At 42.8% G+C, this 288,358-nt stretch overlaps 14 protein-coding genes, 5 long non-coding RNA genes and 1 pseudogene across 31 annotated transcripts; 12 read left to right on the top strand and 8 right to left on the bottom strand.

Annotated features, from left to right (window-relative positions):
• Nucleotides 1-6,352: 6,352 nt before the first annotated feature.
• On the top strand, nt 6,353-29,843 carry LOC115174828 (protein unc-93 homolog A-like). The gene is made up of 9 exons (XM_029733748.1): nt 6,353-6,602; nt 6,726-6,907; nt 7,286-7,515; nt 7,757-7,879; nt 19,749-19,960; nt 20,082-20,217; nt 20,314-20,445; nt 20,543-20,890; nt 29,724-29,843. The coding sequence occupies exons 1-8, from the start codon at nt 6,513-6,515 to the stop codon at nt 20,851-20,853; spliced, it is 1,416 nt and encodes a 471-aa protein (XP_029589608.1). The 5' UTR covers nt 6,353-6,512; the 3' UTR covers nt 20,854-20,890; nt 29,724-29,843.
• Nucleotides 29,844-53,271: 23,428 nt separating this feature from the next.
• Nucleotides 53,272-59,952, bottom strand: LOC115174825 (uncharacterized). Its single transcript, XR_003871846.1, has 3 exons — nt 58,834-59,952; nt 56,145-56,282; nt 53,272-53,591 (listed from the first exon to the last, which is right to left on the bottom strand). It is a non-coding gene; the product is annotated as an uncharacterized LOC115174825 (long non-coding RNA).
• Nucleotides 59,953-66,364: 6,412 nt separating this feature from the next.
• LOC115174824 (12-(S)-hydroxy-5,8,10,14-eicosatetraenoic acid receptor) lies at nt 66,365-67,805 on the top strand. Its single transcript, XM_029733746.1, has one exon. The coding sequence runs from the start codon at nt 66,589-66,591 to the stop codon at nt 67,597-67,599; it is 1,011 nt and encodes a 336-aa protein (XP_029589606.1). The 5' UTR covers nt 66,365-66,588; the 3' UTR covers nt 67,600-67,805.
• Nucleotides 67,806-78,861: 11,056 nt separating this feature from the next.
• Nucleotides 78,862-80,388, top strand: LOC115174823 (12-(S)-hydroxy-5,8,10,14-eicosatetraenoic acid receptor-like). The gene has a single exon (XM_029733745.1). It carries the CDS (start codon nt 79,236-79,238, stop codon nt 80,256-80,258), a length of 1,023 nt encoding a protein of 340 aa, XP_029589605.1. The 5' UTR covers nt 78,862-79,235; the 3' UTR covers nt 80,259-80,388.
• A 5,608-nt stretch (nt 80,389-85,996) lies between these two features.
• On the top strand, nt 85,997-112,707 carry LOC115174819 (plasminogen). Of its 2 annotated transcripts, XM_029733741.1 has the most exons (19): nt 85,997-86,104; nt 86,796-86,931; nt 87,026-87,132; nt 87,604-87,718; nt 96,162-96,301; nt 96,430-96,550; nt 96,801-96,919; nt 97,160-97,322; nt 97,477-97,601; nt 97,819-97,978; nt 98,324-98,517; nt 100,691-100,839; nt 100,967-101,060; nt 102,973-103,087; nt 103,214-103,288; nt 105,258-105,398; nt 105,509-105,615; nt 105,777-105,922; nt 112,391-112,707. In XM_029733741.1, the coding sequence occupies exons 1-19, from the start codon at nt 86,056-86,058 to the stop codon at nt 112,553-112,555; spliced, it is 2,421 nt and encodes an 806-aa protein (XP_029589601.1). In that variant the 5' UTR covers nt 85,997-86,055; the 3' UTR covers nt 112,556-112,707. The 2 variants fall into 2 exon arrangements, with proteins under 2 accessions (XP_029589601.1, XP_029589603.1); XM_029733743.1 differs by lacking the exons at nt 85,997-86,104; nt 86,796-86,931; nt 87,026-87,132; nt 87,604-87,718 and adding an exon at nt 90,179-90,343.
• Nucleotides 112,708-112,797: 90 nt separating this feature from the next.
• Nucleotides 112,798-121,033, bottom strand: LOC115174820 (solute carrier family 22 member 2-like). Its single transcript, XM_029733744.1, has 11 exons — nt 120,563-121,033; nt 119,979-120,082; nt 119,736-119,890; nt 118,863-119,031; nt 118,620-118,734; nt 118,431-118,531; nt 114,109-114,323; nt 113,895-114,003; nt 113,686-113,798; nt 113,460-113,559; nt 112,798-113,365 (listed from the first exon to the last, which is right to left on the bottom strand). Exons 1-11 carry the CDS (start codon nt 120,977-120,979, stop codon nt 113,278-113,280), a joined length of 1,686 nt encoding a protein of 561 aa, XP_029589604.1. The 5' UTR covers nt 120,980-121,033; the 3' UTR covers nt 112,798-113,277.
• On the top strand, nt 115,389-117,836 carry LOC115174822 (uncharacterized). Its single transcript, XR_003871845.1, has 2 exons — nt 115,389-115,435; nt 117,765-117,836. It is a non-coding gene; the product is annotated as an uncharacterized LOC115174822 (long non-coding RNA).
• A 5,026-nt stretch (nt 121,034-126,059) lies between the features above and the next one.
• Nucleotides 126,060-129,176, bottom strand: LOC115174821 (solute carrier family 22 member 2-like; annotated as a pseudogene).
• A 719-nt stretch (nt 129,177-129,895) lies between these two features.
• On the bottom strand, nt 129,896-164,552 carry LOC115174818 (cation-independent mannose-6-phosphate receptor-like). Of its 2 annotated transcripts, none has more exons than XM_029733739.1 (48): nt 164,319-164,552; nt 163,537-163,676; nt 160,960-161,084; nt 160,381-160,479; nt 159,194-159,326; nt 155,340-155,451; nt 155,055-155,160; nt 154,674-154,833; nt 154,270-154,462; nt 154,045-154,148; nt 153,723-153,899; nt 152,311-152,457; nt 151,905-152,051; nt 150,857-150,994; nt 150,535-150,685; nt 150,115-150,292; nt 149,701-149,816; nt 149,347-149,506; nt 148,833-149,009; nt 148,625-148,726; nt 148,395-148,496; nt 144,408-144,582; nt 142,774-142,947; nt 142,473-142,622; nt 142,151-142,326; nt 141,881-141,968; nt 141,551-141,760; nt 141,311-141,441; nt 141,094-141,197; nt 140,855-140,985; nt 140,482-140,678; nt 140,050-140,176; nt 139,668-139,799; nt 138,502-138,770; nt 137,739-137,954; nt 137,450-137,599; nt 137,138-137,296; nt 136,747-136,951; nt 136,386-136,538; nt 136,043-136,277; nt 135,732-135,868; nt 135,433-135,550; nt 134,842-134,988; nt 133,431-133,615; nt 132,990-133,176; nt 132,560-132,721; nt 132,354-132,423; nt 129,896-132,188 (listed from the first exon to the last, which is right to left on the bottom strand). In XM_029733739.1, the coding sequence occupies exons 1-48, from the start codon at nt 164,456-164,458 to the stop codon at nt 131,754-131,756; spliced, it is 7,530 nt and encodes a 2,509-aa protein (XP_029589599.1). In that variant the 5' UTR covers nt 164,459-164,552; the 3' UTR covers nt 129,896-131,753. The 2 variants fall into 2 exon arrangements, with proteins under 2 accessions (XP_029589599.1, XP_029589600.1); XM_029733740.1 differs by having other exon boundaries at nt 138,502-138,764.
• Nucleotides 164,553-166,610: 2,058 nt separating this feature from the next.
• On the top strand, nt 166,611-168,921 carry LOC115174817 (uncharacterized protein C1orf198 homolog). Its single transcript, XM_029733738.1, has 4 exons — nt 166,611-166,974; nt 167,406-167,456; nt 167,572-168,240; nt 168,397-168,921. The coding sequence occupies exons 1-4, from the start codon at nt 166,669-166,671 to the stop codon at nt 168,451-168,453; spliced, it is 1,083 nt and encodes a 360-aa protein (XP_029589598.1). The 5' UTR covers nt 166,611-166,668; the 3' UTR covers nt 168,454-168,921.
• Nucleotides 168,922-169,534: 613 nt separating this feature from the next.
• LOC115174361 (C-type lectin domain family 11 member A-like) lies at nt 169,535-171,663 on the top strand. Its single transcript, XM_029732889.1, has 4 exons — nt 169,535-169,830; nt 170,139-170,235; nt 170,332-170,523; nt 170,655-171,663. The coding sequence occupies exons 1-4, from the start codon at nt 169,720-169,722 to the stop codon at nt 171,053-171,055; spliced, it is 801 nt and encodes a 266-aa protein (XP_029588749.1). The 5' UTR covers nt 169,535-169,719; the 3' UTR covers nt 171,056-171,663.
• An 11,160-nt stretch (nt 171,664-182,823) lies between these two features.
• LOC115174814 (tetratricopeptide repeat protein 13-like) lies at nt 182,824-208,340 on the bottom strand. Of its 4 annotated transcripts, none has more exons than XM_029733732.1 (23): nt 208,166-208,340; nt 207,384-207,478; nt 207,163-207,238; nt 206,994-207,064; nt 206,678-206,743; nt 206,315-206,407; nt 205,847-205,963; nt 205,642-205,752; nt 205,447-205,529; nt 205,157-205,298; nt 197,976-198,150; nt 197,698-197,854; nt 197,380-197,510; nt 196,993-197,125; nt 196,729-196,821; nt 196,507-196,590; nt 196,348-196,432; nt 195,985-196,094; nt 188,994-189,129; nt 184,381-184,460; nt 184,121-184,199; nt 183,921-184,000; nt 182,824-183,822 (listed from the first exon to the last, which is right to left on the bottom strand). In XM_029733732.1, exons 1-23 carry the CDS (start codon nt 208,332-208,334, stop codon nt 183,708-183,710), a joined length of 2,481 nt encoding a protein of 826 aa, XP_029589592.1. In that variant the 5' UTR covers nt 208,335-208,340; the 3' UTR covers nt 182,824-183,707. The 4 variants fall into 4 exon arrangements, with proteins under 4 accessions (XP_029589592.1, XP_029589593.1, XP_029589595.1 ...); XM_029733733.1 differs by having other exon boundaries at nt 195,985-196,091; XM_029733735.1 differs by having other exon boundaries at nt 196,348-196,417.
• Nucleotides 208,329-212,718, top strand: LOC115174815 (uncharacterized). 2 transcript variants are annotated; one of them, XR_003871843.1, is made up of 3 exons: nt 208,329-208,624; nt 211,505-211,623; nt 211,779-212,718. It is a non-coding gene; the product is annotated as an uncharacterized LOC115174815 (long non-coding RNA). The 2 variants fall into 2 exon arrangements; XR_003871842.1 differs by having other exon boundaries at nt 211,731-212,718.
• Nucleotides 212,719-213,207: 489 nt separating this feature from the next.
• On the top strand, nt 213,208-214,149 carry LOC115174816 (uncharacterized). The gene is made up of 2 exons (XR_003871844.1): nt 213,208-213,245; nt 213,535-214,149. It is a non-coding gene; the product is annotated as an uncharacterized LOC115174816 (long non-coding RNA).
• Nucleotides 214,150-220,122: 5,973 nt separating this feature from the next.
• Nucleotides 220,123-223,420, bottom strand: LOC115174813 (protein FAM89A). The gene is made up of 2 exons (XM_029733731.1): nt 222,960-223,420; nt 220,123-222,331 (listed from the first exon to the last, which is right to left on the bottom strand). Exons 1-2 carry the CDS (start codon nt 223,209-223,211, stop codon nt 222,071-222,073), a joined length of 513 nt encoding a protein of 170 aa, XP_029589591.1. The 5' UTR covers nt 223,212-223,420; the 3' UTR covers nt 220,123-222,070.
• Nucleotides 223,421-225,022: 1,602 nt separating this feature from the next.
• LOC115174811 (uncharacterized) lies at nt 225,023-233,130 on the bottom strand. Of its 3 annotated transcripts, none has more exons than XR_003871841.1 (6): nt 232,979-233,130; nt 231,624-231,744; nt 229,312-229,431; nt 228,844-228,935; nt 226,623-226,731; nt 225,023-226,428 (listed from the first exon to the last, which is right to left on the bottom strand). It is a non-coding gene; the product is annotated as an uncharacterized LOC115174811 (long non-coding RNA). The 3 variants fall into 3 exon arrangements; XR_003871839.1 differs by having other exon boundaries at nt 229,312-229,434; nt 232,979-233,128; XR_003871840.1 differs by lacking the exon at nt 231,624-231,744 and having other exon boundaries at nt 229,312-229,434; nt 232,979-233,123.
• A 714-nt stretch (nt 233,131-233,844) lies between these two features.
• LOC115174810 (exocyst complex component 8-like) lies at nt 233,845-236,463 on the top strand. Its single transcript, XM_029733730.1, has one exon. It carries the CDS (start codon nt 234,009-234,011, stop codon nt 236,076-236,078), a length of 2,070 nt encoding a protein of 689 aa, XP_029589590.1. The 5' UTR covers nt 233,845-234,008; the 3' UTR covers nt 236,079-236,463.
• A 1,376-nt stretch (nt 236,464-237,839) lies between these two features.
• On the top strand, nt 237,840-263,635 carry LOC115174807 (E3 ubiquitin-protein ligase TRIM9). 5 transcript variants are annotated; one of them, XM_029733727.1, is made up of 11 exons: nt 237,840-238,698; nt 248,980-249,075; nt 250,176-250,298; nt 252,306-252,416; nt 253,453-253,606; nt 255,976-256,044; nt 256,308-256,468; nt 256,846-256,984; nt 258,767-259,070; nt 259,509-259,568; nt 260,255-260,340. In XM_029733727.1, exons 1-10 carry the CDS (start codon nt 237,943-237,945, stop codon nt 259,537-259,539), a joined length of 1,944 nt encoding a protein of 647 aa, XP_029589587.1. In that variant the 5' UTR covers nt 237,840-237,942; the 3' UTR covers nt 259,540-259,568; nt 260,255-260,340. The 5 variants fall into 5 exon arrangements, with proteins under 5 accessions (XP_029589587.1, XP_029589586.1, XP_029589585.1 ...); XM_029733726.1 differs by having other exon boundaries at nt 259,509-259,585; XM_029733723.1 differs by lacking the exon at nt 259,509-259,568 and adding an exon at nt 260,722-263,635 and having other exon boundaries at nt 237,841-238,698; nt 260,255-260,417.
• Nucleotides 263,472-265,976, bottom strand: fsaf1 (40S small subunit processome assembly factor 1). The gene is made up of 7 exons (XM_029733729.1): nt 265,719-265,976; nt 264,937-265,223; nt 264,777-264,833; nt 264,566-264,661; nt 264,268-264,354; nt 264,151-264,182; nt 263,472-263,931 (listed from the first exon to the last, which is right to left on the bottom strand). Exons 1-7 carry the CDS (start codon nt 265,798-265,800, stop codon nt 263,802-263,804), a joined length of 771 nt encoding a protein of 256 aa, XP_029589589.1. The 5' UTR covers nt 265,801-265,976; the 3' UTR covers nt 263,472-263,801.
• gnpat (glyceronephosphate O-acyltransferase) lies at nt 265,973-276,199 on the top strand. The gene is made up of 16 exons (XM_029733728.1): nt 265,973-266,124; nt 266,240-266,428; nt 266,799-266,975; nt 267,159-267,288; nt 267,434-267,561; nt 267,677-267,752; nt 268,124-268,275; nt 268,530-268,660; nt 269,286-269,509; nt 272,473-272,721; nt 272,985-273,064; nt 273,162-273,302; nt 273,735-273,834; nt 274,283-274,376; nt 274,476-274,537; nt 274,890-276,199. The coding sequence occupies exons 1-16, from the start codon at nt 266,101-266,103 to the stop codon at nt 274,931-274,933; spliced, it is 2,001 nt and encodes a 666-aa protein (XP_029589588.1). The 5' UTR covers nt 265,973-266,100; the 3' UTR covers nt 274,934-276,199.
• The last annotated feature ends 12,159 nt before the right edge of the window (nt 276,200-288,358 follow it).

Below are 288,358 nucleotides of genomic sequence, written 5' to 3'. Positions count from 1 at the left end.
GTGTAAACGAGTCAAGACAATACTAGAATGACTCATAAGTAACCATGTCATAACCATGACAAGGACAGTGATGAGAAGGAATTTAAAAAAATTGAAATTGTAACTCATATGACACTACAAAACCTCTATAAGTGAAGTCAAATTCAGAGAGAAAACCCAATAGGCAACATTTCTATTTTAGCCAAAGCCTTTGTAACACTCAAAAAGAGAGTCAAAAAGTAGTGAGGGCATTGATAGACTGACTCATACCAGGTCTGAAGTGTTTGACTGAAAATATAAATCCCTCAGACATGAGGTCACTGTTAAAGCGGGGGTGTTCAGTTCAGTCATAGATTAATAAATACTCAAATTGTATAACAATGGGCCAACACTTAGACGTGTACTAGTGTACTCTTTTAGAGTACACTAGTCACTAAGTTTGTTGAGTTCGGCGAAAGTGTTTCAGCTTCCCAAGGGAGATTAGACCTCCAGTTCAGTGCATGCATGTCTGAGATTCCACAGGAGATTTGGGGAGAGTGCAGGAGGTAGGAGAGAGGGGAATGAAAGGGGAAAACAGGGTTTGTTTCCCATGAAAGGTCAGCCTGACTGACTCTGCTGGTGAGAATAACACACAGACAGGTAGGTGGCTGAAGATAAGCTAGCTTCACTGAAACACCGTTCCTTTCCTATGTGTGTGTAAATCAGTAAATCAATACCCCGAGGAGTATCTTATATACATAAGGCCTGGACTGATTTAAAGCCATAGGTAATCACACATAACATAGATAGAGATTTCTGTACGGATACTGGCTGTGGGTTCCTGTTGGGAACAGGTGTCTGTCTTTAAGCAACACATACTGTACAGTACAGAACCGTTGGCTCAAGTTTTAACGTCCAACAGAGTCCCCTGATGGCGGTCATGAGTAGCACACGTCCTGCCAATGAGATGATGCATTAACATTGCAGAAAGTTATGTGTCTGGTCTGGAGTTCCACTGGAATGAGCTAGAAGCTCTTTAGCAGGTCCGGTTTAGGCTACTTTAATGAAGCACCCAGTGGGGAGACAGACAGGCCCCAGGGTCCTCTCAGCCAGCCGATAAACACGCGGCGGACCGAATAAACACAGCCTGCCAGACCGCCTGTCTCTCTGAGGGGGCCGAAACAACAGGAAGTGCAGGGAAAGGCTAGGATGCTATGACCTCTGAGTGACTCTATGTTAGGAGGCCATTTGCTTGGGCTGTGTTGAGGCTTTGCGAGGGCTGTTTGGGCTGGAAGGCCAGGCTGTACTGGGAGAGCCTTGGTCCCCTGGCGTGTGCCACAGAAAACATTTTCCTCTGTCATACTGAGGACAGAGAAGAAAAAGAGAGGAGAGGAAGAGGCCGGCTGCACTGCACAGAAGAGCACATCTGGCCAGAGAGCAACAGAGCAGACCCACAGGGCAGACACTGGTTGAATCAACGTTGTTTCCACATAATTTCAATGAAATGACATGGAACCAACATGGAATAGACGTTGAATCAACGTCTGTGCCCAGTGACGAGTGAGTCAGAGTCTAAGCTGAGCTCTATGATCCATACTGCTGCCTCCTGGGAGAGATCAGGGCCAGGGTAAGACACACCTCTACAGCAGATCTGGCACCTCTCTTCTCTACTGTCAAGTCCAATCAGCTAGGCTCAAACAGGTCAGACTAGTTAATGACAGGAATCTGTGGTAAATATATAGTTAAAGTTTAGCTTGTAGCTGTAGACTAAGTTCTAGGTCTGAATATACTTTTATATTAATGTGATTTCAGACCTGTAGGGGAGAGTGGGGTAAGTTGAGCCAAAGGGGTAGGTTGAGACACCCTTGTGTCTAGGAAACCATACACAAAATAAATGATTTGACCAAATATTTAGGAAGAGGTCATCTTTTCTTGGAGCCCATAAAGGAAGAAACCACATGGAAAATGTTTGGACAAGCTATGTTTTCAAAACTGTAATGCTTACATTAATTATTATTAGTTCCAGGGATGTACAACATCCTGAAATATACAGTGCCTTCGGAAAATAGTCAGACCCCTAGACTTTTTCCACATTTTGTTACGTTACAGCCTTATTCTAAACTTGATTAAATAGTTTTTCCCCTCATCAATCTACACCCAATACCACATTTTTGCTAATTTACTACAAATAAAAAACAGAAATATCACATTTACATAAGTATTCAGACCTTTTACTCAGTGATTTGTTGAAGCACCTTTGGCAGCAATTACAGCATCGAGTCTTCTTGGGTATGACGCTACAAGCTTGGCACACCTGTATTTTAGGAGTTTCCCCCTTTCTGCTCTGAGGATCCTCTCAAACTCTGTCAGGTTGGATGGGGAGCATTGCTGCACAGCTATTTTCAGGTCTCTCCAGAGATGTTCGATCAGGTTCACGTCCGGACTCTGGCTGGGCCACTTAAGGACATTCAGAGACTTGTCCTGAAGCCACTCCTGCATTGTCTTGGCTGTGTGCTTAGGGTCATTGTCCTGTTGGAAGGTGAACCTTCGCCCCAGTCTGAGGTCCTGAGCGCTTGGAGCAGGATCTCGCTGTACTTTGCTCCGTTCATCTTTCCCTCGATCCTGACTAGTCTCCCAGTCCCTGTCGCTGAAAAACAGACACACGCATGAAGAAGAGAAGAGTACTCCTCCCATAACACAGACATAGTAAAATAACAAGTCACTGTAAAGTCCTGTAAAATTACTCTGAGAGTTTGTTTTAGCCCAGTCCCACCCAGGTTGGGGAAAAGTGGGGAAAAACCTAGAGGTTATTTAAAAGTAAATTATTAAACAGTCCTCTCCGTACACTATAACAGGCTGAGTTGAATCTGTGCTTTTTGAAATGTAAAATCCACTACTATAATAACAGTACCATTACTGTATACAACCTGGTAAAGAGGACCAACAGAGGGAGCTATACATCAGGCATCTCTTAAAGTCAGTTAGCATTATACACTGAGTATACCTAACATTAGGAACACCTTCCTAATATTGAGACCTTCCCTCCTTTGCCCTCAGAACAGCCTCAATTCGTTGGGGCATGGACTCTACAAGGTGTCGAAAGCGTTCCACAGGGCAGCTGGCCCATGTTGACCCCAATGCTTCCCACAGTTGTGTCTTGTTGGCGAGATGTCCTATGGGTGGTGGACCGTTCTTGATACACACGGGAAACTGTTGAGCATGAAAAGCCCAGCAGCGTTGCAATTCTTGACACAAACCGGTGCGCTTGGTCCAGCCACCTACATACCCCGTTCAAAGGCACTTACATCTTTTGTCTTGCCCATTTACCCTCTGAATGACACACATACAATCCATGTCTCAATTGTCTCAAGGCTTAAAAATCTATCTAAGTTGATTTAAGTGGATTTAACAAGTGACATCAATAAGGGATCATAGCTTTCACCTGGTCAATCTGTCATGAAAAAGCAGGTGTTCTTAATGTTTTGTATACTCAGTGTATAACCAACAGCATTGGCCTTCACCTACTGTGAGTAGTAGTCTTAGTAGTAGTAGTAGTAGTCGATGTACCTGGTCCTATAAAATTGTCCACGTTTACAAGTTAATTTATCGTGAAACATATCAATACTCCTGATAAAGGTTGGCACGCACACACCACATAGGTTGATGAACTTGATGAACTATCAATCAAGCATTACATATCTTGTTGACCTTAAGTGGGACACAGTCAGTTGTACTGTATTGGGCAATATGTGACATTTAGTAGGATAAACAATTAATTGAATTATCTACCTAATGCCACAGTTCTTTTTGAGCACTGAAAAGTTAGTTTTACAAAAACAATACGGAAGAAAACAAATTATGTTTTATGTTTTCGGCTTTTCTATATCTATCAGTAACCTTTGCACCCTGGTATCTCGTTTGAGTGAAATGCATTTCTCATGCACAGCTGAACTAAACTGTGTTTACTATGTGCCTGAAAGGGAAACAGAGCAAAGTAAATCTAAAAATACTGACAACTTCACAATTCACATTTAATGGCTTAAATCTTGGGGTTGGGGTCAAACCCAAAAATGTGCACTCAAGTAGAATGTTCAATTCAACTGACCCCAACCCTGTTACCAGTAACACTAGTAACAGTGGGGTGGCAGGTAGCCTAGTGGTTAGAGCGTTGGGCCAGTAACCGTAGATTGAACACCCCTGAGCTGACAAGGTAAAAATCTGTCCTTCTGCCCTTGAACAAGGCAGTTAACCCACTGTTCCCCGGTAGGCCATCACTGTAAATAAGAATTTGTTCTTAACTGACTTGCCTAGTTAAATAAAGGTTAAATAAAAAAACACACAGTAGCTAAAGTCACTAAGCCACTACAATGACTCTGTTGTGTTAGCTTGACTGTGAGAGTATCTGATCCGACTACTGATAGGGTGGTCCAGGAAATTGTAGGAGTTAAGCAAACAGCCCAGGGATGCTTTCCCTATAATATTGATAACAATGTTTATTTATACGACAGGGTTAATACACATTTTGACAGATGGAATTTCATGACTTCTCCATGGGTTTTAACCAAATTTTCATGACCAACAATTGGCAGCATCTCTATTTACATATCAAAAAGTAAGCGAATGTGGTATCGACACTGGGAGGCTGCTCTGTGATCCCAAGTACTATCTCCTGTCGTTATGCAAGGCACTCAACCCCCCACAAAGTAGAATAACTGTTAGGCAACTGGAGAGCTACTGGGTGTTCAGGCTCTTGATAAAGCCCTGCTCAAACACATCAGAGCCAGTTTATCAAGGTCCAGTTGAGCAGCTCATTTCTACAATGTGGTTTGTTAGAGGGGAATAAAAGTCTGCACACCCATTAGCTTTCCTGGAGGATGGGTGACCACCCTTGATGTAGAACATTGCAACATTACCATCAAATACTTTTAATGCCTTTTGAAATAATTTGCCCATTCAATATATTAAAGCTCTATTGGCTATGGTAGGCTGCAAATCTTTCTATTGAGCAGAAACAAGAACACACATTTTCTTCGGGAACAGTACCTTTTCTAGTTTAGTCATATTTATATTAGCTACCTTAGAAGTGTTTACTTTTCATCCCGACTAGCAGCAATTGAGTTGCATTGTCCCATACATTGGATGAACCAAATCAACTGGAAGTATCTACAAAACAAGTTTTCAAGCCACATAATCCAAAAGAAAGGCTACATCTAATATTTTTTTCGTAAAATTACTTTTCACAATTCAGAAATTATTATTTTGATTCACATAACTCTATTCACCGCGATTGGACCGAATCCCAACTAATACAATGGCCGAGTGAATTGTTAATTTCGTTTAAAAAAAAGTGTTTAAATGAATAATCGGAATCGTTCAAAAAATGTAATCAACTTTGAATGTCCTTATTCTTGAGTGTCGGTGGAAGTTTTTTGGGGACATGACGAAAACATGAATCATGGTAATAATACTTAAACAGTTAACTACAGGGTACACTATATGTTTTGAATTGGCTACCTAGATATAAGTCTGTTCTGTATTAAATGTTATAGACTAGGCCTACCTGCCTGCCACTGCAATGTCCGACTTTCTCTCTCTCTTTGAGCAACGGCCCACTCCTCTTGCACTGATGCAAGTGATGCGCGCAAACACAACAGACGCACTAAAGAGCATTCAGAGCCTGGTTTATATGTTGATTTTGATTTGATTGATCAAATATTTAAACACGGTGCCTAAATAATTTCAATTATCAGAAATGATTCATTTCCATGACCTTTCCAAAAAATGTCGGATTGGATCATTTCCCAAAACTTTTCCACAGTGGTGGTAAGTAGGCTAGTTAAGTAAACATACTTTAAAGTACTACATAAGTAGTTTTTTGGGGTGTCTGTATATTTGGAATATTTAGCAGGTCATGAAAATTGTCCAATTCACGCACTTATCAAGAGAAAATCTCTGGTCATTCCTACTGCATCTAATCTGGTGGACTCACTAAACACAAATGCTTTGCTTGTAAATTATGTCTGAGTGTTGGAGTGTGCCCCTGGCTATCTGTAAATGAGAAAAACGAGAAAATCGTGCCTTCTGGTTTTATTTATATAAGGAATTTGACATGATTTATAGGTCTACTTTTGATACTTAAATATAATTAAAGCCAAGTATTTTTAGACTTTTATTCAAGTAGTATTTTACTGGGTGACTTTCACTTTTACCTGAGTTAATTTCTATTAAGGTATCTTTACTTTTACTCAACTATGACAATTGGGTACCTTTTCCACCACTGCTTTTCCATGCCTGGAAAACATCATTTTAAAATGAAATGTATTTTCCAGGATTTTTATGACAGTATGAACCCTGTAAGAGCTCTTCAGCAGAGGACACACATATCTAACAGTTTATAGAACGAGATGAACTTTGTCCCCAATTTAAACAGCTTCACTATATAAAGGCTCAGTTGTTTTACCTACGACTTTGCTTTGACAACCGTCCAGTGGAGTTGTAATCTGGAATATACTTTTCTCATAGAGCCAAACCTTTAAGGTATTCACGTTGCAGACATGATAGACCGAAATATGAAAAATGTTCTGGTGGTATCCATTGGATTTTTATCTCTGTTCACAGCGTATGGAGGACTTCAGAGTTTACAGGTAACTCAAGATACTGTCGTGTCGATCATTAAATAGATGATTGCTTGAATATTAAGGTATAATTCAACACTGCAATTTCTGGTTCTTGATAATTGATGGCACCACCCCTCTCCTGTGTTACAGAGCAGTCTGAATGCCGAGGATGGGATGGGGGTGACATCTCTCAGTGTTATCTATGCCTCCATCATCCTGTCATCCATGTTCCTAACACCCATTCTCATCAAAAACCTGGGCTGCAAATGGACTATTGTTGTCGGCATGGGCTGCTATGTGACCTATTCAATTGGGAACCTCTATCCAGGATGGTAAAGCAAACTGTCCAAAACCTGTTCAGACCTTCATTGTTTACAGCTTTCAACAAGCTGTGTTTCTTCTTCATGATTTAAGAGCAAAATTACAATACAACTAATCATGTACCTCCCTACCTCAATGAGTAAAACATTTGGCATAGTACACATATATTAACTTGTTGTTACCAAGTAGAGTTGGGATTATTTCAGTACTCTGTGAGTAAATTAAACTAATTATGTGAAAGTAGTGTCCATCGACAAAGTTGTTTACACACATGGTATGAATCCTATCCCTCTCTGCTATGCTTCCTGGACTGGCCTGTCAGTAGCTGTGTTAGTTTACAAACTGTAGGCAGTGTCTGATGCTAACCATATTAATCTGTCCTCTTCTAGGTACACTCTGATCCCCACCTCGGTAATCCTGGGTATGGGAGGTTCTCCACTATGGTCAGCCAAGTGTACCCTTCTCACCATCTGCGGCAACCTGCAGGCCCCTAAAGAAAACAAGGCAGCAGCGGATATTATCAATAAGTACTTTGGCATATTTTTCTTGATATTCCAGTCTTCGGCTGTATGGGGAAACCTCATGTCGTCGTTGATATTTGGTTCAGATACAGATATACGTAAGTAGCAAGTGCACACATACACACACAAACAAACATACACACACAAGTATGCACACAATAACACACAGAACAAATGCAACTTGTTTGTGAAAGTAGTAACATTTGTAAGTTAATAAAGGGTGACTGTAGGATAAAGTGAATGAGATGCATCATGTGCAGTGTACATTATGAGAGGTGTTCTTGCCCAACCATCCTCTATGGTACCATCTGTCATAATGACATCTTTATGTTCTCCTAGCTGACATCTCTGAGGAAGATCTACAATATTGTGGTGCAGGTTTGTGCGTTGATATCCATGTAAACTCTACGACCACAAGACCAGCACAAGAATTGGTCTGGACACTAGTCGGCTGCTATATTGGTAAGAACCTACTATTGTTTGTCAGTGCTACAGGTTGACACGGCCATAATACTGCATTTACCCCCCCTCCCCTCCCCAGCTCATCTCATGATTTTGTTCACATTTTGCCATGAGGCTGAGACAAATTTCTGCAGTTTTTAAGCACATTTCCTGATATTTAACAGTTTTATAATGCTATTCTACACATTTTGTCATGAGGCTGTTAGGTTCTGAACAAACAGAGTAAAAACTCAAACGGACAACTAGGAAAAGCTCAAACCAAGTTTATCCACCCACTGGGTCATACAGCTGCAAAGACAAGGTATGATTACACAAGCACACATATTTATAACCTCCTACTAGGTGGGGTTAACTCCTTACACATCTAGACAGCCGATACATCTCTGTTGCTAGGCAGGAACTTAATTGATTCCTCTCACTGGTGTAGTCATGGCCCTGCCTGATGCTAGAACCTTCAAGGGTGTGGAAATGTATGTGTTTGAGATAGAACTGTAGTAGGAGGGTCGTTGTGATGGGCTTCTCTGGCCCCCCTCCCAGAGGTTTCTTTTCACTTCATCTGTTGACTTGACCTGGAGTCAAATTCCTCTCTCCTCCCTAGTTCCGCAGCTGACCTGCCTCATCAGAGACTAACTGTTTCCTTTCGCCTCTCTCCTTAGTAATGTTGATATTCAACAATAACGTTTGAACAGAATATGAACGTTCTGCTCTTCCCCTTGTCTCACTCAGTAACTTTCCATACACCACCTTCCTATTCACCCTTCATTTACCCCAACATATACATTCCTTATACATGTAAAGTAATCAATAAGTTCTAGTATGGTAACATTAATAAGTATATTTCAAGCTAGAATCCAACAAGGCTAAGAGGATATGTTGCAGTTTAAAGCTAATTCCCTGCAATTCTACACATTTTGCCATGGGGCAGAAAATAAAATGTGCTGTTTTAAAGCACATTTCCTGAAATTCTACACATTTTGCTATCATATACCCACCGATCTCCATGCCCAGGCGTTGTAGGGAGGTCATACAGGCACGTGGAGGCCACACACACTACTGAGCCTCATTTTGACTTGTTTTAAGGACATTACATCAAAGTTGGATCAGCCTGTAGTGTGGTTTTCCACTTTAATTTTGAGTGTGACTCCAAATCCAGACCTCCATGGGTTGATAAATTGGATTTCCATTGATTATTTTTGTGTGATTTTGTTGTCAGCACATTCAACTATGTAAAGAAAAAAGTATTTAATAAGATTATTTCTTTCATTCAGATCTAGGATGTGTTGTTTAAGTGTTCCCTTTATTTTTTTTAGCAGTATATATATATATATATATATATACATATATATATATATATATATATATATATATATATATATATATATATATATACAGTACCAGTCAAAAGTTTGGACACACCTACTCATTCAAGGGTTTCTCTTTATTTTTACTATTTTCTACATTGTAGAATAATAGTGAAGACATCAAAACTATGAAATAACACATATGGAATCATGTAGTAAGCAAAAAAGTGTTAAACAATATATTTTAGATTCTTCAAAGTAGCCACCCTTTGCCTTAATGACAGCTTTGCACACGCTTGGCATTCTTTCAACCAACTTCACCTGGAATGCTTTTCCAACAGTCTTAAAGGAGTTCCCACATATGCTGAGCACTTGTTGGCTGCTTTTCCTTCACCCTGCGGTCCAACTCATCCCAAACCATCTCAATTGGGTTGAGGTCGGGTGATTGTGGAGGCCAGGTCATCTGATGCAGCACTCCTTCTTGGTCAAATAGCTCTTACACAGCCTAGAGGTGTGTTGGGTCATTGTCCTGTTGAAAAACAAATGATAGTCCCTCTAAGTGCAAAACAGATGGGATGGCGAATCGCTGCAGATTTCTGTGGTAGCCATACTGGTTAAGTGTGCCTTGAATTCGAAAATAAATCGCTGACAGTGTCACCAGCAAAGTCCCCCCATCACCTCCTCCATGCTTCACGGTGGGAACCACACATGTGGAGTTCATCCGTTCACCTACTCCGCATCTCACAAAGACACGGTGGTTGGAACCAAAAATCTCACATTTGGACTCATCAGACCAAAGGACTGATTTCCACTGGTCTAATGTCCATTGCTCATAGCAAGTCTCTTCTTCTTATTGGTGTGCTTTAGTAGTGGTTTCTTTGCAGAAATTCATCCATGAAGGCCTGACTCATGCAGTCTCCTCTGAACAGTTGCTTTTGAAATGTGTCTGTTGTGTAAACTCTGTGAGGCATTTATTTGGGCGGCAATTTCTGAGGCTGGTAACTCCAATGAATGTATCCTCTGCAGCAGAGGTAACTCTGGGTCTTCCTTTCCTTTGGCAGTGTCACGTGTGCTCCCTCTTCGGTCTCTAGGTCACCAGGCTGCTCGTTATGGCGCACACCTGTCACCATCGTTACGCGCTTCAGCGCATTATGATGCTCACCTGGACTCCATCACCTCCTTGATTACCTGCCCTGTATATTTCACTCCCTTTGGTTCCTTCCTCAGGCGTCATTGTTTCTGTTTCCTGTCTGTGTGTTGTTCGTGTTACTTGTTTTGTATTATGTTTCATTTATTTATTAAAACACTCACTCCCTGAACTTGCTTCCCGACTCTCAGCGCACCTCGTTACAGGCGGTCCTCATGAGAGCCAGTTTCATCATAGCGCTTGATGGTTTTTGCGACTCCACTTGAAGAAATGTTCAAAGTTCTTGAAATGTTCCGCATTGACTGACCTTCATGTCTTAAAGTAATGATGGACTGTGGTTTCTCTTTGCTTATTTGAGCTGTCCTTGCCATAATATAGACTTGGTCTTTTACTAAATAGGGCTATCTTCTGTTAATTGAAATGCATTCCAGGTGACTACCCCATGAAGCTGTTTGAGATAATGCCAAGAGGGTGGCTACATCAAGGCAAAGGGTAGCTACATTGAAGAATCTCAAATATAAAATATATTTTGATTTGTTTAACACTTGTATCATTTGATTTACACAACATGCCTACCACTTTGAAGATGCAAAATATTTTTTATTGTGAAACAAACTACAAATAAGACCAAAAAACTGAAAACTTAAGCGTACTTAACTATTCACCCCCCCACACTCAATACTTTGTAGAGCCACCTTTTGCAGCAATTACAGTTGAAAGTCTCTTGGGGTATGTCTCTATAAGCTTGGCACATCTAGCCACTGGGATTTATTCCCATTCTTCAAGGCAAAACTGCTGCAGCTCCTTCAAGTTGGATGGGTTCCGCTGGTGCACAGCAATCTTTAAGTCATACCACAGATTCTCAATTGGATTGAGGTCTGGGCTTTGACTAGGCCATTCCAAGACATTTAAATGTTTCCCCTTAAACCACTCAAGCGTTCTTTAGCAGTATGCTTAGGATCATTGTCCTGCTGGAAGGTGAACCTCCATCCCAGTCTCAAATCTCTGGAAGACAAACAGGTTTCCCTCAAGAATTTCCCTTTAGCGCCATCCATCATTCCTTCAATTCTGACCAGTTTCCCAGTCCCTACCGATGAAAAACATCCCCACAGCATGATGCTGCCACCACTATGCTTCACTGTGGGGATGATGTTCTCAGGGTGATGAGAGGTGTTGGGTTTGCGCCAGACATAGCGTTTTCCTTGATGGCCAAAAAGCTCAATTTTAGTCTCATCTGACCAGAGTACCTTCTTCCATATTTTTGGGGAGTCTCCCACATGCCTTTTGGTGAACACCAAACGTTTTTTCTTATTTTATTTCTTAAAGCAATGGCTTTTTTTCTAGACATTCTTCCGTAAAGCCCAGCTCTGTGGAGTGTATGGCTTAAAGTGGTCCTATGGACAGATACTCCAATCTCCACTGTGGAGCTTTGCAGCTCCTTCAGGGTCAGCTCCTTCAGGGTCTCTGTTGCCACTCCGATTAATGCCCTCCTTGCCTGGTCCGTGAGTTTTGGTGGGCGGCCCTCTCTTGGCAGGATTGTTGTGGTGCCATATTCTTTAAAAAATGTAATAATGGATTTAATGGTGCTCTGTGGGATGTTTAGAGTTTCGGATATTTTTTTTTAACCCAACCCTGATCTGTACTTCTCCATAACTTTGTCCCTGACCTGTTTGGAGCGCTCCTTGGTCTTCATAGTGCCGCTTGCTTGGTGGTGCCCCTTGCTTAGTGCTTGTGCAGACTCTGGGGCCTTTCAGAACAGGTGTATATATACTCAGATCATGTGACAGATCATGTGACACTTAGATTGCACAATTATGTGACTTCCGAAGGTAATTGGTTGCATAATATCTTATTTATGAGCTTCATAGCAAAAGAGGTGAATACATATGCACGCACCACTTTTCCGTTTTTTTTAAAGAATTTTTTGAAACAAGTTATTTTTTTCATTTCACTTCATCAATTTGGAGTATTTTGTGTATGTCCATTACATGAAATCCAAATAAAAATCTAGTTAAATTACAGGTTGTAATGCAACAAAATAGGAAAAACACCAAGGGGGATGAATACTTTTGCAAGGCACTGTATATACAGTGGCAAGAAATGTATCTGAACCCTTTGGAATTACCTGGATTTCTGCATAAATTGGTCATCAAATTTGATCTGACCTTCATCTAAGTCACAACAATAGACAAATATAGTGGGCTTAAACTAATAACACACAAATTATTGTATGTTTCTTGTCTATATTGAATACATAATTTAAACATTCTGTGTAGGATGGAAAAAGTATGTGAATCCCTAGGCTAATGACTTTTCCAAAAGCTAATTGGAGTCAGGAGTCAGCTAACATGGAGTCCAATCAATGAGACGAGATTGGAGATGTTGGTTAGAGCTGCCTTGCTCTATAAAAAACACTCACAAAATTTGAGTTTGCTATTCACAAGAAGCATTGCCTGATGTGAACCATGCCTCGAACAAAAGAGATCTCAGAAGACTTAAGATTAAGAATTGTTTACTTGCATAAAGCTGGAAAGGGTTACAAAAGTATCTCTAAAAGCCTTGATGTTCATCAGTTCACGGTAAGACAAATTGTCTATAAATGGAGAAAGTTCAGCACTGTTGCTACTCTCCCTAGGAGTGGCCGCCTGGCAAAGATGACTGCAAGAGCACAGTGCAGAATGCTCAATGAGGTTTAGAAGAATCCTAGAGTGTCAGCTAAAGACATACAGAAATCTCTGGAACATGCTAACATCTCAGTTGACGAGTCTACGATACATAAAATGCTAAACAAGAATGGTGTTCATGGAAGGACACCACGGAAGAAGCCACTGCTGTCCAAAAGAAACATTGCTGCAAGTCTGAAGTTCACCAAAAGAGCACCTGGATGATCGACAGCGCTCCTGGACAAATATTCTGTGGAGAGATTAAACTAAAGTTGAGATGTTTGGAAGGAACACACAACACTATGTGGAGAAAAAAAAGGCACACCACACTAACATCAAAACCTCATCCCAAGTGTAAAGTATGGTGGAGGGAGCATCATGGTTTGGGGCTGCTGTCACAACTGTCTTCAAGAATGGACCAAGGCGCAGTGGGAATATGGATACTCATAGTTTAATTCAAAAAGAGTAAAGCATCCACGGGGAAAAAACAATAAACAAGACAGCAACAGTTTTGCAGGCTAACTAAACGCAGTGCAAAAACAACTACCCACAACCCCAAAGAAAAACACACACTCCTATATAGGACTCCCAATCGAAGGCAACTCAACACACCTGCCTTCAATTGGGAGTCCAATCACCCACACAACATTTAACAAACACAAACCCCCTGCCACATCCTGACCAAGACTAACATAATTATGCCCTCTGCTGGTCAGGACGTGACAGCTGCTTTGCTGCCTCAGGGCCTGGACATTTACATTACATTTAAGTCATTTAGCAGACGCTCTTATCCAGAGCGACTTACAAATTGGTGCATTCACCTTATGATATCCAGTGGAACAACCACTTTACAATAGTGCATCTAAATCCTTTAAGGGGGGGGGGCAGAAGGATTACTTTATGCTATCCTAGGTATTCCTTGAAGAGGTGGGGTTTCAGGTGTCTCTGGAAGGTGGTGATTGACTCCGCTGTCCTGGCATCGTGAGGGAGCTTGTTCCACCATTGGGGTGCCAGAGCAGCGAACAGTTTTGACTGGGCTGAGCGGGAACTGTGCTTCCTCAGAGGTAGGGAGGCGAGCAGGCCAGAGGTGGATGAACGCAGTGCCCTTGTTTGGGTGTAGGGCCTGATCAGAGCCTGAAGGTACGGAGGTGCCGTTCCCCTCACAGCTCCGTAGGCAAGCACCATGGTCTTGTAACGGATGCGAGCTTCAACTGGAAGCCAGTGGAGAGAGCGGAGGAGCGGGGTGACGTGAGAGAACTTGGGAAGGTTGAACACCAGACGGGCTGCGGCGTTCTGGATGAGTTGTAGGGGTTTAATGGCACAGGCTGGGAGCCCAGCCAACAGCGAGTTGCAGTAATCCAGACGGGAGATGACAAGTGCCTGGATTAGGACCTGCGCCGCTTCCTGTGTGAGGCAGGGTCGTACTCTGTGAATGTTGTAGAGCATGAACCTACAGGATCGGGTCACCGCCTTGATGTTAGTGGAGAACGACAGGGTGTTGTCCAGGGTCACGCCAAGGTTCTTAGCACTCTGGGAGGAGGACACAATGGAGTTGTCAACCGTGATGGCGAAATCATGGAACGGGCAGTCCTTCCCCGGGAGGAAGAGCAGCTCCGTCTTGCTGAGGTTCAGCTTGAGGTGGTGATCCGTCATCCACACTGATATGTCTGCCAGACATGCAGAGATGCGATTCGCCACCTGGTTATCAGAAGGGGGAAAGGAGAAGATTAATTGTGTGTCTTCTGCATAGCAATGATAGGAGAGACCGTGTGAGGATATGACAGAGCCAAGTGACTTGGTGTATAGCGAGAATAGGAGAGGGCCTAGAACAGAGCCCTGGGGGACACCAGTGGTGAGAGCATGTGGTGCGGAGACAGATTCTCGCCACGCCACCTGGTAGGAGCGACCTGTCAGGTAGGACGCAATCCAAGCGTGGGCCGCGCCGGAGATGCCCAACTCGGAGAGGGTGGAGAGGAGGATCTGATGGTTCACAGTATCAAAGGCAGCAGATAGGTCTAGAAGGATGAGAGCAGAGGAGAGTTAGCTTTAGCAGTGCGGAGAGCCTCCGTGACACAGAGAAAAGCAGTCTCAGTTGAATGACCAGTCTTGAAGCCTGACTGATTTGGATCAAGAAGGTCATTCTGAGAGAGATAGCAGGAGAGCTGGCCAAGGACGGCGCGTTCAAGAGTTTTGGAGAGAAAAGAAAGAAGGGATACTGGTCTGTAGTTGTTGACATCGGAGGGATCGAGTGTAGGTTTTTTCAGAAGGGGTGCAACTCTCGCTCTCTTGAAGACGGAAGGGACGTAGCCAGCGGTCAAGGATGAGTTGATGAGCGAGGTGAGGTAAGGGAGAAGGTCTCCGGAAATGGTCTGGAGAAGAGAGGAGGGGATAGGGTCAAGCGGGCAGGTTGTTGGGCGGCCGGCCTTCACAAGACACGAGATTTCATCTGGAGAGAGAGGGGAGAAAGAGGTCAAAGCACAGGGTAGGGCAGTGTGAGCAGGACCAGCGGTGTCGTTTGACTTAGCAAACTAGGATCGGATGTCGTCGACCTTCTTTTCAAAATGGTTGACGAAGTCATCCGCAGAGAGGGAGGAGGGGGGGGGGGGGGGGGGGGGGGGGGGGGGGGGGGGGGGGGGGGGGGGAGGGGGAGGAGGATTCAGGAGGGAGGAGAAGGTGGCAAAGAGCTTCCTAGGGTTAGAGGCAGATGCTTGGAATTTAGAGTGGTAGAAAGTGGCTTTAGCAGCAGAGACAGAAGAGGTAAATGTAGAGAGGAGGGAGTGAAAGGATGCCAGGTCCGCAGGGAGGCAAGTTTTCCTCCATTTCCGCTCGGCTGCCCGGAGCCCTGTTCTGTGAGCTCGCAATGAGTCGTCGAGCCACGGAGCAGGAGGGGAGGAGGATAGGGGACATAGAGAGTCAAAGGATGCAGAAAGGGAGGAGAGGAGGTTTGAGGAGGCAGAATCAGGAGATAGGTTGGAGAAGGTTTGAGCAGAGGGAAGAGATGATAGGATGGAAGAGGAGAGAGTAGCGGGAGAGAGAGAGCGAAGATTGGGACGGCGCAATACCATCCGAGTAGGGGCAGAGTGAGAAGTGTTGGATGAGAGCGAGAGGGAAAAGGATACAAGGTAGTGGTCGGAGACTTGGAGGGGAGTTGCAATGAGATTAGTGGAAGAACAGCATCTAGTAAAGATGAGGTCAAGCGTATTGCCTGCCTTGTGAGTAGGGGGGAAGGTGAGAGGGTGAGGTCAAAAGAGGAGAGGAGTGGGAAGAAGGAGGCAGAGAGGAATGAGTCAAAGGTAGGCGTGGGGAGGTTAAAGTCACCCAGAACTGTGAGAGGTGAGCCATCCTCAGGAAAGGAACTTATCAAGGCGTCAAGCTCATTGATGAACTCTCCAAGGGAACCTGGAGGGCGATAAATGATAAGGATGTTAAGCTTGAAAGGGCTGGTAACTGTGACAGCATGGAATTCAAAGGAGGCGATTGACAGATGGGTCAGGGGAGAAAGAGAGAATGTCCACTTGGGAGAGATGAGGATCCCAGTGCCACCACCCCGCTGACCAGAAGCTCTCGGGGTGTGCGAGAACACGTGGGCAGACGAGGAGAGAGCAGTAGGAGTAGCAGTGTTATCTGTGGTAATCCATGTTTCCGTCAGCGCCAAGAAGTCGAGGGACTGGAGGGTAGCATAGGCTGAGATGAACTCTGCCTTGTTGGTCGCAGACCGGCAGTTCCAGAGGCTGCCGGAGACCTGGAACTCCACGTGGGTCGTGCACGCTGGGACCACCAGGTTAGAGTGGCAGCGGCCACGCAGTGTGAAGCATTTGTATAGCCTGTGCAGAGGGGAGAGAACAGGGATAGACAGACACATAGTTGACAGGCTACAGAAGAGGCTACGCTAATGCAAAGGAGATTGGAATGACAAGTGGACTACATGTCTCGAATGTTCAGAAAGTTAGCTTACGTTGCAAAAATCTTTTGACTAAAATGATCAAAATGATACAGTACTGCTGGCTGGTGAAGTAGGCTAGCTAGCAGTGGCTGCGTTGCTGACTTTGTTTGAAAGTGTAGCTGGCTAGGTAACCTCGATAGTTTCAGTGCTACACCTTATCATGATACAAAGGCAGCTATGTAGCTAGCTAACATAACACTAATCAAGACGTTCCTTTGTAATGTATTTAGTTTCACCAATGCTGCTCGTCGGTAATAGTTGAATAGGTTTGGAAATGGCGTCGCGGGGGACGAAAATAGCTGGCCAGCTAACCTCAATAATTACTCTAAACTACACAATTATCAAACTATGACAAACTATGACAAAGACAACTTATTGACTAAAATGACTAAAGTGATACAGTACTGCTGGCTGGTAAGGTAGGCTAGCTAGCAGTGGCCGCGTTGTTGACTTTGTTTGAAAGTGTAGCTGGCCAGGTAACCTCGATACCTTACAAGGCAACTATGTAGCTAGCTAACACAAGCTAACCTGGCTAGCTAACCTCGATGATTACTCTAAACTACACAATTATCTTAGATACAAAGACAGCAAAGACAACTATGTAGCTAGCTAACACTACACTAATCAGATCGTTCCGTTGTAATGTATTAGTTTCTACAGTGCTGCTAGTCGGTAGAAGTTGACTAGCTCGCTAGCAGTTGTTGACTAAGTAGGAGAACGGTGGCGCGGCGGACGAAGATAGCTGGCTAGCTAACCTCGATAATTACTCTAAACTACACAATTATCTTTGATACAAAGACAGCTAAGTAGCTAGCTAAAAAATTGCTCAGATCAAACAAATCAACCGTTGTAATGTAGTGAGATGTAATATTACCTGCGGAGCGGAATGCAGCACGACCACTCGCACCAAATGACAGCTTGCTATCATTGACTGAAATTAATTCTCACGTTTATCAAGACTGCTTTGCTGCCTCAGGGCCTGGACAGCTTGCTATCATTGACTGAAATTAATTCTCAAGTTTATCAAGACATTTTGCAGGAGAATGTTAGGCTATCAGTCCGTACATTGAAGCTCAACAGAAGTTGGGTGATTTAACAGGACAACGACCCAAAACACAGAAGTAAATCAACAACAGAATGGCTTCAACAGAAGAAAAATGCCTTCTGGAGTGGCCCAGTCAGAGTCTTGACCGCAACCCGACTGAGATGCTGTGGCATGACCTCAAGAGAGCGGTTCAGACCAGACATCCCAAGAATATTGCTGAACTGAAACAGTTTTGTAAAGAGGAATGGTCCAAAATTCTTCCTTACCATTGTGCAGGTCTGATCAGCAACTGCAGAAAATGTTTGGTTGAGGTTATTGCTGCCAAAGGAGGGTCAAACAGTTACTAAATTCAATTGTTCACATACTTTTCCCACCCTGCACTGTGAATGTTTACACGGTGTGTTCAATAAAGACATGAAAACATATAACTGTTTGTGTTATTAGTTTAAACAGACTGTGTTTGTCACATTCATGACCAATATATGCAGAAATCCAAGTATTTCCAAAGGGTTCACATACTTTTTCTTGCCACTGTATACACTATATATGCACAAAAGTATGTGACCACCCTTCAAATTTGTGGATTGGGCTAGTTCAGCCAAACCCGTTGCTGACATGTGTATAAAATCGAGCACACAGCCATGCAATCTCCATAGCCAAACATTGGAAGTAGAATGGCCTTCCCGAAGAGCTCAGTGACTTTCAATATGGCACCATGATAGGATGCCACCTTTCCAACAAATTTCTGCCCTGCCAACTGTAAGTGCTGTTATTGTGAAGTGGAAAAATCTAAGAGCAACAACAGGACCGCCAAGTGCTGAAGCACGTAGCACGTAAAAATTGTCTGTCCTCGGTTGCAACACTCACTACCAAGTTCCAAACTTCCTCTGAAAGGAACATCAGCACAATAACTGTTCGTTGGGAGCATCATGAAATGGGTTTCCATGGCCGAGCAGCCGCACACAAGCCTAAGATCACCATGCGCAATGTCAAGCGTCGGGTGGAGTGGTGTAAGGCTTGCCGCCATTGGACTCTGGAGCAGTGGAGACGCTTTCTCTGGAGAGATGAATCACGCTTTGCTATCTGGCAGTCCGATGGACGAATCTGGGTTTGGCGGATGCCAGGAGAATGTTACCTGCCCAAATGCATAGAGCCAACTTGAAAATTTGGTGGAGAAGGAATAATGGTCTAGGGCTGTTTTTCATGGTTCGGGCTAGGCTCCTTAGTTACTTTGAAGGGAAATCTTAACGCTACAGCATAAAATGACGTTCTACATGATTCTGTGCTTCCAACTTTGTGGCAACAGTTTGGGGAAGGCCCCTTCCTGTTTCAGTATGACAATGCCCCCGTGCACAAAGCGAGGTCCATACAGAAAGAACATGACTGGCCTGCACAGAGCCCTGACCTCAACCCCATCGAACCGCTTTGGGATGGATTGAAATGCTGACTGCGAGACAGGCATAATCGCTCAACATCAGTGCCCAAATTCACTAATGCTCTTGTGGCTGAACAGAAGCAAGTTCACGCAGTAATGTTCCAACATCTAATGGAAAGCCTTCCCAGAAGAGTGGAGGCTGTTATAGCAGCAAAGGGGGGGGACCAACTACATATTAATGCCCATGATTTTGGAATGACATGCTCGAAGAGCATACACACACATGTACATACATCGGTGGCCCGGGGCATGTGCCCTGCATGCCCGCATGCCCGTAATCCAGCCCTGCAGGTTGATGCTATTGAAATGTTCTGTTTGTTTCTGTTGTGTACTAGGGGTGGGTGTGCTGGCCATGATCATAGTGGCAGTATTTTTGGATAACATAGACAGAGATCAGGCTCAGGAGTTCCGAGGCAACAGGGAACCATTCTGGAGCACCTTCCTGGCCACGTTTACACTCCTGAAAGACAAGAGACTCATCATTCTCATCCCTTTGTCCATGTACAGTGGCTTTGAGCAGAGTTTCCTCTCCGGTGAATACACAAAGGTGAGGAGACGATACATGGTTCTTACCCTGCCTCGAGGATTCCAACGTTCAAGAATTCTTAACCAACGGAAGAGTGGTTAAAAGTTATGTTTGTGACCTTCTTTTGTTGTTTCTTTTGCAGAACTATGTGACCTGTTCATTAGGAATCCATTATGTTGGATATGCGATGATATGTTTTGGAGCCACAAATTCGTTATGTTCCTTTATGTTTGGGAGGTTGGCAGAATACACTGGAAGAGCCCCACTGTTTTGCTTGGGTAAGAAGAGCTTTCCAATAAAGACATTAACATTTTCATTGGTATCCTATACGACACATTTAAAATCAAATCACTTACTACTCACCGCTCTTACAGCTGCGGCGATCAACTTTGCCTGTATCATGGCCCTGTTGTTCTGGAGGCCTCACCCAGACCAGCTGCCTGTGTTCTTTGTGTTTCCTGCTCTATGGGGCATGGCAGATGCGGTATGGCAGGCACAAACCAACTGTGAGTGGAGTTATTGAAATGTATTACCGTGACATGCTAGGTACATCAAACATTTTGTACAGAACAGAGGTAACGGTGGTTTTGTTCTTATTTGCAGCACTGTATGGGGTTCTCTTCCCCAGACAAAAAGAGGCAGCGTTTGCTAACTGCTGTATGTGGGAGTCCCTGGGGTTCGTGATAGCCTTTGCCTACAGTACCTTCATCTGTCTGGACACCAAGATCTACATCCTCCTTGGAGTTCTGATCCTCTCCATAGTTACCTGTTTGTGGGCAGAGTACCAAGAACACAAGAATCCTACACTTCCGGTGGAGGAGGGAGTATATGACAAAGACTATAAAAAAGACACAGACCAATACACAGACTACTCAAAAAACATACATCACATCATTGCTCAGACCAGCTTGTAGACAATACGTGGATTTGATATGTAGACTTATACAACAGGTGAGTCTAATCCTGAATGCTGATTGGTTAAAACTGCATTCCAGCTGGTGTCTATTCCACAAGTTACCACCAACTAAATCTATGACGTTAAAATACCTGTTTACTCTGTTCCATCTGACTGCGCAATCCACTGTCTCATCAGCCCGGCAATTTAGAAACTTGATCTCCACTATAAAAAGCATCTAGACATTATCTAACATTTATTTTAGACTAACATTTAGTTTTTGAACAGCAGAGATTTGTATAAACCTTGCTGACTGTATCTCTGACATTTGCAACATTGTTCCAATATCCAAATTCAATCTCCAGTTGTCCCATAGTAATGAACACAGCTTCTGTTGTTATTCTGCCTGCACTGTTGACATGACTGTAAGTTAGCTAGCAAGCTTGGGATAAGAACGTTGCCAGTCAGTATGGCAATGGAACATTTAGAACGAATGCTTGCGTTGCGTCCATAGATACAGAACAAAAAGACTGAATGACTGGGTCACGTCTCTGGCTACCAAACTGATAGAATGAACAACCAGCCGGCTTAGGTAGCAGCCCTAGACTTGTGTCGGGACTATATCTTGTGGAAGGATGAAATACTATGAATTAATCAAAATAACATTTAATGAAAATACAGTACCAGCCGAAAGTTTGAACACACCTACTCATTCAAGGGCTTCTCTTTATTTTTACTATTTTCTACATTGTAGAATAATAGTGAAGACATCAAAACTATGAAATAACACATATGGAATCATGTTGTAACCAAAAAAGTGTTAACAAATCAAAATATATTTTAGATTGTTCAAAGTTGCCACCCTTTGCCTTGATGACAGCTTTGCACACTCTTGGCATTCTTTTAACCAGCTTTTCCAACAGTCTTGAAGGAGTTCCCACATATGCTGAGCACTTGCTGGCTGCTTTTCCTTCACTCTGCGGTCCAACTCATCCCAAACCATCTCAATCGGGTTGAGATTAAGTGATTGTGGAGGCCAGGTCATCTGATGCAGCACTCCATCACTCTCCTTCTTGGTCAAATAGCCCTTACACAGCCTAGAGGTGTGTTGGGTCATTGTCCTGTTGAAAAACAAATGATTGTCCCACTAAACGCAAACCAGATGGGATGGCGTATTGCTGCAGAACGCTGTGGCAGACATGCTGGTTAAGTGTGCCTTGAATACTAAATAAATCACAGACAGTGTCACCAGCAAAGCACCCCCACACCATCACACCTCCTCCTCCATGCTTCACGGTGGGAACCACACATGCAGAGATCATCCGTTCACCTACTCTGCGTCTCACAAAGACACGGCGGTTACAACCAAAAATCTCAAATTTGGACTCATCAGACCAAAGGACAGATTTCCATCAGTCTAATGTCCCTTGCTTGTGTTTCTTGGCCCAAGCAAGTCTCTTCTTCTTATTGATATCCTTTAGTAATGGTTTCTTTGCAGCAATTCGACCATGAAGGCCTGATTCACACAGTCTCCTCTGAACAGTTGTTGAGATGTGTCTGTTACTTGAACTCTGAAGCATTTATTTGGCTGCAATTTCTGAGGCTGGTAACTTATCCTCTGCAGCAGAGGTAACTCTGGGTCTTCAATTCCTGTGGCGGTCCTCATGAGAGCCAGTTTCATCATAGCGCTTGATGGTTTTTGCGACTACACTTGAAAAAAAACATTAAAAGTTCTTTACATTTTCCGCATTGACTGACCTTCATGTCTTAAAGTAATGATGGTCTGTTGTTTCTCTTTGCTTATTTGAGCTGTTCTTGCCATAGTATGGACGTGGTCTTTTACCAAATAGGGCTATCTTCTGTATACCACCCCTACCTTGTCACAACACAACTGATTGGCTCAAACGCATTAAGAAGGAAAGAAATTCCACAAATCAACTTTTAACTAGACACCTGTTAATTAAAATACATTCTAGGTGACAACTTCATGAAGCTGGTTGAGAGAATGCCAAGAGTGTGCAAAGATGTCATCAAGGCAAAGTGTGGCTATTTGATTACTACATGATTCCTATGTGTAGTAAGTTTCGTCATCTTCACTATTATTCTACAATGTAGAAAATAGTAAAAAAAAAAAAAAAAGACCTTCAATTAGTAGGCGTGTCCAAACTTTGGACTGGTACTGTATGTCAATCATTATATGAATATGTTGGCAACCCGTTGTATAAAAGTGGGTGACACCTGGTTGTCCAGTGGCGAGGGATGTATGTGGCCAGGTCAACAGCCGATCTCGTACCAACGTGGTCACGTAGATTCGTTCTGGAGGGCAGGTATCAGGAACGAGTTCCCTCTCCAGAACCGGGTGGAGGTCCACATCTAAGTCCCATAACATGGGACCTACGATACGGGAGGACCGATTGATTGTCTGGAGGGCACTTACAGGACTCTCAATTGGCGTGGAACCACAGGGTACGGGAAAGCAGGTCCCCCGGTATCCTGGTCCCCAGGCGGTGATTTTCCTCCTCGACCAGGAGATGGTGGGGTTGTGATGTTGGAGCCACGGGAGGCCGACGATTACTTTGTGTACGGGTGCGGTGGTGATGAGGAAGGGAAGGCTTTGCTGGTGCATGGGTCCCACGATGAGGTTGAGGGTGCTGTGATGTGTGTGATTGTGTCGGATCCCAATGGTCATTTATCCAGGGCTTGGACTGGAAAAGGAGAGGAGAGCAGGTATGGGAGGAGGCGAGGGCCTTGTCCAATAGAGCTGTAGATACAACACAAGGGACGGACAGCCAGTGAAATTTAAACCAGAAAGTGTTTGGCGGAAAGAGATGATGGAATACTCACCCAACCCCGGGAGACAAATGATCACGGGGCTATCCCTCTGCCCTCGTGGAGCCCTGGTTATGACGCATTGGACACCGCTGAAGCTGGGGCCCCTTCTGACCACAATAGGGACAGAGCCCCAACTGTTTCTGACGGCGTCGCTCTGCCGCGAGTAGGTGTGGACCCTACCTCCATCGGTTCAGGCTCTGTCTCAGAATGGCCATAGGAGGAGGGCGAGAGGCACTAACGCTCCCGAAGAAGGTTATCCAAATGGATGGTCAGCGCTATGAGTGCGTCCAAGGAGGGGTTGTTATCGCGACACGCCAGCTCCGTCTGGAGGCTGCTCAATCCATCCGCTGGAGGCTGCTCAATCCATCCGCTGGAGGCTGCTCAATCCATCCACTGGAGGCTGCCATGGTCCGGAAAGTGTGGTCTGGGCAACCTGCCGGAGTTGGAGTAGGCGCTCACCTACCTCTCTGCCCTCTGGTGGATGATAGAGGACCGACCCTGAACCTCTCATTGGAACCCAGCTCCTCCTCTCCTCTCTCCTATATGGCTGTGGCCCACTCCAACGGAAATGACCGTTGGCCTCTCAGTGGTAAGGATCCCGTCATATTTGTCTGAGAGGGACAATCGGGCATCGCTGACCTGGGCGGACTGCTGGATGGGCTGGGGGACTGGCTCGCTGAGACGATTCGTGGTAGAGGGTCCTCCGCGTTGGAGAACGTGGAAGACCTCATCCATAGCTGTACCTAGTTGCACCAGTTGGTCGTGGTGTTGGCGGATTAGGTGTCCCTGTTCGCCAACCCTCTGGGTGATGTCTGGATTTTCTGCTGCTTCCATTTGTTGAGGTAATATTCTGTAATGTATACACCAAGAGTCAGGAAGCAGGTGCAGAAGATGAGTTTAATAATGAAACAATACAAATGAACAAACGAGTTGCGTACTGAACGTGAAAGGAAATAATACTACCTAATACTACTTAGTGGCTAAATAAAGGGAGAGTAATCAGGGTGATGATGAAGTCCCAGGTGTGCGTAACGATGGGGAGCAGGTGTGCACAATTATGGTTGTCAGGTGTGCGTAATGTGGTTTGCCAGGAGGGAGCAGGAGTAGGCGTGACACTATAAATGTATGGATAACTATCTTGACCATAAATTATGTATAATAATTTTCTATGGTTGAACTTTTAATGCAGAATTTCTATGCAATTCTGATTTAAGTGTGATAAATGTATTTTTATGCCATGGCTGCGATGTTGAATTCACATTACATTATGCTGAACTGTAACAGAGTGAAATACAGCACTGAATGTCACTAATTAAGTAGATGAAACTTTAATCTACCATAGTTAAAACTATTTATTGACCAGTTATTCTGCAGTCCCAAGTCTTTGTGCCAACAACAGGAGTGGTAGGGCACAGCAGGGTCATCACACATCATGAAACTGCTCCTCAAGCCTCCATCACACCACATCTGGATATGTGTGCAACAAAAGTTCAACATTCACCTTCTGCTACTATTTCTGTCAAGCTGTCTACTCATACAATTTGATGCATACGTTTGATAAATCCAACGTATGCACCACACAGAACGCAATGCAACTACAACGCAATGCTGCAGGGCAAACGCAGCGTTCCAATGGAAATGAATGTACTTCTGGTGTAACAAAACACAAACGCTGTTGGCATCACATAATTGCTTTGGGCTTATCATGAGTTTACTCAGGGTGGCACTGTGTTTCTTCAACCACTAATGTTCAATAAAAACAAATGATTTACCTTTCAGTGAAAGACTTCTGGGGTCCTATCTTCAGCGGCCCTAGTGTCAAATGCACTTCAGTTAACAATTTCATCATGTGAAATTGACATTTTCCAGCCCTAACGCTTCGAACACACCGACAGAGGTTTTGCGCAAAATAGTACGCAGCATCATCTGGATATGTACGCAACAAAAGTTTCTGTCAAGTCGTCTACGCATACTGTTTGACGCATACCAATGCACCACACCAAACGGGCTGCAACTGCCTCTGCAACGCAATGCTGCAAGACAAATGCACAGTTTCCTTGAAAATGAATGTATGCTTCGAACACACTGACAGCATCATAGTATTTTGGTAAGCCAGAATTACATTAATTTCTAATTGAAACGCTGCATTTCAATTGCAACATTGTGCATACCTTGGATTTATCGATGTATGCGTAGACGGCTTGACAGAAATGGTAGCAGAAGGTGAATGTTGAACTTTTGTTGCATATGTAGCCAGAAGATGCTGCGTCCTATTTTGCGCAAAAACACTGTCGGTGTGTTCGAAGCTTAACGTTTGAATCAGCTCGCTTGCGCTCAGGTGGGCTGGGTGTAAACATTTGAGGTGTGTCCTTAAAAGGTCGATGTCTGTACCCCCGTATTCATCTAATACTTGATACTTCAAGAGGTCTTTAGATTCAAAATCCAATAGCAAACGGATCCTTGGTATGACCTTCTTAAAAGCAATTCCATAAAGCTTAGTAGAACCTCTTATGGGTTAAAAACATGATTAAAAGTGCTAATTTCAAGCAGCGCTGTTAGGGATATTTAAGATCAACCAAAACCTGGTTTTAGCAGTAACGCAGTTGGTCATGGCATGAATTTCGCAGCCTACCCAGCCGCGACGCACACTGCCCATATGCACATGGAACAAGAGGAGCCCAACGTGCTTTTGGTGCCTGTATACTTTGCATTTAGAAACATAATAAAACACATTTTTTTCCCACATTATATTTTATTTTATTAAATACCAAGCATAGTCTTCCCTCCTCTCAATTAAGTATACTTTTTGTCTGCCCAATGCAATTGCGAAGTAGTTAAGACCGTCAATAAAGGGTTTGGCTCCTGAGACCGCTTGGAAAAAAATCTTAAGCTTTATGAAAATGTCAAGTTTGAGAGGAGTAAAACAGTGAGCTGACATTCCTTTTTTATCTATGCGTTGTAGGCAGGCCCATATTATTTTTGCCGTTTTGGACGTGCGTAAAACCCCCTCCGTGATGTAATCTAGGTGTCCATGCCCATCATGAAACGAGAGATGAGTACCTCAGTGAATTCCGGTGAAACTCTTATTTAGAAGTTATCTGTAACATGTAAAAAGTGCTTATTTTACGTTTCATATGTTCAAAACCCAAGCTTTCGCTTAGGCCTACTATAACGAAGGCTGGTTCAACAGTAATGCATGTGTTTTTTTATCCTGGCGATTTTATTATATCATTACATTTTACATTTATTTATTGTAGTTTTAAAAACCAACTGATTGCTTGTTTTTCGTAAAATTTTCTTTTAACCAAACATAAGAATTATTCATATTCCTGCTATTATGGTGACAACATCCGTGGCGCGCTTGCAATGCAACTTCTGGAGATGTGTGAATGCGATCTGATCTGTAATAATCTCCGATTATGTTAATAAAATATAGGCCTATTTGGGAGCAGTATAGCTGTGAGTGGACATCCTCCCTTTCTATTTATATTGGATCTTTGTCCAGCTACTGTAAAAAGTTTGGATGTGCGTAAAATCCTTCATAGTCTGCGTTGTTTTAATATTGTATGCCCACAGGGAGAAATGATGGTGCCCATAAGTGTGACATAGCCTATTTAAAACAAGTTGTTGTTTTGTTTTCATTCGAATTATTCGTTTTCTTTTAAGGCCTTATCAATAATTCATAATATTGCTTATTGACAACGTTTGGCATGTCCATGCTCAGCCATTATGCAATTTACAGTAGGCCTAACCCCTATATCAGTGTGAATGCTACTGAAACAATGCAATTACTTAGAACAATGTGGATTGCAAATGGGTTCAAGTTAACGTATTTGGCAAAGATAGGTCTACATTTTGTACTAATTAACTATTGTTGCTGCTATGGGATGCAATGTGGTGTACACAGTTGGAAACGTATATCCAGGATGGTCAAGCTATTACTGAAATATATGTTATAATATGTTATGTGTGATGTGGCTTTGCTTTGTGAAAAAAGGTCCATACTGCACCTACTGTATACACTCCTAGCTTGTTCAAACATAGGCTCTTGGTTTATGATAAAACCTGATAACAAGATTTATGGCAACACAACTAAGCTCAGCAGTAATTTAGACAGAGAGTGCTTAGATATTTTGATAAGAGGAGAAATGCTATGGTAATAAATGGTTATTGCCGAACATTAATAGATATCACTAATGTCCACATAGTAATGGAAATGTTCATGGTGCATATGTTAAGGTTAATCTGAAATGCCTCAGTGTCCATTGCATAGCCACAATATCCTTTCATCTTAAATGTACCCCAAAAGGACACACAACCTCTCTATTAGGTCCATTGATTCCTCACTGTACTATACTTTAGTGATAATGCCCGGTTAGCTGGTGTCGAGGGCAGGAAAACCGTGCCAATATCTCCTCCAAACACCGGCTTCGAGGGCATTATCACTTTTATATAATGGGTTACCAACATATTCAAATAATGATTGACCTATTTTCATTAAAAACTTCATTTTGATTAATTTATTCATACTATTTCATCCTTCAACAAGCCGGCTGGTCGTTCGTTCTATTGTTTCGGTTGCCAAAGGAGCAACCCAGTCGTTCAGACTTTTTGTTCTGTATCTATGGACGCGACCCAGTCGTTCAGACTTTTTGTTCTGTATCTATGGACGCGACCCAGTCGTTCAGACTTTTTGTTCTGTATCTATGGACGCGACCCAGTCGTTCAGACTTTTTGTTCTGTATCTATGGACGCGACCCAGTCGTTCAGACTTTTTGTTCTGTATCTATGGACGCGACCCAGTCGTTCAGACTTTTTGTTCTGTATCTATTGACGCGACCCAGTCGTTCAGACTTTTTGTTCTGTATCTATGGACGCGACCCAGTCGTTCAGACTTTTTGTTCTGTATCTATGGACGCGACCCAGTCGTTCAGACTTTTTGTTCTGTATCTATGGACGCGACCCAGTCGTTCAGACTTTTTGTTCTGTATCTATGGACGCGACCCAGTCGTTCAGACTTTTTGTTCTGTATCTATGGACGCGACCCAGTCGTTCAGACTTTTTGTTCTGTATCTATGGACGCGACCCAGTCGTTCGGTGTAAATGTTCCATTGCCATACTGGCAACGTTCTTATCCCTTGCTTGCTAGCTAGCCAACTAGGGCTAATTTACAGTCACGTCAAACGTCAAAAAATAATAATAACAGTAGCTGCATTTGTATTTGTTTAAGCTATTTTCTAGTGACATTTATTTGGATACATCCATAACAATGAGCTAATGAGGCGCGATTTCACCTGGCATAGAAAATGTACTCTCTCGTCTGGGCACTGTTGAGGAACTAGACAACAACAACACAGCTATCACAATCACTTCAAACACTGAAGCTGGAAAGAGTGCAAACTAGCTGCACTTCGTTTCATTTTACCTTTTTCCAATTTACATTTCTTTGTATCAATACAAATGATGCCAGCTGATTTATGATTGTAGACTGACTGGGAAACGCTGCATGTCTGTCTCGTCCCGACTCCCTACCCATACACATGTATTACTATGGGATAGCTGGAGATCGAGTTTGACTATTGAAACAATGTTCCAAATGTCGGAGCGACAGACAGCAAGGTTTATACAAATCTCTGCTGTTGAAAACTAAATGTTAGTCTAAAATAAATGTGAACTAATGTCTAGATGCTTATTATAGTGGAGATCATGTTTATACCTGTCCTGGTTGGGCTGATGAGACAGTGGATTGCCCAGTCAGATGGAACAGAGTTGTTATAGTGTGGACACTATATAAATAATTACATTGAATATGTTATTGTACTTACCTGCAGTATAGTTTGATTACTATTCATGTGTTCATGGTTATTATTGGCATTGGCCTTGACTTTTCCCCTTTGATGACGTCATCACCCAGAGTTGTACCTGTTCAATGCGACTCTACCAGAGGGCTTTGTGTTTGAACGTACGTCCCGATAAACCAGGCAGATTATGATCAATACTCGAGGATTTCATATTTTGGGGGGGAGTAAACTGACCCTTGCCTATGTGAATTAACAGAAGGCGATTGGAAAACACGGTGATCACACGACTACATGGGCAGAAGCAACCGAAAAGGGCAAGGCATTGCTGAACAGATGCTAGCAGCGAGATAGAATCACGCAGACCACGTGAAGACTTTCCAGAACACGAGGCAAGACTCCTTATTCTCACCACTGCCACCTACGCCGAGTAAGAACCCTCCTACCAAATACAGAGCAGTCCAAAAGTGTTCTACCAACCCTGACATTCTCAAAGCCATCTTTGAGAAACTGGCCATCATTGAAAAAACAACAGAGACTTCCAAATCATTAGTCTGTCTCAGCCACTGTGCAGCAACTTCTCAACCAGGTGTCAACCCACAGCGAACATTTTTGTTTTACCATGGAAGCTGAAATACAGAAACTGCAACAGGTGAATCGCCATATGCGACAGAATATAATCGAAGTCCAGCGCCCCAGCCGGAGATGGAACCTGAAACTGCATGGGGTGCGAGAAGAGGACGGGGTTAACTAAATGACTGAGTTAATAAGTCGATTGACATTTTTACATTCACCCCGTTTTATATCACCAGGTTCGTAAATGTGAATACTGGTTCATCATATTGATCATAACTAAGCTCAGGATTCCTTATTAGATACCTAGGTTACTAGTTCAACATATCACTACACTGTATTTGTCTTATTTTAATTTTATTTTTGTCAAGTTATGCAACGTTTTGAATTCAATGCACTAAACATTGTATCTCTAAATGCCAGTGGTTTACCCCCCCTTTGTTCAGGGACACATTATTCCATTTATGTTAGTCACATGTCTGTGGAACTTGTTCAGTTTATGTTTCAGTTGTTGAATCTTGCTATGTTCATATAAATATTTACACCTGTTAAGTTTGCTGAAAATAAAAGCAGTTGAAGAAGTAAATCATGAACATGCTCCTTTGACTGATCATAAAATGATATTATTGAAGTCAGAATGTTCTGAAAAATCCAATGGCATTCAAGGATACTGGAAACTTAAGAATTCACTCCTAAATTATCCAGTCTTTAACAAGAGCATAAAGAACTTGATCATAGACTCATTTAACTCAAATGATTTAGAACCAAAGCATGGAAGTAACTGGAAAATATTTAAATTCAAGGTAAGATCTATCACCATTACACGCAGTAAGGAACTAAAGAAGCAAAAATGTTTCAAAGAAGATGAGCCTATGAATAAATTGAATGTTCTCTTATAAAATGATACCCTTTCAGCAGAGGAAGAAGCAGATTTGAATACATCTGGAATAGAACTAGATCAAATGTTCATTGATTTAGCTAAAGAGGCCTTTATTCGATCTAGACCAAAATGGGTTGAGAAGGGTGAGAAAAACAGAAACCATTTTTTTTGCTCTTGAAAAAAGGAACTATAAGAGAAAATTTCGTTCTGCCTTAAATATCGACAATACCTTGTGTAAAGACCCTCTAACTTTGTGTATTCTTTCTATGAAAATCTGTATAAATCTAATTTTAATGGGATTGAATGTGAAAGTTTTATAAAACATGTCCCATGGTCATGTTCCAATGATTTCTGATGAGTTCAAGTCCATATGTGAAAAGGAGTTTTCTATAGTAGAGATTAGAGATGCTCTTATATCTATGAAGAAGGGCAAAGCACCTGGAACAGATGGTCTTTCTGTGGAGTTTTATTTACACGTTTGGGAACATTTAGAGGGACCAATATTCAACATGTTCCAAGAATGCCTAGCTAAGGGTGAGATGATTGCTACCATGAAACAAGGGGTTATTTCCTTAATACCAAAACCTGATAAAGAACTCCTTTGCATTGATCATTGGAGACCTATTACATTATTAAATATAGATTATAAATTGAGAACTTTAGCATATGCTAATTGACTTAAACTAACTTTGTCTCTGTTATCAAGATGTTTTATAAAGATATTAATAGTTCTATTATGATTAATTGTAACACATCTAAAATATTTAATATTCACCGTGGTGTACGCCAGGGTTGCCCTATTTCAGCTTTCTTTTCCTTTTAGTTGTAGAATTACTATCTATTAACATTTTAAACAACCCTGGGTTAAAATGTATTTTAATATTTGGAAAATAAACATATCTCAATTAGCAGACGATACAGCTCTGTTTCTAAAAGACAAGGATCAAGTTATTGCACTTATATTATCAAATCATTCTCTTCTGCTTCTGGTCTGGAACTTAATTAAATAAATGTGAAATATTGTCCCTGCATTACTCAAATTACCAATCTGTTGAGAATATCCCAGTGAAAGATAATGTGAAATATTTAAGGGTGTACATGGTGAAAAACCATGTTGTCTGTCAACATCTCAATTTCTCTCAGAGATGAAAGAAAACAAAATCCATCTTTAATAACTGGCTCCTACGTGACCTCTCCATTATTGGAAGGGTTCTATTGTCCAAAGCAGAGGGTCTGTCACGTTTTGTCTACCCTGCTCTATCACTATTTTTAGCTGATCAAAACAGCAAGGATATCAACAAAACGTTCCTAGACTTTATATGGAAAAATAAACAATACAAACTTAAGAAGTCTGTAATATCAAACCAAAGAGCTGATGGTGGGCTTGAAGTACTAGATTTCATTGATATCAACAATACCTTTAAAGTAAACTGGATATAAATATGTATGCTTAGCTTGGAATCTATATGGTACTTCCCTGTCATATTTTTATGACATTTTTGTGGAAGTGCAATTATTCTCCAGCAAAATTACCCATCAAACTGTCCAAATTTCATGAACAAGCCCTTTTAGCTTGGAAACTATGTTATGTCCACAACTTCTCCCCACACAAGGCACTTCTGTGGAACAACAAATATATTGTTAAAAACAAGTCTTTGTTCTTTCCTAAGTGGTTTGAAATAAATATTATATTTGTGCTTAATTTATTTGATAAAGAAGGAAATATACTCTCTTATAGAACTTCCCAATACATTATAAAGAATGTAATTCTATATGCAAAGCAATACCTTCAGGATTTACTTAATTCATTAAATCTCATTTGTGTTTTGGCAAACATTTCATGATAGATGCACAATTTATGTTAGAAGGTTTCCCCCTGCTGGATAAGAAATGTAATAATACATTCATAAGATAATAATAATAATATGCACCGTTTAAATAGCTAACAAAATGGCTACATGGACGGTCTACATTGACCCTCTATACACACTCACTCTATGCACATTCTACACACTCACACTCTCACTTAATTCGCTCACACACACAACGTGCACACATATTGATACTGTACACCAGTGGAGGCTGCTGAGGGAAGGACGCCTCATAATAATGGCTGGAATGGAGCGAATGGCATCAAACACATGGAAACCATGTATTTGATACCATTCTGCTCCAGCCATTGCCACGTGCCTGTCCTCCCCAATTGGGGTGCCGCCGGCCTCCTGTGCTGTGCACACACTCTCAATCATCATGTATGCTGCTGCTAGTCTATCGTATATCCTAGTCACCTTACCCCTATACATGTCTACCTCTATCAATCCAGTACCTTAGGGGTAAGGTGACTAGGATATATGATAAACAGACTGGAGGCAGTATGTGTGGTGGTTGGGAGTGTGTGTGCAGCGCAGGAGGTTGGTGGCACCTTAGTTGGGGAGGAAGGGCTCATGGTAATGAGCGGAATAGGTGGAATTGTATCAAACACATGGTTTCCACTTGTATGTGACTGAGAGTGTGTGTGTGTGTGTGAACACTAGTGTAAGAAACCGCTAACCTCTCGCTGTTAAACAAAAGCAAAATAACACAGTGCCAATTAGGGCCTGCCCCAGACAGGGCCCCAGTACCGAGCAGTCCGATGCCACATTAATAAAACATGGGCCCCAGCTCTGGGCTCCGCTCGCTGGCTAATTGGCAAATAAGAAAGTGAGATGCGTTAAATGAGAGAACACTGCATTCGCCAGAGACGATGCCCCCCCCCCCTTGCCTCACACCAAGGCCCTAGTATGTATCCTATCTTTTGAGGAATATTGGTCTTAATGTATTCAATTAATTTTTTGGTGTCATGAATCATTTGTGTTTTTGCTATCATCAAGTTTCAACATGCCAAAATGATTTTACTTGAAAAGACATTTCAAGTGGATGATGCAACAAGTGATCATACTGCAGACATTGAGGGATCATTAGCTTTAAGGAAAGCCTTGAATGACTCATATCGCTATTATCAAGTCTCTTGCACTATAGGGTTGTGGGTTCGATTCCCACGGGGGACCAGTACGGAAAAAGTATGGGGGGAAAACATTTATGAAATCTATGCATTCACTACTGTAAGTCGCTCTGGATAAGAGCGTCTGCTAAATGACTAAAAATGTAAAAAATGTAAATAACTTTTTCACTCCAAGAAGATCTCTCTGAGGGAAATTCTTCTGGAATGCACATATTACTGAAATTGAATGGAAGAATGCTTGGTTGCTCCCTCACAAATTTTGTATATCAAATAAAGTAAAAGAAATTCACTTGCAATAACTTGTTGTCTAAATTCATGGATTTAGAGGACATGCCTTTTCTGTGATAAAGAAGGAGAAACTATTACACAATTTTTTTATGAGTTTGACTCTGTGAAGTTATTTTGGAGTGAGTTAAGTATTTACATTTTTAATTTCATCAATAAGACCCATGTATTTACAATGCAAGATGTAATATGATATTATTCAAATGAAAACAAAACCACTGAATTAGTCATTAATTTCTTAATTCTCTCAGGTAAATTTCATATACACAAAAACAAATATTTGAAATCTGTCCCTAAATGCAATATATTTTTACTTGAAATCCAATATCTAATAAAATCTCTAGAATTAGTCAATAACAAAAAAACACTGTATTCTTATAACTCTATCATAAGTTTATGCAACTGTAACCCCTGGTTTTTAATCTTTTTTTCTTTTTCTTTTTTTTCTTTTAGGAACTTTAACTTTTGAAAGTCAATCCTTGTGATTTTAATTTGTTTTTACTTTTAATGCTATTTTATGTTTATTCAGAAAATATATGCATGTAATGATGTCTTATGTTTGTATTGTATTGTAATTTGGCATGTTATATTAAAAAGCTAGAGTAAAACATTAAAATAAATTTGACTCTACCACAGGTTGAGTAGGCTGTATCGCTTTGCTGTTTTTGTACTGTTTGTACATGTCTGTACAACTTTTATTTATTAGGTTGCAAGTAAAGGAAAGTAATATTGGATTGCATGTGGACATTCCTTGTCAAGTTACTACATCTTTTGGCGACGAGGACAAAACTTGGGCTGCGGTCCAAACACTTAAAAGACACACCTTATCCCCTCAGCCCTCAAATTAAGTGGACGTATCTGATGACGTATCATGACGTCTGACGAGTATACACTTGCAGGGCAAGGGGCGAGGGAGGAGGGAATGATTTTTAAATGGACCACCCTTGGCCGGAAATTCGTCACTCGTTCATCCCGTGATGATTATGTTTTCAGCCACTGGTAGCTTGTGGTTGCTTTATATGCGCTACAGTCAATTATGAGTGTATGTCTACTTACATTAAATATATTGTTATTAATATACGCCTACTGCATGATAGCTAATTAATTAATTAGCTAACTAACGTTAGCCTGCCTCGCTGGAACTTCTAAAGAAGGAAAATGTTTTATTTCTACAATTTCCAAAAGATAACCAAACAAAAACATTTACTTTTTACAAGACGTGTCTGTGCCGTCATGTGCACAATTTCTAACTTATTTGCATTCGTTTTTACTTACACTTGCATGTTGACTTATCCATTGATGTATTTTATATATGTTTTCGCTGACTTTTCTTAGAGGATGTACAATCGTCGCGAATTGAATTATGGGGAGTTTCAGGCCCCGGAGTGAACATAATTGTACACTCGCAAAGCAGACTAAAAATGAGGGCTGAGGGGCTTACGTTGCAAACTTCCCTTGCATGGCTAATCATTTGGATCACCCTCCAAGATGGCGACGGCGATTCCCCCAAGGACATAAGGCGAGGGTAAGTGGACAAGGGTGTGTCTTTTAAGTGTTTGGACTGCAGCCTTGATCAGCAGGTACAGGGCGATGTGCTAGCTAGCTAAGAAACAGTTGAGGTAGTCAGTTAGCTAGCTAGCTTAGTGAGCGACAGAGAGCAGCCGACACTGGAGGGCAATGCCAACGGTGACAATCAGCAGCAAGTGGAAATTGCTAACGAGGATCAAGGGCAAGTTGGCGTTATAATGGCAATGTTTGGGACTATCACTGAGTTTGTGGAAGAAAACGAGGACTGGACTGAATATGTGAAAAGGTTGGGACACTTTTTCTTGAAAGTAGAATCACAGATTAGGCTGAACAGCGCTCTATTCTCTTGAGTGTGTGTGAGGCTAAAACCTGCAAGCTAATGAGGAATTTGGATATACCATGGAGACCGGGAGAAATTCATTTTGTGGATCTAGTTGCTCTCTTTCAGACTCACCACAATCCAAAGCCTTCAGTGATTGTCCAGAGGTTTAACTGCCATGTTCGGAAACCAGGTCAGTCTGTTGCTAACTTTGTTGCTGAGTTACGTGAACTCTCTGAACATTGTGAGTTTGGGGCTATGTTAGAGGACATGCTCCGTGACAGATTAGTCTGTGGCATTAATGAGGACAGCATACAGCGCCGGTTGCTGGGGGAAGCCACACTGACTTTCAAGAGATTATTGGATCTATCTCAAGGGATGGAGATGGCCGCTAGTAATGTGAAAGATAATCAAAAGGTCAACAGTGTAAGTTGTACAGTACATCAGGTGACAAAAGAGGCAGCAGAAAAAAGGGGAAAAGCAGTGGAACGTTTCAGATGTGGGGGAACACATTATGCAAACAACTTTAAGGTCAAGGTTACTGTCTGTCACAAATGCAACAAAAAGGGACATTTAGCTAAACAATGCAGGGGTCCTAGGAGCAAGCCAGAGGGTGGGCAGACTGGGCAGGGCAAGTTCACAGCAACGATGCCAAAGTCAGCAGCGCATCACCTAGAGAGCACAGAGGAGGAGGAGGAAGAGCATTGTTCCTACAACATGTTTAAAGTGAGTGAGCTGCGTGCAGAGCCTATCTATGCAACAGTGGAGGTAGATGGAAAGTAGATGAGGATGAAGGTTGACACGGGGCCTCTGCCTCTGTTATCAGTGAGGAGACCTACAAAACAAATGTGGGGCTCAAAACAGGCTCCACCCTCACACCGGCAGGAATCAGACTGCGTACGTACACCAGGGAGACCATACCATTGCTGGGGGCTCTGGAGGTGGTAAGTGAGAGCACGGCTCCTGGTGGTTAAAGGGAATGGGCCTAGTTTACTAGGGCATGACTGGCTCAACAAAATACAACTGAACTAGGGTGAGATAAAACACACACGAGTGACTGAGGATGTATTCAAAAGTACCCTGAGATTTTGAAAGATGAACTGGGCACACTGCAGGGCACTGCAGTTAAGCTGTTTGTGGATCATCAGGCCGAGCCTTGCTTTTTCAAGAACAGGACAGTGCCTTACTCCATGAAAAATAAAGTTGAGGATGAGTTTGAGCGGCTGCTGGAAACAAACATCATTACTCCCATTCAGTTCTCCCACTGGGCAGCTCCAATCTGCTGCAGGGGATCCCTCATGTAGCAGTGTACCTGGACGACATCCTGGTTACAGGGGAGATGGAGGAGGAGCACCTCCACCATCTGGACCAGGTGTTAGAGAGATTCTCCAAGGTAGGGCTGCTCCTGAAGCGTAGCAAGTGAACATTCCAAGCACAGAGTGTGACATACCTAGGTCACAAGATCACAGTGCAGGGTCTGTGTGCTGTGGAGGACAAAGTCAGGGCAATCAAGGATGCTCCAAATCCCAAGAACGTGTCTGAGCTCAGGTCATTCCTGGGCATGGTCAACTACTATGGTAAGTTCCTCCATGAGCTGTCAACAGTGTTGGCTCCACTTTATCAGCTGCTCCACAAAGACTGTGCATGGAAGTGGGGGCCAGCTCAAGAGAAAGCATCCAAGGAAGTGAAAGCACTACTACAATCAGCACAACGACTAGTTCATTTTGACCAAGACAAAGAGATCATTCTGTCATGTGACGCCTCGCCCTATGGCGTCGGGGCAGCACTCTCTCATCAGATGGAGGACGGGTCAGAGAAACCCATTGGATTGGCATCATGCACACTGACGAGTGCTGAGAAGGGTTATTCACAGTTAGACAAGGAAGGTCTGGCCATAGTTTTTTCTGCGAAACGCTTCCATCAGTACCTCTACGGTCGTCATTTCACCATATGCACTGACCACAAACCACTGATGAGCCTTTTCAGTGAATCAAGATGCATTCCCCCCATGGCTTCAGCAAGGATACAGCGGTGGGCTCTCACACTGTCAGCTTACCAGTACACTATAGTGTACAGAGCGGGGAAGGACAATGCAAACGCAGACGCGCTCAGCCGTCTCCCGCTACCAGAGATGCCCGACACAACTGTGCCTCCCGAGACAATTTTCCTAATGGAGAGATTGTCAAACTCACCTATCAATGCCAAACAGATCAAACAGTGGACAGACCGGGATCCTATCCTGGCCCAAGTGAAAAGATTCCTTATGCAGGGCTGGCCTCCCGTCATAGAGGATGAGGGACTGAGACCTTATACAAAGCGCAAAACTGAGCTGAGTGTGCAGGATGGCTGCATACTCTGGGGGTCCAGAGTGGTTGTTCCGCCTCCTGCCTGTGCACAAGTCATGGATGAGGTCCATGAGGCTCACCTGGGTGCCTCCCGGATGAAAAGTTTAGCCAGATCTTACTTCTGGTTGTCTAACATGGATCAGGTCGTAGAAAACAAAGTGAAATTATGTTCTGAGTGCCAGATCAACCAGAAGATGGCAGCAGGTTCACATTGACTACTACGTTAAATCTACTGACATGGAACTGCCATGGTCATGCAATAAAACGAAAAAAGATACTATGTGCTCTTAAGGAAAAAGCAGACATTGCGCTATAACAAGAGACACACCTCTGTGATGCCGAACATGCTAAACTCTGCAGAGCTTGGGTGGGACAGGTGTATTTCTCATCTTTCAAATCAAACAGTAGAGGTACAGCCATACTTATCCATAAGAATGTTCCATTCATAATTGACAAAAACATATCTGATCCGGAGGGGAGATTTTTTCTGATAATTGGGTCACTGTATGGGCAACCAATTACTATCTTAAACATATATGCCCCTAACACAGATACTCCTGCTTTCATGTCAAAAATGATAACCCTGTTCAATGAGCATTGTGTTTCCTTTGGGGTGGTGGCTGGATATTTTAATTGTACCCTCAACCCAACCCTGGACAAATCATCTCAAGTCCCCACCACAAACCCTAGATCTGCAAAGATGTTGAACTCTCTTACTAAAGAGATGGGACTGATAGATATCTGGAGAGAGACTAATAGCTCATCTATGGACTATACATACTACTCTAATGTCCATAACACCTACTCTAGTATAGATTACATTTTTATCCCAAAGATTTTCATCAATTCTGCCACATGTACAATCGGACCCATAGCACTTTCAGATCATGCATTTGTCTACCTCCGCTTTGACCTCTGCAAAAACATCCCGAGGTCAAAGTGCTGGAAATTCAACACCTCCATGTTATCAAACAAAATATTTGCATAACATTTTACTTTTCCTGGTTTTTACTGTAAACTACATACTTCTGAGAGAACATACGGATGCAGAACTCCATTCCTTCCTAGAGGGAATCTCAATACCAAAACTATCAGAGACCGACCAAGAAGATCTCAACTCTCCCTTCACTCCCGAGGAGGTCCTGGAGGCAATTATCTCCATGCCACCTAACAAGTCCGCAGGCCAAGACGGATTTCCCAGAGAGTTCCACAAAGCTTTTTGGCCCCAGCTTAGCCCTATTTTCATGCCAATGCTGGATGATTTTTGCAAAAACTGAGCTCTCCCAGACTATATGTACACAGCCCGCATTACAGTGCTGCTCAAAAAAGACAAGGACCCTCTATCCTGCTTGTCCTTCTGGCCCATAAGCTTGTTGGATTTCGACTTCAAAATAATCAGCAAATTGCTTGCCAAAAGACTAATACTCTTCTTCCCAAAATAATAAAAGTGGACCAAACTGGATTTATTAGACACAGGTACTCTTCTGATAACATTTGCCGTCTTTTTGATATTATTGATCAATTAAACGCACCGAAGACCCCTGTCTTGCTGGCTTCACTGGATGCTGAGAAGGTGTTCCACACCCCTGTCCTGCTGGCTTCACTGGGTTCTGAGAAGGTGTTCCACACCCCTGTCCTGCTGGCTTCACTGGGTTCTGAGAAGGTGTTCCACACCCCTGTCCTGTTGGCTTCACTGGGTTCTGAGAAGGTGTTCCACACCCCTGTCCTGCTGGCTTCACTGGGTTCTGAGAAGGTGTTCCACACCCCTGTCCTGCTGGCTTCACTGGGTTCTGAGAAGGTGTTCCACACCCCTGTCCTGTTGGCTTCACTGGGTTCTGAGAAGGTGTTCCACACCCCTGTCCTGCTGGCTTCACTGGGTTCTGAGAAGGTGTTCCACACCCCTGTCCTGCTGGCTTCACTGGATGCTGAGAAGGTGTTCCACACCCCTGTCCTGCTGGCTTCACTGGGTTCTGAGAAGGTGTTCCACACCCCTGTTCTGTTGGCTTCACTGGATGCTGAGAATGTGTTCGACAGGAAGGAGTGGAGCTTTCTGTTCTGTCTTAGAAAAGTTCAATATGGGCCCAAACTTCATTAAATGGATGAAGTCCCTATACTGTCATCCAAATGCTACTAATGGTCAGAATTCTGACAGATTCCCTTTGGGACGTGGCACAAGACAAGGATGCTCGCTGTCCCCCCTGCTCTACTTGTTGGGGGTGGAGCCTTTGGCAGAGTTGATAAGGAGCAATCCAAGTATTATGGGTGTTTCTGCAGGCGGCCTTCAGCACAAGATTTCGCTCTATGCAGATGATGTCTTGCTCTACATATCCAACCCTGAGAAACCCCCCCCCATTTTAGACACAATTGCTCAGTATGGCAAGTTTTCAGGATATAAGATACATTTGAACAAATCCACTGTTTGCCCTCTCAATCTTACGCTCAACATCAGTGACATGTCTGGCCATGGAAGAACTGGGACATTTTCAGTTTCCAGGAACAGAACCTTGCCACGTGGGGCCGTGCATTTTCATGCTAAAACATGAGGTGACGGTGGTGGCGGAATGGCACGACAATGGGCCTCAGGATCTCGTCACGGTATCTCTGTGCATTCAAAGTAACACAATTCTATTGTGTTCATTGTCCGTAGCTTATGCCTGCCGGTAACATAACCCCACGGCCACCATGGGGCACTCTATTCACAATGTTGACATCGGAAAACTGCTCGCCCACTTGGAGCCATGCACTCGGTCTGCAGTTGTGAGACCGGTTGGACATACTGAGATTGTCAGTTGGATATGCTCTCTGCAAGGTTTTGTATGTCTTCTCTATCATATGAACATCCTTTTCTAACTTAAATAAGATTCCCTCAGGTTTGGTCTGATATCCAAAACACTTCAAATCGAAATGTCATGATATGTTATTTTTTAATGTATTTGAAACTATAGACGTACATTGGTCAGTCCAAAATTACTTTTTAATTCTGTCATGGAAATAAATGTATTTCCTGATACCAAGTAATTTACGGTTTCTATGCCTTTAGTTTTCCATGTGGACCAATTTATCTGTGAATTCTGAAAAGCTATCTAAGGATTGTTCCATAAGGTTGTGCTTTTAGGGAGTGATATTGGTTCTTGTAGAATACGTTTAATTTAATTCCATGTTGTTATAGTGTTCTTAACTATGAAGTTCTTAATGTTCTTAGCTTCATCCTTTGAAAATTGACACGTAAAAAGATTCTGGGGATGAGCAAGTGCATCTTCAATATGTACCCATTGTTCCTCTTTAGTGCATTTAACTATATGTCTGGAAGGTTAAAACCACCCTCAAACTTAGGAAGATGTAAAACTTTCCTTTTTATTCTATTGTCACGGTAGTCGTAGGATTGAGACCAAAACGCAGCGGGTATATGTACACTCATCTTCTTTTATTAGAATAAAGAAGGGAAACCAAAAACGTATACAAAAACACAATGACGATAGACAGTCCTGTAAGGCATAACACTAAACACGGAAATAACCTCCCACAAAGTGACAGGTGAAAACAGGCTCCCTAAGTATGACTCTCAATCAGCAACAACGATGTACAGCTGTTCCTGATTGAGAGTCATACCAGGCTAACACAGAAATACAAAACTAGAACAGCCCCTTAGAAATACAAACACAAGAACATACCCAACACCCCGGAACACATAAATCAAATACCCCTCTACAATACACACACACCCCGAACCACCTAAATCAACTACCCCCTCTACATCGACACTTACACCAGTAAAACCCAGAAACACTCTACACAAAATATCCCTCTATCTAAACACATACACAAAACCATGAAAACAAATACCCTCTGCCATGTCCTGACCAAACTACAATAACAAATAGACCCCTTTACTGGTCAGGACGTGACATCTATCCATTTCATTTGCCCACATTAAGTCTGTTATGACCGAGTATACTTTTTAAAAGAATGTCTTTGGTATTATCGAAAATAAATACAAAAACTTGCCATTCTGAAGATGAGAGAACATTCTACCTTTAAGATTTATGGGAATATTACTTAATTTAAATCTGCTTTCATATTGTTGAATGTCCATCCATTATTGAACATTGGTTCAAAAGTTTTCATACATTATGAAGTAATTATTGAAAAGTAAAATCAGGGTTGTAACACTTAAGTTTCTAAGAATTGGCAATGACTATATTCATTACACGTATAAATATTTAATAATGGGCAGAGTCACTAATCTGACACAGCCCATTGTGCTTAAAGACCACTTCAGAACACATTTATTTACTTGAAAAACTTGATACTAATTACATTTAGCCTAACAAGTTGACTGCATGCAGACAAATGGCTATCTCAGACAAAACTTGAGATAAAATACAACATAGACCTCTAAAATGGCGGAGGGTGCAGTGAGCTGACAATACAATGTCAGGTTGATCTGAATCACATGGAATATACAGTACTGTACACAAATGAATGGTCTTCAGGTGTCTATGGGTGTTTTAAACAGAATGTATTACTTGATTGTTTACTAGACTGATATAAGATGCATACTGACTGTGTCCACCTTACTGGACAGACAGGTGGTTTGTTGAATGTAGGATTGGCACTTCTGTTGGGGACAACTGAAAGAGCTGGGTCAGAAACCATTTGTGACTATTTCCTTTGTTCAGGAATCTGAGGAACAAATATCCATATTGTAGACATGTTATAACATCCACTATTCTGGTTGATGCCCTTCTACCTACTGTATAAGTGTTGTTACTTCAGGGTACGTTGTGTACTGTTGTTCATAATGGCAAAGGTTAGGACTTAGGTAGAAAAGGCTGACGTAAGTAGAGTTGAGAAGGAAGTAAACCAGCTGAAAATGATCAATGGCCACAGATGGAAGCTTTTGTTTGGTCCCTGTAAATAAAAAATACAAAAATAAAAGTTAAATCTCTTAGAAATACAGCCAAAAAGCTATTTCCTGTTAGGACAAAACTGTGAGCCTCAAGGCTTTCATATGGTCTGTAGCTATATTATTACAGTTCCTGGCCCCTCTGACTTTGCAACTGGAAAACTGTCAACTGTTGACCTCCTTCTGGCTGGATTTCCACTGATACTGGAACAACTTAAAGATATCCTCTCCCTCATCCTCTGACTTGCAGCCCTATGAATTTTCTCAGACACCTGGGCATATGGATTATATGCTGATAAAGAGCGCTACTGACACCTTGATACAACTGATGATTGATACAATCATTGACACTAATACTTTCAAGTTTCTATGTCACATGCACAAGTACAGTGAAATTCCTTTCTTGCAATCTCAAAACCCAACAATGCAATAATCAATAACGATATAAAACAACACACGAGAAAGAAGAATGAATATGAAAAACACCATAAGTAAGTAAGCAAACTATATACAGGGTTAATTCCAATACAATATTTACAATGTACAGAGATACTGGAGTGATGGAGGTAGATACTGTATGTATAGGAGTAAGGTGACTAGGCAACAGGATATAAGACAAGTTGCTGCTACTCTGTTTATATATCAGTGGTTGTGCATGTGTGTTGAGTCAGTATAAATGTATGCAGTGGCGATTTTAGCATGTAAATCTTTGTGGGGCAAATTCCCCAATTTTATTTAGATGCATGCCAGCAAAGCCACAACACAACATTAAACAATACATTAATTGCACTATAACTGTGACAAACGGTGCCCACAAACTACATAAAGCCCTCCCAACAGCAGAGTCCCAACAGCAGTCCCAACACATTTAACACCTTACCACTGTTACACCTGGCTATCAGCGGAGCCTTGTCTGGCAGCCAAACAGTTCATTCAGCCTCATTTACTGCATTTAAAAAAAAAACATACACTACCGTTCAAAAGTTTGGGGTCACTTAGAAATGTCATTGTCTTTGAAAGAAAAGCACATTTGTTGTCCATTAAAATAACATCAAATTGATCAGAAATACAGTGTAGACATTGTTAATGTTGTAAATGACTATTGTAGCTGGAAACGGCAGATTTTTTATAGAATATCTACATAGGCATAGAGGCCCATTATCAGCAACCATCACTTCTGTGTTCCAATGGCACGTTGTGTTAGCTAATCCAAGTTTATCATTTTAAAAGGCTAATTGATCATTAGGAAACCCTTTTGCAATTATGTTAGCACAGCTGAAAACTGTTGTCCTGATTAAAGAAGCAACAAAGCTGGCCTTCTTTAGACTAGTTGAGTATCTGGAGCATCAGTATTTGTGGGTTCAATTACAGGCTCAAAATAGCCAGAAACAAATAAGTTTCTTCTGAAACTCGTCAATCTATTTTTGTTCTGCCAAAGGAAGGCTATTCCATGCAAGAAATTGCCAAGAAACTGAAGATCTGGTACAACACTGTGTACTATTCCCTTCACAGAACAGCACAAACTGGCGCTAACCAGAATAGAAAGAGGAGTGGGAGGCCCCTGTGCACAACTGAGCAAGAGGACAAGTACATTAGAGTGTCTAGTTTGAGAAACAGATGCCTCACAAGTCCTCAACTGGCAGCTTCATTAAATAGTACCTGCAAAACACCAGTCTCAACATCAACAGTGAAGATGTCACCCCCTGACCATAGAGAGCCCTTGGTTCTCTATGGTGTTGAGGTCAGCGCGTGACTAGGGGGGTGTTCTAGTCATTCTATTTCTATGTTGGTGAGTTGTATGGTTCCCAATTAGAGGCAGCTGGTAATTGTTGCCTCTAATTGGGGATCATATATATATTTTGTTTTATTTCACCTTTCTTTAACCAGGTTGGCAAGTTGACAACGTTCTCATTTACAATTGCGACCTGGCCAAGATAAAGCAAAGCAGTTCGACACATACAACAACACAGAGTTACACATGGAGTAAAACAAACACACAGTCAATAATACAGTCTATATACAATGTGAGCAAATGAAGTGAGATAAGGGAGGTAAAGGCAAAAAAGGCCATGGTGGCAAAGTAAATGCAATATAGCAAGTAAAACACTGGAATGGTAGATTTGTAGTGGAAGAAAGTGCAAAGTAGAAATATAAATAATGGGGTGCAAAGGAGCAAAATAAATAAATAAATAAATAAATAAATACAGTAGGGGAAGAGGTAGTTGTTTGGGCTAAATTATAGATGGGCTATGTACAGGTGCAGTGATCTGTGAGCTGCTCTGACAGCTGGTGCTTAAAGCTAGTGAGGGAGATAAGTGTTTCCAGTTTCAGAGATTTTTGTAGTTCGTTCCAGTCATGGGCATCAGAGAACTGGAAGGAGAGACGGTCAATGGAGGAATTGGCTTTGGGGGTGACCAGAGAGATATACTTGCTGGAGCGTGTGCTACAAGAGGGTGCTGCTATGGTGACCAGTGAGCTGAGATAAGGGGGGACTTTACCTAGCAGGGTCTTGTAGATGACCTGGAGCCAGTGGGTTTGGCGACGAGTATGAAGCGAGGGACAGCCAATGAGAGCGTACAGGTCGCAGTGGTGGGTAGTATATGGGGCTTTGGTGACAAAACGGATGGCACTGTGATAGACTGCATCCAGTTTATTGAGTAGGGTATTGGAGGCTATTTTGTAAATGACATTGCCGAAGTTCGGTAGGATGGTCAGTTTTACGAGGGTATGTTTGGCAGCATGAGTGAAGGATGCTTTGTTGTGAAATAGGAAGCCAATTCTAGATTTAACTTTGGATTGGAGATGTTTGATGTGAGTCTGGAAGGAGAGTTTACAGTCTAACCAGACACCTAGGTATTTGTAGTTGTCCACATATTCTAAGTCAGAACCATCCAGAGTAGTGATGCTGGACGGGCGGGCAGGTGCAGGCAGCGATCGGTTGAAGAGCATGCATTTAGTTTTACTTGTATTTAAGAGCAGTTGGAGGCCACGGAAGGAGAGTTGTATGGCATTGAAGCTCGTCTAGAGGGTTGTTAACACAGTGTCCAAAGAAGGGCCAGAAGTATACAGAATGGTGTCGTCTGCGTAGAGGTGGATCAGAGACTCACCAGCAGCAAGAGCGACATCATTGATGTATACAGAGAAAAGAGCTGGCCCAAGAATTGAACCCTGTGGCACCCGCATAGAGACTGCCAGAGGCCCGGACAACAGGCCATCCGATTTGACACATTGAACTCTATCATAGAAGTAGTTGGTGAACCAGGCGAGGCACTCATTTGAGAAACCAAGGCTATTGAGTCTGCCGATGAGGATGTGGTGATTGACAGAGTCGAAAGCCTTGGCCAGGTCAATGAATACGGCAGTACAGTATTGTTTCTTATCGATGACAGTTACGATATCGTGTAGGACCTTGAGCGTGACTGAGGTGCACCCATGACCAGCTCTAAAACCAGATTGCATAGCGGAGAAGGTGCGGTGGGATTCGAAATGGTCGGTAATCTGTTTGTTGACTTGGCTTTCGAAGACCTTAGAAAGGCAGGGTAGGATAGATATAGGTCGGTAGCAGTTTGGGTCATCCCCCTTTGAAGAGGGGGATGACCGCAGCTGCTTTCCAATCTTTGGGAATCTCAAACGACACGAAAGAGAGGTTGAACAGGCTAGTAATAGGGGTTGCAACAATTTCGGCAGATAATTTTAGAAAGAAAGGGTCCAGATTGTCTAGCCCGGCTGATTTGTAGGGGTCTAGATTTTGCTGCTCTTTCAGAACATCAGCTGACTGGATTTGGGAGAAGGAGAATTGGGGAAGGCTTGGGCGAGTAGCTGTGGGGGGTGCAGTGCTGTTGACTGTGGTAGGGTTAGCCAGGTGGGAAGCAAGGCCAGCCGTAGAAAAATGCTTATTGAAATTCTCAATTATAGTGGATTTATCGGTGGTGACAGAGTTTCCTATTCTCAGTGCAGTGGGCAGCTGGGAGGAGGTGTTCTTATTCTCCATGGACTTTACAGTGTCCCAGAACCTTTTTGAGTTTGTGTTGCAGGAAGCAAATTTCTGCTTGAAAAAGCTAGCCTTGGCTTTCCTAACTGCCTGTGTATATTGGTTTCTAACTTCCCTGAAAAGTTGCATATCACGGGGGCTGTTCGATGCTAATGCAGAAAACCACAGGATGTTTTTGTGTTGGTTAAGGGCAGTCAGGTCTGGAGAGAACCAAGGGCTGTATCTGTTCCTGGTTCTAAATTTCTTGAATGGGGCATGCTTATTTAAGATGGTGAGGAAGGCATTTAAAAAAAATTACCAGGCATCCTCTACTGACGGGATGAGGTCAATATCCTTCCAGGATACCCGGGCCAGGTCGATTAGAAAGGCTTGCTCGCTGAAGTGTTTCAGGGAGCATTTGACAGTGATGAGTGGAGGTCGTTTGACCGCTGACCCATTACGGATGCAGGCAATGAGGCAGTGATCGCTGAGATTTTGGTTGAAAACAGCAGAGGTGTATTTAGAGGGCAAGTTGGTTAGGATGATATCTATGAGGGTGCCCGTGTTTACGGCTTTGGGGTGGTACCTGGTAGGTTCATTGATCATTTGTGTGAGATTGAGGGCATCAAGCTTAGATTGTAGGATGGCTGGGGTGAGCATGTCCCAGTTTAGGTCACCTAGCAGCACGAGCTCTGAAGATAGATGGGGGGCAATCAGTTCACATATGGTGTCCAGAGCACAGCTGGGGGCAGAGGGTGGTCTATAGCAGGCGGCAACGGTGAGAGACTTGTTTTTAGAGAGGTGGATTTTTAAAAGTAGAAGTTCAAATTGTTTGGGTACAGACCTGGATAGTAGGACAGAACTCTGCAGGCTATCTCTACAGTAGATTGCAACACCGCTCCCTTTGGCCGTTCTATCTTGTCTGAAAATGTTGTAGTTAGGGATGAAGATTTCAGAATTTTTGGTGGTCTTCCTAAGCTAGGATTCAGACACGGATAGGACATCCGGGTTAGTAGTTTGTGCTAAAGCAGTGAATAAAACAAACTTAGGGAGGAGGCTTCTAATGTTAACATGCATGAAACCAAGGCTATTACAGTTACAGAAGTCGTCAAAAGAGAGCGCCTGGGGAATATGAGTGGAGCTAGGTATTGCAGGGCCTGGATTCACCTCTACATCACCAGAGGAACAGTGGAGGAGTAGGATAAGGGTACGGCTAAAAGCTATGAGAATTGGTCGTCTATGACGTCCGGAATAGAGAGTAAAAGGAGCAGGTTTCTGGGGGCAATAAAATAGCTTCAAGGTATAAAGTACAGACAAAGGTATGGTAGGATGTGAATACAGTGGAGGTAAACCTAGGCATTGAGTGATGATGAGAGAAATATTGTCTCCAGAAACATCATTGAAACCAGGTGATCTCATAGCATGTGTGGGTGGTGGAACTGAAAGGTTGGATAAGGTAGGGTGACCATATTTTAGTTTTCAAAAAATATGTCCGTGAAAAAGAGGACGTATGGTCACCCTATCCATGGATGCCATCCATTTCTCCAGATACTCCAGGCATGAACTGTACAGACCCTGTACTTGAGCACTGAAATGGTCACAATTCTTACCAAGTCCATCCTTGTGCTTTTGTGCCAATAGTCCCTTAACTTTAAGGGACATGAAGTTATTGGTCTTGCGTTCAAGAAGCATGGTGTGGACTTTGTTCAAAAGGTTCTTCACTTCCACAATTGAATTACTCTCCCTTTCCATCTCCTGAATGTGTGAATGAAACACACACATGAGTGAGTGCATGTGCCAGAGGTAAATTTCACTGAACTCATCTTCAAAAAACTTCTTGATCAAGGAGGGTGTTTTTTCCTGTGACAAAAAGAATGCTTTCAAGGCTGGAAACATCTGTAGCAGCCTCTCAATACCTGGGAATAATGACAGCCATCGCGTCTTGCTGTGAGAAAGGAGACTTATGTATTCAACATCAAGAAATTCACAGTACTCCTTCAGATTCTCTGTGCGCACAGTGTAGATGTGAAAGTATTGACATATTTTGAAGATGTTCTCAATATCGACATCTAGTGTGTCTGCCCCGTAATGAACACAATTGTTCAAGGCGTGTGCTTGGCAGCCCACACTGATTAAAGACTTGTTCTGCAATGACTTCTTTAAGTTTGCGGAAACATTCTTTCCTTCTTCATCACGCCGGGTTCCCCCGAACATTGTATTGCAGTTGTCACCTGTAAATGCAATACATTTGGAAAAAATCCCATTATTTTCCGGTGTTTCTTTGATGTATTGCGCGATCGTATCAGCTGTCTCATTTGGAGTGTTTTTAACTTCGACTAATTTACTTTGCACGCCACAATTCTTCCAATCAAAATACTGAATAAGCAGAGGGAATATTTTCACAGCACCGTGATTGCTCCCATCAGTGGAAACACCACAGTAAGGTATGTCTTCTAGTGCTTTCTGAGCTATGTCGACAGAATGTGGTGCTATCACAGCGTTAACAATTGCTTCGGTCTTAGTACGAGCGCTTGAAAATGTTTGCGCAGTCTCGGAATCAGGGAAAGCCTTTTTTAACAAGGCAGACGCCCAGCGGGACACTGGACGGGAGCGGGCTCTGCACGTAACGTGGACCTGGATGGACAGGTCCACCAGCTGGTCGAACATGAGGGTGGTGTCTCTGCAGGCCAACTCCCGACAGACGTCCTCGCGCAGACTGCAGCGGTAATGGTCGATCAGGGCCCTGTCGTTCCATCCCGCGCCGGCAGCTAGGGTCCTAAACTCCAGGGCAAACTCCTGGGCGCTCCTCGTCTCCTGCCTCAGATGGAAGAGGCGCTCACCCGCCGCTCTGCCCTCGGGCGGGTGGTCGAAGACTGCCTGGAAACGGCGGGTGAACTCCTCAAACTGGTCCAACGCTGCATCTCCCTCTCTCCACACAGCGTTGGCACACTCCAGGGCTTTCCCGGTGAGGCACGAGACGAGGGCGGACACCCTCTCACAGCTTGACGGAGCCGGGTGGACGGTGGCCAGGTCCAGTTGTAAAAGGAACCCCTGGCAGTTCGCAGCCTTCCCATCGTATTCCTGGGGCAGGGAGAGACAAATCCCACTGGGACCAGGAGGAAGAGGGGCGCTCAGGTTGTGCTGGTGGAGGCGCTAGAAGAACTCCCTGTCTCTCCCAGCGGTCCATTGTCTGGACAACGGGGTCCATGGCGGTGCCAAGATGTTGGAGCATTGCTCCCGGACGCGCTCCTCCACCCCTATACGCGGGGTATCTGCTCCTGCTGACTCCATAGTTTTGGTCCGTAATTCTGTAATGCGATGCGTACTGGCGGCAGAGAAGTCAGGCGCAGGAGAGCGAAAACTGATTTACAACGGTTGTGTTTAATAAACATAATCCACCGTCAACAGAACAATACAATAAATGGGTCAAACAAAACCCGGTAAATACCAGCATAACGTGCACAAGCACTACAACAAACAATTACGGACAAGGACATGGGGGGGAACAGAGGGTTAAATACACAACATGTAATTGATGGAATTGGAACCAGGTGTGATGGAAGACAAGACAAAACCAATGGAAAATGAAAAGTGGATTGGCGATGGCTAGAAGGTCGGTGACGTCGACCGCCGAACACCGCCCTAACAAGGAGAGGGACCAACTTCGGCGGAAGTCGTGATATGCTGTCGTGTCTTTAGTATCATTAAAGGTGAAGACTGTTATTTTATCAAATCAATTCTCTGTAATTATCATTACTTGATTAAACTAATCATGTAAATTTAATTAACTAGGAAGTCAGGGCACCACGGAAAATGTTCAGAGTACAAAGTTATAATTTTCCGAATATAACTCTTCAGATATTTTAATATCTGATCAATTAGTCTTCTATTAATGAATTATTATTACCTTCGTCAGTCTCAACTGAACGTCATAAATTGTTGGTTATCTGTACGAACCCAGCCTCTAATATAAATCATCCATACACCAATTGGCTCAATTATTTACTTACTAACTAATTGAACAATTACAGAATATACAATACATAATAACATTATACCATCCCTAGTGGACTAAACAGAAACAGTTTGGTTATAACATGATAGATTCAGAGAGAAGAGAAGAGGTTTTGGAAGGAAGACTAAGTAACATTGGTTTTTATCGAACCTGGGAAGCTATTCTCACATAAATACAAATGCCACTAATGATCGCTCATTCTGAAAAGCAATGCATTATATTTACGTGAAGCTGGTGATGTGAGGCTCTGGTTTGCCCAGTCGATGTCGCCCTGTCCTTTGTGGAATCTTCTGGATCGTCGTGTGAGAAATTCATGTGGTCTGAGAGGTTCATCTCACTTTGGAGATTTGTCCACGTCGGTCAGTGTTCTCATACTAGATTTGCTACCTTTCCAGCTGCAGTATGTTAGGACTCACTTCTTCTTGGGTGATCAATAGTTCAGAGTTCAGACCATTTCACGTGTAGAGCAAGCTCCCAGGTTTCCTGGCCTGTATGGTTGACATTAGAATCAGCCCTTTTAAACGTGAGGACAAATCATAATATCACATTACATGATTTCACAAATACTCATTAATTTTATACAAGAATTAGATGCCAGCCTCATAACTGAGGGACATGTATGAACAGAGTTAGGGTAATGTGGCTGTATTGTCTTTCATGAGGTCACAAACATGAAACAAAACGGACCGGGTCGTAGCTGGCTTCTCCACCGACCGTTTGCACATTCTCCCTTTGTGGAGAATCCCTTTGTCTTACTGTGAAACTCTCTCTCTCTATACCGCATGGTTATGGAGAGAGGAGTCGCTGTGGTATTTACGACGTGGTTGTAAGGTTGTAAAATTGTTCACATCTCTGCTAGCCAATTCACTGAACGGGCTAGCGTCATGACAGTGCCCTAGCCTACCACTCAAAGGCACTATGGATTGATAACCCCTGGTTAACACAGACATGCTCAGGAAAATGATATCACAACTTAAGCCTTCTATCTGCCTTCTCGATCCTATCCCTACCACCTTCTTCAAAACAGTTTTTAATTGCATATCTGAAGAAGTGCAAGCTATTGTTTATAACTCCCTGTTCACAGGCACTTTCCCCACTGCACTAAAAACTCCTGTGGTGAAACCCCTTCTGAAGAAAAGTTTTCTAGATTTTTCAGCTCTTAGCAATTATTGGCAAATTATCTCCAACCTTCCATTCTTAAGCAAATTTCTTGAGAAATTGTTTTTCAAACAGCTTTTTTTTTTAAAGTGCCAACTCTATTCTCTCTAGAGATAGATTTTAGCCGCACATTTGAATCCACAGGCAATACAGATTAAACACCAGGTAAAAAACCTAGGTGTTAATTTAGATTCCGAACAAAATTTTGAATCACAAATTAGGAATACGACCAAAATAGCTTTTTACCACCTGAGAAACATTGCCAAGGTGCGGCCATTTCTCTCTCAGGCTGATACAGAGAAACTCATCCATGCCTTTATTACAAGCAGGCTTGACTACTGTAATGCTCTCCTGTCTGGTCTACCAAAGAAAGCCATTGATCAACTGTAAAACATACAGAATGCTGCAGCACCGGTATTGACCAAGACCAGACAGAGCACACGTTACACCGGTTTTAAGGTCTCTGCACTAGTAGCCCGTGATTTTTAGAATTCATTTTAAGATTCTTCTATTGGTTTTTAAGTCAAGCATGATTTTAATAGCCAGTTGGTCCCTCAGGTCCTTTGGCACTGGCCTTTTAACTATCCCAAAGCCTAGGACCAAGAGGCATGGAGAGGCAGCCTTTAGTTATTATGCTCCCAGCCTCTGGAATAACTTGAGGGGGGACAGAACTGTGGACATATTTAAAAGAGATCTTAAAACACACCTTTGTTGCTTTGCTTTTCCTTAGGGTGCTTTTCAGTCGCTCAGTTTGTCATTCTTATTTTTTTACGTTATGTTTGTAGTATAGTAAGTATTTCAGCTTTTATTTTCATAGTTTTTTATTAGTTTTTTCCTGTAAAGCACATTACGTTGCATTCCATATCTGAAATGTGCTGTATAAATAAAGCTTGATTTGATTGGGTTATTACTCAGGTAGAGTATGTGTCTTCTTACAGTGCTTTCTGCATCTGTAAGATGCAGTGATTGTGTCTTCTGCTCCCTGCCATTTGGTAGTGTTGTGCAGGAGCACCAAGCTTGTCACGCAGCTCCACATTCTCTCTGGTCAGGGCTTCCACCTGGGTCTGCAGCAGTCCATGAACCTGGGACAAGTGGGACTCCCTCTTAGAGAACTGCTCCTGAAGAGATTGAATCTGCTCCCTGAGATCCTTCATACACACATGCGCGCACACACACACACACACACACACACACACACACACACACACACACACACACACACACACGCACAAACACACACGCACAAACACACACACACAAACATACACTCACACACAGGATGAGACCCAGTGAGACAGTGCATATTTGACTCATGTTCACAGTTTGAGTGGGATGAGTGGGGGTTTGTTTATACAGCTGTAGGGAAGTTTCTGTAACGCTATAAACTGTTATCATCAGCTGACAATAAGTAAAGGGGATGCGTTTCATTTCAGCCATAAATGGGTATACGTCTGACTGATTCACACTTACCAAGTATGACATATTACAGTTTTTCTCAATTGTTTACACACAAATACTGGTACTTGAGACACAATGACCACAACATGTAACTCATGCACCAACCCCCTGAACCAATTCTGCTAAACTACAAGCACAATTCCTGCTTTACACTCAAATTGCAGTTCTAAAACACACTTTTTTCAAAACACTACACACAATTCTTTGCATTTGGCACAATTTTCATGCAGAAAATCTCTTGTTTTCACAATGAACACACTGCCATTCAAATATGCACACTGACTCATCACATGGCCAAACACCCGTCACACAGTTTTACAATTTGTTTGGCAGAACTGAAAGATTATTAACACAAGGTGGTCGGGAACGTGTTCTGTCTCCTGAACAGGAAACTGAAATCATTAACATGGTCCTAGAAAATAACGCCATAACATTACGGCAAATACAAAGAAAAATAATAGAAAACAATGAGATATTTCAAAATATTGATAGGGTAAGCTTATCAACACTGGACCGTGTCTTGCGCAGAAATAATCTCAGGATGAAGCAGGTGCCATACAGGGTGCCATTTGAACGCAATTCAGAAAGAGTCAAAGAATTGCGATATAACTATGTGCAAGTGAGTCCTATATAATCCCACAATTGATGCATACTCTCAACACTGTATAAATTATACATATTTCAGTATTGTAATCATAATGATTGTGCTTCACAATAGTGACCACTCCATGTCTATTTCTGATATCGTCACGTGTGTTTCAGAGAGTTCTTGAGCTAGAGGTGGCTGCAGTGGAGCACCAGTTCATCTTCATTGATGAGGTTGGATTCAACCTCACAAAAAGACGAAAGAGGGGAAGGAATATCATCGGCCAGCGTGCCATTGTTCAAGTCCCTGGCCAGCGCGGAGGGAACATCACAATGTGTGCAGCGATTACCCACCACGGCGTCATCCATCACCATGCTACCCTTGGTCCCTACAACACCGCCCATCTGATCACATTCCTGGACACCCTACACAACACACTCATTCCACCAGATCAGGTAGATGGCCCAGAGCAGCTCAGGTACGTTGTCATTTGGGACAAGGTAAGTTTCCACAGGGCTGCTCTGGTTTGTAACTGGTTCACTGCCCACCCACGCTTTTTATTTGTTTATCTCCCTCCATATTCTCCATTCCTCAATCCTATTGAGGAATTTTTTTCTGCCTGGAGAAGGAAAGTGTATGACCGAAATCCACAAACGCGTATACCTCTTCTCCAAGCTATGGAAGACGCATGTGGAGATATAGCAGCTGATGCTTTTCATGGCTGGAATCGCCATGCTAGGTGATATTTCCCCCGCTGCTTGGCCAGGGAAAACATTGCTTGTGATGTGGATGAGGTGCTGTGGCCAGACCGCAACAGAAGAGAGGATGCAGCATAGTTTAAAAAAAATGTTATTCGTTTTTTTTTTTACTGTAACTGTATACATTAAATTCTTCTGTTTTGTATGTAGACCACTGTATGTGCAACTTTGTGTTGGTTGGGAATGGGATGTACACTGTGTACATTGTTTTTGTGGGAAAAATAAAATATATTTGTTACCGTGTATTTGTGTGTTCTGAGTATAAAAACAATATTCTCAAATATTTTACAACACACTTATGTATGTACTGTCTGTAGTAATGGCAACACTGAACCAAAAAAAGGCCTAAGTCATTATGATGAATGGAGAAGAAGTGTTTTCCATTCATCATAGTGTTTTACATTGAGCACATCAGTGTTCAACTGGTTCTTATAAATGTCTATTCATATGATGGTTTGTGTGTGTCATTTGAAAACAAAATACCATTTTGATAAGAAATAACATTGTTTTGAATGTAAAGTTTCATTTTGCTGGAGAATTGAGGGGTTTTGCCCATTGTGTGTTTTTTGATTTGTGTGCAGAGTTCTGAGAATATGAGGCAAGCTTTCAGAAAATGTGTGTAAACAATCAAGAAAAACTGTAATACCAGCTGGGCGACATACAGTAGAGGTCCTGTGAGGTTCGGTTGGTAGAGCATGGCACATGCAAAGCCAGGGTTGTGGATTCCATTCCCATGGGGGACCAGTATGAAAATGTATGCACTCACTACTCTAAGTCACTCTGGATAGTGTCTGCTAAATATGTCAAATGTAATTAATTTTAGGCCTCAAGGCTTTATGAGATTCTGAAGGACATATTTACGAAGGGCTATAAAGATCAGACTGACATAATGACTTTACCTGAGCCTCACCAACGTCTAGGTTAGGAAGAAATGGTTGATTCTTCAACACCTGGTCTTCCGTTTTGGGCAAATGGGGATCCGTAACTGCTGTGGTGGCCAATCTCTGTCACCACACTCCATTTGGTCCGTTCTCTTTCTGTGTGAAACTCGCATTTCAGTGGAAATTAAAGAAGAAAAAAAAATAACGTGATACATTTCTGATATTGCAATTCAGGAAGTGCTCAAACTCTTAAAGAGAAATGTCAAAATGTTTCAACTTCATATTCATACTCTTGAGCACCACCACAACATCAACATATGTGAAAATTGCGTGTTTCTATGTTTTGTAGTAAAAAATATAGAGGAAGATAAATGTTTCCAATTACATCATCGGTGTGCATTGTGTGATTTTAACCAATTATGAGTAGGCATTGCGTGCTAATTGTCTACATACACTTTAGCCAAATACATTTAAACTCAGTTTTTCACAATTCCTGACATTTAATCCTAGTAAAGTTCACTGTCTTAGGTCTGTTAGGATCATCACTTTATTTTAAGAATGTGAAATGTCAGAATAATAGTAGAGAGAATTATTTCTTTCAGCTTTTATTTCTTTCATCACATTCCCAGTGGGTCAGAAGTTTACATACACTCAATTAGTATTTGGTAGCATTGCCTTTAAATTGTTTAACTTGGGTCAAACATTTCAGGTAGCCTTCCACAAGCTTCCCACAATAAGTTGGGTGAATTTTGGCCCATTCCTCCTGACAGAGCTCGTGTAACTGAGTCAGGTTTGTAGGCCTCCTTGCTCGCACATACTTTTTCAGTTCTGCCTACAAATTCTCTATGGGATTGAGGTCAGGGCTTTGTGATGGTCACTCCAATACCTTGACTTTGTTGTCCTTAAGCCTTTTTGCCACAACTTTGGAAGTATGCTTGGGGTCATTGTCCATTTGGAAGACCCATTTGCGACCAAGCTTTAACTTCCTGACTGATGTCTTGAGATGTTGCTTCAATATATCCACATAATTTTCCTCTCCTCATGATGCCATCTATTTTGTGAAGTGCACCAGTCCCTCCTGCAACAAAGCACCCCCACAACATGATGCTGCCACCCCCGTGCTTCACGGTTGGGATGGTATTCTTCGGCTTGCAAGCCTCCCCCTTTTTTCTTCCAAACATAACGATGGTCATTATGGCCAAACAGTTCTATTTTTGTTTCATCAGACCAGAGGACATTTCTCCAAAAAGTACAATCTTTGTCCCCATGTGCAGTTGCAAACTGTAGTCTGGCTTTTTTATGGGGGTTTGGGAGCAGTGGCTTCTTCCTTGCTGAGCAGCATTTCAGGTTATATTGATATAGGACTCGTTTTACTGTGGATATTGATACTTTTGCACCTGTTTCCTCCAGCATCTTCACAAGGTCCTTTGCTGTTGTTCTGGGAAAGATTTGCACTTTTTGCACCAAAGTACGTTCATCTCTAGGAGACAGAACGCGTCTCCTTCCTGAGCGGTATGATGGCTGCGTGGTCCCATGGTGTTTATACTTGCATACTTTTGTTTGTACAGATCAGCGTGGTACCTTCAGGTGTTTGGAAATTGCTCCCAAGGATGAACCAGACTTGTTGAGGTCCACAGTTATTTTTTCTGAGGTCTTGGCTGATTTCTTGAGATTTTCCCATGATGTCAAGCAAAGAGGCACTGAGTTTGAAGATAGGCCTTGAAATACATCCACAGGTACACCTCCAATTGACTCAAATTATGTCAATTAGCCTATCAGAAGCTTCTAAAGCCATGACATCATTTTCTGGAATTTTCCAAGCTGTTTAAGGCACAGTCAACTTAGTGTATGTAAACTTCTGACCCACTGGAATTGTGATACAGTGAATTATAAGTTAAATAATCTGTTTGTGAACAATTGTTGGAAAAATTACTTGTGTCATGCACAAAGTAGATGTCCTTACCAACTTGTCAAAACTATAGTTTGTTAACAAGAAATTTGTGGAGTGGTTGAAAAACAAGTTTTAATGACTCCAACCTAAGTGTATGTAAACTTCCAACTTCAACTGTATATCTTCAGTGGTTTTTCCCTGGTTTCTGTGTCTCATTTCTCCACCACCTGTCACCACAATCAGATATGGCACAGAAAGATTTTCTGAGGCATCACATTATCCAAACTAACTAAACTGTCCCTGTATATTTTACCTGAGTAGTTCCATTGATCTCTCCTGTTCCGTTTTCATCTTGTACAGCAAGCCATAATTTTTTTCTGCTTTTATTCCAAAATAAATGACTGCTGTGTGGCTTTGACACAGTTTGATATGCTCAAAGTGACCATTAGTAGAATAGTTTATTTTTATTTAACTAGGCAAGTCAGAACAAATTCGTATTTACAATGACGGCCTACACTGGATGACGCTGGGACAATTGTTCGTCGCACTATGGGACTCCCAATCACAGCCGGATGTGATACAGCTTGGTTTTGAACCAGGTACTATAGTGATGCCTCTTGCACCGAGATGCAGTGCCTTAGTCCGCTACGCCACTCTGGAGCCCGAAATAGATAGATAGAAGGCCTCTTCAAAGAATAACATGTCATGTAGCATGTACACTGATATAGCTACATCAGTACATGATTCATGTCCCTACACTTCATCATAGTAGTTAAATTACATAGTGAGTTTATCCAAAATAAACAGTACACTCACCCACTTGGATCCCTGGTGATGTCTGCCCTTCATGGTCTCTTTAGTTCTGGATGTTACATTAGGGACCATGCTGGATTTTAGCTCGGCAGAGGAGAGACGTTTTGACTTCATGTCTGTTCCCCTTCTGCTGCTCCCCAGTGGCAGGGCTTTCTCTATGCTTGTTTTCCTTGCAGACTGTGTGTACAATGGACGTGGTCCTGTCTTGTGCCAGTCTATGTCCCTGAGCTCTGTGTCAAAGTGGCTGCTGGAGCTAGAGGGGTGGTGTTGGTGGGGGTAGAGGGTGGATCCTTGGGTGGGGCAAAGTCCAGAGGCCAAGCAATCCCCAGACTCGCTGGGTACATCGATGGCGTAGTCACCATCGGACAGGTCTAGGTTCTAGTCCTTGTGTCCAAGCCGTGGGGGAGACGGATGGGTGGGCTGCTGGTGGCACTGAGATTTAGGGTTGTCCTCGTCCTCGTCACTGTTAAAGCTACTCAGAGATAGGAGAGACATCACTGCTGTGTAGGGGCACTATCAAACAGCTGGCTCCTTCACCTCAGTTTGTTTATGGAATAGACACCTCATAGTAGCATACACGTGATTCTGTGACACAGCCTCATCACTTAGCTCCACGGGGGTCACACATGACGATCAGAGCACCATATAGGGAACCAGAACCTGCTGCAACTTGGCTATGCGCACTGACACGATGCCACTGCAATCCACAGACCCCACAGTTCCAATAACAACACTTACCTTACGAGCCTGAAATGTCACAACTCGTACAAGTTCTGCAAGTTCAAAACAACAGAGCACATGTCGTGACATGGTAAAGCTCATAAGCGCGCTGCATCGCATTTACCAGAGTTGATGAACCATGGCAGCCAGAGGCTCAAACTCACCTTCAGCAACCTGGAAACTATGTACTCGCTCACTGCCACGGCAGCACAAGGCTCAAACCCACAGGAAACTGTGATAACCCAGACAAAACGCTGCCTAACATCGACTTGATAATCTCTTGATAATGCGCTTTCGCATGCCACCTCATCGACGAACCATGGCAGCCCAAGGCTCTAACCCACAGGGAAACTGTGGTAACTCGGATAAATGCACAATCTGGGAGCAGTTACATCCAAGCGATAAAACCTCACAAAGGTATGTGGGGAACCCCAACTCACTGCAGAACAGATATCACCAATCGTCACGCCCCTGAATAATGCTCAAGTAGCAACCACACCTTTCTCACGAACACAGGCCATGCAACCACCGTTGTTCACTGGAAGCAAACAGAGGAGATGAGAAAAGGAAAGCTGGAAAGCCAGATACCTGTAAGACATAGGCATAACCTTGGGAGCAACTGCATTAAGATGTAACCTCACTTTGGAGTCGCAAGGCTTCGAACTCCAAACAGAAAGGGTTTACTGATAGCTCGTGGAGGTCCAATGCGCTTGGCCGACGCAAAGGCCATGAGCAAGGCAGTCTCGTAGGAAAGGACCTTCAGTTCCTATAGACTCCAATGGTTCAAATGGAGGCTCACACAGAGCGTCCAGGTCCCAGGTCAGTGCCATAGGCTTAGACCCTGGTCCGAGCCGACATATGCCTTTCAGGAACCGCACCACCAGAGGAAGAGACCCCGAGGTAGCGCTGTCCATCCCTACATGACATGCCAAATGGCTGCCATTTAAACCTTCAATATGGAAAAAGTAAGGCCCTGCGAAAAAAGCTCTTGCAAAAACATCAAAATGTCCAACAAAGAGCTCTGAAAAGGATAAACTCATTCAACCTGACACCAACCCTCAAATGCTTGGCGCTTATATGATTTCAACCTTCTCCTAGAGGGTGCACACACCGACTGTATAGTCGTAATCACGTTTTAGTGTAAACTCCTAGCGGTCAAATTCAACCTTTTAGGAGCCAAACCCACAGATCCCATATCTGCGGTCATGGGTGCCATATCCTTCCATGCACCTGGGACAATAGAGCCGATGAACCCCCCACGGGTCCCCATTCAACAGGCTAATGATCTCCGGGAACTAGGGTTGTCTGGGCCAACGGGGAGCCACCAGAATCAACAACGGAACCTCCTGATGGACTCTCTCCACGGTGGCCTGAATCAGATCCCCGGGAAGAACACAGAGCAGGGTTTGAGGCAACTACGCCAAAGCATCTACTCCCAACGAAGGGCCTAGATCTCTTATTGAGAAGAACAGACAACAATGCGTATTTTCTAGCGATGCGTGAGAAGATCTACTTCACCCCTGCCGAACCGGTCCCATATCTGGGCCACCAGTAAGGGGGGGAAGTCTCCACTCCATAGGCCAGATCAGCCCAGTAAAATAAAAAGCACATTTTAAATGTATGCTCACTCAGCTGTGCCTCATAAGTAATACAACAACGGATCTATTACCGGTGTGATCATATAGCCTACCTAAAATGTTTAAACATAATGTACAGCCTGAACAACAATACATTGGCAGGGCAATTCAAGCAAAGCCAATATGCGGTGATAATGTGTTGAGCCTATAGCTTACTGCACATACCTCATTGCTACAGTACGGTTTTTAATTGGTTAATGTTGCAAGTTTTTGAAGTCATGTTAAAAAAATCTGTGATAGATCTCGGCTTGCATTTTGACTCAAAGAGTGATCTTGAAAAGGTTGGTGACCACTGTTCTAGAGTTTTCCCTGTTAACACTTTCAACGTTTCCCTTTACTGTGGCAATTGTGAGATCAAAGCGAGAGCTGCACGTAGCCACGTGTGCACATTTTGTTCATATCCTTTGCTAGTTAGTGAGTTATTAGCCCAGTTATAGATCATTTGTAATCACCAATAGGGGAGTGATTGCTTCCTACAAGAGCAGAAAACGTGTACATTTCTAGACATCTTTGAAAAGCAAGTCAGGTAAAGAGCTTTTTTTTGTCTTAAAGGGGCAGTGTTGCATTTTGAGACAGGCTTGAATAAGCTAAGTAGCCAATATGCAGGGGGTAGTATAATCTTTTGGATTCTCTGTAATAATGGTATGAGAATAATGATGCATTTTATTTTGTAAAGTGGCTTCTTGCATCAAATAACACAACAACATTTTCAGTCATAAACAGGTTAATGCCAAGCCCTGCATATTTTTTCAAAAGTCTGATGGAATGTAGGTCTACATTGAACACCACACATTGGCTGCTACTGTAGGCTGAATGATAGAACAGATATTTATATGTTAAAATGTTATGGGATTAATTTTCTCCATTGTTTTTGATGGTAGGCAACTTTGGTAGGCCTACATTACAATCAAATAGCCACTGTAACCTACTTGGCCACTGTTAAAGCTATAACTTACAGTGGGTACAACCTCACTGTTCATTGTAAACTTGCGCTGGAAGTTGCCCAGAATTTTCACAACGTTAAAGTTTGCGCTCAGCAGACATGAAATTCTCTCAGTGGCAAAAATATTTGCTCTGAACACTGCCAGAGAAACCGGAATGAGCCTCACTCGGCTGGGATGACACCCCTATCAACTCCCCACAAAGTCAGCACGACTCTCAATGGATGTTGAACCCAGCCGGAAACAATGGAGACAATGGTCACATGAACTGGTCCGAGCCAAGGCCTCCTGAACGTGTTTCCACCCTAGGCAACAGGACAGTACTCATGAGTGTATTTTTCATTGTGAAACCACATGCCCTAGGGGACGGTCGGAGGTTCAAACTTGGCTGGTCAGTCTTTTAGAACTTACTCTTACCTCTGGCCATCTTACTCAAACAAGGAGCACTGGCTACACAAGCAGAGCAGAAGTAGTGGGTTTTTATCAAACACATAAAAATGATACCAAGACCCAAAATTTGCAACATCTAGGAGGACGAGTACTCTCTCCCCACTAACAGAGACCTAAGTCGGAGCCAAATCTCGTAGCCTTCGTGTGCTTGAAAAGTTTGTAAATTGTGTGAAACACGTTCTTACTTCAGGTGAGCTGAAGACTGAAGAATTGAGGAAATGGGGCTTCCGAGGGGGGCTCGGCATCCATTGGCTCGTTTGGCAGGATTTCACAGTTTGTTTCAGGTGAATAGGATTGGTCGTTGACTCCCCAAAGTATGTTACACCAAGTGACCGACTGAAAGGGAACTACCGAATTGGTTTAAGCATGTCGGGTGTACACAAAAAAACATCCCTCAGGATGCCAAATTCCAGCTCACTTGTTTACTTTTCCTTTATATGAATTCTGCTGGGAGCTACAAGGAAATATGTAGCATAGAAAAAAGGTCACGTCTCATACACAAATGACAAATAGGGGGCAGTTTTTTCAATGTGTGAGTTGATGCATGTGTTGATGCAGATCTTCAAACATTCACTTCTCAAATGTATTACTTTATGTTTGTATGCATTGTTTGTTTCAAGGGCCCTAGTTGGTCCATTAAGAACCAATGATGTGCTACCTTTTTGTAACATTTCTGACAAGGCTAACATCTTTTCAACCGAATCTCAGAGTTCTATTTAACTGGGTCGAGCAACTCTGGGGAAGTAGATCAAGGGCATTGCCAAAATCCCAAAGTATCCCTGTGAGGCCCAGATCTTTTGGCAGAGGCCAAATTAAAGGTTACAATAGGACTGCCAATAGCAGACTTGGTTGCTAAAAGAAAATCTGGCTTTGCATGTGGAAATGTTGTATAATGCACCTTTAACAGAAAATCACCTTCCGGTGTAAAAACCATGGAAATTAAAAAAATAAAAAACATGTTTTAAGTAAGAAGGAGGCATTGGTCTGAAGCCAAAAAATTAAATAAAATCCTATGAGCACCACAATGACTCCACCCATGCTCTACCAAGGTTTTACACCACACAGCTTTGACCTAATACAGTAGCTATGTTGGTGTCACGTCCTGACCATAGAAAGCTGTTATTTTTTATGGTAGAGTAGGTCAGGGCGTGACAGTTTTTTTTTCTAGGTTAGATTTTCTATGTTGTTATGTTCTAGTTTTGTATTTCTATGTTGGGTTTTGTTTGGGATGATCTCCAATTAGAAGCAGCTGGTCATCATTGTCTCTAATTGGAGATCATACTTAAGTAGGTGTTTTTCCCACCTGGGTTTGTGGGAGATTGATTTGGAGTACGTGTATGTTAACTCGCCAGGTCGCAATTGTAAATGAGAACTTGTTCTCAACTTGCCTACCTAGTTAAATAAAGGTGAAACAAAAAAAAATTACAAAATAAACTCTTCGTCATGGTTTGTTGTTTTTGTTCAGTCAGTTTATTTTGTATGTCACAGTGAAAATAAAATGTGGAACGACACACACGCTGCACTTTGGTCCGCTCCTTCCTATGACATCCGTGACAGTTGGTCTATTGTACTTCCAACAATGTGTATGCAGGTTGCTTAAGGTTCAAACCTTCTCAAACAGCCTAATTCATACTCTTCAGAGGAATAATTGTCACGTCCTGACCATATACTTAGGTATTTTTGTATTATATTTGGTCAGGACGTGGCAGAGTTATGTTTGGTTATGGTATAGTGGGGTTGTGAGTGTTAGGTTAGGTTTTTTATGTGTAGTTTGGGTGCTGGACTCTCAATTGAAGGCAGGTGTGTTGAGTTGCCTTTGATTGGGAGTCCTATATTAGTAGGGTGTGTTTGTCTGTGTGTTTGTGGGTAATTGTATTTTGCACTGTGTTTCGTTTCACCTGTGAAACTGTCACCTTTGCGTGTTTATTTTGTTTTGTCGTTTCCATCTATAATAAATATGATGTGGAACAGTCAACCCGCTGCGTATTGGTCATCGAGTGATTTCGACATATCTTCCGATGAGGCAGAATACGAGGAACGTGACAATAATGGACTTTACAGTGTCATGCTATTAAAATAATGTATATGTACAGTATATAGGCTGTATGTATTTTTAGATGTAGGCCTAATGTAAATGTGTATTATTGTAGTGTCACCGTCTTTATTGCAAAACTAAATACAAATACACACAACTTTAAGCTACACAGTCATTTGACAGGGGTAATGAACTGCCCATTGATCAGCACACCAATTGATAAAACAGGACCATGTTTGCAAAACAAGTGTTTCTGAGCTTATGTCAACATTACACAGATAAGCTAATTGTTCCAGAAATCAAGGATGGAGACAGGCTCTATAGACCTCAATATATGAGTGACTGTGTCCAACACACCACCACCTGTTGTTATGCTGGGCATCTACTGACCCCCCAAAATATGTTAGGAAATATATATATTTTCTCAATGACATAAGGTTTAAGGAAATACAGGCAGGCACCACATTACTACAAGACAAAACTGCTCGCTCAATCAAGAATGATGGCCTTGTAAAAATAATAGCAAAGCTTGCTTTCATATCATTTAAAAAAGCTTGAAAAGGTAGTGGCATGGGATTCAATACTTTAACAAATCACATTATTGTGGGAGCACCTCCTCTAAGAGTATGAATTAGGCTGTTTGAGAAGGTTTGAACCCTAAGCAACTGCATACACATTGTTTGAAATACAATAGACCAACAACAGCGCCTCATCAAACTCATCTGGACTCCATCACCTGCCTGATTACCTTCCCTATATATATATCGCTCCCTTTGGTTCTCTCCCTAGGTGTTATTGTTTCTGTTCCGTTGTTTCATGTCTGTACGCTACTTGTGTTTATTGTTTTGTTCTATGTTCATTTATTAATGTCATAATCTGTGTATGTAGGTGGCAGGGAAGTCAGGCGCAGGAGAAACCAAAGTGGTTAAAAATTGAGTATTTATTTTTAAAAACTAACTCCAAAACCAACGTACTCAATAATCCGGGTAAACAATAACCCGTCGCACACCGATACATAATCAACACGTACATAACATAACAAACAATCACCGACAAGGATATGAGGGGAAACAGAGGGTTAAATACACAACATGTAATTACTGGGATAAGAAACAGGTGTGTAAGGAGACCAGACAAAACCAATGGAAAATGAAAAACTGATCAATGGTGGCTAGAAGACCGGTGACCTCGATTGCCGAGCACCACCCGAACAAGGAGGGGCATCGACTTCGGCAGAAGTCGTGACAATTAAGTACACTCCCTGAACTTGCTTCCCTACTCCCAGCGTACACGTTACACACACCAAAGCTGCTTTTTAACATACTAAATTAAAAAAAATTGGAAGGGAAACTATTCCACTCAGATAGTACTTAATTATAGGTCACATTTCATAGACTCCTGGAAACACTGGACAGTTACTTTAAAGTCTAGTGTTGGTTGATCAGAGGAAGAGAGGTAACTAGGAGCAGTTTGCACATTGGCTTGCTCCTGGTTTTAAACTTGACCCTCTTTTACTCCGTTCATTATGTGCCTGTTTAACTTGCTCTATTTATTATAATAAAAACAACATTTTCATGAAGAAATCTCCTGCCTTTTCAAGAAGAAGATTTAATGTGAGAGGCCCTCGGTCCGCTTCTTCACAATGCAATGTTTTCGACTATGTCCTGAATCTCTCGTGGGATTTAGCTGCTTATTTATTTGACCTGTGGTGACTCGCCTACTCAGGCATGGGAGGTGCTTAACCAACAAGTCTGAACTGAGTGCTATGCTGTCTGCGTGCTGGGGGGAATTACTTCCAGACCTTCAGTTTCACCAAGTCTGCATACGGATTAGGACCTTGCTTGACTACCATCAAACAGACCTGCTTTTCATGTAAAGTAAGGAAATCTTAGGAGCTGAGTACTTTGGAGGACTGTTTTTCCTTCTCATTAAGGATTCAGACAGAGTCTGACTGTACAGAGGAAAGCTTTCGATAATGAAAATTATGGAGAACGGCCATCCGAGTGATAACTGCACAGCAGAGAATCTACCACTGTACACATTCTATGCCTTTGTGATGATCATGGAATTCACCCTGGCTCTGCCGCTCAACCTCTCAGTGCTTTATCTATTCATCTTCAAGCTGAAGTTCTGGAAATCTAACACCAACAACATTTTCCTGTTCAATCTCGTCTTGGCTGACGTTCTTCTGCTTATATGTTTGCCAGTAAAGGCGTATCATTTTCTTAATGGGAATCGGCGGAGTACAGAGGGAGGGACCTGCAAAGCCATGCTCTTCATGCTGTTTCTGAACCGAGGTGCCAGTATCGCCTTCCTGACTGTGATTTCAGTTGATCGCTACTTCAATGTGGTTCATCCTGGGAAAAAGAACTTTGCCAAGGCTTTAAAAAAGTCTCCTCATATCTCTTTCCTCATCTGGCTACTGCTGCTCCCCCTGACTATCCCCACCATGCTGAAGTCCTTTGAGTGCTGTAATAGTTATGGGCGTGAAGAAGACACTCTAGTCGAGGACGTCACTGACACTCTGAGAGAGGTTGTGTTTTTCACCCAGATTCTCATCCCTTTCTTTGTATTGGTCTACTGCACGGTCCGCATTGTTAACAGACTAAAAAAGAAGACCGTAGGGGATAGTACCAAACTGCGCCGAGCAGTGTTTCTGGTCACCTCAGTAATGCTGGTCTTTTCTTTCTGTTTCCTGCCTTGTACCATAGCTAGAATGGTTCTGTTGATTGTGAGAGTTGAGAATGTATCCAGTGCAGAAGCTATAGTTGTTCAAGTCTTTGACGGTCTCATGGTTTTGTCCTACATGGATTGTTTAGTGGACCCAATTGTGTACTGCTTAAGCAGCACTAAGTTCAAAAGCCTCTACCTGACAACTTATTGCCGCTGTCTACTGAGCGAAAATGCAGAAATAGCTGAGAGCACAATCTCAATACGAAACACCTCAAGCCCAAAACGCAACAACATACTGTTGCATAGTAGGTAAAAAGAGGACATGAAAAGTTTTATTACTGAGTTTATTACTGACTTTACGACTGTTCTCATGGTAAGACATTCATGTTAGTTTGCCAAACCAGACTGTGATTCATTACGTGTTTCTGTTACCATCAGCATGTTAAACAGCTCATAATGACTGTTGTTACTAATTGTCTGGATCAAATAAATCATCTTCTCGAGTTATGCTCCCAAAAATGTGTCGTTGCTGTTGTTTTTATCGCTGTCTCTCTGGCCATTCGTCCATTCATCTTATTATGTCAGGGGTTGAATACTTATTGACTCAAGACATTTCCGGTTAACACTTTATTGACACCCAGCGTCATAACACGTAATGGCACAGTCTTAACCATGTCATAATATGTCATAACAGCTGACATAACTTGTCATAAACTGTCCTAATAGGGTCATAACACTGTCATGACCAATATATTTACACCTGTTGTCACATATATAGCGTTATTTTATGGCTGGTTATGAAACCTATATGAGGGTGTCAAAACGCACAAAACCTACCACGGTTATAAAAGGGCACCCTCAAGACTCATTGAGCAATTATTACAAGAGCAGAGGAAAGCAGACCAATCTGATGAGTATTTGGCAAAACTATTTTGAACTGGAATAAATGCTGCACTTATTAACAATGTCCAACACAATTCCAGTCAAAATAGAAGATTGTAAGAAAGTCTGTAGCCTACCATTACTATACCCAACCCAAATCCATTTGTTGCCATTATCATGTATCCAAGTGGTTTTCAAACTTTTTGACCTGCGATCTCCAAAACAGAGTGGTAGAAAAAGGGAAACCCTGTTCACGCAAATGCACATGTGCACACGGTGATGCATTTTCAAAACTCAAGATATGCTACAGAAATAAACTACGTTTTACACCTGCATTTAGAGCTGAAAGACATTCATATTAGCATCCAATATCAACTATGGATATATCTGTATATAGCTATGTACATTTATTGTTATGTACATTTCTTGCTATGTATGTTGTTGTACAAAAAAAAAAAAAAAAAAGGCATGAAAAAATTAAATGAAATGTATGTATTCACTACTGTAAGTCGCTCTGGATAAGAGCGTCTGCAAATGACTAAAATGTAAATGTAAAATGTTATGTACATTTCTTGTATTCATTTTTGATTGATTTGATTTTTTAAAAACCTTTGTTTATTCAGTAAATATTTTATTAACTCTATTTCTTGAACTGCGTTGTTGGTTAAAAGCTTGTAAGTAAGCATTTCACGGTAATGTCTACACCTGTTGTATTCGGTGCATGTGACAAATAAAATTTGATTTGATCATGTCACTTCTCTGTTGCCCAGAGCAAGCAAAATCATACAGCCTACTTGTAGCAGAAGTTGAAGGAGCGGATGGAAAGCATGTTATGTCTGCACCGCGTCATCACATTGGAGGGCAGCCGGCCTCCAGAGTGCTCATTGCCAGCCAAGTAGCCCTGTTCTTCCTCACAAACATCATAATAAATTCCCCAGAATATGTTACATCTTCATCCCATAATATTACATCTGCCTATTTTAGACATATAGCCAGTAGCCACCCAAACTAGGCCTATCTGAAATATAAAAATCATCAAATCGCCAGGTAGCCTAATGTTCTGGCAAAGATGATTCAGTAGATTGCTAAATTGTATTTTATATGGATGATAAACTTTTTTCCAGGCCAAACTGAAGGAACTGAAACAAGACACTAATCTGGATATGTGGGCCCGCCTTTGCTCACCAATGCTGATGGTCAACAATCAAGACACACAACTTTTTGAAAAGGGCACTTCGGAGTCTGGAAGGGCAAAGGGGCACAGGTAGAGCCTTATCTGTGCACTTGCCTGAATGTGATGAATTATATATACAGTCACGTTTATTTTTTCATAATATATTAAATAATTTGTAGAAAATAGACTTTATGACACTGTCATGAAGCATTATGACCATCTTGTGTCACTTTACTTGGACTAAGAACATGCACTTTATGACACAGTCAAGAAGCACTGTATTTCCTACATGTCCTGTTTTTGGTTTCAAAGACAATACAAATTGTAGGCTATAACAAATGTCCATTGTAATGCAGTGACAGAATGATAATTGAGATAATGCAAATCATTAATGATTACCTAGTTTGATTACCTACCTAACTATGTTTTACTTCTTGCTGTAAGCCTACTTCATCATCATCGTCTGCCTGCATCCTTAATCCCTACATGTAGCCTACCTGCCTTTGTTATAATGCATTTCCACGTGTTGCTTGTCCATCTTCCCGAATTAAAATGAGACATTCTAACATGAATCTTGCTGGCAAAATGTCTTTAAATATTGCTAAGTTATTTAGCTATAGTGTGGATGCCTACCTGTGCTGAGCCGACTGTCACGGTTGTCGTCTTCGTCTTCTGACGATATAACGAAATCGTCGTCTGAAAAGGAGGACCAATACGCAGCAGGTACGTGTATGCTCATTTTGACTTTTATTTAACTATCAGAAGAGCACTCCAAAACAACAAAACACGAAAACGAACGATAACCTGACAGTCTGCAAAGCAAAGCTCAACACAGAACAATCACCCACAAATCACAAACACACCCTCCTATATGGGACTCTCAATCAAAGGCAGATAGACAACACCTGCCTTCAACTGAGAGTCCCAACCCCAATTAACCAGACATAGAAACAGACATACTAGACCAGACATAGATTAACTGAAAACCAAACAGTGCCCAAAAACCCCGGAATACTTCAACCAAATGACCCTTCACCAAAACACACCACCCCGAACCACATAAAACGAATAACCTCTGTCACGCCCTGACCAAACTACAAAACAATTAACCTTATATACTGGCCAGGACGTGACACCGACACTTTACATGTTGCGTTAATATTTTTGTTCAGTGTAGTTTGGGGTTAGCACGTGATGACGGTTTTAAGGCGGTGCATATTTAAATTGGTTAAGATGATAAGACGCTGCCATTGGTATACTACATTTCCGGCTTCATGTGACGTTGCATACCGCCTCACAACTGCAGACCATGTGTAACCATGCCAGCCCAGGACCTCCACATCCGACTTCTTCACCTGCGGGATGGTCTGAGACCAGCCACCTGGACAGCTGATGAAACTGTGGGTTACACAACCTCAAAATCTCTGCACAAACTGTCAAAAACCGTCTCGGGGAAAGGTCATCTATGTGTTCATCGCCCTCACCGGGGTCTTGACCTGACTGCAGTTTAGTGTCGTAACCGACTTCAGTTGGCAAACACTCACCTTCGAGAGCCAATGGGACACTGGAGAAGTGTGATCTTCACGGATTAATCCCGGTTTAAACTGTACCGGGCAGATGGCAAACAATGTGTATGGTGTTGTGTGGGCGAGCGGTTTTCTGATGTCAACATTGTGAACAGAGTGCCCCGTGGTGGCGGTGGGGTTATGGTATGGGCAGGCATAAGCTATGGACAATGAACACAATTTGAATGCACAGAGATATCGTAACGAGATACTTAGGCCCATTGTCGTGCCATTCATCCACCGCCATCACCTCATGTCTCAGCATGATTATGCACGGTCCCATGTCACAAGGATCTGTACACAATTTCAGGAAGCTGAAAATGGCCCTGTTTTTCCATGGCCTGCATACTCAACCGACATTTCACCCATTGAGCATGTTTGGGATGCTCTGGATCAACGTGTACGACAGTGTGTTCCAGTTCCCGTCAATATCCAGGAATGGGACAACATTCCACAGGCCACAATAAACTGTCTGATCAACTGTATGCAAATGAGATGTGTTGCGCTGCATGAGGCAAATGGTGGTCACACCAGATACTGACTGGTTTTCTGATCCACGCCCCTACCTTTTTTTAAGGTACAGTATCTGTGAACAACAGATGCATATCTGCATTCCCAGTCATTTGAAATCCATAGATTGACTGATTTCCAAATATGAACTGTAACTCAGTAAAATTGTTGAAACTGTTGCATGTTGCATTTATATTTTTGTTCAGTATAAATTAGAGAAATATTCACTACTGAATGTCCTGAACAAACATATCATCATAGCTGAATCTGGACCCTGGAAAACACCTGGGAGTTAAGAGGAATGGTTTAAGTTTGTAGCTAGCTAAAGTAGAATGTATGACCAAAGATACTGGTAACCTTTCATCTGTGGTGTGACTGTTCGCTAGCAAGCTACTTACCAGCATGCCGGCAAAAGCACACTGTGTTGTAACTGGATGCCATAATGTAAAATTAACCTTAGACTATTTTTTGAAGAATGAAAACATCTGACAATAGTGTCTGCTTTAAATTTTGAATGGACAAGCTGCACCGAAAATCAACAAAAATATTATTTCACTTTCCATCTCCTTTAGTATTTTCACTGTCATCAAGCTGTAATAATATACATTTTAGAAAATCCAACATCTACTCTGTCTGCACAGCTTCCCAGGCAACCACAGCAGCAGGAATTCTGTGATACAAAATCACTTTTCGGAAGGCAAAGAAAGGGGGATATGCTGTGAAGCATGTGAAGACAGACCCAACATACTGTAAGTCAGTTATTAATTTCAAATCTACATAGATTAAGCATTTCAAGCACACAAAAAAGTTAATTACAAAAATTGAAAACTTTCACAAAAAAGTACACGATCAAATATTGCATATTTTTAACTGAGTACTTCAAAAACACCTTGTAGAATGAGTAGATCACAACATCAACTAATTGATAGCGTCATATCTCATAACAGTAAATAAAAGGAAATTAAATTCACTACCCATTTAACAAACATTTCCCTTTTCAAAAACATTACAGGCTACGTACACTCTCAGAAAAAAAGGTTTATTCAGCTGTCCCCATAGGAGAACCCTTTTTGGTCCAGGTAGAACTCTTTTTGGTTCCAGGTAGAACTCTTTTGGGTTCCATGTAGAACCCTCTGTGGAAATGGTTCTACATGGAACTCAAAAGGGTTCTACTTGGAACCAAAAAGTGTTCTTCAAAGGGTTATACTATGGGGACAGCCGAAGAACCCTTTTAGGTTCTAGATAGCAGCTTTATGACTAAGAGTGTAGACAGTGTGGTAAACCGTGGGGTGTTGGGTTGAGCGTGCAGAGATTGACACAGAGACAGGGAGGTTTTAGTGCGCAAAAACAACTTTACTACGACAGAAAATGAACATAACAAAGAAAATCACTTAGGTTTGGCGCGGTTCTTCTCCTCTACTTTTGCTTGGTGTCGGTCTCTCCCCGTTCTCCTTCGCGGTGTGCCACAGTGCTCCTTTCATTTGGCCTCCACAGCTGGTTGGCACTTTCCCCTAATTACCTCCACCTGGAGCTGTCTGTGTCGGGATGCCCAGCTCTCGTATTCCCAGCAAAGGGAGCTTATCCCTGACTGGGAGGGAGGCATGCTCACGGCTAGGTTTGCATCCCTCCTGGAGAGGGCGTCCGCATTGCTGTGCTGGGCCCCCGACCTGTGGATGACAGAGAAAGAGAATCACTGTAAGGACAGGAACCAGAAGGTGACACGGTCATTCGTGTCCTTACCTCTTGTCATCCACACAAGGGGGGCATGGTCAGTGATCAGGGGGAACTTCCTCCCGGGGAGGTAATACTTGAGGGTGTCCAGTGCCCACTTCACGGTGAGGCACTCCTTCTCGACAATCAAGTATTTCTTCTCCCTCGGGAGTAGCTTTCTGCTGACATACATGATTGGGTGCTCCTCGCCTTCCTGCTCTTGGTACAAAACAGCCCCTACCCCTGTTTCAGACACGTCTGTCTGGACTAGGAGGTTTTCTGAGAAGTCCGGGGTGATGAGTACCAGGGGCAAACATAGCGCATCCTTCAGGGCCTGGAATGCCGCCTCTGTGTCCTCCGTCCATCGCATCGTCTGGGGTAGTCGTGCCTTCGTTAAGTCTGTGAGGGGAGAAGCTATTGCGGCAAAGTTAGGTACAAATCTACTGTAGTACCCTGCTAACCCCAGGAATGACTTCATCTGCCTCTTGGTTCGGGGGACCGGCCATCCCCTAATGGCAGCGATTATTTTTTTCTTGGGGTTTCACACTTCCCCTCCCGATCTGATATCCCAGGTACTCCACCTCGGTGTAGCCCAGCTTGCACTTGTGGGGGTTTGCGGTCAGACCTGCATCCCTTAGCGCATCAACCACAGCCTGTAACCTACAAAGATGTGACTCCCAACTGTCACTGTGCACAATTATGTCATCCAGATAAGCAGCTGCGTACTCACTGTGCGGCCGCAGGACGCGGTCCATGAGTCGCTGAAAGGTCGCTGGTGCCCCGTGGAGCCTGAAAGGCAAAACCTGTTAGTGGTATAGCTCCCCGGGGTGGAGAAGGCAGTCTTCTCCCGGGTGGCCGCTGCCTGTGGCACCTGCCAGTACCCCTTTGTCAGGTCCAAGGTGCTGACGTATCTTGCCATCCCCAAGCGGTCGATCAGTTCATCCACCTGGGGCATGGGGTAGGCATCGAACTTACTGACCTTGTTCAGGCTCCGGAAGTCATTACAGAAGAGGACGGTTCCATCAGGTTTCGGAACCAGCACTACGGGGCTAGACCCCTCACTGTGTGACTCCTCCAGTAACCCAATTTCTAGCATTGTCGTCACTTCCCGCTGGACTGCCACCCTTCGGGCTTCTAGTATCCGGTATGGCCATTTGCGCACTTTTTCTCCCAGACGTGTGTGGATATGTTGTTCCACGAGATCCGTGTGCCCCGGCACCTCGGAGAACACGGCCATATTCCGCTGGACCAACTCTCTGAGCTCTTGTCGTTGGGTCAGGCTGAGGTCTTCCCCCATTGCAACTTCGACCGAGGGCAGGCCCTGCTGTGGCCGGGTCCATGTTACGCACAGCGCCTCGCGTGCTCCACCCCAGTTGGCGGACCTTATAGTTGACATCGTCTACCCGCTCAACGATGTCATAGGACCCATGCCACGTAGCCAGGAATTTACTCTCCATTGTAGGGATCAGCACCAAGACCTTCTCACCTGGTTGGAACTCTCGTGGTTGGGCCCCCCGGTTGTAGACACGCTCCTGGGCATGTTACGCCTGGGGCCATGTGCTCTCCCACCACTGGCCAAATCGCCATCATCCTCTCCCTCATCTCCTCCACATGTTCTACTACGCTGTGAAGGGGGGTCGGCTACTCTTCCCAGACCTCCTTGGCTAGGTCCAGTTGCCCGAGTGACCGACGGCCATACAGGAGCTCAAAGGGGGAGAACCCCATGGATGCTTGGGGTACCTCGCACACTGAAAACATCAGGTGGGGCAGCAGCTGGTCCTAGTTCCTCCCGTCTCTCTTGAGGACCTTCTTCAGCATCTGTTTTAGGGTCTTATTGAAGCGTTCCACCAGCCCGTCCATTTGTGGATGGTACACACTGGTCCTCACCTGTTTTATTCGTAACAGATTGCAGACATCTTTCATCACACGAGACATGAAAACGGTGCCCTGGTCCATCAGGATTTCCTGTGGAATACCCACCCGGCTAAATAAATGGAAGAGCTCCTGTGCGATACCTTTTGCTGCCGCGTGCATAGCGGGATTGCCTCACGATACCGGATGGCGTAATCCACAATTACCAGGATGTATTGGTGTCCCCTTGCGGTCTTCACCAATTGACGCACCAGATCCATTGCCACCCGCTCGAATGGCACTCCTATAATGGGCAAGGGAACCAAAGGGTTTCTATAATGCACCCTCGGAGCTGTGATCTGGCACTCCGGTGCAACTACGGCAGTAGCCTCCACGGTGCGCTTGACTCCGGGCCAGTGGAACCGGTTCCCGCTCCGCTCCCTGGTTTTCTCCATCCCCAGGTGTGCTGAAAGCAGGTGGGTGTGGGCAAGCTGCAACACAGTCCTAACATACTGGTTGGGTATGAGTAACAAGTCTTTTGTCTCCCCATTATGCTTTACTACCTGATACAATAAATTATGCTTGATTGCCAAGTGGGGGTAGCACCAATCACTTACTCCAGGTAACAGTATGCCATCCACCGCAAACACCTGGCCCCTAGCGTTCTGGAGATTGGGGTCTTCTAACTGGGCCGTCCCGAACTGACCCATGAGGATTCCCGTGTCAGGAGGTCCGTCTAGGGCCTCCACCTCCATAAAGGGGAGCCTGAGGTCTTCCTCACACGGTGGCTCGCTTGCCGGGGCGGGGTTGTCTCCCTCCTCCGGGTCCGACTCGGGCCCAGTGGACACCTCTCGTCGCGGCAGTTGGGTTGCACAGGCCACCGTCCTTTTTCCTTTTCTTCCTACCTCCCGTGTGCGCCTCCCCAGGTCCCTCCTCCACAGTGCCTGGAAGAGAGGGCAGTCTGACCGAGGAGAATGAACAGCTCCCACGTGCATCTGGCACTCCCCCCTTGGGGTGGTTATCCTCACTGGCACCGTTGGGTACCTCTTTGTGTCCCCGTGTACACAGGACACTGTCACCTCCTCATCCCCCGGTTCCTCCTTCCCCTCTCGTGTGAGCCACTGCGGGTGGGCCAGGGTCACCATGCTGCCGGAGTCCAGCAGAGCGCTGGTGTCAATGCCATCGATTTGTACTGGAACCATCGGAGGGGCCGTCTTGGTGTGCACCCAACAGCATGTGACGTAACTCGCCATCTGGGTTACCCCAGAGCTTGGGGGATGTGGAGAGCATGGCCTCCTCCCGGACGGGACAGCTCCACGCAAGGTGCTCCGGCTCCCCACACTCATAGCAGCGTCTCTGATCTGGGTCCAGCAGCTGTCGACGTTGTTGGTTTGGGTCACCCTCCCGCTTCACAGCCTCGGCTGGTTTCGTCCAGGCCCCCTTCAGCCCCTCGCCTCTCTTTGTGTTGTTCGTCCCCCTTGCCGCGTCTCCTCTCTCCGCTCGGGCCCCACTCAGCAGGTCCTGGGTGTTCTTGTGAATTTCCACCATATTTCCACCGCATTCTCCACCATATGTGGTAAACCATGGGGTGTTGGGTTGAGCGTGCAGAGATTGACACAGAGACAGGGAGGTTTTAGTGCGCAAAAACAACTTTACTAGGACAGAAAATAAACGCAGGTTTGGCGCGGTCCTTCTCCTCTACTTTTGCTTGGTGTCGGTCTCTCCCCGTTCTCCCTCGCGGTGTGCCACAGTGCTCCTTTTATTTGGCCTCCACCGCTGGTTGGCACTTTCTCCTAATTACCTCTACTTGGAGCTGTCCGTGTCGGGGTGCCCAGCTCCCGTATTCCCAGCAGAGGGAGTGAACGTTGCCTCACATACCTCCCCTCTATTACCATCGGGGTAGACCTCCTGGGATACCACAACAAGCTCTTGCATTTCCTCTTCAACAAGGTCACCCTTGACCCAGCAGCATACAGTATGTGGGGAAGCTGTTTGAGCTGTCCATTCCAGGACCCCTGTCTGCCCAGTGTGAAAGGCCTGACAAGGAGGAGGCCATAGCTGGATTTGTCTACCGCTTCAATCTTGGGGGTGACTGAAGCCAAGTGGGTGACTGAAGCCTGCTTGATTGAAGCGGGATACATGGGTCCCCCTCCTTTTCCGCTCCCCTCCCCATCAAACTCTGTAGTTGGTTGCATTTCCTAAAGCCTAAGTAATTCACTTTTATGTGATATGACATCACATTTTGTTACTTTGTATTGTTTTTCAAGCATTCGGACAGGAGATGAGTGTTACAAATTGTAAGAATCAATGGGTCCTAGGGCGGCCAGGTGCCTATATTAGGCTTATTATTTATTTCTCACCTTTATTTCTCACGAGTGTTCATGTTGATCAATATTTCGGCTATGCTGTCCTATTGTAAATTATCAAATAAATGTCTGATCAGTACATACAATTCTGCACATATTGTCATTTATAATGCTAATGCAGAGGCACCAATAAATTGTCCAGTACACCTATTGTATGCTGTTTTCATGTACATTCCCTAATGTCTAAGGTGACTCAGGCTTTACTAATTCTTGTGAAAAAGTGTATCAATGAACTGTATTCTGTACTTAGTTACAAAACAATAGAAATACAAAACTGTTTTGCTGGTGTTTGTCTGATATTCAACAGTCCATGATCAGCTCTGTTGACCATGAGAGCATTTTGCATAGAAAATGGGTTGAGGCATACTATTTAGGTTCGGAATGACATGTGGCCTATTCAAGGGTTGCATGTTTCGTCAGAATATTGTTTTGAGCATTTGTTTTGAACAGATGCCCGACTAAGCATTCTACTCAATGCATCGTTCATTTACGCCCACCTGAGATAAATGTCAAATTTACAAAAAGGCATCTATGTACTGTATAACAATGCAAGGTTCATTTAACAGTAAAATAAGAAAAGATTGTTGTGGTTCAACAAGGTTTGTTGTTACTGTATTGACTGTGACACATGGTACAACTGCTAGAATGAAAAAATATTTATTAACACTCATGTAGCCTACTATCATGGGCATATATAGACACATTAATATCTTAATTTTACATAAAGTATGATCCCTTATCTGACAAGGCATTAAAAAATATCTGAAAAATGTGTTTATCTGAGAGTCGCCTCCACACCAAAGTTTTTTTGCTGCTTTGAAATTGTCCACTAGTAGGAATTTACACAAAACTGTCAATAACATGAATAAAACATCTGATTTGCTTGTATCCATAAAAAACACAGTAATTGGTTTAAACATAAAATAGCAGAAATGTTTTATATTTTTATTTTTTATTTGAACCCATAGATGTTGGTTGGCTTAATGGGTACGTGGGCTTAATAGGTGGGTACACTTACCCTCCTTCATATGGTTTGGAAAAAAATACCCTGAAAAATGTGTCCGTCATCTCAGACTTCTCTGAACTGGCTACTAACTGCCATGCGTTTAAATCATGTTGGGTGTACACCCACAATTTCCATGTGGTAAAAGCAAGTTAATCTGCTAGTAAATCTATCCAATTCCCTAGGACACACTCCTTTTCTTGAAAACATCACAAGCATTTTGTAGCATTGTTAACATTCCTGCTCATCTGAGATATTTTCAGCTAGGAACTGCCTGTTGCTTCACATTGTAGCTCTCTGTCTGTTTAATCAGTCAAATGTGTTATTTATGACAACCTCAACTACATTTTCATTCCCATGGATGTTGTGCAACTGGAAGCATGACTATGCACTTACTTGCTCCATATAGGAATTCCACAAGGAGTTACAAGGACATGTTTAGCATAGAAAAGAGGTCACTTCTCATACACAGTTGACAAATATGGGAAAGGTTGTTATTGTCTGAGTCAATGTAATGTTTTCCACTATGTCCTCATTCTCTTGTGTGACCAGCTGCTTATCTATTCGTTCTGTGGTGACTCGCCTATTCAGGCGTGGGAAGTGCAGCTCAACCAACAAGTCTGAACAATTTACAACTGAGTGGTACTGTATGCTGTCTGTGTGCTGGGGGGAATTACTTCCAGAGACTGAAGTGCAGTCCTTCAGCTTCACCAAGTCTACACACGGATTAGGCGCTCGCTTCGCTTCCCTTAAACAGACTCACTTGTTTTGTAAAGTGAGGAACTATTTTGGAGTTGAGAACTTTAGAGGACTGTTTTAACTTCTTGTTAAGGATTCTGACAGGATCTGACTGACTTTTTCTGACTGTAAAGGGGACAGCTTTCGACAATGCAAATTATGGAGGACGACCATCCGAGCAATAACTGCACAGCAGAGAATCTACCACTGTACAAATTCTATGCCTCTGTGATGATCATGGAATTCACCCTGGCTCTGCCGCTCAACCTCTCAGTGCTTTATCTATTCATCTTCAAGCTGAAGTTCTGGAAATCTAACACCAACAACATTTTCCTGTTCAATCTCGTCTTGGCTGACGTTCTTCTGCTTATATGTTTGCCAGTAAAGGCGTATCATTTTCTTAATGGGAATCGGCGGAGTACAGAGGGAGGGACCTGCAAAGCCATGCTCTTCATGCTGTTTCTGAACCGAGGTGCCAGTATCGCCTTCCTGACTGTGATTTCAGTTGATCGCTACTTCAATGTGGTTCATCCTGGGAAAAAGAACTTTGCCAAGGCTTTAAAAAAGTCTCCTCATATCTCTTTCCTCATCTGGCTACTGCTGCTCCCCCTGACTATCCCCACCATGCTGAAGTCCTTTGAGTGCTGTAATAGTTATGGGCGTGAAGAAGACACTCTAGTCGAGGACGTCACTGACACTCTGAGAGAGGTTGTGTTTTTCACCCAGATTCTCATCCCTTTCTTTGTGTTGGTCTACTGCACGGTCCGCATTGTTAACAGACTAAAAAAGAAGACCGTAGGGGATAGTACCAAGCTGCGCCGAGCAGTGTTTCTGGTCACCTCAGTAATGCTGGTCTTTTCTTTTTGTTTCTTGCCTTGTACCATAGCTAGAATGGTTCTGTTGATTTTCAGAATCAAGGATCTACAGAATGCTGAGAATATAGCTGTTCAGCTCTATGACGGACTCATGGTTTTGTCCTACATGGATTGTTTAGTGGACCCAATTGTGTACTGCTTAAGCAGTACTAAGTTCAAAAGCCTCTACCTGACAACGTATTGCCCCAGTCTACTAAGCAAAGATGCAGAAACAGCTGAAAGCCCTAACTTGACAGGAAACAACTTAAATCGAAAATGCAAAAACAATGCACTGTACACTGAAAAGGGGTTGCCCTGAATTTGACAGGAAGCTCAGTGGCAAGTAAAATTCTGTATTTCATAATACAGTAAACCTACTGTAATATAAATGTGGTATCAAAGCAAGTACTGTGTAATGACACACAGTACAATACCGTAAAATTGACTGTATTATACTGTAAAAAAGTAAATGCTACCGTAATCCCTGTGGCTCAGTTGGTAGAGCATGGTGTTTGCAACGCCAGCATGGTGTGTGGAACGCCAGGGTTGTGGGTTTGATTCCCACGGGGGGCCAGTACAAGAAAAACATTTTTTTTTTTAAATACATGAAATGTATGCATTCACTACTGTAAGTCGCTCTGGATAAGAGTGTTTGCTAAATGACTAAAATGTAAATGTAAAATGTAATTAATGAAATTCATTGAGGGGATGGGTTTGTATTTCACAGGATTTTACTGTAATTACAAGGGATTGGTGCAAGCAGGTTGGCAGCTAGGTAAAAATAGTTTACACATTACAGCATTTTAATGAATATTTGGTGTTTTATATCACTTACACTTAACAAAGGCTTCCAAACTGGCAGTGACTACAGGAGAAAACAGACCAAAAGGACATGGCAAAATGCCTGCTGTCACTCCAATCTGTTTTAAATGTGATGGGGCACCATAACCACATAGGAGTTAAATTGTTACAGCATTCTCACTCACGTGTGCAACAAATATAGCCTCTTACAAGGCAGCCTCAAAACGTGTTTATTTTAATGAAATGTTTTTATTTAACAACAATACCATGCACCAACTAGTGGTCAAAGGGGTTTTGGCACTCCAAAGATATGGTATGGTACTGTGTTCTGTGGGGTGGAATTACAGTACCATTTGAAATACAGCAATTCTTTCCCTGCCCAGAACACTTTCCAACAATGCACCATAATTTACAGTATGCTGCAGTAAAACGTTTGAGTATTTTACTGTTGATCATACCCAAAAGAACAGTTTCACCCTTAAATACCCGGACCCAGTTTTCTTTGCATGAAAATTAAGCAGTGATTATGACTGCCCCGGGAAACTCCAAACGAACTATTTCTAAAAATAAATAAAACAATAAATTGATATAAAAAGCATTATAAAATGTGTGGTTTGCATCACTTAATGCCCGATGTCGCATATCACTAGAACATTTCAAGTTACTAAACTTCGCCAAAAATTTATATTATTTTTAGAACATTTACTCGGGCGTTTCTGGTCTTTCAAGGGGAGCAAACCTTCCGTGTGAACCACTATTTTCAGCGCCAATCTCCGATAGTGTAATTACAAAGATCGGCCACCAGACAGTGCCAAAGGTGTTTATTAGGAAATCTTTTTGAAGGTATTGGTTTCATGTTATTTTTTGATTGAGTACTACAGACAGTTACCAAGTGTTTAAGACACTGTGACATATATGTTAAAGGAAAAAAATAGTTTTCTATTACAGTGTAGCATAGTAGAATGCTTTTCTCAAATAGAGGACATGTTTTATTACTGCATTATGACTATTTGTTCTCAAGATGAGACATTCATGTTAGTTTGCCAAACCAGACTATGATTCACTACTTGTTACTGTTATCATCAGTCATCTGGTTTCTTTCACCTGTGATGTCATCCTTCATGTTAAAAAGCTCATAATGACTCTGTTGTTACTAATTGTCTGGGTCAAATATATATTACTCTCAAGTTATGATCCATAAAAAGGGTGTTGCTATTATTGTTATTAGTACTTCAAATACTACTGCCCACAGTCCTTGGGAGCGGGCCGTGTCAGTGGCACTGGGTTATCCTCAAAGCGGGCGAAGAAGGTGTTTAACTTGTCCGGGAGCGAGATAGCCTACATCAGGGTTCCCCAACTGGCGGCATGTGAGACAAATTTGGTCCTCTGGTGATTTTATTTGCCCCCCCCCCCAGTTTTCTGAGCAAAAAAAATACAACAAATAAATTCTATATATACTCTGAGTGAACAAAACATTAATTACACCTCCCAGGAGTGTTGAAGTTCTTGACACAAACTGGTGTCAAACAGACCTACTACCGTACCCCGTTCAAAGGCACTTAAAACTTCTGTTTTGCCAATTCACCCTCTGAATAACACACATACACAATCCATGCCCCAATTGTCTGAAGGCTTAAAAATCCTTCTTTAACCTGTCTCCTCCCTGTCATCTACACTAATTGAAGTGGATTTAACAAGTGACATTAATAACGGATCATAGGTTTCACCTGGATTTACCTGGTCAGTCTGTCATGGAAAGAGCAGGTGTTCTTAATGTTTTGTACACTCAGTGTATATATGTGTAAATGCTTTTCATTGTTATACATAATAGACTGTAAAAACACCAGAAAACGATTGTATTTTTGGAAATCTTTTCCCATGTATTCCCACGCATAATACTGTAGCCTAGGCAGCCGCTAGTGGTGGCGCTTGATCTCCCCTATCACCTAGGCTTAATGTGTTCAGCCGATAATACACTCCTGTCCCGGGCCGACCGGTTTGTACATTTGGCATTAATACATGTCACACCTCAGTTTGCAAGCAATGTAAAAAAAAAAAAAAGAATCATTGAGTTAATAAAGCCGCATACAAACATGGTTTCTTTTTTGCTTTCTTGAGTAAGGCAGCTCCAAAATGCAGGTGTTTCAGCCTAGCTCAGTGCTTTCTGTGGTGGAGAGGCAGCCAGCGGAAAACACGAAGCGTAGAGGTTGGTAATGTTCTCTAGTTGCGCCGTGATTGGCTCAGTGTTCTGTCACTCATGGGGACACTATGTCACTGCAAAATCTACGGGGAGAACTCGACAATTCAAGCCCCTTGGGTGCTGTCATAGAGTTACATTAGAAGTGCCCATTCAAGAAGGCTCAAGGTCATTGGCCACAGATAAAATGATGGCAAATTGCATTATATCTACCGTAGCTTTGATTGGACTGATCATGTCAACATCATACTTTCAAAATCTCATCATGAATCAAGTTGACAATCTACTGGCAAATCCTTTTCAATCCTTGTCATATGAAGAGAAATTGTAGATAAACGTATAGACGCTCATCGACCATAAGACATAAACATCACACAAGTTGGAAATCGCAAATTCAACAATGAGTGGTTTGGGAAGAATCAGTGGCTAACTGCAAGTGTTGCAAAGCAATCACTAGCCTGCTATTCAGTGGAGTGGGTGTGTGGTCCAAGTCTGGGTTTAAGGGTCTCTTTTCCAAGCTTAAAAGGATAAAGATTTAAATGTCATGGGCCAGAAAAGGTTGAATACATTGGTCGTGCTGTCAATCCAGCATGACTTCTGCCACGATCATAACAACTGGAAACTTGGAAATCTCAGACTTCACTGAGTTCAAGACAACTGGGATCTCTTTAAAAAACGAACTCCAACTGGGAAAACACATTGTGAACGGTCATCCAATTCGGAATTCCAAGTCGGGAACTCGGGCCTCTTTCTAGAGCTACGACCTGAAGATCACTGACATCATGATTCGATCTTGTTTTTTTCCGAGTTCCCAGTTGTCTTGAATGCACCATAAATCCAAAGAATGACAGACTTTGATGACACAATTTGATGACAATTTTTTGCCCATAAAAAGTACCGCGCCATCTTCCTGAGTCCAAAAATGCTTGTATGCTGCTGCATAAATTATGTGATATGCCAGGGAGATATGTAAACTCAGCAAAAAAAGAAATGTCCCTTTTTCAGGATCCTGTCATTCAAAGATAATTCATAAAAATCCAAATAACTTCACAGATCTTCATTGTAAAGGGTTTCCCATGCTTGTTCAATGAACCATAAACAATTAATGAACATGCACCTGTGGAACGGTCGTTAAGACACTAACATCTTACAGACGGTAGGCAATTAAGGTCACAGTTATGAATACTTAGGACACTAAAGAGACCTATCTACTGACTCTGAAAAACACAAAAAAAAAGATGCCCAGGGTCCCTGCTCATCTGCGTGAACGTGCCTTAGGCATGCTGCAAGGAGGCATGAGGACTGCAGATGTGGCCAGGGCAATAAATTGCAATGTCCATACTGTGAGATGCCTAAGACAGCGCTACAGGGAGACAGGACGGACAGCTGATCATCCTCGCAGTGGCACCCCACGTGTAACAACATCTGCACAGGATCGGTACATCCGAACATCACACCTGTGGGACATGTACAGGATGGCAACAACAACTGCCCGAGTTACACAAGGGACACACAATCCCTCCATGAGGGCTCAGACTGTCCGCAATAGGCTGAGAGAGGCTGGACTGAGGGCTTGTAGGCCTGTTGTAAGGCAGGTCCTCACCAGAAATCACTGACAACAACGTTGCCTATGGGCACAAACCAACTGTCGCTGCACCAGACAGGACTGGCAAAAAGTGCTCTTCACTGATGAGTCGTGGTTTTGTCTCACCAGGTGTGATGGTCGGATTTGCGTTTGTCGTCAAAGGAATGAGCGTTACACCGAGGCCTGTACTCTGGAGCGGGATCGATTTGGAGCTGGAGGGTCCGTCATGGTCTAGGCCGATGTGTCACAGCATCATCGGACTGAGCTTGTTGTCATTGCAGGCAACCTCAATGCTGTGCATGTTACCCTTCCTGCAGGCTCATCCTGACATGACCCTCCAGCATGACAATGCCACCAGCCATACTGCTCGTTCTGTGCGTGATTTCCTGCATGACAGGAATGTCAGTGTTCTGCCATGGCCAGCGAAGAGCCCGGATCTCAATCCCATTGAGCACGTCTGGGACCTGTTGGATTGGAGGGTGAGGGCTAGGGCCATTCCCCCCAGAAATGTCCGGGAACTTGCAGGTGCCTTGGTGGAAGAGTGGGGTAACATCTCACATCAAGAACTGGCAAATCTTGTGCAGTCCATGAGGAGGAGATGCACTGCAGTACTTAATGCAGCTGGTGTCCACACCAGATACTGACTGTTACTTTTGATTTTGACCCCCCTTTTGTTCAGGGACACATTATTCCATTTCTGTTAGTCACATGTCTGTGGAACTTGTTCAGTTTCTGTCTCAGTTGTTGAATCTTGCTATGTTCATACAAATATTTACACATGTTAAGTTTGCTGAAAATAAATGCAGTTGACAGCAAGATGATGTTTCTTCTAGTATCGATTTTAGACAGAGCTACATCGCACAGATCATTTGTCATAAAAATGCTCTGAAACCAAAAATCTGAAACATTTTCATCTACTTTTATTTATTGCATAAACATGTTACTCAACACTTCTGTCTCTGCCTTTCATTTCTAGTAAGGTTTTTGAGATGTGTGTCTGTTTATGCATACAGAGTGATGTGACATCACAAAACATTATTGATTAGAATACAAATGCCTCATAAAGTATAAAAAGGAGTTATGGATGAAAAATTCTACCATCAGGCGAGTGAGGTGGGGAGGAGCTGTAGCCTACTGTACAATACATCAAGAAAGAACTATGTATGTGAATGTACTAAAATCCCATTGACATACACAGCCTGACCTCTGCTCCATGTCATTTTTACATTTTACATTTTTAGTCATTTAGCAGACGCTCTTATCCAGAGCAACTTACAGTAGTGAATGCATACATTTCATACAATTTCATACATATCATACATTTTTTTTTTCTGTGCTGGCCCCCCGTGGGAATCGAACCCACAACCCTGGTGTTGCAAACACCATGCTCTACCAACTGAGCTACAGGGAAGGCTGTCCTTGTTAGGCCAATGATTGACTGACGACTGAAATCTATTTGTCTTACTGACGGCTAAAAAGACACAAAACGTATTGAACTGGTGAGTTTCTATACGCTGCTTGACAGTGCTCATCATGGACCTGTACAAAACAACATTCTTGCTAGGCACCCTTTTATCTGCAGGTAAGATATAGCTGGCATCAGTTTACGCATTGGAAGTTGAAGTGAACTGAAGGATTCCCACACAGTGTTTATACTTGCAAATTGAACATTTATTCAGAAATTAGTCCTTCTATCTGTTCCCTTAAGTTCTTTGCTAGGTACCTGTGTCTACGAAGTTACTTCACGTGTGCTTAGTTCTTCAATATAATCATTTTGTAAGATTATCTTCTGTCAAACCTTATAACTGAAGCAGTTAGTTTAATCACATTGGATGTATTGCTCTTAGTACTGTACAGTGTATTGTAATTACTTATCTATTAGCCTTTATTTCGGGCTAGGTTTACTGCTGTAGTGGAAGTACACTCCAGTGGAAGAATGAGTAACTACAATACTTGTTACACGGTACACAGTAATAAGAACAATGTAAAGTGTTGAAACACAGTTTATCACATTAACGCTTCTATGTATTTTTCTTACTTGTAAGTTGTTTTGAAATAACTTGTTTTTTTTGTCTGTAGTGTATGTCCACTCCAGAAATGACTCATCTGTCAATAGACCTTCATGTCGCAACCTCTATGTTAGTGGTCTGTAACAGCAGTTTAGCCCAGGAACCATTGGGTTTAAGCATTGCATCACAGAGCAAGTGTAAGCAAACAGGGCCCGGTCATTTTTTCAGTCATACTCAGTATTTGTTATCTGTTTGTCCTTTTAGTCAGTGCGGTTGTCCTGGACGAATATGCAAAAACAGAGGGCGCCTGGATTCTCTCTTTGGTGAAGAGGGAGTACTCAGTAGGCACAGTCCTGGAATGTGCTGTCAAGTGTAACATTGAAACAGCTTTCACTTGCAGGTATCATTATGCTTATGGTCATTAATAGTGATAATAAACTCATTTGGGGGAAATTATTTCATAGTCAAAATGAATTCTGAATGTTTCTTGGTAGGTCCTTCATGTACATTGAAAAGGATCAAGAATGTTTGACAATACCAGCAAACGGCAAAATAGAGTCTGTTCTGAGAAGAACCAGCACTTCTCTATATGAAAAGAAAGGCAAGTCCTAATGTTTTTCTGATTTTTCTTGATGAGTAGCTACAGATTTTCCCTTGTGAAAAATGTATCAACCCATACAAAAATGACCATTCATGTATTACAAATATTAGAATACAAATTAGTTTCATGTGACTGTACTGGTCAACATGATTTTTGGTTAATATTTAGCTAACCTTTATGGAATGTCCAGTAAGAGGTTTGGACTGTGGCAGTAAACAAACCTAAGGGTTGAAGCAGATTATCTAAACAAGAGAGTCCAATCAGTCCTTCAGTGGGAGGCACATGGGGTATATCAAATTCCATACTGACCATATATGAAAACATCTCAGATAGTAAAATCCTGATGATGCTTTTTAATTACCCAAGAGGGGCTTTTGGTACACTGCTGAACTTGCTAAATAAAAAGTCAAAGAGTACTAACCAATCAACCCACCTACTACTGTTGAGACATCTTATTCTCTGTCTTTACAGAGTACTTGATGGAGTGTGTAAATGGAATCGGTATGGACTACAGAGGAACAACGTCCAAAACAAACTCAGGGAAGACTTGCCAGAGATGGGCATCAACATATCCACAAAGGCCTAAGTATGCTCTGCCACAACTTGTACCAGATCCGGCGCCAGAACGAATCAGTTGGACAGGCCTTTGATTTCAATAAGGGGGCACGTTTTTAAACGGGACTTGCGCGTTCACAATTGTTTTTTAATTTCTGTAATAGTAACGACCATAGGCAACTCGTGAGTTTCAAGTTTGTGGAAACTTACAACCTATCCTACCATTTCTACAAATCTGCGTGCCAGTAATGTATATATGCGCATTTTCGTGGAACAGTTTAATTTCACTAATAACGTTTTACTTTCTCAAAATCATTGTCACGTGGTTAATCATAAAAATATGAAGTAAAATGATAAAAATCTAAAAGTTAAAATTCAATAATGACGTGAGCACTAGCCTCTGTCATTTCGACACATTGATACTCTGTGATCCATTGGCGGCTAAAGAAACGCGAGCATAGAACTCAGAGATGCCGCAGTAGGCCTACAACTTCCATCGTCAACCAAGTAAAATGAATAGGCCTAAAGCCAACAGATAAAAACAGTAGAAAATATCCTGATAAAAATTCCGGTTCTTTCAATCATATTCATCTCTCTAATCTGCCTATCTATCTCCCTTTCTATCTGTCTTCAGCTATTGCTAGTGAAGTGCAACATTGTATAATATCAACTAGTCTATTCCGGGCCCTCGGTGTTTCCTGGGCCAGTGAGTTCGGGACAGAAAGCTGTTTTTAATGACGTTTACCCTGGATATATGGGATATATTTTGCTCTTTCACACCAAGGCTTGGTGATTGGGCGTGTTGGAAAGATTGTTCAAATATCGAGGAACTATCAGTTGCAATGCATGTAAAGAAAAAACAGACTTCGTTGAGTTGCGTGAGGCGAAGAAAAAAATGGTGGTGTATGTGGTGAGTTAAAACAATCAGAAATCAGACATTGTCAAATGGGCACTTTCCTAAATATTCATCCATTCTCGAGAGACGCAACATATCTTCGCCACACCCCCTTCCCTTTTTCTTGATGCAACATTTGAAATTATACTCAAAGCAAATTATGTTAACACATATTTTAGACGCTTTTCACTGACAGCCGCAACTCAATCAGCTAGACCTATTGCCGCGCGCACTACCCTAACAGTGCACTGTGCACCCGCCGACTATCGTTTCCAACCAGGGTTGCCAGGTCAAGTTCAAATTTCTAGAACATTGACCACTCACAACCTGCTAAAAAGACCTGAAAACATTTTACAGCAAGAGATGAGTTGCCATATCTATACAATCAACCCATTTTCCATAACGTTATCGAGACAATTAAGAAGGAATATCATAGTAACTTGTAATGTTAGAAGCAAAATTCTAGTTCTCAAAATAATAATTATTGCAAGCTATGACATGACTTCATTTAGGAATTTGAATATGTGACAAGAGAAAAGATGATTTGCCCTTATTAAACTCGCCAGATCATGTTCCATCAATGGATGTCGGTTTAACTCGCTTGACTGCTATGATTAAACAATAAGGTACAAGGGGGTATAGTATATGGCCAATATACCACGGCTAAGGGTTGATCTTAATCACCACGCAACACAGAGTGCCTGGATATATTGGCCATGTACCACAAACCCCCAAGGTGCCTTTTTGCTGTTATAAACTGGTTACCAATGTAATTAGAACAGTAAAAAGTAATGTTTTTTCATACACGTGGTATATGGTCTGATATACCACGGCCTTCAACCAATCAGCATTCAGGGCTTGAACCAGGTTTACAATTGTAAATAAATCAATTTTGCGCATTTTCTGGCTGTTATTTTGTGCCGGATGTTATGCATGCAAACCGTTATAAATGGCCCATTTGCAAGAATGACTTGTCATTTCAATAGGTACAGGCAGGGGCGCAGTATGGGTGGGTTAGGACAATTCTAAGGGCCTGTGACTGTACATTATTTTCAATATTCAATTATTAACCTATCCTCATTAATATACTATTTTATTTGCAATGTACTAATAAAACTAACGGTTTATTTTATTTATTTATTTTTTGGCAAAAAGTAAACATCCAGAGAGCCTCTGTATTGCTGAGAACAGACTGAGAACAAGATATATCTCAAAGTAATGGCTGGATTGCCATACAATTTGTTGTGCACAATCAAGACCCCAAGTGGAAGACACCTATTGATTTGGTGACGACTTGACCTTTCCTCTAGCGCCACTATCAGGCCTTTTCATTTCCATTTTGTTTTCCATTTTCCATTTCCACTTTTACAGCTGCTGTTTTTTTTGTTGGTATGTATACTTAGTTCACAAATCTGAGGCTGGTTTTATTATATTGTTTGTTATGGCATTCTATAGATGATAATGTTAATTTATTATAATTGAAGAGGTTAATGTATATTTAAGTTATATTTATTTTAAGTTATTCATTAATGTTAAGAGAATTTTCCATTCAAGACTTTTACCATTAAAATTACATTTAGACTGTAAAAGATTACCTTTAGTACATTTCTTATAGAGGGTATCAGTTTTGCATCAAATAGTGAATTCCACTGTATGCAGAATGTTGCATGCATGTCTGTACAGTGTTATATTTTCACAGCTTACAGTCAGTAAATATCGTACAGAAATATTGGACTACAAGAGAGTTCCAAGCCTGCAAAGGTAGAGTTATTTAAAGCTTTGAATGGGTCGATTGGGTTCTGGAGGTGTGTGTTTACAGCAATTGCGCAGGGTTGGTGGGGCCTGTGGTGGTGGGGCCTAATGTGATATCTTTTCATAGGGCACAAACTCCCTGGCAGCGCCCCTGGGTATGGGCCACAGACTAAGATCGAATTACTTTTTGCTATGGTTTGCTAAGATAAAGGCAGGTAGCCTATAGCCCCTGATAGGCCTACATCTAATTTCAGATAGCCTACAGTAGCCTAGACAAGATGTAAACAAGATGTAAACTAACAATTTAGCTGCTTGCTTAGTTCAAATTAACAGACTCATTTATTCAAGATAAATAGCAAGGCGATTTCGCAGTAAGAAGTGCTTGTTTCCCTAATAGCCTGCTCGAATAGGATACGGAGGATGGGGTCATCATTTCAATCACTGAATTAAAAATTAATAATATGTATATGAACTGAATTTGTTTGTTAACAACAGACAGTGTTTATTTTTTGAATAGGTTTACCGTCAATCTAATGCGTTCATAATAACACAAGGCTACAACAACAATAAACTGAAGTTATAGGCTATTTAATACATTGGTTTGCCAGCTCCATGTAGGCTACATAAGTGGCACAAATTGATTTGCAATGACTCCAGTGATATCATCATTTCAACATATGTATTGTATCAAATGGTAGCCTACAATGACATATACATTAATATTCTACTTGATGGCCAACAGAGGCAAATGTATAATTCTCCACATTTGGCCTAATGTCAGTTTCATTGAGGACTTTTTCCTATAAAAAATAACCACAAGAGAGAGTTCCAAACTTCCATTCCAATTTCCACTCGGGCAGCCCCCGAGACCAAAGACTGAGCATGCATAAATCACTGCCGGCCAAACCCTCCCCTAAGTAATGGGACGACGCTGGGCCAATTGTGCGCCGCCCCATGGATCTCCCGGTCGCGGCCGAAATATATATATTTTTAAGAGAAATGCCTTGGCGGGCGCGGTGCAATTTAGAAATAGCCCAAAACCCGCAACATCGTTTACAAAGTAGGCCAATTATATGGAAAACCGCGAACATGGCAACATTGTTTCCAAGTCACAAAAGGCTGAAACCAGAGAGCGCTATATAATGACGAGATAATTATGTCCCCACAGTTGTACTACTGAATGCATTCTACTGAAATATGTCTTCCGTATTTAACCCAAACTCTCTAAATCAGAGAGGTGCGGGGGGGCTACCATAATCGGGTGTCTTTGTGCCAAAGGCGGGAAGTTTATGTCTGCATATTATTCCCAAAGAAACACATTGGATTTATACTGGACAGATTTTGGGGAGATTGAGCCCTCTCGCTTCTCCTCTTCCTCTCTGCTGAAACTATATCACTGGACAAAGCAGCCGAGCGAGCGAAACAGCGCCCCTCTATATATGGCCCATGTATCTGATGCTCTCTGGACAGAAATAGTATGACATGCCATACTCTTTTGGTCCAGACAGCATCGGATGAATGGTCAACACATACTTAGACAGAGGGGCGCTGTTTCGCTCTCTCGGAACCTTTAACTGAGATTGAGGAGTCTTCCTGTTGGCGCACGTTTCGGTCAAATAAATGATCAATATTTCTATATTTTTATTTGGACGGGCAAGGGGGTACGTTAGATCGGGCCAGGCCACCTAAGGCCCGCCCATAGCTGTCCCTGACTTGTACAATATTTCTCATATTCCTATTAAGTATTTTATTTACATAATATGGATTAAAATGGGTTGTAAAGGTTTTGTATAATTTTTGCCTGCAGTTTTGAAAGTAGCAAAACATAATTACTAATAATTTGTAGACTGCAAATTGACCGCAAGAATCCCAATCAGATATACTATTTGACTAAATAATTTCAAACCTTGCTATCAAACCTTGCTTACATTTGTATACCTTTGGAAAGTATTTAGACCCCATGACTTTTTCAACATTTTGTTAGGATAAAGCCTTATTCTAAAATTGATGACATTCTATTTATTCCTCATCAATCTACACACAATACCCCATAATAACAAATTACATTTTTTGAAGTTTATAAAAAACGGAAATATCACATTTACATACATATTCAGACCATTTACTCAGTACTTTGTTGAAGCACCTTTGGCAGCGATTACAGCCTTGAGTCTTCTTGGATATGACGCTACAAGTTTGGCACACCTGTATTTGGGGGGTTTCCCCCATTCTTCTCTGCAGATCCCCTCAACCCTGTCTGGTTGGATGGGGAGCGTTACTGCACAGCTATTTTCAGGTCTCTTCAGAGATTGGGTTTAAGTCCGGGCTCTGGCTGGGCCACTCAACGACATCCAGAGACCTGTCCTGAAGCCACTCCTGCATTATCTTGGCTGTGTGCTTAGGGTCATTGTCCTTTTGGAAAGTGAACCTTCACCCCAGTCTGAGGTCCTGAGTGCTCTGGAGCAGGTTTTCATCAAGGATCTATCTGTACTTTTCTCCGTTCATCTTTGCCTAAATTCTGACTAGTATCTCAGTCCCTGCTGCTGGTGTGACGCTTGGCATTCAGGCCAAACAGTTCAATCTTGGTTTCATCTGACCAGAGAATCTTGTTTCTCTTGGCCTGAGAGTCTTTAGGTGCCTTTTGCCAAATTCTAAGCGTGCTGTCATGTGCCTTATTTCTGAGGAGTGCCTTCCGTCTGGTCACTCAACCATAAAGGCCTGATTGTTGGAGTGCTGCAGAGATGGTTGTCCTTCTGTAAGTTTATCCCAACTCCACAGAGGAATTCTAGAGCTCTGTCAGAGTGACCATCGGGTGCTTGGTCACCAGCCTGACCAAGACCCTTCTCCCCCGACTGCTCAGTTTGGGGGGGCAGCCAGTTCTAGGAAGAGTCTTGGTGGTTCCAAACTTCTTCCATTTAAGAATGATGGAGGCCACTGTGTTCTTGGGGACCTTCAGTGCTGCAGAAATGTGTTGGTACCCTTCCCCAGATCTATGCCTCGACACAATCCTGTCTGGGAGCTCTACGGACAATTCCTTCGACCTCATGGCTTGGCTGTTGCTCTGACATGTACTGTTAACTGTTGGACCTTATATAGACGGATGTGTGACCTTCCAAATCATGTCCAATCACTTGAATTTTTCACAGGTGGACTCCAAGTTGTAGAAACATCTCAAGGAGGATCAATGGAAACAGGATGCACCTAAGCTCAATTTCGAGTCTCATAGCAAAGGGTCTGAATACTTATGTAAATAAGGTATTTCTGTTTTTATTTTTTAATACATTTGCAAAAAATTCTAAAAACCTGTTTTCGCTTTGTCATTATTGCGTATTGTGCGTAGATTGCTGGGGATGTTTTATTTATTGAATCCATTTTAGAATAAGACTGTTACGTAACAATATGTGGAAAAAGTCAAGGGGTCTGAATACTTTCCGAAGGCACTGTATCTAGGGTTGCAAAGGGAGGGTATATTACTGGATACTTTGAGTTTACCAGTAAACTACCAGAATTTTCGTGTCTTTCAAGGATTTTATGTAATCTATCACTAGACATCTTGTGGCCTTATCACGTGTAAAATATATGAAATAATTAAATAAGATACAAAAAATATATACAGTACCAGTCAAAAATTTGGACACACCTTTATTTTTACTATTTTCTACATTGTAGAATAATAGTGAAGACATCAACACTATGAAATAACATTTATGGAATCATGTAGTAACCAAAAAAGTGTTAAACAAATCAAAATATATTTGAGATTCTTCAAAGTAGCCACCTTTGCCTTGATGGCAGCTTTGCACACTCTTGGCATTCTCTCAACCAGCTTCATGAGGTAGTCACCTGGAATGCATTTCAATTAACAGTTGTGCCTTGTTAAAAGTTAATTTGTGGAATTTATTTCCTTCTTAATGCGTTTGAGCCAATCAGTTATGTTGTGACAAGGTAGGGGTGGTATACAGAAGATATCCCTATTTGGAAAATACCAAATCCATATTATGGCAAGAACAGCTCAAATTAGCAAAGAGAAACGACAGTCCAACATTACTTTAAGACATAAAGGTCAGTCAATCCTGAAAATTACAAGAACTTTGAATGTTTCATCAAGTGCAGTCACAAACACCATTAATCGCTATGATGAAACTGGCTCTCATGAGGCCTGCTACAGGAGAGGAAGACCCAGACTTACCTCTGCTCCAGAGGATAAGTTCATTATAGTTACCAGCCTAAGAAATTGCACCCCAAATAAATGCTTCACAGAGTTCAAGTAACAGTCACATCTCAACATCAACTGTTCAGAGGAGACTGCATGAATAAGGCCTTCATTGTCGAATTTCGGCAAAGAAACCACTACTAAAGGAGACCAACAAGAGACTTACTTGGGCAAAGAAACATGAGCAATGTACATTAGACTGGTTGAAATCTGTCCTTTGGTCTGATGATTCCAAATTTGCGATTTTTGGTTCCAACAGAAGTGTCTTTATGAGATGCAGAGTAGGTGAATGGATGATCTCCACATGTGTGGTTCCCACCGTGAAGCATGGAGGAGGAGGTGTGATGTGTGATGGTGCTTTGCTGGTGACACTGTCTCTGATGTTTTTAGAATTCAAGGCACACTTAACCAGCATGGCTACCACAGCATTCTGCAGCGATACGCCTTCCCATCTGGTTTGCGCTTAGTGGGACAGTCATTTGTTTTTCAACAGGACAATGACCAAACACACCTCCAGGCTGTGTAAGAGCTATTTGACCAAGAAGGAGAGTGATTGGAGTGCGGCATCAGATGACCTGGCCTCCACAATCACCCAACCTCAACCCAATTGAGATGGTTTGGGATGAGTTGGACCGCAGAGTGAAGGAAAAGCTGCCAACAAGTGTTCAGCATATGTGGGAACTCCTTGAAGATTGTTGGAAAAGCATTCCAGGTGAAGTTGGTTGAGTGAATGCCAAGAGTGTGCAAAGCTGTCATCAAGGCAAAGGGTGGCTACTTTGAATAGTACAAATGTAAGAAAAATTAGTAGGTGTGTCCAAACTTTTATTGTATATAGAATGACAAAGCTGTAAAACATTATCTTACATATAAACCATCTACTTAGTGAATATAATGTGTTTAATATGAGGGTTTCAGCATGAAATACCCTTAACACACTTGATTTATTTTACTATGTCAATATGTATTTGTTGTCAATGTTTTGGAGTCAAACTGTTGGCAGTTGTGAAAAAGTAAATAGTTGGAAGAGGTAATTGAAAATTGAAAATAATGCCATTGTTGATTAGATGCTTTGTTCCATTAATTATGCTATTTTCTCTTGAACCATATGGTCTATCTACTAGAAACCCGTAGACAATATGGACACAGATATAAAAAAATGAATACTCTATATAAATACACATTTTTGAAGTTACTCAAGTATAAATTACCAAAGTTACGATAGATTGCCATTTATTTTCTGTTAATTACCAAAATGACTGAAGATTCCAGTTAACTTTGGTAAATTACCGATAGCCTTGCAACCCTACATATATCGCTCTACTATACACGAGAATACTTTGGAACAGATTTCCAAAATTAAAATCATTTGGAGCTGATTTGCTGGTGTTTTTACAGTCTGCTATGTCCAACAATAAAACAAATATTTTGCTCGGAAGACTTGGGGGGCCAAATGAAATCACCCACATCCTGCAACAACAAAAAAATCGAATTCATACAATATGTTATGAATTTGTAAGTGCTTAAGATCCTGTTCAATCTCTTAAGTAACTTGTGAGGTTAGATTTCTTAACACCTGAATTAAATTAACATTATCTGTGTGAATGTCTCTTACAGCATGACTCCGTCAACACACCCCAAAGCCGACCTGGAGTCCAACTTCTGCAGAAACCCTGATGGGGACAGCAAAGGTCCCTGGTGCTACACAACAGACCCTGGCACCAGATGGGAGACCTGTAACATCCAGAACTGCAGCGGTACCCTCAATATCTTGTTATGTCCCAATAAGCTAATGAAACAGCTGGTGTCATGTTGGCACAAAAGTTAAGATTTCAAAACCACTAAAATACTATCTATATTTAACAAAGAGTTGTTTGGTCCATAGAGGAATGTATGCACTGCAGTGGTAAGAACTACAGGGGAAAGATCTCCACCACTGAGAATGGCTACACCTGCCAGCACTGGAACGCCCAGAAACCTCACAACCATGGCTACATTCCCAGCGCGTAATAGCCTTCTCTCTCTCTCTCTCTCTCTCTCTCTCTCTCTCTCTCTCTCTCTCTCTCTCTCTCTCTCTCTCTCTCTCTCTCTCTCTCTCTCTCTCTCTGTACTCCAAAGTGCTGGAGTACAGAACCAAAAAACAAAAACTGTGTCACTGTCCCAATACTTTTGGGCTCACTGTATATGTCTAACCATGTGCTCCTTCATCTCGTTCTCCCCCCCCACCCCCCACCGCCCCGCTCCCTGTCTCTCCAGTCTTCTTGAGAAATACCTGGAGGAAAATTACTGTAGGAACCCAGACGGAGACCCCAGACCCTGGTGTTTCACCACCAGCCCCTCCAAACGCTGGGACTTCTGCTCTATCCCTCGCTGCAGTGAGCTATCATAGATATACTAGTAATAGTGTTGTATATTGTCTATTGCTTTCGTAACTTGGACCCCTTCTACTCCCTACTAGCGACTCTGTCACCCCATTTATTATCTTCATCTTGTATCTCTTTTGTCTCCCATGACCCCTGTTTCCCCTGCTCTTTCACATAAATATAAACAATTTAATTAAAACATGAGTTTACCAACTCCCAGGGAGTTCTCCTCACTCTTTCCCTCTCCCCTAGCCTCTGAGCCTCCCAGGGTGGTGGAGGAGCTCACCTGTGCCACAGGCGACGGCAGTGCCTACAGGGGAACCATCGGAGTGACAGCATCTGGGAAAGCCTGTCAGGTCTGGGCAACTCAGACGCCCCAACAGCACAACAGAACTCCAGACAACTACCCATGCAAGTAAGATCAACCCACGAGATTGGGCAACTTGTTTTTACTCAAGCAAGAACCAAACTTTGCGTTTCTCAGTGCAGTAGATCAGTGTTTTAATGTCTTATAGATACAGGCTGACTGTGATTTAACCAATATGTGTGGTTGTTTGTGTTCCTGTCAGAGGCCTGGAACTGAACTACTGCAGGAACCCAGACCATGAGAAGATGCCCTGGTGCTTTACTACAGACCCAGAGACGCGCTGGGAGTACTGCAAGGTGCCTAGCTGTGGAGATGTTCCTGGACCAGGTCACTTGACACTGCATCATGATGATGATGATAATGAAGATTATGATGATGATGTTAATGCATTGGATTTATATAGCTTTCCCTAATGCTAAAATTGCTATATACTAACTACGTAGCGAAACTTATGTCATCCACTAGCAATCCATACAGCCTACATTTTTCACCAAAATTCATATTTAATTTGGTTGATGTGGCTCATATTGTTTTTAAACCTCAGATTACGCAGCTCCCCCTCCAGCTGAGGAAGACTGCTATGTGGACGACGGGACCGACTATCGTGGTATGGTGACGGAGACCATCAGTGGGAAGAGATGCCAGTCCTGGAGCTCGATGACACCTCACAGTCACAATAAAACACCGCAGGTCTTCCCTAAAGCGTGAGGCCTAGAGCATAGTCAAATAATCTCTAACCACTGTGCAAAAACTGGTTGAATCTACGTTGTTTCCACGTATTTTCAAACTACAAAAATCTATGCGATGACACTGAATCAATGTGAAAAACTGATTAGATTTGCAAAAAGTCATCAACGTAAGGGCATTTGGAACTTGTGTAAATCAAATGTAAATCAAAACTAGATGTTGAACTGATGTCTGTGTCTAGTGGGTAATGTATATCTCTAGCTCTATCTCTGTCTTCTACTATCTAGTCATTAAAAGCCAAACAATGTAATTTGTCATCTTCAGTGTCTGAGGACATTATGTCTTTTATATGTGCTTCACAGCGATTTGAGAAGAAACCTGTGTAGGAACCCTGATGGCGACCGTGCACCATGGTGCTACACCACTGACCCCTCTGTTCGTTGGGAGTTCTGCAGTGTGAATAGATGCCCAACTGCTCCCAAGCCTACTCCTAAACCTGACAAACATGACCAGCCCAAGCCAAAACCCTCCCAGACACCCTCAGATGACAGCAGAGGTAATCTATCTATCCTTTCATCAGTGCTTGGGAAGCTATTTTGAAAATATACAGTGATCTCCAAAAGTATTGCATCGGTGACACATATTTTGTTGTTTTGGCTCTGTACTCCAGCAATTTGGATTTGAAATTATACAATGATTATGAGGTTAAAGTGCAGACTGTCACCTTTGATTTGAGGGTATTTTCATCCATAGTGAACCGTTTAGAAATTACAGCACTTTTTGTACATAGTCCCCCCATTTTTGGGGACCAAAAGTATTCACTTATGTGTGTATTAAAGTAGTAAAATGCCAAGTATTTGGTTCGTATTCCTAGCATGCAATGACTACATTAAGCTTGTGACTATACAAACTTGTTGGATGCATTTGCTGTTAGTTTTGGTTGTATTTTAAGATTATTTTGTGCCCAATAGAAATTAATGGTAAAAAATATATTGTGTCATTTTGGAGTCCCTTTTATTGTAAATAAGAATAGAATATGTTTCTAAACACTTCTACATTAATGTGGATGCTACCATGATAAAAGATAAACCTGAATGAATCATGAATAATAATGAGCGAGAAAGTTAGACAAGTATCATGCCACCAAGACATGCTAACCTCTCACCATTACAATAACAGAAGAGGTTAGCATTTTTTGGGGGGGGTATGTTCTTACATTTCGTTTTTGCTTCTTTTACTTTCGGTTTTGTACACCAGCTTCAAACAGCTGAACAATTTAATATTTTTGCTTTTGGAAAATATATTTTTTTGCTTATTTTGTCACATAAACTGAAATGAACTATTATAATTTTAGCAACCAGGAAATGCCGGCGGAATTTCTGCATAGTGCATCTTTAACAAGTCTCATAATAAGTTGCTTGGACTCACTCTGTATGCAATAATAGTGTTTAACATGATTTTTGAATGATTACCTCATCTCTGTACCACACACATCTAATAACCTGTAAGGTCCGTCAGTCGAGCAGTGAATTTCAAACACAGATTCAACCACAGAGGAAAAATATTCCAAATCATGCATCCTGTTTGCAACAAGGCACTAAAGTAATACTGCAAAAATATTTCACTTTTTGTCCTCAATACAAAGTGTTATGTTTGGGGCAAATCAAATAGAATACATTACTGAGTACCACTCTCCATATGTTCAAGCATAGTGGTGGCTGCATCATGTTATGGGTATGCTTGTAATTGTAAAGGACTGGGGATAAAAATAATTTACGAAATGGAGCTAAGCACAGGCAAAATCCTAGTGGAAAACTTGGTTCAGTCTGCTTTTCACCAGACACTGGGAGATGAATTCACCTTTCAGCAGGACAATAACCTAAAACAGGAGGCCAAATCTACACTGTAGTTGGTAACCAAAAAGACAGTAAATGTTCCTGAGTGGCCGAGTTACAGTTTTGACTTAAAGCTCCTTGAAAATCTATGGTAAGACTTGAAAATGGTTGTCTAGCAATGATCAACAACCAATTTGACAGATAATTTGGAAAATAATAATGAGCAAATATTGTACAACCCAGGGGTGCAAAGCTCTTAGAGATTTATCCCGAAAGACTCACAGCTGTAATTGCTGGCAAAGGTGATTCTAACATGTATTAACTCAGGTGTGTGAATACTTATGTAAATGAGATATTTCTGTATTTAATTTTCAAGACATTTACAAAAATGCCTAAAAACACATTTTCACTTTGTCATTATAGGCTATTATGCGTGATAAAAATATATATATATATTTTTTTATTCAATTTAATTCATTTTGAATTCAGGCTGTAACACAACAAAATGTGGAAGAAGTCAAGGGGTATGAATACTTTATGAAGGCACTGCAAATCTGAAATGCCATAGACTACAATTCAGGTTCATTTGCTACCAGAATGTGTAGTTTAGCCTATTTAACACAAAAACTATGTTTCAAGTGAGAATTACGCAGGCCTGATGCCGAAAAAGAAAGGAAAGTATTGCTTACTTTACCCACATTTTATTTTAGACAAAAAATAAGTGTGTAGATCCAGTAGTTAGCTACACCACTACATAAAAACATTGTAATTAACTACTGAAAACACTACCTAGATTAGAATTGAGTTCAACATTCATTCTTTCGCCCTACATTGTCAGTGTTGAGGATAGAAATGTTATCCCTGATATTGTTTTCTGTTGACTGTGGCTTTCAGATTGCAAGGTGGGCAACGGGGGGACATACAGGGGTCCTACTTCCATGACCGTGTTGGGTGTCACCTGTCAGAGTTGGAGCGCCCAGAGCCCCCATCAGCACACCAGCTTCACCCCTGAATCCCACCCTGACAAAGGCATGGAGTCCAATGTAAGTTCAAGGAGTCTTCTTATAAGACCTATTTAAATCATGTCAGATGATACTGCAAAAGTATTGCATATGACAGACATTTGGGAAGATGTACTTACATTTATTCAGCGCCCCTTTCCCCTGTTAGAATTGTAGAAACCCTGACAATGACGCGAATGGACCATGGTGCTACACCACAGACAGAAACCAGAAATGGGACTACTGCCAAATCCCAGATTGCGGTATGTGGACGACTGTGACCAGGGTGCAAATTGTGGGGGAGCCAGGGGGGCTCAGCTCCCCTGAATGAGACATTAGCTCTCCTAAATACAACAAAAGTCAGAATTTGGGGTGTGTCTAAATAATGCTAATTTAAGCATTCTCCTTTTTAAAATGCAGTGGTAAATATGTTTTACAGTGGTAAATATTCAAATAAAAGCTTTCAAATGAAATGAACACCCCCACCTCTCTGTCATGGTTTAAACCATTTATTTCTGCACAAACCTCCCTGTCCACAGCACTGTTCACTCAGTAGTGCTGAATTTTGGCCATAGCTGAGCTCCTTTAAATGCATAGATTTTCCTTTGCACTTGCTCATTTTCGCCATTTGTTTGCCATGCGCCCTTGATAAAAAAGAGTATATGCCTTTATTCCAATGCATTAGATTTATCCGTTGATGTATCGTTTGGTTTTGTCAGTCAGCTGTTTAGAGCACTCATTGCGGGTATTGGTGTTCTCTGTGCCGTCCTGGCCAGAAGAAGTAGACCATTTATTTAGCTTTATTATTTTCTATCAATATTTGTTTTCTTTCCTGGATCAGCCGATGATGGTCGCCAATATCACTAGACAACTAGCCTACAGCTAGACACCAATCTGCATCCAACCCATCCAACATTAATGACAGTAGGCCTATAGTTGACTCTTTTGGTTAGAAGCATTACATTTTGCAATGGCATAGGCCTACATTATTTTGGATTTGTGTGCCCGTGAGAACTGTTTTCATGGCAAAACATAATTACATTTTACGTGGGCATAGTTATACTTACAGTGCATTTTCCAAGATCTCCAAGATCCAGGAATCGTACTGGATTTAAGTTCAATGTTCTAATTAAATTGTTAAATGCTTAATAATTACAAATAACACTGTCATAAATGTAATTCATGTAAGGAAAGAAAAGTAGTGTTTTATGTCACACGATCTATGAAGACTCCAAGCATTCAACTCATGAATTATGACCAGCTCATGAACTAAGACGTAATCATGTTTTGATTCAACTCTTGTGTTCATGTGTGTAAAATTGCCTCGGCTGACAGGGCAGGCTACCAGCAGTGGTGTAGGCCTAGTGGAATGTAAATGCAGCCAAACGCAGTTTAACCATCTTTTTCAGAAAAATGCAGTGAAAGTATAGGGAGCGTTAATTTTTTCACCGTGACTGGAAATCAGAGTTTACCCACCAAGTTTTTTTTACCACTACACCACTGGCTACAGAAAGGCCTATTTGAAGTGCATAGTAATAGGCCTAGACATTGTAGCCTAGTCTAGTAAATTGACCCTGTGTGTTAGGGTGCCCATCCAGTTTTTCCTGGGACAGTTTCAGCCCCATTTCAGGTGTCCCGACTTTTCAGGCTCCCAAAAAAGTACATTTGCCAGCAAGCCGCATTAATGTAGGCCTACTCAATGGAAATCACTGAATGTCATTAGGCACAACTTGTGGTGTTTTGTAAACAGATTTGTATTTCCATTCATCAAATGGCGTGAGTGTATAGTACATGCATTGCACTGTTCCTATTATTTTGGAGTGGAGGAACATGCATAGGTAGCCATCTTTTTGAAGTGATTTGTTTGACAATCAGATTAAAGCCTCATGAATGGTTGTGTTCATGCCACATTAAAAGGTAATCCATTTTTACCTTAAATTACTTCTTTATTATAGACCCATAAAAAAATATTGTGCACCCAATAACCCCCCCACACCCCGAATGTCACGGTGTAATTCGCACTCTGATTGTGAGTGACAGTTTCTGTTAATCATTATACAAATGGCTGTTGTTGCTTTATCCAGATGTACTGTATGTGGTTACTGTATGTATATCTGCCTGCATTCTATCTGGTCTACATTGTGGAATTCACAAAAGTGTATTTTTGGTCTCCAGCTGGCTTGAAATGTGGGCAGCCTGTTTCAAAGCCCAGGAGGTGTTTCGGTCGCATCGTTGGAGGTTGTGTATCCAAACCCCACTCATGGCCCTGGCAGATCAGCCTAAGGACCAAGTATGGAGGATAGCATCCCATTCCCTTTCATGAATCTCATTAACATATTGACAATTACATACAATAATACAAAACAATATCTCACGGAGAATTTATTCACTTACCCTTCTGTCCATCCCTCTGCAGCACTGGCATCCATTTCTGTGGAGGAACTCTGATTGCCCCTCAGTGGGTCCTCACCGCTGTCCACTGCCTGGAGAGGTGAGAGAGCAGCCCTCATCAGTGCCCGTATGAGGCTTACTACTCACTAAACCTATACCAACCAGAAGGGCAGTTATACATACTGTGTAGTAGTGGCCAATGTTTCCTCAAATTATTTTTTGCTCTCAGCAAATTTCATGTCTGCTGAGTGCAAACATGAACATTGTGAAAATTCTGTGCAACACTGACACTGTACCTATTTTAAGTTACAGTTTTAACTGTGGCCAAGTAGGCTACTGTGGCTATTTGATCATAATGTAGACCTACCAGAGGGGCCTACCATCAAAAAGAAGGGAGAAAAATGCATCACATAACTTTTTAAGATGGAAATAGCTGTTCTATCGTTCAGCCTACAGTAGCAGCCTATGTGTGGTGTTCAATGTAGGCCTACATTCCATCAGACTTTTGGGAGAGCAAAAACATGCAGGACTTGACATTAACCTGTTTATCCACTTGTCATTCAGACAAGAAGGTGACTGAAAATGTTGTGTTGTTTGATGCAAGAAGCCACTTTACAATTAAAAAAAAATATATATTATTCCCATACCATTATTACAGAGAATCAGACAAATGATGCTACCCTCAGCCTACTGGCTACTTATCTTATTCAAGACTGTCTCAAAATACAACACTGCCCCTTTAAGACATAAACAAATCTCTTTACCTGACTTGCTTTTCAAAGATGGCTAGAAATGCACACATTCTGTGCTATTGTAGGAAGCAACCAATCCCACATTGTTGACTAGAAATTAGCGTTATCTGGCGTAATAACTCACTAACTAGCAAACCGTATGAACAAATGTGTACAGGTGGCTACATGTAGCTCTCGCTTGATCTCAGAACAAGTGCATCTACTCATGACAGCTCATGCTGTCCAATTCAAAGTGAACGGCACCGATCCATATATGGCAATGGCTATTTGCATAAATGCCTCCTGCATATCTGATTGGTTATGGTGCACCGGTCTGTGTAGACTATAGTGTGGGTCTGACAGGTGTTGCAATGGTCAATCCGCTGTCTGCATTGGCCATACAGCATTTACAGTGATATGGCCTCAGCAGAAGTCAGGGCATTTATACTTCTTGAGCTTTGCCGAGCAGCGCAGAGCTGTTGTGAAATAAGTTGTCAAGGAAGTGAGTTTGTGTTTATGCAGGACCTCCCGCCCTCACCTACAGTACCGTCAACCAGTCATGGCAATGTGGAGCTATATGGAGCCCCACTGCGATGTGGTACAGAGATCAAGGGCTCCCGAGTGGCACAGCGGTCTAAGGCACTGCATCTCAGTGCTAGAGGCGTCACTACAGACCCTGGTTTGATTCCAGGCTATATCACAACCGGCAACAATAGGGAGTCCCATAGGGATGCGCACAATTGGCCCAGCATCGTCCGGGTTAGGCCGTCATTGTAAATACGAATTTGTCCTTTAACTGACTTGCCTAGTTAAATAAAGGTTAAATAAAGAAAATACATTTGGCATCTGCGTGCCTCAGGAGGCTCCGCAATTGCGTCACACCATCCATGTGGAGCCTCCGACCACATTGTCGGATCAAGCATAAATTGGCTCTGAGTCGTGCATGTCAGTGCAACAGAATCCTATGCCAATGTGCTTTGCCTACAATAAAATATATTGCACAGTTAGTTTTGCATAGTTCATTTTGTTTCGGTATGTTACATTGAAAGTGGCTAATATTGCGTTGATTCGAGCACAATTCCCACAGCAGAGCGAAACGTTGATAGTGTTAACTCTTAAAGGGAAAACTAGAATGAAGTTCAATCTCGTGCTTCTCTATTTCATCTGTGCGCCAGCGCGAAGGGAGCTGCGCGCACGGTGCAGTTTAGAGGTAATATTGGTAGTGGCTGAGTGTTAGCCTCCTACACAGTTGAAAAGCAGCATTACTGTTTAGTCATGTTTACTGCGAGGCCCTAATTATGGATTACAAGTACATCTGTCTGTGTGTGTGTATATCAGATCAAAGAGGCCATCTGCCTACATGGTGGTATTGGGAACGCATAAAGAGGGAGGAAATGAACCATCTAAGCAGGAGCGTAACCTGGTGAAACTGATCCTGGGACCTGGCGAAACAGACATTGCACTACTGAAGCTAGAGAGGTGAGCGAGGCCATTTCATTGTCTTAAAAAAAACACAATAGAATGTTTTATATTTTTCTTGCTGTTTGGAGGTCCGAAGCTGTAAAAAGACTTGTGTGATTGATTTTCAGCCCTGCAATCATAAATGACAAGGTTTTACCAGCATGCTTACCTGAGAAGGATTATGTGGTACCACCTGGAACAGAGTGCTATGTGACAGGATGGGGAGAGACACAAGGTTCAAGAGTCATGCATGTTTTTTCCCCTCATGGTTGCTCTCATAACATGATGCAAAATTAAGTTATGCTTCTGTCCAGGACTCCATTACTTTGTTGATGCAAATATACCAATCATGTTTTGATATTTTCCGACATGAAACATTGATCTTTGTGTTTGTAGGAACTGGTGGAGAAGGGCTCCTCAAGGAGACAGGCTTCCCTGTTATAGAAAATAAAGTGTGTAATCGTCCTGCCTACCTGGACAACAGAGTCAAGGAACATGAGATGTGTGCTGGAAACATTGAAGGGGGAGCAGACAGTTGCCAGGTATACACTACCGGTCAAAAGTTTTAGAACACCTCCATTTTTCCAGTTTTATTGAAATTCACACAGTTTAATGTTGTCACGGATTCCTCCGGTACTGCTGCTCATTCCGTGCACCAGTTCCGGAGGTCTACCTCACCGGTCTCTAGGCATCATTGAACTGTCTCATTGCGCACACCTGATTCTGTAACGGTTGTCGTCGGATATAGACCAAAATGCAGCGGGGAAATGTGCACTCATCTTCTTTATTATAAATGGACAAGAAGGAGAACCAAAACAAACACGTACACAAAGAAAACACAACGACTAATCACAGGCTGGTAAGGCACAAGGCTATACACAGAACAATCTCCCACAAAGTACTCAACAAACACATACCTATATATAGGACTCTCAATCAGAGGCAACTAGAAAACACCTGCCTCCAATTGAGAGTCCAACCCCAATTAACAAAACATAGAAAAACAAAAGACTAGACAAATCATAGAAATACACTAACATAGAACAGTGCCCAAAACCCCCCCGAATACATAAATCAAATACCCTACTAAACAAACCACCACCCCGAACCACAAAACAAATACCCTCTGCCACGTCCTGACCAAACTACAATAACAAATAACCCCTATTACTTGTCAGGACGTGACAGTACCCCCCCCCCCCCCAAAAGGTGCAGACCCCGGATGCACCTCACACAAAATATATTTTTTTTTACCCCAAAACAAACATAAATCCCCTAAACTAAAGGGAGGGAAGGGAGGGTGGCTGCCGTCAACAACGGCACCTGTGCTACACCCCCCCTCCCCAACCCACCTATACTGGAGGTGGCTCAGGTTCTGGTCTACAGCCACCCCCTGACCAGTCCACCCCTGCACAATGTTCAGGGCTGTAGAGCGTCTCTGGGGGCTCCGGACTGTGGACCAACTCTGGAAGATCCAGACCGTAGTCAGACTCACTCGGTTACGGACCGTAGTCAGACTCACACAGTTCGGATTTATCGACAGACTCACACAGTTCGGAGTTATAGGCAGACTCACTCGGCTCCGGACCGCAGGCAGACTCACTCGGCTCCGGACCGCAGGCAGACTCACTCGGCTCCGGACCGCAGGCAGACTCACTCGGCTCCGGACAGGCAGACTCACTCGGCTCCGGACCGCAGGCAGACTCACTCGGCTCCGGATTGCAGGCAGACTCACTCGGTTCCGGATTGCAGACAGACTCACTCGGTTCCGGATTGCAGACAGACTCACTCGGTTCCGGACTGCAGGCCGTCTTGCATGGATCTGGACTGTAGACCCATTCACTCCTCTCCAAACTGTGGGCCGTCTCACTCGGTTCCGGGCTAGACACTCTTACCGGATACTCTGGACGGGGCACTGTTGCCAAATATTCTGGACGGGGCATTGTCGTCGGACACTCTGAACGGGGCACTGTTTCCGGACACTCTGGACGGGGCACTGTCGTCGGAAGCTCGAGCCTGGACTGACGCACTGGAAGCCTGATGCGTGGTACTGGTACTGGATGTGCCAGTTTGGGGACACGCACTTCAGGGCTAGTGCGGGGAGCAGGAACAGGCTGAGTTGGACTGGGATTACGCACTGGAAGCCTGATGCGTGGTGCTGGTACTGGATGTGCCAGTTTGGGGACACGCACCTCAGGGCTAGTGCGGGGAGCGGGAACAGGCTGAGTTGGACTGGGTTGACGCACTGGAGGCCTGGTGCGTGATGCTGGCTGTGGATATACCAGGCCGTGGAGAAGCACTGGCGGTCTCGATCGCACCTCCTGCACAACCCATCCTGGCTGGATGGAACTAGTAGCCCTGTACGTGCGGAGTGCTGGTACAGGGCGAACTGGGCTGTGCAGGGGCCTGATGGTTGCCGTGCGTAGAGCGGGCGTAGGGTAGCCTGGTCCTAGGAGGCGCACCGGTGACCAGACGCGCTGCGCAGGCATCCTCCTACCAGGCTGGATGCCCACTCTAGCACGGCATCTGGGAGGGGCTGGGATCACTCGCACTGGACTGTGCGTGCGTATGGGCGACATCGTGCAAAACTCGGCGCCCTCCACTCCATGCGATCCTGCATATAAGCACGGGTAGCTGGCTTAGGGCTCACCCTTGGCCCAGCCAAACTACCCGTGTGCCCCCCCCAAAAAAAAATCTTGGGGTTGCCTCTCGTGCTTTATCGGCGCATATATGGCTTCATACCTTCGCCGCTCTGCCTTGGCTGCTTCAATCTCCTCCGGTGGGAGACGGTAATCCCCAGCCTGATGCCATGGTCCAGCCCCATCCAGAATTTCCTCCCAGGTCCAATTCTCCTGATAGTCCATATACTTGTTCCGATGCTCCTTACCCCGCTGCTTGGTCCTTGTTTGGTGGGAGATTCTGTAACGGTTGTTATCGGATATAGACCAAAATGCAGCGGGGAAATGTGCACTCATCTTCTTTATTATAAACGGACAAGAAGGAGAACCAAAACAAACACAACGACTAATCACATGCTTGTAAGGCACAAGGCTATACACAGAACAATCTCCCACAAAGTACTCAACAAACACATACCTATATATAGGACTCTCAATCAGAGGCAACTAGAAAACACCTGCCTCCAATTGAGAGTCAACCCCAATTAACAAAACATAGAAATACAAAAGACTAGACAAAACATAGAAATACACTAACATAGAACAGTGCCCAAAAACCCCCGGAATACATAAATCAAATACCCTACTAAACAAACCACCACCCCGAACCACATAAAACAAATACCCTCTGCCACGTCCTGACCAAACTACAATAACAAATAACCCCTATTACTGGTCAGGACGTGACAGATTCCAATTCCCCTGATTAGTAATTGTATATATGTGCCCACTGTTCACCATTGTCTATTATTGTTCCCATTTGTTTAACAAAATGTAATCAAAATGTTTGACTCATCAAAGTAGCCACATTTTGCAGGCATAACAGCCAAACACACTCGTGGCATTCTTTCTACAATAGAAATCAAATATTGTTTGTAAAGTTCTTCCCAACACTGTTGCAGAAGTTGTCACAAATGTGCTGCACTTGTAGGTTGCTTTGCTTTCACCCTTCTGCCCAGTTCATCCCAAACCAGCTCGATGGGTTTTAAGTCTGGAGACTGTGCTGGCCATTCCATGACTTGAAGCCTAGCGTCTTGTTCTTTTCTCCTAAGGTAGTTCTGACAAAGCCCAGAGGTATGTTCTGGGTCATTATCTTGCTGTAGGATGAACCCCATAGCATGGAGGTATGTTCTGGGTCATTATCTTGCTGTAGGATGAACCCCATAGCATGGAGGTATGTTCTGGGTCATTATCTTGCTGTAGGATGAACCCCATAGCATGGAGGTATGTTCTGGGTCATTATCTTGCTGTAGGATGAACCCCATAGCATGGAGGTATGTTCTGGGTCATTATCTTGCTGTAGGATGAACCCCATAGCATGGAGGTATGTTCTGGGTCATTATCTTGCTGTAGGATGAACCCCATAGCATGGAGGTATGTTCTGGGTCATTATCTTGCTGTAGGATGAACCCCATAGCATGGTGGTATGTTCTGGGTCATTATCTTGCTGTAGGATGAACCCCATAGCATGGAGGTATGTTCTGGGTCATTATCTTGCTGTAGGATAAACCCCATAGCCTGGTGGTATGTTCTGGGTCATTATCTTGCTGTAGGATGAACCCCATAGCATGGTGGTATGTTCTGGGTCATTATCTTGCTGTAGGATGAACCCCATAGCATGGTGGTATGTTCTGGGTCATTATCTTGCTGTAGGATGAACCCCATAGCATGGAGGTATGTTCTGGGTCATTATTTTGCTGTAGGATGAACCCCATAGCATGGTGGTATGTTCTGGGTCATTATCTTGCTGTAGGATGAACCCCATAGCATGGAGGTATGTTCTGGGTCATTATCTTGCTGTAGGATGAACCCCATAGCATGGAGGTATGTTCTGGGTCATTATCTTGCTGTAGGATGAACCCCATAGCATGGAGGTATGTTCTGGGTCATTATCTTGCTGTAGGATGAACCCCATAGCATGGTGGTATGTTCTGGGTCATTATCTTGCTGTAGGATGAACCCCTGACCAACTAGGCGCACACCAGAGGGTATTGCAAGGCGCTGCCTAAATGCTGTGGTAGCCGTTTTGGTTCAGGGTGCCACTCACTCTGTGCTAGTCGCCGACTCTGGATCCAGCAAAAGAGCCCCAGACCATCAAGCTTCCTCCTCCATGTTTGACAGTTGATGTCACACACTGAGCAACCATCCTTTCGCCTACTCGACGGCGTAATGAACTGAAGATTTCATTTTGATTCATTGGCCCATAAGTGTCACGTCTGTTCCCGCTTGGTGCTCAAGGTCGCCAGGCTGCTCATCATTATGCACACCTGTCACCATCGTTATGCGCTTCATCGGACTCTTCTGGACTCATCACGTCATTGATTTCCTCCCCTATATCTGTCACTTCCTCAGTTTCATTCCCGTGTCTGCATTGATGTTGTGTTGTTTCTCTTGTCCAGATGCTGTTTTTGTTTCGTTTCATGTTTATTTTTTATTAAACCCTCACCCTGTACTTGCTTCCCATTTCCCAGCGTCTGTCTCAAGGCCGTTACTGTTACGGCCTGATCGGTTTCATCTGTCTTTGTGCTTGTCTCCACCCCCCTCCAGGTGTCGCCCACCTTCCCCATTATCACCTGTGTATTTATACCTGTGTTCTCTGTTTGTCTGTTGCCAGTTCGTTTTTGTTCGTAAAACCTACCAGCATTTTGTTTCCCTGCTCCCGCCTGTTCCTTGCTCCAGTTTTCTAGTTTCCCGGTTCTGACCGTTCTGCCTGCCTGTCATCCTGTACCTTTGCCCCACTACTCTGGATTACCGACCTCTGCCTGACCTGACCCTGAGCCTGTCTGCTGTCCTATACCTTACACCCTCTCTGGATTATTGGCCCATGCTTGCTTTGACCTGTCATTTGCCTGCCCCTGATTGAGGAATAAACTTTTGTTTCTTCAACACTGTCTGCACCTGGGTCATACCTGAAAACATGATAGTTACAATAAGTCTTCAGTAGTCCACTGGCAATGCTTCATGGCCCAGGCAAGCCTCTTTTTCTTATTTTGCCATCTTAGCAATGGCTTTCTTACTGCGACTCGACCTGTCAAACCTGCAGCTCAAAGTCTTCGCTTCGCAGTTGAAACGAAGACTTGCTTCGACCAGTGTTAAGCTGTGCTTGAAGCTGTTGTCTTGTGAGCCGCCTATCACGCAAGCTTTTGACTCTCAGAAACTTGTCTTCTGATTCTGTTGTGGCTTTGTCTGCCAGACCTCTTCCTGTCAGTTTCCAAGTGCCTTTTGATGGTGTAGGAAACTATACTCACCTTGGCTTTCTTTGCAATTTCTCTAAAGGAAAGACCTACACTTAAGGGTTATAGTGGTCTGTCTTCCTTCAATTGCCTTTTTCTCACCATTATACTACTTCCTGCAGTACAATATTGTCCAAATAATGCTTAAGAGGGTGTTTTATTTCTTTACCAGGTATGTTGACTGAGAACACATTCTCATTTATAGCAACAACCTGGGGAATAGTTTCAGGGGAGAGGAATGAGCCAATTGTAAGCTGGGGATGATTAGGTGGCCATGATGATATGAGGGCCAGATTGGGAATTTAGCCAGGGCACCAGGGTTAACACCCCTACTCTTACAATAAGTGCAATGGGATCTTTAATGACCTCAGAGAATCAGGACACCTGTTTAACATCCCATCTGAAAGACAGCACCATGTCCCCAATCACTGCTTGGGGGGGGTATTGGGATATTTGTTTAGACCAGAGGAAAGAGTGCCTCCTACTGGCCCGCCAACAGCAGCTGGTCTCCCATCCAGGGACTGACCAAGACCAACCCTGCTTAGCTTCAGAAGCAAGCCAGCAGTGGGATGCAGGGTGGTATGCTGCTGGTGTAGTCACAGTCTGTTCCAACACTGCTTTTATACAGACAGAGGGATTGTAATTAATCAACAAAAGTTGTGACACCTGTAGGAATTGTTAGCATCAACTTTCAAGGCTGAATTTACTTCCATTGCTGCAGAACAGCTGTAAGTTGTTAACCCATTACTTGTTCCCTGAAAAAATGACTTTTTTTTAGAACTATGAAATGTACAATATTTTTCAGTTTTTGGTAACTGAAACTTTTATTTTTAACCTCTGGCAGTTTACCGCTTACCTTTGTACCATTTCAGGTTATTCACTGGACTTGAACTGCTTAAATGTCTAAAAAACTGGAAAAATGGGGGTGTTCTAAAACTTTTGACCTATAGTGTACATGCTCAGCAACAACTTGTAATCATTCAATTTCAGTAAGGACGGTGTGGTTGGTTGTATACTGCAGTTTCCACAATGAGTTTAAAGTTAACTGCATTGGAGTGATGATGATAATGGTGGTGATGATGTTTTTGACTTCTTCCAGGGTGACAGTGGCGGCCCTTTGGTGTGCCATGCTCAGAACACCTTTGTTCTCCAGGGAGTGACATCTTGGGGTCTGGGCTGTGCTAACGCCATGAAGCCAGGGGTGTACGTCAGAGTATCGAAGTTTACTGATTGGATTAACAGTCAGATAAAGATGAATTCTTAACCCTCTACTATACATCCATAATCTCGAGGAATGGATCATTTGAGCCCTAAATGTAGTTTTATTAAGACTTGAAAGTACAAATTAAATCAAATGAAATACAAAATTGCAGGGTTCATTGTTTTGTTTAGAAAATAAAATAATTCAATTGATAAGCAATCCAATTATGTTCTAGCCTGGTACACAACCATGGTGTTTGACCACATGTTAAAAAAAGGGAACAAAGGCTGACATTTTGTAAGAGCTTGTGTGTCATTGGGATCTTTGATGGGAAACCTTTTTATTAATTTCGGTCAGTTCAGTCAAAAATAAATGTATATAATATTTAACATGACTGGGGTATATTAACATTTTGGATAACTACAGACAGTTTAGAATAAGAAAATCTTCTCAAAACACACGTGAAGATGACGTTTCTGGCAATTTCTACCATAAAACTAGTGGAGGACTGATAAGGGATATCATTTGGGGATTTCCAACTGAAATATTTGTTTTAAATAATAGAAATCACCATTATGTGTATTTTAACAGCTAAATTATTATTATTATGATGTCCTGTACAGTAATACATACAAATACCAGCACCTCAAAAACAAAGATTCACATCAGCTAGTGCTGGGAAACAACAAATGCAAAAAACATATAGGCTAAGCTACATAAATTCGTAAATACAGTGTATGAGTTCAGTATGCTGTCAATCTTGTGAAGAGGCAGAGCAAGATCGATCAGACGATTGTAGTTTCTTTGTTGGTCGTCATGTCAGTGGGCAAGAGATTTGTCAGCTGTTGACTCTTCGGATGGTTTTCTTTGTGTCTGTTGCCAACGGAATATGTACAATAAATACATATTCCCCAAACAAATCCTCTAACACACTACAGTGCAACTTAGTTTAGTTTGAAAATCATACCTGTTTGGGAACTCAATGTCATCGATGGTCTCAGGAAGTCTTACACCTCTGGTCTCAGGCAACAGCAAGACTAAACCTCCAGCTATGCACGCTATCGCCCCTGTGGGGTACAACAAAACATATTACCACATTGAGTGTCAGACAGAAATGGACTCCTCAGACAGAAATGGTCTCCGGTGTATAAGCATCTTATAACAGGTTAATTAGTGTTTTAATCATCATGTACCAAATATGATGAGTGGCAGCTCCAGCCAGATGGTAGCCAGTCTGTAGAGCAGGAACGGGGCCACGATGCCTCCGATGTCACACAGAGTAGAGCACACTGACACACCCAGATTCCTGAGGAAAGAAATAGTTGTATTTTTTTCCATAATTTTTCCCCCTGCTTTGTTATTAGTTCTCAATTGTGAGATGTTCCCCCCTGGTAAACTTTACCTGACAAAGGTGGGGTATAATTCAGTGTTCACAAACACCACCATCTCAAATGCCATGGTGATGCCCAACCGGCCAATGCAGGCCACAACTGTTTTGACCCAGAAGTGACCTGCAGGAGAGAGAGACATTACTGTACTGTATGTACTATGCACATTAAATAAGACAGGATACTACCATTTTCTAACAAGTTTTCTTTCAGATATTGCACACTTACTATCTGGGATCATAGCAGTGATGAAGCAGGATACTCCAGCTACAATGTTGGCCGTGGCAAAGGGAAGACGACGTCCAATACGATCGATGGTGAAGAGGATTAGGAAGGCAGCAGGGAACTCTACCAGGCCAGAGATCAGGAAGTCAATGTAGACGTTTCCTCCTGCGATTCCCACACGCATGATAAGACCCTGGTAGACAATAGCACTAGTGAACCTGTGAAGATGATGATACAACATCCAATTAGGCCAGGAAAAGAGAAAGGGACCCTGTCATAAATGTATATATAACGGGTTGAAGTTATTTGTGGTTCTTGAACACACCCTCTTGCTTCTGCCAATCACAGGTGCACCTCCTTCTAATTGAGGATGTGGCTTTTTGTATAAACGCTGAGCTTTTCCCTTGTTTCAGGGGATATTCTGAGGATCTCTGTGAATAGTAGATATGTGCCAGAACAGAGGGATAGGCCAATGATTGATATATGTTTCAGTAAGGTTGGCTTCTTAGCGTTCATAGCAATGCTTATCAACTGAACAGCAGAGATGAAACGTAAGTCACAGAAAATAGATGTGGTCGCAGCTGCAGAGAAGTACTTGGTTCGATTTGACTTCAGAAGTGTTACATGGTGTGTTGAGTGGTAGTATCCTGTCCTGTCTGGCCATTGGCCTGGAGTAAGATCAGAGAGGGTTAAAGTAGTGGAATAAGGTGATTGGTTTGAATGAGTATAGGGTTAGTTGGTAGGGTAATTCAAAATATATTTGTATCTTTATTTTATTTCCCCCTTTTCTCATTTTGTATCACAAAGTGTAATGGATTTATACTATAGTTGAGTTGGGGGCGGTAATGCAACATATTGGATGCCAACCACCGTTAAACTCCGCTGAAGAAGATGTTTCAGGGGATCCGTTGGAAGACAAGTTTAATCGGGAGTAAAGGTTCTATGGCAAGAGTGCCTGTTTCCATTGGTGCCACTCTTCTTTTCCCTTGGCATGTTCTCCAGGCTTGTTGGTATATTGTCACGTCCTGGCCAGTATAAGGGTTAATTAGTATTGTAGTTTGGTCAGGACGTGACAGAGGGTATTTGTTTTATGTGGTTCAGGGTGGTGTGTTTGTTTAAAGGGTGGTTGATGTGGTATTTCCGGGGTTTTGGTTTATAGTCTATGTTTAGGTATTTCTATGTGTAGTCTGGTGAGTGTGTTTCTATGTTGTGTTGATTGGGGTTGGGACTCTCAGTTGAAGGCAGGTGTTGTCTATCTGCCTTTGATTGAGAGTCCCATATATTGGGGTGTGTTTGTGTTTGTGATTCGTGGGTGATTGCAGACTGTCAGGTTATCGTTCGTTTTCTTGTTTGTTGTTTTTGTACTCGTGTTGATTTCATTAAATGTTCAAGATGAACTCTATCGACTCTGCTGCGTATTGGTCTACCTTTTCCGACGATGATTTCGTTATATCGTCAGAAGACGAAGATACTTGTGACAGAATCACCCACCACTCAAGGACCAAGCAGCAGAGGAAGGAGCAGACGGCGTTCGAGTTGGACTGGCGGGAGAAGTGGACTTGGGAGGAAATTCTGGACGGGGCCGGACCTTGGCATCAGGCTGGGGATTATCAGCGCCCGCAGTGGGAAATTGAGGCAGCCAAGGCAGAGAGGCGGTGGTACGAGGCCAGAGACGCGCTGAGGGAGAAGCACGAGAGGCACCCCCAATAATTTTTTTTGGGGGGGCACACGGGTAGTTTGGCTAGGCGAAGGAAGAGCCGGAAGCCAGCTACCCGTGGTTATATGGAGGAGCGTATGAGGTGGGGAGCGCCATGTTTCGCTGAGAAGCGCACTATCTCACCCATACGCACGCACAGTCCGGTGCGAGTTATTCCAGCCCCTCGCAGGTGCCGTGCTAGAGCGGGCATCCAGCCTGGTAGGAGGATGCCTGCGCAGCGTATCTGGTCGCCGGTACGCCTCCGATTACCAGGCTACCCAACTCCCGCTCTACGCACGGCTACCATCAGGCCCCTGCACAGCCCAGTCTGCCCTGTACGAGCACTCCGCTCGTACAGGGCTACTAGTTCCATCCAGCCAAGGCGGGTTGTGCAGGAGGTAAAATCTAGACCGGCTGTGCGCCTCCATAGCCCTGGGTTTCCAGCTCCTGTCTCTCGTGCGGACCCGGAAGTGCGTCAACCCAGTCCGACTCGTCCTGTTCCCGTTCCCCGCACTAGCCTGCAAGTGCGTAAACCCAGCCTCGCCAGTCAACAGTCGTCAGAGCTTCCCGCCAGTCAACAGTCGTCGGAGCTTCCCGCCAGTCAACAGTCGTCGGAGCTGCCCGCCAGTCAACAGTCATCGGAGCTGCCCGCCAGTCAACAGTCGTCGGAGCTGCCCGCCAGTCAACAGTCGTCGGAGCTGCCCGCCAGTCAACGGTCGTCGGAGCTGCCCGCCAGTCAACAGTCGCCGGAGTGGCCAGACTGCGCTGAACTGCCGGAGTGGCCAGACTGCCCTGAACTGCCGGAGTGGCCAGACTGCCCTGAACTGCCGGAGTGGCCAGACTGCCCTGAACTGTCCCGAGTGGCCAGACTGCCCTGAACTGTCCCGAGTGGCCAGACTGCCCTGAACTGTCCCGAGTGGCCAGACTGCCCTGAACTGTCCCGAGTGGCCAGACTGCCCTGAACTGTCCCGAGTGGCCAGACTGCCCCGAACTGTCCCGAGTGGCCAGACTTCCCCGAACTGTCCCGAGTGGCCAGACTGCCCCGAACTGTCCCGAGTGGCCAGACTGCCCCGAACTGTCCTGAGTGGCCAGACTGCCCCGAACTGTCCCGAGAGGCCAGACTGCCCCGAACTGTCCCGAGTGGCCAGACTGCCCCGAACTGTCCCGAGTGGCCAGACTGCCCCGAACTGTCCCGAGTGGCCAGACTGCCCCGAACTGTCCCGAGTGGCCAGACTGCCCCGAACTGTCCCGAGTGGCCAGACTGCCCCGAACTGTCCTGAGTGGCCAGACTGCCCAGACTGTCCCGAGTTGCCAGACTGCCCAGACTGCCCCGAGTTGCCAGACTGTCCCGAGTTGCCAGACTGCCCCGAGCTGCCAGACTGGCCAGACTGCCCCGAACTGCCAGAGTGGCCCGACTGCCGGGAAAGGCCTGAACCGGAGTCACCTCCTGATATAGGTGGGTTGGGGAGGGGGGGGTGTAGCACAGTGCCGTCGTTGACGGCAGCCACCCTCCCTTCCCTCCCTTTAGTAGAGGGGAATTTTTGTTTTGTTGTTTGGGGTTGTTGTTTTTGTTTTGTTTTTTGTTTTAAAGGTGCTTCCGGGGTTAGCACCTTTAAGGGGGGGGTACTGTCACGTCCTGGCCAGTATAAGGGTTAATTAGTATTGTAGTTTGGTCAGGACGTGACAGAGGGTATTTGTTTTATGTGGTTCAGGGTGGTGTGTTTGTTTAAAGGGTGGTTGATGTAGTATTTCCGGGGTTTTGGTTTATAGTCTATGTTTAGGTATTTCTATGTGTAGTCTGGTGAGTGTGTTTCTATGTTGTGTTGATTGGGGTTGGGACTCTCAGTTGAAGGCAGGTGTTGTCTATCTGCCTTTGATTGAGAGTCCCATATATTGGGGTGTGTTTGTGTTTGTGATTCGTGGGTGATTGTGCTGTGTTGAGCTTTGCTTTGCAGACTGTCAGTTTATCGTTCGTTTTCTTGTTTGTTGTTTTTGTACTCGTGTTGATTTCATTAAATGTTGAAGATGAACTCTATCGACTCTGCTGCGTATTGGTCTACCTTTTCCGAAGATGATTTCGTTATATCGTCAGAAGACGAAGATACTTGTGACATATATATGATGTATTGTATGTTGCCCAGAGTTAAACAGAACATTCTGAAGCGAAACCTTGATTATTGAATACTGGTGATGATGATTATTGTGATGATGATATACAGTGACTAAATGATTTGTTGGTCAGCAGATTCTGCACAGAGAATGCTAGGCACTGAAGATGTCCCAGTCTAAGCTTTCTATTGGTCCTATTGTGAATAACATCTAATGTTATTCAACCTGGCCTGTTTATTCAAATGCTCCACCCCTGCTGTTAAAGAACCTGTATGTTTAGTTTAGTCCCGAGGACCTCATGTATAAAAAGGTGGATAGAATAGATCCACAATTGAGCACAAAAACAACACTTGTTACAGAATATTTTACATAGAAATAACATCTGTCAGACAAACCAGCTACAGGAAAGGTTATTTAGGGTATAATCTCCCAGGTTACATATAGCTTTTGTGCTGTTGTAATTTTAGCTTAAAACATTGGTCAATAGATGTCTAGCTATTGTTTGCAGCATGGGTTTTACCAGTTGAACATGAGGATGAAGGTGTGTTTTCTCATGTTTGGAGTTCTGACCAGATCCAGGAAAGAGGCAGTTGAGGTCTGTGCATTGTCGTCTCTCAGCGTCTGTAAGACATGTTAGGCTATGGAAGCTATCATCAAATCTAGTTTAGCAGTGCCTTTTTAATGATGTATGTCCTCAAACATTTCTTACCTCAATGTTCTTGTAGAGGGTTTTCTTGTTTTCCTTCGCTATTGCCTCAGTGATCTCCTTAGCTTTGGTTGAGTTGTTCTGAGAAAGAAGCCATCTTGGAGACTCTGGGATCAACCTGGAAGCCAAAATGTGAGACGCAACATGAGGTTTTTAGAACCATGCCGACATGCAGTGTAGAAGGGTATTGGACATGGTATTCCTACAACAGGCCTGTACAATATCTGAGGTGATCACGGGTCTTACCAGAAGTAGGATAGAAATATGAAGTAAGGAACAGTGAAGGCCACCTGCAGCCAGCGCCAGTCAGTGATGAGGTAGGCAATGAGGGTCAAAATGAGAATGCCTACACTGAAGAACATCTGTAAAAGCACGCCCACCATCCTCCTGTACTCAACTCCCACTAGCTCAGTGACTGAGGAGACAGGTCAGCAGTGTTAGGGAGTAGTGAACTACATGTAGTTCAACTAGTAATTTAACTACATTTTGCAGTAGCTAGGTGGTAGTTTGAAATCTAGGTAGTGTTTTCAGTAGTTAGCTACAGCGCTACATGGCAAAAGTAAAAGAGTAACTGCTGGAACTACACTACATTTTGTGCAAAAATAAAATATTGGTGAAGTAGGCAAAAATTACATTTTTAGGCATTAGACCTGCCTAATTCTTACTTGAAACAGTTGTTGTGATTAAATAGACTAAATTACACCTTCTGTAAAAATGTGTAGTCTATGACATTTCAAATTTACATATAATATATCACAAAGTAGTTTGGATGTAGTGAACTACTTTTTCAAAGTAACTTTAGTTAAGTCAACTATATTTTTCTTAAAGGTAGCTATTGTGGCTTAACTTCTTCCAGTGTGAAGCAATCAGTAGCTTGGTCAATTATATTTTCAGACGAGCTTCCCCAACACTGCAGGTAAGACACATACTGTACAATAAAGCATGTAACCTTAAGTAAAGCAAGAGTTATTACTAAAACATAATTTGACCATCCTCGGTTGAAAGTTGCATAGTAAAAAAACGAACTTCCTATTTGCTAAACCATAGACTAATTTGCTGCAAATGATTATGTAGTAGTTAATATATAAACTTTTGTGGGACAAAGGATGTTTTTCATACTAAGCACATATACAGACATCCAGCCTCCCTTGACAGCAAAGCCAAAGATTGTGCGAAATACAAGCATGGATATATAGTTTGGAGCCACTGCTACAAGTATTCCAGCAACCCCATTCAAGAGGTTGGACATCAAGAAGCTCGTTTTTCTGCCGAACCTTCAAACAAGAAGAAAAAAAGAGAATGTAAAAACAGGATCTAATATTGAAAAGAGAATCTTTCATCTGCGTTGCGAAGTAAACTTACCTGTCAGCCAGGTATCCAAAAGTTATGCTTCCAACAAGGAAGCCCACATTCAGGGTAGCCTGGTACATGTCCACCACCCAAGCATCATTACATACCAAGTTAAACTGAAATGAACAAATACCTCATAATTCACTGCCATATTAAAGGGATACATTTTGATTTTGGCAATTAGGAACTTTATCTACTTCCCCAGAGTCAGATGAACTTGTGAATACTATTTTTATGTCTCTGTGTCCAGTAAGAATGAAGTTAGAGGTAGTTTTGCGAGCAAATGCTAACTAGCGTTAGCACAATGACTGAAAGTATATGGGTATCTGCCAGCGTGCTAGCAGATACCCATAGACTTCCAGGTATTGCGCTAACGCTAGTTAGCAATTGTGCGAGTGCTTGTTAGCAACTTCCTTCAAACTGCACACAGAGACATTAAAAATGATATGCACAAGTTAATCTGACTCTGGGGAAGTAGATAAAGGGGCTCTTTGACAAAATCCCAAAGTATCCCTTTAATGTCTTAAAACATGAACTTGTTTAGTGTTACATAACAATACAAGTTATTGTCTAATAAAAAAAGAGAATGTTCTCACCTCGGTCACAAAGGACTGCCTGCCTTCGTAGTCATACTCCCAGCCTTCTTTGCAGGAGGTCATGGGAGCTTTGCTGCGGTGGGCGTCGGTGAGGTCAGACTCTGGGTTGTCACAGGTCAGACCCGTATTGTTCCAGTCCAGGTCATACTGCTCACACTGACTGTGGACCAGCACTCCTGAGGTGTTGACCAGAGGGACCGTGATCTTTCTGGTGTCCATCAGGTTCCAGCCACAGCTCTGCCGGATCTGACTCACCCCTGAGTCCCGGCACCAATGCTCTGGGGTGAACCCCTGGAACACAATGCCCACATAGACCCCAGAAAAAGGCAACGAAACCATACATAGCAGAGCGAAAATGCGCTTTTGGCAACGACCAAAATTCCCTGCCTCCTCTAGGATTTCATCGAAAGTGGTCATGGTTGCAGAGTTGGGTGTCAGAAGCAGAGATACTATATGTGAGACTGCAGTGGGATCTGTGCAGGGGTTTTAAAAGCAAAGAGCAGATCAAAAGTCCAATAGTGAGGTTGACCTTGGATCTACTGTGTTGACTGGCCAACAGAGGCAGCATGTTACTTTTTAATAGCGCTGGCTGTACAGAGTGCAATTCCACTGTGTATTATGCGTATTATGCAAATTAGACAGTGTGGATTGTTTTGCTATACTCCTGCAAGATAATTATATAATTGTATACTCCTGCAAGATAACCACATAATTATAATTGTAGTTTAATGTCACATTTATTACAAGTTTGTGTGTTTGCGGGAGTAGGGTTGTATAACCATAGACATGTTCTCTATTAAATATTTTCTGCTCGCACAGCATAATGTCAATTCACAGAAACAACACAATCCATCCACAACTCTACAATGGCAGGTAAGTAACTGTCAAACACTTATAATAACAAAGCTAGGGCAACAACAAACTATTTCAGTAAATTACTCAAACACATAATAAAAAAATAAACATGACACGAAGCACATAATCTGAGAGGGAGATCTTACTGTAACCGATGCACACATGGTAGAGGAGAAAGAAATCAAAATAACTTCCGAATCACTTCAGAATCACTTTATTCCCCAATTAAACGTACACATACCCAGAATTTGACTTGTGAATAGGTGCTGCCAGCAACAGACAATGTACAAACAGAATACAGACACACAGTCAACATAGTCAACATACAGGATATACAATATAAATACAGTGAACATAAAACATTAAACTTTGCAAACACCAATACAAACAATCCGTATTGTATTAGAGACAACAAATTAAACGGACAGGTAATGTTAACATAAAATAACATGAAATAATAAATACTGCTCTTCACCATCCTCTCATACTTTTATCACACAACCTCTAAGAGGTCCAGGACGGAATCAGACAGTCTCAGGTTCTTTGTTGGTCGTCACGTCGATGGTGGTGAGCAAGAGGCTTATCTGTTTCCTCTTCAGCTACAGTACATACACCTCAGAGCCTGTTCTTTGCATCTGAGATGGCAAGAGGGGCAAGATGGCGCCGACAGAGATGGTTGCCTCGCTTCGAGTCCTTAGGAAACTATACAGTATTTTTTTTTATGCATTATTTCTTACGCCCAGAAAATTGTAAGTGTTATTACATACAGAAGAACCATTGGATATAAGAGCGACGTCAACTTAACAACATTACAACCAGGAATACGACTTTCCCGAAGTGGATCATTTGTTCGGTCCAAAAACCCAGGACAATGGATCGGATCCCAGTAGGCGACCCAAAACAGCGTCACCGCAGAAGAGGTAGATGGAGAGGCCTCCTGGTCAGGCTTCAAAGGCGTGCATGCTGCCCACCGCTTCCAAGTATACTACTCGCCAATGTCCAGTCTCTAGACAACAAGGTGGATGGAATTAGGGCAAGGGTTGCCTTTCTGAGAGACATCAGAGATTGTAACATTCTCTGTTTCATGGAAACATGGCTCTCTCGGGATATGTTGTCGGAATCGGTACAGCCACTGGGTTTCTTCATGCGTCGCCCCGACAGAAATAAACATTACTCTTGTCACGTTCTGACCAGTAAAGGGGTTATTTGTTATTGTAGTTTGGTCAGGACGTGGCAGGGGGGTATTTGTTTTATGTGGTTCGGGGTTTGTTAGTATATGTGTTTATGTAGAGGGGTGTTTGGTTAGAGTATTCTGGGGTTTTGGGTTATGTTCTATTCTATTCGTATTCTAGGTTTTGGGTTATGTTCTATTCTATTCGTATTCTAGGATCTATCTATGTTGTGTATTTCTTTGTGTTGGCCTGGTATGGCTCTCAATCAGGAACAGCTGTACATCGTTGTTGCTGATTGAGAGTCATACTTAGGTAGCCTGTTTTCACCTGTCCCTTTGTGAGAAGTTGTTGTTGCATAGCTGTGTGTTTAGCCTGCAATCAGTTTGTTTGATCGTTTTCTTGTTTTGTTTGTTCAGTGTTAAATAAAGTCATATGAGCACTCAACCCGCTGCACCTTGGTCCACTACGTACGACGACCGTTACAACTCTGGGAAGAAGAAGGGTGGGGGTGTATGCTTCATGATTAACGACTCATGGTGTAATCATAACAACTTACAGGAACTCAAGTCCTTCTGTTCACCTGACCTAGAATTCCTTACAATCAAATGCCGACCATAATATCTCCCAAGAGAAGTCTCGTCAGTTATCGTCACAACTGTGTATATAGCTCCTCAAGCAGATACTGCGACGACACTCAAGGAACTTCACTGGACTCTATGTAAACTTGAAACCATATATCCTGAGGCTGCATTTATTAAATGCAGCCTTTTGAGCAAATTTGAGAACAAGGCTTCCTAAATTCTATCAGCATATTGAATGCAGCACTCGTGCAGGCAATACACTGGACCACTGCTACTCTAACTTCCGCAATGCATACAAGGCCCTCCCTTGCCCTCCCTTCAGCAAATCCGACCACGACTCAATCTTGCTCCTACCGTCCTACAGGCAGAAACTCAAACAGGATGTACCCATGACTAGAACCATTCAACACTGGTCTGACCAATCAGGATCCACGTTTCAAGATTGTTTAGAACACGCAGACTGGGAAATGTTCCGGGCTGCCTTAGAGAATAACATCGATCTATACGCTGACACGGTGAGTGAGTTTATAAGGAAATGCATTGGAGATGTTGTACCCACTGTGACTATTAAAACCTACCCTAATCAAAAACCAAAACTGAAAGCGCGAACAACCACATTTAACCATGGAAAGACGACTGGGAATATGGCTGAATATAAACAGTGTGGCTATTCCCTCCGCAAGGCAATCAAACAAGCGAAATGTAAATATAGTGACAAAGTGGAGTCGCAGTTCAACGGCTCAGACACAAGACGCATGTGGCAGGGTCTACAAGCAATTACGGACTACAAAAATAATTCCAGCCACGTCACGGACACCAATGTATTGCTTCCAGACAAACTAAACAAATTCTTTGCCCGCTTTGAGGATAATACAGTGCCACCGACGCGGCCCGCTAACAAGGACTGCGGGCCCCCCTCTCCTTCTCTGTGGCCGACGTGAGTAAGACATTTAAACGTGTTAACCCTCGCAAGGCTGCTGGTCCAGACGGCATCCTTAGCCGCATCCTCAGAGCATGTGCAGACCAGCTGGCTGGTGTGTTTACAGACATATTCAATCGCTCCCTATCCCAGTCTGCTGTCCCCACATGCTTCAAGATGGCCACCATCGTTCCTGTACCCAAGAAGGCAAAGATAACTGAACTAAATGATTATCGCCCTGGAATTTCTGATGGGCCGCCCCCAGGTGGTGAAAGCAGGAAACATCATCTCTACTTCGCTGACCCTCAACACTGGGGCCCCACAAGGGTACATGCTCAGTCACCTCCTGTACTCCCTGTTCACCCGTGACTGCGTGGCCATGTACGCCTCCAACTCAATCATCAAGTTTGCAGACGACACAACAGTAGTGGGCTTGATTACCAACAATGAAGAGACAGCCTACAGGGAGGAGCTGAGGGCACTCGGAGTGTGGTGTCAGGAAAACAACCTCTCACTCAACGTCAACAAAACAAAGGAGATGATCGTGGACTTCAGGAAACAGCAGAGGGAGCACCCCCTTATCCACATCGAAGGGACAAAAGTGGAGAAGGTGGAAAGTTTTAAGTTCCTCGGCGTACACATCACAGACAAACTGAAATGGTCCACCCATACAGACAGTGTGGTGAAGAAGGCGCATCAGCACCTCTTCAACCTCAGGAGGCTGAAGAATTTTGGCTTGTCACCTAAAACCTTGACACACATTTACAGATGCACAATTGAGGGCATCCTGTCAGGCTGTATCACCCCCTGGTACGGCAACTGCACCGCCCTCAACCACAAGGCTCTCCAGAGGGTGGTGCAGTCTGCACAACGCATCACCAGAGGCAAACTACCTGCCCTCCAGGACACCTACAGCACCCGAAGTCACAGCGGGGTCTGTTCACCCCGCTACCATCCAGATGGTGAGGTCAGTACAGGTGCATCAAAGCTGGGACCGAGAGACTGAAAAACAGCTTCTATCTCAAGGCCATCAGACTGCTAAACAGCAATCACTAACTCAGAGAGGCTGCTGCCTACATAGAGACTCACTAGTCACTTTAAACAATGCCACTTGAGTAATGTAAGATATGTAAACATTATTAATCTCATATGTATATACTCTATCTTATACCATCTACTGCATCTTGCCTATGACGCTTGGCCATCTCTCATCCATATATTTATATGTACATATTCTTATTCCATACCTTTAGATTTGTGTGTATTAGGTAGTTGTTGGGGAATTGTTAGATTACTTAGATATTACTGCACTGTCGGAACTAGAAGCACAAGCATTTCACTACACTCGCATTAACATCTGCTAACCATGTGTATGTGACCAATACAATTCTATTTGATTTGATTTGAGGAACACATACACAATGAATAGATTTTCACCTCAGACATTATCAATACAATAACCTTTTGTTTGAAAGCATGATATTTCAGCGCATTCGCTTATAAAAATAATAGAAACATTATATTAGGGCCTCCCGAGTGGCGAGGTGGTTTAAGGCACTGCATCGCAGTTGCTAGCTGTGCCACTAGAGTTCCTGGTTCAAGTCCAGGCTCGCGACCGGGAGACCCATGGGGCTGCGCACAATTGTCCCAGCGTCGTCTGGGTTGGGGAGGGTTTGGCCGGCAGCGATGTCCTTGTCCCATCGCGCTCTAGCGACTCCTGTGGTGAGCCGTGTGCATGCACGCTGACATGGTCACCAGGTGTACGGTGTTTCACATTGGTGTGGCTGGCTTCCGGGTTAAGCGGGCATTGTGTCAAGAAGCAGTGCGGCTTGGTTGCGTTGTATTTTGGAGGACACATGGCTCTCGACCTTCGGAAGTTGCAGCGACGAGACAAGACTGTAACTACCAATTGGATACCACGAAAATGGGGTAAAATTAAAAGAAAAGAAAGAAACTGATGTATAGAAATCTCACTTATCTGGGAACTCAATGGTGTCAGGAAGTTGTAGACCTTTGGTCTCAGACAACAGCAAGACCAAAGCTCCAGCCACAAACACAAGGGCCCCTTGTCACAAATACTTATCACCATTAGCATATAAGTGCCCGCCTGTCTCTAGAAAACATTCCCTATGTAGCTGTGCTTGAGGCTTTATCAGCCAAAAGTATAAGTTTCAAGCTAATCTCTTGTGGATAGACTATCAATGTCTTTGGTAATTGGTAGCATCTTAATCAAGCATCTGACCAAATTACGCTAGATTTTAGTGAGTTAAACCGGGAGTAGTTTCAAAATCAAGATATTCAGATACTGGTACAGTAAAAGATTCCATCTTCATACAGCATTGATGTGTTACAAGTTAATAATGCTTGTGTATAATCATGTTCTCACATTGCAATTAGGTACCGAAGATGATGAGTGGCAGCTCCAGTCAGATGACAGCCAGCCTGTAGAGAAGGAATGTGGCCACGATGCATCCGATGTCACACAGAGTGGAGCACGCTGACACACCCATGTTCCTTAGGAGAGAAACAATACTATCACTGTCTGGAATTTTAGCTTTAAACGGAACTTTATGTTATGCTGATTGTCAATGTTGTGTGATGCAACCATGTGGTGCTATTTATTTCTATATTGTTGTTTTCTGTGCCCCCCTGGTAAACCTTACCTGACAAAGGTGGGGTACAATTCATTGTTTACAAACACCAGCATCTCAAAAGCCATGATGATGCCCAAACGGCCAATGCAGGTCACAACTGTTCTGAAGCAGAACATACCTGTAAATGAGAGAAAGAAAATAAGTTAATGCACATTCAATCTGGCAGGTCATTGTTATTTGACATCAATGTTATCATAGACAATAGACATAGACTCACTCTCAGGGATCATATCAGTGGTGAAGCAAGATGCTCCAGCTACAATGTTGGCCATAGCAAAGGGAAGACGCTGTCCAATACGGTCGATGGTGAAGAGGATGAGGAAGGCAGCAGGGAACTCCACCAGGCCAGAGATCAGGAAGTCAATGTATACATCTCCCCCCAGAATTCCGAGGTGCATAATAAGACCCTGGTGGACAATAGCACTAGTGAACCTGGAGGAAAGACACAAGTTATTTACTGAGGGATCTAAGTGACTGTAAAGGAAACCGTATTGTTGTGATTAATAAGGCTATTATAGTTCTTGATATTTTCTTGTTGTTTGTGGAAAAGGTTTACCAGTTGAAACTAGTAAGGATGAAGATGTGTTTTCTCATGTTTGGAGTTCTGATTAGGTCCATGAATGAGACAGTTGAGGTCTTGGCATTGCCGTCTCTCATTGTACGTAAGACACAGTAGCGTATGAAAGTTATTCTTCAATCTAGTTTACCATGCAGGGCTGTCTGTGAGTGGCTGTACGATACATCAGCCAAATGTGTGTAATATCAAACTACATTTCAGTAACTGCAGCATTCTTTCGTTTCTTCAATTTGATATACTCTTCAAAGCACTAATTACTCACCTCAATGTTACTGGAGAGGGTTTTCTTGTTTTCTTTAGCTATTGCCTCAGTGATCTCCACAGCTTTCTTTGCATTGTGCTGAGAGAGAAGCCATATTGGAGACTCTGGGATCAGCCTGGAAGCCAGAATAGAAATTTCTATTTACAAATCTTGAATACATGAAACACACAAACAAATATCTACCTGAATAGCTACAGTATGAGGCAGTTCCAGGTCTTACCAGTAGTAGGACAGGAAGAGGATGTAAGGTGCAGTGCCAATGCCAGTCTGATGAAGTAGGGGGTGAGGGGCAGGATGAGAATTCCCACACTGAAGAACATCTGGTAGACGACTCCCACAGTTCTCCTGTATTCTACTCCTATCAGCTCAGTGACTGAGGAGAGGGGGTAGGAGCAGGAAATGAGGACAGGACACAGAGGATACCTATGGACGAGAGAGGAAGTCTCTGACATGATGCTACAGTCAAAAGTGTTGTGACTGACGTATTATCTCCACAAGTGCAATATGATGTGATTATTACAACTACAATTTCTAAAACTACAATTTGAAATGTAAAATTAGAATTAAAATGTTAAGGTTTTAGACATTGTTTAAAAAAGCAATGTTGTCATACTCAGGACATATCCAGCCACCCTCCCTTGACACAAAAGCCATAGAATGCTCAGAAGACCAGCATGGATACTCAATTTGGAGACCATGCTACAAGGATTCCCAAAATCCCATTCATGAGGTTGGACATTAAGAAGCTCTTCTTTCTGCCAAATCTAAAATGAAGGAGAAAAAGGAATACCCAGAGGATGGAAATTCAAAATTTCATTTTTCCATCTCTGCACATAGTATTTCAGAAGTGTGTCTTTCATTCAGGGTTCACTCTCTTTTAGCAAGTCCATTTTCCTTCACATTTTCTCATTAAGTCAGTAAGAAATCTGCACTGGTGGGATCTTCTGTCTGACCCACATAGCCTTCCGTATCTGTCAGCCAGGTATCCAATGGCTATGCTGCCTATGAAGAAGCCCACGTTGAGTGTCGCCTAGAATATGTCCACCACCCAGACATCAGCACACACCAGGTCAAACTGAAATTCACACATACCTTATCATTCACTGCCATTTTAATCAGTTCAATGTTTTGACATTCAATTAAAATTGAACATATATTTCATGAATATTTCATAAAGTTCTCACCTCGGTCACAAAGGACTGCCTGCCTTCGTAGTCATACTCCCAGCCTTCTATGCAGGAGGTCATGGGAGCTTTGCTGCGGTGGGCGTCGGTGAGGTCAGACTCTGGGTTGTCACAGGTCAGACCCGTATTGTTCCAGTCCAGGTCATACTGCTCACACTGACTGTGGACCAGCACTCCTGAGGTGTTGACCAGAGGGACCGTGATCTTTCTGGCGTCCATCAGGTTCCAGCCACAGCTCTGCCGGATCTGACTCACCCCTGAGTCCCGGCACCAATGCTCTGGGGTGAACCCCTGGAACATAATGCCTACGTAGACCCATGGCATGGAGACCATACAGAGCAGGGAAATGATTCACTTCTGGGATCGCCCCAGCTTGCCTCTAGGTTGTCATCAAAAGTGTACAAGTACATGGTTGCAGTTTTCAGACACTAAGACATTTGTGACTGCAGAAAGACCTGACCATGGTTTTTCAACAGTGTGAAAACAATCTAAGGTCCAACAGAGGTTGACCTTTGACCTATCAGTGATCGACGATGCATTTAGACACGTTCACTAGAGCAGGCTTCAGACGTCATGGGGATCTTGCAATTGAACTCTACAGAATTCTTTAATAATCTATGTTTGGTTTGATAAAGGACCAAATCCAATAACACATTCATTGATGGTCCATCACAAACCACAAAATGTTAATTGTTACAGTATACATTACTGTCTGTATATTTGTCTTGATTTTACCTGTTCCTGGTGAGTTCTAGATGCATTGCCCACTCAATTACATGTTACTTAATCATGCCATTATGTCCATTTCATTTTGGTCAATATTTACTGTATTGTAAAAACTGAATACGTCTCCACTGTGTTTTTGTCCCTTTTTTAAAAGTTTACAGTGGAAAGTCAACACGGTCAAAAGAATGATTGATCTTACAGAAATGTAGGTCTACCTCACATTTCCCTTTTGAAGCCTCAGTGATTTATGACTAGGGAAACATACAGTACTGGTGTACAGTACTGAGACTTCTGAGGTTCTGTTCACTAAATGCATCAACCTGATGACCTTTCAGAGTAACCTTAGTCAAATCTCCACAATCCTGGAAGTGCTAAATGGTATTACTCTTTAATAGAAGCAACAGACAGCTGAGCTCTTTTTTTATTGAAATAATGCAACATTTTTACATCAAAATTTAAACATGAAAACAGACAAAAAGCAGTAAAACATGTTTGAGAAAATAACATACAAGAACCAAATCACCTCCAAAAGTACCAACTCATCAGAATGGAGCTCCTTTTCCCATGATTCATACCCACACAGATGAACCAAGCAGACGTGCTTTGGTGCTTACAGCAGACCTAGACATTATACAATGAGCAAGGATTTCCTTCACATTACTACCATACAGGATTACTTTTCATCGCTCCCGAAGAAAGGTAGAAAGTGCCCTTTCCCCATATCAAAGTACCTGAAGACATCTCTTTTTTTCATCTGACTTCTACAGTAATGTCTGTTTTAAATATTAGCCTTTGTGCAGTTATGTCACAATTTCAATTCATGATCTTGGAGGTGTGGAAACTTATGAAAATAAATGCAAAATTAGATATAATTTATAATCTCGCACAACATTGTGAAGTTTTTTCTGCTGTTCTCCTCTTAATAACCTGTGCAGCTACAAACCTTAATAAATACCCTGAAAGGTGAACCATTATTTTACGGATAAGGTTGCTATGGCCAGCGGCTTGCTAAGTGTGTGAACATTAGCTTCAACACTGGTGATAAACACTGGCATAACAAAGAAACTCTCCAATTTGAAGTCTGAAGAGAGACAACGGTAACAAGAATCCTGTAGCCAGACTGGTTAGTGAGGCAAGTTCCACCTCAAAAGCTTTTTCTAATTACTGTTCTGTACCACTGACATTAATATGAGACATTGTCCCAACTGCAGATACATGAGAGTGGAATAAGTGACTGCCTGTGTACATGTGATTTGTGTACTGGTGTTTGTGTACTTGTGTGTGCCAACTGATAAATGCTAAATTAATTTCAAATAATCCATATTTTCCCAAAGGTAATACTGTGATTTCTGCTATAGACCCAGTAAAGAGTCTGCAAGGGATAGATATGGCTGAGTAAGACCGAAAAGGGGATCTCAAGCTCACAAATACATTGCATCTTTAATGGCACTAGCTACAACTTTCATGACTTCCGTTTATGAGGGATAGCACATGCAATTTGGCAAAAAGTGAGTTTCAGCTCTACAGAAAACGTCCCTTTTCAAATAAACTTAGGTCATGACTTTGACAAGGCAACATCTAGAAGCAGAGTTAATTTATAGCATTTAACAGATACAGCAACTAGCTGTGCCTGTGATACATATGGAGTGCAAGTACAAAACCACATGATGATTTGATATACTGTTGTTGAATAAATACGATTTAGGGAACTCTAAAAAAAATACAACCTAAGAATCTCATGTACCAATGAGTCATGGTTTGAGCAACACAGTTTCAAGTCCCTGTTTTCCCAATAACTTATTTTCCATTTTCACAACAATCCATTCACACAGAGGCCAATCATGTCCAATCCTGGCAAGGTTAGCAGTATAGAGTTTTACAGAGCAAATCAGTCCACAAAATTAAATAATAAAAAACTTGAATAAGCAATTCTCAGGAAGATGCAAGTGACAAAAAACAATTCCATTACCTATATACATAAATTAAATTAAATCAAAATCAAACAGTACAAAAACAATTAATTGATGAAAACACTCATCAGGAAGGCATCGACTTTCTTTCGAAGAGGGGCCCCCCCCAAAAATCTGCTCTTTAAAACTGTAAACAGCCAACAGATATTCTGCATCGTTCCCTTTACAAAATAAACAAAACACCTCTAAGGTTTTATGCTTTCTTGCGTTGTCGTCGTTGTGCGGAGACATTCAAAGAGAGAGAGAAAGAGAGAGATATTAGTTCAGGTGGACGGGAGAATGGGGAGTCCCTCACACTCTCAGCAGGTCCTCATCGCTGTCATCCTGGGGCTCTTGTTGTTTCCTGTGGGGGGGTCTGTCGCCACGGTGAGGCTTGGCCCTTCCCCTCCTCCCCCTGTCCTCCAGGAGCCCCACCAGGTCCTCATCACTCTCCTCCTCCAGCAGGGCGCTGCGGAGGGGTCCTGAAGTGCGGGTCCTGGAGCTCGAGGGCCGTAGAGTGGTCCGACCACCGTGGACACGCACCCCGGGGACAGATAGGACCTCGTCCTCACTGTCCTCCTGCTCGTCCAGGGAGAAGGAGCGCAGGGCGTCGCCGTTGACGGGCTTGGTGGTGATGTGGCCGTTCTCCTGGCCCTCCTTCCCGAGGCGAGAGGACATGGCTGGGGCCTCCATCTCCTCCATCAGCCACTCCATCTCATCGTCCCCTCCCTCATCATCCATGGTCACCTGCAGGGACAAACAGACAGACAGGGGAGAAGATTCAGCACTGGGAACTCACCACACCATCATTGACATGGAATCAATTACTTTAAAATATAAACAGAATTGAAGAGACTATATACTGTAGCTGGTTGGTTTGATCTGTACTACAGGGTTTATTGGTGTGGATACCTTGGAGTATTTATAAGAAACAGGGTTTCCTCTCCTGCAACATCCAATCACTTTCTGTATAACCAGCTCCCTGGAAATAGAAAAGATTTAGGAAAAGATGAAAAGAAATAGGATGCATGTACCATATGACCAAAACACACTGAAGCTGTATTCAAATTAGTATCTATAGCCCCTATGCTAGTGGCCCCTAAGCGAGATGTCTCTACCTCCTCTCTCGTTTGTGCAGTAGCAGAACCAGCAGACAGATGGTCAGCACAACCAATAGCACACTCAGGACCGCCCCCACAGCCTGGCTCCTCCCAGACAAGGCCCTATGGTCCTCCTCTCCGTCATCATCAGTCTGCTTGGACTCGGAGGTGTCCACAGTTCTGTACGGCACACCAGACAAAATGTCACACCTCTACCTTATACAGCATCTTTCATTCAAATTCAAAGTCCAATTCAATGTATAGACTGGTAATAGAATTAACAGCTCTGGGTCGCTTTCAATAGACACAAATAGAAGAAAGCACTTTAAAGCTGAAAAGCATTTTTATAGGCCAACTTCAGGTAGTACTTCCTGTTTCAAAGCATTTTCTCCTTTTTTGAAAGAACTGAACACTATCCTGATATCTGTGTGTCGAGTTGTTGACTCACACTAGGCCACAGACAGTGGAGGTGTGCCAGATGAAGAGGTACTGGCATCCGTCCGTCTCCAACAGAAACTCTGGGATGCCCTCCCCGGCTGAGGGGTTACATTGGAACAAGATGGCCGACGACACCGTATTGGAATTGTCCCGCATACACACAGACTCCGATGGGACCAGCACGTCCAGGTTACCACCTGAGGAGAAAGAGTCCATCCGTCAATCACAAGCAGCTTAATGGAGTGACCTCGTTGAGTCATTGACGTCAATGTAAGTATACTTGATTACCAATTACTGTATCTTGTGAGTGATGTTGACATCCGTCTGATCTTTAATAAGTGCAAGGTGAGGCACTGAGGATGTTCAACACCACGCTCCAAACACACCCATATTGTATTCCCCAAAGGCCCAGACCACTTTGGAGTAAACCTGTGTCTAGCTCGCGTCTTACCTTTGATGTAGTACTTGGCCTTGCTGGAGGAGCCGATCTTCCTACTGTAGTCCCCGTTGATCTTCACCTGGCAGATGTTGGCCCCGAGACACATGGAGAAGGAGCTGTCGGTGATGCCTGACAGCTGAATGTCATAGATGTACTTGTCCCCATTGGAGCGAATGTCCCCAGAGGCCTGGTGGAGCCTACAGTGGACAGACGGACAAAAAACCTGGCCTGAGTACATTCATAAAAGGCTTATTTTATCTTCCCTCTAGTACATTTTTAAATGTTTGTTTTATGTTCCCTGCTGCAACTGTAGAGAGGTTCAATTGCATCAGAGGCCCACTGGTGTTGTAATAGGCATTCAGGCAGTTAAGAGGCCAGAGCAACATTTGACCGTTTATGACATAAGAGGCTTGACCCATAGAGATCATATTAAATTACTAGAGGCGTTGTCATAAACCCTCAAAGTTCCACAATGGGGCCAAAATGGCAGCCATCTTAGTCAGGGAGAAATCCAAAACCAGTCTAATTGGAATGAATGGCAGTAGAGGCATAGGTGATGTATTTCCTGCTTTTACTTATGCAGGAAAATAAAAGTAAGGCATGTGATATATCAGAAATTTGGTGGAATTATAAATATGGTTTATATAGATTTTATTCACAATTTTTGTATAAATAGTCTCTAGAATATATGTAAACAGACCATAAATATCACAGATTTTGTTTTCTTGTAAAGCCGTGAGTGCTATTATATGATTATTTGTTGCATTTCAACTTGTCAAAGTCCTGTCATCAACTGATTTGAGCCAGTGTATGGCTGTGAATTGACTGCATTGTTTGAATGGAATGTTGGCTTATTGGGAGTTAAATTTGAAACATTTATGGAATCATTCCTCTAAAACAGGTTGGCTGGCTAGCTAGCGGGTTAATACACATACAGTGAAAATAAATGATTCACATTCATGACACATAAATGACACAATATCTTTTCACAGCACTGGCAAAACCATAGTTGACCAGCTCTCTGACAAACATGGCTGATCTTTGGACCATCATAAGAAGGTTCATCTCCATTCTAGTATTCTAATTCTATGCTTTGACCTATGATCTCAATGACCTGGAAGATAACATGTTTAAAAAAACAAAAAAACATGTTTTCGGCTCAGCACATGAACTTGACTCATAACAGGTGTGAATATAATATGGTCAGGGTTAATTGTTTAACTCTAGCTGTATGACCATTACAAAAAAAGACTGCAGATTTTTTTCTATACTGGTCCCCCATGGGAATCAAACCTACAACCCTAGCGTTGCAAGCACCATGCTGTACCAACTGAGCTACACGGGACTAGAATGGAGAGGTGGCCTGGGTTGTTGTGACAATAAAGTTGGTTGATTGAACTGTGTTGGTGGTGAGAGGTGTCACCTGTAGTAGAGGGCCCCCAGGCTGAAGTTGGCCCCTGTATCGGGGACTTTGATGGTTCCGTTGACCATCACCACCTCACGTTGTTGAGCAGCGCATGCCGCACGAGTCTCCCAGCCCAGCACAAACTCACACGAGGCTTCATCCACGCTAAGCACAGAGACACAGACATTTAGTCAGAGAGTGTGTACAGTATGTGTGTCTGTGTGAGCGTTAACAGAAATCCTTGAAAGAGCGACAAATGAATGGAAAAGCTGAACTACAAAAATAAACATGAAGTACAAGACTTTAAATGGACATTTCAATTGTAAATTTTCAACTACAAAGGAGGTTAAAGTGCCTCTTCAACTTGATCATTCAGTAACTTTTCCTAGTATTGTAGCGTTGAATAAATTTGTTTTGCCCTCAGGTCTACATTTTAGTTGCTGACTGGAGGCTAGCTGGCTTTCCTCTGTAGGAGAGATGGCCAGGTCCCAGATCTGTTTGTGCTGTATAGCCAACAACCATAGCAGTTGGTTATATGTCACAAACAGATCTGGGACAAGGCTACAGGCGAGGAGGCTCTCCCAAGCTAACTGCTTACAGCCCACTCACCTCAGCAGCTTGGGCTGGCCTATATTAGGACCACATGTCAGCTGGACCACTGTCTTGGCCTTGAGGCTGTTTCCACACACAGTGTCTCCCATGGTGTAGCTCACTAGGATCTTCTTATCTGGGAGAGGGAGGGTTGGTTAAGGTTGAGGCAATATGTCTATCACAGCTTATTTTAGTGGGTTGGGACACAAACACACAAGCTGAAGAACAATGTGAAACGTAACACATGGCATTCCAATTTTGAAAGAGTTCCCTCCAGTCCTGCTAAGGTGTGGGTGTGAGGAAGCTGTAAGACCCACCAGAGACGGCCATCTTCTGGGTGTAGACACGGCCCAGGGTTTGGGTCTTACCCTCGCTGGTCCTCCGGCACACCGTGGCTCCCTCAGGGCAGTCTGGCAGGCCCCCATGGATCCCCTGGCACAGGTTGATATAGTACCTGGAGATAGCACAGTCAAGCTAAAGTTCAAATAGGTTTTTTTCTAACAGCTTGCCACTACTGTGCATGTTCACTCATCATCAAGTTGTACAGAGGGAGAGAAAGACAGAACGGGAGAGGAGTAGGAGGGAGAGAGGAAGATATAGAGAAGGAGTAGGGAAAAGCTAAACATACGCCATTTTGTTGTGGCTGAACTTCCAGGGCTCTGTGAGAGAGGAGAGGGTGCGCAGGTCGTAAGTTTGGTGCTGGTTCACCAGCTTACACTCCATCTTCTTGGGTGGGCATACAGTCGTGGTTCTCCACTGGAAGGTGGCAGCGCAGCCTCCTGTCTCACTGAGAAGCTCTGGGGTGCCGTGGCCGGCTGACTGGTCACAGGTGAACAGGATGGACGACTGCCTCTTCCCTGTAACTGAGAGGGAGACAGCACACAGCAGTATTGCGCACAGTTAAGTCCAGAGCCAACTCTGTTCCACATTATACAAGATCGCCTACAAGCATTGCTTCGACCAGTAATTACCATTAGCGCAGAATCCCCATTTCCTGTCCTTGTTAAAGTCGCTGGTGGTGGCACACCAGAGTCTCCCACCGATCTTGCCCTCGGTTGTACACGCTGTGTACGACTTCTTCAGGACGTTAAAGGGAAACACGCACACCTCCTCATTTTCAGTCACTGAAAAGGAAAACATGTACATCAATAAAAAAACAGCACTATATTTTGTCTGAAATGAGCTTCACTTTGGGATACAACACCACAAAAGGTTGATAAACACCTCATCAAGGCATCATAGGTTGCATCTTAAATAACACCATATATATATGTGTGTCATTAGCGACTTGGTCATAGACTCAGAGGCAGGACTGACTGAGAACTGTCTAACCTGCTGGGCAGATGTCTCCTCCTCCGTACTGCATAATGACAGCCTGCTCTTCATGTTTGTAGTCCATAGTCATGGCCTGGCTAATGCCATAGGAGAATGCTGATCCGCCCGGCGACTGCACACACACTGCACTGTTCTTACATTTGGGGTCCGCCACCGCCCCACACACATTGATCTTATAGGTCTCTGAACCGACGCCGGGCACCTGGAAGAGAAAGACAAAGGGTATCAACAAGGATGAAAGGCATCATGAAAAAGAAGAATAACTACTTAGAAAGAAAGCCCTGTCCACCTAATACATGGACAACTATGTGTTAATGCATAGATTAGCTAAGTAGCTATAATAGAAGTAGGTATATCGAGGGTAAGAGGCCACATATGGTCAACCCACCTGGATCTCCCCAGAGAGGGGTGAGAGGTCAAAGGTGAACTGCAGCTGTGAGTCAGTTAGGTTACAGACACTGGTCTGAGTGGCATCAGGACAGACCAGCAGAGTGGCCCACTCAAACACATACATACAGTCCTGCTTCCTGATCATCTGGGGCGAGCCCTGGGGGGACAGGAAAGAGGCTTTCATTCTGCAAAGGCATTACTTCTATTTTTGCCATCTTTCAACAGAAGAACCATCAGTGAGAAAAGACGACAATGAAAGGAAAGGTCTCTAATATATAGACACTCCATGTGTGAAACCTGTGGTACTGACCAGCTCCAGGCCTCTCTGGCAGGTGAACAGGATGGTGGAAGTGTAGTTCTGGGTGGAGTCAGAGGGGCAGGTGGTGGTGCTGTTGAAGGTGATTGACACCTCATTGGTCATGCTGTTGAACTCCGGGGTGGAAGTGATTCGACCAATGTCCTGTTAGCAGGAGAGAGACACAGAGAGAGAAATCCTTGAGCATGCTGGTTTGTAAACACAGAGGGAATATTATTAAAGAGTCTTCATTTCTGCTGTGTGCGTGTTGGGGTGTGCATGCATTTCTCTGCGTGTGACTCACTACAGGGGGCCCCTCGTAAGGGTCCATGCAGACAGCGGCCCCTGGGGGACAGGTGACCCCAGGGATGGGGTTGAGGGGCTGGCAGATGTTGATGTAAAAGTCAGGGGACTGGTCCTTGTCCACCAGGTCCTCGTCTGTGGCCATGTAGTAGCCCGTCACATGGATCAGAGGAGTCAGGTCGATGAGGGTAGAGCCGTTCAGGACTGAACACTTCACCTATGGAAACATCATGAAAGAGAGAGACGATGGGGGCTAGCAAAGAAAAAAGATAAATCAGATGTTTACATATTAAAGAGCCTTTTAGATATAATACACCCAATACAGTATACCAAATTTGAATAGAAAGTTAACAGCTGTTGGTTGAGATCTGAACACCTCAATAGGATGTCAGTTGAGGTAATTCCTCAAGATGTACCATTCAGCAGATGAAACGTTATGTATTAAGAAAATCTTTGTCACCTGGGTAAAGGAGCACATCCATGTAGTTTGGTTATTCAACACAGACAGTCAGTTAACATCAGTAACAATAGATGAGCAGCACATTGACTTGTTTGAAATGACTTTACATCAAGGGCTCACTGGTTGCCGGATATGTATGGCATGACTGGTAAGCACTATTAAAGAAATTCCACCTATCAATCAGGGGCTAGGTAATGCAAATTGCCATATTACTTACGTCTATCCAATCTTTTCAGTTATACTCAGTCTAGGGAGTATGAGGCTACGGGTTGTTTTGGAATTGGGAAAAAACACTTGTAATTACCTGCTGTTCGCACACCAGGGGCGTGTGCCAGGAGAAGAAGTGTGTGCACGTGTTCTTGTCGGAGTCCACCAGTACTGGCCCCGTGCTGGCCTCTCCGTGGGCCTTACACACAAAGCTGATGATACTTTTGTGTGTGATGGCGGGGTTGACTGCACACACAGCCCCGCCCTCATAGGTCAGTTCCACCACCTGGTCCAGGTATGACAGCTTCCTGCTGGCCCGCCCGCCACTCAGAGCACTTTTGGGCTCCTTGATACACACACCTGCACCTTCACACACAAACAACTACTTTACCATAAGCAACTGAACAGACTGTCTACGTCGATCAAACTCAAGTCTACACCCTCAATTTCGCGAATTTTTGCACAAGGATTCAGTTTTTTTTTATATATATTTATTTTGTATTTCACCCCCTTTTTCTCCCTACTTTCGATCTTGTCTCATCGCTGCAACTCCCCAAAAGGCTCGAGAGGCGAAGGTCGAGTCATGCGTCCTCCGAAACATGACCCGCCGAACTTAGCATCTTAACACCCGCCCGCTTAACCTGGAAGCCAGAGGAGGAAACACCGTTCAACTGATGACCGAGGTCAGCCTGCAGGCGCCTGGCCCGCCACAGAGTCGCTAGACCGCGATGAGCCAAGTAAAACCCCCCCGGCCAAACCCTCCCCAAACCCAGACGACGCTGGGCCAATTGTGCACCGCCCTATGGGACTCCCGATACAGTCCAGGATCGAACCCGGGTCTGTAGTGACGTCCGGGTCTAAGGCACGTGATGCAGTGCCTTAGACCACTGCGCCACATTTTTTTGTTCGCTTTTTTCATTTCAAAATGTCTCATGTGAATGCTTGAATGTCTTTGAATATCTATTTCTCTTCTCCCAGGAAGGTAACATATTGGAGAACTAGCCTCACAGTCCTGAGTCTAAAGCAGAGCCACAGACCGATTACAAAATACCGCTGAATAAACTAACATCGTCTAGAAGAGTCTGCTTAATTTCTACACAGTCGTCTTGGGACCCGTCTGGCCCATGGCTCAGTAAGCTGATCACTGCTGGATGGCAGACACATTGGCAGGCCTGTTGATTGATTCCTGCAGGGATCTGGCTTTGACCAGTATTAGAGCTTTCCCAGCCAACCCAGAGCTTGTGAGATAGAATATGGTCTTACCTGTGTCTGGTCCACAGCCTGCGTTGGCCAGTTCCCCACACACGTTGAGCCTGAACATCTTCCTAGGGTCTAGGTTGTTATACACAGTGTAGCCTCCCTCCTGGCTTAGTTCATTCAGGTCAAAGAGGTGGCCTGGGTTCAGGAGGGCAACACAGTACACACACACACACACACACACACACACACACACGTGTCCAAATTTTTTTTTTAACTATAGCACATGGAGGAGTTTCTCAGTAACTCTTTGCGGTCGTGTGCTTGACTACTGCACCAAGATTCTATGAGAATGATAATGATAATCAAGAATGATAATCATACTAACTGCAAATACTTTAGTGCAGGCAGCGGTCTTTCAGTGGCTGTGCGTGGGAATGGCACTCACCGGTGACTGGATTGGTGACTCTGCAGTCGCCATGCTGGCTGCTGTTGAGGGGGCAGGCGGCTGCAGTGAACCACACAAAGGTATAGACACAGTCCTCTATGGCCATGATTAGGGTTGGTCTTGAGTCCTGGGGCAGAAACGTCTACTCAGTTACATTTTATTCATTTAGCAGACACTCTTATCCAGAGGGACTTACAGTAGTGAGTGCAATCATTTTCATACTGGTCCCCCGTGGGAATCGAACCCACAACCCTGGCATTGAAAATGCCATGCTCTACCTATTGTGTGTGTGCATATCTGTGCGTGGGCATATTTGTGTTTATGCGTAATTGTGTGTGTGTGTGTGTGTGTGTGTGTGTGTGTGTGTGTGTGTGTGTGTGTGTGTGTGTGTGTGTGTGTATCTGCATGTGTGTGATGTCTATAATCCCTTACCACTTTGTCCCGGTCACATTTGAAGCGTATGATGGTGCTCTTATTCCTCTGTCCACCGGAACACATCTCTCCGTTGGTGTACTTGAGTACAAGGATGTTCTGGTCCCACTGTGGGGCAGACTCGGCCTCTCCCAGACTCACATAATGCTCCCCACTCTTCAGACAGGACGCTGCGTTGGACGGACACTTCCAGGAGCCTACAACATGAGGAGAGGAAAGAAATATGTATCCCATGGTTCAGAAGGTGAGCATAATTGCATAAGACTTTATGAGAATGTTGATATTTGTTCACACAAATGGGGAAATAAAAAGGATATAGGCGCCACCGGTGTCCTTCATTTAAAGGATGCTGGTGTTGAGGATAGGCACTTACCCCCCTGTTGCACCAGAGACTTGCAGACATTGATGTAGTAGCGCTCCTGTTTCCCAGTGCTGGGCTCCACCACCCAGTTTCTGGTGTTCAGGGCCAGAGAGGAGAGGTCGTACGACTTTCCATTAGAATCTCTGTGGAAGAATAAAGATAGGAGACAATCAGTCATTGTCTGGGAGAAAGAGGTTGTGGATGGAAGAGGGCTCCCAGAATAGAATAGAATAGAATATGACTATGCGTACTGGTAAGAGCAGCTGGTAGTTTTGACAGGGATACAGGCAAGAGCTGTACGCCAGGTAAAGAGATAGGTGCACTCTGCAGTCTCCTTGATAAATTCTGGCACCCCCTATAGGCAGAAACAACACAAAACAACCCGAGTAACTACCACATCCAAACACACTTTGGGACAAGCAGAGAAGTTGCATTAGAGGTTTCCTCTTTCGCTTCGCTCAGACTCACAGGGTTCATTTTAGGATGACAGGAGAAATAGATAGCTGTGGATCTCTGATAGATCCTATGGCAGGTCTCCCCACCAGTGTAGTTGAGTACCAGCTGTTCTCCAACATAGCTCAGAGTCTGTGAGGCCATGCCTAATACATTATAAAACAAAAGCAACATGCCTGAGGTTTTTGATCAGTTACTAACAAACCAAAACCAAAGCTTTTTTAAAGACCAAGTATTTTATACAGGTTTACATACCGGCAATTCTGTGGGTGCTGCCTTCCACCTGACAGACTGACACCTGGTCACTGCCTGTGTCTTTGGTTGTGCAGATCCCTTTCTGAAGCCCCCCGCAGACAGAGAAGTGGTACTGGTACTGGCCACTCTTCACCATGTAGTCCTTCCCTGACAGGGAACTCATGTCAAACATGTAGCCACTTCTGGGGTCCTTGACTTTACAGTTTTCACCTGCAGGAGTCAGGGAGAGGAGAGTTAACTTGAGCATGATGATGACACTAGTGGAGAGAAGTAACAGTCTTAGTCAGAGCCACAACATTAAAACATGGCAGCCTCTTCTTTCAAGCCTACCCTGAGCACTGGTGAGAGGGCATGCCTCGGAGGTTCTCCAGATGAACACATATTCACAGCCGTCTTGGCGGTCAAAAACAGGAGAACCCTATTAGTAAAGGAACCAACCAAGAAAAATATAGGTATTAGGAGGGGAAATATATGGTAATAGGATCAGTAACATCAAGTAAAATTTCACACAGATTCCTGCCATTGATATGTACACCAACTCTATGGCCATAACATGGAAGAGCATTCCCATAGAGAACAAGATGCGTGTATTTTACTCACAGGGTTGTCGTCACACTGGAAGATGATACGTGTGGAGTAGTGGTCTGTGTCACAGCGGTCCCCGTTGAGGTAGACGATGCTGATGGAGCCGTCAGAGGCCACCTGGGGGCTAGACTGGACGTAGCCCAGGTTCACACCTTTACCCTCCATGGTGCCACATGCACCCAAGAGGCCCGCTGCAGATGCACACATAGAGGCATGTACAGGAGTTAAAACACAAAGCTAAAAATTGTCAGGAGTAATGCTAAACTGATGGTACAGCACAGAGGTATTCCTCCTCATTGGCTGGCATATCAACATAGGCTCATGGTGTGTGACTCACCGGGGCAGCCCTGGACTGGAGGCAGAGGTTTACACACGTTGATGAAGAAGCTGCGTTTCTTAGCCTGTTCAGCCGTGTCGATGGCCACCCAGGGACTGTCTTCACTGTCTCTGCTCAGGTGACTCAGGTCATACTCGTTACCATGGGAATCTAAAATGGAAGGACAAACAACGTCTTTCAATTAATGAAAATACCCATTTCTATGACCAGAGTTTAAGGTGGATAGAGTGATATACGCCTCGTTAGAGACGTACTGAAGACATCCATACTGTTTTGAAGACATTGACAGTGTTGTTCCTACCAGTGATTTGACAGTCCACAGGGGCAGGGATGCATGCCAGGGCTGTGGAGAACTCAAATAAGACATCATGGGTGACGTGTGTAGATGAGCTGAGCTCTTCTCGGACCAGTTTCAGAGTGCCAGGGTGGGCGTCCTGGTCACACACAAAACTAATGGTGAAGGTGTCCCTGGTGCCTGGGGGAGAACGGAGGAATCAGGACAGTTATCAGACCAAATGCTTATGAACTGACTCATTAAAAAGGGATTTTCCAGAGGATTGAAAACTAATTTTTTTTTTTTTTTTAAACCTCTCGTTTTGGACTCAACATGTCAATGTATGGCTCATACATGCATAATAAACAATCTACAGTCCTCTTCCAGCGGAAAAAGGTACAGAATCCTTACATTCTAACCTGACATCATTTCGCGCATGAGATCTATGTTCTCGTTCCTGTCATGTAATAAACTTGCGCTCTGAAGCAAGAGTGTTGCTTTACCAAGGAGAGGAGGTAACATGGACATCTTACTACTACAAAGGGAGGCTTACTGGATATCCTATCTAAAAACATTGACCCCTAGTGGTCTGAATATTGACTTTGATCTCAGGCCCTTATGAACAAGTCCTATAAATGGATATATTCTTTCTACAGCTTATTAGCGTACACCTAATATGTTCCCCTGTTGATGATGCTCATTATACATTAAGGTTGAACCAAAAGATTATGTGAAATTTAATTAAACAATAATGTATGTTGATGCTAATATGATGTACAATATTCCATTATGTTTCTATATGATAACAATATCGTAATATATTTAATATGCCATAAACTATTATATATATATATATATTTTTTTAAGCTTCACTAATTCATTTTAATTAACTTAAATCATTATGACACACCCTCACTATTGTCATTGGTTGCACTAATTGCACTGTTTGTCTACATAACCTGGTTCAAGTATTCACTATGCCTTCACAAGTGATGCCGAAACGTTGGTAAATACCCATTAAATTGCTGGCAGTTTATATATGGAGTGTGCGACTTTCTTTCGCCGTTAGTCAAACACAAACACATTTTTCTGGGTGTGCGCCAGCTCATGTTTTTTAAAGATGGCATTGTAGCCACACAAATACATTGAGAAGATAATTGTCAACCAATCCCAAACGTGATGGACAATGTTGATTGGCAGGTGGAATGATGTCCAATGAGGTTGCAAGGTTAAAGTGGGAGGAGGGATCAGGTCGGCCCAGTATTGTCCAATGAGGTTGCAGGGTGAGCTCAACATGCACACCACATTGTTTTTTTAACTCTCTTTTGGTACACCTTACAGAGGCTCAAGAACAATGACGTTGTAGACAATTGTACACCATTTTGGCCTGTTTTGGCTCATGAGCGCTACTTTCAAAACTACTGGCGGAAATTATACAAAACTTCTGGCAAATCTCTTTAAGTCAAAGAATGTTTGAGAAATGCAGGATATAGCATGCAAAAAAATATGGATTCCATTTCTTAGGCAGCAATGCTAATATTGCTGTAATGTGCAACTCTATTATATAACACTGTGTGTACGATGATTTTTGTGCAAATTATGCATTTATGTCGAAGGGAGCAGCCGTGTTGATTGAAGATAACTGGGTCCATTGACTGTACCTGTAGGCCTGTCCAGGTCTCCTTTGTATGTGAGTGTGAGCAGGCCGTCAGTAGAGTACTGTAGAGATCTCTCCACTCCCACAGGACCAACAACCAGGTCATGGTCCAGCTCACAGCCAGCTACAGGCTTCCCCTGGTCCTTCCCACACTCTGCCACCTCATCACAGATATTCACCTGGGGGGGGGGGGACGACGACAGTGTCATATAGTCAGGCACAGTGCCCAAAAACACTACTACACAAACAATGTGTACATTTCACTGCAACAGAAGTCAACTCAGGAACTGGAAGCCAGAGCTAGCCTGGGAAATGGATTCACTTTAGTTGATTTTATGACATATTTGACAGGGACGATGGACATTAGTCAACATTTCTGGGAATGTGCCATTTCTGCTATGCAGGCCAGAGGCTACAACCTGCCACTGTGTGGAGAAGTTAAAAGGAAACAGAACTAAAACTGCTTGGATATGCATCGATCCCCGGGTCAATTTTTTACGCGGACCCCAAACTGATCCAAATCTGTCAGAAAATCGATTCAAGCGTTACAAATTGGCGGTTCACCATTTTTTTTTTTAGCTCATATTACTTTCTTTCTACATCCCGAAAATACAATATTTTTTTGTGACAAATGATATGTCCTCTCCTTCAGTGTCAAACTAAGCATGTAAATGTGTTGACAGTCATTGATCTACAAGTCAATTTGCATGCCGAACAACCCAGGCAATATCAGTAGCCTAGTCAAACTGCACACTGCTTCATGCACTCACCAACGAGAGGTAGGCCGCAAGTCACCTTCAGCATTCAAATGTTTGTAAAATGGCGCAATTTTAGGTTTTATTCGTTGAGTGACAACCAATGTTATTGCTAGGTTATTGTTTTCAAATACCTAGTTGAAAATGGTGTTTTACCAGACTAAAGTAGCCTAAGCAAGTGACGGAGACACGACTCATCTGGCTTTATAGCATACCTCTGGGGTGTCAAACTTATTCCATGGAGGGCCTAGAGTCTGCAGGTTTTTTTTTTTTCTTCTTCCAATTAAGCCATAGACAACCAGGTGTGGGGTGTAATTAGTGACCGTAATAAATCAATCAAATACAAGGGAGGAGTGAAAACCCGCAGACACTCAGCCCTCTGTGGAATGAGTTTGCCATGTGGCATACCTGCTGATCGACTCATCTGGCTATATACTGTAGGCTACCTGCTGATCGGGGCTTAGGGTAAATTAGATTTTATTTTGATTGTTCGGGTTCACCATCAGCAATCATTTTTGCTTTAAACCTCTACAGGATCGGTGTCCCCCTGCGGGACGGTTGAGCTAATGTGCGCTAATGTGATTAGCATGAGGTTGTAAGTAAAAAGAACATTTCCCAGGACATAGACATATCTGATATGGGAAGAAAGCTTATATTATTGTTAATCTAACTGCACTGTCCAATTTACAGTAGCTATTACAGTGAAAGAATACCATGCTATTGTTTGAATTGAGTGCAGTTTTGAACATGAAAATGTAATAATAAAACAATTAGGCACATTTGGGCAGACTTGATACAACATTTTGAACAGAAATACAATGGTTCATTGGATCAGTCTAAAAAGTTGCACGTGAACTGCTGCCATCTAGTGGCCAAAATCTAAATTGAACCTAAACTGGAATAATATATTGTGGCCTTTCTGTTGCATTTCAAATATGGAACAAAAATAAAACTATATTATCTTTTACCAGGTCTAATGTGTTATATTCTCCTACGTTAATTTAACATTTCCACAAACTTCAAAGTGTTTTCTTTTAAATGGTATCAAGAATATGCATATCCTTGCTTCAGGTCCTGAACTACAGGCAGTTAGATTTGGGTATGTCATTTTAGGCAAAAATGTAAAAAAAAAAAAAAAAAATGGGTCCGATCCACAATATGTGTACAGTTCCAGTTAAAAGTTTATAATAAGTGTTTTTCTTTATTTTTACTATTTTCTACATTGCAGAATAATAGTGAACACATCAAAACTATGAAATAACATATGGAATCATGTAGTAACCACTTTTCTTTTTACAAATCAAAATATATTTAATATTTGAGATTCTTCAAAGTCGCCACCCTTTGCCTTGATGACTGCTTTGCACACTCTTGGCATTCTCTCAACCAGCTTCACCTGGAATGCTTTTTCAACAGTCTTAAAGGAGTTCCCACATATGCTGAGCACTTGGTGGCTGCTTTTCCATCACTCTGTGGTCCAACTCATCCAAAACCATCTCAATTAGTTTGAGGTCGGGGGATTGTGAAGGCTAGGTCATCTGATGCAGCACTCCATCACTCTCTTCCTTGGTCAAATAGCCCTTACACAGCCCGGAGGTGTGTTGGGTCATTGTCCTGTTGTAAAACAAATGAGTCCCACTAAGCGCAAACCAGATGGGATGGAGTATCACTGCAGAATGCTGTGGTAGCCATGCTGGTTAAGTGTGCCTTGAATTCTAAATAAATCACTGACAGTGTCATCAGCAAAGCATCCCCACACCTCCTCCATGCTTCACGGTGGGGACCACACATGCAGAGATCATCCATTCACCTACTCTGCGTCTCACAAAGACACAGCATTTGGAACCAAAAATCTAAAATTTGGACTCATCAGACCAAAATACAGATTTCCAACGGTTGTGTGTCCATTGCTCATGTTTCTTGGCACAAGCAAGTCTCTTCTTCTTATTGGTGTCCTTAAGTAGTGGTTTCTTTGCAGCAATTAGACCATGAAGGCCTGATTCACGCAGACTCCTCTGAACAGTTGATGTTGAGATGTGTCTGTTACTTGAACTCTGTGAAGCATTTATTTTGGTCTGCAATCTGAGGTGCAGTTAACTCTAATGAACGTATCCTCTGCAGCAGAGGTAACTCTGGGTCTTCCATTCCTGTGGCAGTCCTCATGAGAGCCAGTTTCATCATAGCACTTGATGATTTTTGCAGCTGCACTTGAAAAAGGTCAGCACATTGACTGACCTTCTTGTATTAAAGTAACGGACTGTCGTTTCTCTTTGCCTATTTGAGTTGTTCTGCCATAATATGGACTTGGTCTTTTACCAGATAGGGCTATCTTCTGTATACCACCCCGACCTTGTCACAACACAACTGATTGGCTCAAACGCATTAAGGAGAGAAATTCCACAACTTAACAAGGGACACCTGTTAGTTGAAATGCATTCCAGGTGACTACCTCATGAAGCTGGTTGAGAGAATGCCAAGAGTGTGCAAAGCTGTCATCAAGGCAAAGCGAGGCGACTTTGAAGAATCTCAAATCTCAAATATATTTTGATTTGTTAAAAAAAAGTGGTTACTACATGATTCCATATGTGTTATTTCATAGTTTATGTCTTCACTATTACTCGACAATGTAGAAAATAGTAAAAATAAAGAAAAACCCTGTAATTAGTAGGTGTGTCCAAACTTTTGACTGGTACTGTACATGGTCATTTTTAGACACACAGGGTCAAGTTGATCATTTCATAACGAGGACAACAATCACTTTTTCTACACTCACTGCGTGGTCCATGTGGGAGAAAAGGAAACTTCCAAACGGTCTGCCATTTGATTTTGAAACAGGGGTGAAGTCCAAAGTTGTGCTATATATTCATTGGCTATATCATAGCTAATTTGTAAAGATAAATATTGATACATTACTAGCTCAAACCCTTTTAATCTGGAAAAATGTAAAATTATTTAGTGGATGTGGTGATTTCAGGGTGGTAGATGCCCAGTTTCATCACAACCACACACAGAGAGAGGTCAGCGCAGAGAGATCCAGCTGAATTTAGAATGGAAAATGAATGCGTTTATATAACAAATGTTAGTGCATCGAATCGTATCTCACTGATTTGTACTTCTAATCAAACTGAACGGTTTCAAACTAAAACGTATCGTTCCTGTATGGTATCTGAGCCCGTGCATCTAGATACATATCGAATCATCTTGAAAGGGACAGGTGAACATGCCCAGTGACTTACCACGAAGGTTTTCCCATTCCCCTCAGCCTTGTAGCCAGTCTTAGAGGACAGAGGATGCAGATTGAACTCAAAGCCGGTGTTGGGATCCCTCACAGAGCAGGTCTGACATAGAATAGAACAAAGAAACATTTAAAAATCATTGACGACGCCTCACCAAATCTATAACAGAAGATCTAAAGACTTTTGAGATAAACATTCGCTTCAAGTTGATGTGGAATGCAACAACTCACCTTGTTCTTGTCATCAGCAGTACTGATGGCACAAGCTGCCCCAGTCTCCCACATGAAGTTGGCAGTACAGTTTCCATAATTGAGGAAACGAGGGCCGGACGACTGTAGATACAAATAAATACAGGCACATCTCACTTAAAATCCTAGACAGACTTTATGATTTAGATTTTTTTGACACAGTGCTCTATAAATATGCAATTTCACTTACCACAGACCCTCTGGAGCAGACCAGGTGGATACGTGTGGTGTAGGTGAGTTTCAGTCCATCTGAGATGCACTTGGAGCCGCCTGTGTACTCCAGCAGCAGGCGGTCCTTCTCCTCGATCACTGGACCTCTCTTAGCCAGGCCCATGTTACTGACAGACACCGTTTCAGACAGAATGCCCTGAAGACAACACACAGAGAAAGACCAGAATCACATCGGGCTACAGTTCAGTACTAAGACAGAACCACAGGGGATGGCTACCAGAACCAGACGAGGGATAGTAACAGTCTTACCTTAAATTGATATCAATAACAAAAAAAGATGCATATCATTTGTGGAAAAGTCAACTTTTTAATGCTGTTTAATGCACTGTTTTCCAGATAATGCCATTGGATAAATACTGTACTCTGGTGATAGAAGGATCTGAAGTGCAAGTTCCATGACCCAAACAGTGTTTAACACACATCATAGTGTGTAAACCTCCTCCTGTAGGTCATCCTGGAGCTTTTACACTAACCTGCTGAGGCTCGTATTTCATCTGGCAGACGGAGGCCTGGCGGTCACAGCCCTGCACGGCATTCAGAGGACGACACACATTGATGTAGTACTTCCTCAGGTTGTTAGGGTCAGACAGGTCCATGGCCTGCCAGTTCCTCCCTCCACTAGACCGGGAAAGACTGGGAGAGAGGACAGAGAGAGGAGGGTTACACACATTATTCTTCAAATATTGTTTCTTGTCTGCCTTCATTGGACATAACTAAGACCGATAATTTTTCTTGACCCCATGACCTGACCAGGACAAAGGAAGCTTTGTGGCCTGGGAAAACTCCTAGCCCTAGTCATAACATAACCTTGTGCAGGGAATTCTCACCTGGAGAGGTCGTACTGGTCCAGACTGTTGGGGTCTGTTACCACACACTCCTGTGGCCTCTCTGGACAGGCGTAGGACGTATACCACCTGAAGTTATAGGTGTACTTGTCTTCTACCTGTGAAGATCAACATGGTTATGAATAATGGTACGTTCATGGTATAAATACTACAGGTGGAACAGTGCATATGTGAACCATATGAGGAACTACATATTAGAGATTGGATGAGATCTGTCAGCAGGACATATACCCTGATGAAGACAGCTTGTCTGTTGAAACGTTGGACATAAATATTTTCGCATCTGAGCTCCTAGAGTGTGCAGCTCTCCTTTATTTTTTAAGTGTTCCACTCCGCTAGCCAGCACCTCGCCTAAATAGGTGTGCGTTACTTTCGCCTCTAGGACCCAGTCAGTACCTGAAACTCTGGCTTTCCAGCGCCGGCCTCTCGGTCACAGAGGAAGGAGATCATAGTGGAGCGAAGGGTGTGCTGCATGTTGTTGTACTGAGAGCCGTTATTGTAGGACAGCTTGATCATCCCGTCATAGTAGGACAGCTGAGAGTTAAACTCCCCCAGGCTCCATGAATTAGAGCCACTGTAGCAGGCAGACAGACACCAAACATAAGAACAGAAGCTACAGTATATCCATCCATTACTTCAGACTAAAACAGTCAGTCCATTCAGTCCTCTAACCTCTGAACTCTAAAGCACATGTATGGACCCCAGATATAAGCTTGATCCTATTTTCCTACCACTGTAATAGGGCACTTCCACCTATTGTATATCCACAGGGATTTAGTATGACAAGAAGGGTTGATTTAAATGGTTAATACATGCCTTTGGTCCACTTGGCAGGCCCCAGCCTTCAGAGGGCATTTGGCTGCAGTGACAGAGCCACAGACATTAATTAAGTAGTCATAATCTCCATTGGACATGTTGTAGAAGTCTCCTCCAGGTTTAGACAGGGGGGACAGGTCAAATGAGAACCCTGTAGAGAGAAGACAAAAGAGAAAATTATAGTAACGCATCAAACAGCTATATTACATCTCCATAATCTAAACCTCCTGTCCTCGTCTCCCTGCTTCCATATGAAACAATATTAAAGTTCTGGACACATTGACACAAATTGCTGGTAGGCATCTGGGTCCATGTGACCTACCAGCTTGAGGGTCTTCCACCTTGCAGTTGTCCCCCTCTGTCCTGGACATGACGCAGGCTGCAGCCGTGTACCACTCAAACTCATACACACAGCCGTCACTGGACACACTCCGCATGATGGGGGCACTCTCTAGGTCACCTGGGTAGAAGGACAGGGGGAGAGACAGGACGCACACAGAAAGTCAGGAGGAGTTGAACAGCTAGACTTTAAAGACAACATTAAGTTAGGACTAAAATGCTAGCAAGCTCCACTTTCAGGTAGTCTTGCCACGATACAAAAATGTTGACTTCGATACTAAGTTTAGTATCACGATACTCGATACCATTACGATACTAGGTATCAAAATGATACCACGGCAAAAAAGGCGGCGTATCAGCCTTAGTCACAGAATGGCACTTGTTCCAGACAGATCTTTTGAATTCAATATCGTTACAGATTTGGGATTTTTGAATGTATACATTAATGAATCAATTATACAATCAATTTGACGTTGGTAAAAAAATGTTTTATCCACAAGTGTATTACCGGTTGGGCACATCAATCTTAGATGATATCGCAGATCTAACACCCACTATCAGCTTCCTAGGCTACATTGGAAAGTGTCTTAGCCTGTAATGGACATTGTTTTGCAAACAGTAATTAACCGTTTCAACATTTTATATGCCGTGTTGCATCATTCAAGTGTTTTAACGTCTGTGCAGCATAAGCGGTGATGCAGCCCAGGCTCCTAGTGAGTGCAGTGGTTTCTCAGGACAGGCTAGTGCTAGCAATGAGGAAGTGGAGCAGGCATGGAGCAGGCACGGTCCTCTCATGCTATCAGGGGACATTGGCAGCACTGATACAGACTTGATCCTCTATCAAATCAGTAGACGACGTGAGACATTTGACAGAAGTACCGAAAGTAACAAAAATTCTAGTAACGAACCGTTTTTCATGTTCAATTTTTAAAACTTTAAAAAGGAACTTTTCAGTATAAAATGCAACACCACTTTCAGGCGAACAGTTGTTCACCTTGGACTCTGCAACTAACTATTTCTAACACTCTCACCTGGCTTGCACTTCAGAATCATGATGGTCTTGATTTTCGTGTGCTTCCTGCATTCTCCTCCCTCAGTGTATACCAGCTGTATGTCGTTGCTGTCAGTCTTGGTAGGAGAGGTGAGAAATTTGCCCAAGCTGATGACTTTTTCCTTTCCTAAAGGAGAGGATGGAATACATTTTTTAAAGGCAACAAACAAGCTACAAACTATAAGCCATCTTGGTCTCTCAGATTTGACAGTATGTTGTCCGTGTACAGATAACAATCAGGGCCTGTATTCAGAAAGCGTCTCAGAGTAGGTCTAGACTCAGTTTTGCCTTTTAGATCATAATGAAAAGGGGGAACCTGATCCTAGAACAGCACTCCTACTCTGAGACGCTTTATGAAGACAGGCCCAGATCTTCTCCAGACGTACCCACGGCACAGATGGCAGCGTCCTCGGGGCAGGTGCTGGTGGCCCCCTGCTGGAGGACTTTGTGACACACATTGACATAGAAGCGCATCCTGTCTGACTTGGGGGCATTGGCATCCACAGCCTCCCAGTTCTGGGCCGACTCAGACTCTAAAAGGCACAAGACAAGTTATGTGGTTTAGCATATACACTGACTATACAAAACATGCTCTTTCCATGGGACTGACCAGGTGAATCAAGGTGAAAACTATGATCCCTTATTGATGTCACTTGTTAAATCCACTTCAAATCAGTGTAGATGAAGGGGAGGAGACAGGTTAAAGAAGGATTTTTAAGCCTTGAGACAATTGAGACATGGATTGTGTATGTGTGCCATTCAGAGGGTGAATGGAGAAGACAAAAGATTTAAGCTCCTTTGAACAGGGCAAGGTAGGTGCCAGGTACACCGGTTTGTGTCAAAAACTGCAATGCTGCTGGGTTTTCCACGCTCAAACGTTTCCCGTGTGTCTCAAGAATGGTCCACCACCAAAAGGACATCCAGCCAACTTGACACAACTGTGTGAAGCATTGGAGTCAACATGGGCCAGCATCCCTGTGGAATGCTTTTGACACTTCGTAGAGTCCATGCCCCGACGAATTGTGGCTGTTCTGAGGGAAAAAGTGGGGGGTGCAACTCAATATTAGGAAGGTGTTCCTAATGTTTGGTATACTCAATGTACAGTAGATTATATATATATATATATATATATATATATATATGTTTTTATTTATTTATTTTTGTTGCATTTTACCCCCTTTTTCTCCCAAATTTTGTGATATCCAATTGCGATCTAATTACAAACTTGTCTCATCACTGCAACTCCCCAACAGGCTTGGGAGAGGCGAAGGTCGAGTCATGCGTCCTCCGAAATATGACCCGCTGAACCTAGCATCTTAACACCCGCCCGCTTAACCTGGAAGCCTTCCGCACCAATGTGTCGGAGGAAACACCATCCACCTGACGACCGAAGTCAGCCTGCAGGCGCCGGCACGCCACAAGGAGTCGCTAGAGCGCAATGAGCCAAGTAAAGCACCCCTAACCAAACCCTTCCCTATCCCGGATGACGCCAGGCCAATTGTGCACCGCCCTATGGGACTCCCGGTAACAGCCAGGGATCGAACCAGGGTCTGTAGTGACACCGCAAGCACTGCGATGCAGTGCCTTAAATCACTGTGCCACTCGTGAGGCCTTAAATGTACATTTAAATGTATTAGGGCTCATACTCATCTTTCTGATCCCTTTCACTTAAAGTATAAAATTGGAAGTCAAGGGGCTGGTCATTTACATTGATACATGCTGATCGTCAACTGGGATGGAAGCTGAACGCAGTATTCAAGCTCTCTGCAAATGCAGATGATCCAGGACTCCATCTTACCAGGGTAACGTGTTAAGGTGGACAGGTCATAATGCTTATAGTGCATAGTCTTGTTGTCTGTGACCATGCAGAGTAGATCCTCCGTCTCCTTGACACAGGCGTAAGCCGTCTGCCAGTCAAAGTAGTAGGTGCAGTCTGTCTCACCAGCAAACACAGGCGAGCCGCGGCCACCGTTTCCTGAGAAACACACAAATAAGGAATAAGCGGGAATGTAATGGACTAGACTTTAATCTGTCATTGTGGAGAGTCCTCTACAGCAGAAAGCATTGTTTATTTAAAAGGTCCTTGCTTTCCCATTGGACACGCTATGGGTTATGCTCACCTGCTGTTTTGTTGCACTCAAAGTTGATGATGGTCATGCGCTGAAAGCCAGAGCTACACCTGCTCCCATCTGGATAGATCAGAGTCAGATCTCCATCAGAGTACCTGGAATAGAGCAATAAAAAGCGACAATTGTTACAAATAAGGGGAAAAGAAGGAGAGAAGCTGAGATGGAGAAATATGAAGACATCTGTCAAGAAAATATGTTTATAAATTTTTTAAAAACCTTAGTGTTTGATTCATGTATCTCCCGGCAATCTTTCTGACATCTCCCGTTGCTTTGACTTGGCAGGTGGACACATAGTGCTGGTCGTCACCACACTCTCCTGCCTTGGTCTCCCCACACACATTCAGGTAGTAGAAATAACTGTCCTTCCCATCTCTGCTCTTGGCCTCAGCCATATAGGGGTCGTCTGTAGCTACACACACAGAACGTGACACAGTGATATATTTCAACACGTCATTCACTGTTAGAGGAACTATCATAAACTGTGAATAAAATTAGCCTGAGTCAGTGGGGAATTTGGACAGTCATGAGTATTCATAGCATTACTTCCTTTTATTACACAAAAAATATGCATTGCCCAATGTTTCTCAAAGCCTGGCATGCTCTGGGCATGGCGGACTCACGGCCGAGGGTGAGGTGGGTGAGGTCTATGTTGATGTCGTGCTGCTTGCTGGTCAGGGTGCAGTTATGACTCTCCAGGTAGTCTCTGTGGCAGGCGTACTCCGTCACCCACTCTACCTCATACCTGCAGTTGGACTTGGCTGTCATCTTGGGGTCACTACCCTGTAATGGCAAGGTCAATGGTCACACATGACTAAAATGACATCTAACTGCCTAAGGGAGATCTTGTTGTTTAATCCAAAGTGTTTAAATGTAGGTTGACATGTGAAGAAAACTTCTATTTTATGACATACACTATTTTATGTATTAATACTTTCTGTAGTATGATGAATAGTGTGATCAATAGGGGATCCACGGGACAGACACCCAGGCTTCCGTCTTACCTCCTGCCTGCGTGAGGGGCAGATAAAAGTGATGGTGACTGCAGGGTTATGGCCACTGCAGAAGTCCGGCGGGCTGACTGAGGATCCCTCATATCGCAGCCTTAATCTGATACAGTAAGAAAGAGAGAAGTCAACAGCCCAGTAAGGCAACGCAGCTCTGGAGCTGGTCGATGGCCAAGAGGTCAAAATGACGGAATTACTAAGACTGAGGCAGACTAGAGACAGAGGCTGCTAGCTAGCAATTAGCATTGCCTGTGTTTATGTATGGCTTTAGTGTGGCTGTACCGGTCCTTGGAGATCAGCTCTAGCTGGGTAGTTGGTAGGCCCATGCTGAAAGAGCCGTTGCTGGTGGTCAAACAGGCAGCAGAGCCTGCGGGGCAGGGGCTCTCTGGTCGGTCTGTAGAGGTGGCAGAGGTAAGATGAATTAGCCTAGGGATTAAGAGTGTTGGGCCAGTAACCGAAAAGGTTTCTGGTTCGATTCCCTGAGTTGACTAGGTGAAAAATCTGTTGATGTGCCCTTGAGCAAACCTTACGCTTTATTTATTTATTTATTTATTTATTTATTTATTTATTTATATATATATATATATATATATATATATATATATATATATATATATATATATATATATATATATATATATATATATATATATATATATATATATATATATATACACACACACACAGTTGAAGTCGGAAGTTGACATACACTTAGGTTGGAGTCATTAAAACTCATTTTTCAACCACTCCACAAATTTCTTGTTAATTAACAAACTAGTTTTGGCAAGTCGGTTAGGACATCTACTTTGTGCATGACAAGTAATTTTTCCAACAATTGTTTACAGACAGATTATTTCACTTTAACTCACTGTATCACAATTCCAGTGGGTCAGAAGTTAACATACACTGAGTTGACTGTGCTTTTAAACAGCTTGGAAAATTCCCCAAAAATTATGTCATGGCTTTAGATAGGCTAATTGACATAATTTCAGTCAATTGGAGGTGTACCTGTGAATGTATTTCAAGGCCTACCTTCAAACTCAGTGCCTCTTTGCTTGACATCATGGGAAAATCAAAAGAAATCAGCCAAGACCTCAGAAAAACAATTGTAGACCTCCACAAGTCTGGTTAATCCTTGGGAGCAATTTCCAAATGCCTGAAGGTACCACGTTCATCTGTACAAACAATAGTGCGCAAATATAAACACCATGGGACCATGCAGCCGTCATACTGCTCAGGAAGGAGACGCGTTCTGTCTCCTAGAGATGAACATACTTTGGTGCGAAAAGTTTAAGTCAATCCCAGAACAGCAGCAAAGGACCTTGTGAAGATGATGGAGGAAACAGGTACAAAAGTATCTATATCCACAGAAAAACGAGACCTATATCGACATAACCTGAAAGGCCGCTCAGCAAGAAGAAGCCACTGCTCCAAAACCACCATAAAAAAGCCAGACTACGGTTTGCAACTGCACATGGGGACAAAGACCGTACTTTTTGGAGAAATGTCCTCTGGTCTGATGAAACAAAAATAGAACTCTTTGGCCATAAATTACCATCGTTATGTTTGGAGAAAAAAGGGGGAGGCTTGCAAGCTGAAGAACACCATCCCAACCATGAAGCACAGGGGTGGCAGCATCATGTTGTGGGGGTGCTTTGCTGCAGGAGGGACTGGTGCACTTCACAAAATAGATGGCATCATGAGGTAGGAAAATTACGTTGGAAATATTGAAGCAACATCTCCAGACATCAGTCAGAAAGTTAAAGCTTGGTCGCAAACGGGTCTTCCAAATGGACAATGACCCCAAGCATACTTCCAAAATTGTGGCAAAATGGCTTAAGGACAACAAAGTCAAGGTATTGGAGTGGCCGTCACAAAGCCCTGACCTCAATCCTATAGAAAATTTGTAGGCAGAACTGAAAAAGTGTGTGTGCGACCAAGGAGGCCTACAAACCTGACTCAGTTACACCAGCTCTGTCAGGAGGAATGGGACAAAATTCACCCAACTTGTTGTGGGAAGCTTGTGGAAGGCTACCCGAAACGTTTGGCCCAAGTTAAACAATTTAAAGGCAATGCTACCAAATCCTAATTGAGTGTATGTAAACGTCTGACCCACTGGGAATGTGACGAAAGAAATAAAAGCTGAAAGAAATAATTCTCTCTACTATTATTCTGACATTTCACATTCTTAAAATAAAGTGGTGATCCTAACTGACCTAAGACAGGGAATTTTTACTAGAATTAAATGTCAGGAATTGTGAAAAACTGAGTTTAAATGTATTTGGCTAAGGTGTATGTAAACTTCCAACTTCAACTGTATGTACAGTGAGGGAAAAAAGTATTTGATCCCCTGCTGATTTTGTACGTTTGCCCACTGACAAAGAAATGATCAGTCTATAATTTTAATGGTAGGTTTATTTGAACAGTGAGAGACAGAATAACAACAAAAGAATCCAGAAAAACGCATGTCAAAAATAATTAAAATGGAAATCATTTTATATGAGGGAAATAAGTATTTGACCCCTCTGCAAAACATGACTTAGTACTTGGTGGCAAAACCCTTGTTGGCAATCACAGAGGTCAGACGTTTCTTGTAGTTGGCCACCAGGTTTGCACACATCTCAGAAGGGATTTAGTCCCACTCCTCTTTGCAGATCTTCTCCAAATCATTAAGGTTTCGAGGCTGACGTTTGGCAACTCGACCTTCAGCTCCCTCCACAGATTTTCTATGGGATTAAGGTCTGGAGACTGGCTAGGCCACTCCAGGACCTTAATGTGCTTCTTCTTGAGCCACTCCTTTGTTGCCTTGGCCGTGTGTTTTGGGTCATTGTCATGCTGGAATACCCATCCACGACCCATTTTCAATGCCCTGGCTGAGGGACGGAGGTTCTCACCCAAGATTTGACGGTACATGGCCCCGTCCATCGTCCCTTTGATGCAGTGAAGTTGTCCTGTCCCCTTAGCAGAAAAACACCCCCAAAGCATAATGTTTCCACCTACATGTTTGACGGTGGGGATGGTGTTCTTGTGGTCATAGGCAGCATTCCTCCTCCTCCAAACACATTGAGATGAGTTGATGGCAAAGAGCTCCATTTTGGTCTCATCTGACCACAACACTTTCACCAGTTGTCCTCTGAATAATTCAGATGTTCATTGGCAAACTTCAAATGGGCATGTATATGTGCTTTCTTGAGCAGGGGGACCTTGCAGGCGCTGCAGGATTTCAGTCCTTCACGGCGTAGTGTGTTACTAATTGTTTTCTTGGTGACTATGGTCCCAGCTGCCTTGAGATCATTGACAAGATCCTCCCGTGTAGTTCTGGGCTGATTCCTCACCGTTCTCATGATCATTGCAACTCCACAAGGTGAGATCTTGCATGGAGCCCCAGGCCGAGGGAGATTGACAGTTCTTTTGTGTTTCTTCCATTTGCGAATAATCGCACCAACTGTTGTCACCTTCTCACCAAGCTGCTTGGCGATGGTCTTGTAGCTCATTCTAGCCTTGTGTAGGTCTACAATCTTGTCCCCGACATCCTTGGAGAGTTCTTTGGTCTTGGCCATGGTGGAGAGTTTGGAATCTGATTGATTGATTGCTTCTGTGGACAGGTGTCTTTTATACAGGTAACAAACTGAGATTAGGAGCACTCCCTTTAAGAGTGTGCTCCTAATCTCAGCTCGTTACTTGTATAAAAGACACCTGGGAGCCAGAAATCTTCCTGATTGAGAGGGGGTCAAATACTTATTTCCCTCATTAAAATGCAAATCAATTTATAACATTTTTGACATGCGTTTTTCTGGATTTTGTTGTTGTTATTCTGTCTCTCACTGTTAAAATAAACCTACCATTAAAATTATAGACTGATCATTTCTTTGTCAGTGGGCAAACGTACAAAATCAGCAGGGGATCAAATACTTTTTTCCCCTCACTGTATGTATGTATGTATGTATGTATGTATGTATGTACACACACGTACACACACACATAATATACATATATGCTAAAGGCCACTGAAATAGATTCATGATTTAAATTGTTATACCCTATTATTCACAGAATAGTAAACAGTATCACTGAACTGATACTGTACAGTATAATTTCTTAATCATAAAACAATTGAGTACAGTAAAGAAACTCACTTAGGCTTCTGCATATGTTAATATAAAAGTCAACTTCATCATCCGAGTCGTCCACCAGGTAACCATCTGTGAGTTTGATGAGTGGGTTCAGGTCATGCTTTTTCCCATCCGTGTCAAAGACATAGCAAGGGACCTAGACACAGATAGAAAGAGTAAAGAATTACAACATCCCAGGATTGATCGTCTTCTATTTTCAGTTTGTTCTGGACTGGTACCTACTGTAACTGAAATCCAATATACACTGATTATACCAAACATTAGGAACACCTTCCTAATATTGAATTGCACCCTCCCCCCCTTTTGCCCTCAGAAAAACCTCAATTCATCAGGGCATGGACTCTAAAGGTGTCGAAAGCGTTCATTTACATTTGACATTTTAGTCATTTAGCAGACTCTCTTATCCAGAGCAACTTAGAGGAGCAATTAAAGTTAAGTGCCTTGCTCAAGGGCACATTGACCAATTGTTCAACTTGTTGGCTCGGGGATTCGAACTAGCGACCGATAAGTTACTAGCCCAATGCTAGGCTACCTGCCGCCCAAGGGATGCTGGCTCATGTTGACTAAAATGCTTCCCACTGTTGCGTCAAATAGGCTGGATGTCCTTTGGGTGGTGGACCATTCTTGATACACACAGGAAACTGTTGAGGGTGAAAAACCCAGAAGTGTTGCAGTTCTTGACACAAACCGGTGCGCCTTGGACCTACTACCATACCCCGTTCAAAGGCACTTAAATATTTTGTCTATTCACACTTGAATGGCACACATACACAAACCATGTCTCAATTGTCTGAAGTCTTAAAGATCCTTCTTTAACCTGTGTCCTCCCTATCATCTACAATGATTTGAAGTGGATTTAACAAGTGACATCATAAGGGTTGTCATGGAAAGAGCATGTTTTGTTTTCTTTACTCAGTGTAATATTGGAATGACTTTACATTTAAATTAAACATTTCCTTTATTCTATTCATTTTTTTTCTTGAAACAAGAGGTAGCAAAGGACTTTCTGAGAACTCGTGATTTTCCACAGTGTGAATGTGCTCATCACATACTCACCCCCCCCACACAGTGGGACCACCGATGCCTTACACACTGCCACTGAGTCACACGCGTCTGCACACACACGCACCACAAATGGGTGACATACACACATCCTGCCCTGACAGCTGCAGACCACAATTCAGACATACCTCTTTATTGGGCTTGTATTTATCCTTTTTGCAGGCTGCATATGTTCTCCATTCAAAATAATGAACACACTGGGCCACAGCGACAAACTCTGGTGTTCCCTGGGGGTAAGAGCACAAATATAGTTCAAGTTGACATACTGTATGACCTGACCGTTTACTTCATCTCATAACTGCTACAGTAGACGTGGCTGTGACGGCCTACAAGGAAGTCACTACTTGAGAAACTGGACTGGCAGCATGATTACTGTGTTTGTTCACTGCAACGCTCCTGCAATCACATGGTCACACTTATCAACAAGCAGGCCTTGTATTGTTTTTTATAAAAGACAGGAGAGCACTGTATGATAGTTAATATGTTTCTCAATTGAACTTCAAATGTTGAAATAAAGAAACCACAACAGAGTGGTTGCAGTTTCATTACACCACCAGACTGACAAAGAACAACGCTTTGTGATGAAATTATTCTCTACCTAAAACCCACAAGTGTGGTTTGACAGGAAATTCATAAGCAGCTTCCAATAGATACATTTCCCCATGACTACTCTTCATTTGTAATGACAGGTGCTACTGGTGACTTACCATAGTCTTCCCACACTGGAAACTGATGCTGCTCTGGACATTAGTATCGCTACCGCCTGGGCACTTCTCAGTGCTGTTGAAATCTATCACGCTGCTCCCAGTCACCTTCTTTAAGGACAGATCACCTGGAAATAGAAGTGGATGAGTGAGAAGCATGCCTCTTAAACATGCAAATGCTGAGACAATTAATAGAATTGTTTAAGAATTTGTGTCAGTACGCGATGCTGAACCATGCACTCCCTGCAAAACAAACTCAACAATTCACTAAAACCTTAAACCTTCCTTGTGGTTTCTAGCGGATGATTAATACAGGTTTCAGCTGAATCTGAAGCCTCCACCAAATCTCCCAGTCCCTACAGCGGTGGGGTCAAAGCATTACGGCACAGGGTCTGGAAGGGTTAGTAGTCGAGGCCATTTTTCTGCTGAGCTGTCTGGCCATGTACAGTCCAGACAGATAAACAGCATGGGAGCATGACCTACTGGACAACACTGCCTGTCTCTGTCTGCTCTGCCAACAGCCTGGCGCCTGGGCAGGCTCCATACTTACAGTTACAGCTAAACTCCAACCAGAGAGAGAGAGAGAGAGAACAGAGCAGAGAGAACAAACTTTCTGACCAGTTATTACCTCAAAGACACTGTATTTTCCCCGCTAACCACATTGGCTGGGGTTTCTGTTATTGTGTTTTGAAGCGGCAGAATCCAGCAAGGACTAACTGCTTTGCACAGCAAAAAACATCTTCTCAGAGTGAGGTAAAAAGGTTTAGGGTGCAGCACCAACAGCAAAGCTTTATGTAATGATAAGTAGGGCATTTATATTTTACTATCGCTTGTCCAGATAGCACTGAATAAACAGACACTGCTATTAGCTTTCATTGATTTTACTGTATTTTGACCAGAGACTGAATCCACTGCTGTGTTAGTGAACACTGTCACACAAGTCCTATTTTAATTCCCTTCATGCACCGTGCTTTATTACTCTTATATCATTAGATATCTACAGTATGCATGCATGACTAAGTCGCTTTGGATAAAAGCGTCTGCTAAATGTATGTATGTATACATACATACATACATACATACATACACACACACATATACATACATATACATACATATATATATATATATGGCCTAAATGAAAGCTATTCAGCAGAACCTGGAGATGAGAAATTGCTACTCAGCTGACCCAGTAACATAAATTACTAAACAATAGAGGTGACCTGGAAGATTCAAACACATATTATGCAAGGTCAATTGCCTGCATGCAAGCAGCCTGGTTGAATTCAGAGGAAAGCTGTGTGAGCAATTCTATGATTGCAAATTGTCTGTTCCATGCTTATCATAGCGTAAAGGCACAGTCATGTGAACAGGCAGCTCCTCTGGTTCACCTTTAACCTCCTTTGATTATTCCAACACAAAAGACATTGGTTAGTTGCTAGTTATCAGCATTAGATCTGTCACAAGTGCCCCTTCCTATCCCACTCTGACAGTCAGAGCTTGTTGAGTTGAGCCCAGGGTGTAATACCAGCTGCAGGCATTTCTCTCATGTAGACTTTAATCATAACCTGACTTTGTTTCACCCAGAGCGCGACCAAAACACAGATTAGGCAATGAGTGAAGGTCATTGCCAAGTGTCCCGGGCCGGGACTTGTCGTGATGATCATGTTATGGAATAGTCTAGTCCAGTAGCCCTGTTCTCTGACATGGCCACGTTACAACGCAGATTCATTTGAGCTTAAAAAATGATGAATAAGTCCAGGTAAACCACAAAAGATGTATAGCCAAAACAGCTAGCCTATATTTGACAAGGAAAACCACTTCTCTGAAATGCTTAGCTACGTCAGCACTAAAGTGAAGCAAAGCCAAGTATTAAGTGCGATTCAGTTAGTTTGATATCAGTGCTTCCTCTGTTTACAGCAAAAGCTCAGGATAAGGCTCCTGTTTTTCAGTTGGGGGATTTTAATGACATACCTTACCAAATAGTACTAGAAAATGTGTCATCATTGAAGAACAGTTTGATAAGATAAACTCCCAGTAAAAGTTTGTCTACCTTTTTAAGTTTTGTTTTGACTGACCAGACCCTAATCAGTGACCTTTCACCAAATCATAATGCAAACTTTGTATTTTATAACAAATTGTGTCTCTTCACGAAACAGCATCAAACCAACACCTCACTGAAACAAATCAACTGAATCAATGGACATTGACTTGACTGGCATCTGACTGGAATCCTTTCAGGCCCATCCTTACTTCGGGGTGCTTATGGTGTTATTGCTGACTCCCACTGTGTCCTGGCAGCAGCATCTACTACAGTGATCTATTCTACAGCAGCAAAACATTCTGCCTTATCAGCAGGCCAGATCATCAGATGCCAACCTCACTTAATGAACCCTTAGCACATCCTCCTAACAGCGGCAGGGCCCTGTACTGGAATTAGGGCCAATAGTTTTCCATGAGCATAAGTTACCAGACTGGGAAAAACTCCAGAGCCTTGTAATAGGTTACAAGGGCCAGTGCCCAGTTGGTACTGACCAGGTCACATTGTCAGGGAAAACACTTGTCCCTAACTATACTCACCCACTGACTGGTTATTTTGACTGGTGAGGTTGTTGGCACAGACAGCACTGCCGGCCCCACATCCGGTGTGAGGTGAGGAGTCACAGAGCTTCAGTGTGTATTTTACTTTGTTGTCTTGGTCTATAGCCTCCCATTTGTAACTGTAGGACAAGGAGACAGAAGAAGAAAAAATATATAATAGTTGTTGAAATACATTTGCAATCATTCACACCATCTCAATGTTTACATAAAACATAAACATTGTACTGTTTAGTTATCTATGCGTCCTCAAAAAACATAGTAAAAAAAAAAAACATGAATATGCAGTTCCAAATATGATCACAGCAACGTTTTCATGACTCAGAAATTAATCACCATATGGCTATTATTTTAACCTAGTACATAACATTAGCCTACAATTTTCTTTCCAAACAAACAACTCGTGACGCTTCTGTCTATCCACCGACCTCTTCCAGATGCCAGTTCTATTTTAAGCCGTATGTTCTCACAAGTAGAGTCTCTGGATAAATACCGCGGTCAGCCAACTGACTACACACCACCTTTCTATCCAAACAACTGCCTTGTAAAACCAGGTTCAGGGGCTACGGCAGATGAGGAGCATCTGACAATGGAGACACAATACTGTTTCCATCCTCATATGTATATCATTGTTCTGTACCACTCTAAATGAAATGTATAAGCTGCGTTTGTTGCTAAATACCCTTCCCATTTCCATAGAAGCTTTATACCCTCTTCTTTACTGTCATGAGAATGCGCGAGTGAGCGGTGCCTCCATACTATACCTGCAGAGGTCTTGGTACCAGAGGCTGACATCAGAACCCGCTGTGCCGGAGGGAAATGTAACCAAGACCGTTGTGATCGAAACAAGTAACATTACTGTTTTCCAAGGCACAGCCTTGTTACAATTGCAAAGCGAGTGCATGTTTTGTATCCAGTATTATAAACTAGAGCACTATGTCCGACATGATACAGCAAAAGTCCGCTGGTAGTCTTAGCAGGAACTGGGTGAATCACATGACAAACTGAACACATGATAGAAGACGTCACGTGGCATGACCTTCCATGAGTCATCGTGAACAACGCGTTCACGTTATGACGGAGTGATTGGAGGAACGACTTGTCTACTTCAGAGGAACGACTTGGAGCGTTCAAGTGCCTCGGAGCACGAATGGAACGCAATAACCATTCTGCCAAATAATAATTTGGTGGGTGCTTATATTTCTCCTATTGGAAATCGATTTTTTGCATAGCCCACTCTCCCAGAGACACCCTCAGACAGTGTGGTCATGGCCAGGCCAGGGTTCGCCATTATCAACTGCAACATTAATTAGGTTTAAGTGCCTTGCTCACTAGCGACCTTTAGTTTGATGGGCTACCTGCCGCCCTGGTAGGTGATGTCAGATTTCAGAATGTGGGAAAGATCAGGGTCCAGAGATCATACCCGAGTTTCCTAGTCATAATTATGAGTTGGAGGAGTGTTCACTTGGATTTTTCCACCACCACGCTAGGGTGGCTAATGCTACTTCCTGATGTTGTAGTGCACTTCAGTCAGGGTTACGCCTTGAGCACACCGACAGTGTTATTGCGCAGAATGGTACACAACATCATCTTGATATGCGTGCAACAAAATTTCAACATTAACCTTCTGCTACCATTTCTGTCAAGCCATCTAAGCATACAGTTTGCATACGTTCGATAAATCCAATTTATGCAGCGCAATGCTGCAAGGTAATCGCAGCGTTGCATTGGAAATGAATGTACCTCTGGTGTACCAAAATGCAATGACACTGTCGGTGTGCAACATCCGGAAGTTGTCAGAAAATGGTGGTGGAAATCTTTGTTTTATTAAGACCGTAAGCATTTCCCCTGATATTTCCCCAACTGTGAGCCATTAATTAAATCGAGTTAAAGGAGGAAATCGACTCCTTTGCAGCCTTAATGGATGATAGGAGTGTATAGCTGGCTGCATACATTCCATTTGGACGGTAAAATGAAATAACTCAATATCGCCATCTGTAGGACTTTGGGTAATCTTATCATAGCACTGGCAAACCATGGTTGACCAGTAGTGTGTATAAACCCTTGATGACTAAGAGGGGGAGCTGTATTGAAGCCAACATGCAGCCATCATCACTCCTCCTCAATTGTAAAAAGCGTTTATTAATGTCTACATTCGTTTTTGACACGTTTATTCTTTTACAGGCACTTAATGCATACTTTTAAATGATATTATGTTAGCTAAACACACATTTAACATGAATAAATATACAAAAAACATTTTCTTTAAAGTATATATTTTTGAGAGTACTAATGTTACTGTCCCCACTACAACAAAAATACTTAAATACATGGAATTTTGTCCTTGAAACATTTCATTTAAATACTGTAGATTTCCATTAACTCCTATGGAGGACTGCTCATACTAGGGAGTGCTTACGTGATCGATCAGTGGCTTCAAAGCCTCTCGGTGGCCAATACATAGCATCAACAATCCAGGGTTTATATAAATCATTGTGCTTGACCAACTCCCTGACGAAGATGTCTGACCTTTATCCCATCATAAGAAGGTTCATGAACATTATAGTAGCCTATTCTAATTATATGGCTGCACATGAGTGAAATGAGTGGTCGCGTTCCCCTGCTCAGACGTTGTTGCATCAACCAATGATTACGGCTAAGTCGTCGACTGTGTCATAGACTGACCGATGCCGCGTTCAAATCATTTGGGAACTCGGAAATCTCAGATGTATGACTTTAGTCTGTTCAAGACAACTGGGAACTCGGGGGGAAAAACTATCTCCGACTGGGGAAAAATATTTTTAAAGGCCACCCAACTGGGAATTCCAAGTTGGAAACTCGGGCATCTTTCTAGAGCTCCAACTTTCCGACCTGAAGATGACTGACGTCATCATTTGACCACATTCTTTTTCGGTGAGTTCCCCGTTATCTTGGTTGTTATAACATTTGATGGTGTTAGTTGATTCTTAAAATAGCTACCAAATCAGGCGTTGTAATATTTGGCATGAGTCAGCAACACCTAGGCAGAGGAACGCGCCCATCATCTTCACATTCGTACGTCATCAATGACCGCTCCCTTTCAACGCTCAGGAATGCTGTACAGCTGGTCGAAAAATGGCTGCTGCGACTATGGCAGGGGCCGATGGCCATAGGATGGAGCAGAAAAAGTTGGAGTATTTCTCTTCCATTAACTCCATGGCCAGGAAAATAATGCAAGAAAGGGAGAACATCAAGGAGAGACATGGACCCGATTGGGAGAAAATGACACCGAATGAACAAGACAGCGCCATCGACAATGGAATGATGGATCCGCATATTCGTGCTCGATATGCTATGCATAAGGTTGACCGAGAAGAAGTCATTTGTTATCCTAAATTGCTCATTCAGACCGGACAGAAAATTGTCCATTTTGGTGTTGAGGTATGGAACTTTACCCGATTTGCATTGGTAGCCACATATCTATTTCATATAGAATGATCTACGTTTTCTCGCATGATTCACGACCGAGATTTGGGCTGGTAAACGTCATACCAGTAACAAAACAATGCAAGAGATCGAGATGGATCAGATGGCACTTTTCAACATGGTCTTCCCCATGGTCTTCCCCATGGTATATACGGATGGGCATTTGTATGATAACATGCTCTGTCTGATTTGGAAAATCTGGGAAACTAGCTATTTTTGTTTTACTGTCAATTGATTCACTGGATTATCAAAACACTCAGCCAGCTAGTATAGTCCTATAGTCCATTAACCTGGCTGTGGCAGAGTGTTTCTGCATGTGAAGAGAGTAGTGGTTTGTCACTAATCATCACACTTTGATGAAAACATCAGTTTTTGTTCAATTTCAGGACATAACTTGGCAAGATGAGCACTCTGCCCCATTTTCCTGGGAGACCAAGGTGTGTATGACTGTGCCCATGTTGTATTCTACCATTCACAATGTTACCTTAAATTGATGTAGCTACAGTACACATTTTATTTTCGGTCAACACAGTATCTCCTCTCTCTTTACAGAGCCAGTTGGACTTCAGCCTGACAACAGGTGAATCTGTGCAGGGCATCTCCTCTTCAACAGCTAACTACAAGCCAACTAATGTCACCCAGAGCAGCCAGCTGAGCAAGGTGTCCAATGGCGAGAGCCTCGGCCTGGGCAGGAAAGAGGAGTCCTCCTCCTTCTGGAAGATCAGTGCTGAGAGATCCAGGCTGGAGGGTGAACAGACAGACTTCCAATCCCTAACCCCCAGCCAAATTAAGTCCCTGGAGAAGGGGGAGAAGCCACTGCCCTCCTACCTTCGTCAGGAGCCCACCCCCAAGGAGGCAGAGGAGACCCCACCCCCGCTACGGGTGACCTCGCAGAGATCCTCCAGGCCGCCTGCGCCTCCTCCCCCTGTGCCCATCGGTGTCCCACCCCCAGCAGCCATAAGTGTGACCCCTATGAGTGTGACTCCTACCCCTGCTCTTATCAGTGTGTCATCCACTGTGGCTGGCTGGGAGCACGCTCAGAGCACCCTCCCCTCAGTCATCAACACAGTGGAGGACTTCTTCACTCCAGGGCTGGTCAATAAATCCCCGGGGCTGCCCACCAATTCCCCTGCCCGCTCAGGCAACACTGCCAGAGACAGAGAGGAGAAGGCTGCTGCTCAGTCTGAGTCGCAACTGGCCACCAGTCCCACCTTCGCTCAGGTGAACAACCAATTGTGGTTTGATACTGATTGGCAACAGCATTTACCTGTGTAGTAACAGTCTAATTACTCTGTATTACATGTTGTTACATAGTACATTTACTTCATGTTGTGTTCTGTACTGTTCTAATTGAATGTTATTTTTTTCTCCTACCAGCTTAATACCAGCAGTAACGTCCTGAAGACCGGATTTGACTTTCTTGACAACTGGTAACAGCGGCTTCAAGTAACACCATTGAGTGACTGAATCAACTCAACACTAGAAGGACCATTGTGATGACCATTTTAATACATGTATTAAGGAAAGCCAACAATTGAACTGACCATGTCTATTTATCTTAAATGGCTTTTTATGGCATATCTCACTACGTATGCTTTTGATTCCCCACTGCCAGAACCCACACCCTCCAGCTGTTACCTTTACCTTTATTACTCTGACCTCGTACTAGTGCTAAGCATTACTGTAGTGTACACTAATGAGAAGCACTCAAAGCGGTATGTTTAGAAAGCCAGCATGTTAAGTGATTTATACCACTTGCAATATAGATCTACAACCATTTTACATTACAAGAGAGTACTATTTTACAGAATTTTGTATGTAAATTATATTTACTGTATGCTATATTGCACTCATACATTTTGAAAACCTAGATTCAAAGCAAATAAATTATACAGAATGAAGTCATTGTTCTGGGATTGTCATTTTTTTTTGATTCAGTGACAATATCAGTCCACAATGTGGCAGCAGAGATATTGGTTCAATTGAGAACATCTCACAAATATACAAATAGAGAATGAACGTCTGAGCAGACCCTGATAAAATGGAAAATTAAAACCAGCAAAGCATCAGACTAATATGTACTGTATGTCTGTATTGGTCAAGTTACTCCAAGTGTACTGTCAAAAACATGCTTATGGAGGATACTGCACATCCTATTTTTGCGTTGTACAGTTATCCTCAGCAATCTGTATGAAAATTTCAGTTTTGCCTCACACTCAGACCTTTCAGTGTCTGGCAGTAGCCACACCCAGACATCCTAGCAGACCTAGCTAGCTCATGTCCAAGTCCTGGGGCCTGTGGAATGGAAAGTATGATTTTTGTGGCATTTTAACTGGCATTCCTCCTGTCTGCCATGACTTCAGCACATAGGGATACATTGACTCTCTCATTTTCCCTGCAAATGTACTCACCACAACCACTGCCTCTACTACTGTGATTTATTTACACTGGCAAATCCTCATGTTCGCTGTAATAAAAGTGGACTGTATTAATAGGAACATGTGTGCCACCAAAGGTCCACCTCTGTAAAAGTGCACTGTTAACACAAAGCGTGAAAGTGGGAGGTGATAGAAAAAGCAGGTTTCCTGTTGTTGGGGAGGCCCGCCCATGACAAGTCAGAACGACAGGAGAGAGTGAGATTGAGAGAGAGGGGGCACGACAGAGGGATACCGAGGACAACCAAAGTTATTACAGGGTAAAATGGGAATAGCAGCCATCCTAGTCATCATCTTGTGTATGTGTTCACTCAGCTTGACTGATCTGGACAGCGGCACCAAAGATGGAGATCCTTTCAATGCAACACCAACTGAGGTGAGGACTTGTACTCGCTTGAAGATTTTGAGCTAAGACATAAAATCAGTTAAGGCGGTATAGTAGCACATTGTTAGCGCAGTAAGAATGGAATGAATTCTCCAGATGCACATAAACTCAAATAGAGTACTGTAACATTTTTATTATGTTGTCATTACTGCATGGAAACCCCTAAACTAGTTCTATGTCTTTTTAACTATAGTGTATTTTTAGTGGATGTATTTAGTGTAACAGTCCCACTATAATGGAAATCAGTGGAGGAGCTGGAGTATTGGTTGCAAATGTTTTACCCCCACTGTTTCCTTCAGGACCCAGAGACTCAGGGGAAACAGGCGAGAGAAGACTTACCGGAGGAGCAAGAGCCCAGTCCTGTCTCAGACTTTGACAACACATACAACTATATTTGTATGTCTGCACAGACTCAACAAAAGTATACACTACACACTGTACAAATTATTGCTGAATTGTCAGACATAACTTCTGAGGTTTTCTCTTAAACAGTGTCCAGGCTGGCAGCAATGGATCAGGCCATCCACAGACTGAATGTGGGCCACTACACCCTGGACGTGAAGGTGACCCAACTGCTGGACAGAGTGTCCCGGCTGGACGGCACCCTCGGGGAGGTAGAGGAGACCATGCAACAGATATCGCTCCTCACGAAAGAGAACCGCAAGGAGATTGGCCGCTTGGAGGGTATGTCTGCACTCTGCATACCTCCCTTGAACTTTTTACTCTCAATAGTTCAAATGTTTTAAAATGGAAGGATGAAAAACCATTATAAAATCATGAAAAACTAAAGGTGAAATGTTTCCTCCTCTTCCTAGGATGTCAGAAGGGCCGACGGGTGGGGTATAAGTGCTATCTGGTCTACCGCACATATGAGACGTATGCAGGGGCAGCCCAGAAGTGCCTGGAGTGGGGTGGAAGGATGGCCATGCCTCGGGACAGGAAGGAGCAGGAGGCCTTGGCAGACTACGTCAAGGCTTTCTTCCATCCAGGGAACTGGCCTGTGTGGCTGGGCATCAATGACCTGCGCTCTGAGGGACTCTACCTGTTTGAGGACAACACACGCGTCACCTACTTCCAGTGGCGCAAGCACTTCCTCTCCAGCCAGCCGGACGGAGGCAAGCGAGAGAACTGTGTGGCCATGGCTTCAGATGATGGGGACTGGTGGGACAACTATTGTGACAGGAATATGTCTTACCTCTGTGAGTTTGATGCCTAATCCTTTTCTTCAAACTTTTGACCAGTATCTGACATTTCAGAAACACAAATCCAGCCAAGCTTGATGAAAATGTACCTAGTGGATAATCTATCATGAGTAGTTGCCTATCTTGTTATATATTTCAAGTAAAATCTTTTGTTTTTTGTTTGTTTAAAAAGCAATAGGGGATGTCATTGATCCACAAAGAAGTGGGTTGTAATCTATATATCATACTGTTCAATACTCAAGAACATTTTTGTTTACTAGCTGATGGTGCTTGTGTTGAATAATAATCCATAACACATTTAACATACTGTTAAAAAAGAAAACAGTATCAAACCCATGGCCTAACATACTGTACAGACAGACAGTGCTCATCTTAGTCCACACTGAAAAAATAAATATATACGTAACTTATTACTCACTCTAAGCTATACAAATCTCTTTGGCTGAATACTGAATACTTTGGATCAAATATTTAATCTAAAACTGGATTATCAAAATATTTATTCAGTTTATCATGATTAAAAGCATACAATGTTATTACTGTACTTTTTCACAGTTAATGTAAACAGCATAGTTTCAGGACAAATACTGGGCAATAAAATATTTGAAAATGTTCTGTCACAGTATCATGATCAGATTTGTTTCACTCATAAAGTCAGTGATTATCCTTAAAGGGGCAGTGCAGTCAAAAACGTGATTCCCAGTGTTATTTTTACACATTGTACAAAACATTAAGAACACTGTCCTAATATTGAGTTGCACTCAACTGTCTCAAGGCTGAAAAATCATTATTTAACCTTTCTCCTCCCCTTCATCTACACTGATTGAAGTGGATTTAACAAGTGACATCAATAAGGGATCATAGCTTTCACCTGAATTCACCTGGTCGGTCTGTCATGGAAAGAGCATAATGCTTTGTACACTCAGTTTATATTTCCACACTATGAGGTTGGAATAATACCATGAAATTGTGACATCACCAGGTGGTATAAGTTAATTAAGTGATAATGCCCGAGAAGCCGGTGTTTGGAGGATATATTGGCACGGGTGTTGTCAGGCCTGAGACGAACCGTGCCAATATATCCTCCAAAACACCGGCTTCGAGCTGGTCGTTCGTTCTATTGGTTCAGTTGCCAGAGATGCGACCCAGTCGTTCAGTCTTTTGTTCTGTATCTATGGACGCAACTCAGTCGTTCGTTCTAAATGTTCCATTGCTATACTGGCTGGCAATGTTCTTAAAAAAAAAAAAAAATAATGTTATTTAACCTTTAACTATGCAAGTCAGTTAAGAACAAATTCTTATTTACAATGACGGCCTACCCCGGCCAAACCCAGACAATGCCGGGCCAATTGTACGCCGCCCTATTGAACTCCCAATCATGGCAGAATGTGATACAGCCTGGATTCGAACCAGGGACTGTAGTGACGCCTCTTGCACTGAGATGCAGTGCCTTAGACTGCTGCGCCACTCGGGAGTTCTTATCCCTTGCTTGTTAGCTAGCCGGATAATTTATAGTTAATAACAGCATAGTAGATGCATTTGCGTTTGTTTAAGCTGTTTAAGCTGTTTTCTAGTGACATTTATTTGGATACATCCATAACAATGAGCTAATGATGCACGATTTCGCCTGGCATAGAAAATGTGCTCTCTCGTCTGGACACTGTTGTTCAGAGGAGCTAGCCAATAACACAGCTATCACAGTCACTTCAAACTGAAACTGGAAAGACAGCAAATTAGCTGCACTTTGTTTCGTTTTACCTGCTTTCTATTATTGATAGTTCTTTGCATATATCCATAAAAATAATGCTGATTCATGATTTCCACTGGCTGAGAAAAGGTGTCTGTCTACCTGTCTGTCTCATCCCAACGCGTTCATTACTATGGAATATCTGGAGATCCACTTTGAATATTGAAACAGTTGCAAACGTCGGAGAGACAGACAGCAAGGTTAATACAAATCTCTGCTGTTGAAAAGTGAATGTTAGTCTAAAAGAAATGTGAGTGTCTAGATGCTTTTTATAGTGGCGATCAAGTTTAAACAGTGCCTGGCCGGGCTGATTAGACAGTGAATTGCACAGTCAGATGGGACAGAGTAAATAGGCATTTTAACATCATAGATTTAGCCTGTGGCAACTTGTGAAATAGACACCGGCTGGAATGCGGTTTTAACCAATCAGCATTCACGATTAGACCCACCTGTTTTATAATATACCAATAACAAAGAGTTTGCCCTCCTCTCTGCCAATAACAGCTAGGGTTTCCATTTCAGGTTATACAACTCCCATTAGGCTCCTCCAATTAGGCCCCTCTCTCAGACCACTCCCTGTCACGTCCTGACCATAGTAAGCTGTTATTTTCTATAGTAGAGTAGGTCAGGGCGTGACGGGGGTTTTCTAGTTTTGTATTTCTATGTTGGGTTGTTCTAGTTTTGTATTTCTATGTTGGGCTTTGTTTGAGATTATCTCCAATTAGAGGCAGGAGGTCATATTTAAGTAGGTGTTTGTCCCACCTGGGTTTGTGGGAGATTATTTTGAGTAGTGTATGTTTTCACCTCTGCGTCACGGTTTGTTGTTTTTGTCATTCAGTTTATTTATGTATTGCATAGTTTCACGGTATAAATAAAATGTGGAACGACACACACGCTGCACTTTGGTCACCTTCTCCTTTCGACAACCGTGACAGAATCTCCCACCACCAAAGGCCCAAGCAGCGTTCCCAGGAGAAGCAGGACAAATGGACATGGGAGGAAATCCTGGACGGGAGAGAACCCTGGAGGCAGGCCGGGAAAAATCGGCAGTTAAGGGAGCAGATGGAGGCTGCGAGAGATGAACGGCGAATATATGAGGCACTAGCACGGCAACAATGGAAACCCGAGAGGTAGCCCCAATAATTTATTTGGGGGGGGCACACGGGGAGATTGGCAGAGTCAGGGTGGAGACCTGAGCCAACTCCCCGTGCTTACCGTGGGGAGCGAGGGAAGAAGCAAGCATCATGTGATGCGCACTGTGTCACCAGTGCGCATTCACAGCCCGGTGCGATCTGTGCCCGCGCCCCGCATTTGTCGAGCTAGGTTGAGCATTTAGCCAGGAAGGGTGGAGCCAGCTCAGCGCTCTTGGTCTCCAGTTCGCCTTCTCGGTCCAGGATATCCTGCGCCGGCTCTGCGTACTGTGTCGCCAGTGCGTATTCACAGCCCAGTGCGTCCTGTGCCCGCGGCCCGTGTTTGCTGGGCGAAAGTAAGCATCCAGCCAGGACGGGTTGTGCCAGCTCTACGCTCGAGACCTCCAGTGCACCTCCACGGCCCAGTATATCCTGTGCCTGCCCCACGTACCCGGCCTCCAGTGAGTCTATCCAGCCTGGTATGCCCTGTGCCTTTTCCTCGCACTTGCCCTGAGGTGCGTTTCACCAGTCTGGCGCCACCTGTGCCAGCCCCATGCATCAGGCCTCCAGTGCGCCTGCCCAGTCCGGTGTATCCTGTTCCTGCTCCCTGCACTCGCCCTGAGGTGTGTGTTACCAGTCTGGCGCCACCTGTGCCAGTCCCACGCATCAGGCCTCCAGTGCGCATTCCCAGTCCAGAGCTTCCGGCAACAGTTCCCAGTCCAGAGCTTCCGGTGACAGTTCCCAGTCCAGAGCTTCCGGTGACAGTTCCCAGTCCAGAGCTTCCGGCGACAGTTCCCAGTCCAGAACTTCCGGCGACGATTTACAGTCCGGAACCTCCTGAGACGGCCCGCAGCCCGGAGCCTCCTGAGACGGCCCACAGCCCGGAGCCTCCAGCGGCAGCCCGCAGTCTAGAACCTCCGGTGATGATCCACGGTCCGGTGATACAAAAGCAGAGGGATCAGCGGGCAGAGCGGGGGTTACGCCCTGAACCAGAGCCGCCTCCTCTGCTGGAGGATCCGCTGGATGATAAGGTTCTGTGTACTGCACCAGAGCCGCCATAGACACTTGTCACCCTCCCTACACTCTTTTTTTCTTGTTTAGTTGCATTCGGAGTCTGCACCTTTGGGGGGGGGGGGGGTACTGTCACGTCCTGACCATAGTAAGCTGTTATTTTCTATTGTAGAGTAGGTCAGGGCGTGACAGGGGGGTTTTCTCGTTTTGTATTTCTATGTTGGGTTGTTCTAGTTTTGTATTTCTATGTTGTGCTTTGTTTGAGATTATCTCCAATTAGAGGCAGCTGGTCATCGTTGTCTCTAATTGGAGGTCATATTAAAGTTGGTGTTTGTCCCACCTGGGTTTGTGGGAGATTATTTTGAGTAGTGTATGTTTACACCTCTGTGTCACAGTTTGTTGTTTTTGTCATTCAGTTTATTTATGTATTGCATAGTTTCACAGTATAAATAAAATGTGGAACGACACACACGCTGCACTTTGGTCCGCTTCTCCTTTCGACAACCGTGACACTCCCAGAAAAGTCCTAGCTAAATTCTTGCTTGAGAAATTGCATTTTGCTAAGAAGCTGTTTTGTTTTCAATTAAAATTGTAAAAAATAATCACAGTAAGTTACTTAATTGTTACCCAGAAATTATTTGATATTGAGATAAAAATGTCTGCAATGGACCTTCAAAAATCCTTGAGATCTGAATTAATTGAATAAAAAGTTCAGTAAACATTAGAATCGACAATGATAGAATTCAGTCAGGAATAATAGCACTAGCGCAGCACTAATCACGCAGCAGGACTGGTGATTGTTCTTGGCTTGTGAGTTCCATTCAGACACTGCTCTTCATGAGGTCATAAGCTTGAGCCATGTCTTCATCCACACAAGCCAAGGAGGTGCCCTTCCAATGAGGGCTCAGTGCCATGTCCACTCAGATGGAGCGAGTCACTACTACATTTTAAACTAGTAGGATGGGCACCAGACGAGATGGTAGCCACCATCTGTGTTACTTCAGGCTTGTCCATTGGATTCTTGCAGGGATGAGAGAGGATCACTTTCCTGCCTTCATTCAGGACAAAGTTAGCGCCCATCTGAAATCATATCAAAATCTGAATTATAATGAGGACATGGATTATACAAACCTATCCCAAAATAATTGGGCATTGTATAAATAATTTTCTTCATAGAAAGAGGAAATATTATTTTGTGTGTTTAATGTATACTGTATCTTAAGTAGGAATATATTTTGATTTGTTAAACATTTGTTTGGTTACTACATGTTTCCATATGTGTTATTTCATAGTTTAGATGTCTTCACTATTATTCTACAATGTAGAAAATAGTACAACTAAAGAAAAACCCTTGAATGACTAGGTGTGTCCAAACTTTTGACTGGTACTGTATGGTGACTCACTCTCCACTTCTGGCATCTGTGAGGGGCGTATCAGCACTCAGGTTCTGTGAGATTGGGCCTCCTGTGAGCTGCTTGTCAGTTGTCTTCAGCTGTGTCTATGTGGTCCAGAAAGGCATCCCATTCCTCCTGCAGGAGCACACACCTATTACATCTCTATTACATATTTATTACAACATCTCTCAAGTCATGCCAAAAGTTCACCTGAAATCACAGATAATAGACCATTGTGTAGAATGGAAGTCTAACCTCCAACTGCAGGAGCTCCTCTACTTGCTCTTGCACCTTGGCATGGCTGGTAAAAAATTGGGGGAGAGAAGTGTCATTGTCAAAATAAAGTTTTTCTTCTCCTAAAAGACTAATAGTTTGCAGATTGAGTAAGGCAGTTCTCTGGTGTTTGCTCTCCAAACTCACTGAAAATACTTATTCCACAGGTCTTCAGCCTCGCTCTTCTTCTTCACACCAATACTAACAAATGTGAACAAAAAGTTTGGACTGAATATCTGCCACCAAAGGAGAGAAAGAAACTGAAACTAAAGTAGGCCAAAAGTCTTTAACACACACCCACCTTTTATAGAAGTTGGCACCACAGGCCATTAATCCAAATAAAGTTGTAATTTTATTTGGGACAAAATCTTCAATGGAACCTGCAGAATGACAAATAAACAATGTAGCTGATTGTGCAAATGACAGTCCTGACGAATGCATGACAGAGTTTAGTTCCCCTATTGCTAAATTATTAATCCCTGATCACATTGTTCTACTTTTAGAACATGTTCTGTAGGCCAGGGGTTTTCAAACTTTTCTTTCCCAGGAAAACTGGCTATCCAGGGATCCCCATCATATGTTAGAAAATATGATTGATAATGGCAAGTGGAAGTAATCAACATTTTAAAATGAATAGATTTGGTGAACAGTTTCATTATTTTGACCTTCTCACAGTTCATTGGAAGAGGAAGCATAAACTGTAACATAGTCTATTAGCTAGAAAAGTATATTGGTGGCTTAGAGTGTATTATGCTGTTGTACAGCAAATTTTCTGCAATCATTTTTTTTTTCTTGAGCTGAGAGAAAATGTTGCACTTCTGAAGCACATTTCAAAGAATTCTACATATTTTGGCATTGAGCTGAGATACATTTTATTCAGTTTTAAATCTAATTTCCTGCCATTTTTTGCATTTTATCCATGGCTAATGCTGTGTTCCTCTGCTCAAACATTTTAACAAAATCAATGGCATGTGCCCTGAATGCCTGTTTCTTTTTTTGGGTGGGGGAACCTCGCTGACTGTCTAGCTTTTATTTGATTGTTAGTTCTCAAAGATTATGATAATATATATATATATATATATATATATATATATATATATATATATAGTTCAATATCTTTACTGCCTTCTATTTGGTTGTTTCCTTCAAATTGACACTGAAATAGTTTTCCATCCGGAAAATTATCACTGAGACAGACGGCACACCTAAAAAGAAACGTGTAATTTACACTATATTAAAGGGATAGTTCAACATTTTGCAATGAAGCCTTTTATCTACTTCCCCAGAGTCGGATGAAGAGGAACAGTTAGCATGCTAACGTTCCAGTAGACTTCCAGTCATTGCGCTAACGCTAGAGACATACAAATGATATTCTGTTGCAGGTGGCGATATAGAGTTGAAGTCGGAAGTTTACAAACACTTAGGTTGGAGTCATTAAAACTTGTTTTTCAAATTTCTTGTTAACAAACTATAGTTTTGGCAAGTCGGTTAGGACATCTACTTTGTGCATGACACAAGTAATTTTTTCAACAATTATTTACAGACAGATTATTTCACTTATAATTCACTGTATCACAATTCCAGTGGGTCAGAAGTTTACATACACTATGTTGACTGTGCCTTTAAACAGCTTGGAAAATCCCAGAAAATGATGTCATTGCTTTAGAAGCTTCTGATATGCTAATTGACATCATTTGAGTCAATTGGAGGTGTACCTGTGGATGTATTTCTAGGCCTACGTTCAAACTCAGTGCCTGTTTGCTTGACATCATGGGAAAATCAAAAGAAATCAGCCAAGACTTAAGAAATAATTGCAGACCTCCAGAAGTCTGGTTCATCATTGGGAGCAATTTCCAAACACTTGAAGGTACCACGTTCATCTGTACAAACAATAGTACCCAAGTATAAACACCATGAGATCACACAGCCGTCATACCGCTCAGGAAGGAGACGCATTCTATCTCCTGGAGATGAACGCACTTTGGTGCGAAAAGGGCAAATCAATCCTAGAACAGCAGCAAAGGACCCTGTGAAGATGCTGGAGGAAACGGGTACAAAAGTATCTATATCCACAGTAAAACGAGTCTTATGTCGATATAACCTGAAAGGCTGCTCAGCAAGGAAGAAGCCACTGCTCCAAAACCGCCATAAAAAAGCCAGAGTACGGTTTGCAACTGCACATGGGGACAAAGATCGTACTTTTTGTCCCTCTGGTCTGATGAAACAAAAATATAACTGTTTGGCCATAATGACCATTGTTATGTTTGGAGGAAAAAGGGGGAGGCTTGTAAGCCGAAGAACACCATCCCAACCGTAAAGCACGGGGGTGGCAGCATCATGTTGTGGGGGTGCTTTGCTGCAGGAAGGACTGGTGCACTTCACAAAATAGATGGCATCATGAGGTAGGAAAATTAGGTGGATATTGAAGCAACATCTCAAGACATCAGTCAGGAAGTTAAAGCTTGGTCGCAAATGGGTCTTCCAAATGGACAATGACCCCAAGCATACTTCCAAAGTTGTGGCAAAATGGCTTAAAGACAACAAAGTCAAGGTATTGGAGTGGCCATCACAAAGCCCTGACCTCAATCCTATAGACAATTTGTGGGCAGAACTGAAAAAGCATGTTTGAGCAAGGAGGCCTACAAACCTGGCTCAGTTACACCAGCTCTGTCAGGAGGAATGGGCCGAAATTCACCCAACTTATTGTGGGAAGCTTGTGGAAGGCTACCTGAAACGTTTGACCCAAGTTAAACAATTTAAAGGCAATGCTACCAAATACTAATTGAGTGTGTGTAAACTTCTGATCCACTGGGAATGTGATGAAAGAAATAAAAGCTGAAATAAATCATTCTCTCTACTGTTATTCTGACATATTACATTCTTAAAATAAAGTGGTCATCCTAACTGACCCAAGACAGGGAATTTTTACTAGGATTAAATGTCAGGATTAAATGTCAGGAATTGTGTAAAAATGACTTTAAATGTATTTGGCTAAGGTGTATGTAAACTTCCGACTTCAACTGTACATAAAATAAATGCATAATCAACCCCTCGCTGCAGATCCTTACACAAGAGTATCATTTTTGAGGCTGACTCATAGCTGAAAAGAGAGAACAGTAACTTATTAGTTCAGGTTCATGTTTTGTCTACTGATACTACATTCTCATCTTCATATATAATACTGGATTAAATAATGATGTAGTAATAACTGCTAACTGCTCTCCACAGTGACCTGCTCAAAGGGTTCCAGGACTCTGCACACCTCCTCCACCACCTCCCATTCCTCTTGGGTCAGAGCATCAACAGGCGCATTGACAATGGTCAGGGTAGAGATTTACATTTACATTACATTTTAGTCATTTAGCAGACACTCTTATCCAGAGCGACTTACAGTAGTGAATGCATACATTTCATACATTTTTTTTCTGTGCTGGCCCCCCGTGGGAATCGAACCCACAACCCTGGTGTTGCAAACACCATGCTCTACCAACTGAGCTACAGGGAAGGCCAGCCATCCTTTGACTCAAGAAATCACTTCAACATATAAAATGTTGAATTCCATCTTGTAGTGCAGTCTTGTTTAGGCCTCAGCTCAGGCATCCCCATCTGGCGTTGTGTAGACTTTCGTTTTTCAGCACCTACTGTGCTCCTGTGGAAGTATTCCACAGCTGCTTTCACTTTGTCCACAGTGGGCTTCATCACCTTCAGAGCATCTCTTACCATCAGGTTGATTGTGTGGGCAAGACATGGATGATGGGTCCATTTAAACATTTTCATGGCTTTGGTTATGTTAGCTGCACTGTCGCTAACACAACAGACCACTTTTCCATCTACTTGCCATTCTCTGGCCACTCTCAACAGTTCCTCTGCCAAGTTCTCTGAGGTGTGTCTGTCACTCAAAGCAGTCCAGAAGACAGCTAGACATCAAAACATCTTCAATGAAGTAACATGTAACTGACATGTAAGAAGTGGTTACCTTTGATGTCCAGCAGTCAGTGGTAAGGCAAACTGCAGTAGCTTTTTGGACTCTTTCCCGCATTGAAGCCTGTGTGCTCTCGTACAGTTGTGGAATAAGTGATTTTGAAAGGGTTTTCCTGCTTGGAATTGTGTACATTGGATTTAGACTATTGCTATAATTTCTAAAACCTCTGTCCTCCACAATCGAAAATGTCTGGAAATCGGTGGCAATTATTTTAGCCAACGCAATATCAATTTGGCCTTGTTTTGCTACAAAGACTTTGGCATAAACTGGTCCATAGAAGGCTGCGTTGCTGTGGGTTGCGGAGTAGGCCTACTTGACTGAGTGGATACATCTCCACGTCTGGAGGTGCTGGCTCCACCACTATCACTAGCAGGCCCGCTAGTTTCTCGAAGCTCCACTACAGCTAGCTTCACAGTTGGGTGCACAGTTCTCATATGCTGCTGTAGGTTGTGCTTAGCACCGACTTTGTATGAGATTTTGTTTTGGCAAATTCTACACTGTACTCTAACATTGTCTACGTTATTAAAATGCATCCAAATGCTACTGTGCTTCCGACTCATTTTCCAGCTGTCGTTTTCACAGCTGTCCTTCCTCTCTCCTAGGCTGCTAAGTGTGTGACTGTGAGTGAGTTGGCTCGGCCCTCCCTCACGCATCTTTGGTTCATTGGTTGACACCGCGTGTCTGATTGACAGGAACAGGACAGGCTCTTAGTCTGAGCAGACAGTCAGAATGAATGTGTCTGCGCTTAAGCATTTAAGCCTATATTATTTAATTTCTTTTTTCGTTCTTTGAATTAGTTAATTCTATTCATTTAAATCTTTTGCTTATTCATAAATTATTTTTTGTATATTTGTATAAATAGATTCGGCTCTTCTGATATGCGAGTCGGCTCGAGAACGACCCATCACTACTGCATAGGTTATATGTGAGAGTAGCTAGCACCACAAGATAGCTACAGAAATATCGGTAGTATACTGTACCCGCTGCTTCTTTCTTGACATTTTCGAGTAGATTTCTTCCCATTGTATTCAAGCCTGTTAAACCATAAATAAGAGTATCCCCTGCCTCACTGATATCTTCAGCCATCTCTGGGAACTGTTAGCCTCCTCCAGCAAAGCAGAAACAGTAGTTAGCTGCAACTGTATTGCAAGCAAGCAAACCATATCCTATTCGGCTTATCAGAAACATCACATGATTTGGCTAAAGTCATGGTGGTTTACAGTATTTAGGAGCACTTGTGTGACATTTGCTGACCTGAATGAAAGTACAAGCAAGGTGTGTTTGAAAGGGGTAGCAAGAAAGCTCATGAATAAATAATGTATTTGTGGGTGATCTGGTATAACTTTAGATAACCCTATCAGTATCACTCCTGGTTGCATTGAAATAACAAGAAACAAACAACTCATTTGTCAAGCAATTGTATTGACCATTGAACATCCCAATTCCCTAAAATCTCCACAGATTTCTTTCCTTCAAGTTTAAACTTCAAGCTGGGACATATGCTTAAAAATCCACCTTAGCGCTTTAATAAAAATAGCCAATTCACCCAGTGCAAAAAAAAGAGATAAAAACAAATCTCCCAACCATTCAGCACTAACATTGATTTGGAAACATGATAAAACAGTTCTGCCAAAAAATAAAATAAAGTTAAGCAGAGAACTTAAAATTGTTGTTGGTTATTTCTTTTGATCCTCTGGAGCACATTACGTAAGGACTCAGGCAGGTAATGCATAATTTATTCTGTCATTCACAAACTTCTTCAGGATCGGTGGGTCCCCTGCGGGACGTTGAGCTAACGTAGGCTAATGTGATTAGCATGAGGTTGGAAGTAACAAGAACATTTCCCAGGACATAGACATATCTGATATTGTCAGAATGCTTAAATTCTTGTTAATCTAACTGCACTGTCCAATTTACAGTAGCTATTACATTGAAAGAATACCATGCTATTGTTTGAGGAGAGTGCACAGTTTTGAACATGAAAAGTTATTAATAAACCAATTAGGCACATTTTGGCAGTCTTGATACAACATTTTGAACAGAAATGCAATGGTTCATTGGATCAATCTAAAACTTTGCACATACACTGCTGCCATCTAGTGGCCAAAATCTACATTGCAGCTGGGCTGGAATAATACATGATGGCCTTTCTCTTGCATTTCAAATACAAAGAACGGTTGTTTTTTTCCTTTGTATTATCTTTTACCAGATCTATTGTGTTATATTCTTCTACATTCATTTCACATTTCCACAAACGTCAAAGTGTTTCCTTTCAAATGGTACCAAGAATATGCATATCCTTGCTTCAGGGCCTGGGTATGTCATTTCAGGCGATAATTGAAAGAAAAAGGGGTCCGATCCTAAAGAGGTTTTTTAAGGGTAAGTGGGGAACATACAAACTGAACACCAAAGCTTGTCCTCACATGAAGAGGTTCTTCAGAGCAGTTGAACAAACTCCCCTTAATGTATCCCTGAACATTTGTTCAAATGTTGTGTGCCGGTAAGACCATTATCAAATGATTTAAAAACACTTTAAGGAAAAAATAAAGAGAACAGCAACAAGACAGAAACACGTCTCAAAATAAGACCAGAGGACTATTGTTGTGTGCTTTCCCCAAAACAAGTTTGACCTAACCTAAAACCAACCCTGCCTCATGCCCTTTATTGGTCAAGTTAAAAACAATTACTGAAAAAGGCAATGCCACAGAGTGACATTCTCCACAATCGCACCATCGACAAGACTAAATAAAAAGATTGCTTGACTTTTCTAAAATGTTCAAGTATCCCAAGTGGAATAGAATAGCCCTGAAGGAAAGTTTATATCTTAGAATCTCCTCCCCCACTTTCTCTGCTTATAGACTGAGTTTTTAAAAAGAAAATAGTTCGAATTTTAGAGCCAATCACAATCGAGATTACCTCCCATTCAAATCAATTACGTTTCTTAGCTTTTACATACTAGACCCTACTAGGGTTTTGCTGGTATTGCATACATATCTGAACAACATGTAGTTGCCATAAATCATGTTTAGACAGACGTTGTGCTTTGGGGGGTTGAGCTTGGCCAGAGAGACTATGAGCAGAGAGAATGGGCAGGGAGAGTGGCCCTTGTTCTCATCAGGAGAAGTGGTGTTAGGACTTCTTTGGACAGTGCGATGTCGAGTCCGTGTTGAGGACCTCTATCATGGTTCTAGTCGTCTGGAACGTTTCTGCTACCGATGGAAGACTCTGGTACCACAATGGTAGGCTGAGGTAAAAAAAAAAAAAAAAAGGTTATCAATACAATAATTGGCCAACTTATGATGCGGTTAAAGTTGATAACAGTGATAACGCCGAGCTACTCACCTCTTTAAATTCATCCAGTTTTTAGCTGTTTTACTAAAGCTGTCAGGACTGTGTGTTGTCATGGCTTCAAAATCAACCAACTAAAAAAAAACAAGAAAAATACTTAAACCAGGCACATTGTTACATTTCCCAGTGGTGGTGTCAATGTTGTAACGAATTAGAATGAAGTAGTGTAAAGTAGAGCAAAACGTCACTATTACCTTCCCTTTGGGGATTCTGCCTATCACCTCCTTTCCACTGGCCATCAGTGCTCCCATGACAACAGAGTATGCCACAACACTGAAAAAAGGGAAATAGAGACAACAACAACAACAACAAAAAAATTGGGGAAATGGGACTGATTTCATAACTAAAAACCGTTTCACAAAATGAAATCACCATTCAGAGAAGACCAACTGAAACACATGCCTTAACATGGATTGATGTTTATAGCAGAAAATATGATTTGGACAAAACTTACCTGGACCCTCTGGAGAGGGGCATAAGGTTACAGAAGTAGTAAACCAGGGAGAGGATTAAATTACACACTGCATCTGCATCCTAAAAGATAGAAACAAAAACAACACAATTCATACTACAGGGTCCAGTTACAGAGGTAATATCATTACACAATGATGTGGCCAGTGACACTTTGCTTCTTGAAAGTCCAATATCTTGAAAACTTGACCGCTGACTTGCAAAACATTTTGGGACTTTATCAACAGTGGAAATACGGATAAAAAAAATAAAACTCAGCAAAAAAAGAAATGTCCTCTCACTGTCAACTGCATTTATTTTCAGCAAACTTAACATGTGTAAATATTTGTATGAACATAACAAGATTCAACAACTGAGACAAACTGAACAATTTCCACAGACATGTGACTAACAAAAATGGAATAATGTGTCCCTGAACAAAAGGTGGGGGGTGTCAAAATCAAAAGTAACAGTCAGTATCTGGTGTGGCAACCAGCTGCATTAAGTACTGTAGTGCATCTCCTCCTCATGAACCAGATTTGCCAGTTCTTGCTGCGAGATGTTACCCCACTCTTCCACCAAGACACCTGCAAGTTTCCGGACATTTCTGGGGGGAATGGCCCTAGCCCTCACCCTCCGATCCAACAGGTTGAGATCCGGGCTCTTCACTGGCCATGGCAGAACACTGACATTCCTGTCTTGCAGGAAATCACTCACAGAACGGCTGGTGGCATTGTCATGCTGGAGGGTCATGTCAGGATGAGCCTGCAGGAAGAGTACCACATGAGGGAGGAGGATGTCTTCCCTGTAACGCACAGCATTGAGATTGCCTGCAATGACAACAAGCTCAGTCCGATGATGCTGTGACACACCGCCCCAGACCATGACGGACCCTCCACCTCCAAATCGATCCCGTTCCAGAGTACAGGCCTCAGTGTAATGCTCATTCCTTCGACGATGAACGCGAATCCGACGATCACCCCTGATGAGACAAAACCGCAACTCGTCAGTGAAGAGCACTTTTTGCCAGTCCTGTCTGGTCCAGCGACAGTGGGTTTGTGCCCATAGGCAACGTTATTGCCGGTGATGTCTGGCAAGGACCTGCCTTACAACAGGCCTACATACCCTCAGTCCAGCCTCTCTCAGCCTATTGCGGACAGTCTGAGCACTGATGGAGGGATTGTGAGTTCCTGGTGTAACTCGGGCAGTTGTTGTTGCCATCCTATACCTGTGCCGCAGGTGTGATGTTCGGATGTACCGATCCTGTGCAGGTGTTACACGTGGTCTGTCACTGCGAGGACGATCAGCTGTCTGTCCTGTCTCCCTGTAGCGCTGTCGTAGGCTTGTCACAGTACGGATATTGCAATTTATTGCGCTGGCTACATCTGCTGTCCTCATGCCTCCTTGCAAACATAGTCCGTTGTTTACGAGGGTATCGTACCGATCCTTGACTTTGGCGATGTCATTTACAAAATAGCCTCCAACATTCATCTCAGCAAATTGGATGCAGTCTATCACAGTGCCATCCGTTTTGTCACCAAAGCCTCATATACTACCCACCAATGCTCTCGTTGGCTGGCCCTCGCTTCATATTCATCGCCAAACCCACTGGCTCCAGGTCATCTATAAGTCTTTGCTAGGTAAAGCCCCGCCTTATCTCAGCTCACTGGTCACCATAGTAGCACCCACCCGTAGCACGCGCTCCAGCAGGTACAGTGGGCTCCAAAATTACTGGCACCCCTGACTGGCAATGCACAAACAATGCTTAAACAAATATAAACAATATAATTATAGAGATAAACTCAAAATACCAACGTGAGAAATACTGTACTTTATTAATGTTTCAATGGAACCAACCAAAATTATTGATTGATTTAATTATAAAGTCAATGTCCTCCAAATCAAGGTTTCACAATGAATGGCACCCTTAAAGATTATTGTAAATAACATCTACCAAAATTAAAACGAATTAAATTCCACTTATTTAAGTCTTAAGGAACTATATTGAGCCGTTACATCACTTCCTGTTTCACTAGGGTATAAAAATGAGGGTAACACACATGCAATATCCCACTGTCATCCAGCACCATGAAGAAAACAAAAGAACTGGCAGTTCAAAAGAGACAGAGGGTCGTAGACCTTCATAAATCTGGTCATGGCTACAAGAAGATCCACAAACAATTGAATATACCACTGAGCACTGTCAGGGCAATTATTAAAACATTCAAAAGACATGGAACAGTTGAAAACCTCACGGATAGAGGACGCAAATGCATTTTGCCCCCCAGGATAGAGAGGAGGATGGTGAGAGAAGCAACAAAATCCCCAAGAATCACTGTGAAAGATTTGCAGGCCTTGATGGCGTCTTGTGGTCACCAGGTTTCAAAAAGCACCATCAGACGCCACCTCCACAACCACAGGCTCTTTGGAAGGGTTGCCAGAAGAAAGCCCTTTCTCAACCCTAGACACAGACGCGCTTGGAGTTTGCCAAATGTCATTTAAATTATGACTGGAAGAAAGTGCTCTGGTCAGATGAGACCAAAATTGAACGTTTTGGTCAGATACAGGATCAGCATGTTTGACGTCAAAACAGAGATGCATACAAGGAGAGGAACCTCATACCCACGGTGAAATATGGAGGGGGGGGGGGGGGGGTCAGTGATGTTTTGGGGCTGTTTTAATTCCAGAGATCCAGGGGCACTGGTTAAGATTGATGGCATAATGAATTCCACCAAGTATCAGGCAATTTTGGCTGACAATCTGGTTGCCTCTGCCAGAAGGCTGGGACTTGGCCGTAGGTGGACTTTCCAAGAAGACAATGACCCGAAACATACCCCAAGATCCACACAGAAATGGTTCTGTGACGACAAAATCAATGTTCTGCCATGGCCAGCTCAGTCGCCGGACCTCAATCCAATCGAAAACCTGTGAGCTGAGTGGAAGAGGGCAGTTGATAAGCGCAAACCCCAAAATGTGAAGGATCTTGAAAGGATCTGCATAGAGGAATGGTCCAAAATCCCTCCAAATGTGTTCCTTAACTTTGTCAAACATTACAGGAAAAGACCATGCTGTTATCCTTGCCAGAAGTGGTTTCACTAAGTACTAAATGAGGAGTGCCAATAATTATGAAACCTTGATTTTGGTTAAATGTATTTTGTATTAAATAATTGTAAGATTTTCGTTGGTTCCATTGAAACATTAATAAAGTACAGTATTTCTGACATGTTGGTATTTTGAGTTTCTCTCTATAATTATATTGTTTATATTTTTTTAAGTATTGTTTGTGCATTGCCAGTCAGTGGTGCCAGTAATTTTGGAGCCCACTGTATATTTCACTGGTCACCCCCAAAGCCAATTCTTAACCACCTTTCCTTCCAATTCTCTGCTGCCAATAACTGGAAGGAACTGCAAATTTAAAAAAAAAAATCAACAACAAAAAAATCACTGAAGCTGGAGACTCATATCTCCCTCACTAGCTTTAAGCACAGTCAGAGCAGCTCACAGATGGGCTATTTACAGATGGCCTATCCAACTACCTCATCCCCATACTGTTATCCATTTTATTTATTTTTTCTCCTTTGCACCCCAGTATCTCTACTTGTACACTCATCTTCTGCACATCTATCACGCCAGTGTTTAATTGCAAAATTGTAATTATTTCGCCACTATGGCCTATTTATTGCCTTACCTCCGTTATCCTACCTCATTTGCACACACTATATATAGACTTTTTTAACTGTATGTTTGTTTTTTCCATGTGTAACTCTGTGTTGTTGTTTGTGTTGCACTGCTTTGCTTTATCTTGGCCAGGTCACAGTTGTAAATGAGAACTTGTTCTCAACTAGCCTACCTGGTTAAATGAAGGTGAAAAAAAAAAAAATGCCAAAGGCATGTTCACGCAGATGAGCAGGGACCCTGGGCATCTTTCTTTTGGTGTTTTTCAGAGGCAGTAGAAAGGCCTCTTTAGTGTCCTAAGTTTTCATAACTGTGACTTTAATTGCCTACCATCTGTAAGCTGTTAAGACACTAACGACCGTTCCACAGGTGCATGTTGTTTATGGTTCATTGAACAAGCATGGGAAAACAGTGTTTAAACCCTTTACAATGAAGATCTGTGAAGTTATTTGGATTTTTACGAATTATCTTTGACTGAAAAAGGGAGAAAAATAATTGTTGCTGAGATTACATTTACATTTTAGTCATTTAGCAGACAGTAGTGAATACATACATTTCATTTTCATTTCATGCATTTTTTATTTTAATTTTTTTTGTACTGGCCCCCCGTGGGAATCGAACCCACAACCCTGGCGTTGCACACACCATGCTCTACCAACTGAGCCACAGGGAAGGCTACACCATATGTCTTTGAGGGGATTTTCCCTTTAACAGGTTAGGTAGCCTCATACGAAACAAACTGCTCCACATTTTCAGTGGTAGGGAATAAATCAACACGAAAATAGAAAAACGTGCATTACATCAGATAGGAAAGCAACAGTATGGATCAGATTGTTGAGATGGCATTTAAAAATCGCACAACTGGAAGCCAACACTGACAGTCAGAGAAAACAAAACAGAGGGAATAGGGAAGAAGAAGAGAGGGGAAGAGAGAGAGTATACCCCAAGTTCAGTGGACAGCATGAGAGCCTTGCCTTTGGCAGTCAGGTCTTTGTAGATGGACTCAATCTCAGACTGGTACTGCTGAGTGCGCTCCTCTGTGGTCTGGGTCTCCACTGAGAACAGCATGTTCCCCACTCTTAAGGTAACACAAATACACATCGTCTGAACAAACACCTTGGTCTCTATGGACATCAACTGTACATACATCAACATTCATCATGGGACAGATAAGAAGGCACACTTTGGTGAAAGCTGTAGGGTTAGAGGTAGAATAACAAGCTGAATCATATTTCAAGCTTTGTATTTTTATTTTTTTAGAAAGTCTGAACTGAATGACAAAGAATTCAATAGGTTGAAATAGGGGATTGGCTGTTTCATTACTGAACAAAAATATAAAACGCAACACGAAAAGTGTCGGTCCCATGTTTCATGAGCTGAAAAAATCCAACAAAAAGCTTATTTCTCTCAAATTTTGTGCACAAATGTCACATCCCTGTTAGTGAGCATTTATCCTTTGCTAAAATAATACATCCACATAACAGGTGTGGCAAATCAAGAAGTGGATTAAACGGCATGATTATTACACAGGTGCACCTTGCATTGGGGACAAAAGGCCACTTTAAAATGTGAAGTTGTCACACAACGCCACAGATGTCTCAAGTTGAGGGAGTGTGCAAATGCCATGCTGACTGCATGAATGTCTACCAGAGCTGTTGCCAGGTAATTTAATGTTGATTTCTCTACCATAAGCCGCCTCCAATGTCATTTTAGAGAATTCGGCAGTATGTCCAACCGGCCTCACAACCGCATAGCACGTGTAACCACGCCAGCCCAGGACCTCCACATCCGGCTTCTTCACCTTCGAGATCGTCTGAGGCCAGCCACCCAGACAGCTGATGAAACTGTGGGTTTGCTGATGTCAACGTTGTGAACAGAGTGCCCCATGGGGGCGGTGGGGTTATGGTATGGGCAGGCATAAGCTACGGACAATGAGCACAATTGCATTTTAGCGATGGCAATTTGAATGCACAGAAATACCGTGACGAGATCCTGAGGCCCATTGTCATGCCATTCATCAGCGCCATCACCTCATGTTTCAGCATGGTAATGCACAGCCCCATGTCACAAGGATCTGTACACAATTCCTGGAAGCTGAAAATATCCCAGTTCTTCCATGGTCCGCATACTTACCAGATATGTCATGCATTGAGCATGTATGGGATGCTCTGGATCGACGTGTACGATAGCGTGTTCCGGTTCACGACAATATCCAGCAACTTCACATAGCCATTGAAGAGTAGTGGGAAAACATTCCACAGGCCACAATCAACAGCCTGATCAACTTCATGCAAAGGAAATGTCGCTCTGCATGAGGCAAATGGTGGTCACACCAGATACTGACTGGTTTTCTGATCTATGCCCCTACCTTTTCTTTAAGGTATCTGTGACCAACAGATGTATATCTGTATTCCTAATCATGTGAAATCCATAGACTAGGGCCTAATGAATTTACTTCAATTGACTGATTTCCTTATTTGAACTAAGTCAAAATCTTTTAAATTGTTGCATGTGTTTATACAGTATTTTTGTTCAGTGTATTTCATGTCTCAGATGCAACCATTCATTTTAACTTCACACTTGAGGATATCCATACAGTATGTCACACTGCAGTTCTTGCTTCTGAGTAAATCCACTTTTTGACAACATCCCTTTTGATTTAAACAAAAACTTCCCATACATATTTGCCCATGGAAGAAGTGGTCAGAAAATCACTTTTTAGACCTGAATGCCAAAACATTCAGGAGATACAAGGTGCTCAAAATTGACCAATTTTGCATTCCCCACCATACCATGAGACATCCATGTCTTCATCACTGGAAAGGATAAACGGTTGAGTTTGATATACAGCGTCTTTGGAAAGTATTCAAACCCCTTGACTTTTTCTACATTTTGTTAAGTCACACACTTATTCTAAAACATTTTAAATGTTTGTTTTTTTCTCAGCAATCTACACACAATACCTCATAATAACAACAGGTTTAGACATTTTTGCTAATTTATTAAAAATAAAAAACTGAAATACCTTATTTACATAATTATTCAGACCCTTTGCTATGAGACCCTGAAATTGAGCTCAGGTGCATACCTGTTTCCATTGATCATCCTTGAGATGGTTCTACAAATTGATTGGAGTCCACTTGTGGTACATTCAACTGATTGGACATGATTTGGAAAGGCACACACCTGTCTATATAAGGTCCCACAGTTGACAGTGCATGTCAGATCAAAAACTAAGCCATGAAGTCGAAGGAATTGCCCACACCTAGACTCTTCATAGAGCTGCCGGCCCAGCCAAACTGAGCAAATTGGTGGAGAAGGGCCTTGGTCAGGGAGGTGACCAAGAACCCAATGGTCACTCTGACAGAGCTCTATAGTTCCTCTGTGTTGATGGGAGAACCTTCCAGAAGGTCTACCATCTCTGCAGAACTCCACCAAATCAGGCCTTTATGGTAGTGGCCAGACAAAGCCACTCCTCAGTAAAAAGGCACATGACAGCCCACTTGGAATTTACCAAGAGGCACCTAAAGACTCACAGACCATGAGAAACAAGATTCTCTGGTCTGATGAAACCAAGCTTGAACCTTTTGGCCTGAAAGCAAAGCGTCACGTCTGGAGTAAACCTGGCACCATCCCTACGGTAAAGCACGGTGATGGCAGCATCATGCTGTGGGCATGCTTTTCAGCGGCAGGGACTGGGAGACTAGTCAGGACTGAGGCAAAGATGAACGGAGCAAAGTAAAGAGAGATCCTTGATGAAAACATGCTCCAGAGCGCAAAAGGATCTGCATAGAAAAATGGGAGAATCTCCCCAAATATAGGTGTGCAAAGCTTTATACCCAAGACTCGATGCTTTAATCACTGCCATAGGTGCTTGAACATAGTACTGAGTAAAGGGTCAGAATACTTATGTAAATGTGATATATTGTTTTTTTGATACATTTGCAAAAAAAATTAAAAACAATTTTTACTATGTCATTATGGGGCATTGGGTGTAGAGGGGAAAAAAACAATGTAATACATTTTTGAAAAAGGCTGTAACGTAACAAAATGTGGAAAAAGTCAAGGGGTCTGAATACTTTCCAAAGGCACTAATTTAAAAGCTTACAAACAGTGTTGTCAATCTAATGTATATTATATACACACACATATACATACATTTTAAAACCTTTAATGTAAATTATCTAAAAATGGGTAAACTCCGATTTGTTTCATAGTAGAATATGTTGTAGCTTAGACCCCATTTCATCTGTTTTATTTTGGGGTTTATTTTTTATTTTGGCGACCCATCATTCAGGGCAGGTCAGGTAGAGCCCAACCTGTTTTGAGCCCTACCTGTTTAGCATGTTATTTTGGCATTAGTTTGTCACACATATCCGTTTGCAAACAATGTATAAACAAATATATTGAGTGAATAATGTCACATACAAACATGGTCTCTTTCTTGCTTTCTTGAGTAAGGCAGCAAAGGTGTTGGTAATCTTCTCTAGTTGCGCTGTGATTGGCTCAGTGTTCTGTCACTCAGAATCTACAAGGAGAGCTAGGCAGTTCAAGCCCCCTTGGGTGCTGCCATTGATTTACATTAGAAGAGCCCATCCAAGAAGGCTCAAGGTCATTGGTCACAGATAAATGACATCAAATAACGTTACATCTACCATAGCTTTGATTAGACTGATGATGTCAACATCATACTTTAAAAATCTTAGCTAGCAAACTAGACAAGCAATCATCATCAGGAATCACGTCGACAAACTACTGGCAAATCCTTTTCAATCCTTGTCATATGAAGAGAAATTATAGATCAAATATATTGATGATCCTCGGCCATTGGACATAAACATTCCACAACAAGTCGGAAATCGCAAATTCAACAATGAGTGGTTTGGAAGGCATCAGTGGCTAACTGCAAGCGGTGCAATCACTATTTTGCTTCCCCTGCCTGCTATTCGGTGGAGAGGGTGTGGTCCAAGTAAGTGGAAAAAGTCAAGGGGCCTGAATACTTCCCGAAAGCACTGTATACTATAGGTAAGAAAGTAATACTAAGTGTATGTTGCATAGTAAGTTGTTAGTAGCCCATGTGCCTCACCCTAATAATTTGGTCCCTTTCCCCCTAAGAACTTAGCCTACTGTTCTGACTTGGTGGTGCACATGTACCTATAGCCTGTTTCTTTTTGTCGTCATCATCGAATATCGTAAGAGCTTTCATTGTCTGCTTATATGCCACCTTTATTTATCCTACGGTTCTGACTTGGTGAGCAGGGAGAATACTGTAAGAACGCTCCATGTTCTAAATTCTGTCGCTGTACATTTCAAAAGTGCTGAACAAATATTTATATTGACTACCTCCATCTTAGCTTGCTCATTAATGTTTTAATCAAAATTACAGCTTGCCTGTTATCCACTCAGTGTTCCCTTGTGCATCTCAATTGTTATAGGCCTATTGCTTATATATGTCTATCTTTTAGGCAATGTTGGATTGATATAATTGTTTTGCATACTTTGTGTATTATAATTAGCTCATGTGCTTTTCTTGACGAGGAGGAGATACTTATTAATGTTATTGGGTCTGTAACCATGTTTGCCAGTGACAGTCTCTTCCCATTCAAATATTTGTTTTCAACAAAAAGTTTAGTAATAGACCCATGTAATTCCAGTTGATATTGTGAGGGTTGTTTTGTTTGCGCATTGCACTGTCTGTGCGTCTGTATAATGTCTATAAAAGTGGAACTTCATGATTGTATTTTCCTTCCTTTTTAGACCACATAGGCCTAATAAAATACTTCAAATGGTTGGCTAACCGAGTCTCTCTCGCTCTCTGTGTGGTGACTTAATAAAGAAGAGTAATCCGAACTAACATCTGAATTTCAGTGTCCATTTGAAAGTGCTGAACGAATAGGCCTACCTCGTCGCAGCTCGTTTGCTTGCACTTGTTTATACTTAGATCTGTTAATGATAAGAATAAACATTATGAATTTACTTTACATAAATGTAATAATGTTTGTGTATGGTTCAAAAAGTCAAAACTCATTTTGGCGTTCATTATTATTGAAGGACAATGCAGTTCTTATCAAATTACACAAAACCTCAAGGAGTCAGTAGTAACCACATTTGTTTAACCTCTACTGACTTAATATGCGATATTGGACTAGACTGGCATGTAAACAACAGCCAACTTTCCGGGACATAGACATGTCTTATATCGCCAGAAAGCTTACATGATTGTTCATCTAATTGCAGTGTCCAATTTACAGTAGCTATTACAGTGGGAAAAAATACCATGCTATTGTTTGAGGGTAGTGCACAACAACAAAACACCTTATCAAGGCAACTGGTTTGATACATTCACCTCTGACAGTAAATAATGCACTTACATTCAGTAATCTTGCTCAAATTTGTCATCCTGGGGTCCCCCGGATAAGATGTAGCCTAGTTTTGTTTGATGAAATCCATTTTTATATCCTAACACGATCCATGTTCTATACAGCGTTTCGCATGAATTCCGACTCTTTCAACAAACCAATTTATGAAATCTAAACCAGCTAAACCTTGTCTAACCCAGTCAAGTTCAGTTTCTGTGCAATCCTCAGACACTCTAGAAGTCAACCAAACCTTGTTTCATCATTCTACATTTCGTATTGGCTACACAACACGTCAATTAGCCCATCAAGGTCAGCCATCATTACGCACCAATGAGACGGATGGTGTTTACTTAATTGACAGTGTCTTGGTCCGATGACCACCTATCGTTTTGAAACGAAGCTAGCTAGATAGCCAATGAGCTGGGCTTTCCATGAGTATGTGATCGCCCTTTGTAGGACCAACGGCCATTACACTAGAGATGTGCGTAACACAATTTATTCTCAATTGAAAAATAAGCACGATGCAGGGAAGTTTACTTTACGCAGCGCTTCGCTTTCTTCTACAAAATGTTCTAAAAACTGAAAATGTACAACATGACTACTAAGAGTGGAAAAGCTACACCTTAGAAGCTGCTGCCCTATATACAGACATGGAATCACTGGCCACTTTAATAATGGAACACTAGTCACTTTAATAATGTTTACATACTGCTTTACTCATTTCATATGTATATACTGTATTCTATTCTACTGTATTTAGTCAATGCCACTCCGACATTGCTCGTCCTAATATTTATATTTTTCTTAATTTCATTATTTTACTTTTAGATTTGTGTATTGCTGTGAACTATTAGATACTACTGCACTGTTGGAGCTAGGAACACAAGCATTTCGCTACACCCACAATAACATCTCCAATAAAATTTGATTCGATTTTTATGGTGGGGTATGCAAAATGGGTCAACTTTAAGCACCTTTATCTCTTGAATGTTTTGGCATTCAGACCCAAAAAAGTTACTTTCTGAGCACTTCTACAAATGGGCAAATATGTATGGAAGGTTTCGTTCAAATCAAAACAGGTGCTGTCAAAAAGTAATTGAATTCAAATGATTTTACCCCTTTGGCAGTTTCTCAGTATTTTTGTTCTGCACCACCAAACAAACTGGTTGTCTGGTACTTTCCCTTCAAGGGGCACTTGGAAAAGTTACATTTTATTTCCCTGTTCAATATGATGTTATGCAAGGAAAGGATGAGGTGTTCTAGTACATACATAAATTGAATGCAACTTCAACAAACAGATCTAGAACATTTACTAGAAGTTCCCTAACAGAAACGCCTGAGCTCTGAATTCAAATGAACAAAAATATACAATGCATTGAAGTATTTAACTGCTTTCAACTGAGCTGAGTTGACATAATAAACTGTGATGTTTTTCCACATTAAATGATGTTCAGTGATGAGAAAATGTGTCTCAAATTTCTGTATGATTGAAAAAGCTTAGGCAAACCACTGATGGAAACTATAATGTCAAGAGAGGAGTTTGTTATTCATTTATTAGAACCAAATAAACTAACCTGTCTCCTGTTATGGTGATTGTGAAACCATCATATTCTTTCCCAGGATCTTTTAGACTGGGCACCTTGGAGTTCACTGTGAAGCCATCCCTTGTTTTACTGTTAAACTGCTTCAGGATAAAAATGAAAAGAGAGTTGTGAAACTCATGCCAAGTTGATATCTCAATTTGGATGTTTTTGCAATAGACCTTTTAGCACATTATATCATATCTAGCACACACCACTTAGTAGTTCCTAGGACCTATATGTCCATGAATATATCAGGCCTCAGAGCTATGCCCCCTGGGTCCAGAATCTGAAAACACTATATCATACTATTTCGAGGAGTCAATATTTTCTTATCTGGGTGTTGTTCCTTATTACCTTCATTATGGGGAGAAGGTCTTCCACCTTGTCCACATTTTCCAGTGCTTGTCTGACTTCCAGTAGGCCTCTTGGGTTGTATGCCCTGAGGACAATGCATAAGTAAGCCAAGATATTTCTCCAATAGAAAGCGATCTGTATTTTCTTTAAAAGACCCACCCGTGGTAAACCAATATTCGATCTTTGATGAAGTTGAGTATTTTCTCAAAATACGCCAAGTATCTTATGTTGATGATCTGTCCTCTGTGAGGCAAAAAACAGGAAAACCACATTATCAAAAAAGATATCTAAAAATACAACTTCACTCTACAGTTTGTCATGTGTTAGTCACTGTGTAAATCTATCTTTGAGATGATATTATGTCATTTTCCTTTAGGTTACCTGATGAGGTTGATATGATTATTGAACCCTCGGCTGAGACTTCTGGCAGGCATCTGGTCCAGCCAAAGAACAGGCTGGTCTGGATCAGCGATCCTTCACAGGGACAAAACAACAAAATGACTTGACAAGAAACATGTATCAAACCTCACAGACTGACAATAAAGAAACTGCAGACAGGGTGTTGATCGATACTGCAGATGTGCATTGTTGTAATAACGTTGTTGTATAGTAACTTTCTCAAACAGTCTCACACCCAAACCTCACCTCCTCCATTTGACAGCTATATCGAACATGTCTCTCCACTGCATCTGCCTGGTTTTGCCATTGACTCGCACCTTTGAGTTGCTCCAGGTGCGCTGCATAGCCTGCATGACCTCTAGGGTCGCCAGACCCATAGCTTTTGAAGTGAAACACAGAACATGTTAAATTTCAGAACTTTGAAATATACTGTTATGGAGCTACCGGATTTAAGACATAGGATGGGATCAGAGAACACGTATTCCAGAAATGCATATGGTTTTTTAACAAGTTCAGGGCTGATACTAGTACATTAAAGTTATAGAGTCACTTAATCTGATTTCAGCCGAGAAGGTACACAAGAGGACAACAGATTTTAGGCTGAACTCTAATGTGTCTAGGTGACTCACCCACCTCTGTGTATTCTGCGATTTGGAAGAAATCCTGGTGTATTGTATTGCATAAGGGCACCAAGGTGATCAGCTGTGCAAATGAGCTTCTGAACTTCAGTATTGTAGCTTTCAAAGTTCTGAGGTAGAACATCCCTACAATGACAAGGCATGAAACAAGATCAGTTACAAATGGGTTGAATAGCACAAACACTCAGTAGGTCCATGTCAACTACAGTAAATGAGCCTACTCCGTAACCTATCAGTTAGCCTATACTGCAATGCTGGCAGAAGATATTGAACTGCGTTCAGTCAGTAGCAGGTCCTATCCCTTAGAACTCACTTAATATGAGGCTGCAGTCCTGGCTGCTCCTCATAGTCTTCTATAAGAAAAGGGAGGTTTTTTGCCCAGTGGTTTTTGAAGTTTCCTGGAAGATCCTGATCAACATTGTATTCTGCCACAGGTATGTCGAGATGTGAGTGCAAGTAGCGAGAGTATTCTGTGGGGGGGTGACATGAGCGATTCAAACCATCAATCTCCAGAGACAAGAAACGATGAAAGATAAAACATTCAGCTTCAGGTTGAAATGTTAGTTGAGAGGTTACGAATGCTGCACTCACCTCTGAGGTATTTCACTTTGAGATACTCTGAGCTTGCTTTCTGGCCCAGCAGAGGGTCGTTCAACATGACTTTAGTCTGAGCCTTGATGCCTTCATAGAACTGCCCCATAGCCACGTGGCTCAGACCCTTCATGTACTGACATACCTCATTGTAGGGCTCCAGCTGTAGACATCTCTGCAAAAAACAATTCAACATGAAGGTGTTGCACATCCAGTCCAATGACGCACATAGGTGTAATAACTAAAAAAGGGAGGGAACCTCAAATTCACACATACATAATTGACTCAAAGTGGATATTACTGCAGATCGCTGATGACTGCGTGAACGGCCTGCGGGTGACTGCTCTAGACTGATTAATCATAATCAAACCACATTCTCCACAGGTAGTGTGGGAAGCACGTGACACGGTCCTGTAAGTTGATGTGTTTTATTTAACTAGGCAAGTCAGTTAAGAACAAATTCTTATTTAAAATGATGGTCTACCCCGCCATATGGGACCCCCATTCACGGCCGGATGTAATGCAGCCTGGATTCGAACCAGGTAATGCAGTCAAGCTTCATTACGCACATACACACAGTTGAAATCGGAAGTTTACATACGCTTAGGTTGGAGTCATGAAAACTTGTTTTTCAACCACTTCACAAATTTCTTGTTAACAAACTATACTTTTGGCAAGTGGGTTAGGACATCTACTTTGTGCATGACACAAGTAATTTTTTAATTGTTTACAGACAGATTATTTCACTTAATCACAATTCCAGTGGGTGAAAAGTTTACATACACTAAGTTGACTGTGCCTTTAAACAACTTGGGAAAATCCAGAAAATGATGTCATGGCTTTCATTTGAGTCAATTGGAGGTGTACCTGTGGATGTATTTCAAGGCCTACCTTCAAACTCAGTGCCTCTTTGCTTGACATCATGAGAAAATCAAAAGAAATCAGCCAAGACAGAAAAATAATTGTAGACCACCACAAATCTGGTTCATCCTTGGGAGCAATTTCCAAACACCTGAAGGTACCACGTTCATCTGTACTAACAATAGTACACAAGTATAAACACCATGGGACCACGTCGCCATCAGACCGCTCAGGAAGGAGACGCGTTCTGTCTCCTAGAGATGAACGTACTTTGGTTCGAAAAGTGCAAATCATTCCCAGAACAGCAAAGAAACCTTGTGAAGATGCTGGAGAAAACAAGGTACAAAAGTATCTACATCCATTGTAAAACGCGTCCTATATTGACATAACCTGAAAGGCCGCTCAGCAAGGAAGAAGCCACAGCTCCAAAACCGCCATAAAAAAGCCAGACTACGGTTCGCAACTGCATATGGGGACAAAGATCATACTTTTTGGAGAAATGTCCTCTGGTCTGATGAAACAAAGTCAAGGTATTGGAGTGGCCATCACAAAGCCCTGACCTCAATCCTATAGACAATTTGTGGGACCTCAACCCTATAGACAATTTGTGCACACGGAAAAGCGTGTGCGAGCAAGGAGGCCTACAAACCTGACTCAGTTACACCAACTCTGTCAGGAGGAATGGGCCAAAATTCACCCAACTTATTGTGGGAAGCTTGTGGAAGGCTACCCGAAATGTTTGACCCAAGTTAAACAATTTAAAGACAATGCTACCAAGTACTAATTGAGTGTATGTAAACTTCTGATCCACTGGGAATGTGATGAAAGAAATAAAAGCTGAAATAAATCACTCTACTATTATTCTGACATTTCACATTCTTAAAATAAAGTGGTGATCTTAACTGACCTAAGACAGGGAATTTTTACTTTGATTAAAATGTCAGGAATTGTGAAAAACTGAGTTAAATATAATTTGGCTAAGGTGTACAGTGAGGGAAAAAAGTATTTGATCCCCTGCTGATTTTGTACGTTTGCCCAGTGACAAATAAATGATCAGTCTATAATTTTAATGGTAGGTTTATTTGAACAGTGAGAGACAGAATAACAACAAAAAAATCTAGAAAAACACATGTCAAAAATATTATAAATTGATTTGCATTTTAATGAGGGAAGTAAGTATTTGACCCCCTCTCAAATCAGGAAGATTTCTGGCTCCCAGGTGTCTTTTATACAGGTAACGAGCTGAGATTAGGAGCACACTCTTAAAGGGAGTGCTCCTAATCTCAGTTTGTTACCTGTATAAAAGACACCTGTCCACAGAAGCAATCAGATTCCAAACTCTCCACCATGGCCAAGACCAAAGAGCTCTCCAAGGATGTCAGGGACAAGATTGTAAACCTACACAAGGCTGGAATGGGCTACAAGACCATCGCCAAGCAGCTTGGTGAGAAGGTGACAACAGTTGGTGCGATTATTTGCAAATGGAAGAAACACAAAAGAACTGTCAATCTCCCTCGGCCTGGGGCTCCATGCAAGATCTCACCTCGTGGAGTTGCAATGATCATGAGAACGGTGAGGAATCAGCCCAGAACTACACGTGAGGATCTTGTCAATGAGCTCAAGGCAGCTGGGACCATAGTCACCAAGAAAACAATTGGTAACACACTACGCCGTGAAGGACTGAAATCCTGCAGTGCCCGCAAGGTCCCCCTGCTCAAGAAAGCACATATACATGACCGTCTGAAGTTTGCCAATGAACATCTGAATGATTCAGAGGACAACTGGGTGAAAGTGTTGTGATCAGATGAGACCAAAATGGAGCTCTTTGGCATCAACTCAACTCGCCGTGTTTGGAGGAGGAGGAATGCTGCCTATGACCCCAAGAACACCATCCCCACCGTCAAACATGGAGGTGGAAACATTATGCTTTGGGGGTGTTTTTCTGCTAAGGGGACAGGACAACTTCACCGCATCAAAGGGACGATGGACGGGGCCATGTACCGTCAAATCTTGGGTGAGAACCTCCTTCCCTCAGCCAGGGCATTGAAAACGGGTCGTGGATGGGTATTCCAGCATGACAATGGCCCAAAACACACGGCCAAGGCAACAAAGGAGTGGCTCAAGAAGAGCACATTAAGGTCCTGGAGTGACCTAGCCAGTCTCCAGACCTTAATCCCATAGAAAATCTGTAGAGGGAGCTGAAGGTTCGAGTTGCCAAACGTCAGCCTCGAAACTTTAATGACTTGGAGAAGATCTGCAAAGAGGAGTGGGACAAAATCCCTCCTGAGATGTGTGCAAACCTGGTGGCCAACTACAAGAAACATCTGACCTCTGTGATGGCCAACAAGGGTTTTGCCACCAAGTACTAAGTCATGTTTTGAAGAGGGGTCAAATAATTATTTACCTCATTAAAATGCAAATCAATTTATAACATTTTTGACATGCGTTTTTCTGGATTTTTCTGTGGTTATTCTGTCTCTCACTGTTCAAATAAACATACCATTAAAATTATAGACTGATCATTTATTTGTCAGTGGGCAAACGTACAAAATCAGCAAGGGATGAAATACTTTCCCCCCTCAATCTATGTAAACTTCCGACTTCAACTGCATACACACACACACACACACACACACACATATATATATATTTTTACTATTTTCTACATTGTAGAATAATAGTGAAGACATCAAAACTATGAAACAACACATGGTCCTGGAATCATGTTGTAACCAAAAAAAAGTGTTAAACAAATAAAAATCTATTTTAGATTCTTCAAATAGCCACCCTTTGCCTTGATGACATCTTTGCACACTCTTGGCATTCTCTCAACCAGCTTCACCTGGAATGCTTTTCCAAATGTCTTGAAGTGTTCCCACATATACTGAGCACTTGTTGGTTGCTTTTCCATCACTCTGCTGTCCAACACACCCCAAACCATCTCAATTGGGTTGAGGTCGGGTGATTGTGGAGGCCAGATCCTCTGATGCAGCACTCCATCACTCTCCTTGGTAAAATAGCTCTTACACAGCCTGGTGTATTGGGTCATTGTCCTGTTGAAAAACAAATTATAGTCCCACTAAGCGCAAACCAGATCGGATGGCGTATCGCTGCATAATGCTGTGGTAGCCATGCTGATTAAGTGTGCCTTGGATTCTAAATAAATCACAGGCAGTGTCACCTGCAAAGCACCCCCACACCTTAACACCTCCTCCTCTATGCTTCACGGTGGGAACTACACATGCGGAGATCATCCGTTCACCCACACGTGTCTCACAAAGACATGGCAGCTGGAACCAAAAGTCTCAAATTTGGGTCTCATCAGACCAAAGGACAGATTTCCAAATGTCCATTGCTTGTGTTTCTTGGCCCAAGCAAGTCTCTTCTTATTGGTGTCCTTTAGCAGTTGTTTCTTTGCAGCAATTCTACCATGAAGGCCTGATTCACACAGTCTCCTCTGAACAGTTGCTGTTGAGATGTGTGCTACTTGAACTCTGTGAGGCATTTATTTGGGCTGCAATTTCTGAGGGTGGTAACTATAATGAACTTATCCTCTGCAGCAGAGGTAACTCTGGGTCTTCCATTCCTGTGGCGGTCCTCATGAGAGCCAGTTTCATAATAGCGCATGATGGTTTTTGCGACTGCATTTCAAAGTTCTTGAAATGTTCTGTATTGGCTGACCTTCATGTCTAAAAGTAATGATGGACTGTCGTTTCTCTTTACTTATTTGAGTTCTCACCATAATATGGACTTGGTCTTTTACCAAATAGAGCTATCTTCTGTATACCACCCCTACCTTGTCACAACACAACTGATTGGCTCAAATGCATTAAGAAGGAAAGAAATTCCACAAATTAATTTAAGAAGGCACAACTGTTAATTGAAATGCATTCCAGGTGACTACCTCATGAAGCTGGTTGAGAGAATGTCAAGAGTGTGCAAAGCTGTCATCAAGGCAAAGGGTGGCTACATTGAAAAATCTCAAATATATTTTAATTTGTTTAACACTTTTTTGGTTACTACATGATTCCATGTGTGTTATTTCATAGTTTTGATGTTTGCACTATTATTCTACAAATGTAGAAAATAGTAAAAATAAAGAAAAACCTGTGAATGAGTTGGGGTTCAAAATTTTTTGGACCGGTCGTGTATACATTTTTGTCATTTAGCAGATACTCTTATCCAGAGCAACTTACAGGAGCAATTAGAGTTAATAATAATATTCATTTGGTGGTTGCCTATATTGGACCTGCATATTATACGCAGGTGTGAAATGGAAATGTGTTTTTTGCATATCCCAACTCCCCAAGACACCCTCGGAGAGTGGGGTCACAGCCAGGGTCAGCCATTATAAAAAGGGTGAATTAAGGTTAAGTACCTTGCTCAAGGGCATATCGGCAGATTTTTCTCCTAGTCGGCTCGGGATTCAAACCAGCGACCTTTCGGTAACTGGCCCAACACTCCTATCCGCTAGGCTACCTGCCATCCTGGTAGTAGCCGTCAAAGTAATGCCACATCAATGCATGAGGCCTACGGAGTCACCACAGAGGGGCTGCCGATGGGACAGTAGGCAAATAGGCCATCGTGGAGACAGATAGGGGATATGGAAGGTGATGACAGTCAGAGTGTGGCCTACATAGCACACGTCTGTGCTCAGGGGCACGGCACTGCTGCTCGTTAGCCTGCGTTGCCATCAACCGCCTGAAGCCACAGTTAAAACAAACCATCAGGAGAATCACTTCCAGTGTTCATTTCGTCAACAAAGATATTCGGCAAACACCTATCTTTCAGTGGCAATTGACGAGATGATAACAGACTAGAATAGACCCAGAAAACTATAACTAAACAAAAATTATTTTTCGTTTCAGTTGACGAACACTCTGTGACTAAAACCTTACTCGTAAGTGGACTGGACAAGAGTTTTTGGGGAGATTGAACCATTCTCCAATCTGGCAGCAACACATCATTGATGCATATAAGGCACACGCCATGGAGACTCTCCCGGTGTATGGCACAAGCTCCCGGTAAAAAAAAGGGGCGACGTTTGGAACCACTTTACTTATCGTGTCGATTCAAATAAGACCGAATGCAACGTTTCCACGGGAGAAGAAAGCGTTTGCACCCGCAAGTCAAAGGGGAAAAACACTACCAACCTCAAGAGACATCTGAAAGAGCATCATCTCAATATATACGCTCAGGTAATAACAGATTGATAATGCTAGCTATTTAGACCACTACTTATGACAGAACTTTGATTACTATAGCTACAGTAGGGTAGCAAGCTACAACTGCAAAGTTTTTTTAGGACATAAAAATTGCTGTTAGATTAATACATCACCAGTGGTGGAAAAAGTACCCAATTTTAAAAAGAAAATTACGTAAAAGTGAAAGTCACCCAGTAAAATACTACTTCAGTAAAAGTCTAAAAGTTTTTGGTTTTAAATGTACTTAAGTATAAATCATTAAAAAATCTTTATATTAAGAAAACACGATTTTATTTTTTATTTTTTTTTATTTACGGATAGCCCCTCAGAGATAATTTACAAACAAAGCATTTGTGTTTACTGAGTCTGCCAGATCAGAGGCAGTAGGGATGTTCTCTTGATAAGTGCGTGAATTAGACAATTATCCTGTCCTGCTAAGCATTCAAAATGTAACGAGTACTTTTTGGTGTCAAGAAAATGTAGAGTAAAAAGTACATTATTTTCTTTAGGAATGTAGTGGAGTAAGAGTAAAAGTTGAGAAAAATATAAATAGTAAAGTACAGATACACCAAAAAACTACTTAAGTAGTACTTTCAAGTATTTTTACGTAAGTGCTTTACACCACTGTACATGACAACTAGTAGTGTGTTTTGAGATTTCACTTCCTCATATGGTGAATTAGCTCCAAAATATATTAGCCTATGATATTAGTACACATAAAGATGTAGGCAAATTCATCTCTATTGAACCACACAATTCAGAATATTGTGGAGCCCTATTTTAACAGTAAAATATAACAATGTCTAATTGTCAACCCACAATTACTGGATTCGGTTGCACATCAAAATATCTTGAATCATGCATTCCTGCTTGGACATGTTAGATGAAACAACTTAGTTATTGAATAGCCTACCATCTCAGTAGTCTATTACACTGTCTAAAGCACTGTGAATGACTTTATAAGGTGATTCATAATTTGTTCCATTGTGTGATGCCAAAGGAAAAAATTGGTGCGACCAAGTCAACTGAAAGAGTTAAGGGCACCAGCGCCACCAGAGGAAAATGCTAATCTGGAGCCCTGTCAAGAGATGAAGCTGTGTGTTACACGGCCATTACCTTGAAGTTGCCGATGGCCTCCTGGAGGCTGCCGTGGTGGTATAGCATCATGCCTCTCAGCTGTAGAGACTGGATGTGGTTCTGGTTGAGCATCAGGGCTTTCTGGAAGCTCTCCATGGCTGCCTCAAAGTCCCCCAGCTCCCTACACACACACACAAAAGGGATCATTTACTGCACTGGCCCATGAGTACTAAGGCCCTGAGTTTTTCCTGACTAGTAAGAACTCAGGGCCTTAACTTTGAGGCACATTGGTTGAAACCAAAACAGGTCATAGAGCATCCCCACTGTACCTGTAGGCCTGTCCGAGACTTTTGTACGCATCTATGAAGTCAGATTTTAATTTCAGGGCCTCCTTGAATGTTTCAATGGCTTCCTGGGTCGGAGACAAAATTGTTTCATAAACGTGCAGGGATATAACCAAAAACTGGTTATACTGGCAGTACTCAAAGTTTAGCAACTATGGTTTTCTACAAAAATGTCTATACCTTGAGCATTCCTCTGTGGAAGAAGGTTAGACCTCTGTATAGCATGGCAATGGGCTGATTTTTCTTCAGATCCAAAGACTGTTGAAAATCCTCCATAGCTGCCACATAATCCTATTTAGAGAAAACAAAAGCCTATAAAACCCACTGTGTGAATTGAACTCTATATCAACACTCATCAGAAACTTTAATACATTGCCAGTCTGACCTCGGAAATGAAGAGCAGAGTTCCTCTGTGTCTGTAGAGGCGGGCGGAGGGCTGGAGCTGGATGGCTTTGGAGAGATCACTCAGAGCCTCACTGATCCTTCCAAGAGGAGAAAGAATCTGCAAGCACATTATACAAGGAAAACTTGAAAGTCAGAGGCTAATATACTTTCCCTTCATTTTACTTGTGTGGGGGAGACCAATGATCTAGTAACTAGGCTACGTCAAGGCATACTGTTAATACAACAGTGGTTGTATCCTGTGCAAGATTTTTTTTAACGCCCGCTTGAGCGAATACCACTGCCCTCACTCATTTGTAACCATTTTGCATGTGGTGACATAGAAACCTGCTCCATTCAAAGACACATACAATTCAAGCATGATAGTGAACCCAAATGAAAGCCAATACCCTAACACAAGCTTTAACACAAACAGAGGGTTAACCCATAACAGGCTTAGCATTATCCTCACCTCTGCCCGCTGTTCGTACACCTCCGGACGGTTGGGCTCCAGAGTGATGACTCGGCTTAACTCGAACAGCGCCAAGTCTGCATTCTTGATGTCCTTCCATAGAAGAAAAGAGACAGTGTCACCTCCATTGGACACACTAAGACAAAAAAGCACCACTCTCAGCCTTTATCAATTACATCCACTGACACGCACACATACTAATTGCTGAGTAGGGTCCCCAGTGGGGGCACTCTCATAATCAAAAGGCTGCGCAGATTCCATTTTTATTTATGATGTGTCACAGTGCAAACATTGGCTAACTGAATAGAACTTCTGGTATCAATATTCTATGAACTCCAGTATCATGCTAATGTGATCACTTACCTGCAGACTCTTTTTCCCGTATGCTATCCCTCTCCCGTAGATGGCGCTGACCACCTCTGGATCCCCCTACACCAGAGCACAACAAACACTGATAAGAAATGTGTCCTTTTTTGCAAATGCAAACCACACAACATATTCAAAGCAAGGAGAAAGAGAAAAGGTAATGTCATGTAAATGAAGTCTGTGTCTGTCTCTCTACTGTTCATACATTTGACTAAACAAAAGAATATGCATTATCCAAACTGTCAAGTAAGCCAGACCAAGACATATATACAGATGTGTGTTGTAACTCATGCATCTATGAATGTTAACCAACCTGTAGTAACAAGGAGAAGTGTTTGATGGCTTCATCATAGAGTCCATTGCCAATAAGAACATATCCTATAGCTGCAATGAAAAGAAAATGAGAGTCAAGCAAAACGGCATTGATAGCAGAAATGTATAGCATACACTCCACATACCAAATTCTTACAAGCTTAACTTACCAAGCTCCTCATTTGTGTTGTGGTTGTCCACTGCAAATGGGAATCTTTTCTGCTCTATGAACAACTTGGCTTGGCTCTGATTGAAAGAAGATCATTGTAGTTAGCTACACATTCAGTCTCCACTGTGAAAACAAAAGGGTCATATTCCACTACAATGAGTCAGTCAAACAAAAATGCCAAGGCAAAAGCATTGAGATCTTAGTGAATTCTGTGCATTTCACCAGGATTTTCTCTGTGTTGAGAGAGAAGACAGACTCGCATGGCGGGTTACTTCCTTCCTCACAGTCTGGGCTGTCCAACTGTAGAATGGAGGACTCTGTGGGGAAATATACAGCATCAGACACAACACAGCAACCCGACTGCTGCCAACTTGGTCATTATGGGGATAGATAAGATCAAACATTTGCAGGCTTCTTACTTGATCTGCAATGAAGGGACTGGTCACATCAAATACTAATATTTTATTGTTGATTGATTCATAAAAGCCTTAACTACAATCTTTGTGACTGTTCAGTGGGAAAGTCATTCATATTTCATTCATTATCCTAGATCTTTTGATTCAGTCACAGTTTACAATGTAATTAGATTTTATTTGAATACATTGATTGCACATTCCAATACAGAACCTGTGCAAGCAAGACAAGCGCGAGCTTTGAGTTGCGCTCTGGGTTACGTTCACGCGCAGGAAAGACGCGCAGCATGTACTAGCTGACATTGTGTATAAAAATGTATTTAGGTGAGGACATCCTAACACTGTATTATTAGGGGAACTGAGGACCTTGTCGAAGTATTAGTACTATTAATCTTGAAATATCAGTTGAGGAGCCTCTGATTCTACCCTGACCTTTACCATCAAACCCTAACCTCTACGAGAGAGCGGGTAATATCTATCGCTTGCTAGCTAGTACAGTAGCCAACCTCCTGTCAACGGGTGCTGAAAAAGAGAGCTTTTGCTAGCTAGCTACATTTACCCAGCGAGTTACGAGGACGTGGCAAAACTTACCGCAATCACTTGCGTATTCCTCCCACTCTGACGGGGAGCTGCAACCATGTTTATGCAGTTCGCTATTAAAGAAAGTAAGTGTAGAGAAGTATTCAGTGGAAAATATAACACGGAATAAATACAGAAATGAGAGGACTACCACAACAACACCCCGGCCAGCAGGTGCCATGTTGTGTTTCATGTGAGATAAGGAGCGCGGGAGCATTGGTAATGTAGTTCCCAGGTACCTACGCCCCCTTTTGACCCAAACCGCTAGCCAAACTGCAAACGACTACATTTCCCGACCAATCATGCATAAATCCAGGAAGTCAGATTCCGCAAGCTGGTTGCTTCGTCGTTGCCAAGTTGCCAACATAAAACAGAATGGCAAATGGGTTCTTTAGATGTTTTGAATGCAATAAGGACGCTCACGAGCTTCGCAAAGATTACAGTAATGGAATCTTGAAGATAACAATATGTGTGAGTTAACTAGCTGGCCCATATTCATTTCCTGGTTTAGATATTACCTAACTGATGATGCTAGGCTAGCTAGAAATGAAGGGAGCTGTCACTGCCAGCGGTGTAGTTAGCTGGGGTTTTATGTTTCTATTCAAGTTATTATGTGACATTTCTGGTTCGAGGTTGGGTCTCTAACCTTATAACAGATAAAACAGTAAGCTGTCTATCTAGTTTAGCCATAGAAGCTAGAGAAATGCTTGTGGTGTGGAGTACCTGTTTTATCCCTTTCATACACAGACCAAAATCCCACTAATTTACCATGCCTGCATTTTTATAACAGCCATTTCGTATATCTGAAAGGGGTAGGGGGTAAAAAACGTGGAAAAATAAAAGCCACCAAAAGACCTCGACATGATTCCTGGATAGACCATGTAACCAAAATACAGGTGTCGGGTCAGTGTGAATGGTTTTCTGCTTTTTTGCAGGTAAATTCATTAACACTTCCATTGTTTAACACTGTAATATTCATATGTGAATACATACTGAATTATAATTGGATGCATTTTACCGCCGTATCCTACTGTGCAGTGATTGGTTAAGACCACCCAGACTGTTAGGGCATCATCAGTTGATCGTGGTTGGAGATAGGCGAACATGCAGTTGTAGCTAGTTAATAAAGAGTTATGTTAAGAAACATCCTGTAGTTCTGCGTTTTATTATTTGTACAAAGCGTACAAAACAAGACATGGTGTCAGAGTAAATGGTCTTAAAAGATGGATTTTTCTGGAGTTCCTTCACCTCGAATGGACTGGGAGTCTACAAACTTACCCGATGCATGGCGTAAGTACAAACAGCATGTGGAGCTAATGTTCACGGGTCCTCTGAAGGAAAGAGGAGAAGAGGAAAAATGTAGCTACCTGCTCCTCTGGATCGGTGAAAAAGGGAGAGATATTTACAACACATGGACACTTACCGAGGCTGAATCAAAGGAGACTGAGATAGGGGTCTCTCTTGTCTGCTTTTGCTTTGTCCATGAGTGATTTAGCAATCTGCACAGATTTTTCACAAACGGTTCAAAAGACTCGCTAGCTCCCTGTACTTTCTCATGGAATTTGTACCTAGCGAAAATTGTATTAGTCTTCGGCACAACATATGCTTCAAAACGATCGTAGTATGTTTTCAGTACCTTTGAGAGCCAATGTTACCTCACTGTATCCCAGACCGACCCTGGCAGGTCGTGGCAACCGATCTGTTCACCTGGAACAACGAGGACTACATCGTAACAGTGGACTACTACAGCAGATACTTCGAACTCGACAAGCTTCACAGCACCACATCTGCAGCTGTGATACACAAGCTAAAAGCAGCCTTTGCCAGGCATGGCATTGTAGAGACTTTAATATCTGATAATGGGCCCTGTTACAAATCAAATGAGTTTGAATCCTTCACAAAAGCATGGGAGTTCACACATGTCACCACAAGCCCACATTACCCTCAAAGTAATGGCCTTGCTGAAAAATCTGTGCAGATTGCTAAATCACTCATGGACAAAGCAAAAGCAGACAAGAGAGACCCCTATCTCAGTCTCCTTGAATACCGCAACACTCCAGTTGACAACTTCAAATCACCAGCCCAGCTGTTGATGAGCCGCAGACTTCGCTCAACCCTTCCCAGCACCAACCAGCAGCTGCAACCTGAGGTCGTCAGCTACAATGAAATGCATGGAAAACGTGCACAGAGACAACAACAACAAAAGCGATACTACGACAGGTCAGCTAGACCACTGCCACCACTGATCGACGGAGAGTCAGTTAGAATCCAGGAGCATGGCCTCTGGAAACCAGCAGTCGTCATCCAGCCAGCTGACACTGAACGTTCATATCACGTCCGCACAGCAGAAGGAGCAGTGTACCGCCGCAATCGTCGTCACTTACTGAACACAAAAGAACAACACACTGATGAGATGAACTGTTCCCCTGAAAGAGAACGTGATGGACTAAACACACACACAGCACAACATACACCATACTTACCTGCAACACCACAAGAGCTGTTGACTGACACAGAAGCATGCTCAACATCATATCGCACAAGGTCAGGAAGAGAGGTCAAGCCCAGAGCTGTCCTCGACCTGTGAAATGTCAAAGGGTGTAGGCGGATCGCTGCCCTAAAAGAGTTCCAGACTGTAAACTTGTTATTGAAAGTTCACTTGAAATGCTTTGGTATTGTATTTGTTTGAAATGTTAAGATGTCATTTCTACAGTGAAAGCTGAGTTGCTGAGAATCCCTTGTTCTAAAAGTAACAGTATGTTGGATCATTGTTTCAGAGTCTATGTTGATTCAGTTGGTGTGTTATGCAATATAAATGGTTACTTACCTTGAGTTCAAACTACAGAGCATGTATTCAAAAGAAAAGCTTAGAATATGTAAACATTTGTAATTTGTTTTAAAAGAAGGGGGATGTAATATTCATATGTGAATACATACTGAATTATAATTGGATGCATTTTACCGCCGTATCCTACTGTGCAGTGATTGGTTAAGACCACCCAGACGGTTAGGGCATCGTCAGTTGATCGTGGTTGGAGATAGGCGAACATGCAGTTGTAGCTAGTTAATGAAGTGTTATGTTAAGAAACATCCTGTAGTTCTGCGTTTTATTATTTGTACAAAGCGTACAAAACAAGACAAACACCTCTCAAATTTGAACTGCAAATGGATTAACAACACCCCTCCCAATTTGCCAGGTACCCACTGATATGTAAAAGGATTATACCTGCAATTCAGTGGTAAATAAGGGACAGTTAGAACAGGGGTCATATAAACATGGCCTTATATTTTTTTACAGGTAACATACCACATCTTCTGTCTGAAATGGGTAAATGTCTCTACTTCTTTCAGGAATCCTTCCAAAGGCCTGTGGACAAGTACATTGAATATGATCAGTCATTATTCTGATTGGTGCCATTTTATGCTAAACTCAAGCCTTCACACACATTCTGTTCAACATTACATTGAACGTAAGTACAGTAAGACACTCATAACAATTCACCAGAGTCAGATAACAGTGCATGCTTTTGAAAATTGACGAGACTTGATGCGCGTTGCATTTTCATTTTATCTGCAGAGAGACACAAGACATGATGGCATGTCTTATTGATGGTTTCCTCTACAGATTCACTAGAAGCTGTGTGTGGTTTGCCTGCTGTGTGAGTCCTACCTGAGGTGGTCACAAATTCAGGGCTCTGAACAGAACAATGACCCTGCAGACATCATTAGATACACCAACGAATGGGAATGTTTGGAATGGCAGCTCTTGGTTTATTGCTCATGGAAAAAGCACATTATTACTATAACAACTCATGCACTCATCAACAAACATGCATATGACAATGTTAATATCAATGTTATAACAATGTTTCCAAGTGTGGTTGAAGTGACAAATTCTGCTTTCTTTTCACAATGATTCCATACAAATGACAGTCTTCTGCTGGTTGGTACTGATTTCATGTTCATTTGTCCACAGACTTGGGTGCGTTCTCTGTCGGAGTGCTGTCCGTCCTTTAGCTGGTTTAGATGCTGCTTGGCTATGACTTTGAACTGAGCTTAATGCTGAAAGCCATCCTGCTGTCCAGCTATGGCAACATTCTGCTCATCCCAATAGTCATATGGGAGCATGACTATTCCCCGCTCTGTTTCAGCTTCATCATGCTGTTTGTGCTCACGTACCTCTGATGCCCTGAGAGTTGGACATTAGCCAACTCCTCCCTCAGTGTACCAATGCTCCCATTAGAGTCACTTGCATTTAGCGCCATCTCTGTTCCTGTCAATTCAGCGAATGAATTGGAGTGAAAATGGATTGAAAAGTTCTCATAACTCATTATTGATACTAGTAAATAACCTACTTCACACATCGAGCCCCATATCTATCTACTTTTCACATCAGTCATGTTTTATTAAATTAGAAACCATCAGCTCACAGAGTAATGATTGGGAGCAGGAGCATTGATGTGCACCAGCAGATGGCAGCTCTTACTCCTAGCTTGAAAATCCATGTTCGAACATGAATTCTGTTATTCCCTAGAGTTACTAAATAGTTATAAATAGTCCCAAAATTGTCCAAAACGAATCCATTCATTCACTAAAACTGCATTACCATTATGCTTTATGTTTTTTTTCACCCAACAATCAGGCCCACAAACACTAGTCTCTTTGTGGCCCTGTGGTTTTTCACAATACACAGGGTAATGGCCCTTGTCGTGCTGCTGGTCCAGTTTTTGCATTTCTGCCTGCGGCTATGGAACCCTGACCTCTTCAACAGTTGTGCTACCTTGTCCCAGAACTGCGGTTTCCACCCCCCCACCCCTCTCTCTACTGCACATACTGTCTCGACCTCTAAATGCTCGGCTATGGAAAGCCAACTGACATTTACTCATGAGGTGCTGATCTGTTGCACCCTCTATAACCGCCATGATTATTATTTGACCCTGTTGGTCATCTATGAATTTTTGAACATCTTGAAGAACGATCTGGCTTTAATGGCCATGTACTATATTCTCCACCCGGCACAGCCAGAAGAGGACTGGCCACCCCTCAGAGCCTGGTTCCTCTCAAGGTTTTTTCCTAGGTTCCTGCCTTTCTAGTTGAGTTTTTCCTAGCCACTGTGCTTCTACATCTGCATTGTTTGCTCTTTGGGTTTCAGGCTGAGTTTCTGTTTAAGCACGTTGCGACAACTGCTGATGTAAATAAGGCTTTATGAATACATGTGATTGATATTGGATTTCTGTAAAATTCATAGTTTATTGTACTGATGGCAGTATTTCTCAATTCTACAGCAAGTAGGAGATTAATATGATGTAAAGTTGTTAAAAACAAGTACTTTTCCTGCATATTGTCATGTTTGTGTTCTGATCATTTCCTCTCTTCTCCAGTCCTTCTATACTGCAGCAGAAGGCTCTCCCTGCTGGCTGTGTGTGTGGGTCTGCTATTGGAGACGTGCATAGCCCAGGCATTTCAGACACTTCCATGGAGCATACAGGACATCCTGCCGTTCCAGTGACCTGTTTCAGGCCGGTCCTAAAGAACACACTGTTACAATGGCGCCTATTATACCCGGGACCAGAGAGCGGTGAGGGGAAACTATCAGTGCTGTGTGGAGTGTGCCTAGTCATATAGTCAAGCACTGACAAAAACCTCTCTGTTGGTATTGGAGTTAATAAGGATACTGGGCATTCCTGAGGCTATTTGTGAAATACCTACCACCTTAGAAAGGACATATTGAACATATTCTTTATTCTGTGCAATACCAAAAACCACAGGCTGTGTATAAGCAACAAATATTTTGATATGGAACAGATGTAAGATTGGTGTGTGTGTCACAGAGAGAGAGAGAGAGAGAGAGAGGGAGAACTTGCAGTGAGTAATTATACGTATTGCCTTGAATGCTTTATTTCATTGAAGCTGTACAGGAAAAGAGAGCAATACTCTCTTGGTGATGCAGCCTATATGAGTATAGGAGCTGTGGAATAATAAGCATTTGACACACATGTTCACAGAGGGTGGCTTTACAGTATCTTCAGAAAGTATTCACACCCCTTGACTTTTTCCACATTTTCTTGTGTTACAGCCTGAATTTAAAATAGATTCAATTAAGATGTTTTTGTCACTGACCTACACATAATACCTCATAATGTCAAAGTGGAATTCGTAAAAAATGAAAATCGGAATATCTAGAGTTAGTAAGTATTTAACCACTTTGTTATGGCAAGCCAAGATAAGTTCAGGACTCTGTGTTCAATAATAGTGTTAAACATGATTTTTGAATGACTACCTCATCTCTGTACCCCACACATACAATTATCTATAAGGTCCTTCAGTCGAGCAGAGAATTTCAAGCACAGATTCAACAACAAAGACCAGGGAGGTTTTCCAAAAGAAGGGCACCTATTGGTAGATGGGAAAAATTTTCAAAAGCACACATTGAATATCTCTTTGAGCATGGTGAAGTTATTAATTACACTTTTGATAGTGTATCAATGCACCCAGTCACTACAAAGATACAGGCGTCCTTCCTAACTCAGTTGCCGGAGAGAAAGAAAACCGCTCAGGGATTTCACCATGATGCCAATGGTGACTTTAAAACTGTTACAGAGTTTAATGGCTGTGATAGGAGGAAACTGAGGATGGATCAACAAAATCGTAGTTACTCCACAAAACTAACTTAATTGACAGAGTGAAAAAAAGGAAGCCTGTACAGAATACAAATATTCCAAGACATGCATCCTGTTTGCAACAAGGCATTAAAGTAATACTGCAAAAAATGTGGCAAAGCAATTCACTTTTTGTCCAGAATACAAAGTGTTATGTTTGGGACAAATCCAATACAGAGTACCACTCTCCGTATTTTCAAGCATAGTGGTGGCTGCATCAGGTTATGGGTATGCTTGTAATTGTTAAGGATTGGGGAGTTTTTCAGTATAAAAATAAATGGAATGGAGCTAAGCACAGGCAAATCTTAGAGGAAAACCTGGTTCAGTCTGCGTTCCACCAGACACTCGGAGATAAATGTACCTTTCAGCAGGACAATAACCTAAAACAAATGGCCAAAACTATACTGGAATAGCTTACCAAGAAGACAGTGAATGTTCCTGAGTGGCCAAGTTACAGTTTTGACTTAAATCTGCTTGAAAATCTATGACGACCTGAGAATGGTTGTGCTTCTGCAGAGTATTGATTCAGGGGTTTGAATACTTATGTAAATTACATATTTCTGTATTTCACTTTCAATAAATTAGCAAACATTTCTAAAAACTTGTTTTCAGTTTGTCATTATGGGGTATTCTGTGTAAATGGCTGAAAAACAAAATACCGGCTGTAACACAACAAAATATGGAAGAAGTCAAGGGGTATACTTTCCGAAGGCAATGTATGTGCTAAGGCCCCTTGAGACATTATGGTTAAGTAGTGCATACACAGACATACTGTATGAGCCTTTATATTTTTTCTGACCAAAGCCAGTTGCTTTGTTGGTATTTCTTAACTGTATGAAGCACACTAATGTCCTCCGAAAATGCTATTATTGTATGCAGACAGAGCCTGAAGTCAGTGTGAATAAAATCATATTTTTGATTACTCACTGTTTTGTCCTTAGAGATTTTTCGAACTGGTCTTATTTTTTGTTTCTCCTTTTTGTACAGTGATAAAATGTTGTCATTCCTACCATAACTCGGTTCACATTGTGCTCACAAGTTGTAACAAGCCTTTACATCGTTGAGTGAACTATGCTTTGAAATGTTTTGTTTGGTATCCTTACACGGATACCTCAAGTGGATCTGAGCATCTGTCCGTGAATGGTCCAGGATGACAAATAGTCATTGTTTTTAGACTGCTTGCCTTGCAAGCACGTGGAATAAGGAGAGAAAATAGTAAGAGGAGTATCTTGAATGAATAGTGAGTATCGGTACCTTATCCAAACAACAAGGCATGTCAAGTGGATGGAAATGTAAACAACAATGCTAGAACAGAGATTAAACACCACATGTTCCTCGGACACATACTGTACGCTAATGTATCAAGTAAATTGGCGATGTGTATTCTAAAGAGCAGTGGCGGTCACTTACGGCAAATGTGTAATCTCAAATAAATCATCTCTAATGCCTGACGTGCTGACCCAGCCCGGTGCCTTCAAACAGGGGGAACGTGTTATGAAAGGCCTCAGGTGGTCGCGGGTAATTGTAGATCCATGTTTTGAAAGACATTCCACTGCTTGTGAAATCAAACTGGTTTCAACCCCTGTTGTAAGCCTTGAAGCACACATGCTAAACGTCCCCAGCTCAGAGTTGGTAATGGAGAAAGGCTGAAAGTGTTCCAGCAAGCGTGTAGTGAGTGCAGCATTATTCAACCTGGTGTAGCGGTAGATCATGAGTCTGGATAATCAGTTTAGTATAACAAGAATCACATCAGAGGCATTAGAATGTTGAGACCAGTGCATGAATGTACTGTTCAAGGGAAACAACATTTGAGTCATTGGGACAAAAGATGTCATGAAGAATAGAGAATTTGTGGTTGTAATTCTCTCTCAGTGAAGGAGATGAAGAAGAGCTCAGTGTAAGCTCATGAGGATAGTGCCAGCCAGGTCCAGGGCGCAGAGAGTAAAAGTCAGACAGGATCACTGAAGGAGAGCTGACTGTTCTGTGCCAAAGCTGGGCTGTAAGCTCTCAATCAGCTTTTCGAAACCCTCTGGACAAGTTAACCAAGGTTTCAGACAGCACATCTGTTGTCACAATAAAGGTCATATGTGCTTCTAATCACACCATATTTGATTGCCAGTAATACAAGTGTTCATCAACAATTTTTGGATGTTTTTAGTTTTGTGTTCATCATATTTCTGAATAAAACCAAACTTCAAGGATACATCTGAAAACTCCTGAGCTGTATTAGTTTTCTGGTGTTAGTAGAACCAAGGGAATTTATTGGTGTTCTTTCCCATTAATTGCTAAAGCTTTGTGGTGAGCAGTGTGTTTGTGGTCTGTGAATGTTGGCACAGCCCAGTTGAACATAGCCCATTGCTTGTGTTGTAAACTGTCCCATCCCAGCGGCAGAATTACACATACCTTGGATTTGCTTTCAATCAAGATTATGTTAATCTACCACAATCTCTTAAACAGGTGCTCAGCCCAGTACAGAGGCATGTTCACTACAGGCTGCATTCCAAAAGGCAGTGGTGTAAAGTACTTAAGTAAAAATACTTGAAAGTACTACTTAAGTAGTTTTTTTGGGTGTCTGTACTTTACTATTTATATTTTTGACAACTTTTACTTTCACTTCACTACATTCCTAAAGAAAATTATGTACTTTCTACTCCATACATTTTCCCTGAAACCCAAAATACTTGATACATTTTGAATGCTTAGCAGGACAGGAAAATTGTTTAATTCACACACTTATCAAGAGAACATTCCTGGTCATCCCTACTGCCTCTGATCTGACGGACTCACTAAACAAAAATGCTTAGTTTGTAAATGATGTCTGAGTGTTGGAGCGTGCCCCTGGCTATCCGTAACTTAAAAAAATAAGAAATGGTGCCTTCTGGTTTGCTTAATATAAGGAATTTGAAATGATTTATACTTTTACTTTTGATACTTAAGTATATTTGAGCAATTACATTTACTTTTGATACTTAAGTATATTTAAAACCAAATACTTTTAAACTTTTACTCAAGTAGGATTTTACTGGGTGACTTTCAATTTTACTTGAGACATTATCAATTAGGGTATCTTTACTTTTACTCAAGTAGGAAAATTGGGTACTTTTTCCACCACTGCCAAAAGGGCACTTGACGCTAGTCAATATTTACCCCCACTTCTCCTTTGAATACAAGTAGCTCATATTGTACTCTAAGGGACACGCTGGTGTATGAAGTTTGAGTGTGTGAAAAGGGGATTCATTCAGATCTGCCTTAATTTTACCTGCCCAGCTGGGTTGGTTGCTATATAACGATGGTTGACCGTTGCTGTCTGTCTGTGACAAGATACAGTAACAGGGTAACTATCTGAGGGTCCACCAGTGTTGATCACATGATTTGTCTACGGAGCCTTGACCTGATAAGAAAACACTTACATAGCCATATTGTGCAATAGTTCTCTACTTAACCTAAACTGCAAATTCCAGAAGCTTTGCTTCTCAGTTGTCAGTATGAGATAATAAAAATGTTACCTTCAGCTGTACATATAAACTCATCAAAAAAAGAAATGTCCTCTCACTGTCAACTGCGTTTATTTTCAGCAAACTTAACATGTGTAATATATTTGTATGAACATAACAAGATTCAACAACTGAGACATAAACTGAACAAGTTCCACAGACATGTGACTAACAAAAATGGAATAATGTGTCCCTGAACAAAGGGGGGGTCAAAATCAAAAGTAACAGTCAGTATCTGGTGTGGACACCAGCTGCATTAAGTACTGCAGTGCATCTCCTCCTCATGGACTGCACCAGATTTGCCAGTTCTTGCTGTGAGATGTTACCCCACTCTTCCACCAAGGCACCTGCAAGTTCCCGGGCATTTCTGGGGGGAATGGCCCTAGCCCTCACCCTCCGATCCAACAGGTCCCAGACGTGCTAAATGGGATTGAGATCCGGGCTCTCAATCCCTCAGAACACTGACATTCCTGTCTTGCAGGAAATCACACACAGAACGAGCAGTATAGCTGGTGGCTTTTTGTCATGCTGGAGGGTCATGTCAGGATGAGCCTGCAGGAAGGGTACCACATGAGGGAGGAGGATGTCTTCCCTGTAACGCACAGCATTGAGATTGCCTGCAATGACAACAAGCTCAGTCCGATGATGCTGTGACACACCGCCGCAGACCATGACGGACCCTCCAGCTCCAAATCGATCCCGCTCCAGAGTACAGGCCTCGGTGTAACACTCATTCCTTCGATGATAAACGCGAATCCAACCATCACCCCTGGTGAGACAAAACCGCGACTCGTCAGTGAAGAGCACTTTTTGCCAGTCCTGTCTGGTCCAGCGACGGTGGGTTTGGGCCCATAGGCGACGTTGTTGCCGGTGATGTCTGGTGAGGACCTGCCTTACAACAGGCCCTCAGTCCAGCCTCTCTTAGCCTATTGCTGACAGTCTGAGCACTGATGAAGGGATTGTGCGTTCCTGGTGTAACTTGGGCAGTTGTTGTTGCCATCCTGTACCTGTGGTGTGATGTTCAGATGTACCGATCCTGTGCAGGTGTTGTTACACGTGGTCTGCCACTGCGAGGACGATCAGCTGTCCGTCCGGTCTCCCTGTAGCGCTGTCTTAGGCATCTCACAGTACGGACATTGCAATTTATTGCCCTGGCCACATCTGCAGTCCTCATGCCCCCTTGCATCATGCCTAAGGCAAGTTCACGCAGATGAATAGGGACCCCAGGCATCTTTCTTTTGGTGTTTTTCAGAGTCAGTAGAAAGGCCTCTTTAGTGTCCTAGGTTTTCCTAATTGTGACCTTAATTCCCTACCATCTGTAACCTGTTAGTGTCTTAATGACCGTTCCACAGGTGCATGTTCATTAATTGTTTATGGTTCATTGAACAAGCATGGGAAACAGAGAAACCCTTTACAATGACGATCTGTGAAGTTATTTGGATTTTTACGAATTATTTTTGAAAGACAGGGTCCTGAAAAAGGGACGTTTCTTTTTTTGCTGAGTTTAGATCTCTAGTTAAATATAAATTATATAGCAACTTCAGGGATGCCTCTTTTGAATCAGAGATTCATTTTTAAAATGAACAGCATAAGTTGTAGTGAACAATTCTCCAAAACACAAAGGATGTCTATATGGCAGCTATAAAACTAAACTATTTAAATTCACTCTCAAGAAGTGCAATGATCTAAGGGTGATCAATACACTATAAAAGTGGTGAGTGCTGACCCGTAAAGCTAAAGCTAATTTTAGAGCTACAAAGTAGAGTTGTGTTCAGTTGCCTCATTGAATGAGTTTCATGCAGGAATAACACACAAATTGGAGTATCAAGTCATTTTATTAAATCCATAAGTATAGCTATCACATGAGAGCATAATAATCTTCCAAAAACAGTAGTATGGTCATTCGCTGAAAAATAACAAACATGAGGAATGGATTGATACAAAACACACCCTTCAAATACACAGAGTTTTGTATCTGAGGGAACATAATATATTTTTAAATCCTCCACAGATTCATAGATGAAATTCATATATTATTCCTTTGATGACAGATTCATCCACCTTGACCTTGCCACTAGACTGAAATCAATGTTTAATGTTCTTGGCTTGAGGCCTATATTGACTCCTTTAGGTCTGTAGATTTAGATTCAGAGGCAACAATTTGAGATGAACTATGGTACAAGAACACAGCTTTCTGATTGGATGAAATCAAGACATATACATCTGGATATTGCTACATGAAAAAGGAACTAATCAGGATGCTCGTGTACATTTCATATTTGGATTATTGACACTGGTGAACATAAGAGGTTTCCTTTTAGGTGGGAATTGAACAAGTAACGGGAGTTACAGTATGCTGTATGCGGTGCACAACATGTTTGCCATGAGACTGTCAAAAAGACATGACCAGGTTGAGAAAAGTGCTGTGAGTTGAAGGGACAGACAACAATAGCCAAGGTCTGAGACCTAAAAAGGCACTAAATGGAGATTGTTTTTAGTGTTCTGATTAAATACAGATTTTCAATTTGCAGCTGGTGGTGGTAATATACATTTACAGTGAAGCTGGAGGTAGAAAATTCAGTACATGATCATCACTCACATTGAGGCATAGAAGGTACCGTGAACATTTTCTTTCAACTCCCCATTTTGCATGCTGTTTATGACCTCCAATCATCCTCTGGTGTGTATATTGTTCAATTGCATTAAATCAGTGAAGAAAACATATGTCTCAACAACAGATCAACCACCTGTATTACAAAACATTCTTGATATATTGTTCGGAGAGTAAACAGACTAGATGCATCAGGAAGAGCATTGCATTTTACAGTATCATTCCTAAAACCCAATACATTTCAGCAAATGAGCATCAAATATACTCTTTGGTTTACGTACCACAACCACATGAATTGTGGACCAGTTTACACACAAAATTGTCAAAGTTAAAGAATGCATTTCTAGGTTAAATAATTTTGATACGGTCTATGCAACTAAATGCTGAGTGCGCATATTAACTCAAGATAGGGGTCAGTTGGCTATGGGAGAGTATAGTCAACATTGCCATACGTGCACTAAATGCATGTCCTAGTGGGGTCAACATACTTTGACTTGGTAATGGGTACCCTGTATTGAGTTGTTTATTGAAAACAAGGTTTATGGAAGCAACTGTACTTAATTCAACAATGCAGACTTCCCAGTCTTATTGAAGAACTATTAACTGAAAAAGTATGGAGCCACAGCACATTATGAAAGGAAGCATAGTCTGGCGTCTGCACACCATAGACAGGGCTTCTGAGAAGCACATGCTTACTTACCCCTGTTTTTTTAAACCCTTCCAGAAGTAAGCAATTTCCAGCATTTATACTTTTCTCCAGCCTAGGCAACACAAACCAGTCACAGCTGCCACTACATGCCATCTAAAAGTTGATTTCCTCCCCTGATTGCAGGGACAGGAATCCCATCCATTTTGTTTATCAAGACTGTCCCAGTGTTTGGGATTTCAATCCTGTAAACATTGTGAAGATGACAAGGTGCTTGGAAGTACACACAACCCAATCATAGAAAACTCTAAATGTTCATAGTAATAAGGGAAAAAACATTTATAATAAATAATGAACTTCTGTATAAATTTATATGAAAAAAAAGTCTGCTGAAAAAGGACTATAAGCCAGCAAAACTCAATGCATGGCACAGCTCTTTATAAAAAGCGTATTGCCTCAAACGTGTAGAGTCAAGCTTAGGAACAAACAGCTCAGCTCTTGGGTCACTCAAATGGTGATGTGGAAAGAGTCTTGTAGCCAGGAGTCCTTGTTTGTCCCATTTTTGGGAGATGTTGCCTCACTTCCCTCCGGTTGGTCAGTTGGTGTTGTGCTGGTCTCCTGGTAGTATTCATCATCTTCGTCAAAGTAGCCGTTCTCTATCCCATGCCCGGCGCTGAGATCCTGGCAACTGCCTTTGTACTCTTGGATTGACTCATGGAGGGACCAGAGCTGACACAGCAACGACATATCCTGCTGACGCAATCCCACCTGGAAAGATAAAAATGACACCAGAATTATTTTAAGATCTCCCAAACAGGTGCTTGATACTATACTTATGCCTAACCGTGAGCAATTAGACAAAAGTTGGCAGAGGTGCTTCATGCCTCTGCCATATTTTTTCCTTTCAATTAAGCAGAAATATTTTATGGGTTCAAATATTAATCCCATTGGAGGATAGGCCTACAGTGAGGCTGAATTTTTTTTTGTAAGCTTTCAAAAGAGATACTCCTACTGCAACATCTTCACACAAATCAATGCAGTATAGATTGTGTAGGCTTTCAAATGAAACCAAACTGGCATGGTATGAATGTAGGCTATCAAATTTGACAAGCAACAATGTATAAATGTTTCATTGTTGTTGTGGCACCGTTACTAGCTGACGTTGCAAATGTTATCACACATACATTGGCAACTGCCAGTATAAAATTGTTGGTTTACATGTTAAAGCCGACCACAAGAGCTAGGATACTAATTAGACCATAAAGTAATTAACAGTAATGGAGTGATTTCTTGATTCTGTCAGAACAGCTGTTACTCTCATTTCACCTCATAAAAAGGACCCCCCCCACGATCCTGTTTGCGATCATAAATTGTTCACCTCCCCTTCACTTCTTACCATTTCTTTTCGGAGGAGTGCTAAAGCCGCATCAAGGTTGGCCGGTTTATTTGCAAGCAGATTGTCGGAATTGTTTCGCCCACGGCTAAGGTCGTCTTGGATCATGGTTTTCTTTGCATACATCCTCTCCATCTCTCTCCAAGACCCGCCGCTTGAATTTAGCAAGCCGCTTAGGCTCTTTGGCAGTGGGGGTAGCCCCTCAATGGAGGCCAGTGTTCCGCCCGCTGTGCCATTCGCAGATTTACCGTTCATCGTTATACCTTCTTTTTTTTTTACTCAAACAAATTCAATACTTTCAGTTTTAATACGTTTTAGTCGTTATAAATCACCACATTCGGGAATGAAAAGCACATCTCCGACAAACAACATGCAACAGTCGTTGACACCAGTAATCTTCTCCTTTCGAGCTCTGATTAACTGGCACTTCCTGTCCCTTTAACACAGTTCGAGGCTGATTGGGCGTTACCCGCAGTGACGGACAGGAAAGGGAGGTTGAATATTCATAACCTAATACCAGTGTTTTTTCCTATCAAATCCAGGCGGTGTATGCCGCGTTCAAGAGCTAGACGGAACTAGGAAACCTGGAAAAGTACGATTTACAAACTGGTTGTAGTTACACGTGCCGCATTCAACCAGTTAGCAAGTCGGAAATGTCCGACTTTCCTAGTTCCGACTAGCGTGTGAACGCGGCATTATTCCTGAAGTAAATCACAGCTCTCTCTACAGTTTGTGGAATGATTTATTATGAAGACAGTCATAATGAGCCACCACCAAATATCCATCATTCAACATTTTATCAAATTAAAGTTCTCAAGCTTATTTTCCTTAGGTTAAACGAACACTTAGAAAAGAAACAAACTTGACATGTGCAACATGAATACCATTGACTGAGAATAGTACAACAGGCATTACTGAGGGTGGGTGAGGTCATCATGACAAGTATGTGTCTGCAGAACAAAGGTGTCAGTATGAAGGACAGATGGTGTGGGCTTTCAATCTATGGTCCTTCTTCACTAACAACAGACCCTCAACAAGGAGATGAAGCACAACCCAGAGGCACGTGTCCTTAAAAATGGCAGATTTCATTGAAAAAGCAAGGTCTCAACAACTGACATATGTCATTTTAAATGTGAAAAACAAAAGAATGTATGTATTCCCTCACTTACAAAATATTATTGTATATGAATTGGCAGTGCATCAATATGAGTTGAAATTAACTCTAAATTCGTTTTTAAATTGTGTAGTCAAGACAAGGACAGTTAGTGACTACCCCATAAAGCCTTCATAATCAACATGAGTGCTGGTGCCTTTTCACTGCACTCAAGCTGAAAGGATTATCAGTTTACCCCTGAGGAAACATTAAATACAGGCTAGAGTTAACAGGGTGCAACAAATTTTAGCGCTGCTCTTTTGTCTTTCTTCCTAAAATCCATAATATGCTACTTATTTGTCATTGTGCTAATTGTCTGGGTTGTTCTCAGTATCTTGCAGGTCAACAGGAGCAGAAGTTGTGACACAGCTGCCGGTCTTATTGTTGGTCTTTGACTCCTTGAACTCTGCTGCCTTCCTCTCTTCTATGACATTTAGCTCACGCCACTGCCCCTGCACTTTCCTTCCCTAAATAGCATATGCCTTGGTTTTATTCTAGGATAAACATTCCTTGATGCATGTGAGACCACAGATTTAAATAGTACTGTACTTGAAAAGAGCACTATTGGTATTAAATTGCACAATAAGTTTGTCTTTACGGAAACTGTCATTGCTCTCTTTGCCCGTCTAGTTACGTCCTCATAAAACCATCCTGCACTTTTTGAATGTGAATCAACAGACATTTGTCGTCGGTGGTCTATGCCTTTGGGGAGGCAGGAAATCTATTCAAAAGCATCTGAGCATGTATGGGTATTGAAGTAAATGTGTCTGAGAATGATGTCATTTTTCAGTCAATTGAATTAGTTTAGTGATATGATGAAATGGCACTTGAGACTCTTATTGATTTCCAATAGTCTGCCATTGTAGTCGGACATTGAGGAGGACTATGAAAAGGCACATTCAGCCAGAAGATACTTAGGGTATTGTAAGAACATTTTATTGTTGAAATAAAATTCATACCAGTGAATAGCAAGCATGTGTGAAATGTTATGCCCAGATCAGCATACCAGACAGACATATTCCAAATTCAAGACAGCAGCAACTATATAAATTGCCTATGTCATAGCAACATTGCCTTGAGCCATCAAGTAGAAGTGGTACCAATGAAATCAATTCTTCCTAAGAGAGGACATTTCCAGCGCTAAAACATTTGGATAGTTTGAGGTAGAATTTCACAATTGAACAATGGGCTACAAGACATAGTAGATGCAAGCAAAAGTCAAACTGTAAAACTTCAAACCTGTATCTCTTACAGCAGTCCTACATGAGATAAAAAAATTACATTTAAACATATAAGCAAAATCTGCTTTGAATTCAAGGAAACACTAAAACACCTATGCTGAGACTTGTTAAAAGTTTTGCGATATAAAATGGTTGCTGGGCTTTCAGCTCACGTTTCCGTTCTCACGAGACAGGAATCTGAATGTGCATTGTTTATTGACTCTTGCACCTTGGCTTGGCATACTGGGCCGCTGACGGTCACATTAAGGCTTGCAGAGCTGGCAGTGCTGTTCTGAACTGCAGGAGGGGCTGCTTTGTCCTCCGTGGACGTTGATGGTCAAAGATGTGAGCAGAAGTGCGGTCTTCCCAAAGCCTCTTCCTAGAAACTGGAATGTTGACTCTACTAGGCTCTTCAGGGTCTTCGAAATTGTTGGAATGGTGAGGCTCGGGGGACCCAGGTTTTGATGCGGCCGGAACACCAGAGCGATGGCTGTCCAGTTGTCTGGTGTCTGAGGAACTGGCAGTTTTTGGCTGGTTTTCCAAAGTTCAAACCATCCACAGATGAAGATGCCCTTTTGGTCTCAGCTGCTGGTTTTGAGACAGTGGAGGTACTAGTACTAGCTGCACTTCCAGACTTCCAGCCACTGGCGTTAACAAGGCCTTGGACAAAACTTTGTTTGGTCTTTAAAGCATCTGAGGAGTCACTATGTGGCTTGGTCACAGTGCTGTTGGGTTTGTAAACCCTAGCAGGTGAACCACTGATGTTTAAAAATGCCTTGGTTTTGCTGACATTTTTGGTGGTTTCTGTCTTGGTGGTTTTCTCTGAAGGGACCATGGGCTCCCCCTGCTATGTAGGTTGTGGTGCTGCCCTTCTTCTGTGGGATAATCAGACCTGGCTGTTCAGGCGAGTTGATTCCTTTAGCTGTTGCCTGAGCTGGAGGAGACAGTACAAGTCTGGGAGACACAGGAGTAGTGAGAGGTTTTGTGGGACTGTTGACAAGAGGTTTTTGAGTTGATGATGGTGGCTGTGAACTCCCTCCTAGCAAAAAACCTTTGTCATTGAATGGAATGATATTCCTTATATCCTGTAATCCAGAGCCTGAGACCAAAACATAGGAAATCAAATGTAGATTCACGAAGACACATTCACGAAGCCATATTTTGAATTGCAAATAATATTACTGCTCTCAGCATTCATTAGAGGATTAAAAGACATGTATTACCTGCAGTAGAGACATATTAACACGAAGTACACTGACAGTTGACATTGATGGGGCACCGAGCATAACTTACTGTGATTTTAGTTCCAGCGGCTTGGTTGATTCTTTCCATGTGCTTGCAGAACTCAGGTCCATGCCCATCATGATCTCAGCAGTGCACGGATCATCTCACGCAGAGGTGTCTGGAATAACAGGGTATTTCCATGTTATGCTTTACTGAAGAAATTACATCAGCAACTTTGCTTTCGTTAAACAGTTAAAGTCGGAAGTTTACATAGACCTTAGCCAAATACATTTAAACTCTGTTTTTCACAATTCCTGACATTTAATCCTAGTAAAAATTCCCTGTCTTAGGTCAGTTAGGATCACTACTTTATTTTAAGAATGTGAAATGTCAGAATAATAGTAGAGAGAATGATTTATTTCAGCTTTTATTTCTTTCAACACATTCCCAGTGGGTCAGACGTTCACATACACTCAATTAGGATTTGGTAGCATTGCCTTTAAATTGTTTTACTTGGGTCAAACATTTCGGGTAGCCTTCCACAAGCTTCCCCACAATAAGTTGGGTGAATTTTGGCCCATTCCTCCTGACAGAGCTGGTGTAACTGTGTCAGGTTTGTAGGCCTCCTTGCTCGCACACGCTTTTTCAGTTCTGCCCACAAATTTTCTATAGGATTGAGGTCAGGGCTTTGTGATGGCCACTCCAATACCTTGACTTTGTTGTCCTTAAGCCATTTTACAACAACTTTGGAAGTATGCTTGGGTTCATTGTCCATTTGGAAGACCCATTTGCGACCAAGCTTTAACTTCCTGACTGGTGTCTTGAGATGTTGCTTCAATATATCCACATAATTTTCCTACCTCATGATGCCATCTATTTTGTGAAGTGCACCTGTCCCTCCTGCAGCAAAGCACCACCACAACATGATGCTGCCACCCCCGTGCTTCACGGTTGGGATGGTGTTCTTCGGCTTGCAAGCATCCCCCTGTTTCCTCCAAACATAACGATGGTCATTATGGCCAAACAGTTCTATTTTTGTTTCATCAGACCACAGGACATTTCTCCAAAAAGTACGATCTTTGTCCCCATGTGCAGTTGTAAACTGTAGTCTGGCTTTTATATGGTGGTTTTGGAGCAGTGGCTTCTTCCTTGCTGAGGGGCCTTTCAGGTTATGTCAGTATAGGACTCGTTATACTGTGGATATAGATACTTTTGTACCCGTTTCTACCAGCATCTTCACAAGGTCCTTTGCTGTTGTTCTGGGATTGATTTGCACTTTTCGCACCAAAGTACATTCATCTCTAGGAGACAGAATGCGTCTGTATTATTTGCGTACTATTGTTTGTACAGATGAACGTGGTACCTTCAAGTGTTTGGAAATTGCTCCCAAGGATGAACCAGACTTGTGGAGGTCTACAATTTTTTTTTCTGAGGTCTTGGGTGATTTCTTTTCATTTTCCCATGATGTCAAGCAAAGAGACAGGTACACCTCCAATTGACACAAATTATGTCAATTAGACTATCAGAAGCTTCTAAAGCCATGACATCATTTTCTGGAATTTTCGAAGCTGTTTAAAGGCACAGTCAACTTAGTGTATGTAAACTTCTGACCCACTGGAACTGTGATATAGTGAATTAGAAGTGAAATAATTGTGGAAGGACCACCAGAGGACAGGCTGGGCTCACGGATAGTCGTCCAACAAGGCAAGGTAACCAGAGGCAATTAAGCACAGCTGACGGTACTAATGACATATTCTCTTTCCTCTATAAGAGAGAGGAGGGAACCAGCAGGGAGGGGGAAGAAACTATCTCTATAGAATGGCTACCAAGAGAGGGGAGCTATCCAAGAAGATCCATTAAGATGGTGACAAATCTGTGATTGTTATAGTTTACAGATAATCGTTTTGTGTTCCTGTGTCATCTAAAGAAGATGTATGTTGTTCCTTGGGAGATTCTCATTGATTGTGTTGGAGTGTTTGTATTGTCAGAAATCTCTCAATAGAGAACTGTGTTCAATCAAGAACCTACTCCTGACTCGTTTATTCCACCTTTCCGCTTTAGAGTGACACCAAATTACTTGGTCCGCTCACATAATCTTTCTGTAAACAATTGTTTGAAAAATGTCCTAACCGACTTGCCAAAACTATAGTTTGTTAACAAGAAATTTGTGGAGAGGTTGAAAAACGAGTTTTAATGACTCCAACCTAAGTGTATGTAAACTTCTGACTTCAACTGTATCTTATACAATTGCCATCAATCTGAAAAGGTTCAGGTTAGTTAGTCAAAGTACCTGTACAAAATCCCAACAGTTTCAGTAAAGGCTCACTGAGTCGACTATAACACAGTCCACCTCGTCCTTCGTAAGAACACACACCTGCATACCTACAATTGAAGATTGGATAAAGAGACAGGTATTGAATAATGGAAAATTAACCACAGGAAAACAATCACATGGACCAGTTATAGCCATGACAGCCAAAGTTCCCACATGCTTTACATTCTGACAGTTGATGGGCAGCCATTATTCTAATGTATGAGATCTAATCATACACACTTATCATATCAGATGGTTGATACAACAATGTGAATCGTTCACACTTAGTGTCATTCAGGGGCTCCATTTGACTTCCACACCACTGAGCTTTCCCCCGAAGAACGTGTCATCGAACTCCAGAAGCATTGCCCTCACATCTGGACTTGGGTCAAGAAAGATGGACGTAAATAGGGAATGACGTCGTTGCTGCTAGACTCAACTTACATTTTTGGCTGGTTTGGCCATAGTTATCATCAGTTGGTGTGTATGAGGATGCCTCGAAGTCAAACTGCTCCTGCAGCTGAATGGCAAGCACAACATCTTTGTCCATGTTCAACTAGCGAGCTACTGGTGTTGAAAAGATAATTAAAGTTAGATGGATAGCTACACTGAACAGAAATTAACCCAACATGCAACAATTTCAAAGATTTTACTGAGTTAGAGTTCATATAAGGAAATCAGTCAATTGAAATAAATGAATTAGGCCCTAATCTATGGATTTCACATAACTGGGAATTAGAGGTCGACCGATTAATCGGAATGGCCGATTAATTAGGGCTGATTTCAAGTTTTCATAACAATCGGTAATCGGTATTTTTGGCCACCGATTTGCCGATTTTTATATTTTTTATTATTATTTTTTACACCTTTATTTAACTAGGCAAATCAGATTAAGAACACATTCTTATTTACAATGACGGCCTAGAAACGGGGGTTAACTGCCTTGTTCAGGGGGGATTCGTTTTTGCAACCTTCGGTTACCAGTCCAACGCTCTAACCATCTGCCTTACATTGCACTCCACAAGGATTAACAGGCTGACTACCTGTTACGCGAGGGCAGCAAGAAGCAAAGGTAAGTTGCTAGCTAGCAAACTATCAATCTTAACATAATCACTAGTTAACTACACATGGTTGATGATATTACTAGTTTATCTAACGTGTCCTGCGTTGCATATGATCGATGCGGTGCCTGTTAATTTTCATTGAATCACAGCCTACTTCGACAAACGGGTGTTGATTTAACAAGCGCATTTGCGAAAAAAGTACTGTCGTTGCACCAATGTACCTAACCATAAACATCAATGCCTAACAGGAATATTTAGACTTAGCCACCCGTTAGATAAAATACGGAACGGTTCCGTATGTCACAGAAAGAAAAAAACTTTTGTTTTCGAGATGATAGTTTCCGGATTCGACCATATTAATGACCTAAGGCTCGTATTTCTGTGTGTTTATTATATTATAATTAAGTCTATGATTTGATAGAGCAGTCTGACTGAGCGGTGGTAGGCAGCAGCAGGCTCGTAAGCATTAATTCAAACAGCCCTTCGCTGTGCTTCAAGCATTGCGCTGTTTATAACTTCAACCTGGGTGGGTATAATTTGTGGAACGTTCCAACAGGAATCTATTCCAAAAACTTCGTAAATAACAAGGTTTCCAAAAAACAACGCATACAAAGTTGTATAGCGGCAGAATAAGATACCGGGTAGGGAGTGGTCTATTTCATTGCGTTTTTCACTCATCACGTTTATTCTGAAAAATGTCTGTCCTCACATGTCTGTTTGCCTATGGACAAACATTAAGAATAAGCTACGTGGTGAGTTGATGCCTATTCGGCAGCTAGTTAGCTAGGTTTGTATGCGTTGCTACTTTGTATGCGTTGTTGGTTGGCAACCTTTTACTTTACGTTTTTTGGAACAGATTCCTGTTGGAACGTTCCACAAATTATACCCACCCCTTCAAGCCTATCAACTCCCAAGATTAGGCTGGTGTAACCCATGTGACATGGCTAGCTAGTTAGCCGGGTGCACGCTAATAGCGTTTCAAACGTCACTCGCTCTGAGACTTGGAGTAGTTGTTTCCCTTCCTCTGCATGGGTAACATTGCTTCGAGGGTGGCTGTTGTCGATGTGTTCCTGGTTCGAGCCCAGGTAGGAGCGAGGAGAGGGACGGAAGCTATACTGTTACACTGGCAATACTAAAGTGCTTATAAGAACATCCAATAGTCAAAGGTATATGAAATACAAATCGTATAGAGAGAAATAGTCCTATAATTCCTATAATAACTACAACCTAAAACTTCTTACCTGGGAATATTGAAGACTCGTGTTAAAAGGAACCACTAGCTTTCATATGTTCCCATGTTCTGAGCAAGGCACTTAAACATTAGCTTTCTTACATGGCACATATTGCACTTTTACGTTCTTCTCCAACACTTTGTTTTGCATTATTTAAACCAAATTGAACATGTTTCATTATTTTAGGCTAAATTGATTTTATTGATGTATTATATTAAGTTAAAATAAGTGTTCATTCAGTATTGTTGTAATTGTCATTATTACCAAAAAATTTATAATAATAATCGGCCGATTAATCGGTATCGGCCCTTTTTTTTTTTGGATCCTCAAATAATCGGTATCGGCGTTGAAAAATCATAATCGGTCGAACCTCTACTGGGAATACAGATATGCATCTGTTGGTCACAAATAACTTTAAAAAAAAGAGTTGGGGGGTGTGGATCAGAAAACCAGTCCGTACCTGGTATTGACCACCATTTGCATCATGCAGCGCGACATTTCCTTCGCATAGAGTTGATCAGGCTGTTGATTGTGGCCTATGGAATGTTGTCCCACTCCTCTTCAATGGCTGTGTGAAGTTGCTGGATATTATATAGATTTGTTAAACCTTTTTTTTAACTAGGCAAGTCAGTTAAGAACAAATTCTTATTTACAATGACGGCCTACCCTGGCCAAACCTGGACGATGCTGGGCCAATTGTGCGGCACCCTATGGAACTCCCAATTACGTCCAGATGTGAAACAGCCTGGAATCAAACCAGGGACTGTAGTGACGCCTCTTGCACTGAGATGCAGTGCCTTAGACCGCTGCACCACTCGGGAGCCCAGTTGACATATCGTTGGGAATTGGGACACGCTGTTGTACACGTCGACCCAGAGCATCCTAAACATGCTCAACGGGTGACATGTCTGTTAAGTATGCAGAACATGGAAGAACTGGGACATTTTCAGCTTCCAGGAATTGTGTACAGATCCTTGCAACATGGGGCAGTGCATTATTATGCTGAAACATGAGGTACTGGCGTAAGATGAATGGCAAGACAATGGGCTTCAGGAGCTTGTCACGGTATCGCATTCAAATTGCCATAGATAAAATGCAATTGTGTTCATTGTCCGTAGCTTATGCCTGCCCATACCATAACCCCACCACCACCATGGGGAACTTTGTTCACAATGTTGACATCAGCAAACTGCTTGCCCACACAACCCCATACACGTGGTCTGTGGTTGTGAGACAGGTTGGACTTACTTCCAAAATCTCTAAAACGAAATTGGAGGCGTGTTATGGTAGAAAAATGTACATTCAATTATCTGGCAACAGCTCTGGTGGACATTCCTGCAGTCAGCATGCCAATTGCACACGTCCTCAAAACTTGAGATGTCTGTGGCATTGTGATGTGTGACAAAACAGCACATTTTAGAGTTATCCCCAGCACGAGGTGCACCTGTGTAATGATCATGCCGTTTAATCAGCTTCTTGATATGCCACACGTGTCAGGTGGGTGGATTATCTTGGAAAAGGAGAAATGCTCACTATCAGGAATGTAAACAAATTTGTGCACAAAATTCACAAATTTTTGTGCGTATGGAAAACGTCTGGGATCCTTTATTTCCGCTCATGAAACATGGGACCAACACTTTACATGTTGCGTTTATATTTTTGTTCAGTATAGATGAGCCGTTGACCTATAACGTTAACTAGCTAGCTATCTAACGTTAGCTGGCTAATGAATGCGCTTTACTTTAACTTTACCAACCCTCAGATGACTGTCATCGTGGTCTGATAAATATTATTGTTATATCTACGTATGCTTACCTCAATATCCAGCTTAAGTTAAATATAGATTCATGTTGGTTATTTTTAGGTAGATAACGTTCCAAACTATATCAAATTCTTGCCTGTTCAAAATACGTGTAATTTCAGTCTATGGTGCTTTTGGGAATTCTGGGATACGTTGTTTCTCCACGGAGATTTCACTATTTACTACAATCACAAAGTCAAAATGGCTATATTGTAAAAAAAAAACATTTTTACAGACATTAATTTAAGGTTAGGCATAAGGTTAGCAGTGTGCCTGAGGTTATGATTGGGTTTAAAATCACATTTTACGAAAAATAAATTGTAGAAATAGGCGGGGTTTATGACTTTGTGGCTGAAGTAACTAGTGATGACACTGTACAGTAGCACTCGCGAATAAATGTTGTCCAACTAAACATTTACTCGGGATTTTGCATAACGCTTACACTGAAATAAAAGAAAACGTTCAAACTAATATTGACTGTCATTTTGATCTCTCAATAGAAATACAACTTCGATGACTGAGCACACCATGTATTTATGATTCAATGCATGTATTTATTAAACCATACCAGAGAGGAGAAGCGGGAGGGTTTACTCTGCCCAAAATCTGTCCACGAAAATAAGACCAAGTGAGGAATTTTTGTATGGAGTTCAAAGAGAGTGTCGAATTTATATCGGGTTGTGCCTGTTGTTCACGTGAGTATCTGCCCTCTTATTGGCTATAATGGTCACACCTGATCTCACAAGCTTCAGTCTGCTTCCATCTTTAACGACATGTATTTCCATTATTAGAGCGGTCACTCGATTATCTTGCCATTATAATCGAAAGTCTTTGACCATAATACACATTTTGTTGGCCACCTAGTTCTCGGACGTCTCGTGACGTTTTGGGTGTTAACCTATTTCCCCCTTCCTGACTGTTAGCACTGTGCAGCTAAAATAAAAAAAAGAACAAACCGGTCAGCTGTCGTTCTCACCTATTTCTGTCTATTATTATTTTTCTAGCACGTTTGTAATCTGAAGAATATACCTTAAAACGTTGGAGATGACAGACCAGGCGAACAGACTGCGCAAGCAATTGGAATCAGCTAATTTCGACCCCCAAAATTATGTCAAGCATCTCTCACAACAGTCTGATGGCGACAGAGATTTGCAGGAACATCGTCAAAAAATACAGACCCTAGCAGATGAAACGGCTCAAAACCTGAAGAAAAATGTCTACAAGAATTACAGACAGTTCATCGAAACTGCCAAAGAGATTTCGTACCTGGAGAGTGAGATGTACCAACTGAGTCATATTTTGACAGAGCAGAAGAGTATCATGGAGAGTATAACTCAGTCTTTGCTCTCAACAGATAAGGATGAAACGGCAAAGGAGATGCTGGCAGCATTCCCCAAAGAGACAGAGGAAGTGAAACAGAGAACACTGACTACACTGCTTGAGAAAGTAGAGGGGTGCAAAAACATTATGGACACCCCAGGCAGGTATTTAGTGTACAATGGCGACCTGGTTGAATATGATGTGGACAACATGGCACAACTTCAAAAAGTGCATGCGTTCCTGATGAATGATTGCCTTCTCATTGCCACCTGGTTAGCGAATCGCCACGGTACAGTGAAGTACAAGTACAATGCACTGTATGATCTGGAGAGCTTTGCAATCGTCAACGTGAAAGACCATCCCCCAATGAAGGACATGTTCAAAATCCTGATGTTCCCCGAAAGCCGCATATTTCAGGCAGAGAACAGCAAGATTAAAAAGGAGTGGCTGGAGATCCTTGATGAGACAAAGAAAAATAAAGTGACTAAGGAAAAACATAAGACGGAAGAGGTAGAGTTGCCCAATTCACCTGTGAGACCAGAGGCCTTGGTCTCGACCAACCCTTTTGATGACGAAGAGACCAACCCTTTTGACTCAGAGGAGGCAGTGGATCTGGGATTGGAGTGGATCCAGGAGCTTCCCGAGGACCTGGACGTGTGCATTGCTCAACGGGACTTTGAAGGTGCCGTGGACCTCCTGGACAAGCTGAATGAGTACCTGAAGGACCAGCCTGTCAATACAAGGGTGAAGGAGCTCAGGGTGAAGGTGGATGAGCGTGTCCGACAGCTGACGGAGGTGCTGGTGTTTGAGCTCTCTCCCGACCGTTCTCTCCGTGGGGGACCCAAAGCGACCCGTCGGGCAGTGTCTCAGTTAATCCGGCTGGGGCAGTCCACCAAGGCCTGTGAGCTCTTCCTGAAGAACCGAGCCGCTGCTGTGCAGACCGCCATCCGCCAGCTGCGCATTGAGGGGGCTACTCTGCTCTACATACACAAGCTCTGCAACATCTTCTTCACTAGCCTGCTGGAGACGGCCAAAGAGTTTGAGATGGACTTTGCCGGTAACACAGGCTGCTATTCGGCATTTGTGGTCTGGTCGCGCTCATCCATGAAGACGTTTGTGGATGCCTTCAGTGGGCAGGTGTTTGACAGCAAGGAGAGCCTCTCCACTGCTGCTGAGTGTGTCAAGGTGGCCAAGGAGCACTGCAAGCAGCTCAGTGAAATCGGCCTGGACCTCACCTTCACGCTGCAGTCCCTCCTGGTCAAAGACATCAAGGCAGCCCTGCAGAGCTACAAGGAGATCATCATTGAGGCCACCAAGCACCGCAACTCTGAGGAGATGTGGAGGAAAATGAACCTAATGACTCCAGAGGCTCTGACCAAGCTGAAGGAGGAAATGCGCAGCTGTGGCATGAGCAGCTTCAATCAGTATACAGGAGATGACTGCTGGGTCAACCTCAGCTACACCATTGTGGCCTTCACCAAACAGATGATGGCTTTCCTGGAGGAGGGGCTGAAGCTCTACTTCCCAGAGTTGCACATGGTCCTTCTGGAGAGCTTGAGGGAGATCATCCTTGTGGCTGTGCAGCACGTCGATTACAGCCTCCGGTGTGAACAGGAGGCAGAGAAGAAAGCCTTCATTCTCCAAAATGCCTCCTTCCTGCACGATACTGTCCTCCCTGTGGTGGAAAAGAGGTTTGAGGAAGGAGTGGGGAAACCTGCTAAGCAATTACAGGACTTGAGAAAAAGTGCACGGCCCATTCGTGTCAATCCTGATAGCACTATGTCTCAGGTCTAGTGGGTGGATGATAACCTGTTGTGAACAGCACTTTTTGTTGTATTGATGCCACTGTTGAACTTCAAATCTTTGGCCAGAACTGATGAAATCTTTATTCTGCCATGTCCTATAGGCTATTCCATGATGATTATTTCTGTTGAATGTGATGTTGAAGACAATGACATCGATATAGTTTGTGATTTTAGAATTTCATTTATTTTTCCTATGCTTGATGATATAGCATTACGAATATTAGGCTAACTGGAATAAGATGACTGATTCATAAAGCCATGTATTAACTTAATGCAGTTAGGAATGTTATTCATTTGTATGAATGCGCCACTGAAAAACGCTATGGTATCCCACAAATTATCTCTCAAAATAAAAAGTGTATGCATTATAACAATTTTGTCCAATTAATGAAAAAACTATTTGTTAATATACTGTTTAACTTTCTGCAAGACGATGGAAATTCTAAGGATTACTGAACCAAATGGTGGAAAAGGATTTTATATATGACTGAGTGTTGTGATAAAAAAAGATCAAGAGGGCAAGGGATTTTTTTGACACTATAATCTTCTTATACAATCTTTTTCATATCCCTAGTGAAGATTTTCAGAACAAAGCCTCAAAAAGACCTTTTGTTATTTCCGGATAAAATAGGGGTTTTATGTTAAATGTTTTCCATCATAACTGATTATAGTCTTCTAACATGGCATTAAAATTCACATAGTAAGTCTCAGGATTTTCTAAATGGATAATGGATTGGATATTCAAAATATTTCAATTGTTGTTGTAACAAACCCAATTCAGTAAAGACATAAGAGGGTAAGGTGATAAATATTATTTTGTGTGACAAGCTCTTCGATAGGCAATTATTTTCCACTTGAAATAACTGCTATGGATATGATTGACAATTTTGGGGAGAAAGAAATTCTGGCATACAGTCTTGACAGCTACCATATTTCCTGCATCATTGGAATCAAAAATTAATCATGAAATCATTCAATCAAAGATAGCCTATAGTACATTTTTTGATAGTCTAATTTGGGATTGTGTCATACAAAGCATGAGTTATCAATTGTTCATGTTGTGGAGTTTTTCCCATTGTATGAAGCAATTATACTCTTGAAATGACAGCCCCTTGACTGGATCTCAGATAATCTGAGACCAATTGATTTATAAACTGCCACAATGGATGTAAATTATTCCAAGCCTGGTGCATTGCACACATCAGGGCCAGGGAACACATTGTCCTGACTAGTTAATTATGCCTGACAGGACATTTCAATGACAGTGGGCTCACAGGGATGCCAACCAATTTGGCAAGGACAATGGGTGTATATGCAAAACATGTGAATCATGGATAGATATAGCTTGACCTACATATCAGTAGGAAAAGGGAAACGTTCTGGGAAAATGTGCCAAATTTTCAGAATATGCATCCAGCGTTTCTTTAAATGGTTAGGTTGAAAATCTAAATGAAATCAAATCACCACCAACATGCATTGCACATTCAATAGCCTGTGAAATGTGCAGACAGGTGCGTCTGCTACCCATATGGTTTAAGATAGCCTACTGGTTAATAACACATTTAGTATCACCGAGGTGTAAATAGCCTACAATGACCATATTTTTCACAAACGTTGGGACTCCTCACTGTGATTAAGGGGGTTGTAGTTTTTTGTTGTTCATAAACGTGAAATTCTTATTGTGAAGCTGCAGTTGCAGAACTGATCCACTCGGGACTACAACGCCAACAATTCCCAGTCGCGCGCGCCTGCGTAAAACGGGCAAGGGAGCTGTCAGTATCAAATAGTGCTGGTCTGTTTTCATAGATTGCTGCTCTTGCGTTCTGTGTGAGGAGCATTGTATAGAAGACGTGATGGATGAAGAATTAAAATGCCCCGTTTGCGGTTCTCTTTTCAAGGATCCTATTCTTTTACCTTGCTCGCACAATGTGTGTTTGGCGTGCGCCCGAAATATCATTGTACAGACCCCAGAAGGCGAAACACCACCGCATAGCCGTGCCTCCAACTCGGACTACGATTATTTGGATATGGACAAAATGAGCATGTATAGTGAAACGGACAGCGGCTATGGATCATACACGCCGTGCCTCAAGTCTCCAAATGGGGTAAGGGTGTTTCCTCCGACTCTGGTGCACCGACACTGCTCCATAACGTGTCCTCTCTGTCACCGTAGTGTCTCTCTGGATGAGCGGGGGCTGAGGGGCTTTCCACGTAACCGGCTACTGGAGGCGATCGTGTCTCGGTATCAACAGAGCCGCTCTGCCAACGTGAAATGTCAGCTATGTGACCGCAACCCTGTCGATGCCACTGTGATGTGCGAGCAGTGTGACGTGTTTTACTGCACACCTTGCCAGCAGCGATGCCACCCTTCCCGTGGACCGCTTGCCAAACATCGATTAGTGCCACCGACCCAATCGCCAGTTGCAGGAGGACAGCAGATGCCCGCCGCCACCTTACGCAAACAGGGAACATGTGCCGACCATGACACGGTGAACTTTAGCATGTACTGCGTCAACTGCAAGACTCCAGTTTGCATGAAGTGTCTGGAGGGTGGCAAGCATGGGAGTCACGATGTAAAACCTTTAGCGGCCATGTGGAAACAGCACAAGGTAAGGATGGAGGCGGTGGGGATGCCTTGGCCATAATCCGCTGCTCTGTGCAGCATCACATCACCGATGTCATCAGTACCATTTCAATCATACCAACAATTTACTGTAAGGGACAATTCATCCTGGTAACCTATAGTAGGCCTAGCCAGCCAGCAACATTATAGCCTAATCACAGATTAATAAATAATTGGAGCCCACAAGTCTGACTCACTAGTGTCAGTTTACTAAACTCCAGTTTCTAGGCCAGATTTTCCCTGCCTACAGTACAGCTCTGGGTTGGTGAAAAGGTCACCAGCGCTGTGTAACATGCCCCATGGTTTTCTCAGCTCCCACTACATGGTGAAGAGGAGTAGGATGCTGTGACTCAGAGCTGGGCTCTGCTCCTCCTCCCTGGCATAACATTTCTATAGGCAGAATGTGGACTGAGAGATAGTAGAGTAGTACCCAATCACACACACATTACATTGAGCTATTACACAGCTATCACAAATGAAATTAAAAGCCTTTATCACCCTCAGAGAAAACTGGGTCACTAATCTCACATTTTGTATGATTGGGACTGTATGCCCCACGACCTTCCTTCCATCCATCATTTATCAAACAGCATCCGTCTTCCCACTCACCCTCACTGATTATTAGGGTTGCTCTGAGTTCAGTTCCCTTTTATCACACTAGCCTACTGTCCCACAAAAGGACTGTGAAAATCACATAAGTGTGAAGCAGCATGTATAACTAATGAGCCCTATAAATAAAAGATGCAGAAGTGCTTAGTTCATATATTTCCTGGGGTTGAGTGAGCTCAATTATACACTAGTACATCGTCCATTTTGTGGTTTTATGGCCAACATTCTGTACTGACAAGAATGGGATGGTCAAGTGAGCTCTCCTCAGGTTGGAAGTGTGTGTGTGTGTGTGTGTGTGTGTGTGTGTGTGTGTGTGTGTGTGTGTGTGTGTGTGTGTGTGTGTGTGTGTGTGTGTGTGTGTGTGTGTGTGTGTGAGTGAACTAGAGAGAGAGAGATGGAATGGGAGTATATGTTGATGAAGAGGGGGAGGACATGAATGTATTGGTCTGCTATTGTGGCAAATTATCTCTGTACTGTTGAAGTTACTCTATCACACTTCACACCTCTTCTTGAATGAGTCCACTGCACCAGACAGCTCCCCATGTCACTGCATGTCACTAAAATGCACATTTACATTTTAGTAATTTAGCATATGCTGTTATGCAGAGCAACATACTATAGTGAGTGCATACATTTTCATACTGGTCCCCCATGGGAATTGAACCCACAGCCTTGGCGTTGCAAGCACCATGCTCTACCAACTGAGCCCAAATGTAAACGAGACCAAATGTATGAATGAGTCCACTACACCAGGCAGCCCTTCATGTCACTGTCACTAGGATGTAATTCTGTTGTGACATAGGGGACTAATTCACATCTATTACTCACATTCTCACCCACAGCTCCAGATCCACCCTCAGGCTCTGACATGCTTTATCATTTGTCCTCCTCTAGGAGCTGACAGAAAACTAAATTGAACAGACTCAACCACCAGTCTGTTCGTTAGGGTAGGAAGGCCTGGAGATTGCAGTGTTGATAGGAGAGAGAGAAAGGCTGCTCGTCCAAGGTTTCTTTTATGACCACAGATGGATTGTGGCATGTGGCCCAGAGGCAATTGTCATCCTCCATGTTGCAGAGATCCAGAGTGCTGATAATGGAGAGGCATGTGTGTGCTGACCGTCTGTGGACCGTGGAGAACATAATCAGCACTGAAAGCCCAACTACACACATACACACACCTCCTCTGCTGGACTGCTGCTGTCTCACTCCTCAAATCTGACCCACGTCCACTGGGAATAAGAGACCGTGTGTGTGTGTGTGTGTGTGTGTGTGTGTGTGTGTGTGTGTGTGTGTGTGTGTGTGTGTGTGTGTGTGTGTGTGTGTGTGTGTGTGTGTGTGTGTGTGTGTGGTGGGGTGTGTCTCTTATTACAGTGCTCAAGCTGTTGTATTGCACTTGGCTTGCTAGTGGGAATAACAATAAACCACCATTAGTTTTTGTTGAACCTTCAGTTGTCAATCTTATCTTTCTATATGGGGATGCTTTTACAAACATGATTTGAAAGTAATGTAAAGAAGGACATCGTTATGTTTATGTTATTTACAGTATGTCAAATGAAACAACAGAACACAAGGGACTGCCTTAGGGTATCAATGATATTTTTCTCTCCTTTTACAGTGCCACTGTGAGTTAGTGAAAATAATTATTTCCAGGAACACGTCATGAATATGTATTTACTAGCAGATAAACCACAGATGAGGGGTTGGATGGTAAGTCACAGTGGTGTAGTTTCCTGTGAATGTCCTGTGGGCAGCCAAGCAGAAGCACCCAAAGTCAGTGTCTATTTAAAGCCCCCCCACACACACACACTCTACACACTGGTCCCAAACTCTGTACCTGGATGCACAAGTCCAGGGCATTGCTCACGAGGCACCAACAGACATGCGCAATCGGTCCCTGCCAAGTCCAGAAGGGCAGCTCGCCGATTGTTACAACCAACTTTGTTTTGTCCTGAATTCCCAAATACTGCACATTATAAATGGCCACAAAGACTCATTTAGGAGATTAGAGAAACCATGGTTCCTCTTTGTAGATACAGATGATACTGCAGCTGAAGACAGCTTGCTATGCTACCTCAGGCATACAGAAAAAGGGAGCCCCTCTCCCAGACCCAGCAATGGCATTGGCTCCAGAATGTGGATAATGTAAAGTACAGTATCTCCCATCCCATTGAATATGTGTGCTGTGCCTTACTCTAGCTGCATAGTTCCTGATACACTAGACTTGGTAAATGCTGTGATGAATAAACGTTTGGTGATGGGGGAGCTAGGGATAAAAGGATGAGTGCGTATACTTTATGTGTGCAACTACTGTAACCAAAGGCATAGGAGCAGGAGAATTTTTGAGCTATTTTTAGAGGAGAGAATGAGTGCTTGGGCAAGACCTTTGTGAAGTGTGTGGACATGAGATTGTAGTGCTGTGCGCAAATACTGCAAGTGTTACCATGGCTACACAGTGGCAAGTTACCAGAATGTTGGAAAAAATTGGGATTAATATATCCTAACTTTGTAAGTGTATGTTACAGGTTTTACAATATGTGTAATATCTCAAATAGCAGGAATAATTTATGATCAATGCTTTTCAATTTATTTAGCTACACAGCTGAAAAGCTGACTGTCCCATAGTATGAAAAAATAAATAATTAATTATTCCTTGCAAGTGTAATTTGTACTGGGTTTTATGTAATGGAAATTGTCCATATTCTGCATGTTCATACATATATTAATGTAGCAAATCCTATCAATATTTGATATCTTGTTAAGGCGCTTCCTTTTAAGTATATAACATAACGTTATTACTATAACTACTGTTCACTGAAGGAGGGAAATGAGGTAAAAAAAATACTATGGGGAGTTGCACTCTTGCAACTTCTGTTGAAGGATCTACAATCACAACTGACAAGGCCAATGAAATCCGCACCTCGCTGGAAGTCCGGCTTTCCACAGGTGATAAGCGTGAGGCTCGAATTCATTCCTTCAATTTAATACCGCTCTTCACTGAGCCCAGAAACAGACGGTGCGGGTCCAAACAGGTGTTGTACCTCCTTAAGGGAACAGTAGTTATAGTCATAACGTTACGTTCCCTTTGTCAGTCAACTTCGGTAGAACATACTATGGGGAAATATAATCGCAACCCAAGCTGACCCCAACAGATACTAAATGAAACGGCCCATGGCAGACCCCCCAGACCTGACCCCGCCAAATGCGGCAGTCTGGGTATTGCGCACACGGCACACTGCCTGGTGAATTCCCCCTGTCCCAGCCATAAGCACACTGTGTGCTATACTGGGAGCAGTGAGATCCAAGCGATAAAACCTCACAAAAGTGTGTGGTGATGCCCAACTTCCGCAGCACAAATATCTCCTATAGTCAACCCTGCCAGAGCCCTGATGGAGTGGGCGTGTACACCTTTATGTAACCCTTGCTCCTTGCTGGTATATGCCAGGGAGATCCAGAAAATTCAGTGGGAGAGACGCTGCATAGAGAGCGCCCTGCCGCGAGCTGGATTAGCAAAACAGACAAAAAGTTGGTCACATAAGCGGATATCCTGGTTCCGTTCAATGTACGTGCATAAAGCTCACACCGGACACAGGGCTTGCAACCTCTGTTGCTCTTCAGAAGCAAAAAGGGAAATAGCTCAAAAGCTAAAGTCCTGTAGGACATAGCCATGACTTTCAGGGCGAAGGACGCATTTGGACGCAACGCCAACTTAGAGTCGCCCGAGGCGAACTGAGTACAGGAAGGGTGTACGGATAACGCATGGAGGTCCCCAACACGTTTAGTCAAAGCCATGAGCATGGAGGTTTTGAAGAAGAGGATTTTCAGATCCACCAAGTCCCATGTGGGCACAATAGGTTTAGAGACCGGTCTTTAGAGATCAGTTCTCTCTTTCAGGAACCGCACCACCAGGGGGTGAGATCCCGGTGAGGTTCCGTCAATTCCCACATGACACGCTGAGACAGCGGCCATGTATACTTTTAAAGTGGAGAATGCTTGAAAAGCTCCTGTAGGAACATAAGGATGTCCCTAAAAGAGCACTGAAAAGGAACAAGTCCTTTATCTTGGCACCAGAGCTCAAATACTTGCCACTTATACGCATTGGGGCGGCAGGTAGCCTAGTGGTTAGAGCGTTGGACTAGTAACCGGAAGGTTGCAAGATTGAAACCCCGAGCTGACAAGAAAAAACCTGTCGTTCTGCCCCTGAACAAGACAGTTAACCCACTGTTCCTAGGCCATCATTGAAAATAAGAATTTGTTCTTAACTGACTTGCCTAGTTAAATAAAGGTTACATTTTAATTAAAAAAATAAACAAATACAGCCCTTTTGTGGAGGGCGCCCTTGCAGACTGAATGGTAGCAGTAACATTCTGAGGTAATTCTCTAGCCATCAAATTGGCCCTCTTAAGGGCTAGGGCCATAGGAACCAAATCTCTGGCCTCGCTTGCCAAACCTGTACCTTGGACAACTGGTCCCTGTGCTACGGGAGATTCCACGGGTCCCCGCCTAAAAGGCGAATGTCTCTGCGAACCAAGGCTGCCTGGGCCACTGGGGAGCCACAAGAATCAATGGTAAGCACTCCTGGTGCACCCACTCCAACGTGGGGTGAATCAGAACCACTGGTGGAAACGTGTAAAGGAGGTTCCGAGGCCACTGGTGCGTCAGACTGTCCGTTCCCAATGGGGCACTCGGGTCCTTCATCGAGAAAAATGTTGAAAATGTCCCATACCTGGGAGAGAGGGTCCCACCTAGATAAAAGATCTGCACCTGAGTAAAGGCAACTGGAGACATGTGTCACCCAAAGCAAAAGCATGTGCACACTGCTCCCCAGCAACAGGGAGTGAGTAAAGGTTAGGTGGGAGAGAGACAGTCTCTTCCCATCTGTTGATGCACGCCACCACTGAGATATTGTCGGTTCTGACCAGCACAAGCCAGCCCAACAAAAACTGGGGGAATCGCCTGAGTGCCTGATACTCTTGGTAATTGACATGCAGTGCGCTCTGCACCAGTGTCCATACCCCCCGAATTGAGTTTCCTTCATACAGCTCACCCCACCTCCTGGGGAATGCGTCTGTCGTGATCAACTTTCGGGATACAACTCAGCCTATGGGAGCCCCCTGACAATAGCGGAGGGTCCCACCACTGGGCCATGTTGAGTTGCGTCCAGGTGAGTGGCTAGCACTCAGCACTGAAAGGGCCGTATCAACAATAGTCCCACGGAAACGTCTTCCATCACAAAATCCATCATCCCCAGTAGGCATAGGCACAGGCGAAAATTCACTGTGTGGCCCAGCCGGTATTTGGCTAAGCAGAGTCGAAACCCGGACACCCTCCGTGGGGATAGAAAGGCGTGATACGCGAGTGAGTCTAGCTCTAGACCCAGAAATGGAATGCGCTGAGATGGAGTCAGACAGCTCTTTTTCTGGTTTCTTATGAAGCCTAGAGACTGAATACGGACAGTAGCATGGATGTGTGTAACGCTGCTTGCCCCCTCAACTCCGCCACCACCAGCCAATTGCTGTGATAGCTGGTTGCTGGTGAGCATCCTGAGTTTGTAGACTCTGAGGTGCTTGCTGAGGGCATGTAGGTCTACAATGGGACCCAAAGTCCTATCCCTTTTCGTATCCAGGAATGCTGGCTGTACGGACATAGGACCCACTCGGATTGTCTGCTTCTGGAGATGGGAGAATCTTTCCTCCCTCAAAACGGGCGCTGAGGCCTCGGGAACAGTCGATGTGATGACGTTGCAGAAGTTTGGGGGACACACAACAAATTGTAGCCTGTACCCTGATGTCACTGTTCGCATGACCCAGGGCGACACTGCACATGCGCGCCATTGGTCAACACAGACTGGACTCCACCTTGTAGCCTTGGAGAAATTAGTTCTTCTTCCATTTACACCACTCTTGACAACCGTATGTCTGAACATGGAGAAGGAACACATTTCATCAAACTCACATACGGGAGACAACATTTTTAACACCAGTGAACAGTGGAACTCGGTTGAAAAAATGTTGTTAAAGTGCCATGGTTTACCTAAAGCCCAGCCCACTCTGGGTACATGGGCTCCGGCAACCAGTGACGTACCCCGATTGGCCGTGCCACTTGGGTACTGTTGTCACAACGAGCCTCACTTGGTTTAGGCAGTAAGATGCATTTCGGTGACCGGCTGGCACCCAGCGGTGGACTGCACGCATTAAAATTAGATCCAGGGGGAAAAAAAAGTATCATGAAGGTTAGCAAAGTCATAGGCACTGGTGACAAAGTGCCTTGTAACCTAGCTGGGAATGGGACAGCTCTGAAAAACAGACCCCTTCTGTTGTGACAGACGGGTTTGATTCGTAATTGAATCTAATTCCCAGACAGCTTGGTCGTGTCCAACCCTGCTTGTTCCCTCGACTTTGCTACCAACAACTAATCGCCTACAGAGACCATAACCTGTATCACTAAACACCTCATAGAGACTAGTGAGCTACAGGCAGGAATCAACAATAAATCCCAGTATTGAGCCACCTATGGGGAGGGGCGCTCCCATGAGGACAGTGACCCAACTTGTCACTGTCATCCTGGGGAGATTGATATACCCTTTGAACCCTGTGAACACCGTGGAACGTGGGTAACGGAGGTGGCAGCATTAAACATGAACAAGCTTCCAACATACGTTGTGCTTCCGTGAGTTTTTATTTTATTTTAATTGAACCTTTATTTAACTAGGTAAGTCGGTAAAGAACAAATTCTTATTTACAATGACGGTCTTCCCCGGCCAAACCCTAACTCGGACGACATTGGGCCTACCAATCACGGCCGGTTGTGATACAGCCTGGAATTTAACCAGGGTCTGTAGTGACGACCCTCTAGCACCATGATGCAGTGCCTTAGCCGCTGCGCCACTCGGGAAACCAAAAGACTGTGCTTCCGTGAGACTGTTTGCCAAGCGTGGGGGCACTATTGTCACAGTAATGTTTTTGCGGAGGGGCGCACTGGTCATGGCCCCTTGCTCCAGGGGTTACCACAGCCAAGTGCTCAGGGGGCTACTTTTTCATTGGAGATGCATGCAAAACCGGTTTCCTTCACTTCCTCCAAATCCAGGACCTGAAAAGAGGAATGGGGTTACCATAACGCTTGGGAAAGCTAGTAAATTTGAATCGCCGGAAGTTAAGCATGCTTGCCGACTTTAGCCAGGAGGCTTTTTAGCATAAGCTAGGCTAGCTAGTGTCTTTGACCACAGCGTGGTCCGTTTAGAATAACCAAGCAATTTAACGCTACATACTGTATACTAAACAAGAGCGCTAACCCAGCAACACCACTGTGGCGAGGCAGGAATAGTTAGTAATAGCTAGCTCGCCTCAGAGAGTTAGCCAACCTGGCTAGCACGCTATGCAGGGCTCATTTAGCTAGTCCGGTCTCGAAAATCCACGTAGGACCGTATCACTGAGGTGGGACCTGACCCTTCATCAACAAGTCTGGGAAGAGAAGCAAGCAATGCTTGAACCGAGGCAAACACAGGTGGCAGGGGGTACACACCGAACCTGGCTGCCCTCTCTTTATCGAGTAGCCTCCCGTAACTGGCATCAGAGCGCACAAGAGCCGGGTTGGGTGCAGGCAGACGACATTTTCTCCCACTACCCAATCCATCTCTGCTTCCTGTATTTCGGTCCAAGCCGAGGTACTGGCTTTCGGGAAAGGAAAGTCGCCATCAGTAATTCCAAGCTTCCTCAAGAATGATACGTGTCTTTCCAGGGAGTTTGTACACAGTACGTGGCAATGCGCACACAAACTGTGTGCGTTCTCTGTGATGCTGTACTGAGCTGGCTGTGCTGTGCAGCACTGTGCTGTACTGGCTGTCGTGGACATGTTGTTGAGCGTTAGTCGGTGGTGGAGCAGCAGTGTGCCATACGGCCAGAGGATTTGTGTGAGGCTGAGCCGGGGAGGGAGATTGGTTCTGCTCTCATCCAGATGTGGAGTGCTAATGACACAGCTGCTGAGCAAGGGAGAAAGGGGAGGAGGTGGAGACAAAAAGAGAGGGGAAACAAAAAGGGAGATGGAGGCGATAAGAATCTAAGCTATTCCTCCAGGAGTGTCCCTAAATACCCATTTGAAATCATGGTCAACACCGCAGATGAGCGCTGCAGCTTTGCATCGTCTTACCCAGATCCCCAAACACTGGGCTGGAAATGAATAGCTATGCTCCTCTGCTGTTGACAGCCTCTGCTCTTAAATGTCATGCATATTACTTAAGAGTTCTCTCTCTAATGGCATTACTGGGTCTCTTCATTGCATTCATTGCATCAGATAATAAGAGAGGAAGGATGCTGCTGACAGGAAAAAGGATGCCTCTCCCCCTTTTTTTCTGGAGGAAATACATTACGATTAAGGGTACATTTGTAAAATGATTAATTGGATTCCTCTTTGAAGAATAGAGCCTCACCTTTCACCTTATGACTCGTATTACTCATTACTTCACAACAGGTGTTTTTTCCTGCCATAGCTCACCTGTCATCCTTAGTGACAGTGAAGGGGTTATGTAGGTCGTCTACCACTGATGCTGTAATCCATCTCTACAAATGAGATCGCTGCCACTTCTGAGCCACATGAGGACAATATCCAGAACTTAATTATAACATGAAGTTTAGTATTAGCTCATAAAGAAAAACTGGATCTTACAATGGGGGCTCATGACAAGACTGATAAAACCTTGAAGATATGGCTCCCTTGATCATTTCTTCATGTTGAGCAGTAGCATCCTTCCTTACCATATTGAATCCAACTCTCCCATACAACACTGTCAGGATAAACAAGCACAACCCAGTGAAAGGACATTAATTGGTGTTGTCCAGGAAGTTGCCGTGTGGCAGGCTCTCTCCCCATAGGAGGGCCCCCGGACCCCTCCCCCTGACCCCTGGAGGTCACCCTGACACAGTGTCACAGTATAGAGAGAAAGGGCTTAGCAGACATACACTGGCCTGGCAATGCCCCCTTGTCTTGTCCTATCTGTCTGGGGCTGTGACTCGGGCCCTGGTGAAAAGAAACAGCAAAGAGGAGGGGAATCACTCATCCCCTTGTTAGCGGTGCGGACAGACAGCTTGTTTTGCCAGATGGCTTGATTTGCGGCCCTCTTGAACCTACGCACATAGCCCACAGGCCCAGCCCCAGAGAAGCCCTACAGAGAGGCCCAGAGGAAGAGGAGCAGGTGGGAGGAGCAGGTGGGAGGAGTGGGAGGGAGGTTTGGTTCCTGGCCAGATTGATCACAGCAGGGTTGGTTTACACCATGATTACCCATCACTCATGGGCCATGAGCCTCAGCACAGAGCAGATCTGGTGAAAGATAGAGTAATAAGTGATTATAGGACTACAAGGTGAGGGCTTGACTTCTACACATGGCTTTGTGGCACTCGTTTGAATCTCCTTAATTCTTATGACTCAAGAGGTCATGTGGGTGGGTTTGAGTGCAGTGTTTATTAGTTGTTTGCATCATCGATGATACTGTACTGAATATTTCGTCACTGGTACTGCCCCAGGCTTTAATCTTAACATGTTAGAGAAGTGACATGGAGAGTTATTGCTCAGAAGTGGCTGCATTCTCAAACTCATTCAATTGAAATGTCTGCATAGATTGTGTTTTTTATTTATTTTGGATGATTAATTGTGTGTTTTTGATTCACAGTGTCAACTGTCCCAAGCTTTGAATGGTGTGTCGGATAAAGCCAAGGATGCCAAGGAATTTCTGGTGCAGTTGAAGAACATGCTTCAGCAGATACAGGTAACATTGTGTCTTGCAGATCCAATTGAAATATCCACATGTATTGAAATAGAATACAATTGCTATTTCTGTCTTATATCAATTTAACCTGTATTCCCCGTAAACTACTTACCTGTAGTCAGCTTTGTAGATCAAGGGTATACAGATGCTCAACAAATACTTAAAAGAAAGAAGAAATAAGCTCCAGATTCATACAATGTCACTTTCTGGAATCTTTTTATTATGCAGGAAACTTGTGGAGATTAAAAAGGTTTTTATTTATTTTTAGACTGGCACTACATATAATGCACTTCTTGTCGCTCAGCGGGTACAAAGGTATCTGTTTGTGACCACGCTCACAGCTGAAGCAGGAGAGGGCTGCTGTGCCACTCTAATCAGCACGGCAACACTGTCCACAGGGACTGCCCCAGACAATCACAGCTTTTATACTGCACTTACATGTCTTATCAGTCGCAGCAATGCTGTGTATTGTCAAAGAGCCCCCCCCCTTGTTTTTACACTGCTGCTACTCACCGTTTATTATCTATGCATAGTCACTTTACCCCTACCTACATGTACAAATTACCTCAACTAACCTGTACCCTGCACACTGACTCAATACCGGTACCCCCTGTAGATAGCCTTGTTATTGTTACTTTTTATAATTTTTTACTTTAGTTTATTTAGTAAATATTTTCTTAACTCTATTTCTTGAACTGCATTGTTGGTTAAGGGCTTGTAAGGAAGCATTTCACAGTAGGACCTACACCTGTTTGGTGCATGTGGCATGTATTTGGTGCATGTGACAAATAACATTTGATTTGATTTATTAAGACTCTTATTCTCTGTTTGAGAGGATTCTATTTGAGTAAAATCCCAGCTCTGCTCATCCTTGAACTGAGTGCAAAGTGTTTCTAGATTAGAATTCACTATCTCAGGCCTCATCTACTCTCACATAAATGATTGATATAAAGTGTCGATGATGGAAGATTTAACAGGAATCAGTGTGGTGTCAGAATATGCAGTCCGGTGGTGTCCTTGCCCCCTGTCTCTCTGTGTCTCGCCCTAGCGCCCTGTACCTCCCTGTTCTGTCATTAAGCGATGTGTTGTGTCCCTGGCAGGAGAACGGGGTGGAGTTCGAGGCCTGCCTGGTGGCTCAGTGTGACGCCCTTATTGAGGCTCTGACGCGGCAGAAAGCCAAGCTCCTCACCAAGGTTACCAAAGAGAGGGAGTACAAGCTCAAGGTGGGTCAGTGGGTCTGATCTGATGGACGCTTCAACAGCTTGATGGGTGGGAACGTCATGTTGACTACAGTCTCACACACCAGACCAAGCTCGGATTGTACTGTGCACAATTAGCCTGGGGACCAGGTTATGTTGGCTGTAATGTACAGATGGCATTATTCAGTTCGGTGAATGGTTTATGGTTTATTGATAACAATAATCACAGTACTCTCTCTGCATCAAATATGTTAACATGACTTTGCACACTTAAAAAATATGATCAATAGATAACTGTTATTCATAATACTCAGCTGTCAGCTTTCTCTAGACACAAAGGGCATCCAGGGTTGTGCACTTGTTTTGGCCTAGGTCGAGGTGCATCTGGACTTAGGTCTCTCTCCTCCCCCCTGTCCTCTCCTTCTGAAGCCCCAGCGGAGGGGTGGGCCTTGGCCTGCAGGCTGGCTGGCGTTAAGCTCTCAGTGGGTCACATGGATCCATGCCCAGGCTCAACGTGCCCGGCTGGAGGATTGGGGCTTCAGAGGACAGCTGTTGTGTTTATCAGGGCTGGAGCTGAAGAGCAGCTAGGACTGCTACAGCATCACACAGCAGAAAAAAATGGTCTCTTCATTTCACTTTGATTAAGGCCGTCACACTAATGTGCCCTTTTCAGAAGATTACAAAATAAGAGTTTTATGGACTGTAGTTCATGGCCATATGGTAAAGTCAGTAACTGGACTGTAAATAGCAGTTGTTGGGCTTTTACCAAACTACTGTCGTGACAGCATTTGGTGTCCATTACATTTGATCTCCTACAGTATGGTAGAGATAGATGGTTGGTGAATAGCGGTAAGCTACTTTATATCAGCTACAAGACAATGATCCCTGACTGCAGCTGTTTCTATCATCAAAGGCACAAATATCTTATTTTTTGTCATGTAATCCCAACATCAGGGCATTTGTTTCCCCCTGTTCAATCGTCAAGTGTTGTTAGTTTGTGTCGGTGAACGTCATTTTCTACTCTAATTCATTTCTTCCGAGGTAGTAGTCTGTCGGCGGTGTTTTTATCAGTGGCCTCTTTCGCCACACTACACATTCCCAGGGAGAGAGTCATTTCATGTGATTCGTGACAGTCTAGTCCAGGCATAATCCATAGAGCGCTGGATTGTTATTGTTTTAATATTGCGTGATGTGAGGATTATACAGTCAATTCAGTCTGAGTTGTTACAGTTATTTACCTTACTGCCCGTTCATTATCATTGGATAGATATGACAGTTCCTGACTGTCCTCTGGTGTGTTTATATTTGTGTGATATTTTATTCAATCTAACCTTTAGGAATGCTAATTTTATGCTTATTTTATTCAATTAAGATCCAGTTGAATAGTTTATGAGCATTTAATTAATTATGGGCTTATTGCCTGAATGTGTCAGTGACTTAATCAAATTATTTATTGGATAAGTTTGGAATTCTAAGGCTTCATTTGATAATAGAGTGATTAACTGCTTTGAAATTAATCTACCTTTTATGACCTTTTTATTTATAAAAAGCAAAGATGAGTTGAACACATGAGCAGGTATAAGTGGTCTACCCAAACAATGGCTCATAAAATGGTGACAGTCCACTGAATTTCAATTAGCTGTGAATGAATGGCTTTGACACTCACCCAAATCCCTTTTCCCCAGTGCTCTGTGGAGAGGAGGAAGCACACAGAGTCAAACATGTGGTTTCCATATGTTTGATGTGTTTGATACCGCTCCATTTATTCCATTCCAGCTGTTACAATGAGCCTGCCCTCCTATAGCTCCTCCCACCAGCCTCCTCTGATGTGCACGTGTATTTTTTGAATTTTATTCAGATCCCCATTAGCTGTTGCTGAAGCAGCAGCTACTCTTCCTGGGGTCCACAAGTGTGTGTGTGTGTGTGTGTGTGCATGTGCGTGTGAAATGCCTGCCCAGTGTTAATATGACATTAAAGGGTGCCTGTCTATGTCCTTCTGGCTTCTCATGTGTTGTGTTGTGTTGTGTTCAGGTGGTGCGTGAACAGATCACTCACTGCACCATGAAGCTACGTCAGACTACAGGCATGATGGAGTACTGTCTGGAGGTGATCAAAGAGAATGACCCCAGCGGCTTCCTGCAGGTACAGTAGTGAAGTATGGAAGGATAGATGAATGGGTCAGGAGCTCTGCTAGTAGAAAGTTATGGATGAGGCTGTCCTTGCTGCCTGCCGGTCTGCCTCTCACGCAGAGAAAACTTCCCTCAGATGTCCCTGTCTCCTACTGGGCTCTAAATGCTAAGACCAAATAGAGGAGACCTTTGAAAGACCCGCTTATATCTTTTACTATACTAATAAATATAGATTGAGTACATATGATAAGCTTGTAGAAAGATGTGGATACATGTTTTTGTTGTTGGCTAAGTGTGGATGAAGATATTCATACTTAATAGGTCATTCCAAACCATTTCTCATTGGCTTGCACTAATAAAGATTAACCTGATACTGAACGTTGGTATGTGACACCCTCATCAAGGTGACTTGTCATATTTAGTTCCCCACACCATTAGCCGGAAGCCATTTTTTCTCCTGGTCTTTTGATAGGAGCGGTTTGAATCAGATAAAATAAAGTGGAAAGACTATCTTCTGGGAATCGATGCTTATCTACTCCCTTCAAATTTGTATGAAGTATTGATTGTACAGTTTCTTATACCCCTTGGAACAAAATCTGTGCTCTGTACATAAAAGCTTGTATAAATTCTTACAAAAGCTCTGCAGGTAGAATGAAAGCTGGTACCCTACAGCAGTGGTTCCCAACCAGGTGTACTAGAACCCAGGGGGTACTCGGCCCATCCACAGGGGGTAATTGAGAAGACTCCTGAGAACATTGGGCTACTGGTAAAATACACATGAGGGGGTCCTTCAGGGGTACTTCAGGCAGAGCCAAATTCAGGTGCTGGTGTAGTAACTGAAAAAGATTGGGAACCACTGCCTTACAGGGCTATTCCTAAATGCAGCACATTTCCTGCTGGCATTTTTCCAGAAGCATAAAGCCTCAGAGAAATCATAAAAAGCCAACCATATTGCGCTCTGTAATAGTATATTTACTATGTAGATGAATGTTTTAGGGGAGTTGTATCTGCTTTGATGCTGATCCCTCCTGCTGTGTGTCTCTGTGTAGATCTCCGATGCGCTGATCAAACGTGTGACATCGTCTCAGGACCAGTGGGTCAAAGGGGCTCTGGAGCCCAAGGTGGGCCCTGAGTTTGACCTAACCCTGAACACCGACCCCCTGCTACAGACCATAATACAGCTGGACTTTGTCCAGAGCAAAGGTACCCAATCTATGTACCGTTTTAATCCGTTTTATAAGTCATATTCATATACTTGCTACTGTTTGTATAGTGTGAGTCTATTCATACACATTTAATATATTGTTACATTGGTAAGGACAGTTTGAAATTTACTGGGGGGGGGGGGCTGGTCCAACTCAAGTTGTCATGAAAAAAAAATGCACCCCCTCCCCAAAGTTTTCACATGACCCTCCCCTTGTACTGTAAAATACATTGAACACCCTCCCCCCTCATAGAATCAACTCAAAATAATGTTTAAGACCACAAATAACAATAACTGTAGCAACCATGTGTTTATAAATGTGGATATCGACTTTGCCACTTCAGCATGGTTTTGTGGAACAATCGATGCCACGCAGGGATACGGGCTAGAAGGTTGAGGGTTCGCCAACCACCACAGACGAGCTCCCTCTCCCTGTCTGTTTCATTACACAACGATCAGAGCCTGGTGCAGACAATGATCAGCTAGGGGGAAATCTGATTTCCAACATTTTGATACCATATTTATAATTATATAAAATATATGCAACAAATGTCAGGTTTCTGTGCCAATGCACCACACAACCAATAAGCAAAGCATACAGACTTCGGGCGCTTCAATATCATGGTTTCCGTTTCCAATACCACAATAAATAGACTATGTCAATCTCGACGAACAGAAAATACACCCCTCCCTATCTTGTAGGCTTACCCTGTATTAAAGGCTTGGCTTGGCAACCGCCGAATGCCATTAAACATTTTGGTGTTTTGTAACAGATGTATCTTTCCATTCATCAATTGGCCGCTGCAGTTTGGATTGATTGATCGATAGATTTTGTCAGTTAAAAAAAATACATATATACTGTACACAAAGATTTTTCTAAAGTGACCAGGATTTCACAATAAAGTGAAATAATAATTGTGGTCCCCTATTTGTTTACATAAATACTATGCAATTACATAAATACAGACACATTACAGAGATAGACGAAAAGACGCTCAACCTCCAGATGAGCATGAAGGGGGAGTTTAAGTACAATTCTCTCAAGCTATTCCTTGTGTTTCGATGAAATCACATCGGTGTCGTAGCACCGGCATATCTCTCTCTCTGAGAGAGCATATAGCATATAGCATATAGCATATGCAAAACTTTATAGCCTATTGTTTTGAGGGGGGTTTAGGCTACTTTCCTAAAAGAAAATCATTGTCCACCTCACGGTTCAGCTGTCAGAGATTTTAGTGCAAAATGTATCAGGGCATTGCGTGCCCACTGTATTATATTCATATTTAAATAAATAAGCTTAGGCCTAACCCCAGAGAGAGAGAGATGCCAGTGCTACGACACCGATGTGATTTCTTTATGTCAGATGGCTACTGCGCCTGCTATACAGATACAGATATAGACCTACAAAAGGAGGGTAATTAGTAAAAAATGTATCCTTAAATGTTGTATAAAGATAAGCATTATATTGTTAGATTATAGGAGTAGCTCTGGTAGGGCTGAAACAGTCTTCTTCACCTCAAGTGCAGCTGTCGGAGTCAGTTGGAGAGCTTAACAGCCACACCATACTAAACCTTCACAAATGTTTCTAAACTTTATTAGGGTAATATCAAAACGAAGTCAAGCCATTCTTTATAGGGAAAATACGAGCAGAAGAGTGAATGTAAACCAGGGACTAAAGGCACTACCCTCCCCTATGCCCCCCAAAAAACACACAACCCCCCCAAAGCAAAAAATAAAAGTTTGATACCCCTCCCCTCCAGTGAATTTCAATCTGTCCCTTAGATTTCAGTGGACTCATCTTTTAAGTGTGCCTGACTGTACTATGTTTTTGTATGGCTGTTCATCAATCTCTTGTGATATGCATAATCTGTACTCATTCTGTGCTTAATTGTTTGGTGAAGTGGTAGAAACGTTTTTGCAAAACTGACCAGAAAGGTGTCCATGTTTTACAATCCAAATGCTTGGCTGGTGTAACCAAGTTCAATATTCTGAGTATACTATGTGTCCACAGCTATTTTGCCATTAGTCTATTTAACCATGCAACCAAATATTATGCTTGAGTAAATCTGAGGAAGATTTGTAGTGTATATCCCCTGGCAATGTCCTAGAATACCAGGATCTATTTTTTTATAAACAAATATGTATTTCAGTTCGCTTCAACACTTAATGAAGCAGACAAGATTTTCCCTTACCCAGTTGCCAACTCAGTCTGGCCCAAATAAAACGTAATGTAAAACAAATGGGATTTTGAACCCATGGGGAGTTGAACCAACATTCTTTTGAGAAAGCACTGCAGTTGATCAGTTCCACTATGTTGCAAAATAACTCAAGCATCCCACATGAACAAATGTCCAATATCGTGTTTCAGATATTCAGGAGACTCCATTATTGAAACAAATGCATGCAGGTGGACTGAAAGACACGGAGAGCTCAGGAGGTATTTCAGAGCTGCTATATGATCATCCAAATCCAAGTTGTCCCCTTTTCCTCCTTGAGACCTGCCAGCCCACACCAGGCTACCACGTTAAGGGGCATAGAGTGGTCCCGACAGTGCTCTCCTCCCATGCATGTTTTACCCTTTACACTCTTCCCTTTTAAAATTCACACTTGCCTGACAACAACCCCTATCACCTCTACTTATCCATGCAGTGATAGATGTTAACTCCTCTGTGGTGTTCCTGCCATCCGTTTCTATTCCAGTGGAGTCTGCCACGGTGCCCCCGGCCCCCCTGTTGCAGCTAGAGAAGTGCTGCACCCGCAACAACAGTGCCACCCTGGCCTGGAGGGTCAGTGTGTCCCCTAGCAACCCCATCGAAGGCTTCGTCCTGGAGCTGGACGACGGCAATGGGGGTCAATACAGGGTCAGATAATCCTTCATATATTAGAGATGGTGTGTATCGTCATGTCTGACGCTCCGTGTAGTCTGACACTAGGATGGAGCACTTCACGCTCTGTTGTTTTAAAAGTAGATTTAGTCAAAGAATTTAAAACTTTAAACAAAGAAAGTTGATGCTCATTATGCAATGCAAGGAATCTATGGGAAATATTTTATTTAGCCAAGATTATTTCAATATGTGTACTACAGTTCCACTGTAATTATATGTGGAGTAAACGTCACCTATAGACAGCAGTTGTCACCTCTACGGAGTCTTTTATTATTCATAGTGCTTATGCTGGAGTCAGAGCTCTAACTAACATCAGATGGTCCTGTGCTGTACTGTATATCTGCGTGTCCTAGGAGGTGTATGTAGGGAAGGAGACCGTGTGTACCGTGGACGGCCTCCACTTCAACAGTTCCTACAACGCCAGAGTCAAGGCCTACAACTCCACCGGGGTGGGGTCCTATAGCAAAACTGTGGTGCTGAAGACATCTGACGGTGGGTGTTCTTTCTGTCTTCTCTCTCTGTGGACCTAACTGTAGACATGAAAGGGATGGAAGGGAAGACCCCTCTCTGACTGGGGACCAGGGGACGGCAGGCTTAATTAGTACCTGGGGTACAGTATGATACTCTGTATTCAGCGCTGCTGAGCCAAGCTAGTCCTCTGGGACATCCAGGCCTGCTGTTTGCCGGCAGAGTATCTCCCTTCCATCAACCAGCAACACTCTTGTTTGTGTCCTTAACGGCAATGGCATCCCGATCCCACTTTAATGGAAGGCGACTCTGAGGAATGGCAACTGCTCGGCATCTGACTGTAAGGCGCTACAGAGGGTAGTGTGTACGGCCCAGTACATCACTGGGGCCAAGCTTCCTGCCATCCAGGACCTATATAATAGGCGGTGTCAGAGGAAAGCCCATAAAATTGTGAGAGACTCCAGTCACCCAGGTCATAGGCTGTTTTTTCTGCTACCGCACGGCAAGCGGTACCAGGGGCCAAGTCGAGGATCGAAAGGCTCCTTAACAGCTTCTAACCCCAAGCCATAAGACTGCTGAACAATTCATCAAATGGCCACCCAGACTATTTGCATTGTTTTGTACACTGCTGCTACTCGCTGTTTATTATCTATGCATAGTCACTTCACCCCTACCTACATGTACAAATTACCTCAACTAACCTTTACCCCCGCACACTGACTCCATACCGGTACCCCCTGTATAGAGCCTTGTTATTGTCCTTTTATTGTGTTACTTTTTATTATTTTTTACTTTAGATTATTTGGTAAATATTTTCTTAACTCTTCTTGAACTGCACTGTTAGTTAAGGGTTTGTAAGTACGCATTTCACAGTAAGGTCTACACTTGTTGTATTCGGCACATGTGACAAATAAAGTTTGATTTGACTTGTGCAATCTGTCACTGTCCTGGCTGGGTGTGGTGGTGCTAGCCGGCTCTGAGTCCCCAGAATCCTCCTGGTTTATCTGCCCAAAGCTGAGAGCAGTAAACACCAGGCAGCGCCATGCCAGAACCGGAGCTGAAGGAGCTCCACTAAAGAGGTGTCCAGTCCTGATATAGTGCTGGCAGACAGTGGAAGTGGTCTTGCAGTTTACCAACACATGACAGCGAGCGCGTGCCAGACTGTGATTACTCTAGCCTGTCAGTTCTGGAGGGAAGACAGAGAGAGAGCAGAGGGAGAGAGAATAGGCTGTCGATGCCATTGATTGAGTGTAAGGCTGGGATTGGGAGGCAAAGCATGGCAATGTGCTGACGGCTGACAGAGCGGTGAGACAGGGAGAGAGTTTAGACTTAGAGTGCAGGCGGCTCCAGCTATGGCTCTGCCAATTGCAATAACAATGGATCTCTGCATGTGTAGGCCTTAGTGAGTGCCTGTCGTGTGCCAGATAACTGTTTATTCCAACATAGCAGTGTCTCTCTGAGGAATGGGGCTAATTAAAGCAATACATTGCAATGATTTGATACAGCAGTGCCTTATGGGCAAAGTGCTGCGGAATGATATTTAATCCAGTGCTTGACATTTAAATGAGAACATCAAGTTGAATTTTTCATTGTGGAGCTTTGTGAATATTTCATGTGTCATCTCACGGTAAGCAGCCCACCATAGGGTCCTAGCTGATCGTGCTGTTCTATAATAGCATCATGTTTCATTCTTTCCTGCTCTCCATCCTCCACTATGGTTCAGTCAGGCAGCCATGGCCTTGAGACCTGGAAATGCTCTCGTTTCTCTCTGACTCATCCTACTGCTCTACTTTGTCTCTCCTGCAGTGGCCTGGTTCACCTTCGACCCCGCCTCGGCTCACAGGGACATTGTGTTGACCAATGAGAACCAGACGGTGAGCTGCAACAGCTATGATGACCGTGTGGTGCTGGGGACTGCCGCCTTCTCCAAGGGGGTACATTACTGGGAGCTCATGGTGGATCGCTATGACAACCACCCGGACCCGGCGTTCGGGGTGGCGAGGATCAACACGATGAAGGACATGATGCTGGGGAAGGATGATAAGGCCTGGGCCATGTACGTGGACAACAACCGCAGCTGGTTCATGCACAACAACTCCCACACCAACAGGTAGGTGGGACATCTCTCAGGGGTGGAAGGCTGACTCCTGCTCCTCCACAGCTTCCGAGTTTAGAAATAATCATCATCCTCATTGTGTGTCATACTGTCAGAAATAGCCCACTTACGCACATACAATATTGGCAAGCAGTTAGTTGTAAATGGAAGAGATAATTTGTAGGGCAATGAACTTATTATTTTGTGATAATCCATTTTTACTTAATCTTATACCGTATACTTACTGAGTAGCATAGAGTAATGAAATACATAGATTCAAATTCCACAGGCTTAGCAATCTACCTCCAGGGACAAGAATACACAAAGCACAATCCTCCTTCCCCCTTAATGAACAATAATGCAGTAGTAGTTACCATTTTCAGCAACTGATTCAAAAGTTTCCCTCTGATCATCTTCGTGTTTGTTCACCTTCATTATTTCTCTTCCTGTCAGCTGTCACGTTGGAGCCTATCACCCACAATGACTCACTCATTTCCCCCATTAAAGTGCCAGGTATACATGAATGTCAGGTAATCATCAAAGGCAGATTTTTGCTTGCAATCCTGCTTGTTTGTTTCTTTCGCCTAGTGGATTTCTCTGGAAATCCACTAGGAAGTCCTGTAGCTTTGTGACATAGTTGTTTGACAACGGTGATGCTTTCACACTTCCACCATTTTGTTGTTTGACCTGCTTCTGGCTTTTTGGGTGAGTTGACTGGATTAAGTTTAACTATTTACATACAGCTTTGCATTGCCAAAGTATTTAAGATGTTTGGATACTGATGTATTTATTTGACTTTGTGCCATTGGAATGGAGAAAGCTACACACCTTGAAGGAGAAGCTCGAGAGACGGTTTTCATATATTTGTTGAACCACAAGTAATCTGGATTTACTGTACATCAATTCACACACAGCCTACATACAAAACACACATTATTTTGCAATTAGGTCAAATCTAATGTTTTGAAAAGAGGAAACGATTAACTGCTGAAAGCCATTTGCTGCAAACTGTGTTTGGAATCATTGGCAACCCTCTGAGATCCCATACCACTCTCAAAGGGCCTGTTTGATCTTTTTTGATATGGTCCATTAGGCCTAGACTCTGTGTGTGTGTGTGTGTGTGTGTGTGTGTGTGTGTGTGTGTGTGTGTGTGTGTGTGTGTGTGTGTGTGTGTGTGTGTGTGTGTCTGTGTTCTGCAGGGCCGAGGGGGGCATCAGCAAGGGTGCCACTGTGGGCATCCTGCTGGACCTGAACAAGCACACTGTAACGTTCTTTATCAACAAACAGCAGCATGGCCCCGTGGCCTTCGAGAACCTGGAGGGAGTCTTCATGCCTGCTGTCAGCATCAACAGGAATGTCCAGGTGAGCAGTCAGACAGAGTTGCTTAGATGGGAAAACTCTGGAGAACATCGTAAAAAAAAAAGTGGGTAGTTTTGTCTCGAAATTCAAGGATTATGGGCTTAATTTAGAAATGAAAGGCATCTCCAAATTAGGGATATGTTAAACTGCATAGGTTATGCACATATTTTTATTCAATTCTCACGTACCAGCAAATATACATTATGTTGAGTTAGTAAGCTCTGTGGCTCCTGAAAGTCAAATCCTGGCTCTCGAGTCAGCAACTTAGTCTGTCATGATCTCATTTTGTAATGTTTGTCTTTCACAGGTTACCCTACTAACAGGAATGGAGGTGCCAAAGAATTTTAAGCAGCAGTAGCCTCCTAAGGTGTCCTGGCACAGTCCCACCAATGTCAAAATATACTCCTCCTGCTCCATCCCCATCTGTTCTTGCTACTACAGCATATCTTATGCTGTTTAATGCCTACGATCAAATATCACCCTTGGAGGGAGTCTTATATATAAGGGACTTTTGTATATAAAATATTCTGTTGTTTTGGGAATTTTCCAAGTCCTAATTGCATCTCAAGCCGTACAATCAGATTCTGTGTTTACAGTCAAAATGCCACAGGGTGCTTTAATGAAGTACATCACTAGAACGAAATCCCATATGAGGGTAGAGTCATGAGATGTCCTACAGTACAATTTCTCTACTTCTCTTCTCTCAGGTTCCTTCATAGAGACTTTGTATACTCCAATTTCTTTATAGGAAATCACTGGTTGGGTTAAATGCGGAAGACACATTTCAGTTGAATAGATTTCAGTTGAATGCATTCAGTTGTACAACTGACTAGGTATCCCCCTTTCCCTTCCCTTCTCACTCAAAAGTTGAGAATAATAGAGCTTTTCTTAGACACATTATTGGTGAAATACTGTCTTTGGAACTTTACAAAGCCTTTCCATACCAGAATTGGAATAAATTCAACTTGAAATCTGCTCAATTGAAAATGACCTATGGGGATTTTATACACTATACATTTCATTTAATGAAGATCTGTCTAAAGGACAAATCAGAGGACAAACTGTACCTACAATTCTGTCACTAGATGACAAATCTTGGTTCAAAGTGAAGCCAAACCACTGTGACATTGAGATGTAACATTGCCATGTATATTTTGTCAAACTATTTAAAATACAAATATGTATCTTTTTTCAAACGATTTACTGTTTATGCATTGGGCTTTACTACACTATTGAAATATGTATTTAGAAGGTGTATGCTCATGTGAATAAACAAGTAGTGTTAAAGGTATTGTAATGCAGTTAGAAATATTGTATTGACAGACCACTAGAGGGTCAAGATAGCATGATACTGTATGTAAGGAAATTGTAAATACGACTAATGTGTCCTAAGCATGCATTCTAAGCAAACTAATTTACTTAACTCCATCTGTACATAGTAAAACTATTCCTAAAACAGTGATATGCAGAAGCCTTTCAAACTACCTAGTACAGTACAATACATTTGCCCCTAGAGTTTGAAGTCAAAATTACAGCATCACATTAATTTCCCCATTAAAAAAAAAAGAAAAAAAAGTGTTTAACCATTTATGTGACAATTTAATATATTATGGGGCTCAAGCATATGTCAATGTCAGATGACAAAATTAATTTAGAGGGTTAAGCAGTGCGTTTGTGATTTGTCCGAGGGAGCCTTAATAGAATTGTAGATACTAGGCAGGCTTATTATCCCACATTTACATTTGACCATGTCCTCATAAAGTTCACATACTGGTATATCATTAATCATGATTAGATACAGTTAGGAGTTGATTTGTATATCCTGTAATTCTAATTTTTTGAACATTTTGATCTCCGACTGCTACTAATAGTGTTGCTTCAAAGTGATGTGCCCTTAATCCAAAATGGTAATAGGTTTTTGGATTAAGAATAATAAAGCTATTGTTATTAGAATACAAATTCTGCTCAGAGTCTGTGTTGAAGCATGGTGGTACACCATTGGTGAAAATGATTTGTACTGTTCTTGTATCCTTGCTTTGTAAAAACACCAAATATAGTCATGCATTTTTGAATGGTCTTAAAATCTAACGTTGGGCTTATTTAGCTGTGTTTAATGTTCTCTGAACAGAGCCAATGCCTTGTACATTAAACATGTTGATATGATGTAGAGCAGACTGTCTGATTATAGAACTACAGTATGTCCAAAGCTAAAATGTGGAGGTGACCATTCCCAGGGTAAATAAATGATATTGGCTAAAGCCATTTTGTATAGACAAGCCAATGCATCAGGTTGCAGCATGTACAGTTGGTTATTGAGTGTCTCCAAGTGAATGTTGTCAATGAGAGAATCATCCCTGTTATGAAGATATTCTTATAAAACTCAATAAGTCCTTGTGTTGGCAACTACAGTATAGTGAAGTGTCATGTACCCAAAAGGATGACTGCAGAGGCCTACAAACAAAATTGGATCCATGTAGCCTCTCAACAATCACTATGGAAATGGTGTTCACAAACACACTGCCGGTACAGACCATAATATCAAAGGAACCTTTGTAGTAAATTCACATAGTAGCTTATCGTCTCTAAATGTCATATTGTAGTGTTTGGCATGCATTTACCAGCCTGCTTCTGAATGTGAACACCCCACCCCCCCAAAAAAGAAAATGGTGCTAGAAACAGTCACGACTGTCAGATTACAATTGGGTTTGAATCTTAGACTCTGCCTCAAGAGACTGACAGTAGACACATTTAATTCATATATTTATTTATAAATGTATAATACATTTCAGAGATTTATTTTGCCCACGTTTACTGTCCCCACTCAGTATACCATGTGGGGAAGGTTGTTGCAGTGTCTGGGGGGCATCTCTCTTCTAAACACAGGCATGCAACTCATGCCCTGGGGTCATGGCTAGTGCCCTCTCACTGCCACACTACCAGAGAACTAGGCAGGGTGCACCACCAAACCTCATAGGGAATGTCCACTGGTCCATTAGGACACTGGCATCCGTGTCCAGAGTGTGTTCACAAAAAGCTGTGCTTTATTTTATAGAATTCTGTTACGTATGTTCTTTAGTTCTCATACGATGTAAACATTTTGTACTTTAAGTGGTTTGTATATGAAATTTGTTGTACTTGGCATTGTTTTCATATTATACAGCTTAAAAGAAGAAAATGCTGTCTTTCCTTTATATAATGAATAAACTGTGATGGAATATGAATGTACTCTTCATATCTTTTCTGTAATCTTTCTGGGGTTATGTTAATTGTGGCTTGGACATCAATTGTCCATTACGGCATCTTCATGTGAAAAGTCTCTTAACTCCCAAAAATGCAACTCTTAATCATTGTTTTCAATTCATCACTTTTGTGGCATTTATTTTAAACTTATTTTTTTTTGATGGAGGCTTTTATTTTCTGGATTTCTTTGGTGCTCAGGACCAGCATTCCATTTTTAAAGCGTCCCACCTGGCCTGTTGGAGCTTTACTGGACTTTACCGACTTCCTCTTCTCATCCCTAGTAAATGGTACAGCATGAAAAATTCAGTGAACACAGAGTATGAAACATGGAGATTTAACACTTAAGGGAGGCAGAAATTCATAATAAGTGGAGGCATGGAGCAAACATATACTACATAACAGTTACTGACAGTGGTTCATACCTATTCAATTGTGGCAAAATGTCCACATATTTGGAAATCTATTTAAAAACTAAACTTAGATTAACATCACTAACCTTGGTTTAGTCGTCTTCTTTTTCTTTAAGTCCTAGAATGGAAAATAATTGGTATACAAATTCAGAACTGAGATGACATCACACAATGCGAAATTAAGGGGATATCATTCAATTTACCGTCTGAATCTCTTCCTTTGTCTTTTGCTTCTTGTCCTTAACCCTTTGCTGCAACACTTTGTAGTTTACATACTCCTTCTTAGGGGGCTGTGATTAAAAAAAATAAAGTTTGTCAGACTATTTACTCTGCTTCATCATAACCAACTCCCACTTTACACAACTTTGTCCGAGGATCATGTTTGTAGATTACGAGGGAGGGAAATTATATGGTAAACTCTGTTGGTGTGCAAATAGCAGGAGAGATGACACTTTCTGGAATGTGCATAAAATATGTTTACTTTATGCAACCACAGTTTACCCTTGCTCCAAGCATGATGGCTCGCTCCTGTTCAAAAACCCTCTGCTGCACTTTCTGGTATCCAGTGATTCCAAATCTATGAACTTCTAACCGAGCCTAACAAACAAAATAAAACAAAACAACATTGTAATTCAACAAAATAATTGGATCATTGGTATAAGATTGTATCATAATTGGGTATCATTTCAATATCCAAGAATATTCACTTTACCTTTTCTAGACTGAATTCATCTGGGTCCACCTTATTTTTCTCTTTTGTTTGAGGAGGCTGGAAGGGAGGAAAAATGTATGAGATGCAATGATTCTGACAAGAGGCTCAGGTTGAGGTGAAATCGTAATATGCCATTTACAGATGCCGTTAGGCATAGTACCTTGTCCTTGACCTCGGGCACTGGTGGCTTTCTGGCTTGTCTCGGTCTCTTTGTAGGATCCTGGAATGTGACCACCTCTACTGGTGGTGCCCGTTTAGTGGTTGAACTTGTGTTTCCAACTTCAGAAGCACCAGGAAGGTCAATCGCTGAGATATCTGAATGTCTGACTTCCAGACTGTCTTTAGTATCACTGCAATTGTCTGCAGCGGTGTCCTCGTCCTCCACCTCACTCCTTTTGGATCTCTTCTTCTGTGACTTGTGTTCTCTCTTTGATACTGTTCCATCACCTGTAACATCATGCTGTTAGAAAAATCTTCAAGACCACCCGAACCAAGCCACACAAATGAGCAACTAGCTAGCTTTCTCCTTGAACTGGGGTGGCCACGGCTCATGGAGAGCTACTAGTTGCGTAGGCTTTTGCTCCAACCCTGCTCAAATACACTGGATTATGCTAATCACGTTTCTAAAAATCAGCTCATTAGTATAACAAATGTTAATGCAGTACTGGAGCAAAAGCCTGCACACCCAATTACTCTCCAGGAAGAGGTTGGCCCTGTTTCAACACGTCACAGACACAGCTTGCTAACGTTAGCTTTTCTGCTAGCTAGCTAAATTAATGGCTAGCAAGTATAAAAAGCAGAGCTAAACTGGTAAATAAAGGATGACGTCCAACCACTACCAGTAAGACAACCATCTCTGGATAGCTAATGTTAGCTAAATTCCAACACGCTAGCTTTGCTTTGTTTTCTAACTAGCAAGCTAGTTTGCTAACCTTTGCTTACCGAAATCATACAGCGTATTCAGGACATGGTCAAGAAAAAACTGATCCGTGTCTTCTTCCTTTCCATTTTCGTTGTTGTCCATTTCAAGCAGTGACTAAACTAATACCGTGTAAAGACGAAATAAAATAGGGAAACAAAGAAAAAACACGATTGTGGATGACTCACAACAAACCAATGTACACACGTGTGTGTACTATGCAAGTGAAAAGCAACAGGATCAGGATGTCGTTTCTTGGCCACCGTAGTTTAATGTACAAACAAGGAAGTAGCCATTCAAAGCAGGGAATTATCCAGCGAGTCAAACATATATATCTAGCTTAAATCTCTGCCGGCGATTCTTCAGCCAAAGTAGCATCTATGTTTTTATGATACCTGCTAAGGAATGGCATCAAAAACTCTTTATTCGGTACGTAGGCTATACATTGCTAGCTTGCCCCACCCACCAACATGTTTGACACTTGAGTTAAATGTCAACTGTTTGTGCCAGTTGTCTTAACATTCTTGTGTTTGTCCCGTTATAGCAAAGGGACCCAATGCTAAAGAGAGATGGCTTTGAAGACATTTTAGAAGAGAGGAGGAACTCCAGCGACTTGAAGTACGCGTTGAGGTGCTATGCACCGGTTCTTTACAAGGGAGTCACTCCCTGCAAAGCAAACATGCTCAAGAATATCGTTCTCCAATCTGATCAGCTACACTATGTCATTAATCAAGTAGGTAATCAGTGCCATAGCCCCCATGTGCAAAGTTTGTCATTGGTTGTCAAGTGTTACATCTCAGTTCTTCTATTGTGCCTCACTACAGTGACATCGCAAGCCCTCTGATCCACAATTTTAGGCTACATGTAGATTACAAAATGTGTTGATAAAATGTGTGCATGAATGTAACTGACATTGCTTTGCATGCATGCAGGGTTATCCTTGACTTTGTCACCTAAAGGGTTAATTCCATCCCTTCAGTGTTTAAACTAGTTTGACCACCAATGACGAATTTATTGACAACATACTCTGAAACTGTCTTTAGGGATATGGCAATGCATGTATTATTCATAACCCCTGCCTTCTGGTTGATGATCATACCCAGGTGTCACAAGAGTCTGGCGAGGCCCCTGACATCATCCAAGAAGAGGCCTCTGTCATTCTGGAGGAGATGGCCCACCGGCTCCAGATCAGCACCGTCCGCTTCTTTGCCTTTGCCCTTAGCAAGGCCTTCAAAACCCTCTTCCAACATGTCTGTGTCAACGAGGAGGGCATCCAGAGAGTGAGTATCCTGACTCTGACAATAAAAAAACCGGTAGCTCCTCATCAAATAGCATTCTGATTCTGAGTTATGTTGGAAATGTAATGCAAAGAAGTAGATTAAGGAGCATGGGACATATGAGATATGAACTATTTGTCCTATTAACAAAGTTAATTCATATCCACACATTCTTCATTTCTCCAGCTCCAACAGGCCATCCAGGAGCATCCGGTGGTGCTGCTCCCCAGTCACCGTAGTTACATGGACTTCCTGTTGATGTCCTACATCCTATACACCTATGACCTCGCCCTGCCTGTCATCGCTGCAGGCATGGGTAAGCATCTGCTCCAATGTCTCTCTGAACACCTTAATGTTCACTCTGTGTAAAGACTCTCTCTCCTTTGTTCTTTTATCTTTTGTTTGGCCATTTCTGTTGTTGTTGCTCGCCTTAGTATTGAGGATATTATTGTGTGATCAAGATTTCATGGGGATGAAGTTTGTTGGTGAGATGCTCCGGATGTCAGGAGCGTTCTTTATCCGGCGCTCGTTTGGAGGAGACAAGCTGTACTGGGCTGTGTTCTCAGAGTATGTGAAGACCATGCTGAGGGTATGTACAATGACCTACTGTTCTGTTCTGCTGTCCTTCTATTGTGCTTTGTTGCTGTAACAGAGCAAGTGCTGAGTGTTTAATTTGTCTGTCTATCTCTGAATCTGTTCTTTAGAATGGATTTGCACCTATTGAGTTCTTCTTAGAGGGTACACGAAGCCGAACATGCAAGTCCCTCACGCCTAAATTAGGTAAATAAACATGTTGTTTTGATTGGAGACTTGACCAAAATCCTTATATTCATATATCTGACTTGGCTCCTTGCTTTTGATTGAGCTTATTGCTGAGCTCTGCATTTGTTGTGCAGTATGTAGCATTTAAGTTTTTTGTTTTATGACATTTTCTTCTTTCAGCAAAAAAATTCGAGGTGACAGGAAATAGCTTTTCTGCGACCATTGCCAGATTTTCTGTTATATACCCCGGGAGAGGTGCCAGAATTGACCCCAATAAATGTCATTTTTTGCAGTGGCATTATTTCAAAACAACACAATGCTCTTGTCTGCAGATGTATGAGAAACCAATCCACTGTAATCATTTTGGACCATGGCTCTCATCATTTCAGGGCTACTGAATATCGTGATTGAACCATTCTTCAAAGGAGAAGTGTTTGATGTCAACCTAGTGCCTGTCAGCATCAGCTATGAGAGGATACTAGAGGAATCTCTCTATGCCAGGGAGCTCCTGGGAGTGCCCAAGCCTAAAGAGTCCACCTCTGTGAGTATCTACTATGTGCCTAGTCCTCTACTGTACTGATGGATCAGATTTACAACCAAGAGAGGTGTTGTCTGGAGAAAGTAGACATTCACTTGATTTCATCGGTTTTTCAGTATTGATTGAAAATAACTTACTTCCTGCATACATTGATATCTCACCTCACTTAGTTGATATCATGCACCTGTGTTTACACAGCACATTGCCAGGCAATTGCATATTGACACTCAAACATAGGCTGCTATTTTGCCTTTCAGGGACTGTTGAAAGCCAGGAGAATCCTCAGTGAAGACTATGGCAGCATTCATGTGTATTTTGGCCAACCAGTGTCAGTACGGAGTCTGGCCCAGGGCAAGGTCAACCGCTCTAAGTACAACCTTTTCCCAAGGTACACTGTGCTGTCTATTTATGGTAAACCTTACACTAATAACTTACAATAGCTCACACGGATTGACATTAAGTGTTGCCTTATTCCCTGGGGAATAAGTTGAGTCTGCTTTTAGGTTGCCCCATTGGGCAGGTGTTAAAAAAACAACCAGACTGCAAAGAATTCCACTGAAAGGTATATTTGTGGTTCGTCTCCATTAAGTCAAAAACAGTCAATTTATGTAATTTCAGGCAGTCGGACATGTTGAGACTGCTCTGATTTTAAAAAATAAATAAAAAATAAATGATAACAACAAAAATACAAAGAACTCCAGTACTGATCTTTCTGATGTGTAGGTGAAAGGCAGGCCATATATATATATATATATATATTTATTTATTATTATATATATCTCTATCTCTCTATCTTCATGCAACCAAAAAATATTCCTGACATGCCTGATGGGCAAGTGCCTTTCAGACTTCAATGTCAATCCCTGACTCATAACTCTCCCCACTAGCTAATACTTAAAGTGGCTGTTTTTTCCTGAGATTAAAAAATGAATACAATTCAGTTGAGACCCTGTTTTAATTTGAGATGGTTAGTCATGTTCTTCAGTAATCACTGGAGTCTTATCCTGTTACAGACACATCCCTAGGAAGCCCATGGAGGAGACCCAGTCATTTGTGAATGACACTGCCTACAGGATAGTGCGTCTGCAGGAGGACAACATGGTGCTGAAGCCCTGGGTCCTGATGGCCTCCCTCCTCCTGCAGAACCTGGAGGGCCTGGAGCTGTCTGTGCTGACAGAGCAGACCCTCTGGCTCCGAGGCCTAGCCCTGTCTTATGCTGCCTTCCTCGACTGGCCTGGTAGGATCCACACCAGCCATAGGCAATGCACATTGATCCCAGTGTAACTCTTACTTTTAACTTTAACACACCATTTGATTGTGCTTTAACTCTCCTGTTGACCTCAAATGATACAATAAGCTCTTTGATGCTGTTGCTTAGTGTTTTTTTGTAGCCTCAGCGCAACTTGGCCTAAATATTTGTTTATTTAAACCTTATTTTACCAGGTAAATTGACTGAGAACACATTCTCATTTACAGCAACGACCTGGGGAATAGTTACAGGGGAGAAGAATGAGCCAATTGGAGCTGGTGATGATTAAGTGGCCAGATTGGGGATATAGCCAGGACTCCGGGGTTAACACCACTACTCACGACACCCGTTTAACAGCCCCTTACACAGGGCAATGTCCCCAATCACTGCCCTGGGGCATTGGGATATATAAACTCAGCAAAAAAAGAAACGTCCCTTTTTCAGGACCCTGTCTTTCAAAGATAATTCATAGAAATCCAAATAACTTCACAGATCTTCATTGTAAAGGGTTTAAACACTGTTTCCCATGCTTGTTCTATGAACCATAAACAATTAATGAACATGCACCTGTGGAACAGTCGTTAAGACACTAACAGCTTACAGACGGTAGGCAATTAAGGTCACAGTTATAAAAACTTAGGACACTAAAGAGGCCTTTCTACTGACTCTGAAAAACACCAAATGAATGCCCAGGGTCCCTGCCATCTGCGTGAACGTGCCTTAGGCATGCTGCAAGGAGGCATGAGGACTGCAGATGGGGCCAGGGCAATAAATTGCAATGTCCATACTGTGAGATGCCTAAGACAGCGCTACAGGGAGACAGGACGGACAGCTGATCATCCTCGCAGTGGCAGACCACGTGTAACAACACCTGCACAGGATCGGTACATCCAAACATCACACCTGCGGGACAGGTACTGGATGGCAACAACAACTGCCTGAGTTACACCAGGAACGCACAATCCCTCCATCAGTGCTCAGACTGTCCGTAATAGGCTGAGAGAGGCTGGACTGAGGGCTTGTAGGCCTGTTGTAAGGCAGGTTCTCACCAGACATCACCGGCAACAACGTTGCCTATGGGCACAAACCCACCGTCGCTGGACCAGACAGGACTGGCAAAAAGTGCTCTTCACTGACGAGTTGCAGTTTTGTCTCACCAGGGGGGATGGTTGGATTTGCGTTTATCGTCGAAGGAATGAGCGTTACACCGAGGCCTGTACTCTGGAGCAGGATCGATTTGGAGGTGGAGGGTCCGTCATGGTCTGGGGTGGTGTGTCACAGCATCATCAGACTGAGCTTGTTGTCATTGCAGGCAATCTCAACGATGTACGTTACAGGGAAGACATCCTCCTCCCTCATGTAGTACCCTTCCTGCAGGCTCATCCTGACATGACCCTCCAGCATGACAATGCCACCAGCCATATTGCCTGTTCTGTGAGTGATTTCCTGCAAGACAGGAATGTCAATGTTCTGCCATAGCCAGCGAAGAGCCCGGATCTCAATCCCATTGAGCACATCTGGGACCTGTTGGGTCGGAGGGTGAGGGCTAGGGCCATTCCCCCCAGAAAGGCCCGGGAACTTGCAGGTGCCTTGGTGGAAGAGTGGGGTAACATCTCACATCAAGAACTGGCAAATCTGGTGCAATCCACGAGGAGGAGATGCACTGCAGTACTTAATGCAGCTGGTGGCCACACCAGATACTGACTGTTACTTTTGATTTTGCCCCCCCCCCCTTTGTTCAGGGACACATTATTCAATTTCTATTAGTCACATGTCTGTGGAACTTGTTCAGTTTATGTCTGTTGTTCAATATTGTTATGTTCATACAAATATTTACACATGTTAAGTTTGCTGGAAATAAACGCAGTTGACAGTGAGAGGACGTTTCTTTTTTTGCTGTGTTTATTTTTTGACCAGAGGAAAGAGTGCTTCCTAGTGCTTCTTGTAGGGGCGGCAGGTAGCCTAGTGGTTATAGCGTTTGGCCAGTAACCGAAAGGTTGCTAGATCAAATCCCCATGCTGACAAGGTTAACATCTGTCGTTCTGCCCATGAACAAGGCAGTTAACCTACTGTTCCTAGGCCGTCATTGTAAATAAGAATTTGTTCTTAACTGACTTGCCTAGTTAAATAAATAAAAATAAATAAAACGAAAATATAAAAAAATCCTACTGGCCCTCCAACACCACTTCCAGCAGCATCTGATATCCCATCCAGGGACCGATCCTGCTTAGCTTCAGAGGCAAGCCAGCAGTGGGATGCACAGTGGTATGCTGCTGGCCAAATATAAATGCAGAACATTTGGTTCACCTCCAGGCAACAAGTGAATGTCATACATATTGCATTAGAATTTAATCAAAGGCAAAGTAATTATATTTTTTATTTTTACTGCTCCACACATGTAATCGGGGGTTGGTTGCAGTATGGTCGTATTGGAATTGACCCAGTGAAAAAAAACTTAATTTCCTCGCCAAGGTCTTTCTTGGAAAAAAGTGTTTCATGAGCCCTAAAAACATTCTCTACCTGAAAGTGCAGAATCTGTTCACTCACTGACTTTGACTGGCCCTATATTATTTATCACACCCACTGCTCCTGATGCGATATGATGTTTGATATTCACTTCCCTTTGATGTTAAAAGAATACATGTTTGAGTATGAGCGACTGATCTAGCTTTATAATTAGCTCTGTGTGAACCTCTGGGCTTGCTATCCACACCCAGATGCTCTCATGGCCCTTCCAGGCCTCAGACGTCAGTCCCTTGTCACTGCTCTGGGGATTTCCCCTGCCGTCCTTAATGAGTCACTGATGTTGTGACAGGATCTGAAGGATCATCTCAGACACCCTGCGTGTGCCGTCTAGACAGAGCTCACTGCTGGGCCTCGACCCCTTGCTACTTCCTTCTCTTTTCTCTGTCTCACTCTTTGTTTCTGTCTCTTTTCTCTCGCTCCTCCAGACCATGCTCCCACAGCGAAGGTGGTGTCGTCCAGCCTGGCTCTCCACAGGGGCTTGGCGTGTGTTTCAGGGGGCCGGGTTAGTCTGGTGGTGGGGGAGCCCCTGGGCCCGGTGACCCCAGAGGAGGCTGTCTTTAACAGAGCCGTCAGCGTGCTCTCCTGTGCCTCCTACAGGAACCAGGTCCTTCACGTGTTCCTCCGGCCCGCCATGCTGGCTGTGGCCATGCACACCGCAGCCTCCTCTAAGAAGAGTGAGTGGCATGGCTGTAGCACAACTCTGATCTTATTTACTAATACTAGTACATTCATGGGTTTTATATAGTGCTTCATGGACTCAAAGATGCTTATTAGAAATATTTTATTAGGGTTGAAATATAGTATATAGCCCCAGTTTAAGTTTCCACTCAATATACCTGCTTTTATGTCATCCCAATAGGGTGCTAGCTAGTATACATGGCTGAGGTTTTTGAATGTGTGTTTTTCCACTTAATTAAATGAAGTCTGCATCTTTCAGATGAAGTGTACAACTGCTTCAGCTTCCTTTGGGACGTGTTCTCCAATGACTTCATCCTCTGTCCTGGGGACACTGTCCAGGTAATACTTAAATGCACAGTGACAAATCATTTTAAGGAATTTAAAATCGTAATAACTTCTTAGTATGCACTTATTCCTATGGTGAATATCCGTCCAGGACTTTGAGGAGGCGTGTTACCTGCTGGTGAAGACTGGTGCTGTTCAGATGCCGCAGCAGGACATAGAGATGACCGACAGAGGGCAGCCCATCCTCTCCTTCTTCAATGGCCTGCTGGAACCATTCCTGCAAGGCTACCAGGTACACTGGCCCTCAGTCTAGCACTAATGTAAACCTTTTATCTGAGCATGATACTTCCTAATGGCTTTATAATAGCTTTATTACTTTATCATAACTTAAAACACTTTTCTTACATTTTACTCAAAGCGCTCGAGAGACTTTTATAGTGGCCTGATGATTTAGCAGTATTGTGGACAATGGAGTTCCCAAAAGTTGTCAATTCATTTTACAGTGGCAACTGTCTTGCAGGAGAAACCTCAGTGAAATATGAATGTTCATGACAAGTCTCCAGTAGAGGGAGCTCTATAACCAGAGCATTGTCACGTTATGGTGTTACATGCTGGGTGTCCACAAATCAGCACTGCACATTCCTTTTGGATAGTGCCACTCCGTGGTCTTCAGTGTCTGTGTGTGAGTTGACTGGTGTTGAATTCTTGTGTGTGCCTCCTCTAGGTGGTGTGTCGGTACCTCTGTGAGGAGGCCAGTGAGGGCCTGACAGAGAAGCAGTACATCCCTGCTGTCCGCAGCTTCGCTGTCAAACTCATCCTAGCAGGTGCCTTCACTTCACTCTCTGAAATGTTTTGTGTAGGGTCTGGGTTCAATCAGCAGGATAACAACTTTAGTTTACAGCCAAGTGGAACAGTATACATTTATTTGGATATTCCCAAATTAATGGTTTGTAGATGTTCAGCTGTCTGTCAACAACATTTTAACTTACTATCCACTGACCCTAGCCATAACCGTAACCATAGCTTTATGTCCACGTCCAGCTAAATCGACCCGCTGGGCACAGACATCTGTCTATTCCATGTTGGTTCAACGTAATTTCATTGAAATGCCGTGGAAACGACGTTGATTCAACCAGTGTGTGTCCAGTGGGCAGCTTCATGTCTACACCCTTGCTCTTGGTTTATATGACACAATGAAAACTGCCATCTAGTGGCTTTAGATGCTACTGCCAACTCTCAGAAGTGAGCATTCTGTGTTTTGTGTTTTCACAGGAAACCTGAGGTGCTATGAGGTGCTATCGTCAGACATGCAGAAGAATGCTCTTGCCGCTTTGCTGCGTATGGATGCTGTAAGAAAGGTCAAAGTGTAAGTCCAGTTCAACTACTCCTATATCTGGGTTGTGAAGTCCCATTTTGCTGTGGGAATGTTTGTTCTGACTGTGAATACTTTGTTCTTTAATTTCAGAGCTGATCATGTCACTCTCATAGTGAACAAGATGGCTGTGAACTCTATAGATGATATACTGGGTAAGTGTAGAATGATCAGTCATATCAATCAGACTCAGATCAGCCCAAGTTTCTCTCTTATTGCTGTAGCAGAAGATCTGTATAGAGATGGGTTGACACAAAGTTATATAAGATGATGGTATATTTAATTCTATTTGAGTCACACAGGCTTGTGTAGTGCTGTTTCATTTCAAATGGCTGCATCAGGTACTGAGGGCTGGCCTACTTACACTTTTTGTTACAGCAGTTGTCATGACCCACTTTGGATGATGTGGCACTGGCACATGCATGACAGCTAGCCTATAGTGTATTTTCCATTACACAACACAAGTGTATGAGTCCTGATGGTTGATTTTGTTTTTACTCTCTTCAGGAGGCAAACTTCCCACTCAGAAAGCTGTCCTCGCTCGACTGTAGTTCACTCACTTCGCGGGCCAATGAAAACTCTGGAGAGTAAACTCTGCCTTCATTACCATAATGCCAAATTTTCCAGGAGAGCACTGCTTTGCTGACTACAAAGGTTGTTTGTCATAGTTTTTTAAAAGGAACTTCACAGGGTTGCCATCTGGGACACTGTTTTCATACACACACGCTCTTCAAATTTTGTATATGACAAATAACACCGAAATACTTCTTTAGATCTTCGCTCACACTAACTACGTTTCTGTCTAGAGACGTTTTACGTTTCCGAGGTTGCCAAACTAATTAAAATAGTAACCATTTTAATTAACACGTTTTGTGCAATCCCGTTTGTTTTCTAACACTGCTTGGACTCATTAATATATTCTTCATTTGTTATTTTGGTGTTTTGGCGCCTGATGTGGTATTGCTGCTTGTGTAGTCTGTTAGTGTTTGTATTGTGTTTATGTGTTGGTGTGGACCTCTCCCTTTCTCCTCCGCTGGGATCGTTGCCTTTGTGTGTTTTTCAGAGAAATCATTGTTACAAAAATGGGGTCGCATCATGTTGTTTACAGACCGAATTGAGGATACCAGCCTATTTATGCAACGTTAACACTGGGTAGGTAAGAAATTGTATTTAGTATATTTTATTATATCATAAAAAGTAGAACACCCTCTCTCATGATCAAAGCCAAAGAGTTTGTGATTTCATCAGATATGCTGAGGGTATAATATCCAAACATGAGAGCCATATGTTGTTTACATCTGTTTTATACACATATGCAGCCCTACATATCCAACTGCATCACTGTTACTCTGATATGATGACTATTGTGGAATACTCAGTTACATCTTAAGACCTAAGTTCACAAAGGTAACCTGACCACTGAGGATTTGCCATAATCTCTCTTTTCCTATACTTACTGGTTTGTTTAGTGTAACCGAAGTATGTTTCTGAACTGTTTTGATATGACTGTGTTTACAATGCAGCTTTGACAAAAACATGAAGAATGTGACCATGATCTCTGTTACCAAGTGCAGCAGATGCATTGACTGCTGGTCTCCTGCCAAAGTATACATGTCTATGTTACCCTACCATTCTGTCATGTACAATGGTGCAATGTGTATGTGTTTTTGATGTGGAATTAATGTTGTTCTAACATTAATGACTACTGTTGCTGTACAGTAACATTTAACTATATGAAAGTGTGTGTGGCAGTTAACTCTGATCAACGATGCTTTTTGAAGTAAACCTACAGGCAGAATAAAGAATTTGAAATATAATGGTAGATGGTCTAACTGTTCTAAGGACTAGGGGAATGTTGTGGTTATCTATAGGCAGAAATGTTTATGACCTTCCCATAGATGGCAGGCTTGCTCCTCTTCTACGAAATGCTGTAGGTTGTCGATTTCCAGGGAAGCAATGTGGATGGACGTGTCATATCAGGGAAGTATTTTCCATCATGTTGTTTTGTGGTCATGCTGCTGAGTAAGATAATACAGCCAGCAAATCCCCTAGCTTCCATCAATTTTTCTCTGACATACTGTTGGGTTCTCTAAAGTCACCACACTCTATTTACCTTCTCAATCCAGGCCTCTGAGCTCTTTTAACAGCTATATCAGCACTTATATTTTTTTCTCATGACATGCTTTATTTAAGGGGCATGAACCAGATTAACTCTGTTCAACTGAAGTGCTGCTGCTGGGGCTCTGTGGAAAATGGGTTAGGCCAGTCAGGTGGGTTTTCCCATCTATGGAAGTGCAGTTAAAAAAAAATAATGTCTTTAACACCAATCTTTGCTTTTCCTATTACTATGTGTGCTACTGGGAGTTGTGGCCTCATCATGAATGTGAGATATAGTCACTGAAACAGGTTGATGCCTAGTAGTTAACCTTGGAAAGTCTGATTTGATTTCATTAATTTCCTTGAACACTTCCTGCCTAAATACAAACACCACTAGCCTTGGCAATTTGCATAGTGGTGTAATATCCACCTGAACATATACAGTCCATTCGGAAAGTATTCAGACCCCTTCACTTTTTCCACATTTTATGTTACAGCCTTAATATAAAATGTATTGAATAGTTTTTTCCCCTCATCAATCTACACACAATACCCCATAATGACAAAGCAAAAACAGGTTTTTATACATTTTTGAAAATGTATGAAAAATAAAAGCAGAAATATTACATTTTACAAGTATTCAGACCCTTTACTCAGTACTTTGTTGAAGCAACTTTGGCAGTGATTACAGCCTCAAGTCTTCTTGGGTATGATGCTGCAAGCTTGGCGCACCTGTATTTGGGGAATTTCTCCCATTCTTCTTTGCAGATCCTCTCAAGCTCTGTCAGGTTGGATGGGGGGCGTCGCTGCACAGCTAATTTCAGGTCTCCAGAGATGCGCGATCGGGCTCTGGCAGGGCCACTCAAGGACATTCAGAGACTTGTCCCAAAGCCACTCCTTCATTGTCTTGGCTGTGTGCTTAGGGTTGTTGTCCTGTTGAAAGGTGAACCTTCGCCCCGTTTTGAGGTCCTGAGCACTCTGGAGAAGGTTTTCATCAAGGATCTCTCTGTACTCTGCTCCGTTAATCTTTCCCTGGATCCTGATTTGTCTCCCAGTCCCTGCCGCTGAAAACATCCCCACAGCATGATGCTGCCACCACCATGCTTCACCGTAGGGATGGTGCCAAGCTTCCTCCAGATGTGACGCTTGGCATTCATGCCAAAAAGTTCAATCTTGGTTTCATCAGACCAGAGAATCTTGTTTCTCATGGTCTGAGAGTCCTTTAGGTGCCTTTTGGCAAACTCCAAGCGGGCTGTCGTGTGACTTTTGCTGAGGAGTGGCTTCCATCTGGCCATTCTACTATGAGGCCTGAATGGTCGAATGCTGCAGAGATGGTTGTCCTTCTGAAAGGTTCTCCCCTCTCCATAGAGGAACTCTGGAGCTCTGTCAGAATGACCATCAGGTTCTTGGTAACCTCCCTGACTAAGGCTCTTCTACCCCAATTGCTCAGTTTGGCAGGACGGCCAGCTCTAGGAAGAGTCTTGGTGGTTCCAAACTTCTTCCATTTAAGAATGATGGAGGCCACTGTGCTCTTGGGGACCTTTAATGCTGCAGAAATGTTTTGGTACCCTTCCCTAGATCTGTGACTCAACACAATCCTGTCTCTGAGCTCTATGGACAATTCCTTCGACCTCATGGCTTGGTTTTTGATCTGACATGCACTGTCAACTGTGGGACCTTATAGAGACAGGTATGTACCTTTCCAAATCATGTCCAATCAATTGCATTTACCACAGGTGCATTTCAATGAAGTTTTAGAAACATCTCAAGGATGACCAATAGAAACCGGATGCACCTGAGCTCAATTTCGAGTCTCATAGCAAAGGGTCTGAATACTGTTTTTTCTTTGCCATTATGGGGTGTTGTGTGTAGATTGATGAGGATTGTTTTTATTTAATACATTTTAGAATAAGGTTGTAACATAACAAAATGTGGAAAAAGTGAAGGGGTCTGAATACTTTCCGAATGCACTGTATGACAATGATATAATGCTTTGTAGTTCAGAAAAATATTTGATTCAGCCTTCCTATGTTATGATATCTCATACCTTGTTTGGAGCAGCAGAGACTAGGAGTAGTTGTTTTGAAGACTCAAAAGACAAAACATGTTGTTTCATGACACAGTCAGTGACATTAAGTAGAGAGCGGAGTTCTTGACATGGCAGAGAGACATGCCACTCCCCACGCTCCTCTGAGAGCCAGCCCCCTGCCCCTGCGTGTTAGGAGTCTAATTTGAAATGTCTTCCAAGTGAGAATGTCCCACGTTGTTGAACACATTGTTTTAACTTTCACCGCGGAGTGGATCCATTAGCAGTCAGTTCTTACACCGCCCTCTGCTCCCCGACTCCCCTCTCAGAGCAGTGTCTCGGTTCTGTGGGATTTCTGGAGGTGCAAGTTTGACAGGAAAATAAATAATATTCCTCAGATGGCGACCGCAATGAAGTGACAGCCTGGAGAAAATGTAATACAATTCAATACAATCTAATTGAAGTGGTGAGCCGGAACCCCCCCAGAGAGCAATCAAGCTCTCTTTATTTTTGTCATGATCCTCGAAGTACACATTATAAAGAAAAAAAAAAGTATTTGGTGAACTAATCGATCTGCCATATTGTGTTCCTGCAACACCTTCACACCCACCTGGGCCTGATGCAGATGAGTTAAACAAAGTTGTACTCAAAGTATAAAGCATCTGATGTAAATATGTGGGGAATGATGGCATAGAGAATGTTTATCCATTCTATGTTTTTGTAATGCTATAGTATTTGTATATTGTATTTAAACTAAGTGTTGTGTTTAGCTATTTTCCTTTCATATGCCATATTTCATATAAATACAAGGCCTTATATGCATCAGGTTGCATTTATCAGGTCCATTCAATATGCAGTGAAAGTATGCCATTATCTACACTTCATTAGAAAGTGCAGCCTTCTCCGTGTCGTGTCTGTGGGCTTGTCCTGTTCTCTATACCCCCTGGATGTCATTATTGTCAAAGAACATCCTCTCAATTTGTTATTTCCTTTCCAGTACTGAGAGACATTGATGAAGGTACAAGATGTGGAAAGGTAATGTGACATCTATTCATTGGGGTGGCAGGTAGCCTTGTGGTTAGAGCGTTGGATTTGTAACCGAAAGGTTGCAAGATCGAATCCCCGCGCTGACAAGGTAAAAATCAGGCGTTCTGCCCCTGAACAAGGCAGTTAACCCACTGTTCCTAGGCCATCATTGAAAATAAGAATTTGTTCTTAACAGACTTGCCTAGTTAAATTAAAGGTAAATAATTGTAAAGGCACCTGCACTTAGCTGCGTGCTCCTTAACTCATACCTCCCAATATAATAGAGTATATTCATTCTACCCTATGTATTAATAAGCTCCCAGTATAGAAAAAAAGCCCCTAATTATACTATTTCCTGGTTTGGAAAATGCAGATTGCTGGGCCCAATGGGGAGTTATAAATGTTAAGTGCATAAGCCACAGAAAGGAAATTACATCTAATGCTCTTTTGTATTCAATATGTCTCAGAAGGAAAGGAAGCAACTTTCTATACTGAGATTATGTCAATTGGTTGGTAATGCTCAGATTGTTTATTTTATATAACAAGTCTTCTCTCCAATGCCCGCACAATGATTGTAGGCTACATGCAGCACATTACTGGAGTTAACTTCTGCTGGATTTCCAACTCCCACCTCCTATATACCCTCGCTATATTTAATCAAAGTCGGTTCATGATGCATTGCCTAGCCGTACCCTCAGGCAAGTGCATTTCTGCATTACAGGAAATGTAATTATGAAATTACAAAGCAGCAGGCTGATCAGCACAATTCAAATTAGTGGGTACACAGCATTAGGCTTGCTGGCTGTGGCCTTCCCAATTAGCATGACAAAATGAGTTCCATTGGGTCTCAATGAGCCCTTTCATTAAGTGAATAGCAAACCTTTAGTTAATTAAAATTAGTGGATAGGTAAACTTCCCTTCTCGTTTTATGAGTGCACTCGGCTGCCAAAATAGTTTTCATAATTACAATTACACTGATCCTCTCTTTTTCTGTCTCCAGAGGCCTGTATGAGTGTATAGGGAGGAGGATAGCAGTCTGATGCTATGGTAAATGACAGTGATTATATATAAAATATGGATATCAGCCTTCTGAGCTGCACTGTCATAGTGGTTTGATCAACTCTCATTTGAAACATCCTATGTCCTAAATTGGATCAGTGTTATATTAGGTTCTGATGAGAGAGACATGAGGATGGGTGATATTTGAATTGTTTGATTGAATAGGGCATGCATGTTTCTCCTTGTTTGTACATCCATCCACCAACGACCTCTGGCTGTTTTAATTGACTTTGCAGTCCTCCTGCCAGAAAAACACAGGTGCATATAGCCCTTCTATTTCTGCTCCAGTGACCACAGGCTAAACAGATACCACACAGAAACTTTAGTGATGCATTCTAGCAGTAGACTGGGGTAAATAGTGAAGTCTTCTCACTGCAGACAATTGTCCTTCTTCCATTCCAACTTGACGTTGCATCGCGTCTGCAGAGGAATACATATGAAGTTGACAACATCAGTGTTCAGATGGCCTGAGGGGTACACTGCTGGCTGATGGGAAGTGACTCACATGGACTCCATTTTCCCTCCCAGACAATGACTGGGAATGTAAGTGGGAGAGAAAGGAAGCTACTAGAATAGGTCCCTGATTGATATCGCTTGGTATTCCCCACTGGATATCTCTAGTTGTCTTTTTTGAATTTCAAATACAATTCTATATAACTAATCCACTGAAATTATGAGCGTGTTTGTAACACTCACATCTGTAGCCATGAAATGCTTTGAAGTGCTAGTCATGGCTCATATCAACACCGTCATTATAATAATATATGCCATTTAGCAAACGCTTTTATACAAAGCGACTTAGTCAGCATGCGTACATTTTACATATGGTTGGTCCTGGGACTCACTATCCTGGCATTGCAAGCACCATACACTACCAACTGAGCTACAGAGGACCACATCTCAAAACTCCCTGGATCCACCCCCATTCGCATACCACTCCAACAGATCCACAGATGACACAATCTCTATTGCACTCCACCCTGCCCTTTCCCACTAGGGGAAAAAATAAACACCTATGTGAAAATACTGTTCATTGACTACAGCTCAGCATTCAACACCATAGTCCTCTCGAAGCTCATCACTGAGATAAGGTCCCTGGGACTGAACACCTCCCTCTGCAACTGGATCCTGGACTTCTTGACGGGCTGACCTCAGGTGGTGAAGGTAGGCAACTCACCTCCGCCACGCAGATCCACAACACAGGGGCCCCACTGGAGTGCGTGCTCAGCCTCCTCCTGTTCTCCCTCTTCACCCGTGACTGCGTGGCCACACACGTCTCCAACAATCATCAAGTTTGCTGACGACACAACAGTGGTAGGCCTGATTACCAACAACAACAAGACAGCCTACAGGGAGGAGGTCAAAGAATTGGCAGTGTGGTGCCAGGACAACAATCCTTCCTTCAGCATCAAAAAACCGGAGCTGATTGTGGACTCCAGGAGACAGCAGAGAGCATGCCCCCATCCACACCGACGGGGACGTAGTGGAGAGGGTGAAAAGCTTCAAGTTCCTCCACGTGCACATCACTGACGACCTGAAATGGTCCATTCACACAGGCAGTGTGGTGAAAAAGGCGCAGGAGCACCTCTTCAACCTCAGGAAGCTGAAGAAATTCGGCTTGGCCCTTAACACCCTCACAAACTTATACAGATGCGCCATGGAGGGCATCCTGTCGGGCTATATCACCGCCTGGTAGGCTATTGCACCGTCTGCAACCGCAGGGCTCTCCAGAGTGTGGTGCAAGCAGCCCAACGCATCACCCGGGGGCACACTGCCCGGTTTCACAAGAAGGCCAAGAAGATCATCAAGGACCTCAGTCACTTGAGCCTGTTCATCCTGATACCATGTAGATTTTATTTTATTTGTTTAGATTTGATTTGCTGTTCTCCTGGAAGGATGGGGCACCCAGAAGACAAAGTGCTACTCATTCAGACAAGGAGGTGACATTTTACTAAATTAAATGCATCATTATTCCCATACCATTATTAGAGAATCAGACAAATTATGCTACCCTCTGCCTATTGGCTACTTAGCTTTCAAGCCTGTCTCAAAATAAAACACTGCCCCTTTAGACAAAAAAAAGCTCTTTACCTGACTACCTTCTCAAAGATGTCTAGAAATGTACACGTTTTGTGCTCTTGTAGGAAGCAATCACTCCACTATTGCTGACTAAAAATGGTTTGTAACTGGGCTAATAACTTACTAACTAGCAAAGTTATGAACAAATATGCACACATAGCAACATGTAGGGAGACATCTATTCACGACTGCTTATGTAAAAACAGTCCATTTCAAAGGGAATGGCACAGATCCATATATGGCAATGGTCTATTTGCATATAGGCCTACTGCACCTCTGATTGGTTATGGTGCACCGGTCTGTGGCATATGGGCCTGAGTCTTACCTGTCAAAGCAACATAATCCTACTCCGATTGCCTACAACAAAATCTCTTGCATAGTTAGTTTTGCATACTAAGTCTTGCATAGTTCGTTTTGTTTCTGTATGTTGCATTGAAAGTGTCTAATATTTAATTGATTCGATCACAATTCCCACAGTAAAGGGAAATGTTGATAATGTTAAATTAGTTCATGTTAAAACTAGAAAGGTGAGTGAACTTCAATCTCGTGCTTCTCTGCACTGGCTGATTTTTCTTCTGGGCTGCAGTTCTGGGGGGCTGCGCACCTGCACACATTTTACAGGGTACATTGCTTGCAGCACAGCCAGTCTTCCATTCAAAGCCTTTCATTGTATATTCATTTTGTTTGTAGACATCTTTCACCACACAACCATTGAACAAACATATAAGTTTACTGTGAAATATAAGTACATTGGTTTAATTACAAAACAGAACATGATATCTACTCATTTAGTTATTTTAACAACCAGTTAATCCAAAAAGCAAAAAATGTCAGATACATGTTTCAAAATTTCCCTTTACATTACACCGTTTTCACATTAGGCAATACACTTGCGCTAGACATTAAAATTGACTGAACATCACATTTACATAATTTCTATCCCATGTGTGATCATTGAAGACATCTTTCACAATGTAATTTAATAAAATAAATGAAAGCAGCATAATGTTTAGCAGGCACTCGTTTGCATGAAGCCTGTCTTGAGCATTTGGCTATAGGTTCTCATCGAAATGGCAGTAAATATCATGCACCTGGGGTAGAAATCCAACATACGTTTTACTGGATTGAAATCATTGCATGCCTCATCCATGGCCTGAAGGAGTGTGGTACGCTCATGGAGATGGCAATCAATTTTCCACCTGTATTGTAATCATATTGTATTTTACAGTATCGTAGTGGTCTTGTACGTGGCTCAGTTCATAAGAGCATGGTACTAGTACTAGTTGTTGGTTAGATTCCCACTGGTGTCAGATACCAAAATGTGTGGATTTTTGTCAGTTTGGATTAAAGTATCTGCTACATAAATGACAGATATTATAATATTAGTAAAACAGTGTGAATTCCCCCACAAAAAGACCCCAGCAACTTCATTCTGGATTGTTTGCGTGTTGGTAATGTATTGGATTGATATTGTATTACTGCACTGTAGGAACTAGAAACACAAGCATGTCAATGTACTTATATTTCACAGTAAGCTGTAACATCTGCTAATCTGTGTGCGCAATCAATTCACTTACTGTGAAGTAAAATTATAGTAGTCATCATCATAAGTAGTACATTCAAGTATTTATCATACTTTTTATGTTTATACTTTAGACATCCATTTTCATGATGTAGTTCTCATAATCTGTACTAGACAAGCCAGTTTACATGTTAAATCTACAGGTTTACCAAACGGTTAGGTGATCATCAATTAAGAGCAATTGGGTTAAGTAAAGCATGTATTTCTAGATGAATCACTGATTTAAGTAGTGAAAAAGAGATTTTGTGTGTTGTACTTAGTCAATAAAAAATGAAACAACTGCCTTTTTGATTATCTGTTTTGAGTTTTGGACTAAGAGTTATGAAGATTTTTAAAAAAACGAATACTGGTACGGTTCAAGTCCCTCTTAAAGATGTCAGATCAAACCTCCAGATTGCCTGTGGTGGATTTGAAGCAGGCACCCAGGAGAGCTTGGGAAATTGCATTTGCTGCTGCTAAAAGATTCTGATAAGAGGAGAATGCAATGACAGGGCAAGGTTATCTGAACGCTGCAGTGGAGCAGCGCGCTGGGCGCCTCACCTCCCTGAGAGGTCAGCCTCTGTCATCAGTGAAGTGAGGGGCAGCAGTAGAAATACAGGCTACTAAAGACGCATGGGTAGTACAGGGACACTGTACTGGATGGGGTTGAGTCCCTGAGCTAAGCCTCACATCAAATTAAATGTACTTGTCACATACCTGTATCTCGTCGTCTCATTTTGCTACAGTGCATTCAGAAAGTATTCTAAAATGTATTAAATTGTTTTTCCCCCCTGATCAATCTACACACAATACCCCATAATAACAAAGCAAAAACAGGTTTTTATAAATATCACATTTACATAAGTATTCCGACCTTTTACTCAGTACTTTGTTGAAGCACCTTTGGCAGCGATTACAGTCTCGAGTCTTCTTGAGTATGACGCTACAAGCTTGGCACACCTGTATTTGGGGAGTTTCTCCCATTCTTCTCTGCAGATCCTCTCAAGCTCTGTCAGGTTGGATGGGGAGTGTCGCTGCACAGCTATTTTAAGGTCTCTCCAGAGATGTTCGATTGAGTTCGGACTCTGAGTGGGCCACTCAAGGTCATTCAGAGACTTGTCCCAAAGCCACTCTTGCGTTGTCTTGGCTGTGTGCTTAGGGTTGTTGTCCTGTTGGAAGGTGAACCTTTCATCAAGGATCTCTCTGTAATTTGCTCTGTTCAACTTTCCCTCGATCCTGACTAGTCTCCCAGTAACTGCTGCTGAAAAACATCCCCACAACATGATGCTGCCATAACCATGCTTCAATGTAGGGGTGGTGCCAAGTTTCCTGCAGAAGTGACGCTTGTCATTTAGACCAAAGAGTTCAATCTTTGTTTCATCAGACCAGAGAATCTTGTTTCTCATTGTCTGAGAGTCTTTATTGTCTGTGTGCCTATTACTGAGGAGTGTGTTCCGTCTGGCCACTCTACCATAAAGGCCTGATTGGTGGAGTACTGCAGAGATGGTTGTTCTTCTGGTAGGTTCTCCCATCTCCACAGAGGAACTCTGGAGCTCTTTCAGAGTGACCATTGGGTACTTGGTCACCTCCCTGACCAAGGCCCTTCTCCCTCGATTGCTCAGTTTGGCTGGGCGGCCAGCTCTAGGAAGAGTCTTGGTGGTTCCAAACTTCTTCCATTTAAGAATGATGGAGGCCACTGTGTTCTCGAGGACCTTCAATGCTGCAGAAATGTTTTGGTACCCTTCCCCAGATCTGAGCCTCGACACAATCCTGTCTGGGAGCTCTACGGACAATTCCTTCGACCTCATGGCTTGGTTTTTGCTCCGACATGCACTGTCAACTGTGGGACCTTATATAGACAGGTGTGTGCCTTAACAAATCATGTCCAATCATTTGACTTTAGCACACTTAACCTTCTTTTCCAAGATGGCGTAGCAGTGCAGACGTGTTTGTCGTTGTCCCGTGTAAATGTTGTATTTTTCGTCTTTTTTTTGTACATATTTCAATCTCTTTTTCCATTTTCAAATTAAATATACCTTCCGGCAACCCGCCTAACCCAATGTGATATGGATCTGCTATTTTTAGACCTTGTAGCTAGAACCCCCATCAAAACCTAGCCATCAGATGCTAACCAGCTAATTAGCTGCTAGCTATTTAGTCATTGTTAGCCACTGCTAACGGCCTTTACCTCTGGCTCAGACACCAGCCGCTTTTACCCTGGATAATACCCGCCAGTCTGCACAGCGCGATATCAACCCTGAGAATATCGGACTGCTTTTCTCCACCATTACTCCAGATTACTCCATTACTGGACCATTACTCCAGATTATCACAGCTAACTAGCTGCTACCGAGTGGCCCAGCCCCGAATCTAGCCTTTGAGCCAGGCCCATCTCCCGGCCTGCTCAGTGGACACTATGATCACTCGGCTACACAGTTGATGCCTCCCAGACTCTTCACTAACACAACTAGAAGCCACTACATTGCTGGATTCCTGCCGTAAGCTCTGGACCTTTGCAATGGATCATCGCAACTAGCTAGCTGCTACCGAGTGGCTATAGTGGCTAATGCCCTTGTCCCGAAGTCAGCACCAGTTAGCCTCGAGCCAGGCGCATCTCCCGGCTAGCAAATGAAATGACTCTTTTGCCAATTGGCCTGGACCCTTTGTCAACACGGAGCCCGGCCGATCCATTACGTCTGGTCTGCCGATATAATTCCGTCCCATGTGCCCTCAACCGGCCTTTGTTGGACGTTGGTGAAGACGCTTCTGCTAGCCCCAGCCTGCTAACTTTATGAACACCGTGTCTCCCGCTTGCTAGCGGAGTAACGACTTCCCTGTTTCATCTATTGCTGTTCACTGGACCCTATGATCACCTGGCTACATAGCTGATGCCTGCTGGACTGTTCATTAATCACGGTATTCCATTTTGTTTATCTGTCGGCCCCAGCCTTCGAACTCGGGCCCTGTGTGTAGTTAACTCTCTGCACATTCATCGGCATTTTACCTGTTATTGTTGTCTTAGCTGATTAGCTGTTGCTGTTTTACCCATTGTTGTCTTAGCTAGCTCTCCCAATCAACACCTGTGATTGCTTTATGCCTCGCTTTATGTCTCTCTCTAATGTCAGTATGCCTTGTATACTGTTGTTTAGGGTAGTTATCATTGTTTTATTTTACTGCGGAGCCCCTAGCCTCACTCAGCATGCCTCAGATACCCCTCTTGTCCCACCTCCCACACATGGAGTGACCTCACCTAGCATAACTAGTGCCTCCAGAGACGCAACCTCTCTTATCGTCACTCAATGCCTAGGTTTACCTCCACTGTACCCGCGCCCTACCATACCCCTGTCTGTACATTATGCCCTGAATCTATTCTACCACGCCAAGAAATCTGCTCCTTTTATTTTCTGTCCCCAACGCACTAGATTACCAATTTTGATAGCCTTTAGCCGTTTCCTTATCCTACTCCTCCTCTGTTCCTCGGGTGATGTGGAGGTTAACCCAGGCCCTGTGTGTCACCAGTCGCTCTCATTGGTTAACTATGTAACCGTTAAAGTCTTGGTTTCATGCATGTTAACATCAGAAGCCTCCTCCCTAAGTTTATTTTACTCACTGCTTTAGCACACTCCGTAAACCCTGATGTCCTTGCCGTGTCTGAATCCTGGCTTAGGAAGGCCACCAATAATTCAGAGATTTCCATCCCCAACTACAACATTTTCCGTCAAGATAGAACTGCCAAAGGAGGAGGAGTTGCAATCTACTGCAGAGATAGCCTGCAAACTTCTGTCATACTTTCCAGGTCTATGCCCAAACAGTTCGAGCTTCTAATTTTAAAAATTAATCTCTCCAGAAACAAGTCTCTCACTGTTGCCACCTGTTATAGACCCCCTCAGCTCCCAGCTGTGCTCTGGACACCATATGTGAATTTATTGCACTCTTTATTGTACTCTTCAGAGTTCGTTCTGTTCGGTGACCAAAACTGGGATATACTTAACACCCCGGCCGTCCTACAATCTAAGCTAGATGCCCTCAATCTCACACAAATCATCAAGGAACCCACCAGGTACAACCCTAAATCCGTAAACATGGGCACCCTCATAGATATTATCCTGACCAACTTGCCCTCCAAAT

This window comes from Salmo trutta, chromosome 35, assembly GCF_901001165.1.
Source record: "Salmo trutta chromosome 35, fSalTru1.1, whole genome shotgun sequence".
Classification (NCBI taxonomy): Eukaryota; Metazoa; Chordata; class Actinopteri; order Salmoniformes; family Salmonidae; genus Salmo; species Salmo trutta.
The sequence above is the reverse complement of the archived record's forward strand: the minus strand, read 5'-3'. Positions and strand labels throughout refer to the sequence as shown.

Coding starts and splice junctions, on each gene's coding strand:
- gnpat (XM_029733728.1), top strand. CDS start 266,101: ATGGCATCAAAAACTCTTTATTCG. Junction 266,976..267,158: donor ACGAGGAGGGCATCCAGAGA/GTGAGTATCCTG, acceptor TCATTTCTCCAG/CTCCAACAGGCCATCCAGGA. Junction 273,303..273,734: donor CATTCCTGCAAGGCTACCAG/GTACACTGGCCC, acceptor TGCCTCCTCTAG/GTGGTGTGTCGGTACCTCTG.
- LOC115174820 (XM_029733744.1), bottom strand. CDS start 120,979: ATGACCACTTTCGATGAAATCCTAGAGGAGGCAGGGAATTTTGGTCGT. Junction 118,735..118,862: donor ATATTTCTATCCTACTTCTG/GTAAGACCCGTG, acceptor TTTGGCTTCCAG/GTTGATCCCAGAGTCTCCAA. Junction 113,799..113,894: donor TTATACCCCACCTTTGTCAG/GTAAAGTTTACC, acceptor TTCTTTCCTCAG/GAATCTGGGTGTGTCAGTGT.
- fsaf1 (XM_029733729.1), bottom strand. CDS start 265,800: ATGGACAACAACGAAAATGGAAAGGAAGAAGACACGGATCAGTTTTTT. Junction 265,224..265,718: donor GAATACGCTGTATGATTTCG/GTAAGCAAAGGT, acceptor ATGATGTTACAG/GTGATGGAACAGTATCAAAG. Junction 264,662..264,776: donor ATGAATTCAGTCTAGAAAAG/GTAAAGTGAATA, acceptor TTTGTTTGTTAG/GCTCGGTTAGAAGTTCATAG.
- LOC115174824 (XM_029733746.1), top strand. CDS start 66,589: ATGAAAATTATGGAGAACGGCCATCCGAGTGATAACTGCACAGCAGAG.
- LOC115174813 (XM_029733731.1), bottom strand. CDS start 223,211: ATGAACGGTAAATCTGCGAATGGCACAGCGGGCGGAACACTGGCCTCC. Junction 222,332..222,959: donor CACTCCTCCGAAAAGAAATG/GTAAGAAGTGAA, acceptor TTATCTTTCCAG/GTGGGATTGCGTCAGCAGGA.
- LOC115174361 (XM_029732889.1), top strand. CDS start 169,720: ATGGGAATAGCAGCCATCCTAGTCATCATCTTGTGTATGTGTTCACTC. Junction 169,831..170,138: donor TCAATGCAACACCAACTGAG/GTGAGGACTTGT, acceptor TGTTTCCTTCAG/GACCCAGAGACTCAGGGGAA. Junction 170,524..170,654: donor GGAGATTGGCCGCTTGGAGG/GTATGTCTGCAC, acceptor TCCTCTTCCTAG/GATGTCAGAAGGGCCGACGG.
- LOC115174807 (XM_029733723.1), top strand. CDS start 237,943: ATGGATGAAGAATTAAAATGCCCCGTTTGCGGTTCTCTTTTCAAGGAT. Junction 238,699..248,979: donor CCATGTGGAAACAGCACAAG/GTAAGGATGGAG, acceptor TTTGATTCACAG/TGTCAACTGTCCCAAGCTTT. Junction 256,469..256,845: donor GCAATGGGGGTCAATACAGG/GTCAGATAATCC, acceptor TGCGTGTCCTAG/GAGGTGTATGTAGGGAAGGA.
- LOC115174819 (XM_029733741.1), top strand. CDS start 86,056: ATGGACCTGTACAAAACAACATTCTTGCTAGGCACCCTTTTATCTGCA. Junction 96,302..96,429: donor TAACATCCAGAACTGCAGCG/GTACCCTCAATA, acceptor TTTGGTCCATAG/AGGAATGTATGCACTGCAGT. Junction 103,088..103,213: donor CAGATCAGCCTAAGGACCAA/GTATGGAGGATA, acceptor ATCCCTCTGCAG/CACTGGCATCCATTTCTGTG.
- LOC115174818 (XM_029733739.1), bottom strand. CDS start 164,458: ATGCACTCGCTTTGCAATTGTAACAAGGCTGTGCCTTGGAAAACAGTA. Junction 141,442..141,550: donor CAGCACCCACAGAATTGCCG/GTATGTAAACCT, acceptor ATAATGTATTAG/GCATGGCCTCACAGACTCTG. Junction 138,771..139,667: donor AGGCTGTGGACCAGACACAG/GTAAGACCATAT, acceptor TTGTGTGTGAAG/GTGCAGGTGTGTGTATCAAG.
- LOC115174817 (XM_029733738.1), top strand. CDS start 166,669: ATGGCTGCTGCGACTATGGCAGGGGCCGATGGCCATAGGATGGAGCAG. Junction 167,457..167,571: donor CATTTTCCTGGGAGACCAAG/GTGTGTATGACT, acceptor CTCTCTTTACAG/AGCCAGTTGGACTTCAGCCT. Junction 168,241..168,396: donor CCAGTCCCACCTTCGCTCAG/GTGAACAACCAA, acceptor TTCTCCTACCAG/CTTAATACCAGCAGTAACGT.
- LOC115174814 (XM_029733732.1), bottom strand. CDS start 208,334: ATGGCACCTGCTGGCCGGGGTGTTGTTGTGGTAGTCCTCTCATTTCTG. Junction 197,855..197,975: donor CAAAGTGAAATACCTCAGAG/GTGAGTGCAGCA, acceptor ACCCCCCCACAG/AATACTCTCGCTACTTGCAC. Junction 189,130..195,984: donor ATCACCATAACAGGAGACAG/GTTAGTTTATTT, acceptor TGTTACCTTAAG/AGTGGGGAACATGCTGTTCT.
- LOC115174823 (XM_029733745.1), top strand. CDS start 79,236: ATGCAAATTATGGAGGACGACCATCCGAGCAATAACTGCACAGCAGAG.
- LOC115174828 (XM_029733748.1), top strand. CDS start 6,513: ATGATAGACCGAAATATGAAAAATGTTCTGGTGGTATCCATTGGATTT. Junction 7,516..7,756: donor TGGTTCAGATACAGATATAC/GTAAGTAGCAAG, acceptor ATGTTCTCCTAG/CTGACATCTCTGAGGAAGAT. Junction 20,218..20,313: donor AGCCCCACTGTTTTGCTTGG/GTAAGAAGAGCT, acceptor CCGCTCTTACAG/CTGCGGCGATCAACTTTGCC.
- LOC115174810 (XM_029733730.1), top strand. CDS start 234,009: ATGACAGACCAGGCGAACAGACTGCGCAAGCAATTGGAATCAGCTAAT.